This window comes from Bolinopsis microptera, chromosome 1 (assembly GCF_026151205.1).
Source record: "Bolinopsis microptera isolate Bmic1 chromosome 1, MBARI_Bmic_1.0, whole genome shotgun sequence".
In the NCBI taxonomy this organism is placed as follows: domain Eukaryota; kingdom Metazoa; phylum Ctenophora; class Tentaculata; order Lobata; family Bolinopsidae; genus Bolinopsis; species Bolinopsis microptera.
This window is the reverse complement of record NC_087072.1, coordinates 18,817,564-19,075,959: the sequence shown is the minus strand read 5'-3', so window position 1 is coordinate 19,075,959 and position 258,396 is coordinate 18,817,564. Positions and strand designations below refer to the sequence as shown.

The 258,396-nt window shown below is 39.4% G+C and overlaps 11 protein-coding genes and 4 long non-coding RNA genes across 32 annotated transcripts; 9 read left to right on the top strand and 6 right to left on the bottom strand.

Annotated features, from left to right (window-relative positions):
• Nucleotides 1–16,893: 16,893 nt before the first annotated feature.
• LOC134822523 (centrosomal protein of 162 kDa-like) lies at nt 16,894–92,349 on the bottom strand. The gene is made up of 13 exons (XM_063833656.1): nt 92,345–92,349; nt 27,891–28,466; nt 27,643–27,698; nt 27,058–27,270; nt 26,651–26,820; nt 26,295–26,527; nt 24,793–24,953; nt 24,570–24,683; nt 24,160–24,259; nt 23,496–23,776; nt 23,249–23,394; nt 22,799–23,023; nt 16,894–17,193 (listed from the first exon to the last, which is right to left on the bottom strand). The coding sequence occupies exons 2-13, from the start codon at nt 28,457–28,459 to the stop codon at nt 16,894–16,896; spliced, it is 2,568 nt and encodes an 855-aa protein (XP_063689726.1). The 5' UTR covers nt 28,460–28,466; nt 92,345–92,349.
• On the bottom strand, nt 35,513–51,671 carry LOC134823445 (unextended protein-like). The gene is made up of 7 exons (XM_063834903.1): nt 51,579–51,671; nt 43,774–43,876; nt 43,525–43,651; nt 42,783–42,933; nt 42,469–42,645; nt 41,927–42,130; nt 35,513–35,893 (listed from the first exon to the last, which is right to left on the bottom strand). Exons 1-6 carry the CDS (start codon nt 51,669–51,671, stop codon nt 41,933–41,935), a joined length of 849 nt encoding a protein of 282 aa, XP_063690973.1. The 3' UTR covers nt 35,513–35,893; nt 41,927–41,932.
• On the top strand, nt 66,417–66,948 carry LOC134820519 (uncharacterized). Its single transcript, XR_010160896.1, has 3 exons — nt 66,417–66,499; nt 66,642–66,714; nt 66,853–66,948. It is a non-coding gene; the product is annotated as an uncharacterized LOC134820519 (long non-coding RNA).
• LOC134820492 (centrosomal protein of 162 kDa-like) lies at nt 70,557–78,902 on the top strand. 2 transcript variants are annotated; one of them, XM_063830892.1, is made up of 14 exons: nt 70,557–71,137; nt 71,330–71,385; nt 71,757–71,969; nt 72,207–72,376; nt 72,498–72,730; nt 74,069–74,229; nt 74,339–74,452; nt 74,760–74,859; nt 75,274–75,554; nt 75,655–75,800; nt 76,194–76,418; nt 76,526–77,629; nt 77,807–77,938; nt 78,091–78,902. In XM_063830892.1, exons 1-14 carry the CDS (start codon nt 70,569–70,571, stop codon nt 78,163–78,165), a joined length of 3,579 nt encoding a protein of 1,192 aa, XP_063686962.1. In that variant the 5' UTR covers nt 70,557–70,568; the 3' UTR covers nt 78,166–78,902. The 2 variants fall into 2 exon arrangements, with proteins under 2 accessions (XP_063686962.1, XP_063686973.1); XM_063830903.1 differs by having other exon boundaries at nt 76,194–76,406; nt 78,091–78,567.
• LOC134820511 (nucleotide exchange factor SIL1-like) lies at nt 78,906–85,107 on the top strand. The gene is made up of 8 exons (XM_063830938.1): nt 78,906–79,040; nt 79,178–79,273; nt 79,461–79,632; nt 83,057–83,192; nt 83,319–83,475; nt 83,625–83,854; nt 84,191–84,357; nt 84,556–85,107. Exons 1-7 carry the CDS (start codon nt 78,911–78,913, stop codon nt 84,293–84,295), a joined length of 1,026 nt encoding a protein of 341 aa, XP_063687008.1. The 5' UTR covers nt 78,906–78,910; the 3' UTR covers nt 84,296–84,357; nt 84,556–85,107.
• Nucleotides 92,350–96,267: 3,918 nt separating the features above from the next.
• LOC134820498 (coiled-coil domain-containing protein 113-like) lies at nt 96,268–135,608 on the top strand. Of its 2 annotated transcripts, none has more exons than XM_063830925.1 (11): nt 96,268–96,283; nt 127,200–127,335; nt 127,554–127,645; nt 127,801–127,994; nt 128,480–128,572; nt 128,699–128,860; nt 129,003–129,122; nt 133,371–133,470; nt 133,585–133,679; nt 133,839–133,925; nt 134,984–135,608. In XM_063830925.1, the coding sequence occupies exons 2-11, from the start codon at nt 127,202–127,204 to the stop codon at nt 135,080–135,082; spliced, it is 1,176 nt and encodes a 391-aa protein (XP_063686995.1). In that variant the 5' UTR covers nt 96,268–96,283; nt 127,200–127,201; the 3' UTR covers nt 135,083–135,608. The 2 variants fall into 2 exon arrangements, with proteins under 2 accessions (XP_063686995.1, XP_063686986.1); XM_063830916.1 differs by having other exon boundaries at nt 127,554–127,651.
• Nucleotides 108,241–109,022, bottom strand: LOC134821541 (eukaryotic translation initiation factor 3 subunit K-like). Its single transcript, XM_063832251.1, has one exon. The coding sequence runs from the start codon at nt 108,987–108,989 to the stop codon at nt 108,315–108,317; it is 675 nt and encodes a 224-aa protein (XP_063688321.1). The 5' UTR covers nt 108,990–109,022; the 3' UTR covers nt 108,241–108,314.
• LOC134821550 (uncharacterized) lies at nt 109,273–110,690 on the bottom strand. Its single transcript, XR_010161025.1, has 2 exons — nt 110,557–110,690; nt 109,273–110,378 (listed from the first exon to the last, which is right to left on the bottom strand). It is a non-coding gene; the product is annotated as an uncharacterized LOC134821550 (long non-coding RNA).
• A 570-nt stretch (nt 135,609–136,178) lies between the features above and the next one.
• Nucleotides 136,179–169,065, top strand: LOC134813565 (zinc finger protein 322-like). 16 transcript variants are annotated; one of them, XM_063821510.1, is made up of 13 exons: nt 136,179–136,295; nt 151,469–151,536; nt 156,028–156,131; nt 158,084–158,279; nt 159,863–159,994; nt 160,121–160,223; nt 165,484–165,616; nt 165,836–165,947; nt 166,137–166,312; nt 166,496–166,677; nt 167,027–167,176; nt 167,652–167,785; nt 167,936–169,065. In XM_063821510.1, the coding sequence occupies exons 2-13, from the start codon at nt 151,501–151,503 to the stop codon at nt 168,110–168,112; spliced, it is 1,635 nt and encodes a 544-aa protein (XP_063677580.1). In that variant the 5' UTR covers nt 136,179–136,295; nt 151,469–151,500; the 3' UTR covers nt 168,113–169,065. The 16 variants fall into 16 exon arrangements, with proteins under 16 accessions (XP_063677580.1, XP_063677546.1, XP_063677504.1 ...); XM_063821476.1 differs by having other exon boundaries at nt 167,652–167,830; XM_063821434.1 differs by lacking the exon at nt 136,179–136,295 and adding an exon at nt 139,351–139,730 and having other exon boundaries at nt 167,652–167,830.
• Nucleotides 169,066–172,908: 3,843 nt separating this feature from the next.
• On the top strand, nt 172,909–174,342 carry LOC134826387 (uncharacterized). The gene is made up of 3 exons (XR_010161694.1): nt 172,909–173,048; nt 173,178–173,332; nt 174,154–174,342. It is a non-coding gene; the product is annotated as an uncharacterized LOC134826387 (long non-coding RNA).
• Nucleotides 174,343–174,639: 297 nt separating this feature from the next.
• Nucleotides 174,640–175,372, top strand: LOC134825918 (uncharacterized). Its single transcript, XR_010161637.1, has 2 exons — nt 174,640–174,852; nt 175,001–175,372. It is a non-coding gene; the product is annotated as an uncharacterized LOC134825918 (long non-coding RNA).
• An 8,109-nt stretch (nt 175,373–183,481) lies between these two features.
• On the bottom strand, nt 183,482–213,191 carry LOC134823921 (uncharacterized). Its single transcript, XM_063835520.1, has 9 exons — nt 213,077–213,191; nt 211,042–211,192; nt 210,850–210,918; nt 208,462–208,499; nt 208,232–208,330; nt 184,684–184,819; nt 184,224–184,322; nt 183,927–184,082; nt 183,482–183,774 (listed from the first exon to the last, which is right to left on the bottom strand). The coding sequence occupies exons 1-9, from the start codon at nt 213,187–213,189 to the stop codon at nt 183,658–183,660; spliced, it is 978 nt and encodes a 325-aa protein (XP_063691590.1). The 5' UTR covers nt 213,190–213,191; the 3' UTR covers nt 183,482–183,657.
• Nucleotides 201,009–235,998, top strand: LOC134823913 (sentrin-specific protease 1-like). Its single transcript, XM_063835513.1, has 14 exons — nt 201,009–201,019; nt 229,733–229,873; nt 230,081–230,145; nt 230,418–230,503; nt 230,705–230,920; nt 232,085–232,307; nt 232,459–232,549; nt 232,950–233,034; nt 233,227–233,355; nt 233,628–233,744; nt 233,877–234,011; nt 234,142–234,287; nt 235,115–235,193; nt 235,372–235,998. The coding sequence occupies exons 2-14, from the start codon at nt 229,806–229,808 to the stop codon at nt 235,528–235,530; spliced, it is 1,599 nt and encodes a 532-aa protein (XP_063691583.1). The 5' UTR covers nt 201,009–201,019; nt 229,733–229,805; the 3' UTR covers nt 235,531–235,998.
• On the top strand, nt 231,628–257,814 carry LOC134823930 (myosin regulatory light chain 12B-like). Its single transcript, XM_063835530.1, has 8 exons — nt 231,628–231,638; nt 251,202–251,236; nt 251,372–251,476; nt 251,612–251,687; nt 251,805–251,906; nt 253,796–253,874; nt 256,965–257,013; nt 257,296–257,814. Exons 2-8 carry the CDS (start codon nt 251,234–251,236, stop codon nt 257,392–257,394), a joined length of 513 nt encoding a protein of 170 aa, XP_063691600.1. The 5' UTR covers nt 231,628–231,638; nt 251,202–251,233; the 3' UTR covers nt 257,395–257,814.
• Nucleotides 238,301–241,480, bottom strand: LOC134814107 (calaxin-like). Its single transcript, XM_063822145.1, has 7 exons — nt 241,405–241,480; nt 240,986–241,120; nt 239,733–239,837; nt 239,071–239,156; nt 238,833–238,898; nt 238,612–238,716; nt 238,301–238,462 (listed from the first exon to the last, which is right to left on the bottom strand). The coding sequence occupies exons 1-7, from the start codon at nt 241,469–241,471 to the stop codon at nt 238,391–238,393; spliced, it is 636 nt and encodes a 211-aa protein (XP_063678215.1). The 5' UTR covers nt 241,472–241,480; the 3' UTR covers nt 238,301–238,390.
• Nucleotides 257,815–258,396: the final 582 nt, after the last annotated feature.

Here is a 258,396-nt window from a genome sequence, read left to right as displayed (position 1 = left end):
GATTGACGATCATGTCGACCCTTCCAAATCGTTGCCGGCCGCAAATTAACAGAGCATATACGATTTTGTCAAAGCAACGATCGTTGCTCTATTTAAAGCCCTTGCACTTAATTCACAATGTTTATCCTTCGCATCTCGCCGAACTTTTTCGGATCATTGTCTCGGGTTAAAATTTTGAGAAGAAAGCAGCGCGCGCTACGCCGCTACTTTTGACTTTGTTCTTCGAAGATATTTAAACGAGTATTATTCGTAAACTTAATTGAAGATGTCAATCTTTTGCAGCTCGGCGTGGCCCAGTGTGCAGTGTGGAATATTTCGCTGTTCCAGTAATGCATCTTGCAACAAATTAAACGATTGATGATAGTTGAGCGGAAGGTCAATTTATTTCTAGTTCACGAAAACACTGGGCTGTCGTTCATTGTTAATTGACTAGCATGCAGCACGCACTATTTCGTAAATATTAGAGAAGTACCCACTTCATATACTTTATCGAAGTTTGTATATTGTCACTCCGCAAGCGTTTTTGTCAAATTTTCGACGCGCACTACGCGCAAAAGCATTTAGTTGTTATCAATTGGCACCCGCACGTTCATCATAAATTTCAAACAGCTATAACTCAGCGAGATTATGTCCGTTCTAGCTCATATTTTCACACCAAATAGAACATAATGTGATCTTATTGCTGACAAAATATGAATATAATTACTCTATTTGCCTTAGAGTAATAGACTGTCAAAGTTTAAAACGCGCATCGGCATTGGTATAGCACGTGACTAATAAGGCCAAATTTATACTTCTTAACATATTATCGATCCTTAGACATCATACTATTATATTGTGTCCAATTAGCGGTTAGGTCTCTAAACTCGTAGCAGAAAACACGTCTTTTTGCCCGTAAGAGCCTCTACTATATTGCCTCGAGAAGAAAGCGGTGCGCAACTTTGAAAAAATTTAAACAAGTAACATTGCATTCGCGTTCGTCAAATTGGGCCGCTAAAAATAAACATTTAAAACACTTTTTGTTTTTAATGTAAGCCCTGGAAGGGTTCCAGTTTAAAAATAAATAAATAAGTGAGGAAAATGTCATTTGCATTCAAACTACTTATAATTAAATGGCAATTGATACAATCGGTAGAACACAATCAAATACAAATTTCATGTAGCAACAATGAACAAACAACAAAGTTGATTCAGGATGTCAATCCTTCGCAGCTCGGCGAGGCCCAGTGGTGCATTTCGCCGATCTACCGAAAAATTGCGAGAAGAATTATTTGATGCGCGGCGCGGCCCACAGGAGGGGCTAAGTGCAAAGAAACTGCTGCTCACTGCTGCTCACTGCTGCTCACTGCTATTAACTGCTCATGCTGCTCACTGCTGCTCACTGCTGCTCACTGCTACTAACTGCTGCTCACTGCTGCTGTCGCGCGCGCGCCCATAGCAGCAGTGAGCAGCATTTAGTAGCAGTGAGCAGCAGTGAGCAGCAGTTTCTGAAGAAAGCAAAAAGTATAATATAATACGTGAGTGGCTTGAGCCGCGCCGCATAAGAACGGATGCGTGCTGGCGTGCAGGGGCTGGAGTACGCTTGTATGTAGATTAATGAAATGTTGCATTGTAAATACTGAGAATTGACAATATATTATGATCTGATAGTAAATTTACAAAGCTGGCTTTGGATTTAGGAAAGATTATAATTTGTAATTTATTTTAAAAAACCACGGATAGTTTTAAATTTATTTTTATTCGTCGTATAATCATAAACAATTTAATCCTGTTTTCAAGAATGCGCGGCTTTGGCGGCCAGTTATTGACTTATACATTAAATTGAATTTTAAATAGAAATGTGAATATATTAAAATTTAAAACTTTCAAAACGGAGGCTTATAAATATTATTATATTACATACATGTTACATGGTAAGGTCTCCTCCTAGTCGTTGGAGTGGCCTGCATCACACACATCGCGTTGGCGGCGTAACATATGTCTCCACTGTACTCGATTGGTAGCCAAAGCTTCTGTTGTGTCGTTGTCGATGTTTTCAACACCTGTAAACTTAGCAGCATCTTCGAGTACGCAGGACTTCCAGTTCTTACGGGGTCTGCCCCTTGACCTCTTTCCATAGTTTGGCTTCCAGTTCAACAGAAACCTCGGTAGTCTAGAGTCTGGCATTCTAACTACATGTCCATACCAACGTAGCTTGGCAGCACTGATGAAAGTCTCAACTGACTTGATGATAGCCCTCCTAAGAACTTCGTCGTTGGTTACATGAAAGAACCATTTAATCCTAAGGATCCTTCTCAAGGAGGTTTGATGGAAAACCTCGAAACGTTTCATCTGCTTTTTGGTGGTGTTCCAGACTTCAGCTCCATACACAACAACAAGATGGTGAGGACAGCAGCCCTATAGATCCTGATCTTGGTTGGAGTCTTTATAGTTCTGCTATTCCAAATGTTCCAGAGCTGATGAAAGGCGCCATTAGCCTTCTGGATACGGACATCCAGGTCTCTGTTGATTGTCCCATCCCCACTAATAGTTGCACCCAGGTAGACAAAGTTGCTAACCTGCTCGACGGGTTCACCCTCAACCGACGGCTCAATACAATCATCCTTGATGAAAGGTCGCTGGGAGGCGCACTTGCTTACAGCCATGCATTGGGTCTTCTTTGCATTTATTCTGAGCCCAGCGTAGGAGCTGTAATGAACTAATAGATCAGTTGATTCCTGTAGGCCTTCCCCTGAGTTGTCCATAATAGCCATGTCATCAGCATAATCGGTGTCCAGAATGACCTTTTCCTCGACCGTCTTCATCTCTTTCTGCAGCACTGCGCCTTGACTGATGATCTTGTTGGTCTCAGCCAGAAATGCAGAAAAGTTTAGGCAGAAATTAAAGACAGGAGGTGCTTGAATGTCACCCTGACCTGTGCCTGAGTTAACATCAAACCAGTCTGTCAGCTCCCCATTAACCCTCACGGCACTCATGGTACCCCCAAAAAATGACTGAAATATTCTGACATATTTTTCAGGCAGCCCATAGTGTCTCATACTGCACCAAATAAAGTCCCTTCTGATAGAATCGAACGCTGCCTTGAAATCCACAAAATTAATGTAAAGAGGAATGTTAAACTCAAGACAGTTATGAATAATAGTTCGGAGAGAATAAATCTGATCAATACATGAGCGGTTCTGTCTAAATCCGCACTGATTCTCCCTGAGGAGACACTCCATACCAGCATGTAACCGCTTAAGAAGAATCATCTGAAAAAGCTTGGATGCTGTAGACCTTAATGTGATCCCTCTGTTGTTCCCGCAGACTGAAGTGTCTCCTTTCTTCCCAATAACAATGATCACACCCTTTAACCAATCTTCAGGAACAGTCTCTTCTTCCCACACTTTCTTGAATAGACACTCTAGTTGATCAACTAGAGCACTCGCACCATACTTCAGTTGCTCGTTAGTTATCCCGTCCACTCCTGGGCTTTTGTTGTTCTTAAGCTTTGTCAGGGAATAACTAATCTCGTCTCTGGTGGGTGGTCCATCCGAACAAGAGAGAGAGTTAAAGTGGGGTTGGGGTGGTACTGTATCAAGGTCGGCAAGGTTGACACTTGATGATGGGGGGTTCAGAAGTTCAGTAAAGTGCTCCTTCCACCTATCCCTCTGCTGTTGGGGATCCGTGATCTTCCTACCGTCCTTGTCCCGGACACAAGGTGCTTGAGGCTTCTTGTTCTTACCAGAGATCTTCTTGATCTTTGCCCATACCTCACGCTGCTGACCTTTGCTCGCTGCTTCCTCAAGATCAGTAGCTACTCTAACTGAGCTACTGCCCAGTTATTGTCGTCTAGCTTGCTGCTTTTCTTGACTAACTTATTAAGTTTAGAATACTCTGACCTGTTAGTGTCCGAGTTTGGGTCTTTGCGCTTAAACTGTGCCCGCTGAGTCAATAAATCCTTGGTCTTCCGTGACAGGTGTTGCTCCTTTGCCTTCCGGGGTCTTTTGCATAGTACCTCCAGTGAGACATCAGTGACGGTCTGACTGAGATTACGCCACATATCCTCGAGGTCGACCTCACTATCCAGACTTGCAAATCGGTTTTTTGAAGAGCCACATTGTACTCTAAAACCGTATTACTATCCCTCAGGCGCTCAATGGCAGGCACATTGGGCCTGTTGGCGTTGATCTTTGTCACTGACTGAAGTTTGATTTTCAGCAGTCCTAGAACCAGATAATGATCGGAGCCGATGTCTGCCCCGCGACATACCCTAACATCAAAAAGTGACTGACGAAACCGCTTTCCAATGCAGATATGATCTATCTGATTGACGGTGAGCCCGTTGGGGGACCGCCATGTTCCCTTGTGAATGTTCTTGTGCTCGAAGAGAGTTCCCCCGATGACAAGCTGGTTCGTCGCACAGAAATCCACAAGTCTTGTCCCGTTGTCATTTGATGAGCTATGGAGTGATTCCCCACCGATGACCGCTTCACTTCCATATCTGCCTGATGTTACTTTTGCATTAAAATCGCCGAGCAGTAACTTGATATCGTGACGAGGTAGCCCATCAAATGTATCTGTGAGTGTCCTATAAAACTTATCTTTCTCACTCTCCTCTGCACCCTCAGTTGGAGCATAGGCCACAACAACAGAGATGTTGATTTGCTTACTATGCAGCCTAGCAGTTTAAAACCCGCTCCGATGTGGGAGTGAACGATATCAGGGAGTTTCTGATTCGTTTTGAAAGACTGAGACCGACTCCCTGTCTCTTGATCCCGTCGACTCTACCGGAATGGATGAGTAGACTGCCATTGTCCAGTAGAGTGGTGCCAGATCCAGGCATGTGAGTCTCGGTGATCCCCAAAAGATCCAATCTGTACTGATCAATGTTTTTACTAAGTTGGTAGAGCTGTGTAGATGAGCTGACAAGAGATAGAACGTTCCATGTTCCAAAACGTAAAAACTGTTTGCAATAATTTACTGGATTGATTTGTTGGAAGCAGGGTCAACATGGATGATCTGTTGACTAATAAATCTGGTCGGATGACGAGTACCCCCTCTTCTCATCAGGCGACTGGGGTCCCGTAGGCTTTGCCCAGCCTCCGTCATGCTGGAACATCCGTCCTTGAATTGGAAGTAGCACTCCGTCCATTTGATGTGTGTGTTGTTTCAGTAGCGTTGTTATTTGAGGTGGAAGGGATGCTGGCCCTTCGCACCCGATGAACTGCATGCAGTCCTAACGAGACAGATGTCCCGGTTATATTTTTCGACCTGTACTGGTCTAGAGCCGCAGTGTTCTGTTACCGTTCACCTGTTTTAACTGGAATCACCCAGAACAGGCTACTAAGCTTAACAGTGGCACCTCAAGAAGGGTGTGGCTCTTCACCACGCACTACGGATCTTGGGCTCGGAGAGGTTGTGTAAGACACTTCACGAGCCCCTGGAGTTTGGAAAACCCCTTAACCACCAATATATTATGATTGTAAAATAAAGGATAAAATTTTAAATTTGTTTCACTAAAATTTGTTTCACTTCTTTGCACCCCTCCTGTGGGCCCAGTAGTGCATCGCGCTACAAACAACAAAGAGACTAAAGAAAACACAAACTGTGTTAAATTACAACTTTATCCCTGTCTCTATGATGGCTTGATGTATATATATTTGATTGTTGATCTTTTTTGATTTAACTGAATATTGGTAGCAGTGCGCTGGACAATTTCTGCATTACCTGTGTTTTGCGCTCTGCCAATTGCATCAATTGATTTAATTTAATGTATAATAACAGTAAAAGTTAAAAATTTTAAGTTTGGGTAAAATAGTATAAAACTGCAATTACAATATCCTACGTTCGATAAACATCAAAGTTACTATTATATACTCAATACTGCGCCCTTTTTAGTAGAGGCTCTTACGGGCATTGTCTGCTCAATACGCTAGGGACCCCAGATACACCTTACTAGACGTATTTTTGACCGTAGAATCGATTAAAAGTAGTTTCAAGATGATTGGACTGATTTTTCTGGGTTAAAATCGCAAAAAACCGATTTTTGGGCCAAAAATAGGCCAAAAAACCATGTTTTTTGATATTTTGAGCAAGTTAATTTTGTTGGCATGTCGGCAAAATTTGCATGGAGATAGCTGAAAGACAGCCGCACAAGATGGTATAAAAATAAAACAAATCCCTCTTATCTATTTTTTCTGGGGTAAAAATCCAAAAAAGTGGTAAAAATTTTGACTTTTTTGCTTGAAGTTTGAATAATTTTTTGCAGTTGTATTAAATCAACCCAAAAATAGTTTCATCGTGTTCGCCTAAATTTTTCGTTTCCGAGAAGCACCCACTTCATATACTTTATCGAAGTTTGAATATTGTCACTCCGCAAGCGTTTTTGCCAAATTTTCGACGCGCACTACGCGCAAAAGCATTTAGTTGTTATCAATTGGCACCCGCGCGTTCATCATAAATTTCAAACAGCTATAACTCAGCGAGATTATGTTCTAGATCATATTTTCACACCAAATAGAAAATAATGTGATCTTATTGCTTCTTTACATATTATCGATCCTTAGACATCATAATATTGTGTCCAATTAGCGGTTAGGTCTCTAAACTCGTAGCAGAAAACACGCCTTTTTGCCCGTAAGAGCCTCTACTATTTGCACATATCTGAAATGGAAATGCTATTGCCCCAAAGAGATGTCTGAACAGGGATCAAGTGTTGAAATAAAATTATTGCAAACAAAAGACTGGGTAATACAGTGCTCAGACTGTAAACAATCATGGCATGCCTCTTGCGGTAATCTACCTGGTACCAATAAACTCTCCCAGAGTGATTTAGACTGCATCAGCCAAAAATGGCTATGTCCCTGGTGTTACACTTGCATCTTTCCTAGGCCTAAGAACCACCCATCTGCTAAAAAAGAAAAAATTCTTGCTGAAGAAGCCATTACCTGTGCCACAGCAGTTCAACTCAACGAGAGCACCCTCCTGGAAACTTCATTGCTCCAGAAGATAAGTGAATCAGTTAAAGAAAGCATTGAAAGGTCAATCCCGAGCATTGACATAACATCCCTGAATGCTCGCCTAGACGACCTTAACAGTGAAATTCAGGAGTTTAAAGGAAGAGCAAATGCATCCCCTCAGCTTAACTACAAAGAACAACCTAGACCTGTTACTCCATCACCCACGAAAAGAAATCTAAAATGTCCTGAACAGCCTTACGAGCAGTACAAAGAGTTATATCTGACAAACGAGGAATTGAGCAGTGTAGGAGACCTTTTAGGTTATCTGAAGGACTCTGGAGATTTCATTGAAGAGAATGGCCACAGCGTCCGGCTATATGGAGAGTCCTACAGCTACACTGGTTCCCAGCCCCCTAAACAACAGGAGCCCATCCCACCTGAACTTGTTTCTATTATTGACAGGTTCTCCTCAGAACTACAACTCGAGCACAAGCCAAACTCGGTCCTCATTAACCACTATCCTTCCTCAGACAGACTTTCCCCATCCCAAAGCTACCTAGCTATGCATTCTGATGATGAATCCACGATTCTTGCCAACTCAAAAATTGTCACAATCTCCATTGGTGCAACTAGAACTGTGCTTTTTGAGTCCAAACAAGACAGAGACCAAGATCCTGTTAAGCTTGATGTGAAGTCTAACTCACTTTACACCATGACAAGGTCTTCACAAAATTGGTACCGCCACGGTGTGCCAAAATTATCTGATGATACCTCAACAGAGGAGAGATTTTCGATCACCTTCAGATCTCTCAGCAGCCAGTCTCGACGAAGCATCGTTTTAATCGGTGATTCGAATACCAAAGATGTCAACTTTGGGGATGGTACAGGTAAAGTTGGTCATTCCTTCCCTGGTAAACGAGTAAAGGCTGCCCGTGTCAAAGACATCAATCCACACCTGTGTGCTGGATTCTCCAACGCTTTCCTTATGTGTGGTACCAACGATCTACGCTGCGAAAACGTAAAAAATGTCTCAGATATCCACGAGGCAGTGTCAACACTGAAGAATAAACTAACGGAAATACGTCAATTGTGTCCACTTACTAACATTTTTGTTGTACCTGTTTTACCATCAAGAATCCATGAAATGAATAAAAATATAATGCTCTACAACAACTTGGTACAGGAGATGATAAAGAACTGTTTTCCTAATATTTGGTTTCAGGGTATGTATGGTTTTTTAGATAACAATAAGCTATTATCTGTTAAATTCACTAGGGGTAACGACATGATTCACTTAGGAAGTAGAGGTTTAGCTAAGTTTGTAAGCCACATGAAAAACTGTGTGTTTCTGAAGGAAAAGGTGTCTAGGGAGTCAGCACAGAGGGTTGGATCCACTGGTCCAACCTAACCGACACATTACTATGATCATGAAATTAATTAAGGAGGTCTGTGAGCCATGCTCAAGGCCCATCAACATTGGGCAGCCCCTACTAGAATGTGAAGCCTGTCGGACAGCTATTCATACTAAATGTTTTAAAGTAGCTGGTTTCTGCCCCACCAACGGTCTATGGGTATGTAAGGTTTGTTCACTGAACGTGATACCACGCTACAACCCCTTCTCTGGGATGATTAGTGATGGTGGTGATAAATTCTACGATGATGAAGGTGGATGTGATGACGAAACTATTCAAAAAATTTCGAATGTTCTAGACCAATGTCAGAGCTACTCCACAGCTGATCTTAATAGGGTAGTCAAGGAACTTCAAAACTCATGTAATCTTTCATCCACACACTCAAAATTCACATCCTACTTTGTCAACTTAGATGGTAACAAAACCAACTTCGATTGTCTTAACGTTGAACTCAAACGAATTGAACTAAATTTCTCTGTAATTGGTATCGCTGAAACAAACACAGATGAACCTCTTAAAGAACTATACAGAATACCGCAATACAACAGTTTTTATCAGGTCACTCAGGAAAACAAGCTGAAAGGGACTGGTGTTGCCCTCTATGTAGCAAATCACCTTAATGCAGAAGTCATAGAAAATCTTGGCTACTGCACGCCTGATATTGAATCAATCTTTGTTAAGATCACTCAATCATCCAGCAAGCTCACACTCATCTCAGGGGTCATCTATCGCCCTCCAAATGGTGACATTCATAATTTCCTTAAGTCATTTGATCACATATGTAAACTCCTCCCTAAATCTGGTGTACGTATAATGGGGGACTTTAATGTTGACCTTCTTAAAGTGAATGGTGACGCTGGTCATGGCAACTATACTCTTTTTGAAGAATGCTTATTTAGAAATGGTTTCGCTCCTGTTATTTCGATACCTACACATGAGAGACCAAATTGCAAACCATCTTGTATTGACAACATCCTCACAAATGACCCTGGTAACTGTGTTCTCTCAGGTTGTATAACAGATAGAATTGGTGACCATGCTCCAACATTTGAATTCACTGACATCGAATTCGAGGTTGGTCCAAAAAGTGAAAAACATGTCCAGTACTACGACTTCAGCAATGCCAACCTTAATAAATTCCTAACCCTACTGAACACTGACCTCTCAAAGCTCCACACTTCTCATGAATTCTCGGATTTTACTAAATTATTTGATCATGTACTTGATTCAACATGCAAACTTGTAAAGCCAAAAACTACTAAACGGAATCCTATCAATAACCCCTGGATAACAGATAGTATTTCATCAGCCGTTGAAAAAAAACATGAATTAAAAGATGCCTGGATTACATCTAAAACTAAGGCAAACCCTGATGGAAACCAGGATCTCGAGCAAACCTTCAAGGTATACCGAAGGATCCTCAAATCTGTAATTAACACTGCAAAAAATACTTACTCTTGCAACCAAATCATAGAAAATAAGCACGACCGTAAGAAGACATGGCAAATCATTAATGAACTCAGAGGGAAGTGTAAAAAGGGTATCAAACCCTCATTTATAATCGACAACAGAAAAATAACAGATAGAAGGGTTATTGCAAACGAGTTCAACAAATACTTTAACTCCATTGCCTCCACTCTAAATGAATCAATAGCTGACCTGCCTATACAGGCTTCTGAATTTTCAACATTTGAAGACTACCTCCTGCCATCCAACAACAACTCTATATTCCTAACTGACTGTTCACATACTGAGCTCATGGAAATAATTTCCAAGCTGGAAAATGGCAAATCTAGTGATATCCCAATCCGTGTGATCAAAAAGTCAGCTCATCTAATCTGCCCTGTTTTAGCCCAACATTTCAATAAACTGATGATGAGCGGGGTATTTCCCGATGTATTGAAAGTTGGGAAAGTTACTCCTATATTTAAGAAAGGAAACGAAGAGGATGTAGGAAACTACAGACCTGTCTCTACTCTGCCCATATTTGGTAAGATATTTGAAAAAGTGATATACAGCCGTATCTATAGTTTCGCTTTGTCACAAAATATCCTTGATGAAAACCAATTTGGATTCCGCAAGTCCCATTCTACTAGCCATGCTGTTAACTACTCTGTTAGGATTATTGAAGAGAGCATAAAAAAACGAAACCATGTTCTAGGAATATTTATAGATTTGAGTAAAGCATTTGATACAATCGACCATAGTACACTCCTAACAAAACTAGATAGGTATGGAATAAGAGGCAATGCAAACTGTCTCATTAAAAGCTACTTATCAAATAGAACACAGTACACAGAAGTCCTTAATGAAAAATCCGAAAACCTCATCATTAAATATGGAGTTCCACAAGGCTCTGTTTTGGGACCGCTCCTTTTTCTTCTATACATAAATGATATTTCCAATTCCTCAGATTTAGGAACTTTCATACTATTTGCCGACGACACCAACATTTTTATTAATGGCAAAACTGTAGAAGAAGCTTATGAGAAAGGCAACAAATTGCTAAGCTGTATAAAAAAGTATATGATCCTTAACAAACTACACATCAACATGTCAAAGTGCTGTTATATGCATTTTAAACCAAAGGCTAGTAAACCAGTAGAATTTCCAGATTCGCTTCAACTCCATATTGATGGCTTTCCAATTAAAAAAACCAAAGCAACAAAGTTTCTTGGAGTTGTTATTGATGAACAGCTTTCCTGGGGGCCTCATATAACAGCACTTAAACGAAAGTTAAACTATGCCTCTGCCACCTTAAATAGAATTAGGGACTCTGTACCGAAGGAACTCCATAAAGACCTATACCACACACTATTTGAATCCCACCTTACATATTGTATCTCAGTTTGGGGTGATGCAGCACTCTTTAGGACAGCAAGTATCTGGTTGTCTCAGAAGCACTGCGTACGGGTCCTCTTTGGTGATAAAGAGGCATACCTAAACAAGTTCCTAACATGTGCAAGAACAAGAGAGTTTGACAGCCAGGCACTTGACCATACATTCTTCCAACTAGAGCACTGTAAACCACTTTTCAAGCAACAAAACATCCTGGCTTTCAAAAATTTATATACATATCACACTTTTATGGAAGTTTTTAAAATACTGAAATTAAGGTGCCCAGCATCACTGCAACAGCATTATCAGCCATCTTCTAGAAAGGAAACCACTCTCATTTCACAACTCCCATCTAATGACTTCATATCAAGATCCACAAAAATCTGGAGCACAATTGCACCTAAACTTAAGCTTTTTGACTACTCCTACAAGATTAGCCTTGCTAAAAGTCGCCTGAAAAAGGCACTTCTAAAGCTGCAACATGCTTATAATGATTCAGCATGGACTTCAAGCGATTATGACATAATGCAGCTGTCATTTGAAAACAATCCCCTTCAACAAATGTAATCCAGTGTTCTCACTTCTCGGCCCACAGGTTCCTCCTATTAAAAAATTTTTGATTTTGGTAAATGTGTGCTGACTCCACCACCTATGTATTTAACCTAATATTTAGTGTATTACAGGTAGACATTGACTTAGGTAGGTATTTTTCTCTTAAGGTAGATATTAAGAATTTGGTAAATTTCTTAATTGTATGACTATTTCCATTATTGAGACGTTTTAAATATTTGATTTAAGAGGTTTTTTTTATAGGACTGGTTCACAGTGTGAACAGATTCCAGATTTATATATTTTTAAAGTGATATTTAATAAATGATTAAAAGAACCAATTTTAAAGTTGCCATAGTAAAGCCTTTAGGTCCAAAAATATACCCATTATGCTCACGTAAAAACAACTCTAAATCAGTAGGCTGTCACTCTATTAATGCACCACACCGCTTCCTCCACTGCACTAAAAGTTATACAATAAATTCTTCAATCCTAATTTTGTATCGTGATGGAGACCGGTGTCCATACAAAAATTTTACTAGGTTGCCGTTTGGTGTGAGCAATAGCGAACAGCACGAACACTCCTTTGCCCCGTCAACCTATATCTAATCTATTTAAAGAGTGACAACCATACTACACATTGAATTAGGATTCCTTTAAATATCAAATTGATTTATTGTAAACTTGTTTACTCTGTAATAAATGGCATAAAATTGAATTTTTGTTTAACTGAATTTTTGTTTAACTGAAATAATCAAACATAAATTTGTGTACATAATTTTATTGTGAAACAAATTTTTAGTGAAACAAATTTAAAATTTTATCCTTTATTTTACAATCATAATATAATAATATTTATAAGCCTCCGTTTTGAAACGGACTAAAGGTCGTGATAGTTATATGTAAAATTTATTTTTGTTTGTTTTAATTGATACTAAATAAAATTGTTGGTTTCTTGTAATTGTTGTTTTCTTGATCCGTCCTGATATGTTTTAGTAGATAAGCTTTTAGTGTAGTCGATAGCATTGCTTGTGGTAGTCCCAACGCCTCATGGAGGCAGTTCAGCTTCTGGATAACATTGAGCTTCGTGAGGTATGTCATGATGTAAAAGTTCAACCCCAGCTACAGAAGGTAAATGAGGGTGACTGCCTCAACCCCAAGACTATAACAGGTGACCAAGTTCGGCTTGATGTATCTGCTAGAGGAGTTTGGACTCCATTTGATAAGACCTTCTTGACATAAGGGTTTCACACCCCAATTGCTTATAATCAAACAGGACAAAAACTCTTCAAGAAGTATACGAGAGAACGAGAACGAGAAGAAGGACAAGTACTTGGAGAGAGTGTTGAATGTGGAGAAGGCTACCTTCACCCCGGCTGTATTCTTCACATCTGGAGGAATGTCTAAAGAGTGTAAGCAGTTCGTCAACAGAGTAACAGACCTCATTGCAAGAAAAAGGAAGGAAAGGTACTGTGATGTAGTAAGACATGTGAGAACAAGGATAAGATTTGCAATGTTGAGAACAACTCTTGTTGCTCTACGAGGGTACCAAGGAAAGAAGGTGGACACCAACGTGAGATTCAGCTATCAGAAGTCTCATACAAGCTCATCCCTGCCCCTATAATGGAGTAGATCATGTGTTTTGTTAAAAATTTTTTGAAAAAATTATTGGTAGCAATGAATTTTGCTCTGCCAATTGCAACACTAAAAATTTGATTGTGCTCTGCCAATTGCATCACTTGATTAAATTGAATGTATATATAATACTGTTTGACACACTTTCCGTAAAACCCTGATTTACTGTGGAATTTGGGGAAAAGAAACACAGCGGTAAATTGGGGTTTGCGGTAAATCAGGCGCAGTAAGTTCGACGCAGTACATTGATGAAAGGAGCAAACAATTATTTCCTCGCTACTCAAGCAGAAGCACAGAGACCAAGGTTATATCCTCAGTGTCCAAATTGTAATGTATTGGACACCAATTACCATAGAATCTTCTACTGTCCACTGTGCAGCTGCTCTTACAGGGAAACCCTGCAGGAGCACTCCTCTAATGACCAACCATGCTGGTCTATCTTAAGAGATGATAGTGATAACAGCATCACTGCCTTCCGCTCTCTAGCACAAATTTCCATTGGTGAACTATCATAAAGATTATTATTATAGTGCTCTCCCTACCCTTCTCCTTGTGACATTTCTTCTCCTTCAGCCTCTACCACTCACTCTACTGCCTCATCTTCTGGATGTCATTATCTTTAGTTTAGTTGAGGATTCTCAACACCCACTCTCAAGTTGAGTACTCTCGACCCACTTAGTCCACATACCTTGCAAACTTACAGCACTGGTTCCACTAGTCAATCGTAGGAGAAGAGAAAGCTTAATAACAAATTTGATGGCTGCATTTTGTTTGATTTATTAGGTCCTAGTATTTATCCCCATTGTTTTAAACTTTTAAGAGAACTCTCTTTAAATTATTTTAATGCAGTCACTCAGATAAGTTTTATACCTGGACACTTCAACAAAGACACATACTCTGCCCACAATAAGGGGCCATAATTGTCTCAATTATGTAACTGTATAGAATTATAATCATTATCAGCTTCTGTTTACAATTCTCTTGAAGATTGCGCAGAGCCCCTGGGCCCCCTTAAAAGGGATCGTACTCTCCGATCCTGGTAAGCCTGGAGGGACTTTTCAACTTTATTCAAATATGCCAAACTTAAAGTACTGAAACTATGTTGGTCGTCGGTATGTTGCCATTATCTGCATTCTGCTTTTAGTTTCCTTTACTCACATCACTGAGCATCTGCGATGGATAATTAGCACACAAGGACTAAACTGACCTTTAAAACATGACACCAACTATACCACGTAACCATAGCTCCGAAATAAATATATTGTACTACATACAAACATCTGGCCTGATCCTTTTCACATTGTGCGTCCCCAGGGGGTTCGGTGAAGCCCTTACAGGCAACTGTGTCCTTTTACCAGCCTCAATAAAATTGGTCATGCCCAGTACACAGTCATAAAACTGTAACCAACTATTTAAAAATTAGACATCTTTAGCTAAAATTTTAAATTTTAAAGTCATAGAGCAAGCTTCTTAATTTAAAACTTTCTTAAGGACTTATATTTTACCCTAACTATGACTGTGGTGGCCTTTCATACTCGTAACTAATTTCAAAATTTGAAAGTAAAAATAGATTATTAGTGACAACAATTATAGTTTAAACATTCCATTCTGCATTGTGTTCCATATTAGAAAGAATTTATGATATGTATTGATTGAAATTGGAAATAAATTTTAACTTTTGTTTTATTAAAAACTTTTGTTTTATTGACTATACTCTTTTTGATGATGCCTTATTTAGAAAAATGTTTCCCCACTCCTGTTATTTCGATGACTACACATGAGAGGACCAAATTGCAAACCATCTTGTATTGACAACATCCTCACAAATGACCCTGGTAACTGTGTTCTCTCAGGTTGTATAACAGATAGAATTGGTGAACATGCTCCACATTTGAATTCACTGACATCCGAATTCGTGGTTGGTCCAAAAAGTGAAAACATGTCCTGTACTACGACTTCAGCAATCAACCTTAATAAATTCCTAACCCTACTGAACACTGATACTCTCAAGCTCCACACTTCTCATGAATTCTGCGGATTTACTAAAATTATTTGTAGTACTTGATTCAAACATGCAAAAACTTGTAAAGCCATTAACTTAATAAACGGAATCCTATCAATATCCCCTGGATACAGATAGTATTTCATCAGCCGTTGAAAAACAAAACATGAATCTAAAGATAGCCTGGGATTAAATCTAAAAAACTAAGGCAAACCCTGATGGAAAACCAGGATTCGAGCAAACCTTCTAAGGTATAACGAAGGATCCTCAAATCTGTAATTATCACTGGCAAAAAATACTTACTCTTGCAACAAATCATAGAAAATAAGCACGAACCGTTAAGAAGACATGGCAACTATTAATGTACTCAGAGGGAGGTGTAAAAAGAGTATTCAAACCCCATATATAAATCGAAAACAGAAAAATCAACAGATAGAAGTGTTATTGCAAACGAGTTCAACAAATACTTTAACTCCCATTGCTCAATCTAATGAATCAATAGCTGACTGCCTATACAGGCTTCTGAATTTTCAACATTGAAGACTACCTCTGCCATCCAACAAACCAACTCTATATTTTCTAAAATGAACTGTTACTTATGAGCTCATGGAAATAATTTCCAAGTTGGAAAAATGGCAAATCTAGTGTTATCCCAATCCGTTGTGATCAAAAAGTCAGCTCATCTATCTGCCCTGTTATAGCCCAACATTTCAACCACTGATGATGGCGGGTATTTCCCGATGTATTGAAGTTGGGCAGTTACCTCCTATATCTAAGAAAGGAAACGAAGAGGTTGTAGGAAACTACAGACCTGTCTCTACTCTGCCCATACTTTGGTAAGTATTTGAAAGGTGATATACAGCCGTAATCTATAGTTTCGCTCTGTCACAAAATATCCTTGATGAAAACCAATTAGGCTTCCGCAAAGTCCATTCTACTAGCCATGCTGTTAACTACTCTGTTAGATTATTGAAGAGAGCATAAAAAAAGAAACCATGTTCTAGGATATTTATAGATTTGAGTTAAAGCATTTGTACAATCGACCATAGTACACTCCTAACAAAACTAGATAGGTTTGGATTAAGAGGCAATGCAAACTGTCTCATTAAAGCTACTTATCAAATTTGAACACGTAACAGAAGTACTCCAAGGTAAATTCCGAAAACCTCTTCATTAAATATGGAGTTCCACAAGGCTCTGTTCTTTGGAACGCTCCTTTTTCTTCTATACATAAATGATATTTCAATTCCTCGATTTGAATCTTTTCATACTATGTGCCGGACGACACCACATTTTTATTAATGGCAAAATGTAGAAGAAGCTTATGAGAAAAGCAACAAAATTGACAGATGTTTCGTGACGTAAAAGTTAGTTTTAGTTTTATTTTAAACCACTTCTTCTAAACCGTTGTTTCCGTTGGACCCAAAACTACAAGAGAAGAGCCCGTTAACATTGGCGACGAGGATTACGACCGACGTTGGGACATCTTGCTGCTGAAGGCTACAACAATTACGCCTTACTGCAGAATAAATGATGGAGAAAAGGTAACAACGGACAACTGAGATCCTGGTTCCAGATAAAAGGCCTTGCTAGGAGGTAACCCAGATAAAGTCCTTGCTGGGAGGTAACCCAGATAAAAGTCCTTGCTGGGAGGTAACCCAGATAAAGTCCTTGCTGGGAGGTAACCCAGATAAAAGTCCTTGCTGGGAGGTAACCCAGATAAAGTCCTTGCTGGGAGGTAACCCAGATAAAAGTCCTTGCTGGGAGGTAACCCAGATAAAGTCCTTGCTGGGAGGTAACCCAGATAAAGTCCTTGCTGGGAGGTAACCCAGATTTAGTCTTTACTGGGAGGTAACCCAGATATCAAGTCCTTGCTGGGAGGTAACCCAGATCTGATGTTTCCCCAAGATCCTGTAAACTTAAAATGGAACTCAATCCATGGTATCTATAGTGGCGTCAACCTACGATAGGAACATAGTGACAGAGGGGTGTGGAGAACGGATAAGCTGACTACAAACGGTTGATTACTCGGACAATCTAGTCCTACTTTAATCTACTGGATACAAACATAAGAGTTGAGATGAAAAGAGGTATATTTTTTAACCTTTTAATTTTTAAAGCCTATTTGAGAAGAAATAATAAAAATTTTTATCAAAATCAACACGAGAGCAGAAAATTTTGGAGATTTCAAAAAATTGTCAATCTTATTTTTTGCTACGAAATCATGAATAGATTCATCTAAAATTTTAACAAAATTTTATGATAAGTTTACGAGTTTCATAATGTTCAACATTTTAATGAAACAGTCTACTTAGTAAGTGAACAAAAACTAAGGTTATCACTTGAAAATTTTTCGTATAACATTGCCCAACCTCAAATCTTTGTCATTTTTTCAAGTATTATTATGCTATTTCAAGTTAATGATATGTTGATGCTTGACTTGGAGCTAAGTTAAAGTTAGTTCATATACTAACTAGAAACTAGAGTTGTTTAGCATTTTGAACTAGGAGTGTGATCGTTTGTTCCAGTGAAATACCAGTATGACACAGTAGGTTTAAGTGAAATACGCAGTAGGTGTCTGGTGTAAGTGAAATGAACAGTGAAATACACGGTAAATTTGAGTGAAATGCACAGTGAATTTAAAGTGAAGTGTATGTGAAATGTGCAGTAAAAATATCGGTAGGTGTTTCTCGAGTGACCGCATGCTGCGACGGTCTGATAATGAGTGATAAGGTCCAACAATTGAGTTGGCTTGTTACAGCTTTAAAAAGTTTATGAATAATAATAATATAGCCAGCTGTTAGTGTAAATCCCGAAAACGAATGGGTTTGAATTACTTGCGGGTCCTGCTATTTATGATAAAAACTTGCTATTGACTTGTAGCCTACTATAAGAGTATAAGTTTACCTATAATATTGGCCTTGTATAAAACATGACGGCTAGAACTGCTTCACATGGTAAAATCCATGGAAATTTGTAGTGTGTATTTCAAGTTGATATAACTCTTGAGACTATTAATACATTAACCTGACAATATTTTGTGCAATGACGATTGTATGAAATTAAATGACAGATAAGGATGCACTGACAGGGCACTGACTCTCTTTATGCACAAAGACTCAAGACTGAACCGACGACTTTAACTTTGAATTATTTTAGGGAAAGTTAGTAAGTTCGGCCGTTCATGGAATAGCGATATCGTATAATATATCATAATAGACAGAAAATTATTCAGTTGAGTAAGCCTTAGTTACTGATACTAGTATTTCAGTAAGAGCATTGAAGTATTAAATCGTACCATTCAAAGTAAGGAATTGCACTTACACGCTGGATGAATTTGAATGCATTTTAGGTCGTAGTAGTTCTCTTTTGAGAGTAATGTAATAATGTATGCGTCATAAATTAGACTGACGTTGATACGGTTTGATTTTAATGGAGGTTGACCTATTAGCAATGTTGAAATTGCTTTGTTTGAAGTTTATAGTATATGTACAGATCATGATCATGAATAATTGCTTTGTCCTTGGTTGCGAAGCTAACAGCCAAGACAAGCAGAACTTGGCGCTTTTGTTGTGAGAATTGTGTAACGGCGTGTGGTTGTTAAGTTGACAACCGAGAATATGCTTGCAAGCTATTGTGGAGAGTTTTTTTTTTGTTGCCGTCGAATGCCAAGTTTTGAGAACTTAAACTACTGACCGTGTAATAAATGCTAAGTGTGAGTGAGAGATGTTTTGTGAGAAAGTGTAAGAATAAGTATAAGTGAATTTCGGGCAAGTATTTTCCGAGTGGCACGGGACATTTTAATGCAATTTAATTTATGTCTGAATAAATTAGTCTGCCCATCTAGAAAGTAGAAACAGAAATCTTGTCTCAGTTTGTATGGTGAATCTTAGGGATAGGACAGAATTTAGTCCATTAGTACATTAGGACTAGCCGACTATGGTAAACTGCCAGTTGTATTTTATACAAAGTTGCAAAGTTATAATCATTATAACTGATCGCAGCTTGTGGTTGTTTAGTGATAAAGTGAACGACCTGAATTTAGGCTTAGGAGTTGCTGATGTTTTGTGTTGCGGTGTAATGCCAAGTTTTGAGAACTTCATACCTTTAAGTTTAGAGATTGAGAGTTTATTTTTAAATGTAACACCATAGAGTGTTGTAAGTTGTACCTCAGGAACGAGTGACTGTGCAAGTGAGTGTAAGTGTACCAGGATTAGAATACGTTATTGATATGATTCCGAGTTATCTATCAGAAATTAAGTTTTAAAAATTCATCGGAATATTTTCCTAATTCGAAATTAGGAATAGACGTGTAAACTCAATGTGAACGTAATTAAATGTAATATTAAGTTTAAGAGCAAGTTATAACCAATTTTTTCCTCTAGTATCATTCAGAATATTTTGTTAACCTTTAACTAAGAATATATTTTTGAAATAATGTAAAACTTATCGGTAGGTATTAACAGCAAGTTAGAGCAGAGCCGTTAAATCTGGAATTGCACTCGCAGGCCAAGGCCAAGGCTTCTGAGTAGTAAGGATTTATACAGTAGTGCATGCTCTACTTTACGACACGTTAGTCGTTAATACTGAACGTACAATTACAAAGAAGACATCATTATTTGATCGGTATAATTACCATTAAGCTTTTCAGGATTTTAATTATAATAATTCGTAATTATAATAATTTAATTATAATAAATCGTAAGCTTTAAGTGTAAAATAAATATATAAAGATAGTTATTAACTTACAATTTAAAAAGTTCTTAATAAGAACTTGCAGAAGCCCGTTGGTGGCTCCAAGTCCCACTCTGAGTCCCACTTCTTCGAATGTCTTGAATTACTTTATCAATCTCATGAGATGCTTTATTATCAAACAATACGTAATAAATCTTGTATGTTGAGTTTTAACTCAGTCTCTATACATATCCGCTCTGTGATATCTATTGTGCTCGTCTCTGAACACATATCTGCTTTATTGATAACAAGAATATCCCCAAAATTGGTAGTTATTGAAGACATCTTTGTCCCTCGCTGACATTTCTTCTTCTGTCCATTCTTAGCAGTTTCTTTTGGTTGTGTTCGTCCAGGAAAACACACGACTCATCTTTTCGAAACAGTGACGAGAGAACGTGCTTTTCTCTTCTATTTCTGCCCGGGAGGCAATACTAGTACAACTTACTTAATAAGGATAATTAAATTATAAATAATAATAATAATAATAAAGACTTTGTGATATACAATTGTTGCAGTTGTTAGTTTTCTCTTGTTTTCTTTCTCTTGCTCTGCAAGCCCTGTTTCTTGTTTAATACGGCATATAATTATCGTGTTTCGCATTGTAAAATGTAATAAACATTGGTAATAGAGTAAGATTATTGGAAATTCTTTTTGCTCGGTTTATAATATTTAATTGTATAATTTGTAATGGTTTCTCCCGCTTTTCTTCCTTGCACAACAAGCCCTGTCTCTTATAAATACAACTCCTGTAAATACAACCTTGAAAGATTTGTAGATACACATAGTTTCTACACCTTTATCCACTGGTCCCTAGGGTCAGCTGATCCCGGGCCAGAGGAAAACTACCGAATGCCGAGGTTTGACGCCTAGGCAGTAAAGATCTCTTATTAAGACCCTTTATAATACAAAGAATACGATATATGTTTAAAAAAATGCTGAGTTGTCAGTGGAACTCGAATTTGAAAATTAGTTGACTCGAAACAGTGTGAGCATGTTTGACTTTGTCGATTGTCTTGCGTGGTTAAACTAGATGCAACGTTCAACGTATGATTAGAAGGTGGCACAGGAGAACATATATATTGTTATTGAAATTTAAGTCATTTTTAAGCAAATAAGTAGTTATGTTGCGAATTATTTTGCATCATGTCAACTTCATTGTGTAACGAAGCTGGCTGTACATTTTGAAAATTTTGTGTTGGCCTAACTTGGTTAATCAAATTGTTTTTTCCACTGATGCCAAAAATTGGCATCGGCAAAAGCTGCCGATGAAAATAAAGCTAAAGCAGCCTGCCTAAATAATGAGATATAATATTGATCAGATTACCCGTTTAGTGGTAGCTGTACCTAAGAGAAAAATTTCAGAATCAAGATTAATTTTAGATTTAAATATGTACAGGTTCAAGGGTTAGCAAGTTGTGGTAATCAGAAGCCGTAAAACAGCAAAGTGATTACCACACGTGTTTTGTGCCGGCCATCCCTGGGCCTGCAGTTAGATTTCTATCGATGCATCAGTATCGATAGGAAACTAACGGCCAGTAGTACTGATAGTATCATGCTCTGATTTTTTATTGTTGAAATATGTGAAATTCTAATAACGCAAATTTCGTTTAACACTAAATAGCTTTAATCGCGAATGCAGTTATGATCAAAAGAAAACTAAGAAAATTAGAAAAAAAGATTTTATATAAGTATATACAAAAATAATAAAAAAATGTTAGCTAGACTGATATTATGTTAACTTACTCTCAGAATTAGTTCTTTGATTTAAATGATTGTTAATGTTTTGAGGAGGGAGGAGAATGATGGACAATTCATGGACAAAAAGAGACTGAGAGTAGAATTTTAGATGAGTTTTATTATTGTTGATATATTAATGTTGATATATTAATAGTTGATATATTTTTAAAATGGTTGACTGTACACATTTACCAATTTCCAGATTGTCAATAATAAAAGAAAGAAAAGTTCGAAAAGGAAGTACAGCCAATCATTTATGTTTACTAGAAACTTGAATTTAAAAATAATCTTTGATTATGAGCTCTAGAGATATGTTTTCATAAATAGAAAAAATGTGTTAAGACTTTTGTTGCATTGTAAAATGTTGTGAAGATTCATTTGATAATTTTATTCTTTAAGCACGAAACATCAAAAACATAAATAAAATTATCTTAAAAAAGGGAGGTATGTTAGGTAATAGGATTGCATAATTATGATTAAGATAATATTGAACAGGACACAGGTGTCTTGATCGTGACCTTTCTAGGACCATTAGGGTCAGTTCATTCAACCATGCATTTAAGTGAACGCTGTGCAAAATATACTGTAATTTTACCATTGGTTGACAACTAGGCGAGGTAGCCTTCCATTGGTTGTAAGTCATGTGACCTAGGTCACATGAGCATAGCAGGTGGACTAAAGCCTCATTTAACCTCGGTCAGCTCGAGCACTAAACATTAGTGTGACGTCAGAATAGTTATTAAGATCGGCACGGCAGGTAATATAAAATACAGATGTTTCGTGACGTAAAAGTTAGTTTTAGTTTTATTTTAAACCACTTCTTCTAAACCGTTGTTTCCGTTGGACCCAAAACTACAAGAGAAGAGCCCGTTAACAGTAGGATATTTGGTAATTTATAATTTAAATGGTAGAGTAAACTACACATTATATTATATTTTAAATTAACAGACCTGTTGGTCCACCTGTACAAGAGAAGAGTTAACAGCAGCATCACTAAACTCCCTGGGTCCCCCTCCGACACGGCCCTCTAAAACAGTTACACGCTGTTGGTACATTATCTCCCTGTGTTTGTAGTCGTCTAGATCAGCTTGTAAAGCTGCTAGTTTGGGCAGGTTTGACACTTTGTCTGCTAGAAGTTGGGTTTGTTGGTTCTGCTGCAACTGTCGTACTGACGCCTGAGGTGTGCAGTGTGTAAGTATGAGAAACTATTTAATGTTCCAATATATTGTACTACGTGTTATAAATGAGATCTCAGCCATACAAAGTCAATTCTACAGTTCAACATCTTCAAATCAATGTCATTACAAGCAAAATGTTAAATTATGATATTTAATGATCTATTTAAAGTGAATAATATTTATTATATCAGTTGGTAAAAAAGAATATTACGTATGTTTTACCTCTTTCTGTTCGAGTAATTGCTTCAGAGCAACGTTGTTGGACGCCAGATCTTTATTTTCTAGAAAGAGTCGCGTTATTTCGTCCTTCTGATGCTCTTTTAGACCTCTCATCTCCTCATAGACCTTAACATTCTCCGACTGGTACCCTGTAGCGGCATCACGTGAGATTGATGCACAATCACGTCATTCAAATACTAAACAATAATAAAAACCAAACCAAAGTACGTTTAAAAACTAGATAACTGACCACTAAGAAGGTTCTCCAGTTCAGCAACTTGTTTGTTAAGATGCTCCACTCTGGAGTCCGCATCTCCTCCACCTCCTCCACCACCCGCATTCCCGGCATTTTTCACCCGCGACTGCAGCACATACACGTCCTGCTTGTACTTGTGAAGCTCCTGCGAGTGTGCTGTCTTGAGGGTGCTGACACGCTCCTTGTGTGCACGCTGTGTCTCCTGCAGCTGCTCCTGAACCTGGCGCAACTCCTCCTGGGTGCGCCTATACAGCTCCTTCCACGCTTCCACATCTCTGAGGTGGGAACATCAGATACACAACAGTTTGGAAAATTCCAGTTTCATAAATTACTCTGATAATACGATAATTAAAGTTAGGGATTTAGACGTTTAGAAAAAAATACTGATTTTAGACTAGTAATATAGTAAATTTGGTTATAATACAACTAAGATACAACTAAGATACAACTAAGATACAACTAAGATACAACTAAGATACAACTAAGATACAACTAAGATACAACTAAGATACAACTAAGATAAAACTAAGATACAACTAAGATACAACTAAGATAAAACTAAGATACAACTAAGATAAAACTAAGATACAACTAAGATACAACTAAGATACAACTTAGATACAACTAAGATACAACTAATAGCAATTATTAGAATTACCCATCTGCTTGAATGACCTCCACAAGACTCTTGTCAGTTAACGCACATGTCCATGTGTTACCAAGGTTCTGTTTAGACAAGTTAACATTATTTTTCCCATCTGAAAAAAAAAAACAGTTATTAAAGAAACTGGATAACAATGAATGGTGTCTCCCATTAATCTGATTATTCAAGGCGTTATTTTCTACTAAACACTGAACTTTTCTAAGTTTTCATCAATTTAGTTTAGAGTCGTTTACAATAAAAGATGTTTTAATTTTTTCTTTGCCTTATGATGAGTTACACTTTTGTTCACTTTTACACATTTGCTCACATCACTCACAGTCAGCCGCTCTGGCATGGTTAATCACCTTCCTTGTGTTGCTGGCTAATCATAAATACCTAATTTCATTTCATTTTTTCATACTTACCATTTTGATGAGAAGGTTTAGGTTTACCCCTAATGTAAGCTGCAACGGGGGACTGTGCCACTATTTTAGATTTAGCCGAGGAAGTCCTAACAGGAACTTTACTTTTTGAGGGTCCTGGCGAAAAGCTATGTTTAAAAATATAAACCGTCTGTCAAAAATAAAGAGTTTTAAAAACGTTATAAAATTTAAAATAATTAAAAGCGAAAATTCAAAATGCGAAAACCTGAATCCTTCGTTGTGATAGTTGGTTTCTTGATGCTGCTCGTAAACTTTTTAGTGTCCTGACCTTTCTTCTTAGGGGCAGGAGTTTTTGGTTTGACAAACTCAGAATCAGGAGTTTTATCTGACCTGGAATCTGATGCTCTACTGCTCTCTATACTGGACCTACAAAAACTGGTGATACTTCCTTGCTAAGACAAAAGTTAACTACACCGTGCCATTTAATAGGGTTACTAATATTGTACCAATATACTCACCTCGACCTGGAGGTTCATATCCAGAAGGCAAATGGCGCCTTTCATCAGCTCTGGAACATTTGGAATAGCAGAACTATAAAGACTCCAACCAAGATCAGGATCTATAAGGCTGCTGCCCTCACCATCTTGTTGTATGGAGCTGAAGTCTGGAACACCACCAACGCGATGTGTGTGATGCAGGCCACTCCAACGACTAGGAAGAGACCTTACCATGTAACATGTATGTAACATACTCAACTTCAAATGAACATGTCCATAAATAAACTACTGTAATCTTCGAGTGCTCAGAATATTTGGCTAAAGCAGATTTAGGACGTACTACCATAACTTAGTCCTACTAAACAAAGTAATAGCGGAGAAGTATTTTTAAAGCACCATGAAGCAATTCTTATCCTTCATTGCTTTTTGGCAGTCCCACTAGAGGCTTTATCTGCATCTGATTGTCAACCACAAGTCCATTCTCAAGATGGTCGGTTCCTGATTTCAAAGTCAGACTATGCAAAATAACTTTGTTGAAGGTGTCAGTTAATTATCACGGATTGGGGACGATATTACTCCTCCCTGCGTTAATACAGCTATTTAACATAACTGTAGTTGGACAGAGTACTGGCAATTGTGAGAGTATAACGAGAGGATGGGAGCTGCTTCTTCTAGCGTTGGGCGCCGGAGCTGCGGGTGTGGGAAAACTTTCGGTGATCTCCTTCATGAACAGAATGAGATACAGACTAGTGTTCACAGTGATAGCAGAGACTTTACTCCTTAGTTGCGCAGCCATACTTTACTGGCCAGTAAATTCGATAATCATAGTTACAATGAGCGTTGTTGTTAAGTTTACGTATGGTATTATGCAAATGGCCACAACGTATGTAATGTATGACCTGAGATACTTCGGCTCAAGAATTTTAGCCCTTGGGACTGGAATTGCATCTGGAATCTCAATAATCGTTGGCGCATCAGGCACTGCACTGCAATAGGGTCTTTTGCACCACCATGGATAGCAGTGCTTAGTGCTTTGGTGGTGAGTGTTTTGGAGATATTTGTTGTCTTATCCATGTATGAGATGGATGATCTGCAAAACAACTGCTACTTAGTACTTAAGTACTGGGCTTGATCAGACAACTCGGACACTGGCGAACATTATCATAGTGGACTTAAACAGATATAATAGCAATATTAGCGAAATTTAATACTGATAATTAATATATATTTATAACTAGGTTACTGTATTAGTGAAATATATTTTTCTAACCTTATCTCTTGACTCTTTTGGGCAGCTTTCGCTTTTATTTTTGCCAGATAATAAGCCATATCTTTCTCCTGGGAATAATCAGGATTTGTAGTTGAAATAGTTTCATGTGACTGGGAAGGTTTCCCCTTTGTCTCCCCTTGTGTGTCCACTTCATTGTTATCCTTGAAGTGAGGATCTCTTTTGCTCAGTACTGGACTTAAGTCAAAACCAGTAGTGCGGTCCTGGAACCTGTCCTGAAATTACCATGATTTGTTATTAATAATAATATAGCATTTATTTGTCATAATTACGACATAGGGCTTTGACTCAAATTGAACTGATTAATAAAATAAAGCATGAAAGATTAAAATTTTAACCATATCGATGGGCGTCGATTCGAACGGGTTTAAAGTTGTTTTCATGGGAGAGTAAGCAGTTTTCGAAGGGGATTCTGCAGGTGCAAGTCGCATTTCATCCGGACGATTAAACTTGTCGTTGTCTGAAACATCCTCATAACTTTCAAACTGGTCACTCGAGTAGTCACGTTCTGAAAAAATGTTACTAGCTCAATTGTATCCAGAAAATAGTGTTGTAAATGTTGCAAAGTTATGGTACACCATAGTGCCGTGTCTGAAGCACTCTAAACAACCAGACTACAGCTGAATGAAGTGAGAAAAATGTATGTAAAACATTTGTAAAATCTATTTTGTCTGAACCAAAACACAGCGGTTAAACCATTATGACATTGGTGCCGACAAACCTGGAGCCAACTCTAAAAACTCACCGGAGGTTTTAACATCCTGAAGAATCTTATCGACTTCTTCTTCCACCTCGGACACCTTAACTTCACTAGGAGTCTCCTCGCTAGGGGTCTCCTCTTCTCTTATCACTGGAGACTCGTTCTTCTCAAAATCTTCCTCCAGGGGCATGTCTGCTATTGATGCTCCGGTGGCCATCAAGGTGTTGTCTTTAGGAAGACTACTCTCCATGAATGACACTGAGAAATATGTATTGATAGTTTGAGTTTAAGTTTGGGCAAATACCCTTCAAGGCAACTTTACAATTTGGCTAAAATCTGGCCAAGGCTCAAAAAATAGTTAATTTTACGTCAAAAACAACAAGCTACTTTTAACTCTGCTTCCCAACCATTAGTTAAAGAATTAAAAAAGGAGGTTTTTGGGTACCGGGCCATCCTGGTTACCTTGCTATGGGCTGTTCCCCTGGCTTATGCAGGTCTAGTTTACCCATATTATATATAAAAAAGGAGCACATAAACGACATTTTTCTTGCTTGATAAAATATTTGTCCATTTTTATATTTCTCTTGTCAAATTCTAAAGCTTAATGTAGTAATATCACTGAGCACTCACCTTTATCCAGAAGGTTGGACTCTTTCATGACAGAACTCGGGATAGCAAGAGATTCACTGAGATATTCATTGCAATTCATGAAATGAATTAACTATTTGCAGTATTGTAATATTTGACAAGAACAGTTTCTAGAAAGTAAAAATAATCACTGTTGTAGGTACTAGCAATTAAATGCATGAATTAAATAGCTTGACAATTTTGATAGCGTAATATTCTAAAACAATTACCACAGAAATATTCAAACTCACTTTGGTGGTAGTTCAGCAGAGAGGCCTCTTTGAAAATTGACAATTTGATCCTCAACTTGCTTTTCAATGATATTCTTATCTCCAGAAATGTTGATGTCTGTACTTATATGCAATGATTTCATTCCTGCCATTAATTTTAAGGCCTCTGTATTCAGAGAGTCAGATTCTTGATGAACAGTCAGTTCATCTGAACTCTCTGAATCAGGATTGGAAGAGACCGGGTAATCTTCTGGATTCGGTAGAGGTGTGTCAACATGTGGTAAAGGAGTGTCTGAGTGTATCTGCTCCTCGTGGGACATGGACTCTTCAGTTTCTGACATTACTTCTGCAATCGGATTGCGAGGTTGAAACTTTCCATCAAAAGACTTATTCAAAAATGGCATAGGGGAGGCAGGACTTAGCATGCTTGTACTGCTACCAAGATCGGTTGTGATCTCGATATCAGTTGTTTTATTTCCGGCATCTTCGTCAACAGATTCACTAGCCTCAAGGAATTGATCAACATCATCGAATGAACTGAGAAAGCTTTTCCGGTTATCTTTACTGCCATGGTTAACATCATCAGCCATCCTATTTCTGAAAATTATGAAATTTAGTGATTTATAAAAATTATGTTATTTTTTACATCAAATTCGAACCATGGCCATGGCCATGGTTTGAGGTAAAACATGAAAACTTAATAGCAAATGTTACTAACAGTAATTTAAGCCTTACAAGCAAAAAATCCCTGGCAGTCAGTGGCGTAACGAACGGCCCCGCTGACCCTGCTGTGCGGGGGGCGCCATCTTAGGGGGCGCAAAATCGTCGTTTGAAGGTGGGACAATTTTGAAAAACTCAACTGAGGTACTAGCAAATCTGCGCGGTTTGCTCTAAAAACACACTTTTTTAGAGATTTTACCGGCGTATCCTCTAAAATCACCCAATTTGTTCAATTTTAGGGAAGGGTGCCAAAAGGGGAAGAGGCGCCAACAGGGGGCGCATTTTCGGGCGGCGGGGGGGGGGGGGGGGGGGGGGGGGGGGGCGCCAACAGGCAACATTACGCCACTGCTGGCAGCAGGTTATAAAACAGAGGACTGATTATTTTGTTAATGATAAGTTAACCTAAACAACCATTACTAATTACTGGTACCAAATGATAAACCACTTCTAATAACAAATTATTAAAGGAATCTGTTGATCATACTCACTGTACAATAGTGAACGATATAAAAGTTCGCATGATTCAAATTCAGGCATAAAAATTACTCTAGGGATAAATAGAAGTAGAGATAATGCATAATCTTACTCCATCTATTATGCACCGTGAAGTCACTGTATGTATGTATATATTTGTTCGCATTCAACCTTAAAGAGGAAGCTACATTGAGGGTTCATAAACTTCATACAACTTTATGGAGGTTGGGCGGTTTGACAGATTTTGAAAATTTCTATCTTAATAGTAAGGTATGGTGCAAACTATTTTGTCTCCGAACTTATCAACAAGTAAGATTGCTTTTGTGGCTTCGTCTTCAAAGTGCTTCCGGGCTGCATGAATTACTGTTTCCACACCTCTTTAAAGGCCACCACACAGTTGTACAGGGTGCTGTGTTCTTGATAATGTCCTGATTCAACGTGGTCATTGGAAAGTTATAGGCAAAAAACTGTTTTGGTCACGTGGCAGGCTAGCTCCACAGGAGGACCAAAGTGCAAAGAAACTGCTACTAACTGCTGCTAACTGCTGCTAACTGCTACTAACTGCTGCTAACTGCTACTAACTGCTGCTAACTGCTGCTGACTGCTGCTAACTGCTGCTGTCGCGCGCAATTTGCAGCAGTTAGCAGTAGTTAGCAGCAGTCAGCAGTGCAGCAGTAAGCAGCAGTTAGTAGCAGTTAGCAGCAGTTAGCAGCAGTCAGTAGCAGTCAGCAGCAGTTAGCAGCAGTTAGCAGCAGTTAGCAGCAGTCAGCAGCAGTTAGCAGCAGTTTCTTTGCACTTTGGTCCTCCTGTGGCTCTAGTTAAACACAAATTCTTCACCTAACCATGTGCTTTCGCGCCACTGCGGGCGGGCGGATGCGATACTGTATACTGCAAGCGCAAGGGCTCTGGATAGAGCAACTGCAACACAAATTCGATTGTTTAGGGCTCGGGTTAGGGTTGTGGTTAGGGTTATATAGCATAGATAGCTTCAGGGTTGTGGTTATATTAAGCAGGATTAGGGATTATGTAAAACCGTTTTATTCAGCTGCAAAACCAAAAAGACCAAAGTCATTTGATAATTTTTGGGAGAGCAAACTATTAAAAGCCCTTTTCACCAATCACGCTGTAACCCCTTTTTCGCGCGCGGCAGCCTTTGGCTGAAAATACTTGTTTCCTATCCGGCTGGCCGGAGTGAACTGTAAACGCTTCGCGTGCACGAGACCCAGCAGACCTTACTGGCTGGCGATTTTATTACTACAGGTGATCACATCTACACAGCTTGTTGAACTCCGCGCGCGCTGATCATTATTTCATTGCATTTAATTTGCAATTAATAATTTGCACGCTTCAAACATTCCAAGAATGCAATTGCACCACGTAATATGATTTAGCCAATCAGAGAACAAGAATCCGCAAAGTTAAAGCTGCGCACTTTTATATTATAAGGTCCAAAATAAGACTTTTCGCGATAATTCAAAATCTACGTTGTCTTGAATTTTCCTCCTGGGGAGGAAACGCTATTTTTACAAAGTGAACATTTTGTTGAAAACCAGACGTTTCTATCTCTTTTATTTGCGAAGTTAGGCACCTACCAGTAAGGTTCAGGGAATCAGGGAGTCATACAAAGTGAATGTAGCAACTTGGAGGACTTCGCCGCTTCGACGCGAACTAGCATTCTTGCTTCGCATCTCGATGGGTTGACATCCTCAATCAAGTAGCAACAGTCACCTAACCATGACCATATGCTTTCGCGCTTGTTTCACAAGCGCCACAGCATAGCAATGACATGGCTTTGGTTACTGGTTAGTATATATGATATATAGAGCAAACGTGAATTTTTCCTCTACTTCAAAAAGAATAATATTGAAGCAAATAATCTTAAATTGAACGATTTCCCAATTCCCATTAAATTTTTGCGTCGTCGACACACGTCGAATGAGTGTCGTTCACTATATTATATTATAAAATATTCAAACAATATACACATAATATAGCAATGACCCTATATAAAATTCTGTAAAAATGGTACAAATTTAGAAACTGAGGTAAAAATAAAAATAAAACCCTTTGTAATAATATATATAAAAACCACTAAATCACATCATATCACAACAAAAAGTAGTTTAGACCCCCATCCAACTAGAGCACTCCATGACCTTTTAGTATAGGGTTTAAGAGTGTTGATCAGGTTAAGGGGGCAGGGGGGGGGTCTTCATGGAAATTTTCATTTTTTGAGCAATCACCCTGAAACTTTCAGGATATGTTCTAGGGATCATTTAGAAGAGATGAGCCGGGCAGAATTTTGAGATAGGCCTTTAAAACATTTTTATTCAATTTTGAAAATCGTGGACCTCGTTTTTTGATGATTTTTCGAGGTCCACGATTTTCAAAATCGAATAAAAATGTTTTAAAAGCCTATCTCAAAATTCTGCCCGGCTCATCTCTTCTAAATGATCCCTAGAACATATTCTGAAAGTTTCAGGGTGATTGCTCAAAAAATGTAGGAGAAGATAGATTTTTAGACTCGATTTTCAGGGCACGAGATCAAAAATCGCTCGCGCAATACAATAACACACACGCGCTGACCTTTGACCGGCAATAATTTCGGCTAGGAACGATATTTTTGCACGGGATCAAAAGCATCTGACAGATATTACTCCCCTCTATCAGAAACAACTAAAAAATCGATTTTGAGAAAATTTCCATGAAGACCCCCCCCTGCCCCCTTAAGGTCCAAATCACTTATTGCCGTGGGTGGAAGGGTTCTGGTACCTCTGTACCCCCTGATAGAGATTATACAGGTTCTGAGTAGATCAAAACGCAGTCTGCAACTGACAAATGACATCACATCACAATACCGTTGGCCTTTCTTTAGGCTGATCTTTTCAGCGAGATGTTTTAGAAACTGTGAAGCCTCAGTTGCCATTCCTCCTGTAGTACTGAACACCAGTGGCGTGAAGGTAGCCTTTTCAACATTGAGGACTCTGTCATTGTACTCACGTTTTTTGCTTTTCTCGTGAGATTGGTACATCTGTGAGATGCTCTTGTCACTGTTGGACTGGGCTTGAGGGTGAAGTACCCTTACATCTGTGAATGCCCTGTCCAGCGGCGACCAAAACGATCTCGCACTGATGTCCAGTCTTGCACCATCCTGTCTATTTGTTCCATTAGATAGTTCAAGTGTGTGAGGAACGGAGAGAAGCTGGGGTTCTGTTTCAACGTCTTTGCAAACAGTGGTTAGGAGTTCAGCTATTGTATCTCTTAGTGAATTGTGTCTAAGTGAAACGTAGCCTCCGATTTTGCAGGTTAGAGTATGGTTGATATGATTTTGATTTCCACATACACATAGGGAACTTCTGTTAGCTGTAGACAGTGTAAGATTATATCTGAGTGAGAGGGCATCAAAGAATTCTTGTTTGTTAAGGACGTACCCACATGCTTTTAGAGGGAGTGTGGATAACCAAATGGATGCTCACTTGTATTATTTTAACGGGTGATACTCGTAAAATATTTGTTCCAAATATTAGGACCGTCGACGAGTCCAACTCGGCGCGCGTCCTAATAGGTTATAAACCTACAAGCTAAGAACTCCAAATTTTGTGCACACATTTGGCTTGATAATTTAAAATAATTTAAAACCTTTCCCAAAGTTTCAAGTTCATTGTTCAAAATTTGGCTGAGTTATGACCATTTCAAAATTCATCGGAAACGTGATCCGAGCACTCAGTCAGTGATCTCTGCACTCAATCAGTGATCTCGTCACCCAATCTGATTAAGAGTAAGGCGTTAGCTGTATTAATGATTAATGAGGTTCATTAGGCTTTACCAAACATACTGAGGAGATGACGACCTGATCATTTGATTGGATACCGATAATGACTTTGCTAGACAGGAAAACACCAAATTCTTCGTAAAAGTTAGGTCCTATGATTCCACGAGAACTGATATGATGGCGCACCAGATCGTGACCTTTTCAGGAAAATCAGGAATCACGGTCTAAAAGTTGGTGTTTCTTTGTGATCCGATAGGCCCGGATAGAAAGATTTCGCTTTAGGATTCGTTGAAGGGATGTTCTGCTGAGGTCTAAGGCAGGAGCTCGTTTTCTGATGTTTTCATTTAACAGGTGATACTTGTAAAATATCTGTTTTTGACGGCCCCAACGTTAATGTGGCTCTTGCTATGTGTTGGTTCAGCCGAATTAATTATTATATAATCAAGTTTATTTTCCTCGTTAGTTGTCATCCGGCCAAACATTAAGCAACTTATATTGCAGTACCATTTATCATTTAGTATATCAAAATATGTCATTGTAATTTTGCATGGCTGAAATGTAACGCTTGATTTATATATATAATGATTAATTGAATTTTCAAATTATAAAAAAAATATATTGACCGTCGACGAGTCCAACTCGGCGCGCGTCCTGGTAGGTTGTAAACCATAAACCTACGATGTTTTCTTTGGTCCTCGCAGTTCGTCTTCTGCCGACTCTTCGCCGATTGTTTGCAGAAAAAGTGAACTTGATCTTGTGATGCATATCAAAGCAGCTTTTCCGGCAAGGGGATGGTCGGTTGAATTTCATTTAAAATTGTCGTTTAAGCTGAGGACAGACCTACCCATTTTCTTTCTTCAGGTAGACAAATTGTAGCGCAATGCACTGCACTACTGGGTCGCGTCGCGCATCAAATAATTCGTTTCGCAACCACGAGAAGATCGGCGAGATGCACCACTGTGCCTCACCGAGCTGCGAAGGATTGACATCGTGAATCAAGTAGACAAACATTGTCATACGTTGTATGACCCGCCGCGCACGAAGTGCGCGGCTCCCCCTGTATCGTCGAAGAAGCGACAGTGGGGGTCACCACGTGATACAAAACAAACAATCGTTGTACCGCAGTATAGGGAGGATAGTGAACCATTTTCGATGATTCAATGGATAGTTCATTCCTTTTAATCGATTGTAAGGAACGAACCTGTGACTAGCAGGGCTAACAAGCCCTGCAACCAATCAAGCGGTGCATGTGAGCTAAACAGGCCATTATATTAACCAAGTGCAGAGATCACTGATACTGAGTGCTCGGATCACGTTTCCGATGAATTTTGAAATGGTCATAACTCAGCCTTGATTCACGATGTCAATCCTTCGCAGCTCGGTGAGGCACATTGGTGCATCTTGCCGATCTACCGAAGTGGTTGCGAGAAGCATTATTGGATGCGCGCGCTACAAAACTCAGCCAAACAAAAACCCAGCCAAATTTTGAACAATGAACTTGAAACTTTGGGAAAGGTTTTAAATTATCAAGCCAAATGTGTGCAAAAAAATTGGAGTTCTTAGCTTAAAGCGTTCTCATTTTATGAAGACAATAGTGAAAAAGAGGGAGTGTCACGCCCACTGTAATTGGGTGTGGCTTACGAAACTTTCAGGAAATCTAAGTTTGACCCATATCTATAATCTCTGAAATTTTGGTGCAATTTGAAGACGAATTACGTGAGTTATTAAAAGGTTGCGTGTGGGTAGTCACTTTTGGGCCACCCTGTATATAATAATAAGCAATTATTTGGGGATTTTTACAGACGTATGAAAAATAATAACGCGCGCGCGTGTCATAATCATTAGCTAGCTAGCTAGGTTATGAGATGGTGCGTGCGCGGCGCCAAGTCCATATTTGCATATTATAAAATTGATTGGAGTTCGCGCTCAGTACATAAATAGATCATTGGCTGACATATAGGAAAACGGACCACAGGACTTCATAGTTCATCAATTGGGATGTTGTAAATACATTCATCAAAGCTTTGGATACCCAGGGGCTCTTTTAGCTCATTTTGCCAAGCATAGCTATTGCACATGCTGATCAAACAGAATATACTGGCATACAGTATTACGGTCTCAACTTCATCTGAAATATCATGTAATTTTGACGGATTTCAAAACTTGGAGAACTCGCCAACAGGAGCTGCTCTTTGATTCCATGATAAAATTTATTTTAGTTTTCAACAAAAATCCACGCAATCTGTTCAACAGGAATCAAGCAAACATTTGTATTTGTCAGTTTTCGCTCTTTAGTCTTTTCAGTGGGTCGTCCATGATTTATCTACAGTGGACGAAATCAGTCTCCACTCAGTTAAAAACTAGAGTCGAGACTCTCATTTTGTCATCCGTTGATATAAAAAGAAGTCATTAGTCAAGTATATGGGCTCTCGAAAAGCTGAAGCATTAAAATATTATATGATGGATCTTACAAAAACGGTTCGTTCATTTGGCAAACTTACAAGAGAATATCCAAGAAAGACACAAGAATTATAGCAACTTTCATTTTGAACTATGATTAAATTTAAAAGACATACTTAATCAAATAATCAACCAAAATTAATGAAATCAAATCCTATAAATTCGTTTCGTGATAGTTTTACAAGAAGATGCAATGGGTCGAGTGGAAAATACAAAAAAATCGTGAAAAAATTTGACTGTTTAGCATTAAATAAAGCTAGATGTAGAATACTAAATAAATAACATAAGCGTAGTAAAATAAGAGTTTTATCCAAACAGAAACAATCTAAAGGAACTAAAACTAGTCCTAAACTTTGGTAACAGCTCCATGACCATCGTCTCCATCATTGTCAGATGATATCAGGGCCTCGCTCTCGCCAGGGAAGTCGTGATCTGATTCCGCATCTGATTCTTTGTCGGACTCCACAATACGCTTTATGGACCTATCTGACCGTCTTCTCGGTGACGACCTGCCAGAGCTCTCTGACACTCTATTCAGGGGCCGGAACATTGGAGGTGTCGGTTTGTCTCTCTGTTCTTCGTTGGTTATTGCAGTCGCCTGAGGTGATGACGATATTAGTTATTTTTATCTTTTATATCAAACAAAGCTATGACAGAGAGTCCAGATGAACAATGTTATTGAATAATTTTATTTGCTTCAAAAGGAAGGGAAAAAAACCATAACTTCGTAAAATTTATGCTAATTGGTGGTGAAATAACAAACCACCGCTTGTAACAAGTGAGAGTCCCAGATGCTGAGCGAGATATTATATGATAATAAGTTACACTTTGAATGACAGATAAGATCAGAACATTGAAAATCAAATTTCACGTTATTAGACAAAATCAAGACAGTGTTAAAGGTGTTATTAATTTTATGATCGTATCCTTTGAGTCCCTCAAGATTTAATGCAAAAGTCGATCAAAAGTCGGTTTTGCATGCACTCAATTGGTCTACAGAGTACAGACCACAATATGATCTGTAAACCATCACATGCCTCTAACATTTAAAAAGAAAACACACATAAATCAACGAATCAATGAATAAAATTGTTACACCTGCTTAACTGTGTGTTAGGCTCAGAGAGATAGTTGAAAGAAGGAGATTTTATGTTAAAGATTGAGTTTTATGAAGTGCTTTTTGTTAAAAACAGCTGCTTTTTTAACGAGGAATGCTCAAAGAAAGATGATTTTTATGGAACATCGAGAAAATTTTGTAAGAAATGCTTTAAAGCCTTTTTAAAGAGGTTAAGGTAAGGTTTTTTTTTTACAAATGTCTCAGACCCATAGCTAGATCTGTGAATTTTAGGCAGACCCACTCGACAGCGGCCAAATTTTGCGCATTATGAGCCCCAAGCCCGATACCCACTTTGCCTCCCAATTATATTATCATCTCGTAACTTCATAATGAAGGTTCCGTTATTCATTTAAAGATTAAGTTTTTTCGATTCTGGGCACGTAGCCCGACACGACACGTAGCCGGGGCGAAGCTCCTTTGGTTGGCTAGGGAGGGGGGATTGGGGAAGGCGCAGCCCCCAGAAAATTTTTCAGAAATTATGTGTTTTAGACGACATTTGGCATTAAAGAAATTTGTAGGACAGTAATAATCAGACATTACAATAATACAAAATTGGGGGGCTAGGGGGGCGCAGCCCTGGCCTTCGGAAAATTTTTGAGAAATAGGGTGATTCAGACGACATTTGGCATTAAAGAAATTTGTAGGACAGCAATAATCATACATCAGAATAATATAAAGTTGGTGGGCTAGGGGAGCGAACCCCCAGGAAAATTTTTGAGAATTAGGGTGATTAAAACGGCATTTGGCATTAAAGAAATTTGGGGACAGTAATAATCAAACATCACAATAATATAAAGTTGGGGGGCCGGGGGGCCGGGGGCGCAGCCCCCCATAAAATTTTTGAGAAATAATGTGTTTTAGACGACATTTGGCATTAAAGAAATTTGTAGGACAGTAATAATCAGACATCACAATAATACAAAGTTGGGAGGCTAGGGGGGGGGGGGGGGGCGCACCCCCCGGAAAATTTTTGAGAAATAGGGTGATTCAGACGACATTAGGCATTAAAGAAATTTGTAGGACAGTAATAATCAGACATCACAATAATACAAAGTTGGGAGGCTAGGGGGGCGCACCCACCGGAAAGTTTTTGAGAAATAGGGTGATTCAGACGACATTAGGCATTAAAGAAATTAGTAGGGCAGTAATAATCAGACATCACAATAATATAAAGTTGGTTGGCTAGGGAGGGGGGGGGGGCAGCCAATCAGAAATTTTTTGAGAAATTATGTGTTTTAGACGACATTTGGCATTAAAGAAATTTGTAGGACAGTAATTATAATCAGACATCACAATAATACAAAGTTGGAGGGCTAGGCAGGCGCAGCCCTGGCCTTCGGAAAATTTTTGAGAAATAGGGTGTTTCAGACGACATTTGGCATTAGAAATTTGTAATTTCAGACATCACAATAATACAAAGTTGGGGGCTAGGGGGGAACTCAGTACTTGTCACATTGAATGGAATAAGTACATATTGTATAGTGGGATTTGGGAATAATTTACGAAATGCTAAAGTTGATTGCCTGTCGTGTCGTTTAAGGGGGCAGGGGGGGGTCTTCATGGAAATTTTCTCAAAATCGACTTTTTAGTTGTTTCTGATAGATGGGAGTGATATCTATAAGATGCTTTTAATCCGATAGAAAAATATTGCTCCTAGCAGAAATTATCGCCGGTAGAAGGTCAGCGCTTGTGTGTAATTGTATTGCGCGAGCGATTTTTGATCGCGTGCCCTGAAAATCGAGTCTAAAAATCTATCTCCTCCTACATTTTTTGAGCAATCACCCTCAAACTTTCAGAATATGTTCTAGGGATCATTTAGAAGAGATTGTCCGGGCAAAATTTTGAGATAGGCCTTTAAACATTTTTTATTCGATTTTGAAAATCTTGGACCTGGTTTTTTGACGATTTTTCGAGGTCCAAGATTTTTAAAATTAAATAAAAAATGTTTAAAGGCCTATCTCAAAATTTTGCCCGGACAATCTCTTCTAAATGATCCCTAGAACATATCCTGAAAGTTAGAAGGTGATTGCTCAAAAATTGTAGGAGGAGATAGATTTTTAGACTCGATTTTCAGGGCACGCGATCAAAAATCGCTCGCGCAATACAATTACACACATGCGCTGACCTTTTACCGGCGATAATTTCGGCTAGGAACAATATTTTTCTATCGGATTAAAAGCATCTGATAGATATCACTCCCCTCTATCAGAAACAACTAAAAAGTCGATTTTGAGAAAATTTCCATGAAGACCCCCCCCTGCCCCCTTAATCAAACAGTCATAACCACAGCCCACTTACCAGGCGACCATGGGGACTAGGGGGCTTATTTGGGGTTCAATTTTATTCCGGGGGTCTTCCCCTTGGCTACGTGTCTGCATTCTAGTTGCCAGACCCACTCTATTAGAGTGCAGACTCAACATTTTGGTTGCCAGACCCACTATTCTAGAGTCCAGACCCACAATTCTGGTTGTCATATCTCCTATATTCTAGTTCATAGACCCCCAATTCTGGTTGACAGAGTGAAGAATTACCATTCTGGTTGCCAGATTCACTCTTCTAGAGAGGAGACCCACTCTTCTAGTAGGTATAGAGTCAAGACCCACTATTCTAAAATGCAGACCCACCATTCTGGTTGCCAGACCCACTCTTCTAAGGCGAAGACCTACCATTCTGGTTGCCAGCCCCACTCTTCTAGAGTGTAGACGCACCATTCCGATTGCCAGACCCACTATTCTTGAGTGAAGACCCACCTTTCGGGTTGCCGGACCCACTATTCTAGACTCTAGACTCCAGACGCACAATTCTGGTTGCCATATATCCTATATTCTAGTTTAGACCCCCAATTCTGGTTGACACTTGACAGAGTGTAGACTTACCATTCTTGTTGCCAGACCCACTCTTAGCTAGAGTGAAGACCCACTATTCAAGAATTCTGACCCACCATTCTTGTTTCCAGACCCACTCATCTTCATTCCCTTGATTGCAGACCCACTATTCTGGTTGCCAGACCCACTCTTATAGATTGCAGACACACCATTCTAGTTGCCAGACCCACTCTTCTAAAGTGTAGACCCACCAGACCTATTATTCTAGAGTGAAGACCCACCATTCGGGTTGTCCAAACCCACAATTCTGGTAGCCATATCTCCTATATTCTAGTTTATAGACCCCCAAATCTGGTTGACAGAGTGTAGACTTACCATTCTGGTTGCCAGGCCCACTCTTCTAGAGTGAAGATCCACTATTCTAGAATGCAGACCCGCAATTCTGGTTGCCAGACCCACTATTCCAGATTGTAGACCCACCTTTCTGGTTTCCAGACTCACCCTTCTAGAGCGAAAATCCACCATTCTGGTTGCCAGACCCACTCTTCTAGAGTGTAGACGTACCATTCTGATTGCCAGACCCACTCTTCAAGGGTGCAGACCCACATTCATGTTGCAAGACCCACCTCTAGATTTCAGACCCACTATTCTAGCTGCCAGACTCACTTATAGATTGCAGACCCACCATTCCAGCTGACAGACCCACTCTTCTCAAGTGCAGACCCACCATTCTGGTTGCCAGACCAACTTCTAGATTGCAGACCCACCATTCCAGCTGCCAGACCCACACTTCTCAAGTGCAGATCTACCACTCTGGTTGTCAGACCCACTCTTTAAGCCTGAAGGGTGCAGACCCACCATTCATGTTGCCAGACCCACGTCTAGATTGCAGACCCACCATTCTAACTGCCAGACCCACTTCTAGATTGCAGACCCACCATTCTAGCTGCCAGACCCACTCTTCTCAAGTGCAAACCCACCACTCTGGTTGTCAGACCCACTCTTCAAGAATGCAAACCCACCATTCTGGTTGCAAGACCCACTTTTAGATCGCAGACCCACCATTCTTGCTGCCAGACCAACTCTTCTCAAGTGTAGACCCACAACCCTGGTTGTCAGACCCACTCTTCAAGGGTGCAGACCCACCACTCTGGTTGTCAGACCCACTCTTCAAGGGTGTACGTACACCCACCATTCTGGTTGCCGGACCCACTTCTAGATTGCAGACCCACCATTCCAGCTGCCAGACCCACTCTTCTCAAGTCCAGACCCACCACTCGGGTTGTCAGACCCACTCTTCAAGGGTGTACATACACCCACCATTCTGGTTGCCAGACCAACTTCTAGATTGCAGACCCACCATTCCAACTGCCAGACCCACTCTTCTCAAGTCCAGACCCACCACTCTGGTTGTCAGACCCACTCTTAAAGGGTGCAGACTCACCATTTAGCGGCCAGACCCACGCTTCTCAAGTGCAGACCCACCACTCTGGTTGCCGGACCCACTCTTCTAGAGTGAAGACTCATTATTCTCGAATGTAGATCCACAATTCTGTTGCTAGACCAACTTCTAGATTGCAGACCCACCATTCCAGCCGCCAGACCCACTCTTCTCAAGTGCAGACCCACCATTCTGGTTGTCAGACCCACTCTTCTAGAGTGAAGACTCATTATTCTCGAATGCAGATCCACAATTCTGGTTGCTAGACCAACTTCTAGATTGCAGACCCACCATTCCAGCCGCAAGAACCACTCTTCTCAAGTGCAGACCCACCATTCTGGTTGTCAGACCCACTCTTCAAGGGTGTAGACCCACAATTCTGGTTAACAGACCCACTTCTAGATTGCATACCCACCATTCTAGCTGCCAGACCCACTATTCTCAAGTGCACACCCACCACTCTGGTTGTCAGACCACTCTTAAAGGGTACAGACCCATCATTCTGGTTGCCAGACCCACTTCTAGATTGCAGACCCACCATTCTGGTTGCCAGACCCACTTCTAGATTGCAGACCCACCATTCTAGCGGCCAGACCCACTCTTCTCAAGTGCAGACCCACCACTCTAGGCAACAGGGGTGAATAATATCAACAAATAAAGATTGTTTAATTTTTGCAAAAAATTTCTCGTCATGTGACAACCCTTCCCAACCCCCCTCAACCCCCTACCCCTCCCCCCTAAAAAACTTATCGGATTTTTGCTTCCCGCGAACATGATTTTTTCTGAAAATTTTTGTCAAGCCAGATCTGTAAATCTATCAAATATGTAAAAAAAAAAACCTTAGGTTAAGGTTAAGACTATGTTCAATGGATAAAGAATTGTGCAGCAAATGTTTTGTGCATTGTACCAGGAAGATCAAAATAAAATGGGCTCACTTCAGCCCTACTTCACGAGACTGGTTAGTGTTATTAATACGTCCGCGAGGTGAAAAATTTAGCAAGAAAAAAAAAAACTTTTACTTTGAATTTTAAGTTCCTAAAATTGAAAACCTGTTTTTTATTGCCCAAGAGCAGGCAGAAGAGATGGAGCAACTATAAATTGTAGGTGGCCAAATGATAAGTTTATATAATCAGTGTCTGATTTTGTTGATTCTAAGGTTCCTGAACACACGTTAAAAATGTTTGATGAAGGGGGAGGATCCCATGCAAACACGGCTCATTGTGCATGTATCAGCAGTACGACAGCTACCTGTACTCATACGGCACTATCGTTGCAGCACACGTGATATCTCGAATTGGCGGGGTCTACCAAACCGCCAGTGGAACCGCCAGTGGAACCACCCTGTGAACTGGAATGGGGTGCGGGGGACAGACCGTTGGGACTCCTTGCTTCAAGGTCTGTCTCGCTTCGTGGATACACGGGCGTTTTCTCTTGCAGCACAAATTCACAAGTCTGCCAAGCACGCATTACTCACATGATACCATCACTTTTAAATATCTTTTCTTTTTTTAAACCAAATTAAATATAGAAGAGATAACAGTAGCGATGTGGTGTACATTATACAAGTTTGGAAAAATACCGGTCACATTTACTAGACATACATAAAAAAAAGGACATGTGCTTCACCCATTAAACACTAATTTGGAATATGAGTGCCTTACTTTTTAAAACATTCACCTCCTAAATAAGGTGAGTAAAGTTTTGCTATGCGCTTATTTTTGAACATGTGCCAGAGCTTATACGAGGGATGTGGCCAAGTCAATCATTTCTAAAACTATAATAAAACAAACCTCGATAGCACGACGATATTCGTCCCTGTGGATACACAGATACTGACACCGTACGTCACTGGGCAACACGGTGATATCAGGCACGTAGGGTCCTGACAAGGCTGGGATGCAGAAGGTGGAGAAGGGGCCCTGTACAAATATCATCTTCTCCCGTCCTACCTCTATCTTCAGCTCTCCCTGGCAACAACATACTGTTATCAAGTGTTCACTGTACTAAAGTAATCTGACAACAACACATCATTGTGTTGCGTGAATATTAGATGAACACAATTATAAATGACATCGAAACTTCTCGAATCATGAAACACACTTACTGTAAGAATCATTGCCATGAAGTTGACGGTTACTCCGGACTCAATAACAGGTTTACCGTCAGGTTTAACCTCCTTTATAACATCCTGTCTGAGTAGCCTGTTGAGAACACCAGGACTGATGTTTTCCTCTGAAAACTCTGGAACTTGTGTACTGAAAAGTGGGTTCATCGTTCACTACAGTGTTTTACAGAGAGAAGTGTCGTCAGATAAAATATGCCTCTGAGATAACTGAAAATCACAGGATATTCCATAATATCTAGGAGCATTTTAATTGCCTTTGAAGTGGTAACAAATCGTGTAATTAAACTCTAATCTCAGGGGCTAATTGTTTCTGATATCACCAAGTAGTCAAGTACATATTATAATGACAGTGATATTCAAGATGAAGTGTATAAATTAGGAGTATTTTTCCCGCGCTATATAGTACATCAGCTGTATACATTGTACCAGTTATTGCTGTCTACAGTAAACTATTGAAGGTATACTGAGGATATTTAAAATATTTATGTTAGACTTAAGAGAGCGCAAACATGTGATGTTTTTTAGAGTATATGGCTATATTTAGAGTATAATATGGCTATGCTCAAATACTGTAAAAGTTAATTTTAAAATAATTACATTTTCCAATATATGTATATCCCGACTAAACATCACAGTGGTACAATGTACATGTAAACTTGATCAGTATTCCTTTACATTGTAAAGCTTAAGTCTAAGGAATACACTAAAAGGCAGGAAATACCTGAGAAATGTGAAAGTAGCGAGCTCTAGTTGGGGTGAAATCTTCATTACATGCTGGTCTTTCTTCTTGTCTATTGGAAGGAGCGGGAAACACTTCTTCTCGTTCTTCTTCTTAAAGTCGTTGTTAACTGAGGTTGTTAACAGAGGTTCATTTAAATGAGACTCTGGAGACAATAATTGTGGGGCCGTATAAAGTAGAACATAACAAATTACAACGAAGAAGAAAGAAGAAAAACCACAATGGCTGTACCATAAGCATCAGTTTCATCTACAATCTCCTGCTGAATGATCTCCTCTATGATATCCTCTAACGTAACAACTCCAATAGGAACATAAACAGGATCTAGATCTTCCTGGGGGTGGTAATAGCTTATCTATCTTATTTATTTTAGATGGCTGAGTAGTACAATCGGATGCGAGCACACTTAACAATCGAAAATAAGGTACAATTGACTGAACAGTTTGCGTGATCTTTTCACTAAACGGGCACATTGTCACAATTAAACGACATTGCACATTTAATTTCACATTCAATGAGCATTTTGATATATTCAGCTGGGCTTTCTAAATTTAATTAATTATAATTTGGTGAGCTCTTTCCAATCTAGCATAATATAGTAGTTACTGTATGTAGTGTGTCAAATAAGTAGCGCACAGTAACCGTGTTACTAGTTACTAGTTAGTAATTAGTATATTATATTAGTACAGTTCAGCTGACAGATCTTCAACTAACAAGTATGAAGAACAAATTAAATAAATACAGATATTGTTAGCTTTACCATACTCAGTACGACAGCGCCCTACTACTGTAAACTGGGAACAGATATTGTTTAGCTTGTACCATACTCAGACGACAAGCGGCTCAACCTAAACTGGATACACATATTTTAGCTTGTACCATACTCAAGCGACAGTGCTCTACTCTAAAACTGGGATACAGATATTGTTAGCTTGTACCATACTCGGAAACGACAGCGCTCGTACTGCTAAACTTGGATTACAGATATTGTTTTAGCTTGTACCATACTCAGACGACAGCGCCTCTACTCTAAACTGTGATACAGATATTGTTAGCTTGTACATACTCTAGAACGAAAAAAAACAGCCCTCCTATCTCCTACACTGGGATACATATAATGTAACTTGTGCCATACTCAGACGACAGTGCTCTCTCTAAACTGGGATACAGATATTGTTATGCTTGTTACCATACTCAGACGACAGCGCTCTACTGTAAACTGAGTACAGATATTGTTAGGCTTGTAACCATACACAACCAGCGCGCTCTAAGCACTAAACTGGGGGATACAGATATTGTTAAGCTTGCTCCGTACCATACTCCAGACGACACGCACCTACAGTAAACTTGGATACAGATAAAGTTAGCTGTACCATACTAGACGACCGCGCTCTAAACTCTAAACTAGTGATACCGATATTGATAGCCTTGTACCATACCAGACGACAGCGCGCGTAAAGACTAAACTGGATACAGATATTGTTATGCTTGTACCATACTCAGACGACAGCGCTCTAACTAGTAAACTGTATACAGGTTTGTTAGCTTGTACCATACTCAACGACAGCGCTCACTGTAAACTGGGAATAACATAAATGTACTTTACCATACTCAGACGACAGCGCTCTACGCTAAACTGGATACAGATATTGTTAGCTGTGTACCATACTCAGACTACAGCGTCTCTACTCTAAACTGGGATACAGATATTTGTTTGCTTGTAACCATCCTCAGACGACAGCGCTCTACTCTAAAACTGGGAACAGATTAATGTTTAGCTTGTGCCATACTGCAAGACGACAGGCGTCCCTACTCTAAAACTGGGATACAGATATAGTTGTTTTAGCTTGTAAACCATAACTCAGACACAGCGCTCTACTCTAAACTGGGAAAGCAGATATTGTAAGCTTGTATACCATACTCCCACGACACGCTCTACTCTAAATAGGATACAGATATGGTTACTTGTAACCATATCAGCACTGACAGCGCTCCTACTCGTAAACTGATACAGATAATTTTCTTGTACCATACTCCAGACGACAGCGCACTACGTCTAATACTGGGATACAGATATTGCATTGTACCATAAGAAAAACCTCTCCCCGCCCAACCCCCCCAGACGACAGTGTTCGACCTAAACTGGGATACAGATATTGTTTGACTGTACCATACACAGACACACGCTCTGACTCTAACAGGATACAGATATTGTTTAGATTGTACCATACTCAACCGACAGACGCTCTACTCTAAACGGATACATATATTGAAAGCTGTACCATACTCAGACGACAGCGCTCTTCACTAAACTGGGATAACAGATATGGGTTAGCTTGTACCATACTCAGATCGACAGCGCTCTACTCTAAAGCGGGATAACAGATATTGTTAGCTTTACCAAACTCAGACGACCAGCGTTCTACTCTGAAACTGGGATACAGATATTGTTAGCCGTGTACCATAACTCAGCGACATGCCTAACGTCGTAAACTAGGATATCAGAGATTGTTAGCTTGTACCATACTCAGAACCACATCGTCTACACTAAACTGTGATACAGATATGTGTTCTTGTACCATACTTCAGACGGACAGAGCGCCTCTACTCAAAACTGGATACAGATATTGTTATCTTGTACGATATCATTACGACAGAAGGCCTAACTCTAAAATGTATACAATATTGTTAGCTTGTACCCATACTCAGAAGACAGTGCTCACTCTACACTGTATCTACAGATATTGTTATCTTGTAGCAAAGTACCAAACTCAGAACGACAGCGCCTCTACTCTTAAACTGGATACAGAAATTGTTAGCTTTTACCCAAACTCAGACGACAGTGTCTACTCTAAACTGGGATACAGATATTGTTAGCTTGTACCATACTCAGCCGACAGCGCTCTACTCTAACTGGGATACAGATATTGTTAGCTTGTACCATACTCAACGACAGTGCTCTTCTCTAAACTGGGATAACAGAATTTTACTTGTACCATACTCAGACACAGCGCTCTACGCTAAACTGGGATACAATATTGTTAGCTTGTACCATACTCAGAGACGAACAGCTCACTACGTCTAAACTGGATACAGAAATTGTAGCTTTACCATACTCATAACGACAGTGCACTACTCTAAACTGGATACAGAAATTGTTAGCTTGTAGCCATACTCAGACCGACAGCGCTCAACTCTAAAACTGGGATACAGATATTTGTTAGCTTGTACCATACTCAACGACAATGAACTACTCTAACACTGGGGATACAGATATTGGTTCAGCATTACCATACGTCATGACGACAAGCGCTCTAATCTGTAAACTGGATACAGATATTGTATTAGCCTGTACCATACTCAGAAGACAAGCGCTCTACTCTAAACTAGGATACAGATATTGTAGCTTGTACCATACTCAGACTACAGCGCTCATACTCCTAAACTGGATACAGAAAATGTAAGCTTGTACCATACTCATACGACAGCGCTCAACCGTAAAACTGGGTATACCAAGATATTTTTAAGCTTACCATACTCATACGACAGCGACTCTAACTCAACTGGGATAAACAGATGTGTTAGCTTGTCCAATACTGCAGACGACAGTGCTCTACTCTAAATCAGGGATACAGATATTGATAGCTTGTACCACATACTCATACACACGCTCTACTCTAAACTGGAATAACAGATATTTGTGATCCTTACCATTACTCAGGACTACAGTGCTCTACTCTAAACTGGGATACAGATTTTTTGTAGCTGTACCATACTCAACGACAGTGCTCTACTCTAAACTGGGATACAGATATTGTTTAGCTTGTACATACACAGACGACGAGTGCTCTACTCTACAACTGGGATAGTCAGTATATTGTATAGCTTGTACGTCATACTCAGCATACGAGTGTTTCTACTCTAAACTGGGATACAGATAATGTGTAGCTTGAACAAACTCAGACACAAGCCGCTTCTACTCTAGACTGGGATACAGATATATGAGCTTATGGAACCATACTCAGACGACAGTGCTCTACTCTAAACTGGGATACAGATATTGAGAGCTTGTACCATACACAGTACGACAGCGCTCGACACTAAACGGGGATAAACAGATATTGTTAGCTTGGTAGCCTTACTCAGAACGACAGCGCATCTAACCAAAACTGGATCAATATTGTTTAGCTTGTGCCATACTCAGACGACAGCGCACTACTCTAAAGCTGGATACAGATATTGTTGCTTTACCATACTCAGACGAACCAGCGCTCTAACTGTATAGACTGGGATACCGATAATGTAACATGTACCATCTCAGACGACAACGCTCTACTCCTAAACTGGATACAGATATTGTTAGCTTGTACCATACACAACTACAGCGCTCTAACTCTAAACTGGATACTGATATTGTTAGCTGTACCCATACTCCGAAGACAGCGCGACTCACTCTAAACTGGGATACAGATATTGGTAGCTTTGTACCATACTCAGACGACGTGCTCTACACTGAAACTGGGATACAATAAGGTTTTTTTGTTTTAGCAATGTCTCAGACCCCATAGCAATCCTGTGAATTAAGGCAGACGCCACACGAACAGGCGCCCAAAATTTGCGTAATTAAATTTATAGAATCAATATAATTGATACATTATGAGCCCAATCCCGATACCCACTTTTGCCTCCCAATTATATATATCATCTCGTAACTTCATAATGAAGGGTTCCGTAAATTCATTTTAAAGATTAAGTATATATCGATTCTCGGCACCGTAGCCCGACACCACACTAGCCGTGTCGAAGCTTCTTTCTTTGGTTGGCTAGGAGGGGGGAAGGCCAGCCCCCAGAACTTATTTGAGAAATTTTAGATGTGTTATCGACTCTTTTGGCTTAAAGAAATTTTTAGGACAGTCAATACTCAGACAACACAAATAATACAAAGTTGGGTGGCAAGGGGGGCGTGGCAGCCCAGGCCGAATCGAAAATTTTGAGAAATCGGGTGTTCCAGACGACATTTTAGGACAAGCAAGAAATCAGACATTACAAAAATACAAGGTTCGGTGGCTTGGGGGGGGGGGGGCGCAACCCCCGAAAATTTTGAGAATTAGGTGATTCGACGACTTTTGGCATTAAGAAATTTGTAGAGAGCATAATCATACATCAGAAAAATAAAAAATATTTGTGGGCTAGGGAGCGTAATCCCCCAGGGAGAACTTTTAGAAATAGGTGATTTAAAACGGCAATTTGGCATTAAGAAATTTGGAAAGTAATAATCAGACATCAACAATAATATAAAGTTGGGGGTCCGGGGGGGTGGGGGGGGGCGCGCAGCCCCCCAAAATGTTTTGAGAAATAATAATTGTTTTTAAAAGGATACGAACAATTGGCATTAAAGAAATTTTGTTGGACAGGTAATAATCAGAACATCACAATAATCTAATAATACAAATTGGGAGGCTAGGAGGGGGGGAAAGGGGGGCGCACCCCCCGGAAAATTTAGAAACATAGGTGTATTCCGACAGCATTACGGCATATAAAGAAATTAGTAGGGCATTAATAATCTGATAACAATCACAAGAATATAAAGTTATTGGCTAGGGAGGTGGGGGTGGCGCAGCCAATCAGAAAATTTATGTTGAGAAATTATGTTTTTTTACGGGAACGACATTTGACATAAAGAAAATTTGTAGGAACAGTATTTATAATCAACAACACAATAATAAGTCGGAGGGCTAGGCAGGCGCAGCCCTGCCTTCGGAAACTTTTTCGAGAAAAAGGGTTTTCCAGACGACATTTGTTGGACAGCAAATCAGACAAACAAAAGTACAAGGGTAGAGGGCGGGGGGTGGGCGCAGTACTAATCATACATCACAATAAAATATAATTTGGGGACTTTGGTGGGGGGCGCAGCCCCCACGAAAATAGTTAGAAATTATTGTTTAGACGACATTAAGGCATAATGAATTTGTAAGGACGGCGATAATACTAAGTTGGGGGTGCAAGACCCCGGAAAATTTTTGAGGGAATATGGTGTTCCAGACGACATTTGGTTGAGACAGCAATAATCAGACATTACAATCATACAGAATTGGTGGGGCTGGGGGGGGGGCGCCGTAGATAATCAACAGTCACAATAATATAAAGTTGGGACTGGGGGGGTGGGGGGCGCAGCCCCCAAGAAAATAATTAGAAAATATTTTGTTTTAGAGCGACATTAGCATAAGAAAATTTGTAGGACGGCGATAATACAAAGTTGGGGGTGCAGCCCCCGGAAAATTATTGCGAAAATAGGAGTTTTTCAGTCAAGAGCGACAAATGGCATTAGAAATTTGTAATTTCAGACATCACAATAATACAAAGTTGGGGTCTAGGTGGAACTCAGTACTTTCACATTGAATAAGTACATATTGTATATGGATTAGAATAGATTTACGAAAATGCTAAAGTCGATGCCTGTCGTGTTCGATTTAAATCAAACAGTCATAAACACAGCCCACTACGAGGCGACCACTGCATGGTTGACTAGGGGCTTAATTATTTTTTTTTGAGGGGTTCAATTTTTTTTCCGGGGTCTATCCCCTTGACGACGTGTCTGCATCTAGTTGCCAGACGCACACAATTATAGTGCAGACTCAACATGTTTGGTGCCAACCCCCCTATCTAGATCCAGACCCACAATTCTGTTGTCATATCTCCTAAATACAAGTTCAGAGACCCCAATTCTGGTTGACAGAGGAAGAATTACCATTCTGGTTGCCATATTCACTCTTCTAGAGAGGAGACCCACCTTCCAAGTAGTACAGAGTCAAGACCCCACTATTCTCAAATGCAGACCGCCACCTTTCTGGTTGCCAGCCCTCTCTTCTGAGGCTATGACCTACCTTCTGGTTGCCAGCCCCACTCTTCTAGAGTGTAGACGCACCATTCCGAGATTGGCCTAGACCCACTATTTCTGAGTGAAACACACCACCTGTTCGGGGTTGCCAGGACCCACTATGCTAGAACTCTAGACTCCAGAAGCACAATCCTGGTTGCCATAATATCCTAATTCTATGTAGACCCCCAATTCTGGTTGACACTTGACAGAGAGTAGACATACCAATCTGTTGCCAGACCCACTCTTCTAGAGTGAAGACCCACTTTCCTAGAATTCGTTACCGCACCCTTCTTGTTGCCGTTAGACCCACCTCACAGCTGAGAGAGTAAACCCACTATCATGAAATTCTGACCCACCTTCTTTGTTTCCAGAACCCTCTAGCCTAGGTGCAACGCCTCCATTCTGATTGGCCATAACTCCCTCATCTTGATTCCCTGATTGCCGACCCACTCTTCTGGTTGCCAGACCCATCTTAGTAGAGTGCAGACACAACCAATCTAGTTGCCAGAACCCCACCTCTTCTTTCTAAAGTGTAGACCCACCTATTATTCAAGAGTGAGGACCACCCTCGGGTTGTCAGACTCACTCTTCAAGGGTGTACGTACACCCACCATTCTGGTTGCCAGCCGCAACTCTAGATTGCAGACCCACCATTCGCAGCATGCCAGAACCCTCTCCTTCTCAAGTCCAGACCCACTACTCTGTTGACAGACCCATTCTTCAAGGGTGTACGTACATCCCACCATTTCCGGTTGCCAGACCAACTTCTAGATTGCAGACCCACCCATACCACTGCCAAGAACCACCACTCGTGGTGTGTCAGGCCACACTTCAAGGGTGTACGTACACCGCACCGATTCTGGTTGCCAACCATCTTCTAGATTGCAAGACACCACCATTCCAGCTGCCAGACCCACTCATCTCAATCAATATCACCACTCTGGTTGTCAGACCCACTCTTTAAGGTGCAGACTGCAGACGACCGTTTCTGGTGCCAGACCCTTATAGATTGTCAGAACCCAACATTCTATGCTGCCAGACCCACACTTCTCAAGTGCAGACCCACCACTCTGGTTGTCAACCCACTCTTGATCTTAAGCCTGAAGGGTCCGACCACCAATCAGTTTGTTAGACCAACTTCTAGATTCAGACCCACCATCCAGCCCAGACCCACACATCTCAAGTGCAGAACTACCACTCTGTTGTCAGACCCACTCTTTAAGCCTGAAGGTGCAGACCCACCATTCATGTTGCCAGAAACCACGTCTAGATTGCAGACCCACATTCTAACTCCGAGAACCCACTCTAGATTTGCAGACCCAACATTACGTAGCTGCCATACCCACTCTTCTCAATGCAGACCCACCACACTGGTTTGTCAAGCCCTCACTATCTCAAGGGTGCAGACACACCACTCTGGTTGTCAGACCCACACTATCGAAGGTTGTACGTACACCCACCATTTCTGGTTGCCGGACCCACGTTCCACGATTTGCAGACGCCAACCATTCCAGCGCCAGACCCACTCCTTCACAAGTTCAAGAGACCACCACTCGGTTGTCAGACCACTCTCAAGGGTGTACGTACACCCACTATTCTGGTTGCCGACCACTTATAGGATTGCAATTCCCAACCTTCCAGCGTCCAGTTGAGTGCCAGGATGCACTCTCTCCAAAGTCCAAACCCTCCAATCTGTTTGTTCAGGACCCACTCTTAAAGGGTGCCATACCTCACCATTTAGCGGCCAGAACCCACGCTTCTCAAGTGGAGACCCACCACTCTGGTGCCGAACCCACTCTTCTAGAGTGAAGAACTCATTATTCTCGAATGCTAGATCCCCAATTCTGTTGCTAGACCAAACTTCTAGGATTGCAGAACCTCCACCATTCCATCCGCCGATAGACCCCCTCTTGCTCAGTGCAGACGTACCCACATTCTGTTTGTCAACCCACTCTTCTAGAGTGAAGACTCATTATTCTCGAATGCAGATCCACAATTCTGGTTGCTAGACCAACTCTAGAGTTGCGAGGACCCACCATTCCAGCCGCAAGAAGCCTCTCTTCACAAGTGCAGACCCCACCATTCCTGGTTGTCAGACCCACTCTTCAAGGTGTAGACCCCAACAATACTGGTTAACATACCCACTTCTAGTTGCATACCCACCATTCAAGCTGCCAGACCCACATGCACAAGTGCACACCCACCACGTCTGGTTGTCCAGACCCACTCTTTAAAAAGGGTACAGACCCAATCATTTCTGGTTGCCAGAGAACCCACTTCTCTAGATTGGCAGACCCACCATTCAAGCTGGCCAGAACCCACTCTTCTCTAAGTGCAAACCCCCACTCTAGGCAACAGGGTAGAATAATATCACAACAAATGGGTCACGATATCCGCTCCGACTCACGGGTGTGGCCAGGTTGGCACTACGGTGGTGTGCTCTCTTGGTTGAGTACAAAGGTTTGGACTTGCCAACTCAAAGTTCCATCGGAACCAGAGTAACACTAAACACATACCCAGCACAGGGAAATTATCTCTTTCAGATATCCAGGAATTGCAAGATAGTCCACACAACACCAGTACGATACATAGTGACAATCCAGTGATAGTTAGTAGCTCTAAGAGCTACTAAATCACCAGGAACATCCGACTTTCGCTCCGTTTCCAGGTCCCAACGAAGTCAACCCACCACTGTAGCAAGTGAATCTCAATACGCACCTCCTTACTACAAGGACACACTGATATTGAAGTATCCTGGCACTTCTCCCTCACATAACCACATATCATGTCATTTATCAGTAAAAAACAGCTAATGCGTACGGCAGCCACATGGCGCTAACACAGGCTCATGGAAAAACAGAAATAGGGAATAAAACTCTGACAACGGAGGACCCACTGATAGCGAGAAATTCCTGACACTGTCTTCCTCCAGGATAACCACTTTTCATGGACCGTGTAAGCTGTTGCCACACACTTCATTGAAGTTTGACTGGACGCCACTACAAATCATCAGTAGCAGCATAGTTTGAACTGACATCCCTTACGGTTCTATTCAGTTTCCACCGCGTAAGATCTCAACACACGAAAACATTCATCTCGGACATCCAGCAGAGCTGCTTTTTCACAGAAAGCTCCCCAATACACGGGGAACCCTTAGACTACATACCCTGGTGCGAGCATAGCTCACAAAAGCATAGAGGACCTCTTAGTTCTGAGACGCAAGCTAACCGGAACATGAATAAACATCAATGCACTGCATAGGGGATGCAAAATAGAACATACCATGTTTATTCGAATGCATACTCAATCTTTTGATTCATTTTTTTAGCTCGACGTACATGGTAACATTTCAGACTGAACATTCTCCTTCAGGTAATTTGAGGAAACAAACCGCTATTTGCGTTAAACCATGCAATATCAGGACTTATGATAACTTAGGATCTCCATCAATCATAAATTCCTCTCACGGATTCCCAGGCTGCATTTAAAGCGTCTTATACAACGCAAGCACCATCCACCTCCAGGTTTCGTTCTAGAAACATCTCAGACAACTCACTAGGTATTCACATCGAGTAGGACTTCGATTCCAGACATTAAGAGTATAACGGTAAAGAACTAAGTCGGAAGAATTCGCAAGGGAACGAAAACATTCCAACCAGCATCCCCATAACCCAGAACCTTCCTCCAAATAGCCACACTCAGTAACAAAGGAACATTCCCACTTTTGATGTTTCCTCCACAAATTAAGATACAGGAACTTTTATTTTTCTGGAACTTCACAACAGATGGCTAACATGTCGCTTTCAGAATATGTCACAGCCCACTAGTTTCTATTCAGAACGTGGCAAACAACGTCAACTTCAAGACGGCAAGATGTGCGAAACACCTTTTCAGAGAAGCACAACATCCGCAGCATCCTCCACTACAAGAGCATCCAGATCATGACGTTCAGAATGAAATAATTGGTAAACTCTACCTTAACACCAGTAAACTACATCCATAACTTCAAATATGTGGAACATTCCGACAAGACTGGATAGGGAAAACTCTTTTGGGTTAACCACCTTGGATTCTTCACCAGGAACTTGTCGCTAAACCCCATACAAGAACTCAACCTAGGCGCATCTCCACGCATAGAGACAGAATCTCCCAGGCTTTGACCTTGCCTCGAAGACCCTGTCTACCCGCCAGAAGTACTACAACGGAAGTGGTTTGCTCAGAGACAGGAAGATGACAACAGCTTCAAGACTCCAAGGGGTTCTGTTGCATTGAGATTAATAATTTATGATTTCGTATATACATGGGAGACCTGGGCGTGCACTAGCAGGAGTGCATTCTGTGAGGCTCGTTGAAAAGGCCTCCAGCTTAAACGTAAGAGGACAAACCTGTTTGACCACAACAGAGAGAGAGATAATAACAACAAATAAAGATTTTAATTTTTGCAAAAAATTTCTCGTAACATGTGCCAGACCCTCCCATCCCCCACTCAACCCCCTACCCCTCCCCCCCTAAAAAACTCATCGGAATATTTTCTTCCCGCGAACCATATTTTTCTGAAATTTTTGTCAAGCCAGATCTGTAAAATCTATCAATATGAAAAAAAAAAGACCTTATGATACAGATATTGTTAGCCTTGTACCATACTCAGACGGTAACAAGTCGCACTACTCTAAACGTATAACAGAGTAATGTTAGCTTGTACCAACTCAGACAACAAGCGCTCTACTCTAAACTTGGGATACAGATATTGTTAGCTTGGACCATACTCAACGACAGTGCGCATCTCTAAACTGGGATACAGATATGTTGCTTGTACCATACTCAGACGACGAGCGCTCTACTCTAAACTGGGATCTACAGATATTGATAGCTTGTGACTCATAGTCAAGCGACAGCGCTCGACTCGTAAACTGATACAGATGATTGTTATCTGTACCATACTCAACACACGCCTACTCTAAACTAGGTACAGATATTGATAGCTTGACCATACTCAGAACGACAGCGCGTTCTACTCTAACCTGGGATACAGATATTGTTAGCTAGTACCAAACACAGACGACATCGCTCTTACTCTAAACAGGATACAATATTGATATCTTGTACCATACTCAACTACAGCGCCTACTGTAAACGGTGATAACAGATATTGTTTAGCTTGTACCATACTCAGACGACAGCGCTCTACTCTAAAACTGTGATACATATATTTTAGCTTGTAGCCATACTCAGACTACAGAGCTCTACTCTAAACTTGGGATACAGATATTGTTAGCTTGTACCCAATACCTCAGAACGACAGCGCTTTACTCTAAACTGGGAATACAGATATTGTTAGCTAGTGACCATACACATACGACAGCGCACTACTCTAAACTGGTATAGCAGATAATGTTAGCTTGTACCATACTCAGACGACAGCGCTCTACACTAAACGGGGAACAGAATTGTTAGCTTGTGGCCATACTCAGCGACGAGTGCACATCTCTAAACTGGGATACAGATATTGTTAGCTTGTAACCATACTCAGACGACAGCGCTCCTACTGTAAACTGGATACAGAATGTGTTAGTCTGTACAACTCAGACGACAGCGCTCTACTCTAAACTGGGAGAACACAAATTGTTAGATTGTACCATACTCAGCCGACAAGCGCTCTAATACTCTAAACTGGGATACAGCCAATTGTTAGCTTGTACCATACTCAGACACAGCGCACTACTCAACTAGGATTACACATATTGTTACTTGTAACCATACTCAGACGACAGTGCACTACTCAAAACTGGGATACAGATATTGTTTACTTGTACCGATACACAGAACGACAGCCGCTCACTAACTCAAAACTGGTATACACATATTGTTTAGCTTGTACCATACTCATAACGACAGTGATCAACTCTAAACAGGGATAACAGATATTGTTAGCTTACCAATACTCAGACGACAGCGCCTACTGTAAACGGGGATACCGAATATTGTTTGCTGTGTAACATACCTCAGACGACAGCGCTCTACTCTAAACTAGAAACAGATATTGTAAGCTTGTACCATACTCAGAAACGACAGCGCTCAACTCTAAACTGGAAACAGATAATGTTACTTGTACCATAGCTCAGACGACAGCGTGCTCTAACTGTAACAGGGATACAGATATTGTTGAGCTATGTAACCATACACAGATCACAGCGCGCTAATCAGACTGGGATAACAGATATAGTGTAGCTGTACCATACCAACACAGTGGCTCAACGTCAAAACTGGGATACAGGTATTGTTAGCTTTGTACCTACTCATACGACATCGCACTACTCTAAAGTCGGTATACAGATATGGTTAGCTTGAACCATACTCAGACGACATTGATTGCTCTACTCTAAAAGGGATACATATTTTTGTTACTTGTACCAATACTCAGACGACCAGCGCACTAACTCTAACTGGATACAGCTATTGAACATGGCAGTACTCAGACGACAGCGGTCTACTCTAAACTGGGATACGATAAATTGTTAGCATGTACCCATACTCAGACGACAGCGCTCAACTCCTTAAACTGGGTATACAGATAGTTGTTAGCTTGTACCATGACACAACTACAGCGCTCTACTCTAAACTTGGGATACAGAAAATTTAGCTGTACCATATCCAGACCGACAGCGCTCTACTCTAAACTGAGGCTACAGAAATTTTAGCTTGTAACCATACCAGACGACAGCTGCTCTACTAACTCTAAACTGGATACATGATCTTAGTGTCGCTTGTACCAAACTCAGACCCCGACGTGTTCTACACTAAACTGGATACAGGATATTGTTAGCTTGTATCCATACCTCAGACGACAGCGCTATCTCAAACTGGATACAGAATTGTTAGCTTGACCATACCAGACGACAGCGCTCTACTCTAAACACTGGTGATACAGATATTGTAAGCTGTGTAACCAAACTCAGAACGACAGCGCTCTACTCTAAACTGGAAACAGATAATGATTTAGCTTGTACCATACCAGAACCCGACAGTACCTACTCTAAACTAGTATACAGATATTGTTACATGTACCATACTCAGACGACAGCGCTCTACTCTAAACTGTATATCAGATATTGTTAGCTTGTACCATAACTCCAGACACAGCGCTCTACTCTAACTGGGATACAGATAATGTTAGCTTGTACCACACTCAGACGAACAGCGCTCACTCTAAACTGGTATACAGATATTGTTAGCTGTGTACCATACACAGACGGACAGCGCTCTACTCTAAACTGATACAGATATTGTTAGCTATACCATAACTCAGACGACATCGCTCTACTCAAACTGGTACGAATTTGTTAGCTGAACCATATCTCATACGCGAGCGCTCTACTGTAAACTGATACGATATTGTTAGCATGTACCATAACTCCGACGACGACGTCTCCTACTCTAACTGGGATACACATATTGTTACTTTTTACCATACACAAACGACAGTGCTCTATCTAAACTGGGATACAGTATATTGTTAGCTTTACCAATACTCCGACGCCAGCGCTCTACTCCTAAACTGGGATACAGATATTGTTAGCTTGTACCATACTCAGACACAGCGCTCCTACTCTAAACTGGGATACAGATAATGTAGATTGTAACATACTCAGAACGACGCGCTCAAACTCTAAACAGGGATACAGATATTGTTAGCGTTGTGCCTACACAACGATCAGTGCTCCTTCTCTAAACAGGATACAGAAAATGTTAGCTTGTACCAACTAGACGACAGCGCTCACTGGTAAAGCTGTGGATAGCAGATATTGTTAGCTTGTACCAAACTCAACGACAGCGCTCTACGTCTAAACTGTGAATAACAAGATATTGTTAGCTTGTACCATACTCAGACGACAGCGATCTACTGTAAACTGGGATACAGATATTGTTATCTTTGTAATCCATACTCAACGACAGCGCAGTCTACTACTCAACTAAACAAGATACAGATAATGTTACTGTACCATACTCAACGACAGCGCTCTACTCAAACTGGATACAGATATTGTTAGCTTGTACCAAACACAACGACAAGCGCTCTAAACTGTAAACTGGATACATATATTGTTAGCTAGTACCATACACAGACGACAGCGCCTACTGTAAAGCATGGAGTACAGATATTTGAATAGCTTGTACCATACTCTGACGACATCGCTCTACTCAAAAACAGGGATACAGATATGATAGCTTTAGGCCATACACAACGAACAAGCGCTCCGACTCTAAACTGGATACAGATATTGTTAGCTTGTACATACTCAGACGACATCGCTCACCTCTAAGACTGGGATACAGAAATTGTTTAGCTGTTCCATACTCAGATACGACAGCGGACTAACACAAAACTGGGATACTATATATTGTTAGCTTGTACCATACTTCAGTACGAAGCGCCTCTACACTAAACTGGGGATACAGAAATTGTTACATTGCACCATACTCCAACACAGCGCTCTACTCTAAAACTAGAGACAGAAATTGTTAGCATGTACCATACTCAGACGACAGCGCTCTACTCTACATGATAACCAGATATTGTTAGCTAGTACCATACCTCAGGAAGACACAGCGCCTACTCTAAACTGGGATACAGATTTGTTAGCTTGTAACCATACACAGGACGACATGTTCACTCTAAACAGGGATACAGAAATTGTTAGCGAATGTACCATACGCGTCAGACGACAGCGCTCTACTCTAAAGCTGGGATCAGATATTGTTTAGCATGTCCCATACTCAGACGACAGAGCTCTACTCAAAACTGGGATACAGATAAAGTTATCTTGAACCAAACTCAACGGACAGCGCTCTACTCTAAACGGGATACCGAAATTGAATTAGCTTGTACCAACTCATACGACAGCGCTCTACTCTAAACTGGTATACAGATATTGGTTACATTACCATACTCAGACGACAGCTCCTACTCAAACTGGGATACAGATATTGTTACTTGTACCATACTCATACGACAGTCTCTACTCTAAACTAGATACAAGATATTGTTAGCTGTACCATACTCAGAGGCACAGCGCACTATCTCAAACTGGAAATCAGATATTGTTTGCTTGTACCAAACTCAGACGACAGCGCTCTACGCTAAACTGGTATACAGATATTGTTAGCCTGTACCATACGTCAGACACAGAGCGCTCTACTACTAAACTGGATACAGATATGGTTAGCTTGTACCATACTCAGACGACATTGCACTACTCTAGAACTGGATGCTACAGATATTGTTAGCTTGTACCAATGTACCTACTCCCAACGACAGCGGTCTACTCTAACTGGGATACAGAATTGTTAGCTTGTAACATACTCAGACGACAGTGACCTACTCTAAACTGAGGATACAGATATGTTAGCTTGTACCATACTCAGACGTCAGCCTGCTCGACATCTAAACTGGATACAGTATATTGTAAGCTGTACCATACTCAGGAACGACAGTGCTCGTTCTCTAAACTGGGAGTACAGATATATTGTAAGCTGTACCAACTCAGACCGACAGCGCTCTACTCTAAACAGGGATAGCAGAAGATAGTTAGGCTTTGTACCATAGTCGACTATCACGCTCTACTCAAATCTGGATACAGATAGGTTAGCCTTGTACCATACTCAACACCGTGCTCTAACTCTAAACAGGGATACAGATATGTTAGCTAGTATACCACACTCAGAACGACAGCGCTCTACTCGTTAAAAACCCCCTGGGGAATACCGATATGTTAGCTTTACCATACTCAGACTGACAGTGTATCTACCTACTCTAAACTGTATACAGATATTGTTCGCTTGTACCATACACAGACGTACACGCGCTCGTACTGTAACCTGGGATACAGATATTGTTAGCTTGTACCTCCTACCAGACGGAACGACAGCGCTCACTCTAAACTAGGAACAGATATTGTTAGCTTGTACCATACTCAGACGACAGCGCTCTACTCAAACTGGGATCCAGATATTGTTAGCTTGTACCATAACTCAGACTACAGCCGCTCCTACTGTAAACTGGGATACAGATATTGTTAAGGCTATGTACCATACTCAGACGAAAGCGCACACTCTCGACTGGGATCCAGATATTGTTAGCTTGACCATACTCAGACGACAGTGTCTCTACTCTAAACTGGGATACGGATATGGTTAAGCTTGTACCATACTCAGACGACAGCGCTCTACTCTAAAACTGGATTACAGATATTGTTAGCTTGTACCATACTCAGTACGACAGTGCTCTACCTCTAAACAGGGATACATATTTTGGTAGCTTGTACCATACACATGACGGACAGTTGCTCTACTCTAAACAGGGATACAGATATTGTAGCTTGTACCATACTCAGACAGACAGTGCTCTACTCTAAACTGGGATACAGATATTGTTAGCTTGACCATACTCAGACGACAGTGTTCTACTCTAAACTGGATACAGATATTGTCAGCTTGTACCATACTCAACGAACAAGAGCGCTCTACTCTAGACTGGATACAGATATTGTTAGCAGTACCATAAGCTCAGACGATCAGTGCTCTACTCTAAACTGGATACTGAAATTTGATAGCTTGTACCATGACTCAGAACGACAGCGCTCTACTCTAAACATGGAGTACAGATAAAGTTCGCATGTACCATACACAGAAGACAGCGCTCTAACTCTAACTGTATACAGATATTGTTACTTGTGCCATACTGCCGACACAGCGCTCCCATACTACTCTAAACTGGTATACAGATATTGTTAGCTAGTTACCATACTCAGACGACAGCGCACTACTGTCAACTGGAGATACAGATATTGTTATCTTGTACCAACACAGACGACAGCACACTACTCTAAACTGGGATACAGATTATTGTTAGCTGTACCTTACTCAGCAACGACAGCGCTCTACTCAAACCGTGTGAAACTTATATTGTTAGCTGTACACTACTCAGACGACAGCGCATGTCTACTCCTAAACTGGTAAACAGATATTGTTAGCTTGTACCATACTCAGACGACATAGCTCTACTCTCACTGTGATACAGAAGGTTTTTTTACAAATGTCTCAGACCCAAAGCTAGATCGTGAATTTTAGGCAGACCCACTCGACAGCGCCAAATTTTAGCGCATTTGACCCCAACCCGAATACCCCACTTGCCTCCCAATGTATATTATCATCTCGTAACTTCATAATTAAGGTGGTCCGATATTTCATTTAAAGAGTAAGTTTTTCGATTCCTCGGCACGTAGCCCGACACGTGGACACGTAGCCGGGCGAACTTCTTTGGTTGGCTAAGGGAGGGGGAAGGCGCAGCCCCCCAGAACATTTTTGAGAAATTATGTGTTTTAGAGACGACATTTGGCTTTAAAGAAATTTTAGGACAGTAATAATCAGACATCACAATAATACACATTTGGGGTCTTAGGGGGGGGGGCGCAGCCGCTGGCCTTCTGGACAAAATTTTGAGAAATAGGTGTTCCAGACTACATTAGAGACGCAAGTATCAGAACATTACAATAATACAATGTTGGCTGGGACTGGGGGGGGGGGGGGGGGGGCGCAACCCCCGAAAATATTTGAGAATAGGGTGATGTCAGGACGAACATTGGGCATAAAAAAATTTGTAGGAGAGCAATAATCAATACTTCAGAATAATATAAAGTTGGAGGCTAGGGGAGCGAACCCCCCAGGAAAATTTTGAGAAATAGGTGATTAAAACGGCATTTGGCATTAAAGAAATTTGGGGCTAGTAAAAATCAGACCAATCACAATAATATAAAGTTTGGGGGGACCGGGGGGGGGGGGGGGGCGCAAGCCCCCCAGAAATTTTTGGAGAAATAATGTTTTTTTAACAGACATTTGCATTAAATAAATTTGTAGGACAGTAAAAAATCAAACATCTACAATAATCTAATAATACAAAGTAGGTGAGCTAGGGGGGCGCACCCCCCGAAAATTTTGAGAAATAGGGTATTCAGACGACATATAAGCGTTAAAGAAATTTAGTAGGGCAGTAATAATCCTGAGACATCACAATAATATAAAGTTGGTTGGCATAGGGAGGGGGGGGGGGGGGGGGTGGGGGGGCGCAGCCAATTCAGAAAATTTTTGAGAAATTATGTGTTCGGACGACATTTGACATTAAAGAAAATTTGTAGACAAGTATGTATAATCTGACATCACAATAATAAGTGGAGGGCTAGGCAAGGCGCAGCCCTGGCCTTCGGAAACTTTTTGAGAAATAGGATGATCCAGACGACATTTGTGGGACTGCAATAGTTCATACATTACAAAAATACAAGGTTGTGGGCTGGGGGGTGGGCGCAGTAATAATCAGACATCCACAAAAAGATAAAGTTGTGGACTGGGGGGGGGGGGGGCGCAGCCCCAAGAAAATTTTTAGAAATTATTGATGTAGAACGACATTATCATTAAAGAAATGTTGTAGGACGCGATAATACAAAGTTGTGGGTGCAGCCTCCCGGAAAATTTTTGAGAAATGGGGTGTTCCAAACGACAAATGTGAGACGCGCATAATCGACATGACAATAATACAAATTGGTGGGCTGGTGGGGGGGCGCAGTAATAATCAGACATCACAATAATAAAAGTTGGGGGACTAGGGGGGTTGGGTGGGCGCAGCCCCCAAGAAAATTTTTATGAAGAGTAATTTGTTTTAGAACGACGTATGAGGCATTTAATGAAATGTTGTAGAACGCGGCGGATAACGTGAAGTAGGGCTGAAGTGAGCCCATTTTATTTTGATCTTCCTGGTACAATGCACAAAACATTTGCTGCACAATTCTTTATCCATTGAACATAGTCTTAACCTTAACCTCTTTAAAAAGGCTTTAAAGCATTTCTTACAAAATTTTCTCGATGTTCCATAAAAATCATCTTTCTTTGAGCATTCCTCGTTAAAAAAGCAGCTGTTTTTAACAAAAAGCACTTCATAAAACTCAATCTTTAACATAAAATCTCCTTCTTTCAACTATCTCCCTGAGCCTAACACACAGTTAAGCAGGTGTAACAATTTTATTCATTGATTCGTTGATTTATGTGTGTTTTCTTTTTAAATGTTAGAGGCATGTGATGGTTTACAGATCATATTGTGGTCTGTACTCTGTAGACCAATTGAGTGCATGCAAAACCGACTTTTGATCGACTTTTGCATTAAATCTTGAGGGACTCAAAGGATACGATCATAAAATTAATAACACCCTTAACACTGTCTTGATTTTGTCTAATAACGTGAAATTTGATTTTCAATGTTCTGATCTTATCTGTCATTCAAAGTATAACTTATTATCATATAATATCTCGCTCAGCATCTGGGACTCTCACTTGTTACAAGCGGTGGTTTGTTATTTCACCACCAATTAGCATAAATTTTACGAAGTTATGGTTTTTTTTCCCTTCCTTTTGAAGCAAATAAAATTATTCAATAACATTGTTCATCTGGACTCTCTGTCATAGCTTTGTTTGATATAAAAGATAAAAATAACTAATATCCTCATCACCTCAGGCAACTGCAATAACCAACGAAGAACAGAGAGACAAACCGACACCTCCAATGTTCCGGCCCCTGAATAGAGTGTCAGAGAGCTCTGGCAGGTCGTCACCGAGAAGACGGTCAGATAGGTCCATAAAGCGTATTGTGGAGTCCGACAAAGAATCGGATGCGGAATCAGATCACGACTTCCCTGGCGAGAGCGAGGCCCTGATATCATCTGACAATGATGGAGACGATGGTCATGGAGCTGTTACCAAAGTTTAGGACTAGTTTTAGTTCCTTTAGATTGTTTCTGTTTGGATAAAACTCTTATTTTACTACGCTTATGTTATTTATTTAGTATTCTACATCTAGCTTTATTTAATGCTAAACAGTCAAATTTTTTCACGATTTTTTTGTATTTTCCACTCGACCCATTGCATCTTCTTGTAAAACTATCACGAAACGAATTTATAGGATTTGATTTCATTAATTTTGGTTGATTATTTGATTAAGTATGTCTTTTAAATTTAATCATAGTTCAAAATCAAAGTTGCTATAATTCTCGTGTCTTTCTTGGATATTCTCCTGTAAGTTTGCCAAATGAACGAACCGTTTTTGTAAGATCCATCATATTTTAATGCTTCAGCTTTTCGAGAGCCCATATACTTGACTTATGATTTCTTTTTATATCAACGGATGACAAAATGAGAGTCTCGACTCTAGTTTTTAACTGAGTGGAGACTGATTTCGTCCACTGTAGATAAATCATGGACGACCCACTGAAAAGAGCGAAAACTGACAAATACAAATGTATGCTTGATTCCTGTTGAACAGATTGCGTGGATTTTTGTTGAAAACTAAAATAAATTTTATCATGGAATCTAAGAGCAGCTCCTGTTGGCGAGTTCCCCAAGTCGTCTTAAAGTTTTGAAATCCGTCAAAATTACATGATATTTCAGATGAAGTTGAGACCGTAATACTGTATGCCAGTATATTCTGTTTGATCAGCATTCAGCATGTGCAATAGCTATGCTTGGCAAAATGAGCTAAAAGAGCCCCTGGGTATCCAAAGCTTGGATGAATGTATTTACAACATCCCAATTGATGAACTATGAAGTCCTGTGGTCCGTTTTCCTATATGTCAGCCAATGATCTATTTATGTACTGAGCGCGAACTCCAATCAATTTTATAATATGCAAATCTAGACTTGGCGCCGCGCACGCACCATCTCATAACCGGCCGGCCTAGCTAATGCATGATTATAACACGCGCGCGCGTTATTATTTTCCATACGTCTGTAAAAATCCCCAAATAATTGCTTATACATATTACGTAACAATATTGTTCTAACCAGAGCCCTCTCGCTTGCAGTAGCGCGACCGTCGAAGGAGGTCTATCATACTTGTGAAACAAGCGTAGTCTCGATCATGGCTATGTGAATAATAATACTTGTAGGTTTATAACCTACTAGGACGCGCGCCGAGTTGGACTCGTCGACGGTCCTAATATTTGCAGAACAAATATTTTACGAGTATCACCCGTTAAAATAATACAAGCGAACGACACTCATTCGACGTGTCTCGACGACGCAAAAATTTTATGGGAATTGGGAAATCGTTCAATTTAAGATTATTTGCTTCCATATTATTCTTTTTGAAGTAGAGGAAAAATTCACGTTTGCTCTATATATCATATATATGCTAACCAGTAACCAAAGCCATGTCATTGCTATGCTGTGGCGCTTGTGAAACAAGCGCGAAAGCTTATGGTCATGGTTAGGTGACTGTTGCTACTTGATTGACGATGTTGTTATGTAGGCATGAAGTATGTCGGAAGTTAAGTTGATTCCAGGTAATGCCGTTAGTGTAAATTCGATTTGTTATTACATGTGAATTAGATTTGCGATAAGCATTTGAAAGTTACAAAAAAAGGTTTGATAAGAGAAATTGGCATAAAAAGGACACTTTATTGTTTATAAACTTTATCACTTAACAAGATATTCATTTATTGGAATTGATATGTAACCAGTTTTTAAAAACCGGTGTTTGTATAATAATCTGTTTGTTTGCAATAACCTGTTTGCAATAACCTGTTTGTTTGTGACCTGGATAACGCGCTACCACCTCTTCCACTGGAACTCCTCTTCCAACGAACAAGAAGGACTATATTATATAAAGAGGAACACATAAGATTCTCACTGCCGTCTGCCTTTAGCCTTTTCCCGACCGCCTCTCCTATGATTGGTTTTCCCTACACGGCCCGGGATGTTAGAATGCTGCGCTTTCTCCCACGTCACTAGATTCATAAATAGGTTTGTAGTTCTTTATTTTAAATCATTGACCTTAGTATTTTGTTCCTAAGACTGTATCAATATCATGCATAATTAGGTTAAGATTAAATCCATGAGTTCAAGTTCTGTGTATAATATGCGGGTAAATACTTATCCGTTGTTGTTCACCAGATTTTCCTAACGTCATGCCAGATCATTGCAATTGGTTCCCGTCGCTTCTGTTCAATTCCTGATAGGCTAGGAAGTTTGTTCCTCGAGGTATAGTTTTATAATTATTAAACCATTAGTTAGATGTTGTTCATTGCAATGTTATTCCCAATTATTGATTCACATTGTTCGTAATACTAAAGTCATTCCCGATAGGTTAGTAATTGAATTCTAATAGGTTCGTCATTCCTAGGTAATATTGTGGGTGAGCCCTATCCTAACCTACCTGCTTGTCCCAACCTTAGCAGCACCTACCTTATTATCTCGTAAGTCATTGAGGATTAATTGATACGTTCTTACATATTTCATATTCTACAGTTTACTCTATTTAACTTTATCTTGTTTAATTAACGTATTATTGTCATTAATCAATTCGTCACTTGCTAATAATTTGTCCCTTTTAGGACATTCCCCCTCCCACGGATTCTGCCCTCGTTGCAGCATTGAAGGAACGTAGCCATGATATAGCAGCTACCCGTCCACTGTACTAGAGAGAGAGAGAGAGCCAGCCATCCCGTTATACTAATACTACGCACCATCGATCATCGTCACAGTTACTGAGCGGATTTAGGGTACAGACTTTACTAAGTGCTGTTTGTTCGACTCATTAGTGATTGTATTTTTATATACCTTTTTCATGATTTTCATTTACTTGTTTCAATTGGTTATCTTCCAGATATAAATTCATCTAAAAGTTAGAAGTTAAAACTCTAGATATAAATTAACCTAAAAGATCGAAGTCCATAATCATAACATAAATTCCTGTCATAAATCTGCCATTGTACACTGAGAGTTTGGGTTTGAACTGTGCCCTGAGTTAGTCTCAAACCGGGAGGTATTCCATAATATCGGAACCTGAATATCCATACTCTAGTTAAAAGGAGCCCATTATACGTAGTTAAATTAATACCATCACAATTTAATGAAATATAATAAATAAATAATCTCTAGAAGTCCTGGAAAATTGGAGCAGTAAATAGGCTGTTAAGTAAGTTGTCGTGCTGAAATCCGAGTACGCCACTTAACAGATGTCAACCCATAGAGATCGTTGCTCTGCAAAGCAGAGCAACGATCTTCGATGCGAAGCAAGAATACTAGTTCGCGTCGAAGCGGCGAAGTCCTCCAAGTTGTTGATTCATGATGTCAATCCTTCGCATCTCGCCGATGATCTGCGAGAAGCATTATTGGATGCGCGCGCGCGACCCAGTAGTGCATCGCGCTACAATCCAAGTTGCTACATGCACATTGCACTTTGTATGACTCCCTTATAATCCCCAGGAAACGTTACGTCCTTACTGGTAGGTGCCTAACTTCGAAAATAAAAGAGATAGAAACGTCTGGTTTTCAACAAAATGTTCGCTTTGTAAAAATAGCGTTTCCTCCCCAGGAGGAAAATTCAAGACAACGTAGATTTTTGAATTATCGCGAAAGGTCTCATTTTGGACCTTATAATATAAAAGTGTGCAGCTTTAACTTTGCGGACTCTTGTTTTCTGATTGGCTAAATTGTATTACGTGGTGCAATTGCATTTTTGGAATGTTTGAAGCGTGCAAATTATTAATTGCGAATGAAATACAATGAACTAATGATCAGCGCGCGCGGAGTTCAACAACAAGGCCCTTTAAGCATGAAAGTGATCTGGATCGGTGCATTTTTGGACGCAGATTCCGAATCAACCCCCATGACGTAGGGTTAAAATGCTTCCCTGGAGAGTTATTGGCAAAAACCGTTTTGGTCACGTGACAGGGTAGTAAAACGTGAATTCGATTATTTAGGGCTCGGGTTAGGGTTAGGGTTGTGGTTAAGATTATGGATAGCTTCAGGGTTATGGTTGTTAGGGTTAGGGTTGGGATTAGGGTTTATGTAAAACCGTTTTGTACGGCTGCAAAACCAAAAAATCCAATGTCACGTGAAATCTTTGGGCGAGCGATTTAGTAAAAGCCGGTGAAAAGGGCTTGTAATAGTTTGCTCTCCCAAAAATTATCAAATGACTTTGGTTTTTTTGGTTTTACAGCTGAATAAAACGGTTTTATATATATATATATAACCATAACCCTGAAGCTATCTATGCTATATAACCCTAACCACAACCCTAACCCGAGCCCTAAACAATCGAATTTGTGTTGCAGTTGCTCTATCCAGAGCCCTTGCGCTTGCAGTATAATATAGTATTGCATCCGCCCGCCCGCAGTGGCGCGAAAGCACATGTTTAGGTGAAGAATTTGTGTTTAACTAAAGCCACAGGAGAACCAAAGTGCAAAGAAACTGCTGCTAACTGCTGCTGATTGTAGGTTTACAACCTACCAGGACGCGCGCCGAGTTGGACTCGTCGACGGTCCTCCGATATATGGAACAGATATTTTACGAGTATCACCCGTTAAGCTGCTGACTGCTGCTAACTGCTGCTGACTGCTGCTAACTGCTGCTGACTGCTGCTAACTGTTGCTAACTGCTACTAACTGCTGCTGACTGCTGCTGACTGCTGCTAACTACTGCTAACTGCTGCAAATGGCGCGCGCGCGACAGCAGCAGTTAGCAGCAGTTAGCAGCAGTTAGTAGCAGTTAGCAGCAGTTAGCAGCAGTTAGCAGCAGTTAGCAGCAGTTTCTTTGCACTTTGGTCCTCCTGTGGAGCTAGCCTGCCACATGACCAAAACAGTTTTTTGCCCATAACTTTCCAATGACCATGTTGAATCAGGACATTATCAAGAGCACAGCACCCTGTACAACTGTGTGGTGGCCTTCAAAGAGGTGTGGAAACAGTAATTCATGCAGCCCGGAAGCACTTTGAAGACGAAGCCACAAAAGCAATCTTACTTGTTGATAAGTTCAGGAGACAAAATAGTTTGCACCATACCTTACTATTATGATAGAAATATTCAAAATCTGTCAAACCGCCCAACCTCCATAAAGTTGTATGAAGTTTATGAACCCTCAATGTAGCTTCCCCTTTAAGGTTGAATGCAAACAAATATATACATACATACAGTGACTTCACGGTGCATAATAGATGGAGTAAGATTATGCATTATCTCTACTTCTATGTATCCCTACCGAAGTAAAATAAGTGTCTAGATTTTTAAAAAAATGCCTGAATTTGAATCATTTAACGGCCAGGTAGCGCAGTTGGTTAGAACGCCTGTCTTACAATCGTTAGGTAGCGAGTTCGAAACCCACTGACTGCCTGGTCGTGGGGTGAGCGTCGTCGACGTTCAGCTAAGGATCATGAGTGGTCTATGCAGCCCCCCGGTCTACTCAGCCAAATACTCGAGAAATCGGGTGTGAGGGTTAAATGAGGAGCTGCACATTGCAGCAAAGTCTCGGACGAAGAAAGTATGGTACACACTACCTTAACCGTCACTGGCCAAAAAGATCCTTTGGCTTCCTGTAATTGGCTGGTTGCACTTGTGTAACATTGTGGCTGTTGGAATACACCGAAGTAAAATAAGTGTCTAGATAAAAAAAAATGCCTGAATTTGAATCATGCGAACTTTTATATCGTTCACTATTGTACAGTGAGTATGATCAACAGATTCCTTTAATAATTTGTTATTAGAAGTGGTTTTATCATTTGGTACCAGTAATTAGTAATGGTTATTTAGGTTAACTTATCATTAACTAAATAATCAGTCCTCTGTTTTATAACCTGCTGCCAGCAGTGGCGTAATGTTGCCTGTTGGCGCCCCCCCCCCCCCCCCCCCCCCCCCCGCCCAAAAATGCGCCCCCTGTTGGCGCCTCTTCCCCTTTTGGCACCCCTCCCTAAAATTGAACAAATTGGGTGATTTTAGAGGATACGCCGGTAAAATCTCTAAAAAAGTGTGTTTTTAGAGCAAAACGCGCAGATTTGCTAGTACCTCGTTAAGTTTTTCAAAATTGTCACACCTTCAAACGACGATTTTGCGCCCCCTAAGATGGCGCCCCCCGCACAGCAGGGTCAGCGGGGCCCTTCGTTACGCCACTGACTGCCAGGGATTTTTTGCTTGTACTAGGCTTAAATTACTGTTGGTAACATTTGCTATTAAGTTTTCATGTTTTACCTCAAACCATGGCCATGGTTCGAATTTGATGTAAAAAATAACATAATTTTTATAAATCACTAAATTTCATAATTTTCAGAAATAGGATGGCTGATGATGTTAACCATGGCAGTAAAGATAACCGGAAAAGCTTTCTCAGTTCATTCGATGATGTTGATCAATTCCTTGAGGCTAGTGAATCTGTTGACGAAGATGCCGGAAATAAAACAACTGATATCGAGATCACAACCGATCTTGGTAGCAGTACAAGCATGCTAAGTCCTGCCTCCCCTATGCCATTTTTGAACAAGTCTTTTGATGGAAAGTTTCAACCTCGCAATCCGATTGCAGAAGTAATGTCAGAAACTGAAGAGTCCATGTCCCACGAGGAGCAGATACACTCAGACACTCCTTTACCACATGTTGACACACCTCTACCGAATCCAGAAGATTACCCGGTCTCTTCCAATCCTGATTCAGAGAGTTCAGATGAACTGACTGTTCATCAAGAATCTGACTCTCTGAATACAGAGGCCTTAAAATTAATGGCAGGAATGAAATCATTGCATATAAGTACAGACATCAACGTTTCTGGAGATAAGAATATCATTGAAAAGCAAGTTGAGGATCAAATTGTCAATTTTCAAAGAGGCCTCTCTGCTGAACTACCACCAAAGTGAGTTTGAATATTTCTGTGGTAATTGTTTTAGAATATTACGCTATAAAAATTGTCAAGCTATTTAATTCATGCATTTAATTGCTAGTACCTACAACAGTGATTATTTTTACTTTCTAGAAACTGTTCTTGTCAAATATTACAATACTGCAAATAGTTAATTCATTTCATGAATTGCAATGAATATTTCAGTGAATCTCTTGCTATCCCGAGTTCTGTCATGAAAGAGTCCAACCTTCTGGATAAAGGTGAGTGCTCAGTGATATTACTACATTAAGCTTTAGAATTTGACAAGAGAAATATAAAAATGGACAAATATTTTATCAAGCAAGAAAAATGTCGTTTATGTGCTCCTTTTTTATATATAATATGGGTAAACTAGACCTGCATAAGCCAGGGAACAGCCCATAGCAAGGTTACCAGGATGGCCCGGTACCTAAAAACCTCCTTTTTTAATTCTTTAACTAATGGTTGGGAAGCAGAGTTAAAAGTAGCTTGTTGTTTTTGACGTAAAATTAACTATTTTTTGAGCCTTGGCCAGATTTTAGCCAAATTGTAAAGTTGCCTTGAAGGGTATTTGCCCAAACTTAAACTCAAACTATCAATACATATTTCTCAGTGTCATTCATGGAGAGTAGTCTTCCTAAAGACAACACCTTGATGGCCACCGGAGCATCAATAGCAGACCTGCCCCTGGAGGAAGATTTTGAGAAGAACGAGTCTCCAGTGATAAGAGAAGAGGAGACCCCTAGCGAGGAGACTCCTAGTGAAGTTAAGGTGTCCGAGGTGGAAGAAGAAGTCGATAAGATTCTTCAGGATGTTAAATCCTCCGGTGAGTTTTTAGAGTTGGCTCCAGGTTTGTCGGCACCAATGTCATAATGGTTTAACCGCCGTGTTTTGGTTCAGACAAAATAGATTTTACAAATGTTTTACATACATTTTTCTCACTCCATTCAGCTGTAGTCTGGTTGTTTAGAGTGCTTCAGACACGGCACTATGGTGTAACATAACTTTGCAACATTTACAACACTATTTTCTGGATACAATTGAGCTAGTAACATTTTTTCAGAACGTGACTACTCGAGTGACCAGTTTGAAAGTTATGAGGATGTTTCAGACAACGACAAGTTTAATCGTCCGGATGAAATGCGACTTGCACCTGCAGAATCCCCTTCGAAAACTGCTTATTCTCCTATGAAAACAACTTTAAACCCGTTCGAATCGACGCCCATTGATATGGTTAAAATTAATCTTTCATGCTTTATTTTATTAATCAGTTCAATTTGAGTCAAAGCCTTATGCCGTAATTATGACAAATAAATGCTATATTATTATTAATAACAAATCATGGTAATTTCAGGACAGGTTCCAGGACCGCACTACTGGTTTTGACTTAAGTCCAGTACTAAGCAAAAGAGATCCTCACCTCAAGGATAACAATGAAGTGGACACACAAGGGGAGACAAAAGGGAAACCTTCCCAGTCACATGAAACTATTTCAACTACAAATCCTGATTATTCCCAGGAGAAAGATATGGCTTATTATCTGGCAAAAATAAAAGCGAAAGCTGCCCAAAAGAGTCAAGAGATAAGGTTAGAAAAATATATTTCACTAATAACCTAGTTATAAATATATATTAATTATCAGTATTAAATTTCGCTAATATTGCTATTATATCTGTTCAAGTCCACTATGATAATGTTCGCCAGTGTCCGAGTTGTCTGATCAAGCCCAGTACTTAAGTAGCAGTTGTTTTGCAAATCATCCATCTCATACATGGACATGACAACAAATATCTCCAAAACACTCACCACCAAAGCACTAAGCACTGCTATCCATGGTGGTGCAAAAGACCCTATTGCAGTGCCTGATGCGCCAACGATTATTGAGATTCCAGATGCAATTCCAGTCCAAAGGGCTAACATTCTTGAGCCGAAGTATCTCAGGTCATACATTACATACGTTGTGGCCATTTGCATAATTATACCATACGTAAACTTAACAACAACGCTCATTGTAACTATGATTATCGAATTTACTGGCCAGTAAAGTATGGCTGCGTAACTAAGGACTAAAGTCTCTGCTATCACTGTGAACACTAGTCTGTATCTCATTCTGTTCATGAAGGAGATCACCGAAAGTTTTCCCACACCCGCAGCTCCGGCGCCCAACGCTAGAAGAAGCAGCTCCCATCCTCTCGTTATACTCTCACAATTGCCAGTACTCTGTCCAACTACATTTATGTTAAATAGCTATATTAACGCAGGGAGGAGTAATATGAAATATCGTCCCCAATCCGTGATAATTAACTGACACCTTCAACAAAGTTATTTTGCATAGTCTGACTTTGAAATCAGGCACCTCAATCACATCTTGAGAATGGACTTGTGGTTGACAATCAGATGCAGATAAAGCCTCTAGTGGGACTGCCAAAAAGCAATGAAGGATAAGAATTGCTTCATGGTGCTTTAAAAATACTTCTCCGCTATTAATTTGTTTAGTAGGACTAAGTTATGGTAGTACGTCCTAAATCTGCTTTAGCCAAATATTCTGAGCACTCGAAGATTACAGTAGTTTATTTATGGACATGTTCATTTGAAGTTGAGTATGTTACATACATGATACATGGTAAGGTCTCTTCCTAGTCGTTGGAGTGGCCTGCATCACACACATCGCGTTGGTGGTGTTCCAGACTTCAGCTCCATACAACAAGATGGTGAGGGCAGCAGCCTTATAGATCCTGATCTTGGTTGGAGTCTTTATAGTTCTGCTATTCCAAATGATCCAGAGCTGATGAAAGGCGCCATTTGCCTTCTGGATATGAACCTCCATGTCGAGTTGAGTATATTGGTACAATATTAGTAACCCTATTAAATGGCACGGTGTAGTTTACTTTTGTCTTAGCAAGGAAGTATCACCAGTTTTTGTAGGTCCAGTATAGAGAGCAGTAGAGCATCAGATTCCAGGTCAGATAAAACTCCTGATTCTGAGTTTGTCAAACCAAAAACTCCTGCCCCTAAGAAGAAAGGACAGGACACTAAAAAGTTTACGAGCAGCATCAAGAAACCAACTATCACAACGAAGGATTCAGGTTTTCGCATTTTAAATTTTCGCTTTTAATTATTTTAAATTTTATAACGTTTTTAAAACTCTTTATTTTTGACAGACAATTTCTATTTTTAAACATAGCTTTTCGCCAGGACCCTCAAAAAGTAAAGTTCCTGTTAGGACTTCCTCGGCTAAATCTAAAATAGTGGCACAGTCCCCCGTTGCAGCTTACATTAGGGGTAAACCTAAACCTTCTCATCAAAATGGTAAGTATGAAAAAATGAAATGAAATTAGGTATTTATGATTAGCCAGCAACACAAGGAAGGTGGTTAACCATGCAAGAGCGGCTGACTGTGAGTGATGTGAGCAAATGTGTAAAAGTGAACAAAAGTGTAACTCATCAGGCAAAGAAAAAATTAAAACATCTTTTATTGTAAACGACTCTAAACTAAATTGATGAAAACTTAGAAAAGTTCAGTGTTTAGTAGAAAATAACGCATTGAATAATCAGATTAATGGGAGACACCATTCATTGTTATCCAGTTTCTTTAATTTAACTGTTTTTTTTTCAGATGGGAAAAATAATGTTAACTTGTCCAAACAGAACCTTGGTAACACATGGACATGTGCGTTAACTGACAAGAGTCTTGTGGAGGTCATTCAAGCAGACGGGTAATTCTAATAATTGCTATTAGTTGTATCTTAGTTGTATCTAAGTTGTATCTTAGTTGTATCTTAGTTGTATCTTAGTTGTATCTTAGTTGTATCTTAGTTTTATCTTAGTTGTATCTTAGTTGTATCTTAGTTGTATCTTAGTTGTATCTTAGTTTTATCTTAGTTGTATCTTAGTTGTATCTTAGTTGTATCTTAGTTGTATCTTAGTTGTATCTAAGTTGTATCTTAGTTGTATCTTAGTTGTATCTTAGTTGTATCTTGTATTATAACCAAATTTACTATATATTACTAGTCTAAAATCAGTATTTTTTTCTAAACGTCTAAATCCCTAACTTTAATTATCGTATTATCAGAGTAATTTATGGAACTGGAATTTTCCAAACTGTTGTGTATCTGATGTTCCCACCTCAGAGATGTGGAAGCGTGGAAGGAGTTGTATAGGCGCACCCAGGAGGAGTTGCGCCAGGTTCAGGAGCAGCTGCAGGAGACACAGCGTGCGCACAAGGAGCGTGTCAGCACCCTCAAGACAGCACACTCGCAGGAGCTCCACAAGTACAAGCAGGACGTGTATGTGCTGCAGTCGCGGGTGAAAAATGCCGGGAATGCGGGTGCTGGAGGAGGTGGAGGAGATGCGGACTCCAGAGTGGAGCATCTTAACAAACAAGTTGCTGAACTGGAGAACCTTCTTAGTGGTCAGTTATCTAGTTTTTAAACGTACTTTGGTTTGGTTTTATTATTGTTTAGTATTTGAATGACGTGATTGTGCATCAATCTCACGTGATGCCACTACAGGGTACCAGTCGGAGAATGTTAAGGTCTATGAGGAGATGAGAGGTCTAAAAGAGCATCAGAAGGACGAAATAACGCGACTCTTTCTAGAAAATAAAGATCTGGCGTCCAACAACGTTGCTCTGAAGCAATTACTCGAACAGAAAGAGGTAAAACATACGTAATATTCTTTTTTACCAACTGATATAACTGGTATAACTGATATAACTGGGAGTTATGTGCCTCGCCGGGCTAAAGTAGTGGATGACCTTGCTGTACGGCAAGTTAAACAAGGATCTGAAACTGCTAGGTTCCGTACAGACTCAACTCTGCACCCGTGTCAATATGTTCATTATATGCAAGCCTCTTGATTTATAATAAATATTATTCACTTTAAATAGATCATTAAATATCATAATTTAACATTTTACTTGTAATGACATTGATTTGAAGATGTTGAACTGTAGAATTGACTTTGTATGGTTGAGATCTCATTTATAACACGTAGTACAATATATTGGAACATTAAATAGTTTCTCATACTTACACACTGCACACCTCAGGCGTCAGTACGACAGTTGCAGCAGAACCAACAAACCCAACTTCTAGCAGACAAAGTGTCAAACCTGCCCAAACTAGCAGCTTTACAAGCTGATCTAGACGACTACAAACACAGGGAGATAATGTACCAACAGCGTGTAACTGTTTTAGAGGGCCGTGTCGGAGGGGGACCCAGGGAGTTTAGTGATGCTGCTGTTAACTCTTCTCTTGTACAGGTGGACCAACAGGTCTGTTAATTTGAAATATAATATAATGTATAGTTTACTCTACCATTTAAATTATGAATTACCAAATATCCTACTATACCTTTGTTTATCAATGAATTCAACTGCAGATAACCACTCTGGTAAAAGAGCAAACCCAAGAAAGGGACCAGCTTTACGAGAAATTGGAGAACTTGCTCCGCGAAAACGCCGACCTCAGGACTGACAAAGATCTGCTGCGACGGCGTGAGGATCGCATTGCTGAACTTCAGCATGCAGTGAAACTTTTGCAGAGTACTGAACATGAACAGAAGTTGGTTGCAACGGCCTCAGCTGAAAATGTCAGGACCATTAGCGATTTAAAACGACAGATTGCTGAATTAGAGTCAGCCCTACACAAGCGTCATCCTGATTCAATTACAGCACTCATTGCAGCCACTACACCTGTTGATAACTCAGCTAAGATCCTAGAAATGCAGGAGACTTTATTCTGGTCAAGAGAATATGAGGGCTATATCGCAAAACTGAAAACTGAAAAAAGTTCTGAAGTTGAACTAAGCAAGGTGCAGCAAATGAACAGAGTTTTAAGAGAGAAAGTTATCAGACTTGAGGAATCCCTGGCCGAAGCGCAGTCTCGTGCTGTTAAATTAGAACAAGAGAGTCGTGATCTCAGAGATGGTCAAATACCAACTGGGGAGATTAAACGGAAGATGGGGCTGTTGAATGAGAAGCTGAGAGTTCAGGATCAGCAGATGGTACAGTTAAAATCTCAACTGCTGCTTGCTGCACCTCTGACAATTAAAAAACAATATGATCCTGAACACTTTGAGGGAAAACATATTTCAGAGGTGCGAAAAGAAAACTCAATTCTGAAAACTAAATGCGATCTTCTGAAGATAGAAAACGACCAGCAGAAGTCCACATTACTGGGAATGAAAGTCACCCATGAGACAGAAGTAATGCGGCTCTCTGAGGAGCAGTCAACTAAAATGGACAAGCTCATCCAACACCACGAAGGAGAGCGACAGAAGCTTGTTACACAGCACGCGGCACGCTTTGCAGAATCTGAGGTTGCACGGTTAACAAATAAAGTGGAGACTCTGGAGCTTCAAGTGTCACATTACAGTGAACAAGCAGGCCATCTGCCCAAACTGCAAACTGAGACTCAGAACTTGAGGAATAAGGAGAAAACACTTGTGGAACAGATAACGAAACTAGGCAGAGAACTTGAGGAGGTTTGTACCATTTCTTGTAGTTTTTTTGAGGCCAATTCTTTGAAAATATTATACTTACTGAGCATTAATCGCCAAAGATGTGTTTTATCAGTTAGTATAAGATGTGGGGAATTGTTGTTCTCCCAACTGATTACACGTTGTAGAAGATAATATGGCTGTGACTATAATATGTTTCAGACGGCAGCTCAGCAGCCCCCTTCGTTACACCAGTATAAAACAATACAGCAGAGAGTTGAAAACATGGAACGTGCTCATAAGAATCAGACCGGTCAACTTCAGGATACTATCGATATACTCCAAAAAGCGAAGGTAACACAATTATCTCAGGAACTCATCGCTGTCATTATATTCCTCATAGAGGGTTAAACTTAATGTTAAACCTGACTTCTGGGTGTTAGGGATGGATTTCAAAAAGTGAATATTTGATTATTAGTTAAGAGCAAAAAATTCCTATTGTTCAGGTTAAGGTTGTTATAGCAGCGAACACATCATCAAGAAATATAAGAGCAGCTGATAGAAAAGAACCTTCAAATTGAACGATTTCAGAACGAGATAGACTCTATAATAAGCCTTTGTATGGAGCTGCAATCACATGGTATAGTTTTACCTAAACGGCACAATCTTGGACAATTCCACCTGTGATCATCAGGGCACCCCCACCAGTGACGTGGGTCCTGGTGAACATGTTGTCATTATTCAATGAGCTTTGCCTATTTGAGGGGCAATTCTGTTTGATAATCTAATAAGTAAATTCCGCACAAAATGTTGCGTTAGTTGGTCACTTCTCACGACCGTCTTTTAACCTTGTTGTTTTGTTTTTACCAGTATAATATTTTGTATTTATGTATGTATATTATCATAATTTCTCATCTAATAGTTTTAATATCCTTCATTTTTACTCCGTTCTAAATCTATTTGTAGCCGGCCTTTACGATTGTCGAAACTGCCGCCAATAACTGATCTTTAAGAAGCTCGAATTTTTCAATTTCTGCTAGATTATGTTAAAATTGATGTCTTGATGCTTTGAAATGAAATCGTAATTGTGACGTTTTGAACTGACACCGGCTTATGTCCAATGTTCAGTTTTAGTCAAATGGCGGTTTATTTAATGGGAACGGACGGGAACGCGCAGCGGCCGAACGTATATTTCTCTACGTGTCTAAGGACCTGTGCGCAACACCGCGCGTTCTGTGATCTTTAGGGGACTATTTATACGTGGAATACGTGGTGGGAAAATCTTTCGAATAAAAGCCCCAAATTAACCGTCTACTTTTTAAAGCTATGAATTTAAAACTGTTGACTACGATTTTATTCCTCTGGACATGGGTATCAGTGACACCTCTTCTTGATGAATCAGACGATGTTATCGAGAAATTTGTTGCAACGAGTGAATGGGCAGATATCAAAGAAGGTTAGTTCGCAGTTTAGAACCGACCTATAATTGGGCTCAATTTTAATTGTTTTTCTTTCTCTAAGAGCCAGTTCACTCTATCATTGTAATTGAAATTTCATGCTGCGTTGCTTACCGTCTAAAATCAAAATACGTAGGTCAGTCAATTGGCAAAGGGCTACACGTGAGAATGAACTTGGAAACTGGTAGAAAAGAAGCCAAAAAGTTATCGAAGGAGGATTCTGAATCATCAGGTTAGAATTTATGTGGAAATTTCGAAAAGATATGCTCTTTTCCAAATTCCAACACTTGTATGTATAATGTATATTTGTACATTTGACCCAGTTCTCTTTATCTTAACTCCTTCGCACCATTGACCAATGTTGTTTAACTGTATGTTTGTATTTCGTGTTTATTAGAATTTGAAAAGTTTCTCTACAGGGGTCGGAGAAAACAGACTGGCAATTAAAGATGCCAGCATAGTAGATCTTGGGATAGTTGACGATAGTTTAGATGTCGAAAAATTAGAAGAAGGTTTGAAACGGGCTGCAAACTCGGATGATTCGTCCGAAACCTTATCTGGAAGATTCAGAACAATTGAGGAGCTCAAGAAGTAAGTATTCTTAAAACCAGCGTCAGAACATATTAAATGGTTCGAAAAATGTTGGTACTTGGTAAGTATAATGTATATAAGGCAATCTCCTTAACAGTTTGTTCTTCTTGTTGATTCCGATGCACCTGCAGTTAAAATTTCCGTCCCCTTCGTTTCTACTCTGGAGCAGAATCCCCCTTTATTTGGCAATATACGGAAATATACGTTGGGGCCTATTTCTCAGTCACTGAGTGCCCAATTGAAATAATTCCTTCTGGAATGACCTGCTATTATCACTCATTCACATTTTTTCCCGAATAATCGTCAATTTTTCGCGGTTTAGAGATATTTTGGACGATTTGATCGAGTCAAATTGTAATGCATTGTGTTTGGCTTCTTAAAAATACACTTACCCTGAAAAAAATGGGAGCTCTAGTTACTCAGATGACCGAGATACATATCAAGCATAAAGAAGTTGATTGATTACATATGATCAGGTGATTGGGTTGACAGTAACTTAATTATATAACATAGATCCGCACTATGGGATCGTTCACATATGACGTCAGCAAGATTTTGGCAAATTTTACCCCTCCCCTCCCCCTGTCGCTTTGAGCGACCCCTCCCCCGTTTTCCCCCCCTCAAACCCCTATACTTGCTACTTATCCTCCCGGTCAAGGAGGATGTTTTGAAATGCAGACGGGGAGAGGGGGTGTTGTTGGGTAAGGGGGCAAGGGTGTAGACAGGGAAACTTGATTGTTTGAATAGGTGGTCAACAGAGTTCAGTTCACCGAAGTACTAATATTAAGGAAATTAGTGAAGTTATTGTTAATAACTTTGATTTGAAACACAAATGTTTGCACAAAAATTCAGGTATTTCTGCTGACGTCAGCAAGACTCCAGTCCCCCCTCCCCCCGTCAGCATTTCAACCCCCCTCGACCCTCAGTGCTGACGTCATGAGAATCGTCCAGAAAGCCCAATTATGGTGTCGTAGCAAATCATGGTTAGCATGTATCGTGAGATTCCTCCAAAGCTCCAATAGTGAATGGCACAATTTTAAAGTTTTTGTCGCCATCACCGCCTTTCTTAGGATCATCAGCATCCTGGTGTTTCCACGATATTCTGATAACCTTACTCGGGATTATTATGACCGGGATAAAGTGGTGGGTTTAGGGTAATTTCGCCATATTTTTCCCGAACCACATTTTTCACGGTCGTTAATTAAACCCGCCTATACTCAGCTTTTAGGGTTCCACGGGGTATTTTGGGGTGCTCATATTTTAATTCATTGTCTTATATTTCACTAAAGAAGCCTATTGGGACACTTGTTGTTAGGTTTTCGACTTCTTGGCTACAATTGCAAAAATTCCACTTCTTTGGCCCAATTTTTGTCATAATCCTTATTGTCAAATCTTTGATTTAAATAGGCCAATTTTTAATTTCTTAGGATCTGACTATCTCTACATAATGACAATAGGACTCAAAGTAAAGTAACAGTTTTAAATTAAAATAGAATTAATTAAAACTGATGAAAGGGATGATCAGATGAAGGATAACGGAAGATGATTACACTAATTTGAAGACTAACCCGCTCTCCCTTATTCTTAATATCGATGAGGTTGTTACGCTTCAAATGTTAAACATTATTTTCCATCTAGTTTGATTAACCACGAGTCATTATTATGTTCTACTTTCAACAATTAATTGATAATTCGACTTGTTTCACAAGTTTTTAGCAATGCGAAAATTTCGTAACTTGCTTATCTCTCAACAGGAAATTTACATCTGAGACAAAATTTTTGAATCTAAAATTGAACGGTTGGACCGGTAAATGGCGTCCGGAAAATGTGGAGGGTTTTGAGCAATTTGCCATATTTTTCCCGAACCATATTTTAACCGGTCGTTAATAAAACCGTCGTAATAATCGAGTTAAGGTAAGTTGACTTGTGTGATTTTGAGAAGGTTATGCGAGAGTTTGAGTCAAGTTGGTCGATTTGCTGCACTTCGTTGCGGTTTAAGAACCCTGACAATTTTAGGGTACAGATGGCTAAAAACGTGGCAATCTTCCCTTTGCAGATTGAAAATTTCACTGTAAAATATCGGGTTCAGTTAGCTTTTTATGGGCATGATCAATAGGGCAAATACTTCAGGATCTCGCTGTTCTACAAACATTCAAAGTGCGCAATGGTCTCTTACTGTACGCGCGAATTAGTCCAAGAAGTATCGCCTGCCATCCCTTTCACAAATCAAGATTCAGGGGCCAGCAATAAACTCGCTGTTAATTAGGTACCGGGCTGAAGGTAACCCAAACGAATGGATGAGCTCGAATAATTTCCTTAACAATATTCATGACTTCCTACAATCTGGTAGAATTTTGAACGCTTAATCATTTGCAATTGATAGTTGACATTGTTTGACATATTCGTTTTACAACATTTAATTTTGTGAGGATTTTAATAGCCAATATAATTTGTCCCACGCTGTGAGTGATTGTAGCCAATTTACCACTATTAGGAAATGCACAACGTGAGACAAATTATAATATGTAATATGTTTAGTAACAATTGGTCTGGTTCTACGCTGGTTGTTCGTGCCAGTCCCAATAACCAATTGGGAAGCGGACTCACTTTAGGAGCCAATGAAAATGTTTGCTGCAATAATTAGCTACAACCAGGAAGGTATTTGGGAAGGTAATTGGCATACTTTAATAAATTAAAATAGATCATTGTTAATTGTTATCTTGCTTTCGTATTTTTGTGCCTTGTTGTTACGTGTTCAGTAGGGCATCACGGCTCTCGACAGACCCAAAGTGAAACAAGGCAGCAAATGACTGTGAAAGGGCCTCTAACCGGAAAATAATCCGCACGTTTCGGGGACATCATGAGCCTTTTACTAGATTACTGATTATAACATTACAAGGGTTCATTGAAGTAGGCAAGATCACTTATAGAACTAAGTTAAACCAAGTAAGAAGGTTGCCTAACTTGCTAAACACTGGAGGTTAGTTTTAAACTAATATGCTGCTCTAATAATAGTGCATCCAAACAGAGGTTAAAATATGAAGTTCCAAAAGAACGATATCTACATAATTTAGTATTTTACTGTTTTTCGCGGATTTCAAGTGCTAATAAACAATGTAAGGTCAAGATTCAAGAAGTTAACACTCCTGGTCCATGAAGTATTGGTTGAGTTTCTCAAATAAATGGGACAACAAAGCTAATAGTACTAAAACCAAATTTATTGAGTTCAAATATGTTTTCGGCATACGAAAATAACAGAAATGATACTGTGTTGTTTGGTCTGTAGCAAACAGGATTTCTCGGGATATCCCGATGTTTCATATCCATGAATTTAGAAATAGTCCACCAATTCATTTAACTCAATCCAAAACGTCACTATTTCAAATAAACTTAGATACATCTCTCTTAAAATACATTTTTCCAGAGAGATGCCTAACTTGAAGATGCAGACGGAAGGAGAGGTATTAAAAGATAAGATGTCAGTGTTGAGTTCAACAAGTGACACGGACATTCCCTCTCTTATTATTGTGTTGGAGGAACTAGAAGATTTGGCTCACAAGGTTGGAACAGACTTTTCTTGTCGTGACTATAATTTTTATCGCTGACGTTTATCCATAAATGGCCATCATTATTTATTTAAATTTTAGACAACTAATAAAACAGTAAATGTCTACTTGTACCATCAGTATGATAACGGCCAGCTGTTAGTGACACAAGGATGGATGAAGCGAGTAGGGGAACTGCTGTTCCACCCTAGTGAGGAAGTTTATAAAGCTGTTCTCAGAGTCATCTCATCCGCTACTCAGAGTAACCCGCCCGTTCAAGTTCACTGCATTCAAGCTGGTAATTGGGGATTATTATCTTTTTTAATACTTTAATAGTTTTCTCAACGTTTGTTCTGCTTGAAGTAGATCTTGCACGTGCTTGATAAACTATTTACTGTAAAAATGTGCATGTCTCTGAGAATATAATTAAATTCAGCTCCAACCCAGGTTACCTGGGGACCCTAATATCCAGGCTCCTCTCTCAATCTGAGAAGCTCGCTAAATCCACCATCTTCGCAATCAGCTCCATGGTTAGGAACATGCCAGCTGCACTGGACGCTTTTAAAAGTTTACACGGTTACAATACACTGTCCACCAAGCTGGCGGTATCCACGCTGGGTCCACTCCAGAGAGCCATCCTGACCTTCTACAACGATATTCTGGAGCAGGACGTGCAGGTAAACTTAACTGGAGGTTCATAAAAGTGATCTTTGTAACGCTATCACAGTGCTGGCAAGCACAACCGTCAGTCTTTATACCTCCTTTGAGGGTATGGTAATTAAATTGGTATCGTTTTTATTTTTGTTCGGAAAAGGAGACACTGGCGACCCGAGACTCTACCAAATTTTGGGTTTTGGCAACAAATTATCTTAATAATATTATTGGGTTATTGTAGATTTAGACATGTGAGGACTTAACATTTAAGGTGGGTCACTGTTCATTTATCGCAAAATTACGGAATTTTTAACATGGCGAAATGGCGAGAAAGTTGATGACAATTTACCTCATTTCAGTTGAAGTCAGATGCGGTTATTACTCAACTGAAGCCCCGGGGGAAGGTATTGGTAAAAAAGTATCAGAGATATTGTCCGACAGTAATAGCAGTCTGGATGTCGTAGAGGAGACCATTTACTTCTACTCCCGGACGCAACAGTTGTGCTCGGAGGAAATTACATCACCGGTTAGTTAAACTTTACAGCTATAATTGAAATTCAGTTTCACTTATATTTTCCTATATTCAAGTCAGACATCAGAAAAATGATAGTACCAGGCCAGGTCAGCACTACAGCGCACAGTGCACTTCAGAATCATCATAATAAATACATTGTATTATTAAATTTGTTGTTGTTTTATTAAGTTTACCGTCACCAACTCTCAGGTCACCGAAAGATTGAAAACAGTTGCTGATTTTGTTTGATAACGAGAAGAATGAAGAACTAAGCCTAAAGATAAGAGAAATTCTTTCGTAATATTCAGTGCACTCGAGACTAGCAGCAGACTATGGAAACTAATTCAATTTAGTTCAAGATTCTGTTTTAATCGTTAATTATACTTTAATTAAGAATACTTGTTCGAATAGTACTAGACGTAATATATAACACTTCAAAGTGATCCAGTAGATTACAATTATAGAAAGAATTTGCGCTTTGCTCAACTTAAAGTTAACTAAGTTTAATTAAGAAGTAAAATTCAGTTTGTGTTACTTCGAAATATTGATAAAAATAAATTATATTTATTTAACACACATTTCATTATTGATAAATCCGAGTTTGATGTTTGAATAATGGTTTTCTTTCAGGGTATTTATTTTTAATGAATTTCTTTTTCATTATGGTGATTGTGTCGTTGAAGTGTATGTGAGTGTCCTGTTTAATGAAATATGATGAACAATTCAACAGTAAATAATGTTTAACTTACATTTACAACTACTAAGATCCGAATATACAACCTTGTAGGGCAACCAGGGAAATATATGCCTATGAAAGTGAACTTTGGTAAATTCTACTTCATTCAATATGAACCCATGGTCATTGACGAGCATACCTCACTAGCATAGGTTCCAAAAACCGAAACTTAATATCCCAAAACCTTAACATCACTTTTTCTTACCTCTTTCTTAGCTCTGATACGTGTTTTTATAATACCGCACAGAATAACCCCGCAGAACGCGATTGGAACAAGCCGGTTCTTTGTTCTTGGTCACCAACAAGTTTTTTACGTTGTGCTTGAAATCTACAACCATAAAATGTCCACAGCCCTCCAAAATTGTGCTACAAAATTGTAGAAATTACATACCTAATTGTAATCGGGTACTGGCAAAAGTCCCGCAACATTGGGGCCCGTCCGCGGCGTTTCTCGCTGTAATCCGCACTTAGCAGTCCCCTAAATAACACTAATTACTCGGGTACACTTTTTCACCAGTGGGGCATTTCTCGGCAATCACGCACCTTTTTGACCCGCACCATATTGCGACCCCCACTATAAATTATCTCGGCTTTTGTTGCGATACAGACCTCAAGTATGCACCACAATGAGCCTAAGATGCATGTTTATAGTAGTGCTATGAAGTACTTAAGGCCTAAGAGACTTAGGTTGGAGGAAATCGCCAACACCCGATTTAACTATAATTAGCAGTCTCGCGAGTAACAATTATTACAACTTATTTCAAGATATCTCAGCTTCTGGATTGGAAGATAAGCGCCATCTTGGGCATGAAAATGGTCAGAATCATCATATTGAGTGGGGAAGACGCATGGTTTTAAAGTTTCGGACTTCAGTTTGTTGTTGAGTATCTAGGGCAGATCTCATTTTTCCGCTCTCGCGAGTAGCGACTGATGCACTTATTTCAAGTATATCTGCTTCTGATGGCGCTAAGCGCTCATCTTGGGCATTAAACCGGTCAGAATCATCACATTGAGTGGGGTAGAGCATGGTTTAAAGTCGTCCGACTTAGGTTGTTGTTGAGTGATTAGATCAGATCTCATTTATATGCTTCTTGCGGAGTCGCATTGATGTACTGATTTCAAGCTATATCAGCTTCTGATTGGAGTCTAAAGCGCTCATCTTGGGCATTAAACGGTCAGCTTCATTCATTGGTGGGGTTAGACGCATGTTTTAAAAGTCTTCAGCCTTCCGGATGTTGAGTTATTAGGTTCCAGATTCCTTTTAACGCTCTCGCGAGTAGCGTTTGAACGCACTTTTTCAAGATATCTCAGTTCTGTCTCTGATTTGGCGCTTAGCGCTCATCATGGGCCTTAAAATCAAAAACGGTCCGTTTCATCACATTGAGTGGGGGGTAGCCTCATGGTATTAAAGTCCTTCAGACGTCAGGTTGTTGGAGTTTATTATGGTCAGATCCCATTTTTCCAGCTCTCGCGAAGTAGCGATTGATCCACTTATTAAAAGATATCTCAGTTCTGATAGAAGCTAAGTACGCGCTTATCATGGGCTTTAAGATGGTCAGAATGATTCAAATTCAGTAGGGTTAAAGGCATGTTTCCTCGGGGCTAGCGGTTTTAGGAAAATTTCCCTGATATTCTTGGCAAACAACTTTTTCCTGGCGATTGATAAAGTTCATCGTATAACTATTTCACCATTGCCCCGTAGTGACCATCTTGCGGAGCATTAAAATAGGGGTTTGACCTATCCTTTTCTAACCCTAAAGTCTGAAGATTTTAAAACCGTGCTCTATGCTAACTTAATCTTATCATTCTACTATTTTTAATGCCCATGAGAACGCTTATAAATAATCTCCACTCCGAAGCCTGAGATATCATGAATAAGTGCTAAAACAAGAAGTGATAAAATTCAACCTTTTTTTTACTTCGGACTTTCCAACAACCACATTGTTCCCCCACGTGTTGTAACCAGTCCTTACGGAAGCCGAAGGATTCAATTATACTTTAGGCCAGTGACGGGTAAGGAGTGTGTACCATACTTTCGTCGCCCTCGAGACTTTGCTGCAATGGGGAAGCCCTCCATTTACACCCTCACACCCGGCTTACTCGGGAGTATTCGGCTGAGTGGACTGGGGGTTGGATAGACCACTCATGGTCCTAGCTGAGCGGTCGACGACGATCTCCCCACCGGCTATGTGACACGAGTCGGGAATCGACCTGGGTTACTCGAGAAACATGCCAGGGGCCGATTTACCAAACTGAGCCACTAAGCCGTTTCGCGAGAGCGCTACTCGCTACTCGGGAGCGTAAAAATGGGATCTGGCCTACTAACTCCAACCAAGACTGAAGTTGAAGACTTTATACATGCTCTACCCCACTCTTGAGGATGATTCTGGGCCCGTTTTAATGCCAGATGAGCGCTTAGCTCCAATCAGAAGCAGATATATCTTGAATACAGGTGCCATCAATTCGTACTCGCGAGAGCGTTAAAAAATGAGATCGCCCTAATAACTCTACAACTGAAGTTCGAAGACTTTAAACCATGCGCTACCCCCACTCAATGACGATGATTCTGACCGTTTTAATGCCCCAAGAGGAGCGCTTCGCTCCAATCAGAAGCTGAGTATCTTTGAAATAAGTGCAAATCGACAATCGCGAGAGCGTTAAACTTAAAAAATGAGTCTGACCTAATAACTCATCACCCGAAGTCTGAAGACTTTAAAAACCATGCTCTACCCCATCAATGAGATGATTCTGACCGTTTTTAATGCCCGCACTCCCAGATGAGCGCTTAATAGCTCCAATCAGAAGCTGGATATCTCTTGAACTAAGTGCCATCAATCGCTACTCGCGAGGAGCGTTAAAATGAGAATCTGACCTATACTCAAACACCCTGAAGTCTGAAGACTTTTAAAACCTATCTACCCACTCAATGAGATGATTGCTGACGTTTTTAATGCCCAAGATGAGCGCTTTAGCTCAATCAGAAGCTGATATATCTTGAAGTACGAGCATCAATCGATACTCGCGAGAGCGTTAAAAAATGCGATCTGCCCTAATAACTCACACCTGAAGTTGAAGGCTTAAAACCCGCTCTACCCCCACTCAATGTGAGATTCTGACCGTTTTAATGCCCACAGCTTAGGCGCTTAGCTCCAATCAGAAGCTGAGAGATCTTGAAATAGTGCATTCAATCGCTACTCGCGAGAGCGTAAAATCTGAGATTGACCTAAGAACTCACCAACCTGACCGTCTGAAGACTTTACAAACCATTGCTCTATCCCACTCAATATGCTGATTCTGACATTTTCATGCCCAAGATGAGCGCTTCGAGCACCAACAGAAGCTGAGATATCATTGAACTAAATGTAATAATTTTACTCACGAGCTGCTATATAGTAAAATCGGGTTGGTTTTTGGGCGAATTCTCAAAAAACTAAGTCTTTAGGCCTAAGTATCTTCATAGCACTAACATAAACATGCATTCTTAGGCACATTGGTTCATAATGAGTTCTGTATCTCAATCAGAAGCCGAGAATAAAATTATCGTGGGGCGGGGTCGCAATAATGGGTGCGGTCAACAAGGGCTTGATTCCGAGGAAATGCCCACTGGTGAAAAAGTGTACCCGAGTAATTAGTGTTATTTAGGGTCATATAAGTCGGATTACATCGAGAAACTCCGCGGACGTCCCAATGTGTGCGGGACTTTTGCCAGTTACCCAATTATTGGCTTTCTTTGACAGCCCATAATTAAATTCGATTTAATTGTCCGTAATTGCCAGCCGTAAGATTTTGAAATCCCCCTACTCTTTGGCTAAAAACATCATAATTCAATGATCTAAGCAGTCGAATGAAACTAGAGGTCTCAGAAACGCATATAATCCTTTTTCGATTCATAAATAAGGACTGCAGAATAGCTTAACATACCGTTTATATCATTTAAATTTGCATCCCGATACAGTTGCACAATATTTATAAAACACAAACATTTCTCTTTAAATTCAAAGCGTGCTTACTTTTAAACACTAAACGTGTTAAATGCACAACAGGTCTACGACTCATCTCGGATGAGGTGAAGCATATGTGATGATATTATACACAACATACAGTAACCAACACGTAAACCAACTTCGGCCAATGCTGGAATTGCCGTAATTTGTTTCGTTTGTCGGGTGCGGAAACCCGTAAAAATCATATATTAATATTAAATCTAAAAGTACAGATTAATCGACACCGCAAAACATACACGCAAACATATATATAGCTTATCCGAGTAATCCATAGAATTTAATATTTTATCACTAAACAACACGATATCTGACTTATTCGAACATCTACCATTACCAAAATGTAGAAACAAACATAACAAATTTACTAAAACTAAAGCTAACTAAGGCTGGAGAAAAACCCCCTTCGCCCTATAAAATTGAAACCAGCAGTTATGTAACGAGGACTGAGGGTATAAACCTACTGTCATAAGATAATACATAATAAATGTATTTCTTATCTACAAAACCATGTGCGTACGAACTAACGTTATCGGTAAAATAGTAACAACTTAAATAGCACAAGTACAACATACACCGATTACCATTAAACTTTCTTTTCTTCTATCTACAAAAAATTCAATTATACACTTAAAGAGACAAAAAGCGCATGTCACTAAAACATTCAGTTTAACCATAACTGATAATAATGATTAGTGAAAATTAAATAACGATCAATCAGTTCAACTTTAGTGTGAACTGTGAACCAGTCTTGCTAATAATAGCAAGAAAATCAAATTTAAGCAAGACAATCAAAGTTTTATAAATATTTAATGTTTTCAAACCGCAACATCAGCTGATTAGATCGACATCGAAACTATTGAAGTTCATCATTTTCGACTAGATTAATAGTTCTTATCCCATAACCACTTCAACATGCCGAGCAGGGGTGTGGACTTTAGGGCGTTCGTCATCAACGAAACATGTCAGGAATACAGATGTTAACTTGAGTCTACTCTGCAACCTGTTTAGAGTACCCGCCCTAACACCTGAGCACCTGAAAAAAGTACATGACTTAGTACAGAGATTAATGAATTTTCTTGACAAGGTAGATGGCAATATTAACTGAACCACCGTTCACATATGTGGTGGTGTAATCTGTGTGTTAATTTTCACAAGTTTCTTTGGTTTTGTAGATTGATCTGTTGTTACTTTGGACGTCACTACCACTTTCTCATGCCAGTCTCAAGATATAAGTATTAAAACTGACCCTGTGCCCAATAGTCTGAACTCCATTTCAAAGAACAGAATTTACAGAGGATAATTTATAGAATAACTGCGTCCATTGTCACATTCACTGGATGATTAAAAGGCTTGGACGGGAATGAATTGATTTAGCCGGAGAAGATGCTCAACATACCTTCAAATTGTTCCCAGGTAACCCTATCCGATCTTTAGAATGATGGCGCCATACAAGTGATAAAATAACCGTAATCCCCGTTCAAGGGTTACTTTTGGCTTTTGACGACTTATTTGACTCTTTGAAACCAATCCAGCTTTCATTTTTTATTTTATCAACGTTTTGGTGCAGGAAAACTGGAAAATGGAACTGCTTTTACTCGTAGCTGTAGCTTTATCATCCGGGATGAGTATGTCTGCTGGTTTAGTTTTGCTTTGTTACAAACTGTATTGCAAGAAGAATCCCTCATGGCAGTCAGTCGGCCCCACAGAGTTCACCTACATTCCGATGAACACTTATCCAGAGCTAATTAAAATCGGACAGATTCAGCCAGTTGCCAAGGAGGATGAACCGCTAATTACTCATCGAAATCCATCAAATAAACTTTCAACGATACCTGAAGATCCTAAACCACCTGGAAAAGACGACAAACCATGTCCAAAAAGTGGACCCACTAACCCATTTGTTATTCGCAACTCTTTAAAACGATCTGGAGATCGCAAGGCGTTTTGCAGAAGGGAAAGTAGCAGAACTGGAAATGGATATAATTTATCGGAACAGCGTCCTAGAAATTACGATTAGGAAGATAGACAAGATCCACGACAGCATCAGCAAGAAGGAAGCGTACGTTAGGGTAAAGAATCCTAGAGAGAGAAAGATAAGCATCCCCATGCTACGCTACAGCAATAACTTTCAAGCCTTATTGGGGTCCCATAACTTCAGATTCAATATCACAATGGATCAGCTGCAGACGATGGTCTTCCGCTTCTACCTGTGGTCTGTCGACAAGCATTCCAGACAACGAGAATTTGGAGAGTTCGCTCTTGACTTCAAGGATGTTGTGACGACTCGAGATCTCTACTCTGGTTACACGGATAAGTTTGATTTTCTGATATACGATACAAAACCTCAGGATAAAGACCCCTCGATAAGACTGAGGCTTAAATACCACTGCAAAACAGGTAAATTAATTGTGAGTGTTTTTTTTTTTTCAGGAAATCAGAGATTACACCACGCTCCTCTATCCATCAAGCCGGAACCGACCGTTTAAAATCTTGTTTACCAATACCCAGACCGGACTAAATCAGGAGTACAAAACAAAACACGTGAAGGGAACAAATCCGCAATTCCACACGACCTTCAACCACAACGTTCAGTTGCGAGAACTAGAGGAGACGACCATGTTCGTGCAGATCAAAGCAAGGACCGTTCACACAGACACCCTCTCGGTCCTGGAGTTTAGTTCGAATGCGACAGGCAGATTGGGAGAACATTGGACCCAGATGATACAAGGTATATCAGGGGGTTACGGAGTGGAGATGACTCATCGGGCTCCGCCAAATAAGAGACGCCCTCCCAAATTTTAGCGACGGCGCGGCCCCCCACCTACACTCTTCTGAGAGGTCATGACCACCATCTACACTCCTTCTGAGAGGTCTGGGACCTTCAGTTCATGACCACCACTACACTCTTCTGAGAGGTCTGGGACCTTTAGTTCATGACTATCTCAGTTATTTTCCGCAATTACTCGAAATAATCTAGAGAAAAGACAAACGTGATCACCAGCCAAAGCTCGTCGATGTGTAAACTCTGGACAAAATCAATGAACGTAGCACTTGGGCACATGTTCAATATTATATGCTACCATTACTACCATGTTCCAATATTATATAATGCTACCATTTTATGCGTAGTTTACATGAATGATGATTTTTAACATATATGTGAAAAAGAGCGTTTGGCACCTCAAACACCTAATTATTTGGGCTTCATTTATCCTTTAAGTTCTCAATAACAAACATGATACTGATAGATATGATTAACTGCAATAAATGTTTTTCATATTTTTACTTATAAATTGTAGATAATTAAATTTGTATTCTTATCAAATCAAAACGTTTATGTTGTTTGTTTTATACACAACTCACACAAGTCAAGTCGAATATCTCACAATTATGGCGAGGCTGAAAAAATTATAAACACAGTAAACCTCTGATTTCTTACCTCTCGATGGTCAAGTTTTTCAACGAGGGCATAGCGGAGAAGTTGCAGCTGTTGAACCCGAAATCAGTGAGTTGGTTGCAGTTACATATATGTAATCTGCTCAGTTTGTTGAAAACGTGTGTCATACTGAACAAACGGGAGTAAGTAGTATATAGGGTTACAAAAAAATTTATTGGCAATTAAAAATGATAGGGGTCGAAAAAGCTGGCGATTATCCAACTTCTAGCTTTGGTATTCGTCAGCATGGTATTCTAATTTCTACATCTTGGTGTGATGGACATGTCGTGACCGCGCTACCAGCTCAACAAATATAGTCATTTTCGAAGACCTTTTCATCATATTATGATAATTCCCCAAAAGCAAAACCTGGATACCACCCAAACATATGCCACCTACCCGGGGTAAACATTTTGAGTCTTGATTTAAAGTGGATTTTCAGCTATTTTGGGATTGGTGTTGCCCCTGTGGGTCAAGAGGTCGAAACTCGGTTTTTCTGATGGTTTGGGTCAGGAATTATACTACTTATTTTACCGCCGAAACATTTGACACCTACCCGGGAACAGTGACCAACAAATTACGTACATAAGTTGCCCTTTCTAGTAGACACAGATTCGCCCGATGGGCGATTAGAGGAACTTCTTTTTGTGGTATGACTTCTTTTGGCAGTCATTCGAGGATATGTTTAAATCAAAGACTGTTTGTGTTCATTTTTTTTCGATGAAGGTTCAATTATCGCATTTATTTGATAGTTAGTAATGGATCGAGCCAAATGTTATTGATTGTGTTTGGCCATTCGAATTTTACGTTAGTTCTGAATAATGCGTAGTTGTAGCTTCTCGATGACCGAGAACTGTCCGGCAGCCTATTCATTACTATACGTGTGATCAGGTGATTGCTTACAGATCAGGTGGATTAGATAACCCGGTTAATTGTAAAGGTTGCCCTGTCACATTATCATTTATCACCCGATCAATTTTATTAACGAGATACACAAAATGCTTGATAACATCGTCATTTCAAATCCGTTTTGCCTCATTCTTCAGATCAGATGTAGCAATTAATTATCTAAAGTAATCTGAAACAAGAATTTCGCCGCGGTAACACCACGCACGATCAAATTTCCCTACTGCCTTCAAATATATTTGTTCGACTTTATTGTCTCCCTGGAGTGGTGTTTGGCGCACGTGATAATTGTTTACATTATTGTAAGCGTGCAGAACTTGAACAAGAAATGCGGCCGTTTTTTTGTGGATGGCCGCTCACTTTCCCCATCGTGATGGCGTATTTTTATTTTATCATACATCCAATACAACCTGGGCACCCAGTTTTTTTATGTTTATTAAGCATGCCGATATAGCGAGTGGACAGGCCGAGGCGCCACCAAGTTAATTAATTCCATATTGAATTTGCAATCGCTGTTCTATTTCTCTGTAACCATTTCTATGGTTATGCATATGCTTATTGTTTATGGCAACCTGACACCCGACAGGATTCTGTGCAAACTAGTTTAATAGTAACTCAAACTAATGATAGTTATGCTATCAATTAGTGCCTAGCTGGGGATATGTACATGGTGGAAATTTTAAATAATGTACTTGGTCAGTTCAGCGCGCGCCGCCAACAATTATTTAATTCAGCTTATTGCGCAAAAATAACTTTGCGCAGGGTAGTCACGTGGGCGATAACAGTGCGCGAGGGCCACGTACGTCCTTGACTTTTTGTGCCTTCGGCACTTTGAGCTCATAGGATCGGGAAACAAAAATTCAGCACACATCTGAGTGTGGTCCATCTGTATGTGGTTTGGTTGTAGATATTTCATATTTTGCGCGGTTTGTTCGTGTTAACGCTGCGTTTCATGTACGTCATATTATTATATCGTATGCCAACTTAGTGACTGTAATAAGAATTCCTGTTTCATCTTAGTTATTCTTTGTATCTAACATAAAAATCATTTGATGACGTTACCTCGACACATCTACAGCACCATCGACTATATAGGATTTTTTTAAGTTTTTTAAGTTATATATCAAGATCTCGGACGGATTGTAAGTTGTTGATACAACACTTGTAGGTAAAACACTACTTACTAAGGTGAGATGTCAGTGGAGACTTGAGAGTTTACAATGTACTGGAGGCTGTGATCGTCAAGGGAGTCCCCTTCAATTACCAGTTCCTCCAGGGACAATGGCAACCTGCTCTCCAACAGCTCAGCTAAATTAACTGAGCTGTAACGCAGTTCTAACCTGGATTAACACACCATTAGTCTCCGTATAAAAGAGTGGTTCCCGGCTACAGTCCGAATTTGAGAGGGGAGAGGGAGTGTATTTACTTATATTGAGGAGGTAACAAGAGGACCCGCCTTTTTTTTTTCACCAAATAACAGGGCCTCTAATCTATCTACAGAAATATAAGGATTGAAAAATTTTATAGATTATAACGGGGAAGATCAGTAAACCATCATTAGACCTGACTAAAATAGAAAGGTTTTGTAGAGAGAAATGGGGACTTAGTTTCCGCTTTTTCCTCGACTATCTCTTTTGTCGACACGTTATTTTGTTTCTGCGGGTAAAACGATTGTAATAATTACAGATTTGGTAATATTAACTCTGAAGCTCTGAGTAAGATTATTTTAAGCCACAAAATCCTCTCCCGAACCGCCCCAAGTGGTCTGGACTAATGATAACTTAGGATTCCAAACAATGATTAATTCCTCTAGGATTCCCAGGCTGCATTTTTAAGCGCTTGACAGCACCAGTTTTAACTTTCAGGTTCGCTCTGAACATCTCCAGACCAACCTCAAAAACTCTCTAGGTATTCACATCGGTGTAGAACTTAACTGTTCCAGGCCATTGACGGAGTATACGGTAACAAACTGCGGAGAAACTTGCATGGGTCGAATCCAACAAAACCCATCGGACCAGTATCCTTCCTCCCAATTCGGCCACACTCAGTGACAAAGAAAAACCCTTTGAGTGTCCTAAACAAATATAAATCCGGAACTTTAATTTTTCAGGAAACTCACAATCCGATGGTTAAACATGGCCGCTGTCATATAGATGCTTTATGTCACAGCCACTAGTTACTTTCAGAACGTGGCGAACAAACGTTCAACTTCGAGACGCAAGATTAGTGAACACTTTCAGGAGAAGCAGACACATCCCAGCACTCCTTGCAAGTGCTCCAGCTCATGGCGCTCAGAATGCGGATATTTGGTAAAACCCCTACGAGGATCTTAAAACAGTAAACTCAACCATATCTTACAAATTTTTGGAACAGTCGACAAGACAGGGATTAAGGGAAAACCTTTTTTGGTAAATCCTAGGATTCTTTACCAGGAACACTTTCAATTAAAATCTACACTAGGAACTCAACCCAGGCCCATCTCAGGTAGAGAGAACATTCTCCAGGCTTTGACCTTGCTCGAAGTTCCCTTGTCTGCCCTTGAAAAGTTCGAAATTTGTCTCATTATGACTGCGATAATTTATTTTCACGGCACCACACCAAGGAACTATGTCTCTTGATATATAATCTGGCAAAGGTCCAACCACCCAGGCTAAAATTCATCGGTAATGGCACCCGCCCACATTATGTATACTATGCAATGATTTATTATTTACGATTTAAGACACGGAGGAATTGATTGTTCCCTTTGTATTGTACCCCATTAAGAGAATATTCAGTGTAATGGCAGTCCTGAAGTTCAGAATAATTCCCATGACCGTTTCATACAACATACTAGCTAGAACAAATAATTTGAGGAAGCGATAGCGATGGTAAACAGGTCGATATATTTTTAATGTTGCCAGGCCGTGGGGTGGACAAGTCCCCCATTGATCGCAGCCGCTAGTATTAATGCTTTTCAATATGTAAAAGAGTTGCACATCTAACGGCTATAGGAGGACTTCTCAAATCCATTTATATCAGATCTTTACTTATTTTATTAAATTACAATTTTAATGCAACCGTAATATTCGCTTTAACTGTTTTGTGACGGTTTTTACATACCCTAAATAGTAAATTACGTACTTAAATAGTCGATTTAAACGTTAATCTTACGTATGATCTATAATTCAAAAATTTTTACCAACAAACTACACCCACTATGTTCTTTATACTAACTTTAAAACACCTTCCGATGGACGTAAAAGGTTTGCCTGCGTCGCCTCCCCCTGCGCCCGCCAATGATCAATCGATGAGGGGCGGCTGAACATCGACAAAATGTTCAAAATAAATTTGTTATGATATACGAGTAGCTTATTAGTTAATGCTAGGTAGAAGTTTATATAAAGCTGAGCAGCTTACTCAGATTGGGAACATGATCCTACTTCTGGTAAATCAGCGTGGGTCCTTAACACGTGGTGGTTAGATTACCGTTCCCTGTTTTGTTCAGGGGCACCCGCAGTGCGGTTCTAGGTAGGGGCCGCCAGGAGTGGCGGTGCACTGTTGGAATCAGGGGCATTTAACACTTTTTAACTCACCGTTTTTTATATCATTATTAATAACATGAAACCGAAACTACTTCACATTCTTGTACCGTTTAATGACATGTGACCACGGTAATCGGAACGATCTCGGCTTAGGTTAAAACCGTTGTCAAATTTGTGAATCTGTGAAATGTACCTCAATAATAATACAAGCGTTGAGGACGTGAGAGCGCGGGAGATTAGGGCACAGACACCAGAGAGATGGGCATGGTCCAGATCACCAGAACCCACTTGCAATCAGGTAGAGCAGGAGGATATGGCAGGTCGTGCTTGTAAAGACTAAAATCTTCATAGCCCACTACCTAATGGGGTACACACAGATTATAGTTAACTACGTGAAAACTGACGCCGGTAAATTGTGTGCCAGTGCAAAAGCAATTCTTACCAATCTCATTTAAACTGTTTACAGAGGTAGTAAACATAAGATGTAATGTACATATTACTCAGCTCCAAAATTACGCTCCAATTTGCAACATTTTGAATCCAAAGAATGTGGGTCAACTGAATTTCGACCACCTTTATGCTATAAAATTAGTTCCTTATCGAAAATAATGCTAGGGCATAGCCTGCATATTATGTATGGCGCTCAACACAGCCACAGAAGCAAATAGTTCTTACCCCTGAAATGACATGTCCCTCAAAGGCTCGATGTGCGACATGCTCCTCCCTGTTTACGTTAGATTACGATGGTTCTGCCGATAAACTGGGATTGGCTCCGCGCTGATGATGCTTTTCAACAGGCTTGCAAAGCCTACTGTTGTAGTCCGATAGCAACTTAAGTATCGTATTTGCTTGCTGCACGACCGTTCTGGAGATATTCAGATCCTGGGATTTAGAATCGTTAGATCGGCAAGCTTGTTTTGTCAATGCTAACCATGCTTTATGGAAAGAGAAATACAATAGTAGAAGTTATTCTGAAGTGATCTAAAAGTACAATATGGTTACTCAGTAAATTTGGGGGTTGGAGGGGAAGTGATGGTTAAGAGAAAAGTATGCAACTAGTATAGGCCTTCGATGGGGTTTAGTTTCAGGAAAAATGTTATTATGTTAATAGGTTGGACCCACACAGTCTCGTACAAATTATTGTTTCCATAACAAAGCTACTGAGGAATCGTGTCCGGTGTTTTTTTTTGTTGGTAGCCATTTCTGCAATACTTCCATGAGATCTCTTTTGTGTTCGTGTTATAAAATTTTATCAAGCAAAAAATAACAAGCTGTGAATTAAGACGTAATCTCCAATTTATTGATTGACAATTTGCGCACAATTTATTCTGTTCTATCGGAAAGAATAGCACGTCAGTTGCCAAAACCATTGCCACAGCAGTACAGGCTTCCGATATTGACTTAACACGTTACGCTAATAAGAAATTAGCATAAACGACGTCGTTTCGACGTCTCTTAAATTGGGTATCGTGGGTATGATATATGCCACAAAATAGGAATATAACTACAACATACCTGAAGATTAGTGATGACAGTAGAATTGAACTCAATCCTCCTGTACACGGGTTTGTACAAATAACATCTGGAATCAAACTAGTATCAGCCGGTTCCGATGACAATCTCTTGCAGCTCCCAGTAAGGTAACCAGTTCATTCACACAACAGGATCAACCTGCCACATATATAGTACAATATATTATATATGTAAGTGGTATCTTTAATCTGTTCATATTTGAACAGGAATACTTGATCTAGTCAACATCATTTAGCAGCATTTAATCGTTAAGATGAGGGATGAAAAATGGCAATATTACAACTTTTGTCATCAATACTTTTTAAATCTTCCTAAAAAGTAACTTTTTCAAAAACCTGATATGTCAAAAACCCGCAACGCCCTTCCACGTTGACTTTTAAAATAACTTCTGAACTGAAGAGCCCGAGACGTTTAGTTTCATAGGTCTTTGGAAAAGTTTTAAATTTTTCCAGATCAACTTTGTACTTTCGTTTAGGTTCTCGAAGATCTTCTCCGAACGCACAAATTCACAACTAAGATAGTAACGTCATTTATAACGAAATTAACAAATACAAGAACAAATTATTACTGTCATTAACTTCAAAATACTGACCAAGAACATAAATCATAAAAAACTAATTTGGTTAACGCTCAGAGCTCCTTTAGTTGCAAAACATTTTTTGACAAATAGTCTCCAACACAACGACACAGTTCTCCGTTTTATAACCAATTGTCCAGATAACAGTTTCGACATCCTTAGGCCTTCTTGAAGATGAGCTATAGAAGGAGTCGGTGAGAAAAGGGGCTGGACAGAAACGAAATCCAGTTCCGACAGCTGGGTTTGGAGAACGAGCAATGATAGTGGAGATCATCTCAACCGATGTTCTGAAAAGTTCTTCAGTCTTCCCACCTCTCATCCTCTGTGCAATCTGCAAACAAAACTTTCAACTACTCGTTTAATTGTAATACTTAGTATCTGTTTAATGTTTTTAGGAGATTGGTGGTCATTAGCCCAGAAATTTAGACAATTGTCAGTCGCATCAAGTTAGTCCGAGTCAGATGTAATGTAATAGGTACATTATAGTCCTACCTATTATTTCTATTGGCGCCTGACGTATCGGGTGTGCTATTGGCATGGCAAGTTACCATCTCAGTGAACAGGGGCCTCTAGCTAAATTAATTAGACCCCAGGGCCGGTTACCCCCAAGGCATATACTGAGTATTACGAAACTGCCAGCTAAGAGGATGCGGGGTTTTCTCCTCTACAAACAGACAGAAAGTAATACACTCACCAAGCCCTGAGATGTGGCTCGTCATACCACGTGACATGACATGTACCACGTTGTTATGGACGTCACACTACGCGGCATGTCACCGTGATATGATATTCACTACGCGTCTGTCACGTGGTAGGCCGTCACACGGAAAGTAAATAACTTAACATCCCCATAGCCCTGGAGTTCGTTTTTTTTTTCTACGAGTTAAACTGAGCACGCCGGGACTGATTGCCGGTGAGGTAGGAGTTAGTGAGGTCATACACAGGAGCTCTTCTGAAGGTCTGCTCTGATGAGGAAATCAGTTGACGTGAGTCGGCTATTAGAAGTGAAAAAATACACCCAAAAAAGTTTCTCGTATGAACTAAAAACTGAAAAGTTTTTCAAAATTCCACCTCCAGAAACTTAGTAATGTGTAACATGTAAACCTTTTCATGTTGGTTGTATCTTGTTGAGGATAGGATTCGGAGTGGTATTTGGACAATAGCTTTCTAACCATTAACTGAAAAAGAGAAACCCCTTAGGAGTAAATATAGCAGATGGAGGGCATTGCGCTAATCTTGATAACTTGGATAATAAAACTAACATCAGTTGTGCATATTTAAGAGTCTACGGAAAAGGTTTTTTTCTTGTATTTATCTTATACTGTGAATCGCAGCACTGTACAAATGTACGAAATTTTTATGAGGTGGCTTATTTAATTTACTGACATAATAATTGATTAAATTGTCAGTAAAAATAAATTCTAATCCACCAATTACACATCCCTAGCAGCTAAGCTTTACCTTGCCTAGGCTTCCTTCCCTCAATCCCCCTTGACAGAGATATCGTTTATCTGAGGCCCACTGTATCCGTCTTCTTTTGGTCAGACTCTCTCCATACAATCTGAGTAGAATATATCCTAGGAAATATTATAATATCGGTAAGCCTTTATCGAGTGAAAATTACATAATCATACAATATAATGTATCACCTAGCGTAAGGCTGTGTGCTTTTTTCCGAATTATTTCTTTAATTTCACGAGAATTTCCCTTGTAAATCAGTTTAAAATTGGTTCGGCAACGTAAGTATTCCTTGATCAGACTTAAATGCACGTTTATAGGGGGGTGCCACTGCCCATTATATCTAACCTTGGGGAAGTCCCTTGTGACTTAAGGAAGGCTCCAAGATTTTTGATTTGCTGGTTCGACGACGACCTGCCGTCTCTTTCAAAATTTCTTCGTTTTAATTCCTAAAAAGGACGATTACTAACCTTCAATTGTAAAGGGGCGTTTCAACGTTGTTAAACGACAAATCCTTCTCCTTTCACCCTGAATTACAATGTATCTTCTTTATATCGAGCAATACATGGTATTACAAATATTTAACGGGTTGAAGCACAATGCCTCTGGTACATTTCAACAGTAATGTAGTACGTACGTTGCACAATGACCAATGACCATTGATATCTAAGCCCTGCATGGTAATGTTATTTCTTCTCTCTTTTACGAAAATACGGAGATGGCTCGAGGAGGGGGCTCGAAAAAACCAAAGATCTCGGAGCCTTGTAAAGTGGAATAGTATGCAGTAAGTGTATTCTTTCACTTGTACGCTTTTAAATTGCTAGTCGGAAGTTACTGGTTAATCTATAAAAATACTCGTGACGTCAACACAGTCGTTTTCACGGAGGGTATCTGGCATCTTGTTACCATCTGGAAAAAATGTTGCGTTAAAGATTGATCCATATAAATCGATTCGTGGGTTATTAAATTAATCGGATAAAATTTTAAATCCTGTGAATCAGAAATTAAAAAGGTATTTAAAATTGCATTGTTTTCTTTTTCTAACTACTCTTTTATGAAAAGAATGTCACTTTCACACAGTAAGCTAATACGATTCATTTAGTGGTTTTTACTTGAACAGCCATTGTCTTGGTACCATCTCTTACATGTGTTCACTCCCACTGAGCAATCCAAGGGAAATACGTTTTTCTTCTAATTCATCTTCTTAATGATTGTCCGTTTGATATTAAATATCTGTTTAGAAAAATAAAAAAGATGTCAGCATTTGAAATTTTTTATTTTTGAGACAATTTCACTTATCAAAGAGCAGTATTTGAAGTGTTTTGATATTCCACCAGTCAAAATTGACCATAGCGGGGACAAAGTAGAGGAATCCAATAACATTCATAGAAGAAAACTTACTAATAATATTTCTAATCGCACATAATCAATTAAATTGTATATTAGTATTCACTTGTATATTGCCACTAAGTACCTACGTCTAAAAGTTCTTAGCTGTGTTGTAAATTGAATCTAGCCCAAGGATCACTACAAATTCACTAATCAACTATTCCTATCTGTCTGATTCAGCGATCAAAGATCATTATGCTTATTTATATATGAAATAATTCCTTATTTGAATTACTATTTTACGATAACAGATGATCATAACCCGTCCAAACGTTTTACTGAGAGTAGTTAACGCTGACCTTGGTACCAGAACAATGCTAATTATAGTGCCACTTCTTCCATCTATGCAAGTTCAATTGAACTATGTTGTTGAAGTTAAACTACTTTCGAGTCTATTGAGAAATCATTATGGAACAGCAAATAACACCTAGAAACGTAAAACCATAATATCCCTGTTTTCGTTTCCCTTTTCTTAAGGAATGGTCAATAATTCAACATATCGAATAATACAATTATTAGATACGGTTGGATAACAATACAATCAATATTTAAAAATGAACTAAACAAGTACTACATAACTATTGTGTATCTGGAGTAAAAAGAGCAGAGCCTTTTCAAGTGGGGGGTCCGTAACATGGTTGGTACCTGGGTGGCAACCTTCAGCATATCTTATAAATGTCCATAAGTTGACTCGGAACCCTTTTCAGGCATGAGCAGCCTTGTCCTGCCAGCTCCACCCTGAAAATTTATATACAATCTGTTCAGCTCTATCCAGAGTTACTAAAACTTTCAGTCTCACCCAGCTATTATATATAGTCCTGGTCAGCAAACCATTTTGTTCGGAAAATTCTTATATACTCTGCTCTTTCACTACTAAGTAGAAGGTCTTGATCCAGCATTAATAAAGTTGGTAAAATAGACAGTTAATGATAGCGGTATAAACTAAACCAATACCAGAAAGCAAGAGATAGAAAATCGGAACCAGGGAAACGCAATCTAATTTTTACTCATATTTCGTCGACCCTTCTCTCGAGGGACGCTTAACTAATATGAAGAAATGCCGCATGATAAGTTATATATCATCGGTGCTCTTTCAGAAAACAATTTTCATTTAAAACCAAACGGTTGCGTCTTATCCAATTCCTTAATCAGTTCCGTAGAATTCAGTTTAAGAGTTGGAGGAGGCCCCTAGTTCGGGGCTGGTACAAGGGGGGGCCGGAAAACATGGAGAATGATATTGTACATTTCACACCACTTGTTAGGGAGCTCTTTCAGGTACATGTGAAGCAAGGGTTAGCAGGTGATCTAGCAAAAGGTAAGTCACACAATTGGTCGTATTATATTATCGTCTTTATTGGAGTCGGTCGTTTAAAAGTGGATAGTTACAGTTCTACTCAGTGCTCCGGTGACAGTTTGTTAAGGTGTGGCTAAGTTGTTGCAAAGGTGTTGTTAATGGTTGTTGTGTGGTTAAAGGTGTTGTTAAGATGTTGTTAAAGTGTTGTTAAGGTGTTGTTAAGTATGTTTAGGTGTTGTTCGGTTGGGTTAAGGTGTTGTAAAATGTTGCTAAGGTTGTTGTTAAAGATGACGGGTCTTAGAACAAAGTTTTTTTCTCGTGCAAAATCATTATTCTTATTCAACGTATAAAACCACTTATGTGAAATCCGCAAAGTTGTATTTCATTCGCGCCGCCGAGATATCCAGCCAAAACAATTTGCCACCTGTGACGTCATTATGTGAGTTGCTCTGATCCGCGCATTATAGAATACCGGTTAAAATGAGCGTGGGGCCTACTCAATTACTACTAGGATATAAATTAACACTTTACGATTACTACCGAAGCCTATAACCCAATGGAGAGGGACTGTATATGCCCGGTTTAAAAATGAATTTCACCCTACGATTACCATGAGCCGAGATACACTGGAATAAGATTGAAAAAAGGGAGTCCACACAGAAGGCATGCAAATTATGTAATCTTTATAAGCTCCTATACGCGACGAAAACCTAGCAACTCCCTGTTTGTACCCCCGTTGATAATATCACACAAGTATATCACACAACCCGGTCCTAATAACAATGGAATGGGTTCGGTATGAAATGCCTGTCTTCATTCCAGTTGGACAAGCACAAGCACAAGCTTTTACGTTCTAACTCATATTTGACACTCACCTTATACGTCACACGCCAAGATTTGCAAACTAACACCACGCATATTCTACCACGCATGTCGACGACACACATCCAACATTCGTTCCGCTATACACTCAAAGATCCCAGCAACCTAACCGGTTTACAATTCTAAATGAGTGTACAACTAAAGGCCGGTCCGCGCAGTGTCAAACCGGCACTGTGCGTACTCAGATAGGACTAGAGGCGCCAAGGGACAGTCGTAACATGTCTTCTACTAATCATACATTCTTTTTAATAGTGTCCATCTCGGGTTTCAAACACGTCAAAACACAATCAGGCAGTTTGTGGTTTGTTAGGGAAGCTACTTTCTTTGCTATTTATAAATCGAAATACCTACTACAACTACCGAAGAAGCCTTTCTGATTACATTAACTATTATTATTAAAGAGGAATTATTCGATAATTAGACTAATTTCAGTGCAACCAAAGATACCCTCTCGCACACGCCAAAGAACACGACGTAAGTAATTAAACAGTAACCGAACAAAATGTTGACAAAGAGCCCAAGGTGCGCGCGCACGTTGGCTTAACACTTCAGTGAGTCACAGCCAACATTGCTAACAGCCAATAGGAGCGCGGGTGATTATTGCCGAATTATCGATTTCACAGTCGGCGAATTTTTTGATTTCTACACCTTTCACAGGACTTAAACACGCGATATTTGAAGTAAATTCTAGTTTCCCTCATCCTTTAATGGTTTTGTTATGTGTTGTTACGGTGTTGTTAAGGTTTTGGAGCATTACCAAACATACATAATGCCACACTACGTTCTCCCTCTTCAACTACATGTTAATGTAGCGGACAAAGAGGAAAGAAGAAAGTTGGAAATCTAGAATAAGTGTTATTTAACTCCATTTTCTTGAACTCTCTGCAGGGCACAAATTGGAAACAATGTCTCTCTTTGCTTTGCGATTTGGAGGGATAACCTGATAAACCCCAACTTAGTCGTAAACCCTAACCAGTACGATCTATTGCAGCAAAAGAATCGGACATTCATAGTGGTAAACCCAGAAATAAATTCTGAGGAAACTAATATTAACTCACCAATTTATCGTGTCAGCCTCCAGTCGCTCCCCTATCAGAAATCAGCGTCTCCAAACGCCCACATAATGATACTCAAGGGTAGTTCAACTTGCCTCTGAAAACCGTTACAGGGACTTTTGACAACGTCAGAAGAAGACAACGTTTGATCGATATATTTTTGGTAAATACGCAAAACAGCATATCAAATAATGAACATTGTGTAGTGACTTATGAAGAAGAAGAACGCTACATCTAGTGCTACCTGAGTTCTGGAGGGGTAATGTGTTCACAGACCACTAACTACTGTCCCGATAATAGGTGAAACTGAGAATTCCTTTTTTTAAAGGTTTCGTATTTCTGGATATTAGTTTCCATACTGATATGGAATACGTTAGTCCCAACAATGCTGTTTTAGCGGGACAAACTGAATTGTGAATATTATGTCAAACAAATATTACTATGCCGGTATGAAAAGCCCCTTGTTGGTTAAAGGGACTCACCAATGATCATGTGAATGGTTTGTTGCCCTATAGGTAGGATACCGTCCGTTAATAGTAGAAGATAAATAGTCTTTCGCTTGTGTTGATGCAGGTGCCTGAGAGGAATGATACCGTATTACTATGTTTAGTCATGCCGTATTAAGCACATTTTTTGAATTAAAAGTTTAATTTTGAGAAGATTTTTTATTAAACCTCTTTAAAAACTGTCAAGGTTTCATATAAATAACTCACCCTCCGAAGCCATGGTGGTACATTCAATTATAGGGTGGCGTTTGTAGGACCGTCCACCTGAACCACTGTATATTTCACTGGTGGTATGCGCCCAGAATTCCTTGGATTCCATGGCAAGATAGGATCTGCTCGTTACCCGTTTCAGGAGAAATGATGGGATACCTGAGAGGAGAATTTGCGACATAAGATGTATAAGTAATAAGTCTATGGGCATTGGGCGAATTAAACAGTGGTTCTGTTACTCGTATGTGGGGTAGTGAGGAGTGGTGGAACATGATATTCTAGTGGTACACTGATGGGATACCTGCCGGTAAATGGTTGGATAGTTTAGCACCGCAGTGTGTTACATACATTTAAAAACAGAATAATAGTTAAAATATTTCTATTTTGATTAGACAGATTGTGAGACCGGATGTGGCCAAAACATTGTGATATCTTCTGTAAAAAATAGAGGCCAAATAGAGAACATGACTAGGAAGGACAGGGCTGGGCCAAAAGTCAGTACCATAAGTTGGCCTTATAAGCTCTCGCCGCGTGTTTTATATTTGCGAGGTGGTTGCTTTGCAGGATGGGCATTCTGTACTTATGGTTCGAGGATTCGGTCGTCAAAATTTTGAAAATTCGAATAATTAAGACCACGCCCATTCAATATTACAAACACTTTATTGTTTTCTTGCACATGCTGACGACTAAATTTTTCAGAGACGGTTGTTAGGACTTAATCAAATGTTGCCTATGATCTGAAAAACATGAGGCCACAAACGGATTAGAAATGCCGAAGTTAACAAAGCGACTTTCTGTATCTCGTTAACAACATGACTGGGTGATTATGTGACCCGTGACACGACACCTTTCATTGGGCACCCTTAAACCCAGTTCCCCTAATGTTTAACGGGGTAGTTAACGGGTTCACCTCTATCACGTGATTAGGTAAACCAATCACCTGATCACCACGTTAATTATTCAACACGTTTTGTTCATATCCCGGTCATTGAGAAGCTACAGTTCTAATTCTTTCTGGACAAAGTAATTCGAATGACCAAACACACTTCAAATAACAATTATAGCTCGATCCGACTGTCAAACACTATCAAAATAAATGTGAAAATGAACCCTCTACTTGAAAAAAATGCACACGGACTTTTTCGATGTTGACAAATTCTCGAAACCAGGGTGGTACTAAGTCATCAGAAAGCAGTATATAAATTGGGCACTCAATGATGCGCTATAAAGGCAACGTATGGGTACTGACTTTTGGCCCACCCTGTATATTGTGGCAGTTAACAACACTGACACACATTCCATAAAGACTATTACCTCCTACCTTGAACCAGATTAGACAACACACAAATTGCAATTAATTGGCAACTCTTTCATACCAATCTGTGCCTTATATAGGATGTTATCACGCGATCATTGTTTAGTGGCGAGTGGATTTGTTTGAAACGATTTTACAAATGTTTTGAGCCTTATTTATATGTATATCATAAGCGTTCATTTCCTTGTTGTGGTCTCCTAGCCAAACAGTTCACAGAATCAATCCTATTTGTCATCGTTATATTTTGGTTCACTGACTACTACACTTGCAAACTACATTGTGTATACAATGTGATATACACTCTACTTGCATTGTGACTAAATTGTGACTACTTGTGGACTACACTCCAACCATACCTTGTGACTCACATTGTGACTACCTTGTGACCTCCATGTAGACTACATGTGACCACACAGTTAAACCTTGAGACTACACTGCGACTACACTGTGACTACATTGTGGACTACACTGTGATACAGTTGTGACTACACATTGTGGACTACATTGTGACACATTGTGACTCCACTGCAAACTACACTGTGGCTACATTGTGCTACACTGCGACTACATTGTGACTACCTCTTGTGACTACACTGTAGACTACATTGTGACTTCCTTGTATAAACACAAATTACTGCGAAACAATAGTTATAAATAATGCATGATCTGTTATTCAGTTCTTCATGTGAATTACCGATACAGCCATTAGTTCCTAGTTTACTAAGAACGTTAGATGAAATAGTGTGGCAGCTTTGTACTGTAGACAATGGAACTGTCTTGTAGCTCTCATTAGATAATAACAAAAGAGCTGAGAAAGTTGTATAACGAAACTATGAACAACTACAGACAAGCTGCGAAGAACATGTAAATCGTGCACATGAACATTATACAGCTTAAATTGTTGGGTGTTTCGAATAATCATATAGGCAATGTCCTGGTTACTAATTAAACAAACTGTTACATAAAGAAAATTATCATATTTAAAGTCATTAGATGGGAATTTAACCAAATAATATTGCAGTAATACGGACAATGATCATAATACAATTCAATAAGCAATGAAACACGAATTTCATGGAGGCATGAAATAGGATAAAATTGTCAGATTTCAATAACAAATAATTTAGCAACCCAAAAACAAAATCTATCTGATAGCCAGGATGGGTGTCACAACCTCAATGGGCATCTTCTCTATGATCTCTTTCTGTTCGACCATCTCCTCTTTGTGGCCTACAAACACACTGTCCCCATTATGGTCCCATTTCTCCTCTGCTACAATTTCCAAAAATAAATCCTTGTCGACGCTAGGCCCCAGCAACTGCATTAGGAAATCCTCCTCAATGTTTTTATATGTGAGCTGAACCACGTGACATATGAACTTCCTGGCACACTCCGTGAACCCTGTCATCTCTGTAAATATCTTCTCTTCTTGTATCACATTCCAGAACTCTGGGAACTGGCAGGTCTCCAAGAGTGTGGCCACATCATCTATCTTCTTCGTCAGGTTATCGTCTATCATTTCCTGGGAGAGTTGAGCGCGACAGAACACGTAGTCGCTCCTTGGGAGTTGCATCAGAGCCTTCACTAGCACATAGTGGACGTTATCAATGCTGGATCTAGTTATCAGATCTGGTGAGAACTGATACAACTTGAGAATGTTCAAATTAGCATCGCCATCATAATAACCATGCTCAACTTGAAACTTCAGATAGTCAACATAGAAGTCAAGTTTTTCGGGGTTCAGTCGTCCCAGCCCCTCCATGGAGTAGAAGGCCTCCTCCTTCATTTGCTCGAATTGAGTTTGTGGATCCATGACCATAACAGGGTAACCTGGTATAATCAAAATGTTAAAACTTACACACAATTAATTACGTAAAATATGTGTTACAACAAAAGGTTATATTCTCAATTTTCTATTTACAATTCTCAATTTTCAATTTGAAGCATAATACTGAGACGTAAAAGTGTCCCGCCTTTAATTTGGAGACACAGTGAACAGACTGCAGCATTTAATTTTGGTGGAATTTTGTGAGGAGGGAACTATATAATCTGGTAATTCCAAACTATTGTTCAAATTGTTGTAATGAATGAAGACTGCAGGACAATCTTTAAAATGTCAGCTAATACTGGAGCAGAGGTCCATTACAGATACTACTGCAGGATCATAGTCATTATTACAGTTCAGTATTTATTACACGTAAATAAACTGTACACAATACAATTTCATCTCGTCGGCCGAGCAATGAACATAAATTAATCTATCTTTATTATATTATGGTATATCGGACCTGCAGCAGGAGTGAGTGAGTGCAGGTCCACTGAGTGCAGCTGGTCACCTGCTTACCGATATACTAAAATATAGGTCTCAAGTTATATTAAACGTGACTCAAAACTCAATTTGGCAAGTGTGTAACTACACCCTTGAAATAATGTATCGTATTGGTGATGCAAACAAATTCTCAGTTTCCTATTTCTTCTAACTGCAAAATGAGAAGTTCAAACTTAAGATACAAAATTGTTAAAAAAGTGATTTTATAAATAACTAGAAAACCCGTGGTCACAGGTAAGGGAGGAACCTAATAGTAATAGTATTCTTTGGAAGTCAGTTTTAATCGTGTCAAAAAGTATTCATCCCCACCAAAGATACAGCCAATTAAAATGTTGCTCGTACTAAACACAGCGTAATATCAACAAAACCGATCAAAATGACGTTAAAACAATCATTGCACGTGCACGTGCGTGTAATAACCCTCGTTACCATGGTTATTATGTAACTACCTATTTCTCTTCTATTTGCGGTCGTACAAAGATACAAAGGGAATTCTCTGAATTATAGTAGAGATATTAATTAAGTCAAATAATTCAATTCCTCTCGAAATTCATCAAAGCTTCTAATGTCAATGACCAAATAAAGTTGAAACGTTCTGGAATTTAATTGCTGACAGCTGATGTTAGATGAACAATATGATCTTATTGCAGATTTCTCAGCTCTTTCATGATCGAATATTAATCTGTATTATATACCGAACCAGTCCCAAACCAATGACCAGGCGAGCACATGGTTGTTGAAGTAAGGAACATTGTAACCATATAACCCATCACTTAGATCTGACAGACAAGGGGCGGCTGGCTGCAGTCTTGGAGCCCATGCTAGAACTCTCATTCCTCAGATCCTTTATGATATCTGCCAAACACTCCGGGTGTACACCTGCAGCAGTGGGGAATAAAGTTAGAATATTGTTCCATCCTAGTAATCTGAACAAGTTGATTGCAGGGGTGAAAGTTTATCACTATTCATTTATTTTCGAACATTTTACGAAGCGTTAAGAAGCTTGTAATAAATGTTAGAATTCATTCATTTATTTATATGTGTACGTTCCACTTACCAGCTTCAATCAGTCGGATACATATGTAAAGAGATCTGTTGTCCAAACCAGTATCCAATAAGTTGGATATCTTACTAACAAGAAGCAAGATGTCTCTCTGCTTTTGACTTTTCTCTGACGTGTTCATGACAGCTTGGATAATAAAGATATTAAGATTGTACAAATTACAAGAATACAAAATAGTTTAAAATTGATCATTTAAATATAGTGCAAATACTTAAAAACCATTTTAGTGTTTCCCTTCTCCTGATAGGTAATGAATTTAGTTAAGTTCTGAACTGCTTAATTAAAACATCTCTGTCAAGTAATTAATACACAGTTATTGTGAAGAAAGGCTAGGTTGCCTAGTGGTTAGAATGATCGCCTCTCAAGCAGAAGGTCCAGTGTCATCTAGTCTAGGGATTGAGTTAAGGATTCCGTTGGATCTATGCAACATTACACATCTGTGTAAAATGCCCTTGGTTGACTCAGCCACATGATCAGGAACCTATGATTGAGTGTTAAATGAGAAGGGGCCAGCAAAAAGATCAAGTATTTTCTCTATTAGAATCAGTGGCGTAACTAAGGGCTCTGCAGATCACGCAAGAAACTATTACATTTCTTGTTTTGAAGAAACAAGAAACTGTCCGGAAACTTGTCCAGTAAATTTTGTCGTAGCAACTGCCCAGTTTGATATAAGCCATGCCATGTATAATGTATATTCGTCTACTTTGATGGATTTTAGTACAGGAGATGACATTGACTTCCATCTTTTTCTCTTGTCTGCCTTAACTCAATGCCCTTCTTCATTCAATGTTCGGATTAAGGAACTACTTTCAGCACTTAAGGTTATGTTAAAATAACCCCTAGTGCTATCATGTACATCAGCGATATTTTCTTGACAATCCCTTGTGCTACACACTCTGGATTATTATCAACTTTTCCCACAGCTGCGCGAAAAGTTGAAATATAGTCTACGTTGTGTGTGTTAGAAAAATCAATTTCAATGGCCCAGAAGTAACTGCCTACTTTCATAGATAAATTTTAGTTTATTTGTTGAGAACGGTAAAAGATCGAACACATATTAACTATAAGTGCTAAGCTAAATATTGGTTAATTTATTATACCAATACTGTGTGTGGGAAATTTCCGAACGACTAATTCAAGAAAACTGTAAGAGTTATGGGACTGTTTTTTTCGGTATAGTTTTGACAACACTCTGACGAAGCCAAATGATTAAGGTTTTTAAAATCGGCCTTGGATACGTGAGGGGCTAAGAATTAAATTGCGGTATATTTGGGCCGAGCGGCTTATGCTTTTGCACCGTTTTAACTATGAAAATGTAATGCGTGTTTTCGAATATAATAGGCGGGTTCATACTTGGATTTCAAATGTGACAGTGAAGTCCCGGCCGTAAGCACGGGTTACACTAGTACGAGATATCTATCCAAAAGGATTAGTCTGCGTCCACTGCGTCATCTCTTTTGTATTGTTCAGCTTCAGTGGGTAACATTTCACCATCCCTTTTGATCTTCAGCTAATCGTCTCATACAATCAACCGTCCATTAAGATCCAATCTCTGCTCAGCATCCTCAATAAATGATTTAAGCTCTTCCTAGGCCTAGTATATAGTTGGATAACAGACAGTGGCATAAAGTTGCCTGTTGGCGCCAAAATAGTCCCACATTCAAACGACAATTTGGCATCCCCCTCAAATGGCGCGCCCCACCCCCCCCCCCCCCCCCACGATGTAGATTCGTACTTTGTTGTTAATGCTTATGTTCTTGTTCTTCCAAATGTTATTGAGTAAGTTGAAAGCTTCAGTTGGCTTGTCAATCCTGACACTTATTACATAATCAATCTTGCCATCTGATGTAATTTTGGCACCAAAATAAGTAAATTGGGTGACCTGCTTCGCACAATGAAATCGATGAAGTCAGATCAAAACACACAAGAATTAGTATAGATTAGTTGATCCCCATTCCCTCATCAGTGAGGATTCAAATTAGGCAATAGAAAAACTTACATAAAAGTAGTATGTAGTAGTAGGTTTACAGACATGAAACATAGAGACGGAACAATTCGTAAGATATTCTTTTGAAATTATGACAGTATTCTTTTTTTTTATTATTTGAAAATTCAATTAATCATTATATATATAAATCAAGCGTTACATTTCAGCCATGCAAAATTACAATGACATATTTTGATATACTAAATGATAAATGGTACTGCAATATAAGTTGCTTAATGTTTGGCCGGATGACAACTAACGAGAAAAATAAACTTGATTATATAATAATTAATTCGGCTGAACCAACACATAGCAAGAGCCACATTAACGTTGGGGCCGTCTACCAAATTTGAATGACAAACATTAACAAGAAATCAAACATATCATAAATAATTATAAGGATTTTGTTCATTACAATTCCGTCACAACTGATAAAGAAAAAACAAATTTCTGAGACTCATAAGACTGATGAGCTAATCTGGCCAGACTGTATCGGCAGCCCAGAGGTACTTGATCAGTTTGGCCTTAAAAGTAAAAATCCGCTCTGACTGCCGGATACATACTGGTAGATTATTCCATTTCAGCATAGATCTATGAAAAAAGCTATTTCGGAAGGCATCCGAGCAGGGCACAGTGGTACTCATGTAAGTTGAAGTATCCGACATATCAATTATTTGAGCATTGTGCCTAGTGTATCGGGTGCCCTCTGGACGGCATAGGACTATATATGTAGGGAGCGAAACTGGAATTATGCTATTCACTATTTTATAGAAGGTCATAAGATCGTTATAAATAAACTTCTGTTTAACAGGGAGAATATTTAGTTTCTTTTGCTCTATAGCAAGTTTATCGTCATTATAACTGGAGTAAGGTTCACCATTGATCCATTTAATAGCCCTCTTTTGGATAGCAACAAAATGTAGAAGATGAGTTGCAGATTGAGGGGACCATATGACAGAACAATGTTCAAATATAGACCTAATTAACGCTAAATAGAACGATCTTTTCTGCCTTTTATCAGTAGTGAAATGACATGTTCTCTTAAGTAGTCCAACTCTAGAGGTAGCTTTGGAAACAAGCGCTTTACATTGTGCACCCCAATTAAACCTGGAGTTTATTGCGACTCCTAAATCTGACTGAGAGGGCACAAAGTCAATATCACTTCCAGAAAGTTTATAAAAGAAGGTATTGAATGGCAAGTTATCCAGCACGTTTCTTTGCAGGGACACAGAGAGGGCTTTGCACTTTTGTGGGTGGAACTTCATTCGATTTCTCGCTGACCAATCATAAAGTCTGTTGATGTCATTTTGGATTATGTGATGGTCAGGGTAACCAAGGATCTCCCTCCAAATTTTAGTGTAATCTGCATAAAGGGCGATATTGGTGCCTTCAGAGACACAGGAGAACATGTCATTTATAAATATTACAAACAATAGAGGGCCAAGTATAGAACCTTGAGGGACACCAGACCGAACTGGTAGAGAAGAAGACGTTTGGCCTCCTATCACTACTTGTTGTTGTCGCCCCTCAAGATAGGACTTAATAAATTTAAGCATTAGTCCATCGACATTAAAAATATTCTTTAATTTACTTAAAATGAGGTCATGCGAAACGCTATCAAAAGCTTTCGCAAAATCAAAATATATTATATCAGTCCTGGACCTGTTATTCAATGCAAGTGCAAGATTGTCTGTGAAAGGTATCATTTGGGTTGTGCATGAACGTTCATTAACAAAACCGTGTTGTCGGTCATCCAACAGATCAGAACATGCAGCGTATAATGCAGTCTTTATGCACCTTTCAAAGACTTTCATTACAAGAGATGTTAACGAAATAGGCCTGTAGTTCTCAACCGAAGACTTATCGCCCTTTTTGTGCACTGGTACTACAAGTGCCAGCTTCCAATCAGGGGTATGCATCCGCTCGAGAAAGACAGGTTAAATAAAACACTAAGTGGGTATGCAAGGCTTTGGGCACAGTTTTTGAGGACTCTCCCATGAATCCCATCAGGGCCAGGGGCCTTGTTAGGATTTAACTTTTTAAGAATCAACAGAACATCTTCTCTACTAAACACAAGACTTGAAAAACAATCATCACGAAAATCTATGTCAATGCCATAATCGCTCTCTTGAGAAAACTGCTCATAAAAATATTCGTTAAAAAGGGCAGCTTGATCAGATGGATTGTTTCGAAAGCGATTATGATATTTGACAGTTTCAGGGATCCTGGTTGACTTTGATTTAGATTTAACGTAGGTCCAGAATTTCTTGGAGATAAGAGCATCATCGGAGTCATCCTCAACACTGAGTCTCATTCTTTCGTCCATCAAATTTTTAAATTTTGTGCGAAATGCCCGAAACTTTTGTTTATGAGACTCAGAGTTGCTCCCCTTATGCCTTATTCTCCATTTCTCCTTATTTCGTAGGAGACGATCACATTCAGAGTCATACCATGGGGGCTGGAACTGAGACTTAATGGTCTTTTTAGGGATCCATCGGTCACAGGCTGCACCGAGAACTCCTCTGAATCGACTCCAGGCAAGATAAGGATCATTACACTCAAATATACTATCCCATTAGATGCTAAATAACAAGAAAACAACAAATTTTTTTCAAGAAAACAACAAATTTTTATTCAAATCAATTATAGCAACAATTTGAAAAACTTTAAAGCTCTTCTATTACCATGGAATATACTACGGGTATGGTGACTTGGGCTATTGAGTTGTTAAGTAGATTAAGATTAGTAAACCTGCACTTGCATTGTATATTTTATAAAAACTAGAAATTAGGCTTCACGGTAAAATGGAGAAGCAGGCTGATCTTGGAGGGAGCAGACCGTAAAGTTTACGCACCCACCAGGGCTACCTACCTACCCCAGTTGTTCTTTTTGGTTTATCAGCTTGTATTGTTATATTTATGGACCCCAAGTCACCACACTAAGAAGGAGTATGTAAAAAAAAAAAATAATAATAATAATAATAAATTAAGTTAATATCATTATATCTGTTTAAAACAGTAAAAGTCAAGTTGAGGATTGACTTTCCTAGTTAATTTAAAGGTTCAAACGTTTGGGAATATAATAATGTTGGTATTTGTATCTGCTGCAGCAATAATATCGAAATATCATTTGTCTAGAAAATTTTCGCCACTTCAATAGATATTGGGTCGGCAATTTGGTGAGTGAGTGATGAAATGGTTTGGTCTGTGATTGAGTGAGGGGCGATGTGAAAGTTGTGGTAAGTCCAGGTGTTATTATTGTTGATGGATTGAGATCCCAGGATGATACTTTTACAGCGTAATTTAACCAAAGCTACAGAAGTAGTGAGGATTTCCCCATTCTCATTTAGAATCCGTTTATGTATGCTATTCCACAATTTGGAGGCTATATAAAGAAACGTGTTGGTTTTTCTTGGGAGGATTATGACATTGCTTGTATCACGTTTTGATGAGTCTATAGTACAATACAACGAGTATGGAGTGCGAAATTTCATAATTCGAAATATCTCAGATATACAGTGGTATTTGTACAAGTTTTGAACAGTAAGCAATTTTAGTCGATTAAAAATGGGCTTGGTGTGCTCTTTTTCGAAAAAAGCAGCTCCTAACCTCTGTTTTGTATAAGGTCTGGCTCGTGCACAAGTGGCATGTTTGTCGAGGTATGCATTTAGGTCTCCAAAAAGGATTCTTATACAACGTTTCTGAGTTATGAACAGCTTATCGTTTGGTTGGTCTTTGAGAGCTGAGCCCCAAACACTTATTCCGTAAGCAAGATGTGATTCCAATAATGCAGAGTATATTTTTTGGTAGTGTTCCCCTGGAACTGAATGTTTAATCCTGTTAAGTGCTCCTGTAGTGGATCTAATTTTTTTTCTTAGATATTCTATATGTGGGCCCCAGCTAAGTTTTTCATCAATTACTACACCAAGAAATTTGGTGTTGCTAACCTTGACAATTTTGTGTCCATTTATAAATATTCCTTGTGATTTGTCATGTTCATTGGCATACGGCCTAACCCTGGCGCAGGTTTCATCAGATTCGTATGCAGGTAGAAAATGTATGTAGCAGCATTTAGACATATTTATATGTAAGAGATTACTTCTCATGAATTTGCATACGAAATCAAGAACTTTATTGGCCTTCAAGTATGTTGCTTCTTTGGACGGTCCAGTGATAAATATATTTGTGTCATCAGCATAGAGCACAAATTTGCATTCATCGCCTTTGTAACAGTTTATTATGTCGTTCATATATAATAAGAAAAGTAGAGGGCCTAGTATGGAACCTTGGGGAACTCCATATTTTACATTCATAGTCTCTGATGTAGTGTTGAGAAATGAAACATACTGTGATCTATCGGATAAATAGCTTTTTAGAAGTCCTAGAGCTAGACCTCTAACCCCATAATTTTCCAGTTTCCTCAGGAGAATGCCATGGTCAAGAGTATCAAAAACTCAGAATTCAGGCCCCTAAAATTACCTTTACTATAATTAAAGATCTTTCTTTTAGGCTGCTTAATATACTTGGTCTTAATATCAATGTCAAATGTGATACAAAAGTGGTCGGACATACACATTTCCCAACAGTATTCCATCACAATTAGACAATACGTACATAGAATAATCTTTAGCGCTCGATTTTTATACTACGGTGTAATTCTACAAACAATATGCGCGGCGAGCCTTAGATTTTGGGTTAACTTTGGAATCATTTTATTATAAAAAAGTTCCACAACCTTAACCCTAACCCGAGCCCTAAACAATCGAATCCATGTTTTACTAGCCTGTCACGTGACCAAAACGGTTTTTGCCCATAACTCTCTAAGGAAGCATTTTTACTCAACGTCATGGGGGTAATTCGGAATCAGCGTCCAAAATACACCAATTTAGATCAATTTCATACCCAAAGGGCCTTTTCACAAGAATTTTCTTAAAATTTGGGCGTGCGATTTAGTAGGACATAGTAGGAGCCACAAATTTGTTCACAAAATGCATAAAAGAATCATATGCATAAAAAATTAAATTCTAAAAATATTAACATTAGTTGCCATGTTCAATGTTTTTGCAAATATTATTTTATGAAGTTTTTGTTTTTAAATTTTAAATTAGCTTTATGCAAATTTAAATTTTTTGATGTCCACAGTTAATTGTTAATTTAATCAAAAATATAATTTTGCAATTTTAACCGGAGGATTATGAATTCATAATATAATCAATGTATTAACATTGAAATGCACACTTCTTATCTGCACAATTGCGCCCATTATATTAATTTGTTATAATATTATATTAAAGTAATTTGTTTGTTGTTGTATTGCTCTAACCAGAGCCCTCTCGCTTGCAGTAGCGCGCGACCGCCGGAGTAGCGCGCGTCACGCAGTACGCGTAGGCACATGGCTATGTGAAGTTGTTGTATAACCTTGCTCTAACCAGAGCCCTCTCGCTTGCTGTAGCGCGCGACCGCCGAAGCGCGCGACCGCCGAAGGCGTCACGCAGTACGCGTATACACATGGCTATGTGAAGTATAACCTCAAGTAATCGTTGCTACACGATATATTATACCTTTTATCTTTTTTAAGAAAAGAAAGGCCTTCGCGCGTGAAAAGTAGTATAATACAGCAACTTAACTGCCAAATGATTCTGGAGTCGAAATCAAATTTTTCTTAATTGACGATGTCAATCCTTCGCATCTCGCCGATCTGTGGTTGCGAGAAGCATTATTGGATGCGCGCGCGCGACCCAGTTGTGCATCGCGCTACAATTACTTACGTAATGTGATTTGCTGCTTGCAACATTTGAATTGCTTGCTTCTTTAGTGTAAATAATACAAATCACCATGGAAGTTTTGGAAGCTGAATTATGAATGTTTGGAGAAAACGTTAATGAAATAAACCGACTACTTACAACTTAACTGGGTCGCGCCGCGCATCAAATAATTTTTCTCACAGATCGGTGCGATGTGCACCACCTAACCGGGCCAGACCGAGCTGCGACAGACTGACATTCTCAATCAAGAAAATGTCCTACCAGTAGGACATTTTAAGATTTCAGTTTTCCGGGACCCAAATTTTATGATGTTTTGGCTGAATTTTTTGAATAACCACTGAGTATAGCACAAGACACGATTGAGGTAATGAAAGTTAGACTACCAAAAAAAGCCACGGAAAATCGTGAAAATAGAAGAAAACATTTTGGAAGATTTTTGAAAAAAAAGCATTTCTGCCGTCCCCTAATTGACCGAAATTTCACAGTTTCAACTGACATTTTTACGAGTGACTAATCAGTGAGGTCTGTGAGACTAGTGACACAAGTCGCCATCAAGGTACTGGAAGCAGTATTTCCGGAGAAAACTTTGATGCAATGAATATTTTGAATATGTCCTACCGGTAGGGCATATTTGAATTTCAGCTCTCCGGGACCCAAATTTTACTGTTTTGACTTTATTTTTCTTGAATGACCATCTTACAGGATCACTGAGGAAAGCACAAGACATGATTGAGGTAATGAAAGTTAGATTACCAAAGAAAGCTTTGATAAACGGAAAATATGATAATAGAAGGAAACATTGGGTCACGAAATCCTCTCCGAACCTCCACGTGGTGTGGCCTGGTTGGCACTAACGGGTGGCGTGCTCTCTTGTTGAGTACAAATGTTGGGACTTGCCAGCTCAAAGTTCCCATAGGAACCAGGAAGTCAACACTAACAGCTACCAAGCACCAGGAAATTTCTCTTTCAGATATCAGGTTACAAGATAGTACACACACAAATGACGACACGTTAGACACAGATACGTAGCTCTAAGAGCTATTAAATCACCAGGAAATTCTCTTTCAGCTTTCAGGTCCCATCGAAGTCACCCACCACAGAGCTAGGGATTCCTATTCGCTCATTTTGGCTACTAGGAAACACTGATAATGAGTAGTCTTGGCACTTCTCCCTCCAGTAACCACTTTTCAGGTCTTTTCAGTTAAGACAGCTAATGCATTTAAGGGCTGACACACGCTAGACACAGGCTCGTGATAAGACAGAGTTAGGGATTTCAACTCTCTCACTCTGACTACGAGGACACACTGATAGCGAGAATTCCTGGCACTTCTTCCTCCAGTGACCACTTTTCAAGTCTTCTCAGCAAGACAGCTGAGGGCTCATCTTGAGGCCATCACATTTAACCTAGGATTAGGGGACCGTGTTAGCTTTGCCACACTCTTCATTGAAGTGTGACTGGACGCTCTACAATCATCTAGTAGCAGGAGAGTTTGACTGACACCCTTACTGGTTCTAATCAGTTTCTACAGCAGAAGATCTCAATGCTCGAAAACAGTTCATCTCGGACATCCTGCAGAGATGCTTTATCACAGCCTGCCCCATTACATGGGGAACCCTTAGATCTACAGTACCCTGGTGGACAGCAAAGCTCACTAAAGCATAGCGGACCTCTTTAGTTCTGAGACGCAAAGCTAACCGGACTAGGAATTTAACATCAATGCAATGCTTCGGGGTTGCAAATAGGACATACAAAGTTTAACGAATGTATTACTCAAACTTTTGATTCATTTTGTTAGCTCGTCGTTATATGGTAACAATACAGGACAGACATTCCTTCTTCAGGTTCATTGATGAAATCGTACCCGCTATTTGTGTTACACATGGCAAGTATCTGGACTAATGATAACTTAGGATCCCCATCTATCATTAAGGTGGCCGGGGGGGGGGGGGGGGGGGGATCTTCATCACAATTCTCTCGAAATTGATTTTATAGTTGTTTCTGATAGAGGGAAGTGATATCTATCAGCTGAATATTGCTGGTCAAAGGTCAGCGCTCATGTGTAATTGTATTTCAATCGCGCGTCCTGAAAATCGAGTCTAAAAATCTATCTTCTCCTACATTTTTTGAGCAATCACTCTGAAACTTTCAGGATATGTTCTAGGGATCATTTAGGAGAGAAGTGTCGAGCCGAATTTTGAGATAGGCCTCAGAAAATGTTTAATTCGATTTTGAAAATCTTGGACCTCATTTTTTGACGATTTTTCCAGGTCTCTTCTAAATGATCCCTAGAACATATCCTGAAAGTTTCAGGGTGATTGCTCAAAAAATGTAGGAGAAGATAGATTTTTAGACTCGATTTTCAGGATGCGCGATTGAAAATCGCTCGCGCAATACAATTACATTTGAGCGCTGACCTTTGACCAGCGATAATTTCGGCTAGGAACAATATTTTTCCATGGGACCAAAAGCAGCTGATAGATATCACTCCCCTCTATCAAGTATCAGAAAAAATCAATTTCGAGAGAATTTTGATGAAGATCCCCCTGGCCCCCCGGCCCCCTTAATTCCTCTCAGATTCCCAGGCTGCATTTAAAGCGCTTAACAGCACCAGTTTTAACTCCAGGTTCGCTCTGAACATCTCAGGCCAACTCAACTCACTAGGTATTCACATCGAGTAGAACTTAGACGTTCCAGGACATGAATTGAAGGAGTATACGGTAAAGAACAAGCGGACGAATTCGCAAGGGACGATCAATCCAACAACATCCCCATAGGACCAGAACCCTTCCAACATGGTCGCTTTCAGGCTAGGTCACAGCCCACTAGTTTATTTTCAGAACGTGGCAAACAACGTCCACTTTCAGACGCAAGATTGTGGACACTTTTCAGGAGAAGCAGAAACATCCCAGCACCTCCTCTGCAAGTGCATCCAGATCATGACGCTCAGAATGAGGATAACTGATAAACCCTACGGAGGATCTTAACAACAGTAAACTACAACCATATCTTCAAATTTGTGGAACAGTCGACAAGACTGGATAGGGAAAACCTTTTTGGGTAACCTCCTTGGATTCTTCACCAGGAACTTTCGCGGTACACCATTTTGGACTCGAGGCTTCCACCTGGTAATGCGATCTCGGAAGGCAGGCCTCCCCTTTGCAACACGAGCTCGGAATCGGGAGCTCTCGATACGGGAGGTACGTATCAAGAATGACTCTGAGGGGGGGGGGGCTCATGTTTTTTTGTCCGTTTTTGTCCGTTTGGCAGCTATATTTTCAAAACGGACAAAAAATAAAGCGGACAAAAACGGACAAAAACGGACAAAAACGGACAAAAACGGACAAAAACGGACAAAAACGGACAAAAAATAACAAAAATTGAAATAACATTTAGATGCTTCCTCCTCCTCCTCCTCCTCCTCCTCCTCCTCCTCCTCCTCCTCCTCCTCCTCCTCCTCCTCCTCCTCCTCCTCCTCCTCCTCCTCCTCCTCCTCCTCCTCCTCTTCCACCTTCTCCTCCTCCTCCTCCTCAGCCATCCTCCTCAGCCATCCTCCTCAGTCTTCCTCAGTCCTCCTCCTCTGCAGTCCTCATCATCCTCCTCAGTCCTCCTCCTCCTGGGTCCTCCTCCTCCTCTTCATCCTCCTCCTCTTCCTCCTCAGTCCTCAGTCCTTCTCCTCAGTCCTCCTCCTCATCCTTTTCGTCAGTAGTCCTCCTCCTCAGTCCTCCCCCAGTCCCCCTCCTCCTCCTATTCAGTCCTCCTCCTCCTCCTCCTCAGTTCTCCTCCTTCTCATTCCTCCTTCTGAGTCCTCCTCATTCCTCCTTCTGAGTCCTCCTCCTCCTCTTTCTCCTGAGTCCTCCTCCTGGGTCCTCTTTCTCCTCCTCCTTCTCAGTCCTCCTCCTCCTCCCTCTCAGTCATCCTCCTCAGTCATCCTCCTCAGCCATCCTCCTCAGCCATCCTCTTCAGCGATCCTCCTCAGTACTCCTCAGTCCTCCTCCTTCTCAGTCCTCCTCAGTCCTCCTCCTCAGTCATCCTTCTCCTCCTCCTCCTCCAGGGGGGATCCTGTTTTTTATCCGTTTTTTCCGTTCGGAACCCTATATTATCAAAACGGACAAAAAATAGAGCGGACAAAAACGGACAAAAAATAACAAAAATGGAAATAATATTTAGATGCTTCCTCCTCCTCCTCAGTCTTCCTCAGTCATCCTCCTCCTCCTCCTGAGTCCTCCTCCTGGGTCCTCCTCCTGGGACCTCCTCCTCTTGGGTCCACCTCCTCTTCATCCTCCTCCTCTTCCTCCTCAGTCCTCAGTTCTCCTCCTCAGTCTCACTCCTCCTTCTCAGTCCTCCTCCTCCTCTTCTTCCTGGTTCCTCCTCTTGGGTCCTCCTTCTCCTCCTCAGTCCTCCTCCTCTTCCTCCTCTTCCTGGGTCCTCCTGATCCTCCTCAGTCTTCTTCCTCCTTCTACTCCTCAGTCCTCCTCCTGCTCAATCCTCCTCTTCCTCCTAAGTCCTCCCCTCCTCAGTCCTCCGAAGTCCTCCCCTTCTCAGTCCTCCTCCTCATCAGTCCTCTTCACCAGTCCTCCTCCTCAGTCCTCCTTATCCTCATCGTTTATCTCCTTTCTCCTCCTCATCCTCCTCATACACCTCCTTCTCCTCATCAGTCCTCCTCCTCACTCCTCAGTCCTTCTCCTCCTCCTCCTCCTCCTCGTCCTTAGTCCTCTTTATCAGTCCTCATCAGTCCTCATCGGTCCTCCTCCTCCCCAGTCCTCCTCATGGGGCCTTTTCCTGGGTCCTCCTCCTCTTGCGTCCTCCTCCTCTTGAGTCCTTCTTCTCCTCCTCCTATTCATTCCTCCTCCTCAGTTCTCCTTCTCAGTCTCACTCCTCCTCAGCCCCCTCCTCTCCCTCCTCAGTCCCCCTCCTCAGTCCCCCCTCCTCCTTTTCCTCTCTTTCATCTCTCAATAATTTGTTCAATTTATAATTATTGTTGGTGTTATTGTTAACATAATTTATTGTTATATACTAAAATGTTTTTAAGCGCATTTGAGTCTGACTCAAAATGTGCTCAAGAATCTTTGTGTTTAACAAAGTTTTACTCTCCAGTAATAAAACTTTTCATCCCTTTTTATGTTATTAAAAAATGTGTAGACTATTCTTTGTGCCTAATTGAAGATTAAAAGTTTGAGAAAGGACCATGGTCATTAACCGGGCTACCCATTTCTGCAGATAGCCTGTTACAAATTGTGGAGAAAATTTAAATCAAAAGTTACAATTTTTGTCCGTTTTTGTCCGTTTTTGTCCGTTTTTGTCCGTTTGGCAGCTATATTTTCAAAACGGACAAAAATTAACGGACAAAAACGGACAAAAACGGACAAAAAATAACATGATCCCCCCCCCTCTGACCGAGAATTTTTTAAGTCACAAATTTTCAAAGTTTTTCTGAAAACCAATCTTCTCCACGTTTCATTCTACCCTGTTCATTATTAGCCGAAAATATTTTTTCAATTTTCGAAGTCAAAAATATTTCAGTTATTCAGATATATTTCAAGTAATATCCTAAAATCACTTTCCTTTGCTTGGTCTAAAAATCCAAAATTGAACCGAACTTGTTATCTTGAATTTTAATCTATATTCTATGGAGTTAATACTGAATAGCCATTAGCCAATAATCATAATATGTTTTTTGTGGTATACAGTGTAATTAGATAGCTTGTTCCCGCTTTTACCAGCATTTTGCATGTTTATTCGTAACCCCCTTTGCTGATGGTGACGGAATATGAAGGTCACGTGTTCAGGGCCGGGTATCTTACGCATGTGACTCCATACTGGACTCTACACAATCACGTGACTCAGCTCTAGACGCCCGATGGTAATTAGCTCTGTACTAGACAGTGGCTGCTTGCGAACAACCCTGTTAAGCTCCGCTGTTTGTAAGTCACGTGACACAAATAGAGCGTTTCTATTGGCTTTCAAATGATCACGTGATATCGATCCTGCACTCTGATTCGCTCCCAGGCTGCATCTCAGCACGCATTGCCTATAAATAGCCAGGCCAAGATACCATCGGGTTCCATTCGTTCTCTTCCGTAGTCTGTTTGGCACTCTTAGCCACTAGCCAGTGCCCCTCTTCGTCTTATCACTCATGTAGAGATAAGAGAGCCGTATCGTAGGGCATGTTTTCGTTGAGCGCCGAACTTCCGTTCGTTCTTTGAATCACAGACTTTATTCCTGCTTGCTTTGAAACTTCCTCACAAGTGTGGTCACTTGTTTCAACTTTCGAGGATGTAGGTCTCACCTCTCAGTGCCTATTACTCACTCCTGCTGTAGCCTGTAGAAATAACTTTACACTAGGCTTGAGTAATGAGTTTGCCTGAAGTGTGCCACCAACCTAGTATAATAAGCATCTAGTAGCCTACTATGAGCTTTCATAAGCTTGTTACGCCCCTAGTAAGCGTAAATAAACATGTTAGAATGTCCAATTTAGGTGTTAAATGGTGTTAAAGATGAAATTTCGAAGATAAAATTGGGTTTTTCCATTTTCTCCATATAATATAATAGAAAAAGTCTCCATTTTATGCCATTTTATGCCATTTTATGCCATTTTATGCCATTGCCCCCCCCCCCCCACTTTCGCTAAATCCCACACTAGGAACTCAACCTAGGCCCATCTCTGCATAGCAGGGACAGAAGGAAATCGCGGCATGTACGGAATCGCGATTTTTCCCATTATTTGCGACAAATTTTATGACGTATAGTTTAATGTATAGTCTGTTTAAATTCGCGGTATCGCGATTTTTGGCCAAAATAATCGCGAAATCCTTTTGTCCCTGCTGCATAGAGACATATCTCCCAGGCTTTGACCTTGCTCGGAAGTCCCTTGTCTGCCCGCAGAAGTACTACAACGGAAGTGGGTTTACTCTGAGCCAGGTAGCGACAGCTTCAAGACTCCAGGGGTCTGTTGCATTGATATTTATTATTTTATGATTTCGTATTTACTTTGGGAGTCCTGGCGTGCAGCTAGCAGGAGTTGCATTCTGTGGGCATGGTGATAAGACCTCCCTCTTAAAGTAGAGGCCAGAAACCGTTGACCGGAACAGAGAGAGAGAGAGAGAAGGAAACATTTTGGAAGATTTTTGAAGAGGAGCATTTCTGCTGTCCCCTTGACCGAATTTTCGCAGTTTCAACTGAAATTTTTACCAGTGACCAATCAGTTGGTTGTGGAGACGCAAGATGTCTTGGCCTGGGCGTGCTGGCCCGAAACGAACCCAAGGTACCCAAGGTAGGTAGTGAGGTCGGTGAGAGTGACACAAGTCACCATCAAGGTACAGGAAGCAGTATTCCCGGAGAAAACTTTGATGCAATGAAAATTTTGAATATATCCTACCGGTAGGATATATTCGAATTTCAGCTCTCCTCGACCCATATTTCAATGTTTTGACTTAATTTTTCATTAATGACCATCTTAAAGGGTCATTGAGGATAGCACAAGACACGGTTAAGGTAATGAAATTTCTATTCCCAAAGAAAGCTTTGATAAACGGAAAATCATCAGAATATAAATTTTATAAAGAGAGATTTTGGAAGATTTTTGAAGAGGAGCATTTCTGCCGTCCCCTTGACCGAAATATCGCAGTTTCAACTGAAATTTTTATCAGTGACCAATCAGTGAGGTCAGTTAGAGTGACACAAGTCGCCATCAAGGTACTGGAAGCAGTATTTCCGGAGAAAACTTTGATGCAATGAATATTTTGAATATGTCCTACCGGTAGGGCATATTCGAATTTCAGCTCTCCGCGAACCAAATTTCAATGTTATTTGACTTAATTTTTCTTGAATGGCCATCTGGATAGCACTGAGGATAGCACAATACACGATTGAGGTACTCAAAGTTCTATTCCCAAAGAAAGCTTTGATAAACGGAAAATCATCAGAATATAAATAAAGAGAGAGTTTGGAAGATTTTTGAAGAGGAGCATTTCTGCCGTCCCCTCGACCGAATTTTCGTGGTTTTTACTGAAATTTTTACCAGTGACCAATCAGTGAGGTCAGTTAAAGTGACACAAGTCGCCATCAAGGTACTGGAAGCAGTATTTTCGGAGAAAACTTTGATGTGCAATGAATATTTTGAATATGTCCTACCGGTAGGATATATTCGAATTTCAGCTCTCCTCGACCCATATTTCAATGTTTGACTTAATTTTTCTTGAATAACCATTTTACAGGGTCATTGAGGATTCACAAGACACGATTGAGGTATATAGTACTCAAAGTTCTATTCCCAAAGAAAGCTTTGATAAACGGAAAATCATCAGAATATAAAGAGAGATTTTGGAAGATTTTTGAAGAGGAGCTTTTCTAAAGTAAAGTAAAAGTAAAGTAGGATCATATATTCGAATTTCAGCTCTCTGCGACCCAAATTTCACTGTTTGACTGAATTTTTCTTAAATGACCATCTAATGAGTTCACTGAGGATAACACAAGACACGATTGAGGAACTCAAAGTTCTATTCCCAAAGAAAGCTTTGATAAACGGAAAATCATCAGAATAAGTCACCATTGAGATTCTGGAAGCTGAATATCCGGAAAAAATTATATGAGAAATGCAGAGATTTGTTTAATAACTTTTGAATTGGTAGATTGATTAAATTTTACTTCCAAAGCAAAATAAAGTAGTAATTTGATCTATGTTAGATTACTGTCATATTAAACTGAGGAAGTATTATAAAAACGTTGCATACATGCATTTTGGACATTTTTCATGTTTTGTTTCTGTTTGTAAATGGATCCAAATATAATAGCAAAACAATACCTGCAGAACCTGTAAAGTAGTAAATGTATAAGTTACAAAAACCATTTCATTTCAGTATAATTCAAATTTAAACCGTTATAATAGGCTATGACGTCGACTGGGGAGGGACCATCAGCAACTGGTTCCAGTAGCATTAGTGCAAACACCAGTCAGATATCCCTTGCTGACCAGTTTGCAAGAAGCACTGAAGAAGAAATACAATTTGCTCTCGACGAAATCAGGTCAGCTTATTTTCTAGTTTATTTTGGCTTGTAAATAATCATACTAAGCTACAAGGTGAGGTTGTTGTTTATCATATTATCAGAAAATTATTTTTTGCTACTAAACGGATATAACAAATTCTTGAAAACATGCTGTGAATCCAGGAAATCTGAAACTTGAACCTTTTATTATATTTGCCTAGTGTATAACATGTATATTACTGGTGAATATCATTCAGGAATGAGAATGATAAGCTGGAGAAAGAGACTGGGATTTTAACGAAATATCTTAAAAGAGTCGATCCAAAGGACATCCAAACCCAGATCAAAGGTCTAGGTTTGGCATTTATAATTTATAATCTTGTGCACCTTGTCTTGATTTACATGTTTTCGAATGTGCTTCATAGAATTTGTTCTAAAATTTAAAAAATGTTCTATTGAACTTGAAAGCATTATAAAGGAGACACAATTTTTCGATCGTTTTAGAAGCGTCACCGGTGCAGCAAGATGTTGTGCGAGTTCACAAGAGAAGATCACGCTCTCGCACCGGATCCACAGAACGACTTTTAAAACTTACTACTGAGCAGAAATGTGATATTGCCCAGCGTGAACACGACGAACTGAGAGAGGAGATCAACAAGTTCAAACACGAAACTGAGAAAATTCTTGACACTTACCGGGTAGGAAAAAAACAACTGTACTTATTACCAAGTGATAGTCTTTGAATTATCTTTTAAATATTTTTGAAATCTTCCCTCAGGAAAGGTATAGATTATAGATACATCTTACTATATATAAAGCGAGACGATAGTTATCTGTGCCATTTTACTGACACCACGGCATCAACTTTAACGCGACTTTCCGCAAAAACCGTAAAAGATATACAGCTGAAACTTTTTTGACTGGGTCAAATGCTTTAATAGCTTTCAAATCAGCATGAAAAAATAAAAAATTGGCCAAGGAATAGTGATTTTAGAGCACAAAATGTGGACCCCCAAGTGGTGTCTAAAACGCGAATTAAATAGGTAATAATTATTTTAGTCTCTTGAGTCTTGACACCACTTTAGGGTTATACGGGTTCCTGCTAGTAATCATAATATGTAGTATGTATTATCGTCGTGATCCTTTCTCCTAATAACAATTTCTCAATGAAACATCGATTCAGGCTACTAGAGAAGAAGCAGAGATTAGACTGGCTGAAATGAAGAAATCTTCCTACGAGTTCAACAGAGATATTGTTCTTGGAGCTAAAAATTTAGTGAGTAAAGGTACAATTGATATTCGTTTAAGTTATACCCACGATAGTCGATATCTAGCGTTATCATTGATAAATATTGATATTGAAGAATATTTACCTGAGTCCTGACATTCTAATAAATTCCAGAGAACTGGGAGGGTAGTTGCTGAGCGAGTAACACGTTATTTTGAAGACAAGATGAGAAGCCGTAAAGCTCTTATTGAGAAGCTACGTTTGAAAAACTCAACACTGAAAGTTCAGAAGAAGAAACTTCAGTTGCAGTTGAAACAGAAAGAAGAAATGGGAGAGGTTTATTTATCTTTCCATTTGAAGAGTATTTTGTGTTCGTTCTTAGGATTAATGAAGGTCTCCGATCCTCGGACATCAATACCTAGACAATCCCGACAGGTACAAAGTGCTACTGGTGAAATTAATTTCTGAAAATTGTCAGGTATTGCACGAGGTAGATTTCAAGCAGTTAAGGATCGAGAATAACCAGTACTTGGAGAAGATTGATGAGAGGAACCAGGAGTTGCTGAAACTCAAACATTCTTCTGGAAACACGCTTCAAGTAAGCCTGTTGAAAACTGAAAAGTTGATATACTCAAATAATACTCACTAGTCGCTAGTCTGCAATCATATTATCGAATCTTCGACATAGTTTCATAATAATTTTGTAAAAATAAATAATTGTGAGTCACTTCATTCATTATATAACTTTTGGATCATAGGAATTTGTTTCCCTTTGAATCAATCAAACTAGATGAATTGTTGTAAATACTGAGATCAAACTATCAATCTACAGGCTATCGTCAAACATGTTGCAAGGCGTCATCTTCAGTGACATAAGCCCTAGAAATTGTAAAAAGTTAGTAAAACCCAAAATTTCTTTAAAAATCTGAACACTCTTAAAACGGTTATAAAGTTAAAATTAAGATGTTAGGAGTAATGGAAGGCCAAAAGGATTTATAGTGTTAATTCCCAAAGGTTTTAAAGTCTTGAGTAGTTGAATATATTTATGTTCACGGACATCCAAAGTTTTAGGACTAGAATTATCAATAATTGACACATTAAAAATGTTGTTAAAATCTTCCCTTTGTCTAAAACCATGATCCAACAAATGTAAACCCAAACTATATTCATCACTTGTTTCATCTACCTTATCACCATTTAAAAGTTTATAATATTTGACCCTATGTTCTCCAGTCCTAACCCGTAGAGATCGAGTTGTGCGACCGACGTAAGCCTTTCCACAGACACTACATTGGAACAGATAAATGATGTTGTAGCTCTGGCAGTTTCCAGGGCCAGGGGAAGCTTTAACCTTCTTGCCGTTCACTTTGAATTCACGGGTGCCTTTGACAAGTTCACAACATTTGCATCTTGGCACATTGCATTTGCTGGTTGGGCCATGTTGAGCTCCTAAAGCAAGTTCTTTCAATTTGACGAGGCGAGATTTTAGGCTCGGCCCTGTTTTCTTTGTGTAACTGAAAATTGTCTTCCTAGGTGTGGCGGATGTTGAGGAGGTCTCTTGGGATGTTTCAGCAGTGTCACTTTCACTGAAACTCCTCGTTCTTGAGAGGTGTTCTTCATACTTCTTAGTCACAGACACCAGATCATCATCACTACCATAAGTAGATATGACCCTGATTGGAAGATGTAATGATGTCTGGTCATCAGGAGCCTGAACTTTGCGTGACAGTGATCTTGCTGTGTTAAGGACCTTATTACTGATGTTCTCAATCATTTTTCTAGGGTAACATGCGGCAAGGAAGGCTTTTTTGAGGTTGTTGAGATGTTCTTTCAGGCGTTCTTGGCAGTTGATAATCCTTCTGAGTCTAAGGCATTGAGAGTACACGATACCGGAATAGATATGGTTAGGGTGGGAGCTTTTAAAATGTAGGTATGAACGAGAGTCTGTTGGCTTTATGAACAAATCCGTTTGGAGGGATCCTAAGGAATCGAAGGTGAACATGATGTCAAGGAAAGATACGTATTTACCAGGATCTTCTATTTGGTATTCATCAATGATTAGGCCATGGGAGAGGAGTGCTTTGTTAACATCTGCAATCCAAATTTTGAACTCATCTGTAGTTCCCTCAAACAAACCTGCTCCGTCGTCAATGTAACGCCTGGCTGATACGATCTTATTCATGAGCTCTGGGTTACTATAAACACATTTGTTCATTAGGTAGTAGACTGCTATGTTTGCGATTTGGACACATAGTGATCCACCCGTAGGGATACCGATGAGCTGTATGAACAAATTTTGATCGAACACCCCAGCAGAGGATCGAAGGCTCAATTCCACCAATTTGGTGAGCCATTCCAGAAATCTTCAGACCAATCTTCTCTGCATGATGACATAGCGGAATTCAGGGCCTCTATGACGAGGGGTGGTGTTAGAGAATCATAGAGGGCCTTAAAGTCGTAGGTAAATGATCTGAAGCCTTTCTTCTGTACTGGGGAATGTTCACTATCCACGAAATCCAACCATTGAAGGGCATCAGTGCTATCAGTCAAAAGGTCAGAGCAGAAATCTTTTTCAAGATCCTTCAGGTATTGGCTAGCGAGGAAAACATCACTGCGTTTTGTGATTCCATCCTGGAGTGCCGTGATGAGCCTGAAGGGGGGTTCGACTCCTGGTTTAAGGTCTTCCTTGTGAAGCTTGTGGATCTTTAGGGTGGGGTAGAAATAAGCTTTACCAGGTTTGAAGTGGGAAGAAGTACTCTTGTTGTTAGTAACTGTACCATCACTGTTTAGATTGTTGGTAATACCCATGATGTCTTTAGCTTCTTTTGGTGTAACAAAGTTTTTCTTTTTTCCCTCTATCCATAAATCAAATAGTTCCTGGTGTAGGTCTTGCGTAGGGTCTTTAGCGAGCTTTTTATACACTAGGGGGTTGTCGAGCTTTTCCTGTGTTCTTCGCTTTAGCATAGCTGGGTCCACTAGTAACACGGCTCCACCTTTGTCAGCTGCAACTATTGCAAGTTTTTCATGTTTGATCATTCTTTCTAACCATTTGAGGCCACGGGACTCCATCTTGTTGAGGTTTTTAGGCTGTAGATTAGTTTTAGGTCCTCTAATGAGTTGCTGATCTAAGTCCGCTGCCATGGTGTTTGTAATCTCATTGATGGATTGGTCCTCACTTGGGGGCTTTCTACCGTAATACTTCCTTGATAGTTGTGGAGGTAGTCCAGTTGGGGCGGTCTGTTCCAAATCAAGCGTTGATAGGTCCTCACATGATGTTGTAGGTGAGCTGTTGAGGCTTCTTGTTGAGGCAGTTACGATTCTGTTTATTGTTAAGCGCATGTCCAAACGAGCCTCCTCCGTGTCAACCTTTGGGGTTGGTACAAAACCTAGCCCTTTGTTTAACACTGCTATCGCTTCAAGTGGAATTTCTTCTCCCACATCCACTAGTACCACGACACTTCCTTCGTCTAAGGCCTTTCGAGCAACTTTTGGATTCGACACAACTTTTCGAGCAACTTTTGGATTCGACACAACTTTTGGATCATATCATAGAATGGGATCACGTCACTTCGGATCACGTCACTTCTGTAGATACTTTTGTGTGTAAACGAGTGCATGGTTCATGTGTAACGGACGGTAAACGAGAACATGAGAAGACGTCTCTAAGTATGTCACCCTGGAATCTGATCAATCGTTTCATCATGTAGAGATTGGAACGTGAAACGTAGATAGGGTAGATAAGTATAGGAGCATACAGTATATAATAAGACGGATTGAATTTGGGAAGAGTATCTCATTTTTCAGTTGCACTTTTACAACTACCACCTCTACATTTCTACAGCCATGTTCGATAAAGATTCGGTCAAGATTGTTCGAGGAAGAACTCTTACCAGTCAGAATCTCCTACACTGTAGTTTCCGCTACTCTGTTGATGGAAGAAAGTTGACTCTTGATGGACGCCAAGCTTGGAGATGCGTGAAGAAGAAAGAAAAGTGCTGTAGTCGACTCTACACTCTTAATGGAACCTTGGTGACGGTCACGAAAACTCATAATCACGACGCTAACATTGCCGACTGTGAAGTCAAAGAAATCCTCTCAAAAGTCCACGATCTGGCTGCTAGTTCGATGACTATAAATCACAGAGACTACTGTTTTATCACTGGATCCCTGTCTAAGGGTGCACGTGTCCGTCTCCCCAGCGAACAAGCCCTGAAGAAGAAGTTACAGAGAGCTCGCCGGCAGAAGAAACTCTATCCTGGAGCCATAACAACCAACCCTGAACAAGAGAAGGAAGACTGCATTCCTCCCTCAAGTGAGACACTGCCCATTTTATCGGACACTCTTCTTCATGAACTCCACGAATTTATTCAGACCAACGGATAATATCTCTCAGCCCTTCAAATGAAGCTGACGAGGACAAATCGGAAATGATTCTTTTACATTTTGGGAGATTTGTCGTTGTAGAAGATAACTCAAAACTACAAGAAGAAAATAATACACTTGTAAGATGATTAGAGGAAGAGTTCTTGTTTTACTTGGATGTGTTGAAATTGGTTGAGATATGGTTGAGATTGGTTGAGATAATTGGTTTTCGGGGTGTGTTGTATAGTCATAAATCTATTGAATTATGTTATGCTCTAACTAATCAATCCTTGTATAGTATGCTTTATCAGTAAATTAGATTCATCATTTAAATTCAACTAAAATGATAATGGCAAATTTCCAGCTAGCTAGTTTTTCTCGTTCCTCTGTCTTGGTTTTATCGCTGCTTTTTCTACTCCACATTTACCCCAGATCTGTTCCCTCGTATCAAAGTGTATCGGTTTTTTAAACCCTTCTCAATCAGGTTTTGAACACATACAAGAAGAAGCTGAATAACTTGACCATGGAATCGAACAGATTAAAATTGGAAATCTCTCAAAGGAACGAACTGCTAACTAAAATCGGTAAGAATAATATCCTTCTGAACCTAATCTAATCATTTACGTTTATATTTTCATAGAAACACTGGCAAATACTGGCATTATGCTACTATATAACTCTAGATCTATCCCTGTCAGACAAAGAAACCGAATTGGTTGAAAAGGAGCGAGAAAAGGCCGAGAGCATTAACGCTAATTTGAGAAGACAGCTTCAAGACTACATTGTCCCAGAGGTACAAATATTTATCTGTCTTATCTTTACTTATCTTTACTTATCTTTACTTATCCAGTTTGACAAATCTTTATGGGGAGTTCCTCTTCTATTTTTTTTTGGAATAAGTGATAATATAGCTTATCCCTGGAAATGTTTCTAAAATGTTACAATACCTCAGGTTCTTGACTACGTTCAAGTACGGGCCGATCTGTACGAGCTCACTAAGACTATGAAGACGTGGGAGAGGAAGGTGGACATTGCGCAGGTTTATATTCAGCCCACTGTACTGTGGATTAGTTCAATGTACAGTTTTGTGGTATTACGAAACATATTTTTTTATTTACAGTCGATTATCATAACCTCGACTTGGAACTATTTGATTGCTTGCAACTTTAAAATAATTATTCCAGCTAAATCCTATCCATTATGAAAGGGCACCGCATGTTACTATTTACAATTTAAAAGATATGGCGTGTTTTGAGTGTAATCATGCGTGCAAACAGTGTACACTGGCAGACTGTTCTGTTGAGGTCCAGAATATCGTACTTCTTGGCACGCGCGATAACAAATTTATAATGAAAGTGTTTTTATTTTCGCGCCGTTTGTTCAATTTAACCAAATATGGTATAATATGTTTAGTTTCCATGGCAACATGTGCAAGATTCTTATTTTGCTGGCTATTTTCTCTCTCATCCTATAAGTAAGGTCGCTACTTTGTTTTCACTGCTAACAAGGAGGTTAAGTGTTCTTTTGAGATTTCGTCAGCTTCTGTGTCGCCACAAAACAATTACAAATGTTTAAACAGCAGCTAAGTGACATTATGGTTTGAAATTGCTTCCACCTCAAGAGAACTGTGTGCATATTTCTCAGATAAAACGGCTCGAAATACTCAACAATATTCCGGCGGAAGATACGGCTCTGGTAACTTTCAGTACTTCTTACATATAAACCATGTACGTACATCGTCAATACGCGATAAATCAAATTGTTCTAGACATCTGTTACGATTTTTCGCTGTCCGATATCAGATAAAAACAGATAAAAACTCTCTTTGGCTCCGGATATTATTGAAAACATTGCGTCTCCGTGATGTCATCGAGATAGTCCGGCGCTCCAATAGCAAATATTCACTAAAGGCAATTAATATTCTTGGCTAGGGTCCCGCGACTAATGAATCTTCGTACATATAATGACAAGTTATCATATATCAGTATAATGAATTGCCGGGTCCTTAAAGTCCTCATTATGTCACCTCGTCCTTCGCCAGAGCTCCATAAAACTATTGTCTCGTGGGTAGGTTATTGATTGCTGTTTCTGTTTCAGATGGAGCTACAAAAGTATCAGAAGCAATGGCTCATGATGAGGGAGCACAATCGAACTGTCAATCCGTGGGCCACAATGGAGCAGCACGCAGCGCTCTAAGGATCTGCGAGGAATGGAGAACACACGAACTGCAGGAATTTACCGTCCCGAAAGTTATGGCGGTGCCAGGCGGGCAGTGCCCTGGTTATGTTATAATTACCTATCCTTTATAGTGACCAACTTATCCCGAAATATCCGTAGATCATTATCGAGACTTCTGGCGATTTTCTATTGTGATTAAATTAAAATAGTGACTAGACCGTAAATGGATATCAGAGAACAAACTTTCAGTTGTACCATTGTTTATGGTAGCACAGAACTAATCCTTGTCTGCGATAACAATTGTCATTTGTAATAAAACTGGCTGGTTTCAAATTCCAAATCCCCAACTAAATAGTCAAATTTTAAGATGATAGCACAATTTTCGGTCATTAAATCTGTACTGTTAGTATATATCACATTGTATGTGAACAGCTGGTCGCTGTTTTATTGATACATAGAGCTAACTTTTGTAGCATGGATGTGCGGATTATCACAGCTGTAAATATTTGTAAGAAATACAAACGTTTTTAACGATTTTACCCAATTATGCATTCTTTAGTGATCTCACCGCGATCTAGACGAAATTTCTATTTTAACGGTTGTATTGCAAGGGGGGTATCCTTTGACGTAATATGCCGGCTTGTTTGCAGATATAAAGAGATAGTGGAACCAGGTGATCGAGCAGCCTTTACTGGGCTCACCACACACATTGTATTACTACATACCAGAAATGTTTTTCTAAAATTACATCTGGGTGGCTATTGCGACGTAGCTACGAGACCAGGATCGGACTACGTAAAACTCCTGCTCTGGTAATATGAGAATAGATGTCGAATATAGGAGCGAGATCATTTGTCGCTCGAAAAAAGGATCCTCGGGGCTAGGGCAGCAGTGCAGCCCACCCTGGTACACGTGACTGCGCTTAGCTATATTTTGGTTTGCTATTTCTACCTTGCGATATTACCACATCGCACCACAATTAGAACCTAGTCCACGTTCAAAATACATCACCGATTAGGGAAAGCCCGGGGAATTCGGATTTTGGTCAATTTTCCGGGACCTATTTTTAGAAAGGTGTATTGGGTAGTGATGATCTGACATCACTACAACGATTAGGGCACGCAATGTCCATGGAGCCGAGAAGAATGGTAGTTACGAACGGTACCTGGTTCGTGACAAGGAGTGTAGACGGAAATCTAAATACCCGCACTTTGCACAAAACTAAATACAGGTCAGTAGCCGCTTTACCCTAATTAGGACACTACCTTTAAATTGTTTATCTATTAGCATATTCGCTATTGAACAAAAACTGTTACAAAAACAATGGTCGGTGAAGAAATTTGGCGACTGGAGGTTATTTTCACATTGTATTTCATGCCGTACGAATAAATCTATTATTTCCATTGTAAGAATCCCAATTATATCGACCAGATAGTCTGGGGATCACTTGAAGCTGCAATGCAACCTTACCGATAGATTAGAAAATTGTTTCCTGGATTGGTTCTCCGTTATGAGTGAGAGGGGTGGCTGGCCGGATGGCGGCACAGGAGTTGGTCGAGCGATCTCGTGGCTGTTGTGTGAGCTCCCGTGCCGAGCTAACTGCGCAGCTGCAGTTGTAACGCAGAGTAGCAGATTCTCCCGCTCTCATTCTCTGATGTGGTGGTCAATGAACAGCTACCTCTTCCAATAAACATTATCCATCTTATGCAGACTAAGGATAGTAAAACTATATTTAACCGGCCGAGTGGAGATGCACATTAATGGCTGGGACATGAAGGAGGGAAGGAAGTGCCGGGATTCGTGGAGCTGGCAGTGAGACATCTGACATGGGCGAGGAGCGTGTGTCGGACATATGGCACACACCACAACCTGCACATGTGTAATATCAACAACTTCCAACATTTGATCCACCCTCTTGTGGATAATTCGTGTCACCTGGTCTCCATCTGACCTCGCTAATGTGTCACGTGCATTTTGTCGTCATATGGTCAGCGCGGCTTATTTGATCGTCATTTATATATAGCCTCGCTCCAGCTTTATATATAGATCTGCCGCTAGAATATAGATTGTCATTATCTGTTTACCCCGGAACACAATAGATAGACCTAAATTTCGCTATAATCTAATGAAATTAGTGGTAAGAGAATGACGCAGCATTGTCTCATTCTATGAAATAAACGAGGCACAAGTACTCTTTTAAAGCGTATCCTCTGTGGAACAATATTAGTGGATATAGTGAAGATACTTGGAGCTAGTCGTAAAAGGTGTGGCAATAGGGCTGATACATCAGTCTGGGCTGGAGGACTCGAGTATCAAAAAAATATATCAAATTGTGGAATGCTGAGCAGAACGGTGGTTTATTTGAGCATCCGGAGCTCGAATATGATAAAGTTTGTGGTCGTTTAGGACGCCCTATGTCTAAGACAGGGTGAAATCGATCGAAAGAATCGAGAAAATAGAATTGGGCTTGAAACGAATCGTTACTTCGACTAATGAGAAGAAGGTAATCCTCCTAACACAATTTGTAACACTCCCCAGAGCTTGCTTTCCGAGGCGAGGCTAGCTTAACATGAGCCAGTTGTGGCTTTTAATGTTGCGAAATTCGATAAACAAGAAAGAATAGTCATTGTCCGATGCGGCTGGGTGCTGATTCAAGGGTAACCTCCTCACTCATAACGAGGAAGATACCCCCATCTCCATCATAAGCCTCAATTGTTGTGGGCCACTACTTATTTAGGATCATTGGTGACAGAGACGACAACCTTGAGGCTGGTGTACCACTGATTTATAATCTCTTTAATTAATGATTTGCCGAGGAGCTACTAATTGTGCTAGCAGTTAAAATAGTCAAAATGCTTAGTCCGTCTGGTATTAGCCGTCTGTGTTCTACACTACTGAGCACCAGATCTATGCTCCATTGAGTTTTATCCGAGCTTTTATTCCATTCTCTCTCCCGTCTACTGGCCGATAACCATATCCGTTCTCCGATCGTTTTTCGTGCATTTCTCGTTTCCCCTTGGCTGAGCAGCGTGGTCGCTGATCAGTGAGTTGGCCCGAGTTCGCAGGGGAGTTAGTACTTAGTTTAAGTTACAATAAGTTATAATATAATGAGTGTGTCCTGGAGATGTTACAACTACAAGAGCACGAGCTTGATCTTCTGGGAGACCACCTAGCCTGCCAGTGAGGCGATACCGGCTCTCAGATCACCGATAGTTAGTTAACAGGGGGTACAAACAAACACTTAGCACACATTGTAATTCTTCAACCGAGTACCTTCCTAATTTTCTCAGCGATCATTCGTGCATAAGACTCTCAACTCTGAGAGTCCTCCTCGTTTGAAACATTACCGTGTAACATTAACCGAGCAGGATCTAGACTTGCCAGGATTGTTCCAGGACAACAATACTCGTGACCAGCGTGTAGACTGGGCATTTAACAGCTATAATAACGGTGGTGGAAGTCGAGTTAGGAACAATGTTCTGCTTTCAGCTCGTGTCATTGCCGGAACAACAACAGATGTTATGTGCTCACTACTCACCTCAGCTCAGGGAACATGGCACCTCATTTTTCGATTTGCTAGATTCTCAAGTCATATGCTGCCGAGCTCCACTACTCAGTTGCCGTTCCGGCCTTTGTCTAGACCTTACAGTTGAGAAGTTCAGAGAGGACGCTCCATCACAATACAGTTTCACAACACTCTTTACTTTCTTTTTATATCAGTTCGTTCTTTAGATTGAAGTAGACAGCGGGGGCACTATGAACGCGATGAAGAATGAAATAGCATGACACTGGGGGCTCGGCCTATAGTAGTATATTTCAACGACAGCTGTCCTGTGAACAATGTGATCTATACATGATATTCAATAGATCGAGATCTGTGCCGTTCTGGTAATAGTTGCACACATCAACAAAAGGTTGTCTGGATCAACGCGGACAGTTTGCAGATCAGCTCTGTACCGATTAACGATTGTAGAATTTGGCAGATGAATTATTTATCAATTAGATACCTTCTCTCTCCATCTCTCGTTCTCTACTTAGTATTAAAATTTTGATCAATATTTAAGTGGCAAGCTATTATCCCAAACTTGAGCCAAGGATATCTATTATTTATGGACTCTGCAGATCGGTGTAACGATTTGTTAAAATATTTCGACTTATGACGACACTGTTTAGTTGTAGATAGATTAAAATCTAATTCTGTAATGTGCAAAACCATTTATTCGCATAACCGTTTCACTTTTTTAACTGGAGCTGTAGCTCGCGATTAAGGCATCTTATGCTTACCAAGCCTTGCAGAGGGATCCAATAATATGGTCGCGAGTTGGTCAGGTGAGCGCATTTTGGCACGTGTTACTAGCACATGACGCGTTAAGATCATTCAGATGATTCATTGTGAAAGGTATCCAATTACGCTGGTCGCTTGGTCAGTATGTAGATCACGTGTGTGGCTGAAGGTCGATGAGCGTGGGCAGCGTACTGAGACACACGGCTCGAAGATGGCCCTCACCGCTACCCCAGACACGAGTTATACACACTTGCCATCCCTCCTTTTCTATCCGGACTGTTCTGCTTCGAACGCGACAAGCACCCGCCATTTCGACAGCCGAACATTTCGAATTGCTCGACTCTCCAACGAACAGCCGACACCTAGAAACATAGTTACAAGGTAAGTTCAAACTTTCCCCTTTTCCCCCTGCCTCTTGTTTTCTTGTGTCGTTATCTTGTCTGCCTGAATTTTATCTTAACTCATTGGTTTTGCATTTATTCAACGCCTACTCTGCATTGTTTGGGTTCCCCAGTGCATTGTTTGTGTAACAGCGTGCAGATTAAGTCTACTTCTAGAACCTCAGGACAATGCTGCATATTGCGGTCCCGGTTGATATTGAAGCTAGTAAGTCATTGTGCTTATAATTGTCATGGGTAGCTTATGTTGGCGACGGTCTGGTCGCGCCGCCGCTACTAACTAAGTCGAGTGAGGAAAGCTTTGTCCTCTCAAGAGTTGACACTCCAGCCCATCAAGTGCAACAATCCAACAGCTCCGCATCGCTAACGATCCTCCAAAACAAAGTAAATTAAATTTAGAATCATTGGTCTGTGTATCACAGTATTGTCTATTAGTAGTATTGTCTATTGATAACAAGACCGTATTCTAACCGGCAGTTAGTCCGAACACCTACTCTAAATTGACGGGTCCAGTAATGAGTACGGGAGGAGTAAGATTATTAGTTCTAAAGATTTCCGAGATCTTGAGCAGCAGCTTCCACTCGTTAGTTCACTCCTTTTCCGTGAGGCTTGTTCCAGTCTAGATCATATCTCCGTTCTGGTGATTATCCCTAGTAGTGCCTTGGCGCCGACCTGTGAACTACGGAACCTGCTGATGATGGCAGTTCTGTGTTCGTCAATCTCCTTTTGTGCTGTCTTCTTCTCCCCCGCGTAATACGTACAATTCCGCATCGTTGTTCCTTTGAGTTCTGAAATCAAATAAGTATAATGCTAATCGACTTGTTTTTTAATGAAAACAGTGATGAAGTAGTGACAGTGTTGCTGGTGATGGAACGATTGGGTGCTTATCACTTATTTTCGCTGCAGAAGGAATAATAGATGTGCATAATGCACAAGAGAGAACATAGAATTAGAAAAGTTCGCGTTAACAACTTGGATTAGAGAATGAAAGTCCTGATCGAAATTCGGTTTCGAGGTCATGTCTCTTGATGTCTTCAAGTTTATTCAGGTGGGTTTGTGGCGGAGTCCGAGAATTATCATTTTCTCCCCGTTTTTTTCATAGTTTAATATCCAGAGTGCAATTTCCAACATGTCGAAAAGGTACGTAAGCAGTTGTTTGCGATTAAGTCATTTGAAACATTGTTTCATTCTTGCTGTCAAGAGAAGCGAATTAAAAGTTTTCCTAATCTCAGATTCAAATGATTTGAGCGGTTAATCCGACGCGGTGCTCACCGCGCTCACAAACAGTCGCTTCGGCGGCCTATTTTTCTTAAAGGCTTCCCAGTTATTAGTTTGGGTTAATTTCAACTGGTCTTTAAGTTATAACGGAGGATTTGTGTTAAGCCGAATTTCCGTTAGGTTCTGCCGATAGGAAATTGTCGTGGAATTCTGAATGTCCAATGACTTGCCTGGTTGAGTGGACATGTGATCTCCCACCACCGAACTTGCGGCCCGCTTAGCGCTCATACGTCCTTTAATCGCACTCAGAGGGCACTAGAAGGGCTATATGCTCACTATAAGTATAGACAACACCGAGAATTAAACCAGGAATTTACCGGCCGATCGAAATTAATTATAATCGGACCATGGCGTCCAGGATCTTATAGATACTCACTGTATCATAAACGGCATATTTTTATTCCGTCACTACGTTTAATTGAAGACTTTTGTGGAATTTCCAAGCGGACATGCTGCTACATGAAGCTCCTGTAACAACGATAATGAAACATAAATTGCTTCTCCGGAAATCATGGGTATACAGTATACACAGTGCATAACTCATAAACACAAGATGTCAATTCGCATATCTGGAGATACTTTTTAAGGTAAACCAGAAAGCTTAGTTTAAGACAGTGATTTATCAAAAATATTTAAAAGAAATAGTTACAGTCAATAATTTAATCCGTAGCCAGAAATACTGAGACGTTCCTGCTTTTAGTGGCGCCAACAAAATACAAATTTTATAATAATATCGACCTAAAAATGCTTAATATTATTGCTATTTTCACTGTATTTTATTATAACTCGTGTTTGTTAAAAAATGAATCGCCGAATAGAGTGAATTAAAATTAATCGTCAAGAATGATCCCAGATTATTTCAGCCATTATTATAAGCAACACATTCTACGGAATCCAAAACTCAAGTTATTTCCGGGCCTAACCTTTAGATCATCTCCCCAAACTAAATTTAGCACCGATGATCAAGATAGTAAAGTACCTGATTACCTGGTAGAATGTAGAATTACCTGGTAGAATGTAGGATTACACACGAACCCTCCCACTTATAATTGAGAACCGTGATAGACATGATCAGCCATGTTCAGACTTAATTGCTAAAGATGCGTACTCGATAGTCGATACAGGTTCAGGTGGCTACAATAAATTCAGTGACCTAACCGATTAACATCGATTAGCTACCGCTTATTGATCCAGCAACCAGGTCTAGCTTCTTCTCTTCACCAAAATTGGATCCCTGAAAGGCTCCAGTCTACACCACTAGACTAGATACATTGTCAGGGCTTGTCTCCCAGGTCTACGTTCCGGGTTCGTGGCGGGCTGTGGTCCGGTGGGTAGCTGGGCACGCGAGCTCCACGTCCCATCAGATAATCGCTCCCTATTCTCTGATATTAGGAGCTATTATCGGTCGTATCAAGACGAGATCGCGCCACAATGCCTGAAGTAAGTTGGCCGGTAACGTGGATATCTGTTCGGAGAAGCATAATAGTAGCGTTAGTAAACCAGATAGGAGAGAGAGAGGGAGGAGAGAGAGAGAAAGAGAGAGGAGAGAGAGAGAGAGAGAGGACACATACTAAGCTACAGTCAACAGTCTGTTCATTTTCCGCTTTATCCGATTCTAAGATTCTACATCAGGGATAGTTCCCTCCAGTATCTGTGGATCTGTGGTTCGAGGCCGGAGGTATGCGTTACTTGCAGTCTACGATTTGACCACTATTCGCAGCGTGTCTGCTGGTAAATAAGGCGGACGTCTCATGTGTCTCACTATTGACGTGAAAACTCTCTTCCACACCGCATTCAAGTAGCTTTCATAATCAACGTTTAACCCCATAGGCTCCCCTGCATTCTTTAGCTGGTTGTATTGCGGTGCACTGTGTCGAGTAGAGTGCCTACTCAGTGCCACTCTAGTTTACCTTGTAGATTGCCACCCTATCTGTCCCTCTGGTACAATTTGTGTTTTGGCCAGTCACTCTGACCTGTTGATCACGTAACTGGTCTAAGGGCCGCTAGTAACTTGTGCCCTAATCGCTTTTAAGGAGTCTTATTCTATCAATTATTGGAAAAGGACTCTCCAAAAAGCGGGTAATCTATACAAAGTGTCGATGGCTATTAGTGTTATATTTCCATTAGCAGTGGCATGCCTGGCTAGTGTTCTGTGAACACCTCTTTGACTCAATTGACCTGATTCGGCAAAATTTCCACTCTGTAGGGGGAGAGAGGGTAATTTCAGTTGTTAAACTAAACAAAAAGCGGGGCTGAGACTAACAGTGTGAGTCAAAGACTTGGGGGCCAGATTGGAAGATTATTGTTTAGCTTTCGTCTCTATGGCACTTGTTTCGAAACATCTAGTCAGAGTCAAATGTAAGTTATATTTCAATCGCTTCTAATCATGCTTATACTTCTTCATATCCAAAGATTTTTGCTCTGGACGGCTCATTTTGGGGTGTGGTTTACGGATCCATAGAAATTATATAAATCATAAATCCTCCGTGCCACCTCGATCCTTGGGGTTGCAGTTTTCGAACTGCCACCGGCTTTTCCTGTCATGGTCAAATTAGATGGAATTGCATGTGTTTGAATTTTGTAAGCTTCCTCCCGGTAGTATTTGTGAATTTGAGGTTGACTCACTCTGTTAATCAAAAGACCTTGTTTGTATGTCATCATAATTTGTTAATCAATAGACCAACTGTGCGTGAAGCTAAAGGAAGCCTGATCGAGGAGTTGAATTTATACTTTCTCAGTTCTTAGAATAGAGAGAGACGTTGTTATAGTGGTAGGCACGTGCTGAACTAGTTCTAAAACAATACCCCAGATTTTGACAGTCTTTTAAAAATAAAACAAAATGTTGGCACTCCGGATCGTTTTGACTTCACTAGTTGCTAGTAGGGCTTTACCATTACTCCAGTGGACGCCTTCTTCATTACACATCATTTTTTGCGTTCTTTCTTGTATTCTCTCGTTATATTAATCAAAGCGAAAAGTTTTTTGAGTACTAGGGTTGTGAGGTAAAGTCTATACATAGTTTCTCTCAAGTTTTCCTTGCGCCACAGTTGCCGGCAATTATACCTATGCCGACCTGTTGCTTTTCTCACTTATACTGATAGACTGTGAATTTCATTATACCAATCATGCATATTCAAATGAATCAGGGTCTACCTACTTATTAACAGAATCAAGAGCAGGCTAGTCAAGTTTAAATGATTGTGCTCCCAATTGGAAGCAAACAATAGACTAAGAGTAAGACTATGAGACAATGCTAGTTATTGATCGAGCTACCCCTGAATCAATGGTAATAATATAGCCGTATAACTATTCAATAGATAAAACAGTGGTGTTACTACATTCCACTCGACAGATTGAGATGACCGTGTCTAGATCTGTGAGAGGTCCCCTTTGCCAGACTACCTGGGGCTCAATATTCATATTGTTGTCTCTCTACAGGGCGACCTTATTGTGCAATTTTTTTAGTAATTTTGACATTAGTTAGCCAGTTTAACCAGAGGAAAGGTTAGTTTTTGAATGGCAGGGGTCCCTCAAAATTGAAACTTTCTGAGGTTCTCGATATTGAATATTCATATCGTTGTCTGACTAGTCGCAACTCAATTGTACAATATTTCGTACTTTGTTTTGTTCCCGATCTCCTAAGATCGTTGCTATGTCTAAAAATGAACAATTGGGAAGTAATGGCGATGATAGCAGGCGAGGGCCGAGTGAGCTCACATTATTTGAAATAAGAGGGGTGACCACGTGATCCCCCGTAACTGAGCACGTGACTCCACAGAAGAAGATCCTGACCCTAGAACAAGCGCTACCGGTCATCAGCTCCAACAGTTAGCGACCATTCTTTTGAGCCGTGTCGCCATTAGCCTTTATTCTCTTCATTGACCAGCTCAGCAGTTATCGTTCTCTCCTACCGGGTCCTCCACCTCAAGGGTTTTTCGTCCAACTTCTTTCGTCCCCCCTAGTTATCCAGTAGCCACGGCACCATCCCCATGCATACAAGATCATTTTTAGGTAACTGCATTTGTTCTCTCTCCACCTTCGGCTTGTAACGTAAGTGGTTTTCATATTATCTCAATATTATGAGTCCCAGGTTCGGGAATTTGAGAAATTTTGATTGAAGATTAACACCAAACAAATTAAATCTGTATAGGTAAAGCTATACTAGCATTTTAGATTAAGGGCTCACCTAAGTATAGTAATCCTAACCTCAAAATTGAATTCCGATCGCGTTCTGAATCTTAATTGTGGATGGGTGTCCCGTTCTGACTCTAATATAATGCTCGCATTCTTTTCTTTTCGCTTTTCAGCCTTGCCATAAATGAGGATCGTTGCAGCCTGAAAACCATCATGTCTCCTGGCTGTTGAATATTCAACAGATTTGCACACTTTAGTATTCAGAACAAGATATACAGCCTTGCTAGTTATCAGGGTCCCCGTACTTGATACACCCCATTCTCACAAGAACATTACCATATCTCATTGTTTGTCGAGCCTACAGAGAAACTTGGTGAGATTTAAGCTTAGGTAGTCCTACTGCAGGCTAGTATATATGATTTTGTGGTTAAATTACTGGTAAGGGCGACTGTTGTGGAGCCTGGGATAACCGGGGGACCGCAGTGCACCTCAGGTTACTATATAGTTACCAGGTTACTATAGTTACCTGAAGTGCCACCTTATTAGCACTTATTGAACACCCCCCTCCGACACTACCGGGGGGAGGGTAGATCTGGCCGGGTTAAAACGGTCCATTGTTATGTTTAATTAGTCTACGATCTATAGCTGTTACATTGCCTCATAGGATGTAGTGTTCACATGTTAATAGCTTTATTTCACGCAGAATACTCACGTTTTTTTGCACAAAAATTAGTTTATTGGGATTGTTGTGCTTGTAACGTGTGGGGACGGAAAGTGCGTGTTTACCAACACCCTGCTTATCAGTGATTGTTTGGTCATTAAAAACATTGCAATTATTGGAAGCAGAGTCGGATCGGCTGAACCACGTGCTGGTCACGTTACCGATAGTCACGTTGCCTTGGTGCATGAGGGAGTAGTGGATCGCGTGCCTACATTGTAATGAGTAGCAGTTTCAGTCTAACCCAGCTGCCGGATTGCCCTGCCTCCCCGCCGCTCAATGGTCCATAGTCGCCACGTGACCCGTAACCCTGTTCCCCATTCGCCAAATACCAGAGCTGACTCGTGGTCCAATGAGAGAGCCTGAAGCCTGGGATAGTATCGCACGTCCCCCCATCCCCCTCACTCCATCCCATTATGTACACAAACTCTGAAAATTTGCCCTTCGTCCTGTCGACATGAACTACTGTTGTTAGCTTTGTTTACGTTGAACGAGACACTCACCTTGCTTACCAGTACCTGCTATTCTGCTACTCTCGTTAACATTTCGTCATGTTGAAAGGTTCGTTTATTGAATTATCGGTAATCAATTAGATCGTGTAGCAAATTTTTTAGTTTTCTATATATGGCGAATTATATGGGGATACCGTTTAAGTTCTGTTACTTGATGAAGTTTTCAAGTTCTGATGAAGTTTTCAAACCTAAATCATTAGCCTCGGCAGTTGTGGCTTTTAAGTAACCGCCAGTCTTAGGAAATTTAAATGTTCTGACACCGATCCTTGACGTCTATGATGTAAGCTGAGTTTCAAATTCTAAAATTAGTCGCCAAAGTTATTGCACATAATTATCTACACGGTAAGATTGGATGTGCGTGTGTTGCTGGTGTGTATAGGCCGATTGTTTCATCACACAGGATTGAAGCCTGCAAATGTGAGCTGTATCTTTTTATTCATTCAATAGCAGCACGGCATTGTACAGTATAGGTATCAGGCTAAGATTGGGGAACTATTTGTGGCAGCTAAGCACCTCTCAAGTAAGGTCTAAGATAGTATCGACTCTATTTTTACTAAAGCGGTGGACTAAGGGCCACACACGTCAACACGTGCCACTGAAACACGTTCATTCTCCGAGCCTGGTCCGGTATTATTCCTACTCAGTCAGTAGCCACTAGCCGACAGTTGTGGTCATGGCACTTTCGGCTCAGCCGAACCAATCCCCAGGCGTCTACACAATAGTTTCGGTTTTTTAGCCACCTGAGCTGGGATTGGTTGAGCAGATCGAGCAGGTCACTGTCAGCTCACAGCAGCTCTTACAGAGACCCTCCTCTATCAAGTGGAGTACTGTGTCGTGCTGCTGCTGTTGACGCCCTGGCATTAGTCCCCAACACACAGCAAGGAGTTCCAAGTGTACTACTGGCGGGGAGGTAGCTCCAAGTGTGTCGAAACACTGTCAGATGAGGGCTAGCCGAGTCTAAAAATGTCACAGACGACGTTTAAAAGCAGTGTTAGTCAGACTGGTAGCAATGTGCGTACCCTCACACTAGCACGGGCAGGGGATAGAGGTAGAATCTGTGGCACACAATGATACAAACTTACAAAACTAATGGAGTGTGGATCAGTGTTGCGCTCATCTGGTCCGCAACAAAGGATTAACAGAGTGGTCGATAATGCGAGAGCTCGTCTAATTTGCTGAGTAATTGTCCTCGAGGTGTAACAATTGCATGCAGCAGCTCACTAGCTCACAAGCCAAACAGACAACCACAAAGACAATCCCGATCTGTTCGACCTGTTTTCGTCAGTTTCCAACTATCGGCTGGTCATTGGCTCCATGAGCAAGCGACCCTTCGTGTACAATCCTACCAATTTAGTCTAATTGAGTATCTCCACTCATTCAGTACTAATGATAGCAACTTATGAGTCTGCCACACATTAGTACTGAGTAGTTGTAGTCCAGATACACAGTTAGAAACCAGACTGATCCCACGTCAGGTTCATCAGCCAGGCTGCAGGCTAGTGGCTGCTGGCTGCAGGCTGCTGCAGGACAGATGGTTTTAGACTCGTCATTATTATTTGGCATCAGAGCTACTTGTTCATCAGCACTGATAATAGTACATAATAACTATAATAACTCGCTTAATTCACTGGATCCCTCCCAGCACCACTATTCACCAGTGTAATTGTGGTTTGAATAATAGTTCGGTAACGATGCGTTCAGACTTCATGGAGTAAGCACACTGCATATTGACGGTAAATCCACCGAGTTTGAAGCGCAGTCACATGTTGTATTGTTGTCTAATGCTAATAGAATTGGATAGTTGATTATACGTGACCTACTATTGTCTAAAATACGTCAATTAGAATCAGTGTCAGATCAATGCAATGCGAGCAGATACCAGCCGGAGAACGGAAGTCCATTATTTTCTAGATTTTTAGCCCGTTCATTCCTCCGATCGCAGAACGTTCGTCTCCCCGTCTTTACCAAATATTTACCAGAAATATTTACCAGAATCAAAACAGTGGATAATATTGTAGATGTTCACTAAGCAGGACAACTCATGAGCCGGCCGAATGACCACCGTGTCCGTGCTATCGTATCCTGTACCCTATTTACCCCTCTAAAGGCCCCTTCACCCACATTTACCCTGGGTCTACATGATCACGTCAGTACTTACACCACACAGTACTAGTAACAGTGACACAGCCACACAGTTTGTATATTCTCAGCCCACCCAGACGAATGTCACCGCCTCCCTCCGCTATATCGGGGTTAGAGGTGCCATTGCCTGGTTACCTGGCAACCTGTCTAACTTTGACCCCCTTAAGTCTCGCGATCTATTGTTGTCTAGTTAGATGTGATTAGCTAAAAGTGTAATTAAAGATTATTATCAGGGAGAGAGGTCGGGTCCCTCCTGCTGCCTCTGTACAGTTTTAATAATATCATGTGTAATATTGGAAACTTATTAGTATTTGTCAGTCAATATCAGATAAGGGAACTGAGAGGTGTTAATGGTATCCCGCAACTCAAATGCTTGTCACTGCCTGGGTCCATGTCAACAATACACGTATATTACAAAATTTTCAACTTTCAGTATGTAAATTGCACGCTTCGTTTATTGGGCGTTTATGAGTCACGTGGTGTGTACGGGGAGTTGTGAAGGGTAGATGTTAGAGGGAGAATGCTAACTGTGGTCCTGTGTCCGCCCCGTCCAGTAGCAGGCACGCTCTTTTAAACCCCATTTTAGCGCACTATCAGGGAATCCCTACACTCTAAGAGTGATTATTGATTAACAATCCTCCGGTCTAAATTGTTTGGCCCCTCCAAGGGAGCCGAAAACTCTGACATTTTCGGTGAAACAGGACGTCCACCCACCATCAGTAGAATTGCTGGAGTCGAGGTAGACTGTTGCATGCTAGAGCTGTAAACAAGGTCCACTCGATCTGGTGGTTCGTCATTGACGAGGCAAGTAATGGGAGCTGCGAGGGTACGCGAACTTAACCACTCACTGGTAAACTATCACATACCCCGAGCAATGTTATCAAAACATTAGCAAGACAAGAAACCTGAGTAGCTAATGCTCGAGAAACAATATAGGATAATGTCGTGGCCGGATTGATCAATTACCCGCATCTGACTTGAAGTTTGAAGGTAATCAGGCGGTCAGGTGGGCTGCATGGTCGTCAAGGTAAACATGACCTCAATTAACGCCAATCAACTCGAATCACGTGTACGGTTTCCAGCTAGACCGCACGAAACTTTATCGCTAAAAGCAGTACAGAATCTTAGTCGGACTACTTTCTCTTGCAAATCTTTAGTGTTCAACTTGAGAAAAAGAGTTCTCGAACGGTCGTTAGTTCGCAGTTATACTTTGTACTCAAGTCATTGCTCACAATCTATCCGTGTAAGTTAGAGGGATTTCCTGACTCGATTTTTCAGTAGGTACATATCTCTCTCATTTATTTTAGTTGTATGTAGTTGTACAACTCAACTTCTGATTCCTTATTTTTCACTGCCCGTGCAAGGGACCCTATGTAGTTGTACAAAGTAGGATTTCTGAGAAAGTCTCAGCACGCTGACACTGTTGTAACTAGCTTTATTTTCTATTGTGTCTAATTGTGGCTAGGTCGGAGCTGCTAGGTATTGCGTCTAATTAATGTGGCTGAACTGCAAGAATTCTGCCATCTAGTTTGCCGACTCGCTGACGGTATGAGCTCGCGTGGGCGCTACCTTCTTGACTCATGTGCCTGACTTTTCTTAGGATCCTAATTCGGATACACTAAGGATATATAGCTAAATTGAGTAGCGACCGGTACAAACTTGTTCCAATCTTCCCAGCCAAATATCCGTGCACCAATCAGGTTCCGGTAATGGTGGCATCAGCCAATGAGCTTACTCGCTTCCCTGGCACGTGTAGACGTGATGTTGGTTTAGTAAGGGATCACTTGGTAACAATTACAGTACTCCAGCTGATTAGATACCAAGCTATTATATCTCACAGTCTCCAGATTACACCGCGTCTATTTCGGGTGTTGGTTCCAGCCTGCACCAAGCACCCACCCACCACTGAGGCCGTTAAAACAGGATATCTATTGGTCCTGCTACTTCACTGTAACCACATCGTATCAGATAAGTAGATACTATCCTGCTTCTCACGAGGGAAAAGTGTTCTAAAAATAGACCAGGTATAGGGAGTGTGTTGCTACATGTGTGATCGGAGGTGGCAGGCGGGTGTGGGGTCCGCGTCGTCAGGAGTCGACCTGGTCTCGTGCGAGTTCGTGTCACTGATAGAGGGGCAGCCACATCACCTCACGTGTCAGTCCCTTCTAATGCTCCCTACAATCGAATTACGTAAATCAAGCTCCAGCGTGTAAAATCAAAATCTATTCTCCCGATAATCCCTGTACAGCTATTATGAGTAAAGGACCATGAGGTTAAGCCCCTGTCTGTCTCCTATTGTAATGTAGTTCACTCTAGTTTATTCAAATACCTATCAGCTCGATGCTGGTCACCTAGCCTTACCTCACTGGGGCTTGTCCAAGCCGCGTGACTTACAAATTTCTTGAAATATAATAGCTGAAAAGAGCAAAATAGTTTAAGTAATGTTTTCTGTGTGGCATCGACACATACAAGAGATTTACAGCAGTGGTTATGGTGCCCTGTACTTTATTTCTAGCTGACCTGGTTAAAACTGCCACTATCGCCACTGTTACCAAGTGCCGAGCACAATAAGTGATCCAAACCGATTTGCATATGAAAACGAGCAGATCATTACACAATCCGAACCTGGTCCGTAATCATTTATAGGCTTCATCCAGTATGATCGCTGCAATCTGTATCATATTAGTAGTAGGTGGAGTCAGCTGTTATATAAACTATAAATGTCCTCATTTTGTGGCCCTAGTTGTAAAGCCATTATCGAGATCTAAGTCGGCAATAATATTTGTAAAAGGCAATATTATTTGGTACGATTTCTTGTGCCTGTGGGCGTTATATTCATTAGCCATTAATCATGCATAATGATAAGGACTCTGTACGAATTATAGATTTTATTTTATCTATTATCAGAACTTAAATTCTAACACAGCTAATTTTCAGTATCACCACTGGTTGCACCACAGAAATCAAGAATGCTGGATCAAAGCCACCTCTCTTCATCTTTACAGGTAAATATTCTCATTGTTCAGAGTTTTTCAGACTCGTTCTAAAGTTTCTCCTATTTAGAAGTGTGCGACTTTTGAGACTGAACTAGATCTGTTCAGCTGGGGTGCCGTGCATTGTTTAGCCACGTGCAGCCGGGCTTCCCTCCCGGCCGCCAATCAGAACTTGTAACTTACTACTGGTGATATGTGTCAACTCACAAAACGAGAACTGCATCGTGTGTTAGTCAGTTGGCGTAGTTTGCGTGTACAGTTTGCATCACTCTAGTCAAAACTATAAACAAAGGGACGCTCACCTTAACGCTTTTGTTTGTTCGATTTGAATGTAAAGAGGCTGAGCCCCAGATAATTGTTTTATTTTGGAGCTTTTCATGGTGAGTCTAGTTTGTTGTAGACAGGGAAATTTCGGCACTAAACACCCTTATAACAGTACAGCACTGTGGGAAACAGAAAATTTTTGTGGATATTCTCTAAATTTTGCTACATGGACATTCTACAGAATGTTGATAATAATTCTAAATAAGGGCACGTCACTCAGTCACTGAAAGTAAAAGTTGGTGATGTTGAGCGTCGACTGTCAGATGTTAGGGTAAATGAAACCTTGGCAAGGCGAGTAAAGTTGAGCAGTTCACAACCGTACAAAGTAGAGCGTATCAAAGTAGGGGGAGGAAAACAGAACTAGAAGGTAGCCTAGACTAAGAGAACCACAAAGAACAAGGTTGCAGTAAGGGCACGAACAAGGCACCGGCCTACACACACTAAATCCATGAGAACCCTCTAAAAGTTAGCGCAGATCCCTAGCCGACCCTGGAAAGGAGAGGCTGCGCTCTGACCCCTGTAAAACTCGTTACCTCATGAATAAGGAACTTGTCACATTAGACGCAGCATTATAATGTAGATATTGGCTTGTTGTAATTGTACCACCACTACAAGCTCTGGATTAGTCCTCGATTTGTCAGCTAGTGTGATTCCCTCTCTCTGCTCGGGCAACCCAGCACTCTCCCCAAGCTCTACTCGGGTACCCATATCAAAACGTGTTTGATCCGTCTCTCAAGTTACACAGTGGAGCGGAGGTGTGCCATTGGCGCGCGTTCCTGTCATGTGCCTGATCACGTGGTGAGCGCGTGGTGAGTGGCACAGTACTGACAATACCAAACGTATCGCAACCTCGTGATAACGGCCGTTTTTCAGCACAGTTTACATTGTTTTGACCGGCTCGTTAGACCCAGTCTGTCTTTTTGTCCTCTTGTTCTTGTTCGAGACACATCTTCTCTCATGGTTATCAAGCCCATTTGTAAGAATGCAAGGGATCTGCAGGTATGCAACTTTTAATGAAGTTTTCAAACCAGTCTTCGATTTACATCGATGCGACATTTTATCCATTCATTCCATGTGAACAATAACCATTACATTATTAACTACATACATGTAGTTAAGATCACATTGAGTACTCTTGAGTCTTGAATACCTCCATGTATATGTCCCTTGAATACCAGTAAGTTTATGATTGCCCCGAAATATAATTATAGTTTGCCGTCTCAACCTTAATATTCTTATATTCTAAGCTGTCTATAATTGAATGTTGCTACAATCGGTCACAACAAACATATTGGGCTGCCACTAACATTGTTTTTCTTGCTGATTAGATCAGCTATGTCTGGTATCTGCAAATCTTCACCCCCTCAATTTGATCAGACGATAATGTAATGACTAATGTACCACTATATCATAGTCGGCACAACTGGGGATCAACAGGGGATCCGCCCTAAACTTGTACCAGATTTTTGCAGAACTGATGGCACGTTTAGCCCGGGAAATAACGGTAATATTCGTGTACTATCACTGGATACTGTGTGATATATTTAGTAACACGGTCAGGTGCCTGGTTCCCTATTTTACGGACAGTGCCGATATGCACGTACAATGTGGGTTAGAGACACAGAATTCTGTCCACTGAGGCCAGAATTTGCCCTAAATTGCGGATATAAATTTGCGTTCGTTTCCGGATTCCTTTTCGTGTCATATTTAGTTAATTTTTTACAACAATTTAAACGCCTCCCCTAGATATACGATCCTATTCAAGAGATCGAAAAAAGTTCTTTTCCCAATAATTCATTGTCTAAAATCTTTAACTTGGTTGATAGGTTTCCACGAGTTCAATAAAATCAATGTCTGGATGACCTCGAGAATGTGTCGGCAAAAAGTAGTGTCTATCCAAATCATCGTCTTTTGGGGGATCTGTAGTGTAAATTATTCGTAGTCCCCGATATATATATGAGCACCTCAACACACCAGCAGGGAACCACAAATCTCTCCCTCTGAATTAACTTACTACACTTCTTTTCTTTATGATTTATGCAAATCTGTTATTGCAAAGCGGGATCTGCCCTCAAAGATCTCATGCCAAGGTTTGTCATTCAAATAAGAATCGGACTTTTGTTCAGTACTTCAATAGATCTACTCCCCAGGTAATCTAACTATATGAATGTGCTGACTGTCAATTTTATTATTTGGCAATTAGAGTGGCCCAACAAGTCTGAATCTTGTGATAGGTGCAATAGGTCAGCATGGTTGCCGTCTTTGGAAGGAGTTTCGCACCGCCAGGTTGTATTAAGCCTGGGTCGACTGGTACCGTGCTAACTCAGTTCTGAAGCTTCACCCCTTCTAACTTCTTTGAAAATCTTTTCCGTAACAAACTCTCTTTGGTACTTTTTATTTCCAAAAGCCATAGTCCGATACAGTTGTTGCAGCGCTGGTCGACACTCGATCAGGCTGTCAGGGCCAGTACCAGGGTGTATGGTTATGTACTGTAAATGCCACAAAAGATTAGTACTTCGCGCACTCAGGTCCGACCTTCCTCCTAGCACGAACCCATATCTGTTGGAGTTACATATTATGTCTGACATGACTCTCAAATAGCTCAAATAAGCCCGGTTCAGTCATCTATCTCTAATGATAATTTCACTCTTCGCGCACCTAAACTCTGAAAGTGCTGCCCACTTTATTATCTTTTTCAGTTTGTAGTTGGATCACTAGTCCAGGGGGAGCTAGAGTCTGTATGGCTGGCTTGTTGCTCCACACAGATCTTCCCACTTTTCCTTCACACCTATATTAATGTTTGGTATGAGATGATGAGGAGCACAAGCCTTACAAGTGTGAATCTCACTCTATATTTGTGTCCATCTGACCTAGCACTGCAAGGCGAAACGTCATGTAAACCTCCCGTTATAAGTTAACCCTGTTTCCGAGTTGAGAATTCAGAATACCAGTAGATGATGATGATGATGGGCCCGCATGTCGGCCGCCCATTGCTACTCCGTTAATAGGTAATTGAAACGAATAATGCTTTTAATTTGAGAGCCGGGGTCTGCCTACGCGTGGCACTCGCTGTGCGCCCAAAAAGTAATTGATTTAGCATTATGATGGATAATGTAGTAATGTGGTGCTAGTTAGTTCTAGGCAGGGGCCCTGCGTGCAATGTTACGGGTTGCCGCTATCGCAAACTCAACCTACCATTCTAATGATACCTTTACTTCTCGCGTTATGTCAATTTCTTAATCTTCCCAGGTTTTGTTACAACTTGACAAAATTTAAAGTTCAAACATTTTAATGCCATGGAACGGCATGGCTTTACATTTAGGGGAAACGGAATAAGTGTCCAATGGTCATTGAAACATTTCGGGTGACTCAAAAGACGTCGATAAGATTTCAATTATTTTCAGAATCATGCCTCAGATGTTAACCTTATTAATTAGTAAACTCTCTCTCTCTCCACCCCCTCCCTCACACGTGTCCTACCCTATCTATTATCGAACTATGATATTTTCACAGGACCCCTAATGGGTTCTCCAAGTACCCGGGCCATTAGTCTGTCCCCGATTGGCCCTAAAGCTCGCACGTTCTGGCGCTAATTCTGACGGCCTAATAATCCTAGTTAAGCTAATAGTGGGGGGCTGATGAGCTGTATCACATGTTAGACCCATTATCTCATTGCCACCTTGCTTCACGCTCACGTGGCTTTTTCACAGAGCTGCTTCACACAAACTTTACCTCTCTAACAAGGTTTTCACATTCTTGTCATACGATCTGCCCTTTTTCACAGTTAAATGAGTCACTTGATAGATCACACTACCTGATAATTATATCACAACTAATTTCTGTGTCACCACTTGTAGAAGGGTCGCTTCAGAAAGAGTCAGTTATCAAACAACGGCGTTGTAGTACCGCTTTGAAATTAGAAAAAAAGCTACGGTTAATAATCCGATTGTAGATCAGCTAAGAGGGGTCATTATTTTTAACGATGTCGATACGACCCAATGCTTCCTTTGGCAAACCGATCGATATTGCTCGGCAATATAATGCCGGTAACCTATGTAGCGAAGTCCTGACAAAATTCTCTCGATATCAAATATCTGCCGACATGGGCAGAAATTAAGAAATTATAACTATAACTTTAGATACTTTTGAAACAAAAACATAAGCTTGTTATGTTTTCAGGGAGCAGCCTCGTTTACTACGATGATGCAGATGCCCTATCCAGACTACACTATCCCTCACGTCCCTTCTCCGAGATATCAGCCTCCAATCTCATCGGAGAGCAGGTACATTTTGATCTGTGTGTCTATTTTGTCATTTGTCTGTCTATCTGTCTGTCTGTCTGTAGGTATTTTGTCTACTTAGTTTTACTGATCTGTATATATCCGAGTTCTCAATATCAGTATCCACATCTATTATCTGGATATATCTTATTGTGGTTTTCGAAAAGGTAGCTATACTTTATGTACTTGAGACAGGATTTTGATATTTTTGGATTTCTGAATTTCTGACTATCCGGATTTTTCCAAACCTTCAAAGATCTAAGAAAAGATTTGCCTAACAACTTTTCAATGTTCGACCACGATAAGATTTAGAAGAAATTGCTTGTGCTTCACAATCATGTACTGTACCTGATTTCCGGGCGGCCCCTGACCAGTGGCCATGTTGCCCGCAAAGTCCCAGTTAAAGTTTGGATCCGGACAGTTGGTCTGCAGATTACTTCCGGATTGTATTAGATAACTATTGTAACTTTAGAGTGTTGGGGTATGCAGTGGTGAAAATTAAAGTTCGTACGAAGAGGCTGACCATATTTAAACTTTATTTAAGGAATAAGGATGTTGTAATAGGTTTGGAGCACTTCCCTTGCAGGACAGTGCGAACCGTAACCAGAGTGAACCGTAACCATTCCATGTTGAACTTATTAAGACAGTTTGATATAGCTCTTTGAGGTCTAACGTTTCACTTTCAATTCACCTGTTTTCGTTCTAGAAAAAGAGTCAAGTCCGGACGTGAACAGGGCTGTACGTGTGCTACTTGCAGGTGTAATGTGCATGCTGTAATGTCGTGAGGAGCCGATATTTTTATAGATCAGTACTTGATCACCTCTCTCCATCAGGTCTATAAGTTCCATCCCACCTGCACTACTTTTTTTGCGGTTTGTTAATGGTTTCTGCAGAACGGCCTGTATCAAATGACATTCGGTAATGAACTTCATTTGCAAAAAGTGAGTTTTGGTAATTTTAGAGTGGTAGTTATATTGATTTTTTTGTGCCGATCGTGTAGCCAGGTGCGGAGTTAGGTAATGGGCGGGATCTTATGTTACAAATTTCATGTTCTCTCTCGGCCTTTAACACCATATTGTGTGATCATGATATGATGCAAGCTGTCTTGACGTTTAATAGATGTTAACCATGATAAAGATTTTCAGCACTAATATTTTTCTGAAAAAGTCCAAGACTTTTTCATAAAAGTAGAATTTGATTCCTCCTTTTTCTCCTTACGCGAGATTCGTTTATTCGTATCTCATTGTAAATATTATAGATGTCAAATTTATTTGGATTTTGAAATTTAAAAATTTCAAATGCCAAGAATTCTATTTGATCCATGGTGAACAGTTTTAATTAAAGCAACATTGTTTCATAGTAAAATTAAATACCCTCCGTTCCTTACACGAGAGACTTGTTTGTTTCGGGACTCAGATCATGTCTATTTCTAATTACTCCTATATAACTAGCATAACTAGCCACCATTACTCTAGGGTAAGGACTATAAGGGTAAGGACTAGGGTAAGCACGGCCTATGAACTGATAACCTTGCCATGCCATACTGATCTTGGACCACTGAGCTAAAATTTCGAGTAATTCTATGAGGATATTCATGTGCTTACTTTCATTATCTTCCGTTTAATGGCTATGTTTGGATGTTTGTCCTTTGTCTATATTTTCTGTATATTATCATAAGGTCTGGCGATTACGTCTAGACATGAAGTCTAGACATTACGTCTATGACTAGCGTCTAGGACTCATGTCTATCGTCAATTTAGTGGAACATATCTGTATAACCGCCCGCTTTGGAAAAGGTTGAATACTGGTCGTTTGCCAGAATATGTGTCTATTCCAGAAATGGAGGGAACTCTGACTAATAGCTGATTCCCTGATCTATATCCGTAATTTTGTTCAGGTCTCTAGTATTTTCTAACTAATCCCTAACTCGTTAACTAAGTGTCTTAACCTCTCAGGTTCGTCAGTCCGCCCAGCAGTACTGCAGCTAACGCAGCAGCTCTCATGACTCAGATGCCTAGATTTGTCTATCTTCGACCTTCCTCCATCCCTGGAGCTGGTATGGGAGTGTGGGCTCAGGAACCTATACCTGCAGGAACTAGATTCGGTCCGTACACCGGAAATAATGTGAACTCTATCGGCTACGCATGGAAGGTAAGTTATAGGAGGGGTTATTTGTGATTTACCGATTGTTTGTCACTAGTATAATGCACGGAGTTGAATTGAGGTAAATATAAAGGCAGCATTCTTTTGGTAACAATTAAAGGCATGTGCTAACAATAAGCGCGAGCTGGAGCCGAGAGAAAGGCAAAGTATTAGCTAATGATTTGAAAGCTGCTCAATACAATATATTATTATTATTGATGAATGACAAGAAAATATAATAAATGAGGCAGGTGATGGTAATGCCAGTAACTGACCACCTCGTCATTTGCCTTACAGAGCTGGCGAGGGCAGGCCAGGCTCGTAGCCTACACATGACTACACCATCCTTGTCATTGGTGCACCGAGCCACCTGCCATAACAACTCCATATGCTCTGAGTGCAGTTAGCCTCGTGCCTTGCTTCTCTCGTGTAGTGTGTCTCGTGCATCCTTGCGTACAAGCCCGCCTGCGAGGGGGGCTCTTGCACGGCTCGCAACGCGACCTCACCGCGCAGGTGCCCTGGTGTCTGGTATCTTCTAGTTGAGGAAATGCTGCAACTTCCCTCATTATGCATCCGAGCCATGCATAACATTAGTGAGACTCGGCAAACTGAAGATGGGTGGGAACAACGCGTTTCTCTGGTTCGCAGCAGACTCATGCGCTACGCGTTAACATTAAGGGACGTGGCGCTCAGACTCATGCGCTGTAATCGGTAGAGTTCGCGCCTACAATTTGAAACAACAACTCTTTTAATCAGCATTTAAACTCCTCAGGGCATTTGCCACTACGAGGTTACAACTCCACGCTGGTCCCGGAAATAGTGCGAACTTAGCAACTTATAAAATAGTTGCCATGTTGCCCTCCCATAACTTTGTAACAGGACTCCTTGTTGTGGGCCCATGTCCTTAGCTCATGAATTGGCCCATGTGTCCTCTAAGTGGTGGCAAATGACAATTTTTACTTTATTTATAGCTTCTACTCCGTGAGGAGAATTATGAGTTGTTTCATAATCATATTCAGAGGGCAAGCTAAAAAAGCATACCATCCATATTGCTGAACATACAAACTTATTCAATAAGTTTGTTCATATGTTTTTTCATAATTGTTTCGACCAATAAGTTATTGGTCGAAACAATTATGAAAAAACATTATGGAATTTAGATCGAGGCCTTAATAGGGAAATTGATTTTAGAAAAAGTGGAAACAATTTATATATTTACATAAACTTAAAGAAATGAACCTCTCAATGAGTAAAGAGTTGAAAGAGGGACATGTTTCTCTGAAACATAGTGTAATGGAGCATCAACATGGGTAATTTTCCATGGTATCAGTTCGCTCTCTTAGATAGACAAAAATCTCGATTTGCATGTCTGCGATTGAGTGTGATTGACCTTTTAGTTGATGAAATTTGAAATGCATCATGTTTAATCTGAACGCCACCTTTTCTTGTCCATATCTAACTCTTTTATATTATTTAAACTCTCCTCAGCCACATACGTATTTTTCATCAATGCGCGCGTTAAAACACTTTTTCAAATTTCATTGAATTTCTTGTCAATTTCGATCGAAAAACTAACAGAATTATTGTTTCAGCAAAGTCCTCTGTTACTCGGACAAACCCCGTCGACCCCTGCTGACCACTGGATGGGCTTCGTTAACAGAGCTCGCAACAGAAGAGAACAAAACTTAGTGGCTTTCCAACTCGGAAACCGAATATTTTACGAGGTGAGTTTATGGGAGAGGATACCCTCCCTTTGAAATGTTTATAGGAATACAACAATAAACGTTTGACTTTTTAATCAACTTTGGCAAAAATCAATTAGCAGTCAATTAATCAATTAACTGTCCCAGGTCACGTGCGACATTCCTCGGGAACGGGAACTCCTAGTTTGGTATGACAACGATCTCGCCAAGGCACTAGGAATCCTTACCCTAGAGGAGATCTCAGCTGAAGGTATGTCAAGCATCCCAACTATTAGATGGCTCATGATTAGGGTTGATTGAGTGTTATTGGACCAGATAAGGTTTATAATTGACCGCTGAGTAGTTAGCTAAATTTACAGGTTACAATAAACAGGTTACAATAAAGTTAAAAGAACTGACAGATTGACCAAAGAACCGACAAATTATTAATAAGTCCAATGTCCATTAATGTAATAATGTACTTGTGACCTGGTCCCAAGTCCAGACACCAACTCTGATTGTTTTTCATTATAATGGGTCGTCTAGTCACTGACTAATGATTCGACCTATGCAATAAAAAGTTTCAGCGATTGCCTGTATTTTCATTAAGTGCCTTGTGCTTTTTTGTGCAGTTTATCCCACCCACTGGCCAGCTACGAGAACATTGCCTCGCCTTTTACAAATCTGCTAAATTTAGAGTTTTACTGCTCGGCGTCGTCGTCACGGCACATCAGCATATGTCTACATAAAATATGGCACATATTCTGCAACTAAAACTGTAATAACAGATCTTTGGTAGAGGGGGTGAAGTAAACCGATACGCCACTTATTCCAGCAAACGCACCGTTCCAACACTCTATACGGGAACTTTCCCTGGAACTATCTGGCTCTGCTCGGGTAAAGTGTGTGGGTAGTAATTTGAGTGGTCACAGTAGAGCTAGACGAACCCGGAGCTCGGAGTGGTATTGGAACTGCAATGTTTGTTGTCGTGTACTCCACATATGGAGTTCTGCCTAATTTCAGGCCGGGATTTTATTTACGCAACTCTTTGTTCTTTTACAGTTCAGTTCGCGTGTTAAAGGTTTTTACAGTCGTGTGCCACTAGCGGCTCCTTTTTGTTTTACATTACATGTAATAAACTTAGCACTGCTTGATAAAGGAGATTTATTTCGTACAAATCCTCATTTTACATTAGCTAGCTTGACCCCGTCATTCGTGATACGTGTAACTAACAGTTTGTGTTGTGTGTCCCCCGGACAATTTGTTGCCAGTGTTGTTGGATAGAACTAATGTTCTGGTAGCGGTGACGGGGCTGTTGCAGGAGAGCAAGGAGTTAGCTGCTGTGTGACTGATACTGCCAGCTCATTGGCTGAGCACTCATAACGTGCAGCTCACTGGTGTGTAACGAAGCATGACAGGAGGAGCAACTCACTCGCTGTGAGCTAGGCCGCGTCTCAGCAGCACTACTCAGTACATTGTTATATTATATCCTCCGTGCTTGTTGTGCTCCAGTCATTAGTAATCATCATCACCATCATGATCCCCTCTCTCTATGTAGCTCTCTCTCTCTGTTAGAGCCTGGCTTTCTTCTTCAGAACGCTGCTTTACCGGTAATTAGACGCGTATCTAGATCTGGTCCTGAAACGGTGCTTGTAACTGCTCACTCCAGCCACTTTGAGAGTGCTAATATTCAGCACTAGGGATGTCACTGTAGGCTGAAGTGTACAAAGCCAGAGCTGCCAGTGAGCCGGGTATCCGGCCAATAGAGCGCCAGCTGGTAGCCCATGTGACCAGGTCGTCCTCCTCACCTGTTTCATTTGCCCTTATATGGCGGGATACGCGGAGGAATTAATGTGTTGCAGTCTTTATTCTGTGTATTTTGATGGGTTTATACCGGGCTCTTTATTTCATTATTCATGAGCTCCCCATTCAGCACGATAGTCCGATGTTACGGATGGTCGGTCCGGTCCGGCCGGGGAGCGAGAGAGAGAGAGAGAGGGAGCCGGAGAGAGAGAGAGAGAGATAGCAGTCAGGGTATAGTAGGAAGCAGCAGCCGACATATGTACCCGCGGACTCTTTATATTAATGCGTGATAATTTGTTCTCATCCCAGTACAGCCGCTCTCTCACTTCAGTCTGCAGTGTACTCAATGTTTCGTGTGTCATTAGCTTCTTACTCCATTATTTTCTCAGACTTCCGATATTACTCCCAGATCGTCATTTCGTAACTCTTTCTATCATCCATTTGCCGCCTGGATTCTCGTTTCTCGGTTCTTTGTTTTAATAATTTCGTCAAAGTTTGCTTGTTTGTTTACTTTTTACGAGATTATTTAACACAGAATTGTTTGTCCTAGCTTGTCCATTCCGACCAGATAGCATAATCTCATGGACAAGAGTAAAATACTTGACATCGCTAAAGTTCTGGCTCTGATTGACAAGATAAAGAAAAACAGCGAGGAGCTAAAGTCTGTGGCTGATTCCTACGGTTAGTCGCTGATGAAAGGGAGTGTAGAATAAGGAGATATTCAGGGTCTCAAACTTCACAACACTCTGTCAACAGTTACTCATGCGGAACAGCTGTTAAAACATGTTAAATAGTTCAGTGTATCTTAGGATATGACATTAACAGTTGTCATTAACAGTTTATTAAAAAACTTTGCATCTGAAAATAAGATCAAGTAGCAACCGCCGCTGATAGAAGCTATTTAAAATACAAGATTTCCATCTTGTTTGGTATTGGGACGTTACAACAATATTTGTCGCTACGTGTTCATCCCTTTTCAAGATAATGTCATATTATATAATATGCCTGGGCATCGCAGAGAAGTAAATTAAGAGTAAAAACCCCATCTTCGGTTGTAATATAATTTCACATCTTTATTTTCTCTAAGTTTAAAAACGAGTCTCGTATTATGAATTATGATAACATAAGGCAAGCTGTCTTACAAAACTTAAGTCATGTTTATTTTTCAGTACGCTTCGTGTTTTAGGTAAATGTATGGTCAAATCAATTAGGCTGCTTGTTGACTGTTGATGGGGACTTTTATTACATGCAATCAGAAACATCTCATGGACTGTGTCTTTCGGACAATTTTTAATCACTTCACCAACTTTGGGTGAGTTTGACGTCTAATAATTCACTTCGCCGCTTGATTAAATCCACGCATCACAGACTCTACATTTTATCATCTCCAGCCCAACTAAGCTCAGTAAGATATGGTTGTTCTAATTCTACTGATTATTTTGCTAATAGTAACGGCTGCTTTCAACTTTACCAATCATTTAACCATCCTCAAACCTGCGACATTAATCTCAATTGTACATCGCAACTTAATACAGTTACACACCCTCCTTTATTCACACCATTTAAACCTCACTTAAAACACGCACTTTCAACCTCAATTTTACATAACAACCTGAAACATATACCCCTCCTATATTCAACAGTTCCACGCGTCGCCAGCAGCTTGAAACGCTAGCTTAGTTTCAGTAACACCTGATTTACCGTTCCGCTTCAAAGACCTCGAAATTTAGAGATTCAACTGTGGGCCCGACTCTGACCACCTGTTAACCTCCTCCGCTCTGATCATTGTTCTAGGTTCTACTACACATTATATACTGTATATTTATAACCATGATCTGGGCGGTGAAGTTGTAAGGCGGGTGTTGACTGGACTAGCTGCTTAATAATCTCACAACATGTTGAAGTTCAAATTAGTTTAGCGATGCTGCTAGCTCATTGTCTAAGAGCACTCTCTCTCTCTCCTTCGTTCTGAGAAATTGAAACTTAAAGTTGTGACACGGTCACGCCTGTCCTGTTTGCAGCAGCTGGTGGCTGTGTGGCCTAGGTTCTCTGTGATATAGTGCCGCACAAATTACTACATCCATTATCATTATTATCATAATATTGTTGCTGATATAAGGGCCTCATGTTTGTGACAGCAGCACACTGCGTATTTAACGTGATTTTGTTAATTTACCACTGGCGGAGTATAGTGGACCATTGTGCGTGGTGTGCTGCAGTCGGTCTCGCCACATTTAAAGGAATAATGGCGCTAACTTGAGCCGGATCCCTGATCGAACAGCTTTGTCATTACCCAATTTGGTCTAAGCGGCTGTAGAGTGCATTAGGGCCTATCAAGAACCATTAATCTGCTTGTCAGAGGTTGCAGCTGGTGGTAATGAGACCTTAGTATTTCAATGAGATCGTATTATTGCACCGTCACGTGACTATCCACTCAGTACCTCTCTCCGACGATATGACGTAAGACCGGCCGTTATCTAATATTATTTACTGGTTGTATTAAACCTTTAAACGGAGCTCGTGTTTTCCAACTAATCCACATGCTTTCTACGGAATGTGATTGTAGACGGTCCGTGGTGGAACATATTTTAGTAGTTTTACGAGCAAAACTGACAGCTATTTAGTTGGTTAGGTTACTGTCCAAATGGTGACAACGACTTAGTTGGGTTACTGTCCAAATGATGATGCCGACTATGAAGCCCCAGCAGTTGAAAATGGTGTTTTAGAAGGAAAGTTAGTGTTAGGCGTCGGTTATTAATTGGTTTGGAAAACGCAACGCAAACGTCACAGTCAGTAATCAAGGATACAAGCAATGCTACTGTTGTCTCTCTCTCTCCCTCTCTCCGCAACTTAGACCACGGAACAAATCTCCTGTAAAACTTCCAACTAGGTAAAAAGTGTTTGTAACTGTAAGATCACTATAGGTGTGACCTGACTTAAAAATATTAAGAGGTTGAATTCACGCCCTTGTCAGTCAGTAACTACCAAGCCAACGGTCATTACCGGTCCATTTTGGAGGGCTTGATTCCTGTATGTGAAACTGAGGCCCTACATAATCGTGGCATTAATTCTATGCAATAGCCAAGGCGGTGCTGGAACTTCGATAAATCTCAAATTCTTCTACTTTCAAAATAGATTTATCTCAAATAATTCTAATCAATTCAGTCTCACATTTCACACAGTTTTACTCAATGTCACTTTGATATATTGTTCATAAGCCACGTTAGAACAGCAGCATAAAAATGAGAGAAATGTAAAAACATATATATGTATAATATATAAACAAAAAGGTATAATTTCACATTGGATTGGATGAACTCTGGTCAGTTAGAAATAATTCGTCAAAAATGATGGATTCAAACCATCATCCCTGTTCCCTGTTCGTCTATATCATGTACATTTTAGGCATCTTCATCAATTTATTATTGGTGTCACGTTTTTGCATGAATCTTTCCGGTGAACAATTTGTCTCAAAAAGTTTCATTTCAGTCCACCCTCTTAATTACATGACAATAGTGCTCATTAGTTTTTTAATTCGACTGATCCTTATTTTGAGAGGTGACTAAGACAGAGTAACATAAAGACTAAACCAAGAGATCAGTACCACCCAAAGCATGGGAGACGAAACACATTTGACATCAAACCTAACGACTACAGTTATTCAGATATCTAATATTTAAATTGAGTCCTCAGTTTGAGTGCATCTTTAACATGTTACTTCGTTTCAGAGGACGGTGCGTATGTTTGTAAAACCTGTCAGAGAGCGTTCTTCTACCCTTACAGCTTGATATGGCACAGAATGCACCAGTGCTCGGTGCCGGGACAGAATACTAACTGTGGGGGAGCTAACGATATGTTATGGTTAGTAACAGCTCTTTAACTTTGTTTTTGTTTTGGTCGACCTTCAATTGCTGTTTGCTTAGTTCGTTGCGTGGGATGATTTGTGTGACGACATTTTCTTTAAAAAGATCTTATGATGTAATTTATCAAGTACGTAGGCTATTAATAACAATTGTTACAATCCTCTAAACCGACTCATTAGTCATTAGCAAGTTATCTTAACGTGCGTTTCCGTCTCAGGTGTGATCATTGTGGAAAGATATTTGCCCTATCTTTGTCCCTGAGAATGCACATCAGAGAGCATTCTAGCACACCTTCTCCGACCAGTACAAATCCGAACCAAACATTCAAGGTAAGTTATATTCTGCTTATTTTTATTGGAAATATCCCAGGTTATTACACATAATTTATTCTTGTGTCCTGAGCGATTTTTTGATCTGCTGGGATGTTTTAAAACTTTACACAACCAAAAATAACCACTAACTTGTTACCCCAGTTTCCTAACCAAACGTCCCCTCTAACCACTACCCTCTCTCCCCAGTGTTACCAGTGTAACCAAGTCTTCACTACAAGCAGTGAGATGATCACCCACATGACCACCCACTCTGCTGACAAGAACCTGCGGTGTGACCAGTGTGACAAGAGTTTCACACATTGCACCCAGCTCACTGCTCACGCTCGCCAGCACATGGTCCCCAAGAACCATCGCCGCATTCAGTAAGTTCCCACTCCTCCAAGTCCCTATTCTCTTATCTCCCTCCTGTCGTTATCCCTATTTTAGAAGTTCATTGTTAAGTTTCTGGCTCGTATTGTCCAGGCGTAAAGTACTTTTCCTTGATCCTTCACTTTTCAAGTTTCCCTGAGACTAATGCTCTTGTTAAATATGTTTTACTCACGTAGATGCGAGCTGTGTGCGAAGAAATTCAGCACCCCCTGGACACTGAAGGAGCACATGAGGACACACACGGGGGACAAGCCCTTCAAATGCAATCACTGCGGCAAAGCTTTCGCTCACCACAGCAACATGATCAGACACACAAGGACGCACACCGGGGAAAGACCCTTCAAATGCGGATTTTGTGGTGAGTTTATCTAGATTTTACAGCTGTGTAACAACTTGGATTATAACTAATCGGTGTTTTTACGGCGTGTAACTTTATCACACTGTGTCAACTTGTCCACAAAGTGATGAAGCACGTTGAAACCGGCATTCTCTGTTCTGCAAGAAAACTGCTTTAGCTCTTTTTCCGCGTCTCTACATCATTAAACTGAGTCTCGAGCTGATCTATTACATTTATGGTTGCACAATTTCCTCTGTATAAGTACCAGCTGTTCCGTGTTACTTATAAGGCTAATATCAGACTGAAGTGTTAAACGTGTCTATATACTAGTATACATGTTCTCCTCTCTCTAACACGGCACCCTTTTCAGGAAAAGCATTCTCGGTACACTCAAACCTGACCGCTCACATTCCGACCCACACTGGCGTGAAGCAGTTCAAGTGTACTAAGTGCGAGAAATCCTTTGTCCACGCTTCCTCCCTCCACAAGCACATGAAGACACATTCCGCTCCCAAACAAGGTAAATAGCCCCTTTATATTTGTACTTTTTGGTGCTTTGTCTGTTTATTTGTCTGGGTAATGTGAAGATGTATGGTGACGATAATGGGCTAGAAATGAAGGCTGTGTGGCTAGTAAGGTTGTACTGCACTCTAATACCGGCTGTATACATCTGCCGGCGAGTATCCTGCTTACAGGAGACTAAGGACTCTATATTGAAGATGACACGATCTCATACAATAGTACAAGTAGGAAACGTCTGACAGGCCAGGGTACCCCAGTGGGCTGCAGTAGAACTGCCCTCACGTGCCCTCACATGTACTTGTCACGTGAGCTAATTAAAGGGAGCCCTAACCAGACCCCCCGGCCCCACCACCTCATGAACTCTGCCTAAAGAATGCGAATTAAATCAGCGATAAGACCTCGGTATACGGGGTGAACTTTTACCTTCTCACTAATCACCCAACAACCCAACATAACCTTGTCTCCTCTTTCAGGCACTGCCTTACATAACAATTGGAAGGCGGACACTACTCTGACCGGATGGAAGGAACCCGCCCTGCCCATGACGTGGCCCAAGACTGAGCTAAACATGGCTCTGGGACATGCTTGGAAGACAGAGGAGACCGAGGTAGCAGCCACTTCCTTTTCACTTTTCAGCTCCGCTAGCGCACTGGTAACTTGAACTTGCAAATCACATTTAGGTGTCAATGATATGTTTTCTGCATTTTATTCATCTTATTCATCCTATTTGAGCAGCAAGCTAACCTGGTTGCTTCAGGTAACAAGCACGTGCGAGTCACCTCCGACCTCCTCCCTGGCCCACATCCAGTCCCTGTCCCACCCCATGTCTCACGCCATGATACCCCAAATACAGAACGTCACCACCTCCCAGCTGCAGTCCTCGCAGCTCGACTGGAAGACCGGAGCTCTTGCTCTCAACAACTCCATCAGGTAGTCCTGCACACTTAGGGAGATCCTAAGCGAGTGCTGCACTCGCTCTAACCGATGTAGTGTGCTATACCTCTAGAGATCGTAGTGAAGCAAGAAAAGAAGGTGCAGGACCTTATTCCTTGATAGCCATCGTCCAGCTTATAATGTGTTACAGAAGAACTTTTTAGTGAGTTGAAGTTATTATTAAGTTATTAATTGCTATTTCGATGGATGACTTATTTTATTTAAAGGACGTGTGTTTTCTGTTATAGAGTAGAAATTTAGGCTGCACGTGTACGTTAGGAGCCACCTAAAGACAACTATATATTGACATTGAATGTGATGAGGACCGATTTGAGGCAAAACCTCAACTGGATGATGTAATGTTGCTCTTGGGAGCAACAAATCCAACTTGTATTTTATAAATAAGTTTGTTCTTGCTCATCGAGCTGATATATATTTAAGCTTTAATATATTACAATTTTATTGGAAGGTGTATATGTTGATAGCTTACGTACAGAGCTATCTTTTTCTGTCGAGATTCAATATAGAAAATTTCACGAATAAAGTGAAACAAATCAAACCTGTTTACTTTCAATCTTTGTTGAATACAACGTAATGAAAAGTAATCATTATGCTAGAAAAATTAGAGAATATTAAGTTTTTAACCTTATCTTACTCATAAAACACCCGTGTGAAGTTTAGTTGAATGTTCGGAAAAGTTGTTTGACCGTTCCAATTTTACATGACTTGCCAACGAAGAACTTTTGACTTGAAGAATTTGGCATTATAGAATTGTGTCTAGAATTGAAAACTAAAGTTTTAACTTCAAGTGTTGTTGCTTAAAGTTTTGAACAGTGACATATGATAGATTCTAGTGTTACATTAAAGAAACTATAAGCTTTAGTGTTAAGTTGAATTGTACTTTGTATTTTATCATTGTACTACGTACGTATAATATTTTTAGTCAATGAAAAACAGTTTTTATTTCTTGTTAAAACCCGTTAGGCACATTTAAATAAATCGACAATAATTGAAGTTGGTAAATCAAATGCTCCGTGATTAATTAAATCATTGTAATAAAACAAATTGGACGACTAAAATTGTAGAGCGAGCCTGGGATACATGAAATAAAGTAAAACAAGTTGATGATACTGACTTAAAGTAGCACTGGCATTTGGGTAATATGTCGATATATCTCCCTCTCCCTCTCCCTCTCCCTCTCCCTCTCCCTCTCCCTCTCCCTCTCCCTCTCCCTCTCCCTCTCCCTCTCCCTCTCCCTCTCCCTCTCCCTCTCCCTCTCCCTCTCCCTCTCCCTCTCCCTCTCCCTCTCCCTCTCCCTCTCCCTCTCCCTCTCCCTCTCCCTCTCCCTCTCCCTCTCCCTCTCCCTCTCCCTCTCCCTCTCCCTCTCCCTCTCCCTCTCCCTCTCCCTCTCCCTCTCCCTCTCCCTCTCCCTCTCCCTCTCCCTCTCCCTCTCCCTCTCCCTCTCCCTCTCCCTCTCCCTCTCCCTCTCCCTCTCCCTCTCCCTCTCCCTCTCCCTCTCCCTCTCCCTCTCCCTCTCCCTCTCCCTCTCCCTCTCCCTCTCCCTCTCCCTCTCCCTCTCCCTCTCCCTCTCCCTCTCCCTCTCCCTCTCCCTCTCCCTCTCCCTCTCCCTCTCCCTCTCCCTCTCCCTCTCCCTCTCCCTCTCCCTCTCCCTCTCCCTCTCCCTCTCCCTCTCCCTCTCCCTCTCCCTCTCCCTCTCCCTCTCCCTCGTGTTTAACTTCAACTAGTGACCTCTCGACCGTGCATCAAGTTGTCACTTGTCATCATTATCAATCTAACCGTGCTCCCTTCCAGTTTTATATTATTTAAACTTTGAGACATTTGGTAAAGCGTGCTCAATCACTTTACACTGGCTGAAACCAGCTTTGATCGATTTATTTTTTAACACTGACTCCGAATCACCCCACAATCCACATGACATAAAGTTAAAATGCTTCGCTGCAATTATCGGCGAAAAACTGTTTCGATCACGTGACTTGACCATTAATAAGGAATTAGGTCAAATTTATCGTTAGGTTTCCGTTTAGCTAACTCTACTGTGATGTGTGACGCCAACCCTAACAGTAACATAACCTTAACCCAATCCCTAGAGGTTGAGTAAATGTTTGAGTTAGGGATTGGGTTAAGGTTATGTTAGGATTGGCGTCAGAGTAGAACTAAAGGGTTAGGGTTAAGTTTTGAATTGTCCGTTAGAGCTATATATTTCTCGGTTCGTTTTACCTATAATGTATAAACATATTCATTTCTTTAGCAAGCCTGTAATTACATTAATGACAATGTAATGTACTGTGAGTGTGAGCTGGTCCCAACTTTTCATTACAATAACCCTGTCTAGTCGTTGACTTCTGATGCTTATAGAGAACCCATTAGAACCCATTATATAGACATTGTAGAGTCTAATTTAGACTTATAGTCTCTAGATAATCCAGTGTAGGTCAGTGGTTTATCATCATCCACATTTGGTACTAGATTAAACAAGATCTGACTATAAATGCTTTTTAAATTGCAGTGTCTATCAGAGTATTTTCAATGTTAGGGTTTTAGTGTGCGATTACTGTCCCTCAACTTTGAACCTTGCGTTTAAAGCGGACGTGTGTAAAATGACACAGTTTTACTATAACCATGTGCTAGACTGCTAGACTGTAGTAAGTGAACGTTTGATGTGTGTCACTGTGTCGATCAAGTGCCGGACGAATTATATTACCACGCTCCCTAGTAATAAGGGAATCATAAATGAATACAACATATAATTGTATCAGTACATACAGTGCTGATACATACAGTGCTGATATAAAGTGCTGATATAAAGCACGGGGAGGGGGTGGGGAAGAAGGGAAGGCTTTGCTCTCCTTAGTACCTAGTTACTCTGCACTAGCCAGTCGACATGAATTAATTCATTCCCAGCTAACATTTTTGTTCCTTCTTGAGAGAGAATGGAAAATAAAAGGTACCACTTTAAGAATTTTGCTACTCAAGTCTCAACCATGGTCTTGAGAACCATTTTCTCACTCAACTCGTAGCCTCCCAACTTCCTAACTCAAAACAGTGTTTTCTGCTCTTCGGTATATACCTCTACTAAAACTTTTGGGCCACTCCGCTTTGATCTAGACATTTTGATATTGCTCTTAGTGTGACAATATGATTGTAGGTATCCTGATTCAAAAAAGTTTAATTCATCCAGTTGCATTGCAATAATGCAATAAAGCTATAAAATCGAAAAATCATAAACGTTAGCTGGAAACCCGAGCTACTTTCGAGCATCCAGAAACCGTAAGCATCAATAATTATTATTTCTGACACTTCCAGTTCCACGAAATTCCAGGCTGAAGAACCTTGAGTATGGAGTATAATATAAAAGTAGCATTATCCAACGTATTTTTTAATATTGATTCCGAAACTCCCCCTATGACATAGGGCTAAACTTAAAACGCTTTCTTGAGGAGTCATTAGCAAAAAACTGTTTTGGTCACGTGACAGGCCAATAAATTAGTAAAAGCCAATGCCAGGTCAGCTTTTAGTTTCTGCTTATGAATTTGAGATATTATATATTGAAAATTGTAACTAGTTTCAAGTCAACCGTTCCACCAAATCCACTTAATTTTGAATTTTGCCGTTTAACTCTTTAACTTTCTGTCGCTCATAACCATGTTACGAGTCTATGCGCTCAGCGCGGTGGCCTCCACACTTATTTACGGTGTACTGGACACTGGTATGGTTACAAAGTACCTAAAAATACGACCAGCTACTTAAAGTTAAAGCCCTATTCTCCCCTTCTATAGGAATAAAACCAATTAAACCGTTCTGACCGTGTGTCTCCGGTCTAAATTTTGAACATGTTGTTTAACTAAAAGGGTTCTGAGAATATATAATCGGTGTGCGTTTGGATTTGCAATTCTCTCGGATGAGCTGTATGACATGGTGTAAAATTATTCCCTGAGAAGTTATACTGTCTAAGTCACGTGACCAGCGAATGATCGTTGTTAAGAGTGTAAGGCACAAGGGTTAGACTTAGGGATCGTTCATTTATTACGTACTACCTCCTTCCCCTCCTTACTCCTTCCCCTATTATGGTGTAGGCACCAGCTGAAGTGCATTTCCAAACCCCCACCCCCTAGGCTGACTTACGTAACATATGTATCATCCCTTAGGGTGTCTATTTGGCCAGAATACAGTAAAAATAAATGTCAGGAGAAACATTTTGGTACGAGCTACTTAGTAAGTGCCCCTAACAGTCCCTTGGTACATCCCTTTCTCTGGTAACTAATTGTATATAAACTACCATACCAACCATTTAACCACGTTTTACTACCAAACTACTACTTACACTTCCTTTTGTAACTTTGTAAGGACCCAATCTTCTATGGAATCCAATTTAGAGCCTGAAACTCTGAAACTGGTTATGTCCAGAGAGGCCGGAGACAAAATCAAACTATGAGTAGCTCCTGGTAAGCCCTCGGTAAGCTCCTCCCTTCACTAACAACGTACTCTGATTCCCACCCCCATTTGTAGAAAACAATTTATTTATCGTTACTCTGATCCATTTTTATTTGTACACGTGACCACTGACTGGCTGACCAAACAATTGAGTGCGCTCCCTTTCACTAAATCGATCGCCCAATATTTTTAAAAAATCTTGTTATAAGGCTTTGAGCATATGTGATATGAAAGTAGCGTTATTCGATGTATTTTTCTTCACAATTGGTGTACAAATTCAGTTTTGCTATTATATCACTGACTATTTTGTTAAATGATTATCATCATCTTTCCTATTCAAGATAAAGAATAAAGATAAAATGAAAATGCTATTTCTGGTGATATTGACCGCTATTGTCTTGATCCACGTTGGCACCTCCGGTACTGTTGAGTATGCAAAACACTGGAGAACTGACAGCAGATGTGGCAGCAGACATGGACACAAGGTTTAAGATTTATCTAATTTGTATTTACTTTTAGTTATTGTACATTTCCCTTAAGTTTACGCTTATTGCTTAACCTCGTCACAGAATTAACTGTTGTTGGTTATTTGTGACACTGTGAACCATATTAAGGTGGAGGTAGAAGGAGAGCTAGTATCAGGACACTGCAAGCCTCGCTCTACTCACGGTTACTCCTGCTGCTCAAGGTGGGGCTGGTGTGGGACTAGTCATAGTCACTGTTCCTGTCAGCACTGTGTCAAGTATATCGAACAACCCGCCATATTACAGTATGTGTCTTCTAATATTTGTTTATATTATATTTATTAACATGGTATCACTAATAATGTTATCTAAATCACTTCGAGCCCGGATAGTGGAGTGAAATATTTCAACCCTCATTGTCGACCATTTTTAAAACAGTGTTAATAGTGTAAACACTAATATGTTTACATTGAGGGGTCGTTCACACATTACGTATTCAATAGTTTAGCTATTTTTACCCCCTCCCCCCTCCGTAATCAACCGTAATCAAGACCCAACCCCCTCCCCACCTGACAGCAATATTACGTAATCATAGCCTGACTCTAGCCCCCTACCTAAAAAAACAATTTGTTGCCCTTTTATCGTATTTCGACCTTCAACAATTTTCGAGTTCGAACACAAGGGTCCCCCCTTGTATGTTTTGTAAAATTCGTTTTTAAGTCAAACATTTTCCTGGAAACTACTTTTCTCCACAGTTCATATCACCCTGATCATTATAAGCCGAAAATATTTTTCAGGACCTAGCCCTCGAGAATTTTTCCTGGAGATTAATAAAATTTCTGATTGATATCCGGCCAATCACCTTCTAAACTACTTACTATAGTCGAATATCCGATCAATTTCTAAATTGTATCACTATCACTATCAGAGTGAAATTGAGTGGAATTTGTATTAAAATATTGTCAAATTTTTATCATTCTAGAGGGTACTAAAATAGAAAATTTTGATTACGTAATCAAAGACCAAACCCCCCCCCCCCCCCCCCCGTAATCAACCGTAAGCATTTGGCTGATTACGTAATATGTGAACGACCCCTTATACAATTAAAATGTAACCATATTATTAGGGCAGACGAAAAGAAAAGAAGTCAGATGAGTCTGACAGATATCGCAATAGAGCCCTACTTGAAAGAAGTTGACTGTTCTCAACTTTCCGGGACTGACCAATTCCATCAGCAATTTATTTCAGGCATTGGATTTTTTGTCACTGAAACCGAAACTGGGAAATGGGAATCCGGAATGAACATGATTTCTTGTTTTTCTTTCAAAAATTCGTAAATGAAAGTCATGATAGTGATACTGAAATTATGCTATTTTGAAAACTGACGAATTTCTTTTGTTGCATAACTTCTAATGGAGGTTCACAGTAGGTCGCATTAATCATAACTTTCCACCTTTCATTTCTGGGTGTTGCTGGGAAAATGTGTGACGTTTTCCACCAATTTGATATTTGAGTACAGGGTATCAATTTCCCTAAAATCTTGATCATGAAGGTAGCATAAAATAACATCACTGTATCTTTGTCCAGACAGTTGCCAGTACAGTAGCAGAAACATATCAACATTCAACATACATTACATCTATTCTAGCGCTATGTCAGTATTCCTCGTCCTCCTTCTCTTCCTGGTCCCCTTGACTGAGTCACAAGTTCTGATCCACTACCACCCCACTAAAGTAAACCGATGTGGTCCTCGTCACAAGGTTACTGACGAAGAAGGAGTGCAACATGCGACTGCGTGCAGAGTGGCTCCAGATCGGGCGTTTAGGTTAGTTACCTTATTTATTCTAAGTTTTCTGGTCCTCGCCATTCCGTTTTGAGAGGTTACACCGTAAACTGTTTCTCTTTACCGATTTTCTTTACTATTTCTCTTTACTCATACTGTTTTTCTTTACTGTTTCACTGTTTCTCTTCAGGTGTTGCTCCAGACATGGGTGGTGTGGAGATTCGTCCTACCACTGCTGTCCCACCTGTCCCAAATACTACTCCTTCACCGCCACCAAGACTTTCTCCAGCAAGTCTGAATTTGTTACTTACGAGTATTCTGACGGAGGAACAGTGGCCGATTGTTCGAATGCACTGGAAATGGATCCAACTAATAAAGGATTTATAAATTCTGTAGTTTTTCACAATGACAGCGGACAGGTTTTGATTGATGAGTTCACGTGCTTTGCAGAAAGTTTGATGATAAAAAGTGATTTAGAATGATGTCTGACTGTTCAGTTTGGAAAAATTATGTTTAAACTTATTTCTTGTGTTTGTAGATTTGTTAATGAAACAGTTGATAATTTGTTTGATTTTGAATACGGTATATCGATCCAGTCACTTGAAAAATGGTGCATTATTTTTTTTAATTCTGTAGATCGAAAAACGTTGAGGGGGGGGGGGGGGCTGACCATATTAAAGTATATTAAAGTATATCCCCGCCCCTAAATCGAGAAAAACCCTACATTTTAATATACCTTAATATACCCAAAATTAGTATTTAGTCGAGCTATATTCATCGTTTAGATTTGCAAGATAAGTCTGTTTTTGGACTAGTACATGAATTTACATCCAGTTTGGTAAAAAAATGGCTGAGTTATGAGTTTTAGATATATGCCCATATTTGGGCATACGCACCAAATATGAAAGCTTTCGCCCAAAATTCGATCAAATTTCAATATTTTTGAATGAGACTAACTTTATGAAAGATATTGCTCAATATTTGTTGAATAGTGGATACAATTAAAAAGACCTCCATGAACAAAAGTGCACATAATATCTCGGTTCGGGATACTAGCCAAAATGACTTCATTAAAATTGAAATAACTCCATCAGTTTTCAATATTTTTGCATGAAATTTTCGGAATCGATTAAGAATTGCATTTCAAGCTTATTGTGGGCAGCGATTTTGATTTAGGCCACCAAAAAGATAAATTATATTAAAGTGTATTAAAGTATATTAAAGTATATTAAAGTATATTGAAGTATATTAAAGTATATTAAAGTATATTAAATTATATTTTAAAATATATTAAATTATATTAAAGTATATTAAAGTATATTAAAGTATATTAAAGTATATTAAAGTATATTAAAGTATATTAAAGTATATTAAAGTATATTAAAGTATATCCCAACCCTTGAATAAATTGAAACCCTCCCACCCTCCCTCTCTCCCTCCCTCCCTCAGATTTCCCAGGATAATTATTTTTTGATTCTTTTTTTAAATCCCTGAACCGTGAATTATTAGAGTAAACGCGTCCCATCTCCTTCAAGTTAAACATATCCACGAAAGCCCATGGCTTATCTAGCTTTGATGTCAGACATCCGGTTGTGAGCTACTCAATGTTTCCCAGGCTATGAATTAAGAGTTGATGCTTATCTTATCAGATATCGTGCCGGTTATTTGGACCAGGTAAGTTGCAGTGGGTCTAGTTCAAATGAAAAAGTATATACCGTCTAATCGGGCGGAATAAACTAATTTTGCAAATTGTTGTGATCTGAACCCATGTAGTACGATCAGTTAAATCAAACCACGTGTCCCGGGTTTTGCTTCAATTTGCTCCAAACATTTCCCATGGCTATTAGATACCAAGGTATATAAAAATCTGAAGAAATTTCCACAAGTAACTTACGATCAAATCACCGAAATGAGTTTCTCCTATCAGTTAGCTAGTTTATCTTGCGCACTCATCTTAGTGCAACTTTTGTCCATTTCTTCTGCTTCTTGTCACGCAGACGACCTCAAGAACAGCCTGGAGGAGATTACTAAAATACACCGAGATTCTATAGATATTCTGATAGATGTACTGGATAACACCCCTCACGATACGATCACTTACTTGGACCTGGAGGGGTTTGTGGACGCCAAAACTGCTTATGATTCACAAAAACGCAAATACGTAACTGCAGCGAAGAAGATTTACGAGCTCTCTTGGAAATTGGAGAGGAGTTTCAACGATAACGGCAAGTGGAGACGCTTCAGCAAGTCGGCTGTTCAGATCCGGAACAAGACGAACATTCTGAATCAGACGTGTTTTAAAGAGTACGCGATAGTGGTGGACTTGACAGGCGGAGAAGGTGTCTTGGTGGATAAACTTCTTGAAGCTGTCCTGGAGATGTTCATTGCGGAGACTTTTCTCAACGAACATTTCAACCATCTCGCTGAGCCTTACAGCAAAATTTAGAGATATTTTGGTATTTAAGATGATAGCAGTAGTAGTAGTAGAAGATTAGAAGAAGATTACTTGTAAACGTAGACATTAGTTGTAGTGTAGCTATAGAGACATATTATACAATAGTTATTTTATACATTTCAAGTATATATTATATACTAGCTTATTAAAGGATAATTAGCATAGTTAACAAAACGTGGATTATACTTATAATAGTATTCTTTAGATGTAGAATTATGAAAATTTGTATTTATTTTAGCAACACATTTAATCAAATATTATATCAATAGTATTTTATCAATGCTAAACATTTTTTCAAGGTTCCGACTTGAAAAGTTGATATGGAAGTTAACTGCTAAGGTAGGGTTATAAATCAAGAGGCTTGCATATAATGAACATATTGACACGGGTGCAGAGTTGAGTCTGTACGGAACCTAGTAGTTACAGATCCTTGTTTAACTTGCCGTACAGCATGGTCATCCACTACTTTAGCCCGGCGAGGCACATAACTCCCTCTACAACTCCATGACAAATGTTTCATATATACTAGCCGAGTTCACAAGTTATATCCTTGTGTTTGAGAAGAGCACGTTAGAACTGCTTCCTTATGGTTAGTTTAGGTAGCAAATTTCCATTTGGAAGGTCGTTTTAGATTTACTATTCATTGTTATTTTTCAAGTCGGACCTTAAAGTTTAAATAAGTCTTGATAATGTTTGCTTTCGTAGAGAGCGAACTTTCTCTTTCAGCTGCAGCCTAAACTTGTAAACTTTTACAGATTTTCAAGTTTTATAAAACTGATCGTGCTCAGTTTAATGATACTTTAGTCTTGAACAGATCATGGGTGCAGCTGAAGTGAAAGTTAATCTTGATTCATTTTGAATCAATCTTGATTTTAGAATTAAAATTTATATACATCATAGTTAACTTATCAACTATACTGATTTTTAGTTTGTAATTATATTTTGATGTGACTAAATTTTAGAAAATTCCGATTATACATAATTTTGGTTTTTAATTTTGATCAATACGAACTGAATCGCCCAAAATTAAATTAAAAAGTAAATGAGACACAAAAATGTAAATCTCTCATAAGCCATAATCTTGAAAGTTACTGGTAACAAATTAATTAGTCGGGTTTCTTTTCGCTCCAGAGTCCAGAAGCAGCACATTTTAGTACGGAGGTTATACATCATAGTTAACTTCCTATTTGATGGAAGGAAGCTCATCAGCCTCATTATTACATGAATTTAAAATGCAAGTAATAAAATGTCGCTTTAAAGATAAGACATTTTGAATTCAGAATTTTAATCAACCGGTATTTTCTGGTAGATCAGGAGCTTTAATGACTAATACTTACCACTTTCACGCGATATAATCGCCCAAAATGTTACATAAATCCAAACTTTGAGTATACGTTTTGTCTGAATCATAACGTACATTGTAACGATGATATCATTTCAATACTAGAAATTAGCTGTTCTTACGAAATGCCAAATATTCGCTATGGAATGTATACCACGGATTTCTCACAGAGAAATCAGTCACGCCTACAATATCATTTGCTCTATTGTCATCTTGTTGTTGTTGCTTATCTCGAGTAGAAATGAAATCTGCAGTAGTGCTAGTCATGTTAGGTGTCCTCATTCAGTTCCACTTCGGGAACTTTCAAAAGGTGAGGTTCTCAAATCCTCAACGCTGGCATGATCCTGCAGCAGTAAAAAAGAACCGTTGCGGAAGGAACGGGAAAGTGGAATTTGAAGGAAGGAATGTGACTGGACACTGCCGACCTCGACCTGGGCTGGGGTATTCTTGCTGCTCCGAACATATGTTCTGTGGCGAGTCTGCTGACCACTGCGACTGTGACAAATGTATAAAGTTCATCGGGTAAGCTTCCAACTGGACATTAAATTCGATCATTTTAACTGATTCTCCGCATTATCTTATTATTAATCTCAGGGCCCTGAAGCCTGAAGCTCAAATTAACTTGAACAATGGCGAACAAAGCCTTCTTTTAGCACAGTATAATTATTAATTTATCTTGATGAGTGAACTAAATCCAGAATTCTGATCGATCACATTATCTTTAAAACACAATTTGATTTCCAAACTAACTGATCCGTCTCTATCAGAGTTGAGATGAAGAGAAGTCGTACGAGCGTGGAAGATATAACCATTTATCCGTATTTGAATAAAGCTAACTGTCCCGCTCTAACGGGGGTGCTACCAGGAAAGCAGAGAGGAAGTTTCGTGACCGGGATTAGATTTATTGTCAACGGCAAAGAGTCAGGAGAGGAAAAGTGGCAAGCACTGTTCAACCAAATTTCTTGTCTTTCTATTGAGACGAAAGGTGACCTCTGAATGACTGGTCTCAATAAATTTTATGCTTGTATTTATACTAATGTTTTTAAAACGTCGCGTTTGTTTAATTATTCCACATTATTAGTATTCATTATCCGTTTCCCTTGATCGCATAAAAGGAATTATCCGAAATTCTGAATATTATCAGTATAATCAGGAATCATCACTTTATGAGAAAGAAAACTTAGGTTTCAAACTTTACAAATTCGCATTCCACTGTTGCTGATAGATAAAATGATGTGTTTCATTACTTAATTCAAGATTAATTAGATTTTAGCTATGTCATTATCCCTCCTCCTTCTCTTCCTGATCCCCCTGTCTGAGTCACAAGTTCAGATCCACTACCACCCCACTAAAGTAAACCGATGTGGTCCTCGTCACAAGATCATTGGCGAGGATGGATTAGAGCATTCTACAGCGTGTCCAACCAGCCAAGATCATCCTGTCAAGTGAGACAAACTAGTTACTAGTTACTAATCCTACACTATTATTCATACTGAGAAAGTGAAGCTCCAGTTGTAATTATAATTATAATAATTATAAAAATTAATTATAATAATTATAAAAGTTAATTATAATAGTTATAATTCCTTTCAGATGTTGCTCCCTATCTGGACACTGCGGATTCTCGGTAGAGCACTGTGATTGCGACCATCCCTGGTGCAATAAATACTACTTTTACAACAGAGCATTCTCCAGTAGATCAGAGTTTGTCACTGTAAATTTCCCAGATGGTGGGTCAGAGGTCGATTGCTCAGCTGCTTTACAGCGGAGAAGTCAAGGGTTTTTGAATAAGATCGTATTTGAAAATAAGAACAATCTGATATTAACAAGCTTTACTTGTTTTGGGGAAACTTTTGTGATTAACGATTATTCATGAACTGGATTTGCTTAATTTTTTTCGATGATCTCAAACAAAATAAAATATCATTTAACTTGAAATATCAATTATCAAATATTATACATTTATCACATGCCTTCTCATGCGATATCAAAACTTTCGCCCACGAGGCTTGCCGAGTTAGCGAAAGTTTCGATATTTCCCGAGGCTTGCTCGACATTTTCAATCACGAGGCTTGCCGAGTTTTGAAAATGTTGATATCGCATGAGAAGGCATGTGATTAATGTTTTATCACACTTTCTTTGGAGCCAAATTTGGCCGGGAAAGCAGAATTTGATCAAACGTTAGTTATAACTGTCACCAAAGCAAACTAGACATGTCGAACTTATTTATGTTTATAATATTCAAACTATATATTATAGCTCTCGATGAGTTAGTATTTCAGATATCGAAGATACAATACGTACAATTAAGATCTCACGTGCTCATCACATTTATGACACAGTGAATGCTGTATGCCGCGCCCAATTTGCTTTATAATCATAAGTGATACGTAGTGCATTGAATATTATTATATTTATCGACCATGGGACTTGTACTTATTGGCGTCTAGAATATTCCGCCACGATCACCGCGTCTTATTAATCACAAATTATATCCTGCATATTAATTGGTGTGAGGTAATTTTATACTTGATCATTACTACCGAAAATATACTATATATATAAATATACATCCGTTCAAGTGTTGATTAAATACATCAGAGTCCTTATCATAAATGTGTATCTGCGATAAGGTGAAAGTATTTCCTAGTTCTTGTATTTAAATAGAGTTGTGGAGCTATAATTAGTATCTATAATCTATCAGTCCACATTATACACCACAGGCCCTAATTCACATCAAAAATGTTATCGTCCGTTTTGATTCTTGACTGTCTGTTATTTCAAAATGATTTAATCAATGCAACTTGTAATCGTTGACAAGTTAGAATTTTATCGAGTATATAAGTCTGCTTTATAGTTCTTAGTCAGTATTCATCTTCCTTGCCATAATTTGCCATTATTTGGAGCCAAATTTGGCCGGGAAAGCAGAATTTGATCAAACTTTAGTTATAAATCTCACCAAAGCAAACTAGACATGTCGAACTTATTTATGTTTATAATATTCAAACTATATATTATAGCTCTCGATGAGTTAGTATTTCAGATATCGAAGATACAATACGTACAATTAAGATCTCACGTGCTCATCACATTTATGACACAGTGAATGCTGTATGCCGCGCCCAATTTGCTTTATAATCATAAGTGATACGTAGTGCATTGAATATTATTATATTTATCGACCATGGGACTTGTACTTATTGGCGTCTAGAATATTCCGCCACGAGCGCGTTTGATACGTAATTAATACATCCTGCAAATCAATCGATGTTTGGTGATTCTAATACTTTATTTCTATTAGATATTTTTAGAGTCATTAAAACTGTAGAATCTATGTATGATGTATAGAACATCCGTTTAAACGTTGATTATACATCACAGTCCTTATCGTATAATCTGTATCTGCGATAAGGTGAAAGAATTTCCTAGTTCTTGTATTTGAATAGAGCTGTGGGCTATTTATCAGTCCACATTATACACTACACACCCTAATTTACATCAACAATATCATCGTCCGTCTTGATTCTTGATTGTCTGTTATTTCAGAATGATTTAATCAATGCAACTTGTAAACGTTGACTTAGAATTTTATCGAGTATATTCTACTTAGTTCTTAGTCAGTATTCATCTTTACTTGCCATTATCTGCTTCGCTAGAAATCATCTGAACTGGAAATTATCAGAACAGTTGTAATAATTAAATGTATCTCTTCAACATTTTAGAACGCAGTACTCCACCAGCCTATAACCACCCTGGTCATGGCCAGGTAGTTCACCCGTACTGTTACCAATATTGAATTGGTCTAAAGAATGGCAGCACATTAATCATCGGACCTGTTTGCCACAGTGCCCAGACTGATTTATAACCAGATTAGCTGATTAAGTTACGTCATTCGTCCCTTGATATATTTATATAGATAATATATTTTATAGGATGTTTTTATTGCACTTATTTGCACTAACTAAAATTCAGTTAAAACTGGTCCTAGGATAGAATTTACGCTCTTTATTGTACAGAATCTATAAGTCTCTTTATCAGTCTGTTTATAGATCAGCCACGAATTTCGCAAGCTAATCTAGGCGAAACCGGTTTGGAAAAGCCAAGTATAATTTCTGCACAATTTCTATATGGAATATGGCTCAAAGAAGGGATCAGAGGGGGTTTAAATTCAGGTCTGAAATGGCTGAAATCTGGCTTTGTTTTGTGTGTTTTCTTCCTTCGAATAGATCAAACATCGTTTCTGTGTTTACTACTTTTTGTGAGGGTGACTGTAGTTTGTTCTGACACTTCCTTTTTAATTTCAAGTAAGCAATTAAGGAAATTAATGAGCCTGATTAATTGTATCGCTGACAAGTACCAAAACTTTGTGCAACTTTCAAGTCTGCTTGTAAACTTTGATCTCGTTTTCAGTAACCTTAAGTCGCTTGAAACTCGTACAAACCAGGGAGTTTTTACTTTGTTTCATCATCCGAAGCCTAATTAGGTTTTGAACTATGAAGTGCAGTAAAAAAGCAACAGTTTGAAAAAGTTTTACAACAAAAAATTGTATTTTGCTTAACACATCTCAAACGCAAGGAAATGTTTTTAAAACAAGGTATAAATATATTTTTCCACAATCTGGAAAGTTTATCTGATCATTGCATTTACGGTCATAGACTACTTCAGGTTGTTGATTTAAATCTTTATTTAAATCAGTACCTCACAGTAGTAGAGCAGTTGTTGAGAGTGGGCTCCTTGTTCCTATGGGAATATCGGACTCTCTCTGAGCAACTGATTGATATTTCATGCCCCCGGGTGAGAGCCTGTGCTCCCCATCGGGACATGTAATATCAATTCTGCTTTCCTGCCAAATTTGGCTCGAAAGTGTGATAATATTATGTACACTGTATACAAGGAAATAAAAATGCAAATGAAAGCTTGGCTACTAAATTCTCAACTCTGAAACGTGACATAAAACTTCTGACTAATAAAATCTCTGACTGACACCCAACCGTCCATAAGATACTTACATTCGAATTACCCACTTAAATAAGATTATCAGAATTCGTTTTCAAGATCTGGCTACAAAGTCCTCGTAGTGGGGGTGTTCGAGAAGAGAATTTGAGAGAAGATTTACAAATTCGGAGGGCTGAAGAGTGATGGAAACATCGGTCTTCCCACTGTTTATCTGTAAAATCAGTAGTAACTAAAACGAGGAAACACAGTTTGTAAGCTTTAATGAAAACTTTCGCTATGACATATGAAAAAGTTTGTATCTCTATCATTTCGATAATACAGCCAAAAATGGTGAGCGCTATAAATTATAAATGGTATCTGTACCTTGGTCCAGATGACGTCAGTAGATCTGCAGAGCACACTAACTGGGCACCTGTTGACTTGAGTAATGGCCCACGAGCAGGCTTTATCAGCAAACTCAGCAGAGAAGGGCTGCAGTCCAGCAGTCCAAGCTATACCACCGTGTATCACATCAACCAACTGGGATTGTAGCTAATGTTTGCATCGAGTTATAGGAAAAGTGTATTATTCCTGCATATTTAAAAGGAGAAGAATCATTAGACTGGTTTTAATAATAATTGGCATCGTATATTTTTTGCTATGGTGGTTATATAAACTTACTCTGTTCTGTCTAATTTGCATTCCCCAATCTTCAGATTCCTTCTCTCTATGCATTTTGTACTCAGCAGCGAGGGGCATTCTTTTCAGCAGCAACTCCACCTGAAATTTTTCAAGTCAAACCCTTGTTAAAGGTCTCGAAATCTAACATCGACTATTACAATTAACTATGTTTTGACAGAGCGAAAGAAAAAATGCTTCAGCGCCTCGGGTCGCGCGGCTTTTTATTTAATAACGATTTCCATGTTTTATTACAAATTTTATAATCGGGTCCCGCGTTCGCTCACTACGGAATTAGCTCTACCTCAGCGTGGGTCTGTAAACTGGTGGTGGCCGAATCGATTTTAAGCTCGAATCGTCTGAATCACAATTAAAGCTATTTAAACTGAGCTTGACAAAGTATATGTGATATCTTCTAGAAGTGTTCTGGTAGACAAAACTAAACTATCTCGCTTTGACTTACTCCGCTTGGGGTCATCTCCATGATTGTATACGCTTCAGCAACTGTGGTTACAGGTTGTCCGTTCACGCTTAGCAGCTGATCTCCAACATGAAACTTGTCCTGTAGCGCTGGTTCTTTCTGGTTCCAACCAGATAGCCTGAATTATGTTACCACTCGAATTTTACTGTTTTTTACTTGCGAAATATTGTGCGGCATTTTCACTGAATTTATTCAGTCATAAGTAGGGTTAAACTAAAACAAAGGGAATCTTTAGAATTTTTAAAATCGCCATAACGACAGAACATGTAATCAAGCTAGATGCAAAATAATATCGTCTGCAACTGAAAGTTAATAAAGTGGAACATGAGTTCCAAACATATATTACGATAATTTTGCAATCAAATTGCACCTAATTTACGTTAAATCAGCAACCGGCTGATGAGAGAAATATAAAACAACGCCATCATCACTCGCCATCATGATACTTTTACCAATCCTACCCGGTGTGCAGGATTCATTTTGTGCTCGGAAACCACTCAGAGGAAGTGCTTGAAGAGGAACTGGACGGGACTGACCTAACGCTTATTATTTTGCTCTTTGGACACCCGGGCTCATCTTCTACTCCTTATTATACCGCCACTTATATATCCCTGTTTCTACTTCATTTCATAGACCACCATGGTGCAATCTCTCGAAAATGATAATAGATGCCTAGATCATGCATATATCTATGTATAGATAAATATATATATATATATATATATATCGCTTTATGTGCTCTCTAGGCGCAAAATAACTGGTATGAGCACAACGGAATTTATAGTAGAAATCGTACATTAGGTGCAGGTACAAACGGTATTTAGCAAGTGTAAAAATGAGCCATGCTTTTTTATTAAGTTAGATATTGTCGGTCACACAAATGTCATCCCAAAAAAAACATAAAAATATTAATTAGTTAGCTAGTGAGATTTATATCGTCTGCAAGTGAGCATTCGGTCCGGGACCGAACTAGACGAACTTCACCCTCAATCATTGTCTTCAGTTCGATACCACTGGTCACATGATATATTCTACTTTCTTCATTAAATCGAACTCTTGAATATCTTTCCTTAGAAAGCAAAATACGTCGCATACTTTTCATCTCACCGAGTACATACGCTTTGAAATGATTCATTCTGCTAAAGTATATAAAAGGGTTGATTGTCGCGTTGAGAGCCACACACAGCACAAAAAGAATGTTCCAGGAATAAGAGGACATCCAGAGGGAGGAGAATAGGGGTCCCGGATACTCGTACTTATAGAGGGTCACCAGGTACAGGATAAACTGTATAAATACTGGTATATTGAACATTATGTAGACCAGTGTCATGATAATTATTGTTATTGTGGCATACACTTTCATTCTGGAGCTGGACCTATTGTTTGAAATGCTCCTTGATTTAAGGATATGAAAGGAGGATAGAGTGCAGCTCACTACGACAGGGATAATCGGGCAACCCAGTTCAACTACGTCCAGGATGGTGTCCATGTTTCTCCATACCTCATTGGAGGCTTCACTATAACAGTAAGTATCATCGGATAGATATAGCATTTTAGACATTCCCAGAGCCATTGGTATTACCGCTTGTAAAGATAAGATCAGGAAGTAAAGTCCCATCACTATCAAGATAGATCTCTTGCGGATCTTGTGCAGTGGGAAGAGTAGGGAGTGGGTTCGAGTCATGCTGAGAATTGTTACCATCGACACGGAAAAATGAGGGACCACCGTGTTGATACTGCCCCAAAACGTACAGAAGCCCTTCAAGCCAAACATCAGTGGCTCCCGATTTCCAATGTAGGAAATAGCAACTGGTAGAGTAAGCAGAGATACTACAATATCCGTCAGCGAAATAGCCAAGTAGATGCAGGTGGAGAGTTCCTTGCGTTGCACTGCAAAGTATCTGAACGCAGTTATATTACCAAGAGTCCCGAACACGAAGCAGAATAAGTGTAGAGAAGCTAAGAACAAGTCCAACTCTCGGATATAAGGTTGCTCTTGTCTGTTTCATTTAAACTTCCCTCTACTAGGAGGAGGGTGTCGTTGGTGCTGGTTATATTTCCTCGTAAGAGGCTAATACTCGACATAACCTGAGTAGATGGATAAGAGGAGAGAGTAATATTAGAACAACAGGAAATAGAGGAGAGAGTAACATTAGAACAACAGGAAATATCGAATATAAGAACAATGTTTATTAAAGAGCTTTACAAAGTATCAAACTAGACTAAACACAAAAGTAGAAGTTGTTGCCGGTCTCTTTCAGGGTACGACACACAAATATAGGCTAGTTCCGTGAAGAAAAAAAACACTCAGCAACAATATAAGATATAAAAGATTGGTAACTAGTCTAATAATGTTAGCTAACTCTTCAAATTATCATCACTAACTGTTAAAGTAACCATCATTAGATGCTAATCCTGCATGAAGACACCTATCCTATCTAACATCCCATAAAAAGATGTACATCTCCATCATAAAGACCCAGGCAGCCTTCAACAAAGTAAAATAAATTTAATTGGAGGTTTCAGCATGAGAATCGGTCTCTTTTAACATTGGTTTAACCTGCCATCACGACCAGGGCTTCGCTTAATCTCCCTTCCAAACTAACAGCTACTCACAGTTAGTATAGAGATGACTTAAACTGTAACAACCTTAAGGGTAGTTCTGTGGACTCTGCAGTGGCTGTGCAATGACATATTCGAAATTTTAAAAGTAAGCTAGACAGAATTAGAACATCAGACCTGGCTTTTAACTTGCGCAGTAAAGTTTTGCGGTAGCTATCAGCCTGGTGCATTAGTTTTACACAGAACAGTTACGGTAGCTCATTATAGCCATTATAAAATCATTCACTACTTATAATCACCAATTACACCATCCAATTACCAAATTAAATACGACAAGTACAAAAGACCCAAAAGAGACAAAATTTCCAAAAAGTTAATTGATGTGCGGCAGGAAGTTTATGCAAACAATTATTTCGGTCAACATAGGTACAGAAATAGTTAAAAGTTTGGCAAAGCAGAAGGAATATCCCTAGATCACGTGACAGGCGGTGAAATATCGTTCTGCAGATTGTTGACAGATTAAGATTTACGAAGATAAACTTAGACATTTAGACTTTTAGAGTGCCCATGTGACCGACAGTAAGTCGCACAGATCTAAATATTGGTGGGGAGGTGAACCTCTTAACTAATGCGTGACAAGTATTAACCAATCAGCTTCCATCATTTATCGATAGAACCCTGTATGGTTAATTTGGTTATAAGGTGTCAAAGCAAATATGGTTCACAACCCCACTATTCTATTTGTCAGAAGTAACACGTTCCTGCAAACCTAACACGTACCAGCAAAACCGCATTAAAATGTGAACCAAATACAAGTGGACAGACATATCACGAATAACAAAATAAGCGCAGGCTTATAAGCAACTAAGCAGCTAAAGTAAGACTGGACGCAGAGTACATTCCTTCACATGCGTCTGATGAATCATATTTTAGGTTCCATTATTTCAGTGACTATCGTTATATAGCACATCTCATAGCGTGCTCCTTAAACCATCAGTAAGCGGAAAATAAAGAAATTATTACTTTGGGAAATAGAGTTCAATATAACATGCAGACCGACCTACTAAACGACAGTTTAAGTAACCCAGAAACCCAGATCTAAAGATGAATAGTCTAGCACCGTTTAAATCTTCATTCTGTTAAAATTTTAATTCTATCCACGTAGACTAGCCCTATAGCCTACCAGGCTCTAAATTTTCATTCTGCTGGAACTTTAATTTGATTCACGTAGCCTACCACAATTAAAATCACTCATCTTTATCTTTCGCACTATAATTACGGAGGCTCTGTAGAAAGTAATTGGGATACCTACAATCTAAATCGATATTAAGATATTATCTGTATCATAGTCAGCAATCAAGTACTCTGATCAAGATTAGAAAGCTAAAAGCGTTATAATCTCTAAAATCGGTTCCAAAATGTTTTAAACGTTGTTAAATAAACTTTTCAAAAATTACACGAATTTTTAACAAATGCGAGTCATAAGTGACACAAATATGTAAGGAAAATAAAACTGTAGTGGTAAGAATATTGCGTAATAGGCAATTTGTACTAGAGGCAGATTCCAACATACAGAGTTGACGACTTATTTTGATTGGCTTGCATATTATTAATCTGCATTGATAAATAACTGTTCTGTTATACAGACATAGTTCATGACCAATTAATATTAGTGCGACGTAGCACAATAGCTCCAATAATTTCAGACAGTGCAATCTAGCTCACACGGATAATTAAGTACGAATAATAACTTGCAGAAATAACAAACCAATTCCAACGTAAATAATCGCACCACCACCACGCCATGTCGAGCAGAATAATTTCAGCTGTTTGTTGTGTAATAAATCATTATTATAGGACCCAGTTCAGCCTAATTAAAACGGTTGCCAGTGGTCGATAACAGGGTGCTTAGTAACAGAACTATTACAATGAAATAAGGGAGATTGGAGAGGAGAGACCGGTGGAGCAGCTAGTGATGAGACATCAGCTGAGAGAGACAGCCACCAAGTTAACAAACACTCACAAGAATCCACTCAGAACAGTCAAAGCTTTTAAAACAAACCACAGCATGTCCGTCAAATGAGTGGAGGTGAATGATACGATTGTGTTCTGTGGCCCAAGCGCTAACTAAATCAGAGAGACCAAGGCTGACGAGAATTACGGAGTGGTTTCGTGTGAATGAGAGCGGTGTTCCTTGCTGAATTCAATAATCTTACGAACTTATTAAAGTGTTAATTTGATGAAATATGCGTCTAATTAATCCCCGGAAACTCATAACCTGAGAACAATCCTCGGTACTTTCTAGAAGACAGCTCCGTGAAATTCCACAGTAGAATTCCACCGAAATGTCTGATGTATACTAACATTTTACCGAATTATACTATCCCAGACGTTTACAAACGAGGAAACGCAATAAAACATGATAAAAACACAAATCATGCTGAACCCAGACGTTAAGAGGCTAAGAGGTTAACAGGTTAACAGGTTAACAGGTTAACAGGTTAACAGGTTAACAGGTTAACAGGTTAACAGGTTAACAGGTTAACAAGTTAGTAGTTATCGCCAGGCCAGGTAGCCAACATGAAAAACACAACCACAGCACACGTTAGGTGCAAACATCAAAGGTGAATAACTTCTATGAGATCTATTGTTACTTTGCTAAGTACATTGTATTCCAATACTTAACCTCTTGCACCACTATGATAAAGGATATAAATTTCGTCTATTTGGGGAGCGTGCACAAGTGACGTCACTTCCTGCGGGTTCAGTTGACGTCACGTACGAATGTGGCAAACTACAAACCACACTCGTCAGGTATTTGCGTTAGCGCTTCGGGTGCTGTCAACTAAAAGGATGAGCTTCTAAGCAGTCTGAAACCAATCAAGTAGATTATGTGAGCCGGCCAAGCCACTGATTGAGTGATAAGATCCCATCAGATTTTAAAATGGTCATAACTCAGCAAAATTTTAAACATCAAACTTAACATTTTGGCACACGTTTACAATTATCTGATCAAAGGTATAATCTGATTAAGTTGTGTAGTGTTGTTGAGTTTCATTTGATGATTCTTTCAAGAAAATTTCTGATTTGTTCTGAAAAGACTAAGTGATGACAATTTTCTTATGAACATGAAGGTAAATACATAAATCACGTATCGACATTTAATTAACACAATTTCAGAATATGAGTATGACGTAGAAATGTCATACAATGGTTTCTATAATAGTATAGAGGGGGGTGTCATGTCCGTCCATGTCCGCCTATTATATGTCCTGTCCTTTTTGGATTCTATGAGACAACGGACGTGTTTTTTGGGACATTGGCGGACACGGACGGACATTGGCGGACTCGGACGGACATTGGCGGACTCGGACGGACATTGGCGGACTCGGACGGACATTGGCGGACCCGGATGGACATTGGCGGACTTGGATGGACATTGATGGACATTAGCGGACATTGGTGGACATTAGCGGACAAACATTTTGAGGACTGAAGAGTACTGAAGAGTACTGAAGAGTACTGAGGAGGATGGCTGAGAAGGATGGCTGAGGAGGATGGCTGAGGAGGATGACTGAGGAGGATGACTGAGGAGGATGACTGAGAGGGAGGAGAAGGATCAGGAAGACCCAGGAGGAGGAGGACCCAGAAGGAGGACCTAGGAGGAGGAGGAGGAGGACTCAGGAGGAGGACTCAGGAGGACTGAGAAGGAGGAGGACTCAGGAGGATGGCTGAGGAGGATGGCTGAGGAGGATGACTGAGAGGGAGGAGGAGGAGGAAGAGGAGGAAGAGGACTGAGGAGGAGAAGGACTGAGGAGGAGAAGGAGGACCCAGGAGGAGGAGGACCCAGGAGGAGGAGGACCGAGGAGGAGGACCCAGGAAAAGGCCTCAGGAGGAGGAGGAGGACTGGGGAGGAGGAGAACTGTTGAGGACTGATGAGGAGGACTGAGGACGAGGAGGAGGAGTAGTAGGAGGACTGAGGAGGGGAGGAGGAAGAGGACTGGGGAGGATCAGGAAGACCCAGGAGGACCCAGGAGGAGGAGGAGGAGGAGGACCCAGGAGGAGGAGGAGGACTGAGGAGGACTGAGGAGGAGGACTGACGATGACTGAGAAGGAGGAGGTTGGCTGAGGAGGATGGCTGGGGAGGATGGCTGGGGAGGATGGCTGAGGAGGATGACTGAGGAGGATGACTGAGAGGGAGGAGGAGGAGGACTCAGGAGGAGGACTCAGAAGGAAGAGGAGGAGGACTCAGGAGGAGGACTCAGGAGGAGGACGTAGGAGAAATGAGAAGGAGGACTGAAGAGAACTGAGGAGGAGGAGGAGGCGGAGGAGGATTGAATAGGATGAGGAGAAGGAGGGGGACTGGGAGAGGACTGGGGAGGAGGACTGATGAGAAGGATGAGGAGGAGGACCCAGAAGGAGGACCTAGGAGGAGGAGGAGGAGAACTGAGGAGGATGACTGAGGAGGAGGAGGACTCAGGAGGATGGCTGAGGAGGATGACTGAGAGGGAGGAGGAGGAGGAAGAGGAGGAAGAGGACTGAGGAGGAGGAGGAGAAGGACTGAGGAGGAGAAGGAGGACCCAGGAGGAGGAGGACCCAGGAGGAGGACCCAGGAAAAGGCCCCAGGAGGAGGAGGAGGACTGGGGAGGAGGAGAACTGTTGAGGACTGATGAGGAGGACAGAGGACGAGGAGGAGGAGTAGGAGGAGGACTGAGGAGGGGAGGAGGGAGAGGACTGGGGAGGATCAGGAAGACCCAGGAGGACCCAGGAGGAGGAGGAGGAGGACCCAGGAGGAGGAGGAGGACTGAGGAGGAGGACTGACGATGACTGAGAAGGAGGAGGACTGAGGAGTACTGAGGAGGATGGCTGAGGATGGCTGGGGAGGATGGCCGAGGAGGATGACTGAGAGGGAGGAGGAGGAGGACTCAGGAGGAGGACTCAGAAGGAAGAGGCGGAGGACTCAGGAGGAGGACTCAGGAGGAGGACTCAGGAGGAGGACTTAGGAGAAATGAGAAGGAGGACTGAAGAGAACTGAGGAGGAGGAGGAGGAGGAGGAGGACTGAATAGGAGGAGGAGAAGGAGGGGGACTGGGAGAGGACTGGGGAGAGGAGGACTGATGAGAAGGATGAGGAGGAGGACCCAGGAGGAGGAGGACTGAGGACCGAGGAGGAAGAGGAGGAGGATGAAGAGGAGGAGGAGGACCCAGGAGGAGGAGGACTGAGGAGGAGGACTGAGGAGGATGGCTGAGGAGGATGACTGAGAGGGAAGAGGAGGAGGAGGGGGAGGAGGACTCAGGAGGAGGAGGACCAGGAGGAGGACTGAGAAGGAGGAGGAGGAGGACTGAATAGGAGGGGGGGAGGACTGAGGAGGAGGATGGAGGACTGAGGAGAAGGATGAGGAGGAGGACTGAGGAGGACTGAGGACTGAGGAGGAAGAGGAGGAGGATGAAGAGGAGGAGGAGGACCCAGGAGGAGGACCCAGGAGGAGGAGAAGGACTGGGGAGGAGAAGGACTGTTGAGGACTGATGAGGAGGACTGAGGACGAGGAGGAGGAGTAGGAGGAGGACTGAGGAGGGGAGTAGGAAGAGGACTGAGGAAGATCAGGAAGACCCAGGGGGAGGAGGAGGAAGAGTAGGAGGAAGCATCTAAATGTTATTTCCATTTTTGTCCGTTTTTGTCCATTTTTGTCCGTTTTTGTCCGCTCTATTTTTTGTCCGTTTTGAAAATATAGGGTACCGAACGGACAAAAAACATGATCCCCCTATAACAGCAAAAATTGAACATTTTGTTTAGCAATTAAGGTGTCCATTAATGTCCGCCTATGTCCGCCTATGTCCGTCTATGTCCGCCTATGTCCGCCTATGTCCGTCTATGTCCGTCTATGTCCGCCTATGTCCGCCTATGTCCGCCTATGTCCTGTCCTTTTTGGATTATATGAGACAAGCGGACATAGACGGACGTGACACCCCCCCCCCCCCCCCCCCCCCAGTATAATAAAGGAATGAAATAAAGCTGCAAATAAAAATGACGGACGACTTGAATCGCAGCTTTAAAAAAATACACATGCAAGAAAACCGCAACCATGGCAACGACTACTGCAAATGAAATCTGGCGACCAAATTTTGGACGATAATTAGCGGTTTTCTGCAGTTTCTCGCACATTTTTTACATAGAATTTACTAGTCCCATAGTTGTCCCTTGACACTGTACAGAGTTATAAATTCCTTAGTTTGAATAATTCCAAGTTTGAAGTAACCAGCTCAATTTACTTGAATTTAAAAACCCTTAAAAATGACTTTTCTTTAAGAGTTTTAACTCTAACTTTGCACAATTAGTCTATACTATGTTAGAACAATCTTACTATATATAAAGCGAGACGATATATATATATATATATAGTATTTAGTAAGAGATTTAGTATTTAGATAAGAGATAAGATAAGAGTACATTTTTAACGGCTTTCAGTTTCTTTTTTAAATTTCAGTTCATCAGATTTTCCCACTGCTTTTAGTTTGTATTTATTCTCAATTGTATATGATTCGTATTTGTTGTAGTTACTTTAATGATATAATTTCTCAGAATTGATGTAAATAAACGATGCAAAGACTTTCGAAGATCTAATCACAACCGCTTTCTTTTATTGTGTAGAAGTCCAGCCATGAAATATATATATATATTTCTATATACACAATAAAAGAAAGCGGTTGTGATTAGATCTTCGAAAGTCTTTGCATCGTTTATTTACATCAATTCTGAGAAATTATATCATTAAAGTAACTACAACAAATACGAATCATATACAATTGAGAATAAATACAAACTAAAAGCAGTGGGAAAATCTGATGAACTGAAATTTAAAAAAGAAACTGAAAGCCGTTAAAAATGTACTCTTATCTTATCTCTTATCTAAATATTTATCTGTGCCATTTTACTGACACCACGGCATCAACTTTAACGCAAATTTCTGCAAAAACCGTAAAAGATATACAACTGAAACTTTCTTGACTGGGTCAAATGCTTTAATGGCCTCCAAATCAGCATGAAAAAATAAAAAATTGGCCAAGAAATAGGAGTTTTAGAGATCAAAATTTGGTACCCCAAGTGGTGTCAAAAATGCGAATTAAATAGGTAATAATTGTTTTAGTCTCTTGAGTCTTGACACCATTTTAGGGTTAGACGGTTCCTGCTAGTCATTTTAATGTATGTGAATACTGAATAAAGAACCTGAGGGTCACCAAAACAAAGACAATGAGGACGAAAGTAGCTCCTGCACGGGCTTCCATTTATCTAGTGATGTAAATAATAAGAACGGTGTAAATAAAACATATAATTGCACTGATCTGTTATTCAATAGATTCTAACTGTTCAAACAGCTCCTCACTTAATTAGTTTATTATAATAATAGCTCTGTGGTTATTCCAGGGCCCAATCTACGGACATAACTCTTCATTTTTGTTAATGTCGATTTGGTGCTTTTAAGAATTATATTAACTAAAATCGAACGCGCACGGTGTATACTGTATGAGAGCGTCGACTACTAAATCATGAGTTTAACAATAAGAAATAAATAATTCGCAGTGATTAGTGCTCTCAATCTAGTGTGTGCAGTTTAAACGGGTGTTGACCTCTAAAGCTTGATTTTAAAGATAAGAAGCGATTATAGTGATTAGAGCTCAGACTCGAGTCAACTAAAAACTATACCGCCCGTAGGATTGAGCTACAGTCAAGCAGTATTACTACTATTTAAATTATAGTATTTAAAGCAAGTTTCATCACCGCCTTCCTCTTCTCAGCAACAAATTACTTAATATACGACGGATACATGAAATAAAGAGCAATAAAAGTTGAGTACTAATACTTATACTTTTTGTCTTGTTTGTCCTTTGTAAATTATGATCCAAACTAGTTGCTGAGATACGTGGAGTCAGTGACGAAACTTGCTCCAAATGATGTTTTCAAAAACTAATACTTCAGTCAAAATACTTTCTTTACGCCATTAGAATATTGAACGGCTGGCAAGCTACCCGGCTTCGAACCTCCTACCAAACGCACGAAGGACTGCTACGCTCGGGATTAAACAAAAGACAACTTTTTCTGCGTGACATACTCGATGCTGAGACAGAGGCTTAGATTATAATGTTCTTTAGGAGGCGGATCGAGCCTCGCTGATAGCAAGATACACATTCCACGTCGTATTGCACCAGAACCTTGTGCATCAGGACCTAACATCTCATATAATTGAAGCCTCGACTAAAACTGGACAATCTCACGACCAATGAAAATACGTGAATTCGGTAATGAAAACTGCTCCAAATAAAGAAAAATCGGAATTTAGCAAAAAGGAGTTGTTTGTACGATTGGAAAGGCAAGTTTTTGATTTTTTAAACATGTGATACTAGACTCAGTAAATTTAAAACTAACAGTAACACCGTTCTATTGAAAACGACTTTTAGATTACTATACTACATCGGTGAAACCGGCAGGTTCAAAGGAAATAAAGCCTGGGAACACTACAAATCTGTAAGGGATGGCAACAAATCAACAGCAATGGGAAAACATTACCAACAACCTTGAGCCCGAGAATTTGTAGCCAATAGACGAAGTTTAACATTTATCTTAAAACACTTTAACATCAAATTTATAAATGCTGTTCAAGATCAATAAATAATGATACAGTTACTATATCTTTACGTATCACCAGCATATATTTACTGAGCAAATTTCAAAGTAAAGCTTTAAAAGAGCTAATGCCAGATGGCAAGAGAGATAAATTTATACTGCGTCTAGTATAACATGTTAACCATGCTCTGCCATCAAGAAATATCTAAGATAAAACAATTTCATAGGTTTGTCTGTAGGAATTGCTGACTCAGTATAATTGTAAAACTAACGATAACACCGTTCTATTTAAAACGACTTTTATTCTTCCTCATTACCTTGATAACTAAATAAGTTTATTTCACATAAATCTTAATCTTTTATCAAGCTCCTTATACAAAAACCTATCAAGCAGACTATCGACAAAGAACTTAGTACTTACTAAAAATACTTAATTATGGTGTGCTAAAAAAGACTCTCATTTAATTTGCTCAAGAAGAGCTGAACTACGTTGGAAGCTGAAGTACTGGGCAGATAACATAAGAGACACTGATAGCAAGATAATCAGACATGTCAAGCAATCACTTATAAAGTGCACACTGCACACAGTACACTATCAAATGCACAATGGACACTATAAACTATTATATTATTAGTATTAATTAATTAATCACGACGCGATGGCTATATCACTAAGTGTTAGTGTTACTGGTAAGATATGATAATTATTGTTTGGAGACTCTACCAAGATGATAAGATTCACAAGGAAAGACAAATATCTCGGTAGTTATAAAACTAAAACTAAATGTAATAGCAGCTAAAGTAAGTCAATTTGTGAGCGATAGAGACAACACCCTGGCTCCCTATCGGTACCAACATGAATACGCCTTAAATTGCAAACCGACTAGTCGGTACACACAAACGTAAGGAATTCTACGATCAAGCTTGAAGATGAAACACGTTCAAGTAGTTCACAAGGACATAATGACTTACGACGTATAAGCCTATGTTGCTCTAAGAAAATATTGACAGTGTGGCAAAATATCATTAAAATGGTCCGCGGCTGATACATCTATGCATGATATGTGATGGAATGACCCATTAAATTGTCATTTGGAAGACGATAGATTCTACGAATAAAGAGTCGTGAAGAAGATACGATGAGCATGAGAGTTTCAAATATAGTGTAGTATTTATGAAGGAGCAGTATTAGACAGCGTGGTTGAGAAGTTACGGAGGAAAGATTACAGAGTGGTGGTATATTTCATGAGGAAGATATGTACTAAGAAAGGAGCTATTTAAAGATCTCAACTTTAACGCTTCACCATTTCCAAGTTTATATTGTAAACTAAACAATAACAGTGCATTAGTGGACACTGGACAGCACCACATGAGTCGTGTGGTAAAATATGTGGCTATTTACGAGTTAATAACACATTGGAGCTCACTTTTATTTTTTTACCCTGGCTATGAGGGGGGTACTTATGACCATTTTACGAAAAGATAATATTTAAGGAACGAATCATTCAAAAATAATCTTATGTTAATTATGAACCTTTGTCATATCTGCTTTGTACTCGACTAGTCCTCCGTCCTGGTCAGGTTTGCTCAGAAATATCAACTACATTAATATTGAATATACATGTGCCTTAGCTAACAGTAACAATGTACCTTAGCTAACTTACCTCCGTCGAGTTAGCTTAATATTTACTTAACTCTATTGGAACGATTTATTTATAACCATTCTAGACTGTAGACTGGTGATGTTTCAAACAATACCAGGCAGGCTATAGTCACCCTGGTTATACCAAGTTATTACTAGTCTAGAGCAAAAACGGTTGCCATGGTAATACCCTGCCTCTATATCACGTGACGTGCGGTGATACGTAGGAAATGATTGTTACATTGTTCTATAATGGCCATTTTGGCAGTTCCACATCATAAATTGATTGATTAATCAATTGGTTAATACACTTGACTACTGAGCTGAGCAGAGGAGGAGGAGAAAGCTACAGCAATTGCTGAGGCTAAGGAGGAGTTGGAGAGAGCGAGAGAAAATTGCAGTTGTGCTGAGAAAGGGATTAAAAAAGAAGTGTTAGGCGCAGGCGATTCAGAGTTGGAGGTTAGCGAGAGTGAAGGTGATCATGACGGATCAGGGGAAATTTTGAATTCAAAGTTATCCCGAGCAGCTCGATTGAAAAGGTTTGAAAAGGGAGAGGATTTTTCAATGTTTTGTGAGAGATTTTTCTCGTATGTGAGGATCACCAGGATGAAGAGTCCATTTCTGCATGAGCGTTTGCTCCAGAACGTAGACGATAAAACGTATTCAATATTGAGAGCAGTCAGGCTGAGCGACAGGGAGAAGAGTGATCCTGAGCTTTTTTGTGCATTATACAAGCGAGCTATCTATGGCAACGAGGCAACGGCGCTCAAGAATGAACTGCTCAACTGCCGGCAGCGAATGGGGAAGACATAAGTGAGTACGTTTTTCTTTTGAGACAGAAATCGAGTATTGCATACTTGGATGAAACGGTGGCAGAAGAGAATTGTCTTCTTGCCCTTTTACGTGGATTGCGGAGAAAAAAATATGATGCAGCAGCTCAATGTAGCTAGCTTCACATCATGTGGGGAGGCGGTGAGATTAGCAGAGAAGATAGAGGGCGTGGAGAAAATGATGAATGACAATGAGAGTGTGCTTCTTGTTTCTTCAATTTTGAAGCACACGACATTTTCTGACAAACTGACTGTCCACCATCCATGGAACCCATTGAGGAGACTCCCAATAGGGTTAGGGGAGTGAGGAGAGTGAGAAAGGGGGAAGCCTATTCTGCTACGCTAGATATACCCAGGTTGGAGGATGCAGAGCCGGAAGAGGTCTTTAGGGAGAACAGTAGATGGCGAGATATGGAGGATCTTTACAAACAACTCAGGGTAGATAATATTGACATCACTCCTCAGTTGAAGGATGAGTTGAAGAGCTTGCTAGCTGAGAACAGTCATTGTTTCTCCAGAGATAATGAGAGGAGATCAGACAGAGAGAGGAAGATAGAGAGAGACAACGACAGAGACAGAGGGACGTAGCTAGGGAGCAGGAGAGAGCTCGAGCAAGAAGAGAAGCCGATGAGAGACACACAGAGAGAGGAAACGAGATGGAGGGACTTGACAGTCAGGAAACAGATGGTGCGGAGCAGATTAACAGAAGAAGCGAACAGAAGAGAGACACAGCAAGGCTGGAGAGGGCAGCACTTAATAAATTCAAATTGGGATCATCAGGGTTGGGACGTTCGCAGAGAAGGCGAGAGAAGAAGAGCGGACTTGGAGAGGAATAGGGTACACACGAGGAGAGAAAAGATTAGCAGGAGGGAGTCGGCACATCGTAGGTTCTCAGGAAGGAGACTGGAAGAGTTTCGAAGATATGATGCAGAACAGACGGAGCAAACCAGGAGGGAGACAGCATGAAGTGTTCGAGACAGAGGTTACAATGATATCCAGGGAGAGACAGAGGGAGAACATAAGACTCAGCTTGGATGGAATTCCAAGGCCAAGCGCAGATAGTGGACTTTATTTGGGAGATCTGTCTGGGAGAGGAGATAATGCAGGAGTATGGAGGTAGCAGCTGGAAGCGGACAGTAGCAGAGTACCAGAACCTGTATTTATGAGACGGTTGAAGGAGGCGAAGGTGTTGGAAGGGGATATGGACTTTGATGCAGCTACCTTGCCCGAGGGAATTCCCTCTAGGGCAAGGATCATAATCTCAGACATAATGAGCACGGAAATGAATGTATTTGTTCAGAAGCGTTTTTGTTCTGAAGCGTTTTAGCGTTTGGCGCTGCGAATGGAGTTGGCAGGAAAGGAAGTATGCTATGGAATAACGGAACAGCAGCGGGCTGCTGTGGAATGGAGAAACAGGAGGAGCGACACAAAGAAGGAGCGAAAGAAGATAATCGAATTCTATATCAAAAGTCAGGCGGGAGAATTCTCCCGAGGGTGTTGGAACCTAGTGAAGATCATAGAGGACCATGGGGACGACAAAGATGATGTTACAGATGGGATGGCAGAAAAGGAGATGAAGGAGCTGATGAGAGTTGAGACGATTGTGGTTTTTCAGCAACTTGGAGAAATTGATCTAGGATAACGCAAGCAATTGTTTGTGAGGGTATGATTATTTGTTGATTAGTGGGAAACGGTCCATACTGTGTATCAATTGATAGCGCAGATTAGATTGCAAAGTTATCCGTTGCATTGCACCGGAGAACTTCCGCACAATTTTGTGGGGAGGATATGTTGTATGGCCATTTTGGCAGTTGAAGTTCCACATCATAAATTGTATGTGGAACTGTGAGACATGACCTCATAATTGTAACTAGCTGCTCAGTACTGTTGTAGATTATCTTGGATTTCCAAAATAACTTACAGGCTTAAAAGTTGAACACTCTTAATACAGTTAAGGACCGGTGCTGACTGCTGATGGGAATTTCCACGCTCGTGACAACGGAGAGAAGACGGGAGTGGAAGGAATGATGACGCAGGATCTAGAGATAAGAGGAGTCAGTAGAACGAGAACCCGAATCACGAGGGAATATATCACGAGGAGAAATGCCCTAATGCAAATTGCAATAGACTTGAGACTATATATATGCTGAATTGATCGATATCGGTTACTTTTTTATTATCTGGTATCATATTTTGTTGTGGTATCGTATTTTTACCATTGGCACTGCATTTCGTAAACCCATTTAACGAGTTTTACGTCTTCAAACCGCAAAGTCCAAGTATCAGCAAGTCCGAGGGAAATAGCGTTTTATCAACATTCCTAGTTTCTTGCCAGTGTTTTTCATGTGGTACTGGTAGTAGCAGGTGGTTATCGTATCTATTACTACTCTTTAAAAAAACAATACCAGCACCTTACCATGGTAATAAGGCGATAATCAGCCTGGCAATACCCTAGCTACTAACCCGTACTATTACCACTCTAGAATAGGTCTAAGAAGCCCGCTAAATAATTCATGACAAATACAATCAAAGCATCACAAAAACAATCACTCAGCATCCATAGTGCACAATGCAAATGGACTGATGGAGTTGTGACAATTTCAAATAACAGCACTCAAATGAGGTGGTAGTTTAGAGGCATAAAGTTTGGGGCCACAAATAATTTGGTGGAATTTTCTGTGGCGGAGAAAATTGAGCGGAATTAGCTAATTTATTAGAGGCTTGATATCGGGGCCGCGAATCTGTACGGCTTCAAGGGCGATTTTCTGAATCCCATCAAAGCATAGATCTTGTCACATTTGTTGAAAGTAGAGGTGATCTGCAATAGTCAAGTTTAAGGGGGCAGGGGGGGGGGGGGAGAAGATAGGTTTTAAAGGTGGTTCCAGGAGAGCAAAAAGACTGATTTTCAAGAAAATATGTTAACCTCAATTTTCCAACAAATAAAGGGCATATAATAGTTCGGTTCTTTTGCGATATTCAAAACGCGACAACTAGCGCTGGATGGCGACAACTAGCGCTATCCAGCGCTAGTTGTCGCCATCCAGCGCTAGTTGTCGCCATCCAGCGCTAGTTGTCGCTATCCAGCGCTGGAGAACTGGTTATTAGCGAGGTTAAGGCCACAGGGGGGATCCTAGGTCGAAAAAACGTTTTTTGCCAGTTGGCAGACCACGTACTATCTGACGCTTGCACACCACCCTAAGCCCCCCAGAGCGCCTAATTTTTCGTAAAATTGAGGTTAACTATTGCCTTTTTAATCAGTTAACCTCACAAATAACCAGTTCTTAACATTTTGTTGCTCTCATCACAAGTTAAACTTATCAATGGGTATCAATTGCTTAGATGGCAAGTACGTACGGTACAGGGCTTTAAGTACGTACGGTACAGCTACTTTTAAAGGTACGTACCGTACAGGCACTGTAAGGTACAATTTTTTTTCAAATTTTTAGAATTAACTTCAGTGAATTACTTGCAATTTTTGATTAGTATTATCATCATAATTTTTGAGATAGAACTAGAAGTCGAAAATAAACACACAAATTAACCGGTACTACACTACTACTACTTGTAATTATCGTTAAACTCAAAGCTTCATCCTTTTGTTGCAGTATACGAACATCAGCTTTTCAGCTAGCTCAGGTCGCAACCTTAATCTACGCTTGTCCATTGTTATCAACTGGATTTGTACATTTCAGCCTACTTTATTAAGTACGTACCGTACAGCTAATTTAAAGGTACGTACCGTACGTACTTGCCATCTTAGATCAATTGGCCATCCAATGTGAACAGAACTATTATATGTCCTTTATTTGTTGGAAAATTGAGGTTAACATATTTTCTCAGAATCAGTCTTTTGACTCTCCTGAACAATTTATTTACCACCTCAAAAACCTATCTTCTCCTAGAGCTTTTATCTATTTCACCTCAAATTTGGAACTTATGTTCCTGACATAAATTTAAAAGTTTGTTATGTAACGATTGTTGTAATTTTGCTCCTAACTCTTTTTATGAGGTTAACCATTTTAAATTTTGTAACCCACACTCATGGTTAACCTCATATCTCAGCTTTGGAGCAAGATATCATAAATCGTTACATAACAAAAACTCAAAATACCTTGAAGAACATTGTTGCCAAGTTACAAGGTTCTAAGTAATAAACTGAAAAAGGAGATAGATTTTGAACACAATTTCATATAAAGTTTTCATTTACAATAGAATTACAGGTAAACCTCAACATTCTACGCGCAATATCTTCAAATAGGAAACTTTGTTTTCGGTAAGGACGAAAGCATTTGAAAATTTAGATCGAGCTCTACAACATATCTCAAAATCTCAAAATTGACCTCGGACCCCCCCCCCCCCCCCCTGTGGCCTTAACTGATTGAATAGGCATTAGTTAATCTCAATTTTACGATAAACTAGGCGCTCTGGGGAGCTAGGGGTGGTGTGCGAGCGTAGTACGTGGTCTGCCAACTGGCAAAAAATATTTTGTCCACCTCGGAAACCCCCCCCCCCCCTGTGGCCTTAATTGTTTGCTCAACCATGAATACCGATTTCTTGCTTATAAAAAAATACACATAAGGAGCTTGATCATTTAAATATTAACAGGAGAAGCAATCTATCAGATATAGCCTAATTTCTTGCAGGCAAAGATTTTGCAATAAAATGCTATATATAAAATGTGATGAAAAATATGCTATAAAATATGAAGCAATCACATTAACTATCGGAGTGTCAGTATTAAAATAACGACAAGCTTTAACCGCAACATCGCCATGTCACTTTGTCAACGGTAACAAGCACAATTGGTATATAGTATTCTAGAGATAATATTATAGCATTGAGGAGCTGGTAGTTTATTTATTAATTCCACGCGGTCGAGCATATTATTGTCATACCAATAATAGCGCAGTGTTCATGGAGAGTGGATCATACTAACAAGTGTCTCAAACGCCAACCAAATGGCGGCATGCATTGCGGAGAATAGGTATTTACTATTGAAAACGGTGATTCATGGTTCTCATTTATTATTTGACAATGGTAAATAGTCATGTTGGTCAGGAAATTGGGTAAATGACTGTTAAAACAGAAATTCAGATGTTACCAGTAGCATTGGCCTCACAGAATTCCCTTAGAAATAGTTCACATATTAGCATTATATAAACAAAATTGTGGCCATTTTAGAACCCCCTCCGCCAGCCACTTTTCAAACGTAAACAGCTGGTTTACGTAACATGTGAACGATCCCTTACTATAATCTATATAAGTCATTGATTTGAAACTTTAATTAATGATTTTTGGTTCGGTTTGGTGGACAAGCAAACATTTCACATAAGACCAGGATCAGCCAGAATTCTGAGATATGAGATATCGCGATGGAATTCAGCTCGATATGGACTAACATCACCACCAATACCGATATGAACTTAAATAAACCAAGTATTTTTCACAAGCTGACCAAACACGACCTACAGATCGGGTGAAAGAAATGAACACGGTATAGAGAGGTTCACGGTATAGAGAGGTTTTACTGTAATAATACCGATAAGACCACCAATCTTTGTGTTCTTATTAATGAAGACAGGAGACATTGTTGGCCAGTCGGTAAAAATATCAGTAGTAAAGCAAATATAGTGTTTTAGATGAGAACTGAACAGACTGGTGCTGTAACGGGAGTTTGTAAAGCTTCACATAGCTGGCCAATGAAATAGCGGTGTTAAATCTATTAGATGGCGGGACCCACCTCCCATATGATATTGTTACTAGCCGTAAGTAACCTGTAGCACTATACATAGCAAGAACTATGGCAGACAATATCTTCTTTTAGATTAGTTCTCCGTTGAGAGAGTGTGAGCTATAACGCCACATATAAATATGTAAAGTGTGAGACAAAAAACGATACATTTTAATGCAAAGCCAGACTCGCTGGAATTTCAAGCCAGTCTTTGAGAAGCTCTGCTAAGGGTAAAGGCATCACAAAGGTAACCGCACCAAATGTACAAATGAGTATATTTATGAATAAAACAGTGTTTCATGGTACTAGGGTACGTGTATCATGGCTGAGTATGGCTGGACGGAGCTAAAACACAGATTAAACTCGACGTATAACTGGGAGATTATTATGTAAAATCTAATCCTAGAAAGTAGAAACTACTGCAAAATAGGTCGTCTTAAAGGTTGCGAAGCCAGGCCACTGCTAATAGAATAACAAAACAAATTGAAAACACTGTTGAAGTTGTTCCCAAATTAAAGGCGCCCTGACAAAACTGTCAGCATATATGGCTTCAATGGAATGTGAAGCCATATAGCTAAGAGCTCAGAAGAGTTTTAACTCCTTTTTAGTTTAAAAACTAAAAAGGTAACGTCCGTGACGTCAATCAAAGGTACGATGGCAGAGACGGAGACGTCTAATTGTCTAAGGATAGTCCAGAACGTCTAGATTGGATAAGAAAATAAGTGGCCTGTCAGATGCACATATTTTTGTTGTTGTTGAAGTAACAGAAAGTTACTGGAGATGGAACAAAGATCAAACGAGCAGAAAAATAGTGGAAAGTTATAAGAACTACAATTTTGTTTAAAAGTTTGTTAATTGACGGAACAAAATTGTTTATATTGAAAGTGAGCCATGATTGTCTATTTGAAAAAAAAAAGACTGCGTTCATTAATCAAATAATCTGAGCAATTCACGACAAAAATGTTGTTAAATAACATTAAAGTTGAACGAGATAATCTTGCGATTAGCTGTTTGACGAAAATGGTAAGATTTATTGCAATATTCGTACTATTTATTATCTAGAGGTACATAGTATTACTTGTCCCTTAATTTCGATGACAAAATAGCGAGCGTAATACTAATTTGATAAAAGAGTTCATGAATGAATAATAAGAGAGAACACATTTAGTATTGAGCATCACTACGCAAGGATAAAATATTATTATCGCTACGAAACAATATAATCACTATTGTGTCGTAATAATTATCATTATTACGACATAATAAGCTTTCTTTGTTTCATCACACAGTACTTGGGTAGCTAATATCATCAGCCATCTCTCTTACTATTATATAATGTATGTGACAAATTCTCAAGATTAGCATTGAAAATATAAAATCTAATCGAAATTTACCGGCGAAAAATTGTTCCAAAACAAAATGCTGATAAGACGAAGGATAAAATATGAAACCCACCTGGCAAGAAGACGATTTTTCCTGCTAAAACAAACTTATCCTATCACTTATAGATGTTTTAAATAATCCTCCTCCAGGCACCTGGCAAGGGTCTAATTTTTGGAGTACCGTTCTTATCTCAAATACTCTCATATCTCAAATACACTAAGTTATACCCTGTACTAAAGACAATGATGAAATAAGTGATCAAAAGCGTTATAGATTCGGTATTAAGTACTATCAACTACTTAATTACCATTGAAGATTTAGTTATAGTGATACTACTATAGGATTGTGTCGTAATTTGGGGCGCAAAATCTACAAACAATATCACCATCGGTTAAATAACACTGACGTCCACAGAAATGTATACCGGTGTGGCAACCACAGCCTGCTAGTACAGATCATGATGCAGTTAATGTTCTTACAGCTGTAAAACTAGGTGACAGTTTACATAAAGTTCAGAAATTTTCAACTATATTTACTAAACACAGAAATGGGTCGATCTTGATAATTGCTGTAAAGATGGGGTAGTTTATCAGGAATGTTACTGAAGATTATAGGCCGGCCAGACGACCAGGGCCTGGTAAGGAAACCAATTAACAGGCCCTGGCACTCAGTCTGACAGATAACCTAGCAACGGAACTTGTTATAAAGATCTAACAATGGGACGGCCACGGTCCCATATATAATGTTAATAACGAGATAATATTCGTAAATTAGCTGATAATTAAAAGTTAAGTGTCAGACAAGGAAAAAGAGTGCAAGTAAAGACTAAAGATCGACTAGTGCAAAACGGCAAACCATGAGACGACAAAAATATAGTAGTAAGACAACAAAGTACTTACCATTAAGAGCACATGGCAAATTAGCGGCAATAACCACAGACTCGAACACAGTCTGTCACGTGATCAGATACAGCATATCACGTGATCAGGTAAAGTTTTGTTCTAGTACTAACTTTGACACGCTCTCTATCTTAGACACTCAGCCACCTTTTGGATAATTTCCCTAAACTATCTTATTAAATTGTTATTATAAACCTGTAAAGACATACCTAAATATTCACTGTGCCTGCCAAGACTGGCTGGTAAAAAGTTTAAAGTGTAACAACTTACAATTATTAGGTGAGCTGGACTCTTAGCTATACTATTGTCAAATCCCTATCAGTTCGTAAACACTGTTAAGGAAAATGACGGCCCCGATATATAGTAGTTTAGTAACAGCTAATTCAAGATGGTGCCTACCACTACCATACAAACAAAGGGTTATAAACCTGTTCCAGAAGGAACACTTGTGCAGCGAAATGTCTATACCTTGATAGTGTAGATAATTGACGATACTGCTGCCCGTCAAAGTTATTAGCGGAATCTAGACTGAAAATTTTGTCTACTAATAACCAAGAAACTCATGCAATGTAACTGTGTAGATTATATTATAAAGCTGCTATTAATTAAGTGTAATCAGAGAATAGAGGGTGGATCTGAAAAGTGGCACATCTTCTCGAGCCGGAGAAGCATGACCAGTGATATAGGATGCGGTATGATAATCAAAGCAAAAGTGTGGGAAGCGCAGTAGTTTCGACGAACTGTTCTGCAGTGGACAATCCAACTTTTGACGGATGGTTTCGCAGCAAAGAACGAATAACGCAAACGCAAATCACAAACGAACGAAGGCCAAGGGCAAATAAAAGATAGCACCTGAATAACACGGACCTCACGAGGTCAATGGTCCGTGTTTTGAAACGGGTTAGACAAATGTAACCAATTCTGTGCGATATTTAAATTTTATTTATTTCTTGATTTTGTAAAATATATGATAGGTCTATATTAGAGCATAGCACATGAGCCGATGTGGTGCCCCAGAATAGTGTCGATGTTATCGAAGAACTATTTGAATTAGTTAATGTTACTACCCCTTGCTTGTAGTGAGGGTATAGTAAACTATGATAACTATGCGTTTGCCACTTAACTAAGTTGAACTATATAAGATACATGTTCTGAAATAAGAGTAATATAACAAGGATGACAACTCCACCAGCTTCTTGGTATCGTTAAGCTTTTGACAAACATGGCCTTAAAATCCCTACCACAACAGATTGTGGTCGCAAATCGTCCAGGAATACGGTCAATTGCCCTCAGAATTCCAACAACCGACAACAATCCTGATCCATAAGGATGCAGCAACTTAATTAGAATAGTGGTTCAGTGAAATCTGTTGTTGGACTACCAGATTGCTATGCTCAGCCTAATAACTGATATTAACTCAGGAGCGACTCTAACAGTCAGTAACAGTTTCGCTTCTTAGGTTACCGCTACAATCCTAGTCTCGGTGTAAATGGCAGTAACTTTTCAGCGTGGCTCCGGTGGTAACATCACAGTATATTTCACGAACAACAACGAGATTCTTATAAATGAAGATCGAAGCTGCTCGGTATTTAGGTAAACCACCAACTGACCAATGAACTTCATTGAAAGGATAAAACATTCACCACAACAGTACGCAGGGATAAAATTCAGCGGAAATATTAGCAAAGAATGCGACCTAATTAACTGGCTAGGTTAATACTCATCCCTACGTCCTCTCAATTAAGTTTAATAATTTCCAACATTACAGTCTTCAATAAAATTACACAGATCAAATAGCTCAATATTAGTTTTTGTTCATCCTTTATAGGGTAATTACTTATAAAGAATTAATGAATTTAGCTTACCATAAGGAGCTTGTAACTTCTACAAGATGAAAGTTGTGTAGAGCGTGCCTCTTCTGGAGATATATCGAGAGAGTTGAGCCGATGTCCGTCTTCTTCACCCTGTAACTTTACGGTTACTTTAAGTATCTCAAATAACCAAAAGAATTTTAGTTCCTCGTGAACTAAATGCAGCTTATATTAGATCAACTATCAAGTAAGAATAAGACAGGGAGAGAAAAGTAATAACATACCCATATGACATGTCTTTAATTTCTTTATCATCCATATTCTGAAAAGACGTATTTGTTCATAAAAATTTCAAAATATTTTAACAAAACTGTGTAAAAAACTAATAAACCGATAAAGTCAAACTTGTAAAGAAGTGATCATCAAGAAAAGAAGGCGAAGGAGCATTTTAATTTCAACAGGTGCAAATTTTGGGGTATTTTGTTACCTTGTCTCTTCTTTAATTATCCCTTTTATGAAAAAGCTACGATCGCGAAAAGTGGTTAAAATAAAATCGTGAACTGATGAAATACGAACTATCGAAAAAAAAGTGATCTAAATTAGAGGGATAGGTATTGAATAATGAATATGCTCCTTTATAAAACACCCTGCTATTTAGTTGATGGGGGTTGGAATATGTATGAAATATCCCCGATATTCCTGGTTTTAGTTGTACACGATTAGATCATTATAGGAACACGATTCTGACTGTAATTTAAATCAAACTTACTCTCATTGAAGTAATTATCTATATGCCAAGTTCTTAAATATCCTGATTGGTTACAATATTGGAGCACTCATCACTTTTTTTTCGATTAGTATGCTATTTGGGTATTGACATTTCGTTACTCTAATGGTGTTCAAATGGTATGAGTGATAATCTCTTTTAGATATTTTAGATATAATATCATAGCCTACGCGTTACCATGACAACAAAATACGACTTTGAGACCAGTAAATTAGTATCGAGTTTCATCGCACGGCCCGCTTACAGAGCTGAAAGTGCATCTCATTATGGTATTTTTGTGTTATTCTAGATGCTATCCAGGGTTACCGTTTCTTGGTTTTAATTGAGGGAGCGACAAATGAGGAACTTGGTATTTTTGAATAATGAATGACATACCACCTACTAAGCATAAACTATAAGGCTAGAGCTATATGTTTTTGAATCAATTATAAAATCAATACAAACAAGATGCCGAAACCAATGCAAATTATAAGTTCAATAGACATATTATTATATGCCAATTGCCGGACAGAGCGAAGCGTCGCTGTAAAATGAGAAAGCAATACATCAAATGTTTGAGCTTGTTACAGAGCAGTTAGAGCAACATGGATGTGTTCTTTGCATGATAAGTGATCGAAAATATCCGCATGATAAATTCTTCTGAATTCACAAATTTTCACATAACTATTTCTGTCTAGTGCAGGCACCGGTATCTTTGACTATTAGAATATTTTTGTGATGTTAACATTTTTTCTCAAAGTCTCCCCACACTCGGTGAGCACTGAGCCACACATTTACAACAACGCTTAACCTCATCAAAGCATAATATTCTGCCACAATAATCTGCATTCTCTGCCACAATATACAATATTTATTTGTGGTATTACCCACTTACTCCGCCTCGTGTACTTTACACTGAGTATTGAGCTAGCAGTGGTTTTATTTGAGCATTTACCCACGCTTTATCTTGTCTCACATGCTTAGGTCTTAACAAAATGATCATTATACTACTATTCATACTACATGATTTATTTTGTTAAAATGGTTTGCGGTTGAAATGTTTTCAAGATTTCAAGATTTTATGCATGGACACTAGCTCAATAGTAACTTAAGATCGTGAAGCTGAGGAGTGTGTATTAAGTTTGCTCTCTCAATTGAGCGAGCTAGTCAGCTAGATATTAGAACACGTTGAGACTGTATCAGCGTGATATCAAGCAGAATAAAGCTGTGTTACAATGAAATGTGTTTGATATAGAACACGAGACGTGTGACTACTGACAAAGGTTCAGACCTCAGCTACTAGAACACTACAACACTAGAACACTACAACACTACAACACTACTCTTACTAACAAGAGAACAAGCCGGCGCTAGTCTGATAACTAGAAAAGTAGAAGGACACATTGCACAATTGCGAGCACTAGCTTGACATTTAGCAATTGTTATATACGTGTTATACAGTACAGATCAGTGAGTCATTAATCCAATATGCTTGGAGGGGTTGCATGCACATGCGTGGTTAGCTCTGATGAGTTATTAAAGTCAGATTGTTCAATAACATGAGCGAATGTTTTGTCAAATTTATTAAGTAAGTAATTATGTTTTCTAACGGTTGTGAAGCTATTGTTCCCCGTTGATCAATAAAATATCATGCTAAATTATATACGATATAAAGATGTCCGTGTATGTGGCCAATTCAGTGTGGGTTGCTTGGGTGTACCGGGTACCCCCTGAAGTGTGGTTACTAACGGAGCCCGATGATTACTGTACATATACTAATTTCTAATTATCTGGCACCAAAACCTCGGCTGTTCTCTTCAAGCTGCAACAGAAAAGTGTCCACACTTTAGGTCATAGGTCAAACTCAGGGGGGGGGGGGGGGGGGGGCGACGTAATAAAACCTTACCTCCTCATCATCTTCCAGGGACTTGTCTGTATCTTCTAAAAGTTTCCTTTTAGCGCTTCCAATGTTTCTCTGACAAGTTGATACAATGTTAATGTGTTAAAACTTACTGGACAGCAGTAATGATAATTTTGAAGCGGTGTAAATTCTGTAATTAAAATTAATATTTGATCTGATCTCACTGTAGCGTGTTACCTTTACAGAGATGTTAAGTATATTAGAAGCAGTGAGCGCCATAATGGCGTCATGGTGCGTGGTTGTAGGAGCGAATATAGTATTGTTAACACTCATTATCTGTAGTCCTCCAGTCAAACCACTCAGACTGGCTACTGAACCGTCCTGTACTCTGGGAGGAGATAAGAGTTAACAGTGTGGATGTAGTGCCTCACAATCCACCACTACTACTACTTAATGAAACTTCATAATAAGTTTTTATTACTTGCTATCTCGTTGAGAAGTTTACATAAAACTTCAAGATTTCTTATTTGAGGAACTTTTTATTATACTACTTTGACGTTGTCTAATAATAATGATAATATCCCCCCCCCCCCCCCCCCCACAAAGTTGTCTGGAACTGATAGTGCAAGTCATATCTTAAATAGAAATTGTCTGGTCTAAAATTGGGAATTACAAATTGATCGGGAATTATTCAATGCCCCTTGTCGATAAGCAGCCGTATTATACAGTGCAGATAAGTAGTATTATACAGTGCAGATGATATGCATAATCCAATTCTATATTATATGTTGCAGTGCTAAACGTTTTATATTTTTATAAAACGTTAAGTACTTATTTCATAAGCACTAATTTCATTTGGAAAAGGAATTGAACACTGAACAGAAGGAGCAACAGATGTTGAATCTATTTATATACTCACGAGCGTGAGTTTTTAACATTTTATTTTCACTAGTTATTCGCCTTGTTTCAGTTTGTTTGTCGAGAGCCGTGATGCTCCCTACTAAACAATAAACATAATATATATTATATATGCATAAAGTAAAATAAAATAAAAATAAAACTCCTGAAAATAAAACTTCTAATTAGAAGAATTTCGTCACCTTCCAGAGAGCCATATTGTCACTTACAACAAAGAAGACGAGTTTTCTCGAAGTTATTTTTTTATAAGTTCATTAGTCAAGCGTTAGTACATATATATACTTTACGTCTAGTCTCGACAATAATTCGACCACTCAGGAGTCAGGATGAACTTGCTGATTGTGGTTCTTATAGTTGGGACCTCTGCCAGTTTCCCTCACCTTCCCGCTCTCTACACCTCGAACCCTCACATACCTTCCTGGGACTCTGACCATTGGGCCACCTACAAAGCACGTGATCTCACTCCAAGAGACTGGTATGATAAGACAGGACTCTCCCAGAAGCGAGGTAAGGATCCAGTACTAAGTGTAGCGGAGGGAGTGCTGACTATGAGTGGGGACCAACCTCGCTTGTACATCAACCCCTGGTTTAAACCTGACAAGAGACATTATACCTGGGAGGAGGAGCGTGCTAGACTTGCTGCTGACAGACCGCTTAGATTTTACAAGAACACGGAAGTAACAGTTTACTATAGGAGATCTGGTACAGATGGTGCTGCACATGCTGGTCTCATTATCGGGTGTAGAAGTTCTCCTAACGGACACACCAGCTCAACTGGGTACAAGGAGATAGCGCACACTTACTATGCCAAGTTCAGACATGACGGAGAGGCCCAGTTTGTCAAGGAAGTGACACATCCCAACACCACTGTCCACAGTATTGGAGACCTGTTTTCGGGAAAACCACTTCCACAGAATGAATGGATTGGTATGAAGTTCGTTGTGTATAACCTTGATGATAAAAGGGTGAAACTGGAGGTGTACATTGATCAGACATCAGGTGGGCAACTGGGTAAAATAACAGACAAAAGTAACTGGAAGAATGTTGGGGAAATGACGGATGATGGAACTAACTTTGAGGCGAGTACAATCGGTGAAGTTGATGGGAAAAGTGCAATAACAGAAGGAGGAGGAGTAGTGTTAATCAGAAATACTGGGATAACTAAAGCTGAGTACAAGTTCCTTCAGGTTACAGAAATACAAACTCCAGCACAACAGCTATTTGTGCCAGAAGATTTCTAGTTTTGAATTTAAAATGTTGACTTTTCTCTCAGAGAAAGTTTTGACCTTCTCTAAAGTTTGTTTTTATAATCAAAGTGTAAATTTTAGCTAACATTTTGATTAAAGTTACTTACGTTTTAATCTCAATGGGAGAATCTGTGCCACCAGCAAGCAGTAGACCAAGGCGCTCACCATGAGGCACATCGATTGTTACAGAGAATATTTCTTCTTCTTGTGACACCATCATCTCTAAAGAATTGTAAAAATTAGGGGAATCGCTCTAAATATCTGTCAAACCTTTTCGATGAGTATAGGCTATATACATATATGTAAGTATCCTTCTTTATGGAGTGGACTCATAGATAAGAAACTATGTTCCATTTCCTTGCTCAAATTAGCTCATTCACAAGTAATCCAAATACAATAAAACCCTGATTTACCATGGAATGTGGAAGAAATACAACATCTACAGTAAATCATGGTTTTGTTTGTTTACATTGTGCATGTTCAGCCCTATTTGGGGATAGGAAATGGCTGCAGTAAATCAGGGTTTGTGGTAAATCGGGGCACAGTATATCAGGGCCTAACTGTACCAGGGTACATCTTACTATATATAAAGCGAGACGATATATATATATATATCTGTGCCATTTTACTGACACCACGGCATCGACTTTAACGCAACTTTCTGCAAAAACCGTAAAAGATATACAACTGAAACTTTTTTGGCTGGGTCAAATGCTTTAATATCCTCCAAATCAGCATGAAAAAATTAAAAATTGGCCGAGGAATAATGATTTTAGAGCCGAAAATTTGGACCCCCAAGTGGTGTCAAAAACGCCAATTAAATAGGTAATAATTATTTCAGTATCTTGAGTCTTGACACCGTTTAGGGTTATATTTCACGGGTTCCTGCTAGTATTATTAATGTACTGAGGGAATGGAAAACATCGGTTTTTGCAGATTACACTATGGACTCATTGGAAATAAGGACAAAAGTAAATCGGAATGTAACAAATCGCGATTTTCAGTTCTCTATGACAAATCGCAAATATCTCAGTTTCCATAAACTTGACCACTAGGCATAAATAAACTTGACCATTAGACATAAACTTGACCACTAGACATACAAAGATTACGTCGCGCAGCAGGTGATCTGTGTCATTACTGATAGTCAGAATATGTAACATATTGATAAAATGAAACGGTCGTTTCTATTATTTTTTAAACCAAGGTCAGGTCACAATGATGGTCAACAGATATGTTAATTGTTAAACCTTGTTAATGGATCCTCAACAGTATGTTTTGGATGGTATGCATGAAGTTGAAGAGGGCACATCACCATGGAGAATGGGCTGATTAGATAGAAATTTCAATGAAAGAATCAATATAGGAACACAAGTTCAAATAATTAATCTTTCGATAACAATAAGAACCTCATTGCTTTCTGATCAAGGACAAAAGAAAATCCACTTATTCCCCTCAAGCAATATGAAATATTTGGGAGTTAATCGAACCAAAGCACAAAGACTGCCAATGGACTACCCGCGTAGGAATTATTGCCCAAAATGTTGATTCACGATGTCAATCCTTCGCAGCTCGGCGAGGCCCAGTGGTGTATCTCACCGATCTACCGAAGTTGTTGCGAGAAACATTATTTGATGCGCAGCCCAGTAGTGCATCGCGCTACAATGTACAACCCATAATGCTAAGAATATAGCCTCGTGGATGGGTATAGTATAGTATAAGTAATTGGCACTTTTTAAAAAGATCAAACTGTTGTTAGGTTATAGGATTAGATGATAGTGACATGGGAACAGGTGGTTCATCAATTGTGACCGGTCAATCGTGACCTGTCAACATTGCCGTTCTAAAATATGGGTGCAGAATATTCGCGAATTTTACGATTGGTCCAACAATAGGTGGGGCAGCCGTCCATTGGTTGTAAGTCATGTGACCTAGGTCACATGACCATAGCAGGTGGACTAAGCCTCATTTAACCCCGGTCAGCTCGTGCACTAACATTAGTGTGACGTCAAAATAGTTATTAAGACCTGCACGGCAGGTAATATAAATACAGATGTTTTGTGTTGTAAAAGTTAGTTTTAGTTTTATTTTAAACCACTTCTCCTAAACTGTTGTTTCACATCTCACACACGCACACTTCCGCCTTCTATTCAACACACTAACCCTTATAACATCAATCAAACCATATTAGGCTCCCACGTTTCACACTTCTCATTGGTCAGTACGATTCCCGCCATTTTCACTCCACACTAGATACATACCTACACACTTCACATCATGCACCTGTTCACCGTTGTAGCACTCCATGCTTCTGTATCATGTGTAGTATATTTAGTAGTAGTTTTAGGAATGTACAGTATTTACTATAAAAGTTTGTCGTCGTATAAACTAATTTTGTTATGAATTTTGTTATGACTTTTTTGTATCGAATTTTTGGATAAAGTTGATTGATTAAAAATAAATTAATGTACACAAATTTTGCCTCAGATATATGTTTTTTACGTTTTGAATTTTTAACACTTGTTTTTAGATCATGAATACGATGTAGTTACATTGAAACGTCGAGTAATCTCCTTTCCCTAATAAGAGCATTTTTACTTGTCGCAACAACCGGGATAAAGATAATTTTACCCAGAATACATTACAACAATGCGACTCATAAATAATACTCCAATCCGGATTTTACACTGTTGTTTCCGTTGTTCCCAAAATAATACAAGAGAAGAACCCCCTTAACATTGGCGACGAGGATTACGACCGACGTTGGGACATCTTGCTGCTGAAGGCTACTACAATTACGCCTTACTGCAGAATAAATGATTTTGAGAAAAGGTAACAACGGACAACTGAGATCCTGGTTCTAGATAAAGTCCTTGCTGTGAGGTAACCCAGATTAAGTCTTTACTGGGAGGTAACCCAGATATCAAGTCCTTGCTGGGAGGTAACCCAGATATCAAGTCCTTGCTGGGAGGTAACCCAGATAAAAGTCCTTGCTGGGAGGTAACCCAGATAACAGTCCTTGCTGGGAGGTAACCCAGATAAAGTCCTTACTGGGAGGTAACCCAGATAAAGTCCTTGCTGTGAGGTAACCCAGAGTAAGTCTTTACTGGGAGGTAACCCAGATATCAAGTCCTTGCTGGGAGGTAACCCAGATCTGATGTTTCCCCGAGATCCTGTAAACTTAAAGTGGGACTCAATCCATGGTATCTATAGTGGTGAAATCAACCTACGATAGGAACATAGTGACAGAGGGGTGTGGAGAACGGATAAGCTGACTACAAACGGTTGATTACTCGGACAATCTAGTGCTACTTTAATCTACTGGATATAAACGAAAGAGTTGAGATGAAAAGAGGTATATTTTTTAACCTTTTAATTTTTAAAGCCTATCTGAGAAGAAATATTAAAAATTTTTATCAAAATCAACACGAGAGCTGAAAATTTTGGAGATTTCAAAAAATTTCAAAAAATTGTGAATCTTATTTTTTTGCTACGAAATCATGAATAGATTTATCTAAAATTTTAACAAAATTTTATAATAATTTTACGAGTTTCATAATGTTCAACATTTTAATGATACAGTCCACGTAGTAGAAACTAAGGTTATCATTTGAAAATTTTTCGTATAACATGGCCCAACCTCAAATTTTTGTCATTTTTTCAAGTATTATTATGCTATTTCAAGTTAATGATATGTTGATGCTTGACTTGGAGCTAAGTTAAAGTTAGTTCATATAACTAGGAACTAGAGTTGTTTAGCATTTTGAACGAGGCGTGTGATCGTTTGTTCCAGTGAGATTCCAGTATGACACAGTAGATTTAAGTGAAAAACACAGTAGGTGTCTGGTGTAAGTGAAATGAACAGTGAAAGACACGGTAAATTTGAGTGAAATGCACAGTGAATTTAAGTGAAGTACACAGTAAGTGTATGTGAAATGTGCAGTAAAAATATCGATAGGTGTTTCTCGAGTGACCGCATGCTGTGACGGTCTGATAGTGAGTGATAAGGTCCAACAATTGAGTTGGCTTGTTACAGCTTTAAAAAGTTTATGAATAATACTAATATAGCCAAATGTCGTATTAAGACTAAAATTTTGTTGCATTGTAAAATACATGTTGTAAAGATTCAGTTAATAATTTTATTCCTCTAAACACGAAACATATAAAAAAGTATTAAATAGAATAAAATTATTATTAAAAAAAGGAGGTATGTTAGGTTATAGGATTAGATGATAGTGACATGGGAACAGGTGGTTCATCAATTGTGACCGGTCAATCGTGACCTGTCAACATTGCCGTTCTAAAATATGGGTGCAGAATATTCGCGAATTTTACGATTGGTCCAACAATAGGTGGGGCAGCCGTCCATTGGTTGTAAGTCATGTGACCTAGGTCACATGACCATAGCAGGTGGACTAAGCCTCATTTAACCCCGGTCAGCTCGTGCACTAACATTAGTGTGACGTCAAAATAGTTATTAAGACCTGCACGGCAGGTAATATAAATACAGATGTTTTGTGTTGTAAAAGTTAGTTTTAGTTTTATTTTAAACCACTTCTCCTAAACTGTTGTTTCCGTTGTTCCCAAAATAATACAAGAGAAGAACCCCGTTAACACTGTCACGAATCTTTTATATAAAACTATGGTTCAAAGTAGGCTTTACCGCTCCATCCTTTGGAATCCTCATTAAGTAGAAAAATTCAAACACTTGCACTGGAAGCAGTTGGTAGGTCCGCAGGATAACGGGTTATTAAAAAATGGCACTCGTTAAACATTTGTTTTAAATATTGACCGTCCCTACAAGATATCGGGCTGCCTTGACACATAATACAAATAATAAAGTTCTTGATTTGGTATGCAAATTCATGAGAAGTAATCTCTTACATATAAATATGTCTAAATGCTGCTACCTGCATACGAATCTGATGAAACCTGCGCCAGGGTTAGGCCGTATGCCAATGAATATGACAAATCACAAGGAATATTTATAAATGGACACAAAATTGTCAAGGTTAGCAACACCAAATTTCTTGGTGTAGTAATTGATGAAAAACTTAGCTGGGGCCCACATATAGAATATCTTAGAAAAAAAATTAGATCCACTCCAGGAGCACCTAACAGGATTAAACATTCAGTTCCAGGGGAACACTACCAAAAAATTTACTCTGCATTATTGGAATCACATCTTGCTTACGGAATAAGTGTTTGGGGCTCAGCCCTCAAAGATCAACCAAACAATAAGCTGTTCATAACTCAGAAACGTTGTATAAGAATCCTTTTTGGAGACCTAAATGCATACCTCGACAAACATGCCACTTGTGCACGAGCCAGACCTTATACAAAACAGAGGTTAGGAGCTGCTTTTTTCGAAAAAGAGCACACCAAGCCCATTTTTAATCGACTAAAATTGCTCACTGTTCAAAACTTGTACAAATACCACTGTATATCTGAGATATTTCGAATCATGAAATTTCGCACTCCATACTCGTTGTATTGTACTATAGACTCATCAAAACGTGATACAAGCAATGTCATAATCCTCCCAAGAAAAACCAACACGTTTCTTTATATAGCCTCCAAATTGTGGAATAGCATACATAAACGGATTCTAAATGAGAATGGGAAAATCCTCACTACCTCTGTATCTTTGGTTAAATTACGCTGTAAAAGTATCATCCTGGGATCCCAATCCATCAACAATAATAACATCTGGACTTACCACAACTTTCACATCGCCCCTCACTCAGTCACAGACCAAACCAGTTCATCACTCACTCACCAAATTGCCGACCCAAAGTGGCGAAAATTTTCTAGACAAATGACATCGATATTATTGCTGCAGCAGATACAAATACCAACATTATTATACTCCCAAACGTTTGAACCATTAAATTAACTAGGAAATTCAATCCTCAACTTAACTTTTACTGTTTTAAACTGATATGATGATATTAACTTAACTTATTTTATTTTACATACTCCTTCTTAGTGTGGTGACTTGGGGTCCATAAATATATCAATACAAGCTGATAAACCAAAAAGAACAACTGGGGTAGGTAGGTAGCCCTGGTGGGTGCGTAAACTTTACGGTCTGCTCTCTCCAAGATCAGCCTGCTTCTCCATTTTACCGTGAAGCCTAATTTTTAGGTTTTATAAATACAATGCAAGTGCAGGTTTACCAATCTTAATCTACTTAACAACTCAATAGCCCAAGTCACCATACCCGTAGTATATTCCATGGTAATAGAAGAACTTTAAAGTTTTTCAAATTGTTGCTATAATTGCAATTTAAATAAAAAAAATTTGTTTTCTTGAAAATTTTTTGTTTTCTTGTTGACTTGTCTAAATTTTTTCGGAGTAAAGCTGGCACTGTGCACTGACCCGAGGTAAGTACCACAAATCATATAGCGCGATGTACTACTGGGCCGCGCCGAGCTGCGAAGGATTGACATTGTGATCATGCAATTAATGCCACAACAGTTTCAAGATTCTTAACAGCTGAAGATGGTTCAAAATCTGAGTTGGCCTGTTGCAATGCCCTTGTATTCCTGCAGCTGTAACAAAATTCAACTTTATGTTTCTTCAGTGTTGATACTGGTGCAACGAAGCAGTATGGGCACAGCCATTCTACCATGGAGTTAATAGCTAACTTCGCTATACCATTCATATTTCATAGACCAAAATTTTTTGCTTGCTGAGCTGATCTTGACCATTGTTAATGATTTGGCCCGGCGCGCGCTACTTCGTAGCACTTCCCATCGCGGCGCGCGTTACTTCGAAGAAATTTAGACGAGTAACACCCGTCAAAGCTGATCAGTTAAACATGAAACAAAAATTTCAGTTTAACAAAAATTTCAATTTTATGCCATTTATTACAGAATAAACCATAAACAAGTTTACAATAAATCAATTTGATATTTAATGGAATCCTAATTCAATGTGTAGTATGGCTGTCACTCTTTGAATATATTAAATATAGGTTGACGGGGCAAAGGAGTGTGCGTGCTGTTCGCTATTGCTCACACCAAACGGCAACCTAGTAAATGTTTTGTATAATGTATGGACACCGGTCTCCATCACGATACAAAATTAATAGGATTGTGGAATTTATTTTATAACCTACGAGGAGTGGAGGGAGCGGTGTGGTGCATTAATAGAGTGACAGCCTACTGATTTAGAGTTGTCTTTAAGTGAGCATTATGGGTACATTTTTGGATCTAAAGGCTATACCATATGGCGAATTTAAAATTGATTCTTTTAATCATTTGTTTATCAGTTTAAAAATATATAAATCTGGAATCTGTTCATACTGTGAACCATTCCTATGAAAAATCCACAAAAACCCTCCTCAATTAAATATTAGTGAAATTTAGTGAAACAAATTAACACGTCTCAATAATGAAAATAGTCATACAATTTAGAAATTTACCAAATTCTTAATAAATACATAAATGATAAAAGAAAAGTACCTACCTTAATTAATTGCTACCTGTAGTACACTAAATATTAGGTAAATACATAGGTTGTGGAGTCAGCACACGTTTACCAAAATCACAAATTTTTCAATAGGAGGAACCTGTGGCCCGAGAAAAATGAATTAAATTTGTTTGTTGAAGGGGGTTGTTTTCAAATGACAGCTTTTACGACCACGTACAAATTAATTAAATTGTTTCGATATAACTAAAACTGTGGAAGTGATAGGCCAAAAATTTTAAAAACTGCAAATAAAGTTAGTTTTGTACTTAATGCCTTTTCTCAACGAATCTCATAAGGGAACAGAAAAAGTTCCCTCAGAGAAGGCTTAACAAATGAACTTAATGCTTTTTCTCTTTTACTGTTTTTGGTGACAGTTAAAACAATATTTTCTTAACTTGATTTATAGCTTAAGTTGTAAAGAATCTTTTCCTGAAAATGTTGGTACCAATATCTTTGACCATTGTTAATTGTTAATCGTCTGGCCCGGCGCGCGCTACTTCGTAGCACTTGCCATTTCGAGAAGAAAGCGGCGCGCGCTACTTCGAAGAAATTTAGACGAGTAACATCCGTCAACAATATCTCAAAATTTCGGAAAAATTGATTTAATCATTAATGCCTTTTCTCAGGGAACGGCAGTATATAAAAGCTAGCTACAAATAGAATCTACTGCCAATATCAACTATTATATAGTGACCCCCATTGTCCCCCATTGTCGTTTCTACAATACAGGGGGCCGCGCACTCGTGCGCAGCGGGTCATACAACGTATGACAATAATGAACCAGGTATAGCGGTTAATTGACGATGCCAATCTTCACATAGCCATGTGTCTACGCGTACTGCGTGACGCGCTTGTTTCACAAGTAGATAGGCGCGACGGCGGTCGCGCGCTACTGCAAGCGAGAGGGCTCTGGTTAGAGCAAATGCCAATCCTTTGCATTTCGGCGTGTCCCAGTGCACAGTACTGGTGCATTTCGCCGATCTAACATGAAACATGAAATGTGAAAGAAGATCAAACATTATTTGATGTGAAGCCAGCATGCAGCGCGGCCCAGTTGAGTAGTGCATGATCGCGCTTGTATTTGTAGCGCGATGCGTTACTGTGCCGCGCCGCGCACTCAATAAGGCTTCTCACAGCTAGATCGGCTAAATCAGCTAGATCGGCGAGATGCGCTACTGTCCCGCGCCGAGCTGCCATGAATTGACATCTTCAATTAACGCTTGTATCACTGATCACGTCGTGACCCCTATTGTCGTTTCACTAAGTGTAGTGTGTCTACGATACATGGGCCACCGCGCGCCGCGGCGGGTCATACAACGTATGAAAACATTGCGCTACAAATATAGTAGTAGAGCCGGGTCACAAATTTGTGATGTTTGAGAATTTGAACTATTATTTAATATTTTACATCGTTATGAATTGTAAAAATCAATTAATTATTAAGTCAATACAGTTGAAAGTATTTATTGTTTATGTCGTTTTCTACTAAATTGTAAACGCTCAATTGTTTTGATTTTTGCATAATATATCTTACTATATATAAAGCGAGACGATATATATATATGACGTGTCCCAGTAGCCAATCATAATATATGTATTTCTACCGGTGGCACATACTGGATGGCGGTTAGATGAGTACACTACTCTCACAAGCATCTCGAGTCTCTCGGTGATCCTGCCTCCACACCACACTCAGTCTGGACTCCCTTCCGGCCGACCGAACTATTTTCCTAATATCTCCTAATATAACTTTGATCGAACAAGCCTAAATTCATGATGCACTATAAACTTGATTTGAGACAGAAATTTTAGACAATTTATCTGCTTACGTGTAATTTCAAACTCTTATCAGTTACCATGTCTTTCATCTAATTTTTATCAGCAGATTTATAAATCTGCTGTTCATTTGTAGTTATTACCTTGCTAGTTATGAGTAAATTTTTGCCTTCCATCAATTGAGTGCAGCTTTCAGTTTTAAAATTTTCAGTTTATTCAGATTTTTCGTTTTCGATATTGCAAATTTTTAATAAATCGTGTTCAGATTATGGTGATAATGGATGTAAAGGTACTTCAACCGAATTAACAATCCAACCGTGTGTATGACGTGTCCCAGTAGCCAATCATAATATATGTATTTCTACCGGTGGCACATACTGGATGGCGGTTAGATGAGTACACTACTCTCACAAGCATCTCGAGTCTCTCGGTGATCCTGCCTCCACACCACACTCAGTCTGGACTCCCTTCCGGCCGACCGAACTATTTTCCTAATATCTCCTAATAATTCAATAATAGAATATTCAAACAATATACACATAATATAGCAATGGCCAATTGGCTGACTACAAGGTCATGGCCTGAACAAACAATTTTTTTTAAATAGTCAAGTGATGCTAAAGCAGAGCACAAATGTGTAATAAGTTATTAGATTAAAAAACTGATTCATGTGATGCATTACGCAGAGCACAGATAAAAATACTGATTCAATGATTAAAATTATAGCTGTGAGTGTCAATAAATTACTGTGTCATAAAAAAGGAACGATGTACACGTGATCTGAGATACCAATATCTCAATATCAAAAGGATAGTGTCTAGAAACATTCATAGTCCATGGTGGCAGGTATCAAGTTAAACGAAGTTACACTGACTGGCAATGTATACGATTGCCGTCTCCCTCTCTCACCCCTGACCGCTATCAGGGTGCTCCTGAGGATTGAGAATCTAATCCTGGTGCGCATGTAACACATAATAGCCGCATAGTCTTCTCCTCTCTTCTGGGATAGTTTTTCAGCGAGTCTCTTGTGGTATCTTGTGGCTTGTGGATCCCATCCGCCATTTGTTGAGTATATAAGTGGGGTAAAGGTGCCTTTTTCCACCTGGATGATTCTGTTGTTGTACTTTTTCATTTTCCTCATTATATCTCCTAATATAACTTTGATCGAACAAGCCTAAATTCATGATGCACTATAAACTTCAGGAAAACAACAATTTCAGGAAAACAATTTCAGGACAACACTTGAACAATTTCAGGACAACACTTGATTTGAGACAGAAATTTTAGACAATTTATCTGCTTACGTGTAATTTCAAACTCTTATCAGTTACCATGTCTTTCATCTAATTTTTATCAGCAGATTTATAAATCTGCTGTTCATTTGTAGTTATTACCTTGCTAGTTATGAGTAAATTTTTGCCTTCCATCAATTGAGTGCAGCTTTCAGTTTTAAAATTTTCAGTTTATTCAGATTTTTCGTTTTCGATATTGCAAATTTTTAATAAATCGTGTTCAGATTATGGTGATAATGGATGTAAAGGTACTTCAACCGAATTAACAATCCAACCGTGTGTATGACGTGTCCCAGTAGCCAATCATAATATATATATATATATATCTGTGCCATTTTACTGACACCACGGCATCAACTTTAACGCGACTTTCCGCATAAACCGTAAAAGATATACAACTGGAACTTTTTTGGCTGGGTCAAATGCTTTAATGGCCTTCAAATCAGCATGAAAAAATAAAAAATTGGCCAGGGAATAATGATTTTAGAGCCGAAAATTTGGACCCCCAAGTGGTGTCAAAAACGCCAATTAAATAGGTAATAATTATTTTAGTATTTTGAGTCTTGACACCGTTTAGGGTTATATTATACGGGTTCCTGCTAGATTGTACTAAATTGTAAACGCTCAATTGTTTTGATTTTTGCATAATATATAACGTCTAAACTGCGCGCATTTCGCAGGTCAAAAACAGATTCGAAAAATTAAATCGATCGCTATCAGATAATTTCTTATTCTTATCTGCATTTACTATTTTCAGTAAACACCGCCATTGTATGTCGATCAGTGTTAATGTCGTCATTAACTGCTGAAGTAGATGTTAAAACTACCTCTTCTTCTGAGTCTGAATAATACACGGTCTCGTAGAACTGGGTCGTTGTCTTTTGAGGGGTTCTTTTCTCTCCCTCACTCTCATGAGAACCATGAGTCTTTGCCTTTGGGTGAGGTCTTTGCTCTATTTATATCTCTGGTGCATCATCAGTTTGTGAGCTCTTTTCAATTTGTACTATCTTGCAAGGGTTAACGCGGATAAACGCTTCTCCATGAATTGACACCACTAAATGTCCTAATGAGGTACATCTAAAATGGGTTCCTCTCCCATTGCAATATTTTGTTACATAAACATTTTTATTAATTTTTGAAGGGTAGTAATGGTTTAGATTAACTATTAATGTTTTTTAATACCTTAGTCGGGAATATTATAGCGGGTTAATTTATGACTGGGAAAATTAATGACCGGGAAAAATATGGCGGACTTTCCCAAAACCCGCCAAATTATCCCGGTCATGTATTTACCGGTGGCCGACCTTTCAAGTTTTTTTCAGAGGTCCACAAATTTTCAACCGAAATTACTGTTTTTGTTACTTGTTAAAGAAGTTATTTCAATTTACAGTTATTGAAATTACTCAGAAATAGAAAAAAAGACACGTCTATTTAAAGGAAAATAAATCTAAGCAATAATAAGTCAAATCTTCATTAAAGCGTATTCTCATTCTCATTATCGCTAATGTTCCCGCCATTATCATTATTGATATCCCCCTGAGCTACTGACCGTCAAATTCGAAGTGGTAATGTTGTCTTAACAAGACTTTCATTTTGTCCGCTAATGGGCTACTGCTCTGAAGGTCAGCCGGAGCTTAATTTCCTGCCCACCGCTTGGTATTGGGGAACGTATTGGCTTTGCATCTTCAACTGCTCCAGTAATCAATCCACCGTGGACCATGAAATAGTGGCACAGTTTACTCACTTCTAGCGGGATGTGGTCACAAGTTACTTTAACGGGAAAAACTCCCTCTTTCTTTAGTCTACACACTGCACACAAGAAGCGATCAATCTTTAGAGACATTATTATTATAATATATAATATTATTATTTTTGTTTTCTTCTATAACATATAAATTGTTTTCTTCTCTACGATTCACTGATTCATGGGCAAGAGAAGTGAGAATCACGGTCCACCCTGAAATCTGATTTCTATAATCAAATTGTGATTTTTATAACGAAATTATGGTAGCAACCGCCAATAAAGTTACAGCCCTCCATCCACTGCTTCAAAAGTCTTCTCTAGCACATATGAGACTTCGGGTAAAATATGATGATCACCACCCCCTTGGAACCACATAATCTGAGTCGGCGGGTTTTTTATATGACTGCCAAAATATGGCGGAATCTTCCAAAACCCACCACTTTATCCCGGTTATAATATTCCCGAGTAAGGTAGCTGTTAGCAGGGTAAAATTTGTAAGGTGTGTTTCTATAAATTTCTCTATTGGAAATTAAAGTTTTTGATCTCTACTATTTATTGTTATTAAAATGCTCATTGTAGCCAGTTATTTTAAAAAAATTTCATCATCATCCCATTGCAATTGCAAACACTTTTTTTTCCTCAGACCTCATGTCAATAACATAACGAAACTCATTCATCATTTGTCTTTATAGAGTAACAACGGTATTTCACTATTTACTACATAAGTCTTTAGAATGAAGTTTCTATCAAACATTTTTACTGGTAGCGTCACCAGTTGAGTAGATGTTTCTTTTGTGATAATGATTCTTCATAAATCTTTAACCATTGTTTTCCACAGACAGTAGAACTTGCCCCTGTGTCCCAACAGTGCTTTATTCACTGTTCTGATGATTCACATATTAGACAGGATTTTCTAGAATTTTTCTGCGTTATTCATAAAACGTTCTTGCTGGTAGTAGTTAGGACTTTGTCTTTGGTAGGATTGTCCAGTAGGTCTTTGTCTTTGAAAATGTCGCTCTTACGAGTTGGGTCTTTGGTAGGATTGCTCTGCTGGTCTTTGATAGGATTGTTTTGCTGGTATTTGTGTATTTCTTATCTTTTGGTATTTACCACCTTGGAAATACAGAACATTCTCTTCATTTTCTTGTTCTCCGTCACTTGTATTACTATGCTGGCTTCTCTTGTCACCACCAGACGAACAATATCCAATTCTGTCACTAGCTGAGCTGCTGCTGTGGTAAGAATCTTTACTTTTAGTATAAAATACCGGTTCTTGTTTGATTTTTTATACCACTAGAATTAGAACTTGCTTCTGAGAAGTAAGGATTTGTGCTCTTTCCCTGATCATTGCTGGAACTACTTATTATTCCAGAACCATCTCCAAAAGTTCGTTTCAGAGCTTTAACCATGCCTTCATACGTGATTTTTTTCTTTAGTTGCTCTTATGAGTCTTTTCTGTTCAGATGTTAGATTTGCTTGGTGAAGTAACTTGCAAGCTTTTATCCCGTCTTCATATAAGCTTCTTTGTAGAAGCGCTTGTATCTCTGTTCAAACTCTCTGATCAGTTAAACAAAATTCAGTTTTAAACAAAAATTCGATTCTATGCCATTTATTACAGAGTAAACAAGTTCAGTAAGTAAGTAAGTAAGTAAAGATTATGACATAACATCATCACAAGTGTCTACAAAATATCATTGCACTAAATAGAAAAATAATTTAAATAAATATATTTTTCCATCTACGTTAATAATTTATCAAATTCAATTTTATTAATTAATAAAATCTAATACATTATAGTGCAGTGGAGGGAGCGGTGTGGTGCATTAATAGAGTGGCAGCTTACTGATTTAGAGTTGTTTTTAAGTGAGCATAATGGGTATATTTTTGGACCTAAAGGCTTTACTATGGCAACTTTAAAATTGGTTCTTTTAATCATTTATTAAATATATCACTTTAAAAATATATAAATCTGGAATCTGTTCACACTGTGAACCAGTCCTATAAAAAAACCCTCTTAAATTAAATATTAAAAACGTCTCAATAATGGAAATAGTCTTACAATTAAGAAATTTACCAAATTCTTAATATCTACCTTAAGAGAAAAATACCTACTTAAGTCAATGTCTACCTGTAATACACTAAATATTAGGTTAAATACATAGGTGGTGGAGTCAGCACACATTAACCAAAATCAAAATTGTTTAATAGGAGGAACCTGTGGGCCGAGAACACTGGATTAAATTTGTTGATGCAGATGTATTCGTCAATAAAAGTTTCTTTAGAGCAGTTGTACAGCTCAAAATTCTTCTATAGCTTGAAACAAACATTGCATATCATCTTTCAAGAAGAGTTTCTCCAATTATGTTGTCATCTTTGCTACAGTTCCCAGTTCTTCAGGAGGAATCTGTATTGCCGCCTTGTGAGCCTATCCAGACATAAATCCTATCAATCTGGCCGCCTGTTGTGCCTCTTTAGACTGTGTTCGGGGGGGGGGGGGGGGGGGGGGGGGGGGGGGGGCAATGACTTCTTTTGGGGACTTGGGGAATTACGTCAACGATTTTACCCCGAGTCCCCATGATTTTTAGTCCCCAAAAGTCTCCATTAGTCCCCATTTAGATGATTTTTAGTCCCCATTAGTCTCCATTAGTCCCCATTTAGATTTATCCTACTCTTATCTTGGACAAAACATCTCGATCGTATCGTTATTAAACTAACTTGAAAACCATAAATAACTGTCAAAAATTATGGGGACAAATGGTGAATTACGTCAACGAGTTGACCTCTAGTCCCCATGATTTTTAGTCCCCATTAGTCCCCAAAAGTCTCCATTGGTAGTCATTGCCCCCCCCCCCCCTGTGTTCCGAGGAGCCATATATTGACTTCCTTCTTCCAACGTCCATAGTCCGTGGCATCGTTTAACACTGGTATACGCTCGCTACCCATCTTTGTGTTCTTTTTTTTTCTTTACTTTACTTTACTTTTCCTCAATGGTTTGTTCCTGCTCCTTACTTGACCTATTCAATACCTATCAATACACTAATATTGTGGATATTAAAATACAAAATAAAACACGGAATTATAATCAATTAAACTGAAATGGTTTGTGTTAATAAAATTAACACTAGAATATAAAACACTCAACTGACTCTCACTAACCTCCCTAGACCCTGTACCCGATTCCCACTATAAACTAACTACTAACTAACTACTATCTAAAACTACTACACTAAAATATCACTAAATAATACCTGAACTAAAAGTCTTTACTTCCTAAAATATATTACTAATTCAAACTATGTTTATACAAAATACACTTCCTTGTTCTTCTAGGTTACTCTTCTATCGTGATGCTTAGTGCTTACTGCTTAGACTCCTACTTAGTTCTCCAATTATTGTAGCACTCTGTTCATGTACTGGTTTTTCTTCTTTTTTGCTTTTTTTTTGGTACAGTGCATTCTGTGATCTTTTTTAATGTAATGGGGCATTTAAATGAAAGACTCTCGTGTCCATTAAGTTCCTATGTGAAGGACTTCACCATCCTAAACTTAAGACATTTAGGCAGGCACATTTTCCTGTTTAAAATGAGTGCATTGTGTTCAAAATCTAAAACTTAATCGACCCAAAATGTCAAGGTTCAACTCATTCAGGAGCTGCGATGTGATCATGTGATCCACTCTGTCAACAGCTGCAGGATCTAGTCAGCTCCTGGGATCAGCTGTTCACCTCACAAAATGAGTGGGTGCCTGGTACTCAGCTGCATGCTAGCTAGTCAGCAGCTCTGTTAGAGCCAAATATGAACCCAATCAGCACAGAACACCTGCATTAATTAAGCAGGGGACACTCTTAAGTAGAGAAAAACAGTCTAGTTTTCATAATGCCAATTACACAAGCATTCTGCACCCCTCGTTTTTTCTGAAATGTTGGCTGCTACCTTGGCCTTGGTGAAGCTTGGTCCTGAGCCTCCTGTAATCAATGGAGCAAAAGGTTTAAATGACCTTTTCCCAATTTCCAGCACCTGATCTTGATGAAGGTAACTCTTACCAGTATCGTTCCTTGCATCTAGTGCAGGAAAACTAACAGTAAAATTGTTATCCATCATATTTCTTTAAAGGGTGCAGGTTTCCACAGTACCTCTAAAATGGCAAAGCTTCAGTGAGACATAGTATATATAGCCTTCTTTTTTGCAGAATAAAATATATATAATATGCAGAAATTAAATTAAATATATCCTGGTAATGTAAACAGGTTTAATGTATCCAAATTTCACAACCCATACCTGGATGTTACTTTCGATATAGAATGCAGTAGTAAGGTAAAAATCTTTATATCTGTTTGACTGCACAAACCCATTTTGTTGGTACTTCTAGAATATATCAGTTAAATTATGGTAGCTAATTGAACTTCGAGATTCAACGAGATCGTATCTTGAAGTTAAGCTCCCTTTATCTTTATTTCTAATATATCACAAACCATTTAGCTAGCATGAAACTACAAACATGTGAAGTTCACAGAGTTTAACTCCTACGGTCATGTCTCAATGGAGATAAGATGCAATTCCTAAGTAATCGCCTTAATTTTCTCAGTACTTTGAAAAGGCGGAGAACTGAGTCTGTCAGGTATAGAATCTTTTCCTAATTTTACAATATCATATTTAATCAGATAGGTAATTATATTTGATGTAATTATTTAGTCCTATTTTTGGACCTAGTTGTTTACAAACATAATTTTGTCTGGAAAAATTAGAGACTACGGATATATCTTGATTACATTTTCCCTGTTTGCTTGTCTTTCTGTCACTATTAACTTACTTCCTTTCTTTACAGCGAAGACCCAGAAGAAATTGTGAGCTCAACACAAACGCCCCAAAAACGATTAAAACTTGATTATGGTAAGTGTCCAACTGAATGATTTCTGTAATAACCTCGTTACTAATCTGTACAAAAGTTTAATAGAGCTTTAGAACAAGTAACCCAGATTGCTCCTTGGTAGGAAATAACTGTTCGAAAGTTTTGCCGTCGAAAGTTTTACTATCAATTAGAAATTAGCAACCAAATTTTGTTACTTTTACCATTGCTTTGGGTTGTAATTCTACTAGTTAGATTCTACCGATGAGCACACAAACGTATCAAGTTGATTATATTAAAGATTTCCACCTTTCAGCGTATAGCATTATCACAGCCCCCATCACAACAGTTTTATCCATAACAAAACGGTTGATGGCTGCCCCTTTAGCACCAATCCCACAGGTAATGTTCAACGTTCCATTCTATTTCTGTTACTCTTAGTTCGTGATATCTTGTTGCATGTATCATGTCTCCTTAATTTAGTCTCTGAAATAATTTGTCTATTCTTAAATTAGCTGTCTACAAACGTCGAACATACTGTATTTGATTAAATTGATTCATAGATTTAATTAAATGTTTTTAATAAACATTCCACCATTGCAGACAGCAGCTGCAACCACATCAGAAGAACCCACCAGCTCGGATAGCCGAGCAGCACCAGAATCAGAGAACACCGCCGCCCCACCGAGAACAGTGTCCACTTCAACTCAGTCCGTGCAAACCACCCCACAACCTCTGTCAGTATCAGAACAGCGCCTCGCGCTTCGTAAACATGTCATCAGCAAGTCCACCATTCGTGATGTTATCCAGTTGGAGCAGGTTAGTTTTAGTTTTTTCCATAGTAGAAGTTTCTTGTCAATAATATTCAAAAAATCTCGATTTTCACCAGTTTCGTCAATGCAATCGCCATCCAAAAATGGCGCAAATTTATTGGGAAGAGTAACAATTTTCGCACCTGTGCTTCTTTGTTGAAAGCTATGTCCCTGATGAGTTTTTTTTTCTCAATAGTGTATAGCTGACAAGCATGAGCATTTTTATAACAACAAATAATGTAAAAAATCGAAATTAGTTGGCAAATGATGATTAACTACGGTCCATTTGTTGCTAAACAAAAACTGCTGGAATATTCTTCTTGGAATATTCTTCTTTCGGTCTAATAATTTGACACGTGATAAAACCTACTAAATTAATAATTTCTTTTCACAGATTTAAACCAGTTTATAACTTCTATTGTTATTATCAAAATTATCTAAGTTTAAAAATGGTCTGCGCGATAATTCGATCTTTAACAGATGTTCACAAAAGTCGATACAGCGAGCAATTCCTGTTAAAGGTCAAATTATCTCGGGGGAATATTCTAAAACTTGGATCAGAACAATAGACGTTATGAACTAGTTTTTTTTAAATTTATAAATTCCGTAACTTCAGTCAGTTGATTAGATCCAATGAAGTTTATTTTATGAAGGAGCAAGAGGTTATATGATAGATTTTAATCAGTATTATTTTGCACCTAACGATTCGTTAGCCAAATAATTTGTATCGTTTCAATTGTTCGTGAAAGTTGTAACTTACTTACTGCATCTTTTAACTACCTAGAATGTACTATGATTTGCAGTAGTAGTGTAGTAGTAGTGTTAGTAGTAAGGGGGCCAACGCCCCAAAAGGCCCACACATATCGAAAATCCGAAAAGGGCCCTAGAAATCGGGGCTTTTTGGGGCCTTTTGACCCTGACCACTATTTGATAGTGTTTATGGACCATAATCTCCATGTAAATACACTCAAATAAACATAAAAGTACTATGCAAGTAGTCAGATAATATCATTAAAGCACTTAGCATATATCAAACTTGATGAAATTGAAGTTAATTCTAGGGCCCCAAAAGGCCCTACACATATCGAAAATCCAAAAAGGGCCCTAGAAATCGGGGCTTTTTGGGGCGTTGGCCCCCCTAGTAGTAGTCCCCTGAAATACTCCGTTTCAGAGAGAGAAGTACCGTCAGCTGCTGCACAAGTACACCACAAACTCCTCACTCCACTCCACACTAGGACATGCTAACATGACTAGCCCCCTGACAGACACCCCAGGGAAGGTTGGAGGAAGGTATCTGACCAGCACGCCAGCGCCGCCGCCGCCCCGACATGTAATCACCAGTATGTCGCCGCCCTCTTCCGACAGTGGCACTGGCAGTGGGAGTGAAGCTTCAGGTGAGAGTTAGGCGGGGCTTGTGCCTTGTTTTGTGTTTTCTGTGTTTCTTCAATAGCGTTTATACTTTATTTTGTTAACGTATTTTCCCGTTTATTGGTTCTCGCTGTTTTCCTGATTAATGATTTTACTAATTATGTAAATATCGTCCAGGCCCTGTGTATCAGAACAAGAGAATGATAAAGGAGACCTCCAAGAAGTCAAGCTGGACTAACCCATTTGACAACCAGTGGCTTCAAAACTGGTAAGTTCCCAGTCCTTGGTAAATTTACTGTTGACTGTATGTAGTACTATAGACTGTCCTAGTGGGCTTGCATAGCGTGTTTTGCCTTGTAACAATTACATTAAAGTATTATCGTAACGCGTACGAGATGGACATACGTTTTGCCTCTATTGTCATTGACCGTTTTTTACGACCCTAGCACCACATTAAGTGTAATTAAGTTAGAGTTAATAATCTAATATAACCTCAACCTAACTGTGTAATTTTGTATTAAGTTTAATTTCAGTCGCTAAATCCAGATATAATAAATGACAGTAAGAATTAAGCCTAGATTGAACTAAGTTAACTTATTTAGTCAAGAAATTATCATCATATAATTAATCATCATGATAATAGAACTAATTGAACTAATTTCTTCCAGGCACAAGATACTCACTGAAAATGTTTCTGAAACTGATAGGCAGATTCAAGAAACAAAGAAAAGCTTGGATGAAACTAAGCTAATTGTAAGCCCTAAATTTTACTTGGCTCTTGGCCACATTTTTAATTGTGGTACCAAGTTACATCCGGAAGAATGGATTTAGTGCGTCTTGTGTGCATTATAAATGAAATAACAAAGTTTTCACAGTTAATGAATTTAAATTCATCAGCCGAGGATTAGTTGAGTTGTAGAATCTAACTGTAACCTTTCATTTCAGAGTAAACAACACCAAGAATCATTTGAGAAATTGGTAGACAAATCAATAATTGAGGAAGTTTCCGAGGATGAAGCCATTGGTGATGAGATTGACTCCTTCCCTCAACTAACTCTTCAAATGGCAGATGAGGTATATTTAAAATTCATCTATAAATGTTTATAATTCTACACGATAGAATTAACTATTTTAAAATTTAAACAGTTTTACAATATCCCTCAAACGAACATGTAGATTTATTATAATGGTTAGCTTCAACTTGTCAGATAGCCAGATTGTAGTGACTACACAACATCTGCTTGACAATATGAACAAGTAACCGGGCGATCGTTCAATCAACATTGTTGAACGAGATCGGTTATCTATCTAATCCATCCTTCCCTATTATAATATACAACTTTTAGGTGGAGAAAGCGATGTATGGTGGTCCTCAACTCGAAACTTTGGTCGAGGGATTCAATATAACTTTAGCGAGGAAAGATATCCAGACTTTGAAAGACATGACCTGGCTAAATGATGAGGTAAACTTGTTTAGCCTGCTATTGGCCATGGAGTTCTATAGGTTAAGACTCGAGGTGTTAATTGTTAAAATTGTTGTTAATTTTCGTGGCCGGTACCTATCGAGCATAATCAATAAACAAACAATATTTCAGGTGATTAATTTCTACTTCAACCTGCTTATGGACCGCAGCAAGAAATGTGCCCCAACAATTCACATTTTCAACACATTCTTTTACCCGCGTCTTCTGAAAGTCGGACATCAGGGATTGGCGCGCTGGACGCGAAAGGTATTAGCCGATGCACATGACAAGATAGATACATTCAGAATTGATATATGACTCATGACTGCCAACTGGTTCAGTTGTTATAAATTGTGGAGATTTTAGCAAGATCTCTGATCGCCTCCTTCTCTTACAGGTTGATTTGTTCGCAGTGGATTTGATCATGATTCCTATACATCTGGGAATGCATTGGTGTTTGGCAGCTATAGATATGAGAGCTAAAACTATAACCTACTATGATTCCTTGTTGGGGGACAACCACCAATGCACTAATGCTTTAAGGTATGTTTTCCGAATACCGGCTTGTGCAAGCCAACTTCTGTGTTCCACCGCAACAATAGAGGCAGTTTTCGCGCTTAATGGGACAATATTGCATTATCACCCAACGACTAGCGAAATTGTAGAAATTCCCGGTGCGAAGCGCGTAATTGCACAGCATTTATTGCGCGCGGCTCAAGTTCTACACGCTTGTTTGCAGCACGAGATCGGTTGGTTTGAATGACGTGATAGGCATGGTGGTAAGTCGGTCGAGGCTAGAGTACCATATCGAATAGATGGCAATTTGTACCAAGAGCTACCGGGTGATCCAGGAGAGGTTCACTAGCTTTTATATCAGACTCTCAATTCTGAGATGACTTCTCTGACAAACTAGGACAAGTTTTCTCCGACTCAGATTGCATGGGACACAGTCAGTTTAGTGCATTTGCTCACAACGGCATAATATTTTCGCCCCTAACTCTGCGTTTATTGACCAATTTCAAGAGAATAAAACTAATAGCTACAGTTAGAGCACGGGCCTGCGAGCTGGATCCCGGTTATTTTTGGCAACTTAGGTATTTTTGGGCGTTTCAGATTTTCTAATTTGATTACTACCTTGTTCCACTTTTAGCAAAAATTTACTTCGCTCGGATGGTTAAAAGGTGTTTCATTTAGGACTGGTGACTCCTCAGATCTATTTTCAGTGGAGTTGATACTAACCTAAATTTTAAAAACTATCACGAAACTTTTTTCATTTCCAGTTGCTCACCTGTACTAATTTTGATTTAAACTACAGTTTTACTCTTAATTTCATGTAGTTAATAAAATGATCTAAATCTTGCCTATTTCAGAGACTATATTGCCGCTGAGCATCAAGCCAAGAAGAAATCCCCTCTAGATATCAAAAATTGGAAACTGACCATCGAGAAGGTAATATAACACCTAAATTCGTTACTCCTTCTTGAAACTCGTTATTTTAAGAAGGTAAAATTGAACTTTGGGTTGTCTGGTGAGCTTGTTAATTTGCATTGGCCGGAAATTCAACTTAAAGCTCCCCTATGAACCAAGTGACACCTAACTCCAATATTAACGGCACGCTATTCTCCAGGACATACCAGAGCAGTTGAACGGCTGCGACTGCGGAGTTTTTACGTGCAAATATGCGGAGTATGTGAGTCAGGACAAAACTTTCGACTTCACCCAGGCTGACATGCCCTACTTCAGACGGCGAATGATATGGGAGATGGTTAATAAGACTCTTTTATAAACTTTACAAGAAAAACTGCTAGACAGTGTATAATTTATTTACTAGTGTGCTGTGAAATTGCTGGTTTTTGTTCACGCTTTAACGATATTAAGTGAGAGACACTTTTATACTCCTTGTGTCTTTGTTTCAGCTGAGATTGAGAAAATTAGACTTGAGTCAAGCGTATAATAGCAATTTATAGCAATTTACATTTTGCTCACTGCTCAGCATACGGTGATAAAATACGATGAAAGTTGCAAATAATTTTCATAATTTTGATGAAAATCATCAATTCATAATTATCCCTAGTCCCACTTTCGTTTACAATACCTTTTAACAGAGTGTGATAAACTTTATTTCTGTTGGCATGGTTTGTCTTTTTCTTGGCAAGCCAGGATTTTTAAATCGGATATAATATTTTTATCCCTTCATGTTACTGTTTGTCATATCGAAACATCTAGGGTTACTTTTGTGGAATAAAATTAGAAATTTGTTTCTATTTGTTTTCACAATTCGCAGAAATTATTTACAGCTACAGCAATTTTAGCCCCTTTCGGAAATCTGAAATATTACTACTTTTCACTACAAAGTTTTCCAAATTCCCTCTATTTGAGGTTTGAGTGACAATAGCTTTTGACCTACTAATAAGCATTAGCACCTTAGCTTGGTCACGCATCATACGTACTCCAACACTCTCAAAAAGCTACTTTATTATCAAACTTTACTTGTGGCATTCTTTCAACTTCCTAATGTTTAAATTTCCCTTCCTATCCGCACAAATGTTACATTACATCAATGACATTTAACCTATAATTATACTAGGATCTTCCCACACTACAGTTGAGTTTTGAAATCAGAACGGGCCTATAACATTGAGTTATTTATCACTTCTCGTGTGTCTACCTTACAAGACATTTTTATAACGTACGAAATGCGACGGTTTTCCCGAAATTTCGCCATATTTTCGGACCACCAAAATTTCGGTCGTCGTAATAGAATCCGTCGCATTATTTTTAGCTTATTCCAATAATTGTGGCTTCATCGATTCATTTTGTTCTTGAAAAGTTAGTGATATGATGGTGGGACAAATAAACACAATATTCCATGATGAATTTAATGTCAAGTAATACGTTTTAAATTTACAATAAATTACATTTATGTGCTAACATAAACGTCTTATAAGAGACTAAGTCAAGATAAACAATTTAATACCAAACTCAATAAGTGAAACTGAAAGAGTCGAGCCGGACCCCTTAGAGGAAGATGAAGAAATCGATTTATAAGTTTCATTTTGTTTCAACATGATTTTACCGATTTTTAGAAAAGTTTGAATTTCCTTTAGCTTTGTGTCAGAAAACAAAATGATGAAAAATACCCTTATTTTCTGTGACGTCCGAAATGTGACGGTTTTTGTTCAATTTCGCCATATTTTCGGACCGCCAAAATTTCGGTCGTCGCAAATTGGTCCGCCACAAAAATGTCTTGTAAGGTATGCTTAATAATAAATGATTTAGAAAGTCCCTCACGACTAATGTACCACCGCTATTACGATCCTAGTTGCAATGCATTATTTGTGCAGAATGCGCGTGCTTCGTTGTAGGTTTACAACCTACGAGTTGGACTCGTTGACGGTCCTATATGGAACAGATATTTTACGAGTATCACCCGTTAAGTGCTTGGCAATTAATTATGATATAGCAAGGTGGATGATGATTAATCACTCTGATCTGGCTGTCACGTGACTTAATTTGATTAACACGTCTTGTAGATGGCTCTAACGGAGTTATAGCAACCTTAACCAAAACATCTAGCTACTAGCTCAGTACTCTGTACCACAACGAGACTGGACAATCTTGGTTGGATCGTAATTTAGATTGCGCTGCGCGTTGTCTTGGTAACGCTGCAATTTAAGATCACACATTGATCGTTCGGCGCCGCGTGTTCCGTACAATATTCTTGCGATTTATGAAGTACCAACTGCAGCTCACCCATGAACTGTGAATAACAAATATGAAACTGCCCGGAGACATCATGTACTTTCTTACAGCGAGATGTATTGTATAATGGACTACTATTGATCAGAGGAGACTATGAATATGTTATTCCACTAAAAATATATTGATGTATCATTCCAGCCTTCCAAGTTCCAATAATTTTTCTTATTTCGGTGTTTTTATTATAAGGGCAATTAAAAGTGACTAATTTACCGGAGTGACTGGTCCGAAAAATGTACTAGATTTCTTCAGATGAAACCAGATTCACTTTCTTCAAAAGTTGTCAGACCTTCTATAATCTATATGAAAACACTCAAGAAAACATCAACGTCTGATCATACCCCAAGAGCCATTTTTTCTGAAACCAGACACACCACCTGTTCCGGGCTACACTCCGAAAAACGATAACTCAATGCTGAGGAGGAGGACGCACTCGATGCAATTGACCTGAGCACGCCCTGCCAAACTCACCAAAACGTATGTACGTAACCAAATATGGTCTGAACATGATCTGATTGGGTAGCACTTACCTAGCGTTATACAAGCTAAACACACAGTTGCAGCGATCAAACAATTATATTATCATTATTAATTTCACGACAAGAATACAACATTGTTTTGACCGAGTGCGTCTCATTTCACGGCTCATTTGATCGAAGTAAGGTCTGCATCAGAGAATTAGCTGCATGTTTAAAATATACGTTAGAGCTGCAATCTTTATCTTGGTGGATGAGAAAATATCGATTGGATCTTTGAATATGAAAAATTGAGTTAAGACGAAGTGTTCATAAAATCTTATGAATAATAAAATGGGCATGATCACAATTATTGTTTGATCAGATTTTTAGTTGTTCCCAAAATTGTTTCGTTTCTACTAGTCCACAACTTCAACTTTTAGCTTGCGAGATATCAAGACAAACATTTCCTGATTCCAAATCTGCCAGGAACTTTTCTCGGTACTGAAATGAACAACATTATCTTCTGGCCATATGCAAAATTAGTGGTTAAATTTTGAAGGTTTCAACACCTCTAAATTTGAACTTGAGGACGGATGAAGGTTGTAGAGGTTTAAAAACTAATCGTTGGGTTTTTAAAAACTTTTAAAAACCTTTGTGTCTGGGAGACATGGACCGAATGCTTCCAATAGAAGATCTTCTTCTTTTACACTTTTCATGAAGTCGTCCATTGACAATCGGTTGTCGTGATCGTGATCCTAAGATAACAAATAAGCCCATAATATATCATCAAAAACATGTAATTAAAATTTGTTTAAAAATGGTCCGAAAAGAGAAACGTTGCCCAATTAATATAAAACGGGTGAATAATTACCATTTTCTTGAGGACAAGTTCCACAATATCTTTGATTCCCTCATCTGGATCTTCCTCGGTTGTTTGCTGCAAAAATAAATTCAATTGAAACAATTAAAGGAAATTGTGTCGGGCAATCCTTGTTGCTGTATGTAATAAAATCATGCCTAATACCCAAATCATGCATTCCACTTTTTACCCGAATATTTCCTTTACAGAGTAGCAATCTGTAATGTTCTATTTATAAAACGTATCTAACCTTAACCATGGAGTTTTTAAGCATCTGGAACATTTCTTCTCTTGAGATATAACCATCGTTGTTCATGTCGTACACATTGAAACAGTCTGTGGGGAAAACAAGCATAAGACAGCATACTTGTAAAGTTGCAACAGATGGAAAGCCGCAACACATTTGTTCTGGTCTTTGTCAAAATAAAATTTGTTTCGTCTTTTAGCACATGATAAAGTAAACTCTTTAGCAAGTATATTATTTATGCATATATCAATTACATGACGTTTTGTATGAAATGACAATTCCTACATCAATCTTAAGGGCGCAGGGGGGGGGGGGGTCTTTATGAAATTTCTCTCGAACCTGACCTGGAAAAATCGTCAAAAAACGAGGTCCAAGATTTTCAAAATCGAATAAAAATGTTCTAAGGCCTATCTTAAAATTCTGATAGAACAGAATCTCCTAAATGGTCCTAGAACATATCCTGAAAGTTTTAAGGTGATTGCTCAAAAAATGTAGGAGAAGATAGATTTTTAGACTCGATTTGCAGTCAGAAAACTAAAGGAAACGTAATCTTATGTAACCAGTAACAATTAACGGGGCGAAAAATTCGAAGATTTAGAATTTAATGCTAGGAAATATAAATTAATTGTGTCGGTGGATAGATTGGATTTTCTCATTAGACTTACATGCTACCCTCTCCTCTAGGGTTCCTCTCAGAAAGACAGAAAGTCCTAGAACCCACTCTTCTTGACTTAGATTACTGTCCATGTCTTTATCAAACGCTCTGAAAACTGAAACAACGTCAATTACCACTTTATAGAGGAGTTAAACAACTCCAGATATTTAACTGCACAGTGCACACCTTGTATTATTGTAACAATATATGGGAGGTACTTTAGTAGATTCTAACCTCGAAATCGAAATACCAGGATCCGAAAAAAGTTGTTTCTCAGATCCCCCGAAAGTGATAATTTATATTTATTTAATAATAATAATAATAATAAGTAGGAATTTATACATCGCTTTATAGCCATAAAGAACTCAAAACACAAAGATTCAGTTCAAACCATCTAAAGCGACTCATGAGTAACATGTACATAAGAACTTATTTTTATGAAGTATGGATTTTATGAGAGAGGTAATACATGATACTTATACAAATACGTTTTCAAAGAGATGAGTTTTTAGTTTCTTTTTAAATAAGACGATATCAGTTAGTGTTCTCAATTGATAAGGAAGCTGATTCCAAACAGAGGGTCTGCAGTAGCTGAAACTTCTCTCGGTTTTACTATAGTTTGAAATAGGAGGAACATTTAGGAGGAAATAGTCTTCTTCAGTTCTTAGTACACGTACAGGTTGACTCTTGATGTCAATACATTTGGTGATATACTCCGGCGCTATGTTGTTGACGCATTTGAACACGGTTAGAGCAATCTTATACTCTATTCGTTGTCGTATTGGAAGAAAATGGGCTTTTTTCAGGAATGGAGTGACACTGTCCCATTTTTTGATAGCTTTTCAACCAAACAAGAATCGAACACAGGAATTTTGTACCTTCTGGAGTTTCTTTATGAGAAGATCGGGTAAACATTAGTGTAAAATGTAAATCAAAACCCCAGTTTACCAGGCTTATTTCCGTTCCCCCGACAACCCCAGTTTGATTGTACTGCATAGTGCATATATAAACAATAGTGCACCGATTTAGAATTGGCGGTTTTTTTGGAGAATTTCAGCCAATCGAAATACATTCAAAAATCATTTCAATCATTATTGCACCACTTTTAAATTGATTCTACGATCAGAAATTTACGTTTAGGTAAGTATTTTCGGAGTTCCAGGCGTATCTAGCAGAAATTATGTGAAGTCCTCCACTATAATTACCCAGGTTTCTTTGATATTCACTGACTTTAACTATAAACAATAAAGATTGTCATCTTACCTCGGTCCATTAGAATGTCGTCCGTCATATCGAAGGTGTTATGAAGAACATCCCTGAATTTGTTTCTGTCCAGTCTGGTACCCCCAACTGTTATAGCTCCATACATGTCTAACAAAGTGTCTACTTCATCCTTTACTGACTGAGGAAATAAATTATATCGGTAACGTTTATTATTGTGTTTTTAACGTTTAGAATATTTTGAGCCACTTAGAAGCGAATTGGGTGGCATCTGTACAGCATCATTGCTATTTTGTCGCTTTGTGAGCCATTGAATGCACCGAAATATTATATTACAGAGCATTTATCCACAACAAACAAAGCGTGGGAGCCGTCAGTTATTATAATGCAATCAGAATTATGATATTTGTAGAGGTTAAAAAGCCCGTAATATATTCTTAATTTTATCATCAAATACTTACAATGACTTCGTTTTGACATTGCTTCTGCCAACTTTTGTTGAACTTTCCTGCCCAAAATTCCGGCCATCCTTATTCTAAAGAATGTAAAAAGTTCAGCATTCAAAAATTGTTTGAACTTTACACAATTTCAGGTTAATTGCTGTTTTTAAAGTAAAGGGTTAAAATGAGCAACGTCTAAAATACTCGTGTCATACCAGTAATTTTGCCATCTGTTTGACAAGTAGACATCAATAAAACAATTTTTTTCCCTGCTCTTGCCGAAGGCAAAAAGATCGTAGGGAATAAGTAATCGGGTTTGGATATATGAGGTGGCCCGACGGTCCTACGGTGATGACAAAAGTCTGCTCCTTCGCAATATAGACCACTCCCCTATAATTATGTGTATAAAAGGAGTCTATTTTGCGCGCGCGACGCCTGTTATGTGTTAATTAATTACAGGCATAGCAACCAGTTTTTGGTGCTTGACGACTGTTACACAGGTTTCCATCGGGTTACAATTCACTCTTATTCATTAATATAGCATATTAAGATATTAGTCATCAGAGCGGATCAATCATCAATGTAAGTGTTATTTTGGTGAAACAAGCTTAATAAATTACCGAGTGATAAAATTCAGCAAGTCGAAACAAATTAAATGATGATATCAGCTGATAAACTCGTTGCTGATTACTTAACAGTTGGTCGACACTTAATGGTAAAAAGCGAAAACATAGTTGACAAAAGATGTTACTTTACATTTACATTCAAGGAGCAACTAAGATCAAGATTGCGGTATGCTTTTAAAGAATCCTATATAAAATCAAAGGCTCGATAGTCGATAGTTGATGGAGCTGTAGATGTAAGCATCAAACAGAATAGTTGATTACAGTCAATAAAGTTGGCATACGATGCAATAATATGACGTGACATGATACGCATCGTTAACATGAAAGAAAACCGCGCAAAAATGAAATGATCTACAACCAAACCACATACAGATCGACGGCGACACTTCAGATGCGCGCAGAATTTTACAAGTTCTGCACGCCTAATATAATATAAACGATTATCACGTGCGCCAAACACCACTCTGGGATACAATAAAGTAGAACAATTACATTGTAGGCAGTAGGGAAATTTTATCGTGCGTGGTGTTACCGCGGCGAAATTCTTGTTAAAGATTAAATGGTTAAAACCAATGCAAATTTCAATCTTTTCAGCTCAAGAAGATTATATAACAATGTCAACTCCTTTACTTTTTGCTTACCAGATAACACCTTATGACAATTGCATGCATAATAGCTTGTAGTAAAATATATGCTTTCCTTTTATGATAATTATTAACGGCCAGGTAGCGCAGTTGGTTAGAACGCCTGTCTTACAATCGTTAGGTTGCGAGTTCGAAACCCACTGACTGCCTGGTCGTGGGGTGAGCGTCGTCGACGTTCAGCTAAGGATCATGAGTGGTCTATGCAGCCCCCCGGTCTACTCAGCCGAATACTCGAGAAATCGGGTGTGAGGGTTAAATGAGGAGCTGCACATTGCAGCAAAGTCTCGGACGAAGAAAGTATGGTACACACTACCTTAACCGTCACTGGCCAAAAAGATCCTTCGGCTTCCTGTAATTGGCTGGTTGCACTTGTGTAACATTGTGGCTGTTGGAATACACCGAAGTAAAATAAGTGTCTAGATAAAAAAAAACATAAAAGATATTGCTCAGACGTCATAGACCTAACAAAAGAATAATCTTTTGCATGGCAAAATAGGGATATGATTATCATATTTGTAGATTGTAGAATGGAATATTGCATAAGTGCACTGTGTAACCACACCAGCCAACTATGAGCTTACAAAATATTTGACTAAAGCTCTGGCTTGACCCTCCCCTATCTTAATTAAAATGTACCTCTGTAACCAAGGAACGTTGGTGTGTGTTATAAATAAGTCATTTTCAGAATCTGGCCACTTGTATAAACTATTAAGAAGGCAGACCAAAACTCAGATGTGTACAGAAACCTGAACATGCAGACTATAGTCCTGATAAAATGGAATAAAAATCTTGAGTTGTTGAATTTTGCAAAATTTTTATTGAAAATAGTCAAAATCTGGCTTACGAAATATGTGATTTAATCCCTAAGCAGATCTATTGCTGCAATTCAAACTAATTTTACAAGGGAACCTTGGAGTTTTTTAATAAGATAAAATATCTTTTACCCTGAAAAAATATTGAGCAGGCCATTAAAGGCTAAAGTGTCATAACAGTGTTTATGATCAATTGTTACTGGTTCAAAAGTCCTGGGGTTAACATTATTAATAGCTTTTTGCATAAGGCAAAATTTCAAATATTACATCGAAGATAGAAATGACCATGCATATACTAGCACTGTTTGAGTAGAATAAAAAGCTTTATATCGCGATTAGATATATCCGAATACTATTACTATTTCTATTTAATCAAGCACCAGCCACCAGATAATAATTTTATGGCATCTACGGACGCCTGGACTACCTCAATAGCCGCATCTGCCGTGCCAGGGTTTGCAGTTTTCCTTTAGAGTTTGTCCCAACCTCCTTAAGAATGGTTGAAAAATCTTAACTAAATTACTTGCAAAAAATCGTCTTTAGCTCTAGTAAAAACATATTATTTTAGAAATTTTACCTGTAACTCTTCTAGAATCACCTCATTTGTCCAATTTTATCTTTCTATGTCTTGGAGGGAGAGGGGCGACAAAATGGGGGTGCTATGGGCACAGGGGGACACGAACATGAAATGTTAAGCCGCTGAAAACTTGTTGAGTTCTACACTACATCTGAAAATCCGAACTCTCTTTGAGGCTATTTAAGCCTTAAGAAGAAATAGTACATAGCTGCATGTGAATGGGTTTTGCTCTACAGATCAGAAAGTTGGATACTGACAAAAGCTCAAAAGAAAAGATTTAACTGATTAGCATTGTTATATTGGCTCTTCTATAATGAATACGACACTCCAATTTACAGAACGCTTGCTGGAGATAAAACAAAAATTATCAGACTATACATGCAGCATGAGTAACTGGTGGATAAGCCTTCGGTAAAAACGGATCCGGAAAAGTCAATGCGGCACTCGGGTCCTTGGTATTGTCGTCGGTATATTGTCCATTATCTACGTTCTGCTTTCATAGCTTAAACAATAGTGAGTTCTAAATATACAGCTTTAAACCGATTAAGTATGAATGAATGAAATACCTGACAATCCGCACTCCTATAATTCAAAAGCATGAGTAACTCGTAGTGATGTATGATTTTTAGAAACTTTAAATTAAATTTGGCACTCACAGGTCCTCATGATCATGTGATCGCCGCATGAGGTTCTGTAAATGCGCAGGGCACCTTCAAGCTTAAAATATTTACCTTATTTTATCTTACTGGGGCAGTCAACCAACGCACGGCTTTATTTTTATGAAATGATATGTTTTGATTGTTAGTAATAAATACCAAAATTTAAATTTGTTTTCCTATTGCATGTACAGGGCCGACTACAACAAAGTCTACGTTATTAAAGGATATAACAAATTCTTAAGAGGAGGCAAGAGTCCTGAATGTGGGACAGAGATATCATACATGATGAAGGTTATCTCGCGTACATCAGATGTAGATGTGTGATTTATATTAATTGACGATGTCAATTCATGGCAGCTCGGCGCGGCACAGTAGCGCATTTTGCCGATCTAGCCAGTGTCGGTGTGAGAAGCCTGGCCTTATTGAGTGCGCGGCGCGGCACAGTAACGCATCGCGCTACAATGATTTATAGTAATTTATAGTAATATTAATAATTATAATTCCTTTTCGATAAAAATATAGCTAGACGTCTAACTCAACTGTGAACATATTATCATACATGTAAAATTTAAATTATAAAAGTATATCATCATGACATAACACAGAGACTGCAATCGACATGATACATAAGAACAAAATTTGCTGTAACGCTCGATTTTGATCACTTGTAAAAATCATCAATTGCGCGGCACACCTTAAAGATTAATAAAGTACAAGAAAACAACAAATTTTTTCAAGAAAACAACAAATTTTTATTTAAATCAATTATAGCAACAATTTGAAAAACTTTAAAGCTCTTCTATTACCATGGAATATACTACGCGACGGGTATGGTGACTTGGGCTATTGAGTTGTTAAGTAGATTAAGATTAGTAAACCTGCACTTGCATTGTATATTTTATAAAAACTAGAAATTAGGCTTCACGGTAAAATGGAGAAGCAGGCTGATCTTGGAGAGAGCAGACCGTAAAGTTTACGCACCCACCAGGGCTACCTACCTACCCCAGTTGTTCTTTTTGGTTTATCAGCTTGTATTGTTATATTTATGGACCCCAAGTCACCACACTAAGAAGGAGTATGTAAAAAAAAAAAAAAATAATAATAATAATAATAAGTTAAGTTAATATCATCATATCTGTTTAAAACAGTAAAAGTCAAGTTGAGGATTGACTTTCCTAGTTAATTTAAAGGTTCAAACGTTTGGGAATATAATAATGTTGGTATTTTATCTGCTGCAGCAATAATATCGAAATATCATTTGTCTACAAAATTTTCGCCACTTCAATAGATATTGGGTCGGCAATTTGGTGAGTGAGTGATGAAATGGTTTGGTCTGTGACTGAGTGAGGGGCGATGTGAAAGTTGTGGTAAGTCCAGGTGTTATTATTGTTGGTGGATTGAGATCCCAGGATGATACTTTTACAGCGTAATTTAACCAAAGATACAGAAGTAGTGAGGATTTCCCCATTCTCATTTAGAATCCGTTTATGTATGCTATTCCACAATTTGGAGGCTATATAAAGAAAAGTGTTGGTTTTTCTTGGGAGGATTATGACATTGCTTGTATCACGTTTTGATGAGTCTATAGTACAATACAACGAGTATGGAGTGCGAAATTTCATAATTCGAAATATCTCAGATATACAGTGGTATTTGTACAAGTTTTGAACAGTAAGCAATTTAAGTCGATTAAAAATGGGCTTGGTGTGCTCTTTTTCGAAAAAAGCAGCTCCTAACCTCTGTTTTGTATAAGGTCTGGCTCGTGCACAAGTGGCATGTTTGTCGAGGTATGCATTTAGGTCTCCAAAAAGGATTCTTATACAACGTTTCTGAGTTATGAACAGCTTATCGTTTGGTTGGTCTTTGAGGGCTGAGCCCCAAACACTTATTCCGTAAGCAAGATGTGATTCCAATAATGCAGAGTATATTTTTTGGTAGTGTTCCCCTGGAACTGAATGTTTAATCCTGTTAAGTGCTCCTGTAGTGGACCTAATTTTTTTTCTTAGATATTCTATATGTGGGCCCCAGCTAAGTTTTTCATCAATTACTACACCAAGAAATTTGGTGTTGCTAACCTTGACAATTTTGTGTCCATTTATAAATATTCCTTGTGATTTGTCATATTCATTGGCATACGGCCTAACCCTGGCGCAGGTTTCATCAGATTCGTATGCAGGTAGAAAATGTATGTAGCAGCATTTAGACATGTTTATATGTAAGAGATTACTTCTCATGAATTTGCATACGAAATCAAGAACTTTATTGGCCTTCAAGTATGTTGCTTCTTTGGACGGTCCAGTGATAAATATATTTGTGTCATCAGCATAGAGCACAAATTTGCATTCATCGCCTTTGTAACAGTTTATTATGTCGTTCATATATAATAAGAAAAGTAGAGGGCCTAGTATGGAACCTTGGGGAACTCCATATTTTACATTCATAGTCTCTGATGTAGTGTTGAGAAATGAAACATACTGTGATCTATCGGATAAATAGCTTTTTAGAAGTCCTAGAGCTAGACCTCTAACCCCATAATTTTCCAGTTTCCTCAGGAGAATGCCATGGTCAAGAGTATCAAAAGCTTTGCTTAGGTCAATAAAGATTCCTAGAACATGATTACCACTGGATGTTGATGTTGTGATTGAATCAACTGATTTGTGGAGTGCATGTGAGGTTGAGTGGCCTTTTCGAAAACCAAATTGTTCATTACTGAGAATGTCATTAGCAGTGAAAAAGGTATAAAGCCGTTTGTATATTATTTTTTCAAAAATTTTACCAAAGATTGGCAATATTGACACAGGTCTATAATTTTCAATATTTTCTTTATTATCTTTTTTATGGATAGGAGTTACTTTGCCTATTTTGAATATGGATGGGAACGTGCCTTTTTGAATACATGTATTATACAAATTTGCTAATATGTTGGATAACACATTTTAAAATAAAAATGAATTAAATTCAGGTCTTTATTGACAAATCAAATCGGTGGCGATTACGTTTTCACCTCTTGAGGGAATCCTACGCATGTTGTTAACTGTCAGACTTTGGACGAGGAAATGTTCTCGCGCCGTACGTTTATTATGGTAAAGCATTTTGGTACCAGAACGATAAATCTGTTTAAAATAAAAAGTTAAAAAGTTCGAAAATAGAGTGTTTTAGTGAATAACTTAGAATATATTTTTGATTTTCTCAAGGTCTGACTGATAGATTTTCTTTAAACTTTCCAGATAGTTACAAGGCTATATGACGGATAATGTGTGAGAGTTTGGGAGAATTTATATGTGCCAAACTTGAGATATAATGACTTCAAACACAAGAAAATATATATTATATACAAGATATTGCGAGCGTCCTGTTACTCTCTTAGATGCAATATCTGTAAAGTATTGGATGAGAACTGATTTTAAGTAAGGATTTTAAATTAAGTTCAGGATTATAAAAAAATTCTCCGATTTGCAGTTCGAATAATATGTGCTTGTGATGCATCCGGCATCAGCATAATCTCAGAGGAAACATCTCTCGCGTGCATATCTTTTTTATCTTTTTTAGCAGAACCCTTTCCTCAGAAAGTCACCGAGTGAAAATGAAAAAGTCAGATGACTGTAACAAAGCAGCAGAAATCCCACACATTAATAGCCCTCTCTCATCACTATGCTGAAATTAAAAATATAATTTTTGACTGTACAGTGGTAAGTAACTTTTCAAATCTCAATCAGGTTTTAATTATCTCAGTTACTCGCCAGATTTTGAACGATTAGGCGCTAGACAGTATGATTCTAAAGATTTACAATCTTAAATTTTGTACTACCTTTGTTCATCCTTAGAACAACATTACGAAGTACTCCAGCGGACGGAGTACTCCAGCGGACGAAGTACTCCAGCGGACATCTGAGCAGAAACGATTTCACTCGACCAAGGTACTGGAGCTGAAAAATTTTGAGTCATATTTCTTTTGTAAACAAGTGAAAAAGAAGTACTAAATTACAAACAATGTCATTAAGCTTATTAGCGATCATGGATGAAGATAACAATGTAATTAGGAACAATGTAAACATGGAATGCAGCATCGCATTGATTGAGTGGGTCTCAGAATTAATTAATTATTGGATGCCAGGAACTAGAAATAAATATACTGGAATACTGTGTTTTCATGGAGAGGTCTAATTCTAATTGGAACCATCAAGGGGAATGAGATTAAATTATTGGATGCCAGGAACTAGAAATAAATATACTGGAATACTGTGTTTTCATGGAGAGGTCTAATTCTAATTGGAACCATCAAGGGGAATGAGATTTAATTATTGGATGCCAGGAACTAGAAATAAATATACTGGAATACTGTGTTTCCATGGAGAGGTCTAATTCTAATTGGAACCATCAAGGGGAATGAAATTAAATTATTGGATGACAGGAACTAGAAATAAATATCAAATATACTGGAATACTGTGTTTTCATGGAGAGGTCTAATTCTAATTGGAACCATCAAGGGGAATGAGATTAAATTATTGGATGCCAGGAACTAGAAATAAATATACTGGAATACTGTGTTTTCATGGAGAGGTCTAATTCTAATTGGAACCATCAAGGGGAATGAGATTAAATTATTGGATGCCAGGAACTAGAAATAAATATACTGGAATACTGTGTTTTCATGGAGAGGTCTAATTCTAATTGGAACCAATCAAATCATATTACACAAACTCATAACACTACCAACTACGGGCTGGTTGGTTATCTAGCTTGCTAGTTTATTGCTCGCTCCTCTCATGAAGCTTGAAAAGAGCGCCGCGCATAGAAATTGGCGAGCCAGGTAAGCTGGTTGGTTCTTTCAGCTAAAACTAAAATTAAAATTAAAATTAAGTTATGCATGATGATCAGTAATATTTACTTGCAAACAGTATTACAATTGAAGCACGGTTCTTTGCAGCTTCAAGCTTGCAAGAAATTATTTTTGATTTTGAATGTGTTTACTGGGCCGCGCTCAGCCTGTCATTCCGCCGAATCTCTAATCTCTAAGTTTTATGTTTATGAACATAATAGCCTGAGGTCCCAGGTAAGAATGTGTGCAAAAATTAATATATTTAAGTAAAACAAAAATTTTAAGTAAAACAAAATTTTGCAACCACGCGCGCGCCGCGAATAAAGGAATTATGCAGCATTGCAGCGTGTACATTGTGCAATATTTAATTTTGAGAATTGCGTGTTGAGACTTCCTTTTCTCTTGCTTGGTCGAAGTTGTTCATAATAGTTGATGATCTGACTCATTGTAGAAAAAAATTGGAACCTTTAGGAGAGAAACTCTTTGTTTTGTTTCCTCAGTCGTCTTTCTATGCACTTGACATACGTTGCATGCCACTTTTCGCGCGCGTGATACGTAACATGTATCAACTATGCACTATGATCCATGATCAATGTTGAAGTTTTAGTAAGAATTAAGGGAACCAGCTATGTCAGTAATAAAATTGCAACATAACGATTATTTTTGGTTTCATCCTTAAGTGGCAAAGAAGGGTTTTATAAATCAATATTCCACTGGGAAGTTTGATTAGGTTTTTAAAATAGGATAATGTTTTGATACACTTTTTAAGAATATTGTATTTGATAAATAATAATATTTATATATTTATTATTAATGTTAGTGGGAAAAGATTTATTATAAATTTTTTCACATGATGATATTTTGTAAATATTTTATGTGATGTCATAAATTTTATTTTACTTTTTCTTTCATCTTGCCTGAATCCAGCTTGGTGATATCTTTGCTTTAATTCCCCATCTTCAAAATTAAGCTGTTTAAACTAACTGAGGTTACTGCTAGATGGTTCAGTATCAAACACAGGCCATGCTTTATCTTTGTTCTTTCTCATACGCTTTAATGCAGATGTATCCCATGCAGTGGCGAAACGTCGCATATTGGCGCCCACCGTAAAAGCACCCCCCTATTGGCACCCCTCCCTAAAATTAGACAAATTAGGTGATTTTAGAGGATGCGCTGGCAAAATCTCTAGAAATATGTGTTTCTAAAGCAAAACGAACAGTTGGCTAGTACTGCACTGTAGATAAGTTTTTCAAAATTGTCCCACATTCAAACGACAATTTGGCGGCCCCCTAAGAGGGTTTAAAGGTCTGTTGTTGCAATATAGAATGAAGTAGCTGGTGCTATATATCAGCCACAGTTTTCAGCTTGTCATGCAACTCAATCACATTAGTTGAAAGTTTACACCAAACTTTGATCCCCTCTTCAGACTTTTCAAATTGAAAATGTTTTCAGACTTTTCTGGTTGTTTTAGATAATTTGGTCCAATAGAGCCTGTTGAAAAACCTTTGTTATTTTTGTCCATATATACTTGAAATCTCCTTAAACTTATCATTGGTTTTTGCAGTTCATTGCTCATAATTGGGAATATGATATATCATAATATTCCTAGATTGCAATATAATATTTAATACCTTTTTTGAAAGTATCATGTTACTGCTCATTATGTAAAATAAACATTTTAGGTTTCTAAGTACCCTATCTACAGCTGCAATATGGTGAGTACTAAACAAATGACCAAATTATAAAGATTTAAATACTTCATATTGCAGTTTTACTCTTAATTCTGATTGAAATGTTCTTGCTGGCACTAATTACTGATTAATATGTTTTTATAATGATCATCTTATCAGGCCTCAAGAAAAGCTGGAAAGAAGGGACCCAAGAAGAGGGCCGCCCGTGCCACCTCCAATGTCTTCGCCATGTTCGATCAGTCTCAGATCCAGGAGTTCAAAGAGGTTATTATATAACAGTTTCACTTAGCTCTTAGTAATCAGGTAATTGATTTTTCTTCTCTTGACTAACTCAATCAAACAAACAATTTGATAAAACAGTAGGATACTATTAAAATGTCATACAATTTTAATTTTCAGGCATTCAACATGATTGATCAGAATAACGACGGTTTCATCTGCAAAGAGGATCTTCACGATATGTTGGCTTCATTGGGTTTGTCTTAAGAGTTAACATTTTCTTAGCTGTGATCTCACCTGGAAATGCACAATGTAATCAAGCTCATCTTAATAACACGTTTTTATCATCAAATAACAATGTTTTCTTTTACAGGACAAGAGCCCACTGATGCTTACCTTGAGGCTATGATTGGGGAGGCTGCAGGACCAATTAACTTCACTATGTTCTTGACAATGTTCGGAGAAAAACTAAACGGTAATTTATACTTTTAACACTTGCTTACTATTTACCGATTTAGTCCGCTTTGATTTTGAACCCCTTAATATATTACATTTTTTTTTTTTTTTGGTCGAGGGCGCTCACTCTACCTCCCCGGATTAGCAAGGAGGCTACGTCCGCCTTGTGGCTAACGTCTGATGGAGCTCCTTTGGACTGCAGGCTTTGTACCTTTTGCTCTGCTTGGCATGGGGTTCGCAGAGCCCGGTACGTCCAAAAGACATAACATAGTTATGGCCCGGTGGATCGGCGATGACCCTAAGGTTATCTGCCATAATGATCCGTCATCGAGAGACTCCATAGAACCCGTCTGGAGTCAGGTGTCGAAACACCCTCCCGGAAAAGGTAGTGCGTTACTTCGAGGAACTACCACCGCATTATGCTAGCGGGCCTGCCCTGGTGATCCTCGAGGTTGTGTCGTGCTTTTAGTATTTAGGAGGATCGAGTTGAGATGATATTAAACTCGAACCCTGGTGTGATGTTCCTTTGGTTTATCTTTGGTTTCACGTATTTATCTTTTGACGTCATGTGATGCCGTTTGTGAAGTAGTCTATAGTTGCTTGTGAAAATAAGTTCGTGCGCGGTATTTCTATGCTAGTTTGCCTTGGCGCTTTCCAGACTCTTCCTGTTGTAGAGCGCTCACTTTGGAGTTTTAGTGATATTCCGTGGTTTATATGGTTTTGCGGCTGGTTCAATAATGTCATTTTTCCATGACTGGATGGGTTATTTTGTCCACTTTCCGTGGCGGAGTAGAGAGTGCCAGTCTCTGTGTTTGAACTGCTGATGTGATTGAGTGAGTGAGATGCTGCATTGCTACTGGCTGACTCGCCAGCAGCAATGCAAGTCCAAGAAGAAAGAAGGAGAGACACTGTCCGTTTTCTGGGTGAGCCACCACCGACAGTGATCCCACTTCTGTGGGGCTGATGGTGTTGGCTCCAAGAACCAGCCGTGAGCGAACAGCGCCTGACCCCCTCTGTGGTTAACTTGAGAATAATTGGACTATGCCATTCTCCAGGCCAATCCGTTCAGTAACCAGCTGACCCAGCACCACCTCTGATGGAAGATGTGGTTCGGATTGGACTTCGCTAGGATTTGTCAGTTTTTCTGTAGACACTAATGCTCCCTCGAGGAGAGACATGAGCCCCGGCGAAACTGACCAAAAAACGTGACAAGGATTCTCACCCTGAAATTCTTAAATAACGTTTCTTTAAGATTCCGAGTTTCGAGTTATGAAACCGTTTCTAACGAAATCATACGGTACACTCGTGTAATATCAGTATTAAGATCACATATTACTGTGAGTGTTTGCATTATACCGCGTATCACATGACCTTGTAAACAAGCGTCGCGTTGTGCTTACGTGGCCTGTTACCGTGAGAAACTTTTATAGCAGCCGCAAATTTTAATTACGAGCTGGTAGTTAAAAGATGAACCTAATATCACATACCACTGTAAAATAATAAAGTGGTGAGGACTTAAGAGTTGGACAATATGTATATAATACAATATTTTAACTTATGTTGACCATTTGTAATGAGATTCGTCCCACAACCCCATTATGCCCGACCTTGTGTGTAACTAAATGTTAAACTGTTTATTACATCCCCATTTATATACCCAAGTAACTGCTACAGGGCCTAGTGAAGCTACTTTTCGATTGAACTTCGAGCTGCATATCTCATTACTATTAATATCATACTACTAATCTCATTACTTAAGTTACTTAGTTGAACTTTTGGAATGAAATTGTGTGTAAATATTAAACAGTTTACACTGGTACGGTAATATTAGCATTTACACGGGTACTACTATAATTAACGCTGGTAATTAACACAAGGATTAAGAAACTAACCCACTGTTTAACACAGGGACGGACCCAGAAGAAGTTATACGGAACGCTTTCGCGTGCTTTGACGACGACAGTACAGGGGTGATACACGAAGACAGGTACGTGTTATTTTAGTTTATTATAATACATATAAGTTACATAATTTTATATTATATTATTAATAAAACTGAGAGACTTTTTTCCTGGTATCGCATGAGGTGGCTTCCTTACAAAATCCTAGAAACAGTATTTAACCATATTCTCATATTTCTATAACAGTAATAAATGGCTCGCACTCCAGAGTTACATTTATTAACGGACTCCAGAGTTACATTTATTAACGGACACAGAACCACGTAAATATGTACATATTTTACACGACATGTCACGTTTGTGTTACAACACGACATTATCGTATGTTTCTCAAATTAGATACTTAAAACTGCCGGAATGTAGCAAAGGGTTCCTATGATCAGTGAAATTGGTAAATTGTAAAAGAGTGAACGACTCTCCCAACTCTCCCATTACTGTCCGAATGTTTGTGGTACACACCAGACACACAGAAACATATCACCTGATCACCGTAAGTAGAGGCGATTAGTTTCTAACTCTGATAGGTTGATTTGTTACAGTTACTCTAGCTGAGCCGGTACCGACCCACTTTAACTACTACATTCTTGTGAAGACCTAGTTAACTGTACAGTTCGCAACGCTCTTATATGGTTATATGTAATTTACAGCATCAGTGATTGTAAATTGCATTGTCTATTTTGCGAATACCCCGAAAGGAAATAAGGAAATATGGGCGACAACTTTATATAAGTCAAAATATGTGTATATGTCAGAAGACTGATTATTTTAAAGCTGTAGTCAGGGCTAGTCTTTCAGCGTGTTTACTGGTCTGTACTCTGTCTGGCCTTTATTTAAAGAGATTTAAAATAAATATCTCTCATTCTAAACACTCAACATGACACGTTTAGCGCTCGTTGAGGTGTATGGAATAAATAAGTGTGTGCAAAGTATAAATTCTAAATATCCCATATCCTCTATTACCAATTTACCAATAATAATTTACCAATAATTATGACCGTTACAGGACCTATGATAGAGGTTGATAACTCATACACATTGAGATATGTGATAAGAAAGGTAACTTTCACAGGCTTCACTGTAACGATATTTGATGAGGTTATGTGGTGAGGGTCGCTATAATAATCTCCCATTTCACTCCAAATAGAGGTCGGGCACTGTTACACGCACTACACTATATTTACAGTAATATAGCGTGTGTAACAGTAGCTTTCTGCGAGACCTTGTCGGAGGGTTTTGTAGGAAAGCTGTCAACAGGCGGATTAGCAACATACATGTCCGCCTACCCTCCCTCCCTCTCATTTAACATTCACACCCCACATACTTTACCGCGCTTCAAGGGCTTGAGAGAGCTCAGCAGCGGCCCTTAGAACACGCATTTTATAACGTTCTACATCTCGAGGAGTAGAAATGTGTGTGTTTGAAGAGTGGGAATGTAGGATGTAGGATGTAGGAATGTAGGAGCTAGATGTTAGTTAAAATGTTTACATTCCTCAGAGTGTCATTACACAGATTGCTTTTAATTTGGTGTGTAAGATTAGATTATAATGAGTCACATACCAAACTTTATACAGCGTCCGTAACCAGGTCTCACCATGTCTCTTTAAATATTTGTAGTGGCTGACAAACAAATTTATCTTTAATTAGCCATGAGACCTGTCTGAGTTCTAACTCACCGGAAAATGTTTTCTGATGAAAGCAATGTGCGATGACGACATTGTGATGTCTGATGACGACATTCCTTAACACTTACGTCAGGCTACACGATCACATTCTACACTTAATCTCGTGATCACATCATTGCTTGCTTCCTTGCCAATAACATCTCCTGCATATCTGAACAACATATCTTATGTGGTCCTCATCTCACGGTCATGACAACTGTTAGACTGAGAAGTGAGAGGGAGGGAGGGAGCATGCCTGACTTTATAGAGGAGGGAGCCTGCCTGCTTGACTTTGTAACGAGGGAGCCTGCCGTCTGACGTAGCGGATGTTGGAGGTAATTGGTGCAGGATGTTTTAATTAATCACGTGACCGAGCGAATTATAAAACTAACTGGGCAGTGCTAATTCTGCTGTTAGACACATGTTCTAGAATATACAGCTTTCTGTGGGTTAACTTAATGAAACGCATGGGTGGGCTTTGTAAGCTGATTTGTACTGAAGTATAAAATATGAGCACCTAACTGAATACGCCACTTTACTCCCCAACCTAACGTTTTCAATTATGAATGACTTTAAAGTCTGATAAAGCGAACTTATTCCGTGTAAGCGAATCATCTTAATCTAATCAAGTTCTATAAATTTATTTTCTACAGAACTCAATCAGATAGTTGCACACCCTGCATGGAGACTTGTGTCTTCCAATCTGAGCAAGTAAATTAACTTATACTGTGTAACACTTAGCTGAAATCATAGCAGATGACTTACATAAACACACTTTTAATATTATACACAATATGTAATGGCCACGTCATTCCAAAACGAACTCCAAATGGTCAGAAACTGACGTTAGATATCATTATATACGTGTTATATACGTGTTATATACGTGTTGTATACGTTATAACATTCACACTATCGTTTAAACTGATGGTGATTCAACTCTAGCCATCCCTTTTTGTTGTAGAAAGGGCAGGCTCCCAGATAATAATCAAAGCTTTCTGCCATCCTAATGTTGTGTCTTTCTAACACTACTGTTGTTAGTCCAATGTTATATAGTTTAAAACACTACTGTTACATCCGAACAATTGGGTCACACATCAACAGTCAACAGTCCCATGATGTGTAGTGTGTACAGCTGTGTAGAATTAAACACTGGCCAATAACTGTTAACTCTACACAACTCTATAATATAGAGTTGTAGTCAATACAATATAACTCTATAACACAGACCATTGACAGTATTCAGTTTCATTAAATGATGAATACTCTTCTATTACTCTTCTATTGTATTAGTATGAATGAGAAATATACTATAAAATATACTACATAATAATAAAATTATTATATAATGTAACCCGTGCCTCCTAGTTGACACAATAGTTACTATATGTCAGTCCTGAGTTACACTAACAATTAACATATGTTGGGCTCCTTTATAAAACTTTACTTTCTCAGGTTACGTGACTTGATGACAACTATGGGTGAGAGGTTCACTGACGACGAGGTAAGAAAATATAACGTCACGGTTATTTTCGTAATAACCACCACCAGTTATATTTAACTGACTAGCCCTGGTGGTAGTTGAAGCAGCCAACATGTGTCAGCAAATGTGGTTTTCATAAATTTCGTCATCAAACTGTTGGTTTTTATCGGTAGTAGTAAAACGGGAAGCTTTCCCAGTATTTTTCCAAAGATAATCACCGTGATAGAAATGAAAGTAAGCCCCTATGATATTTATTATAATATGATAATTATGTTAATCCCTTCTAATTTGCTGTTATGCCAGGTTGACGAGATGTACAGAGGTGCACCAATCAGCGAGGAAGGAATGTTTGACTACAATGCTTTCGTTCGAATGATCAAACACGGCTCTAAAGACGAGTAGATATTCTAGATATATATGTACATTTTCAACTTTATATATTTACCTGAGGAGTATGCAGCTATAGCATGAAATTACTGGACTGTAAATTGGAAATGTCTTATCTTTTATCTTTGTGTTGAGATAACATGAGCTTAACGAACTAAATAGACTGTGAGAGAGATTTGCATTTTCTGGTGGCCGATGGGTCCCCGTGTCCAACCATCCTGAACGCTGAAGTGACTTCCATTATATTTATATGATTATTTTATTTTTGTAAGGTTAAGATTAGAGTTCCGTTTGATACATTTTGAAACGCTGTGTAGTTATTAAACTGATGTTGCTATTTGTGAATTAAAAAACATTTTTCGTCATGCACCCTTTTGAATTAATGAAGAATTTACCCGTTTATTGAATTTAAAATTTGAGATTTTTCTTAGAAAATTGTTTAATTTGAAAAATGTACCAAAGTTACAGCCTGTTACCAATCATACTTGCAAAATGAAAGCAGCTGAAATAGATTAAGAGAAGTATTATAGCAAAATTATAAGGAAAATGTAAATAATAATGCCACACTTACCTCAATAGTTAGAGTCAGAATAAGGTAGAATAATACTTGTAATAGCCCGATAGTAAGCGAATAACAAGACGGGGGCCGAGCCACAAAAACTGAGAAAACACCCTCTGATTATGAGATTGACAGATGTTCTCATGTAACCCGCGAATCAATGTTACATGATAACATCAGCGCCAAACGCATGTGGTTCAATTGCGCGCGCGCGCCAGTATTTAGTAGGTTAAATAACGCGAAATTAAAGTGGAAAAATTTAAATACTTAATTGGACATTTCGCAGATTTTAATCTTGCAACTATAATATCGCGCATTACTGGGGACCTCAGGCTATCATGTTCATTAATAGAGATTCGGTGGAATGACAGGCTGAGCGCGGCACAGTAAGATTGATTGACGATGTTGTTATTATTGATTATGTTGAACTTGATACATGTTCGGCGGCGCGAAAAGTG

Excerpts from the sequence above, each read along its gene's own strand:
- LOC134822523 (XM_063833656.1), bottom strand. The coding sequence starts at position 28,459 with ATGGCTGATGATGTTAACCATGGCAGTAAAGATAACCGGAAAAGCTTT. Across the intron at positions 27,699-27,890 it reads TCTGCTGAACTACCACCAAA|TGAATCTCTTGCTATCCCGA; the intron begins GTGAGTTTGAAT and ends TGAATATCTCAG. Across the intron at positions 24,684-24,792 it reads TATCACAACGAAGGATTCAG|GACCCTCAAAAAGTAAAGTT; the intron begins GTTTTCGCATTT and ends GCTTTTCGCCAG.
- LOC134823445 (XM_063834903.1), bottom strand. The coding sequence starts at position 51,671 with ATGAATGGTGGGTCTGCACCTTCAGGCTTAAAGAGTGGGTCTGACAAC. Across the intron at positions 43,877-51,578 it reads GTGTGGGTCTGGGCTGGATG|GAAGATCTAGATCCTGTTTA; the intron begins GTGGGTCTGAAT and ends TACCACCCCCAG. Across the intron at positions 42,934-43,524 it reads GCTACTTTCACATTTCTCAG|TACACAAGTTCCAGAGTTTT; the intron begins GTATTTCCTGCC and ends CCCACTTTTCAG.
- LOC134820492 (XM_063830892.1), top strand. The coding sequence starts at position 70,569 with ATGGCTGATGATGTTAACCATGGCAGTAAAGATAACCGGAAAAGCTTT. Across the intron at positions 72,377-72,497 it reads AATCGACGCCCATTGATATG|GACAGGTTCCAGGACCGCAC; the intron begins GTTAAAATTAAT and ends TGGTAATTTCAG. Across the intron at positions 72,731-74,068 it reads CAAAAGAGTCAAGAGATAAG|GTCCAGTATAGAGAGCAGTA; the intron begins GTTAGAAAAATA and ends CAGTTTTTGTAG.
- LOC134820511 (XM_063830938.1), top strand. The coding sequence starts at position 78,911 with ATGAATTTAAAACTGTTGACTACGATTTTATTCCTCTGGACATGGGTA. Across the intron at positions 79,274-79,460 it reads GGAGGATTCTGAATCATCAG|GGGTCGGAGAAAACAGACTG; the intron begins GTTAGAATTTAT and ends GTTTCTCTACAG. Across the intron at positions 83,476-83,624 it reads AGTTCACTGCATTCAAGCTG|GTTACCTGGGGACCCTAATA; the intron begins GTAATTGGGGAT and ends GCTCCAACCCAG.
- LOC134821541 (XM_063832251.1), bottom strand. The coding sequence starts at position 108,989 with ATGGTCATGGATCCACAAACTCAATTCGAGCAAATGAAGGAGGAGGCC.
- LOC134820498 (XM_063830916.1), top strand. The coding sequence starts at position 127,202 with ATGACGTCGACTGGGGAGGGACCATCAGCAACTGGTTCCAGTAGCATT. Across the intron at positions 127,336-127,553 it reads TTTGCTCTCGACGAAATCAG|GAATGAGAATGATAAGCTGG; the intron begins GTCAGCTTATTT and ends AATATCATTCAG. Across the intron at positions 127,652-127,800 it reads AACCCAGATCAAAGGTCTAG|AAGCGTCACCGGTGCAGCAA; the intron begins GTTTGGCATTTA and ends CGATCGTTTTAG.
- LOC134813565 (XM_063821400.1), top strand. The coding sequence starts at position 143,347 with ATGGCACTTGTTTCGAAACATCTAGTCAGAGTCAAAT. Across the intron at positions 143,384-151,468 it reads ACATCTAGTCAGAGTCAAAT|TATCACCACTGGTTGCACCA; the intron begins GTAAGTTATATT and ends GCTAATTTTCAG. Across the intron at positions 167,831-167,935 it reads TCAGCTCCGCTAGCGCACTG|GTAACAAGCACGTGCGAGTC; the intron begins GTAACTTGAACT and ends TGGTTGCTTCAG.
- LOC134823921 (XM_063835520.1), bottom strand. The coding sequence starts at position 213,189 with ATGATGGTGTCACAAGAAGAAGAAATATTCTCTGTAACAATCGATGTG. Across the intron at positions 208,331-208,461 it reads ATTAAAGACATGTCATATGG|GGTGAAGAAGACGGACATCG; the intron begins GTATGTTATTAC and ends GTAAAGTTACAG. Across the intron at positions 183,775-183,926 it reads CTGACGTCATCTGGACCAAG|ATAAACAGTGGGAAGACCGA; the intron begins GTACAGATACCA and ends CTGATTTTACAG.
- LOC134823913 (XM_063835513.1), top strand. The coding sequence starts at position 229,806 with ATGCAATTCCTAAGTAATCGCCTTAATTTTCTCAGTACTTTGAAAAGG. Across the intron at positions 230,146-230,417 it reads ACGATTAAAACTTGATTATG|CGTATAGCATTATCACAGCC; the intron begins GTAAGTGTCCAA and ends TCCACCTTTCAG. Across the intron at positions 230,921-232,084 it reads ATGTTATCCAGTTGGAGCAG|AGAGAGAAGTACCGTCAGCT; the intron begins GTTAGTTTTAGT and ends ACTCCGTTTCAG.
- LOC134814107 (XM_063822145.1), bottom strand. The coding sequence starts at position 241,471 with ATGGCCGGAATTTTGGGCAGGAAAGTTCAACAAAAGTTGGCAGAAGCA. Across the intron at positions 239,157-239,732 it reads CCTAGAGGAGAGGGTAGCAT|ACTGTTTCAATGTGTACGAC; the intron begins GTAAGTCTAATG and ends TTTTCCCCACAG. Across the intron at positions 238,899-239,070 it reads TTAAAAACTCCATGGTTAAG|CAAACAACCGAGGAAGATCC; the intron begins GTTAGATACGTT and ends TTATTTTTGCAG.
- LOC134823930 (XM_063835530.1), top strand. Across the intron at positions 251,688-251,804 it reads CGATATGTTGGCTTCATTGG|GACAAGAGCCCACTGATGCT; the intron begins GTTTGTCTTAAG and ends TTTCTTTTACAG. Across the intron at positions 251,907-253,795 it reads GTTCGGAGAAAAACTAAACG|GGACGGACCCAGAAGAAGTT; the intron begins GTAATTTATACT and ends TGTTTAACACAG.